The sequence below is a fragment of the Triturus cristatus genome, chromosome 5_2 (genome assembly GCF_964204655.1).
Source record: "Triturus cristatus chromosome 5_2, aTriCri1.1, whole genome shotgun sequence".
Taxonomy (NCBI): Eukaryota; Metazoa; Chordata; class Amphibia; order Caudata; family Salamandridae; genus Triturus; species Triturus cristatus.
In genome coordinates, this window is record NC_140588.1 from 101161631 (window position 1) to 101449988 (window position 288358).

Consider the following 288358-nt stretch of genomic DNA (forward strand, 5'->3'; position numbering starts at 1 on the left):
TGATAATGATTTTAGCAGCTTACATTGCAACCCTACACTCTTTCCTACTCCTTGCTGACGAGAGGCAACTACCTCGAAACACGTGTCCAGGGATGGCTAACGCTATTCACACTTGCACTCACGACACGAGCATAGGTGTATCCGCCGACGCTAACTACAGGGACCACAGTTCTTTGGGGTAACACGCAGGTAGGTCAGCAGTGTGCGACCATTTTGTTGTAATGTCCCCAAAGTATATATCAACATATTTGACTTACAGACATGCACCCAAGGAAAATATGTGCAGACGTTATCACACCAGGTATGTACCAGGAGTGGTAAACTTAGCACATCTCATAATTCCGATCTCTGCCCAAACAGAGGTCTGTTCAGGGGTCAGAATAATCCAACCCACTAGTAATCAGGCTCTAAGACTTCATACCTCTTCCTTCTCACAGTCCAAGCATCCGAGGAAAGACCTTGAGTGGGAAACTGGCAACTATGTTCATCTTTTAAATTTAAGAATAGTTTAGGCATACCCTCTGCCGTACTGATGCAAATATATGACATTTGTGATATCTGCTTAGACTGTTCTCCCTGAATCAGGGACCACACAGAATAATGTTGCTCTGTATCTCGCTAAATCCCCCTACTTTGTTTTTCTACTTTAGTTTTTGCTTTCTTGATATCATTGACGTGGATTCACCAAATTGCCTGGGGTAGCAGAAATTACATCACATGCCCTTTAATAATGGATGACATCAAAGGAAGTGATGTCCAATGACTTTCTACCTGGTGACATCACTGAATGTGACATCATGTGACCATTGACTTGCCAATGCTCAGCCTTGAACTTCAGAAGCGTTTGTATTCCAACTTACGATGCGGGCCAGCTGCAATCTTTCTGATGCACAGCAGGCCCATGGACAGGGCACCCTTTTCAGGTTGTAAGGTAGCAAGTGTGCAAGGGCTGGTGGGGTTGAAGATGATCTCTGCTGGATTTGGCACCAAGCTCTCCATTGTGGAACCAGCTACTTGTTTGTAGGACTGGGCAGTAAATTCCATTCCGCTCGCGGAATGTGCGGAATTTGGGTATTTTCACGTTCCGTGAAGAACACGGAATTGCCAAATATTCCGCGATCCGCGGCTTCGCAGAATTTTTGCTTGTTCGCGCTTTCAAAATGCCTGTTCACAAGATATTTCTCCCCGAGCACGCAAACAGCGTTCTCGAACAGGACAAAAGCATCGCGAACGGGCGGATTAAGCAATTCCGCGTGTTCGCGGAACATTTGCGTGTTCGCAGAGATTTTTTACCGTTTCGCAGAGCTTTGTGTTGAATGACTATGCAAATTCCACCCACCCCTACTTGTTTGTAGGTATGTCCACCATGCACCAATCCCACCTTCATCATTGTTGTGAGGGCTATCACCTACCCCTCACTGTGATCATTAGAGAAGAGAGAAAGCAAAACTGTTGTCACATGTACCCATCCATCTCCTCGCTTCTTCTTTTATTTCTCACCCTGTGCCTATCTCACTGCTCTACTCTTCTACTCTCTGTCACTAGGCTCCAGATCTTCCACTCATGCACGGTCTTGGCACTTCACGAGTGAGCTCATACTAGTGAGGGCTGCTCACTCCATGTGGTGAAGCGGCCAAGGATTGGAGGGCTTTCTGAATGACCACTGTGCCCTAGGAAGGTGCCCCTTTTCCCATGATGTAACTGGCATCCTTTGATGCTTTTTTACCATTTTTTTAATTTTGGCACGCACCAAACCAATCCATGCTCATAAGGTGTGATCATGTTCCATGGGAATCACTGTCTCCCACTCAGTACTGCTCTATTTCACTGTGTAGTGACTGAGGGGCATATTATCAAGAACGGCGTTAAAATTATCGCAGCTTTAGTGGCAGGAAACCGCCGCTAAAGTGGCGATAATGGGCTTGATAATATGGCCTTGAGAATTCCAATAGAAGCCCAGGTTCACACCAGAACATGGGCTTCTATTGGAATTGTCAAGGGCATATTATCAAGCCCATTATCGCCGCTTTAGAGGCAGTTTCCTGCCGCTAAAGCGGCGATAATTTTAACGCCGTTCTTGATAATATGCCCCTGGGTCTTTAATCAGCAGACAGTTCTATGGATTTTTTCCACATATATCTAACACTTCTTGGCAGGTGGTATATGTATGCAGGAGGTCAGTGCATATGGTAGGGACGAGGGAGTGAGTGGGGTGATGGGGGGGGTGGTAGTTATTTCCTAACAGGGGGGAAGCATTGTATGTTTTCCTGTGTTGGATTAAAAAACGGAAGGAGATGGCTGTTTTGCTGCGGCAACCAACGTCTCATGGAATCTTTGCAGTTAATTTTACCATCCGAAAAAATCTGGTCCGGACCTTCACACCCAGAAACATAGGGGTGCGGAGAAAGCTAATAATTAGTAATCAGGTAGAACGAAATTAACACACGAAAACATTGCATAAGTTAATTTCATTCTGCATGTCACATGATAGGGACCAAAATCTCAAATTATATTAAGAATAATTTTATTTTTTACCGTCATTAACTTCTTTCTTTCTGGGAGGTTATAAATGACATCTGTGACAAAAATGTAACTTAGGGCACGCGATCTGCACTTTTATTTGCACACTTTGGTAGTTTTTAGCCATGTTAAAAATCGGCAGAATAAAGTGTCACCTTATTTTTTACCAGCCCAACCGGAGTCTTGCAGGTCATGGCTGCATAGCTGGGGAAGGGAGTCGGTTGAATTTAACTTGCTAAAAGGAAAGGAGAGGCTGCAGCCATTGTGATATCTTAGAGAAAGTTAAGGATTTAAAAAAAAATGAAAATGTGTTTGATTTGTTGTCATTCAGAGTTGATGCAATCCAGTGGATGGTGCCCCTGACATTTGAGAGAGGGAGTATGAGTGTGTGTGTGTCGACAATACATTTTCACATTTAAAACATTATTTATATTTGGGGTCACTGTTCAGAAGCACTGAAACCAGGATATAACTTCCAGGTACCCTCATGTCACGTGTGACATCTCCAGACAACTCTGCCTTTTTTTTACCACATTGCATTCTGGGGGTTGTAGTTTAGCATCTGACACTAAGGGGCCAATTCCGATGTCAGGCGGACTCAGGTCCATCCGACATCGGTCAGGAGCCGTAACCGACCGACCTGTTGTCGTCGGTTATGGCCCTGCTCGTATGATGCGACCGAATAGGGTTCGTCGCACTCTTATACTTCACAATGCAAGCATGCATTCCGAACAGAATGCATGCTTGCATTGTGGAAAGCAGGGGTGCAGTTCATTCCTGCACCCTGTGGCCGGCACCCTAAGGTGCCTGCCACCGGGTGCAGGGATCCACAGAGGGGCACCATAGGTGCCCCGAGGCTGCCATACGCCAGCCTCGCACCCATGGTGGCCCAACTGGGGGCCCCCAAAGACAGTTTCCGACTGCCATTTCGTGCCGGAAAAACCGGCACGAAAAGGCAGTGAAAAACTGCCATCGTACTCCTTCGGTCGCAAAGAGGCGGCCGGGGGAGTACTGAGGGATTTCCGGACGGCGGACGGGTTCTCCGAGCCTGTCGTCCGCAATCTGGAAATCCAAATTGGATTCCTTTCCGACTGAGCCCATCAGAATGGCTCGGTCGGAAAGGAATCCAGCCGACACGATCTGATTCGGTCGGAAGGGCTCCGATCGGAATCGGCCCCTATGCATGGATTCAAAAATAGCTGCATGCAACACAGTTAAAAGCCAGGCCTGGGTAAAGATCTCACACAGGACATGGGACGACTTGGCAGCTTGGTGGATATGTTTAGCTACTTAAGAACAAGGTGCATTCATGTGGTAACAGAACAATGGTGCAAATGCACAGCTGCCTAACTCCCCTACCAATAAATAGCGGGAAATATCATGTCTACCTTCTGTTTCCGTCCACTTCCTGCTTTCAGATCACGCACCGATGGCAAATAAATCTTCTCACCTCATTTCTGTCCAGGGTTCTTGCTTTTACGTATGCTGTTCTCCCTGATCCTCAAGAAATTCAACTGTGTCTCTTGCTGAGAAAAAAATCGGGCCCAGTGCATGAGCCTGTTTCTTTATGTTTAAAACACTTACATAGGAGGAGCACAACTTTGCCATTGTTTCAGTGGACAAATAACACACATACCCCTGAGCTAACCTTAGAGTTTCTGGTGCTTTGTGACACTGAACAAACGCTACTGGACAGTGGTATTGTTTTTTAGGAAAAGGGCGCCTCTCAGGAGAATAGCACTAGTATTGGTATTGAAATGTCTATCTTGATCTTGGTGCTGTAAGGTGAGGAGAACCACTGATCTCCCCAGAGCCAGTGGTCAATACCACTTAAACATGAAAAGAAAATCCTCAGCACACGAAAACTATGTCACAATAATTATCAAAGTGCGAAGTGTGAGCTCAAATTCAACACAGGAAAATAAGTTCTTGTTCTTTTCTTTTATTCCTTGGATCTTCCAACAGCCAACACGTGTTTCGTCGTTTACAAGGGGTACTCGGAAAGATACGAGGAGTGACACCCCCAGACCGGTCTCCCCGCAACACGATTCAGAGACTGTTTGATACACTTGGACCTTTTGGATATATACACTACTATAGCGGACGTCCCAAGAAACAGAACCCCACTGTGGGTTGGAATTATCACCACAATAAAAGAAGAAACATACAGAGAACATAGCCTTGATAAAGTTTCGGGACGATTTCCCTTGCAAGCAACGAAACATGTGTCGGCTGTTGGAAGATCCAAGGAATAAAAAAAAAGAACAATAACTTATTTTACTGTGTTGAATTTGTGCTCACACTTCACACTTTGATAATTATTGTGACATTATTTCCGTGTGCTGAGGATTTTCTTTTCTTTGTGACACTAAAATTAAGAGCCTGCAAAACTCAGATAGGGGACCATAAAGTATTTTCAGTTCATTGCCAAGTAACAGCTTCGCAGAGCTGAACAAATGGCAACAGATTCAAGTAGAAACTGTGCACACCAAGCTCTGCCTTAGGGAGTTGTTTGGTTTGAACCACAATTGTGGTCAAATAAAACGAAAATGTTTGCACAATAGCACTGCCCTTATGGCCCTCTGAGAGCAGGGGTTGTAAGGATCATGCTAGTGGTCACGGCTGTGACTCCTCGTTACACATAAATGTCGTCCGTGACATAGATTAGCATTGGGCCCCTATGCGCCTGGGGCCACGGGGCAACAGGCCAGTGTGCCCATGTGTAAAGATGGCAATGCGTCCATCTATTGATATCCTTGTATGTACTGTGGTGAAATAAGAGTTCTGCAGGTGTTTTGTAGGCACCACTACAATCCACAATGATTACCTGCAGGAACATTCTGTTACTACTTGGATGTGTTCGCCATTCGGGTTCAGGGGTCCATGAAGCTGTCCTGAATTCAGCTAGAGTTTCTTTATAAGCCTCAGTCGCGTAACAGGCCCAAACTGGGGAACCAAATCAACATTGACAAAAATGATCAAACCAGCCCTGCTCCCTTCATCTCCTCACACAGTCTTTTTCTCTCTCCATCCAGTCTCTCTCTCTCCTCTCCCTCTTTCTTCTCCCTCTCTGATCACTTTCTCTCTATCAGACCACCACCCTCCCTCTCTCTTTGTTTGTAGCTTTCCCACCACGCCTGCTGCAATTAACCTTATTGAGCTGAGAAAAGTGACAGAGGCCCCAGGAGCAGTGCTGGTCATTCAAAACTGGCTTTCAAGGGTTCCATCCCACCAGGGAAATGCCCAGGTGAATAAATGGCGTCAGGCCCTGTTGGGTGCTCCTCAGTCTCCCATCGCACACCACTTTCTTTCAATATGTGAGGATTCTCTACTCCTCTGGACTTGTGTGAGGGGCAGAGCAGCTCCAGCTCATAGAGATTTATGTGCTATGCTATGATATGCTATGCAGATTTATAAAACGTGTAGATACCCGAAGGCTTCCCAGTACTAAGTGAGTTGTAGCGAGCATTAGCAAACTGATATTAATACTAAACGCTAGTGGGGGTATAGCCATGTTTTAAGCATTTTTCTGAAACCTCTTGTTTGTTTCATTTCTCATATCAACCGGCATTGAGTTCCAAAGTTTCGGAGTCAGATATGAGAAAGATCTGCCTCCTCATCTGGTTCTCTGGATTCCTGGAACCTTTAGAAGTTGTGTATTGGAAAATCTTAAAATCCTTGATGGAGAGTAAGGAACAAAAGGTCCATGATCAAGGAGGACCCTTTCTGATTTATTCCTCTATGAGCCAAATATAGTGCCTTGAACTTAATTCTCTCCTTTACTGAAAGCCAGTGCAAGGAAGCCAGTACACATTTTGCAGAGCAGTGCTTGGGCAGTTTAAAGAATAACCTGGCAGCTGAGTTTTGAATCAGCTGAAGTCTCGTAGTAATGTATGTGGGTGAACCCATATACAAGGAGTTACCGTGATCTAGACGAGAAAGAATCAGTGCTTGGAGCACTTTTCTCCTATAGTGAATGGATAGGAGATCAAGAATTTTCTGAAGGGTTCTATTTATACCAAAACAGGATGCTGTAGGTTTTTTTGCCCAGCTTTCATAGGTAAGGAGCTATCCAACCACACTCCTAGGCTCTTTATGGGAGAAGAGGAAGTCGGTGGTATTCCTAAACACTCTGGCTAGCTGATGGGAGGTTGGGGATTTGGCTTGTTTCCTAAAATCCTCTCCTCTGTTTTATCTCCATTCAACTTAAGCGAATCGTTCACCATCCACCATGAAACTTTCTCTAGACAAGTGGCCAGTTGTTGCTGCTGTAAGCCTGTCTCTGGGCAAAGGGAGTCGACAAGTTGGGTGTTGTCCGCATAAGAGACAATTGACAACCCAAATTCCTTGACAATATCTGCCAAAGGGCTTAGGTAAATGTTGAAGTGTAGGGCTCAAAGAGAGCCCTGCAGGACCCCACATTTTATGGGAAAGACATCCCAGTAACAGGGAGGTTCACAGATTTGACAATCTAAGGATTCATTTTTTATTCCGACTTCATTCATCCTGTCAACCAGAGACTTATGATCAACAATATTGAACGCTGCACTCAGGTCAAGAAGAATAATGGTCGCAGAGCCGCCTTTATCCAGCAGAATTTTCAGCTCCTCCATTATTGCTCATAACGCAGTTCCTGTACTATGTTGAGGACGGACACTGGTCTGAGTTTGATTGAGGAGGGAGAGTTTTTGGTTGATGTAGTTTTCCAATATCTTCCCCATACCTGGAAGTAGGGAGATTGGTCTGTAGTTCCCAGGGCAAGAAGAGTCAAGGTTGAACTTTTCATTGAAGGTTTGGCAACTGCATCTTTCCATACTGCGGGAACTACTCCAGTAGAAAGAGTCCCTGAGTCCTGAAATTGCAGAAGCAACATTTGCCTTCATGTTGTGGCCAGCTGAACAGATTGCTTGATCCCACAGGACCGGTTATTGGTGTCGCTAGACCAAAGGAGAGGACATAAAAAAGAGCCCTCTCAGCCAATTTGAATGGTCTATTTTTTACATTTGCAGTACTGGAGGAGTTCTATAGAACTCCTGCAGGACCAACCATCAAGCTATCGCTGAATTATAAACACATTTCTTGAAAACCGCTGTATGGATTTACATCAAATCACAAAAAGAATTCTATATGACTAAATATCTAACATTCTGCCAAATTTAGTGTAACACTGTTCAGCTGTTTTTTATGTGTTGCTTTCCCTAATTCCTCTGGGAATTAACAGAGGAAAAAGACGTTTTGAGACCCCTACTTTTTCTCAGCTGCTCACTCTTACATTTTCCAGGAAAGAGCAGAGGTGGATGAACATTTTTTTTTTATTTGGCAACCTTTGTGATGATTTGTCAAATGGTGCCAAAGTTATTAGCAAAACTATAAAAACTCTTCCTTTGGAAACTGTGACCAAACATATACCTGCACAGTGGTGACTATCAGTGCGTAACATATAAAATGTATTCATTTATACAGAACATAGATGCATCTAGGAAAAACATCTATAAGTTCCAAAATGGTAGATGTTACTATGTCTTCATGAATGTCTGACAGAATATCGATGTCAAAAATATCGAAATCCTATCTACATAATTGTAAGTACAAAAATATTGAGAAAAAAGATATAGCTGTCAAAAATATTGAAGTTAAATGTTTTAATAATAATGTCAAATTAAGTAAATAATACATATAATTAAAAGAAATATTGTTAAAATATTAAAAGATATTTAAAAATAATAACTAATACATTAAATGTTAAAATAAATTAAACATATACATATAAATTAATAAATATACTTACTCCAGATAGTGCAACAGTAGGAAAAGCGCTGGATAGCGTGGGGGTAAAAATTACTATTCACTCTCCAGAGAGTGCAACAGTAGGGAAAGCGCTGGATAGCATAGGGGTAAAAATGACTATTCACACTCCAGAGAGTGCAACAGTAGGGAAAGCGCTAGATAGCGTATGGGTAAAAATTACTATTCCCACTCCAGAGAATGCAACAGTAGGGAAAGCGCTGGATAGCGTGGGGGTAAAAAACACTATTCCCACTCTAGTGAGTGCAACAGTAGGGAAAGGGCTGGATAGCGTATGGGTAAAAATTACTATTCCCACCCCAGAGAGTGCAACAGTAGGGAAAGCGCTGGATAGCATAGGGGTAAAAATTACTATTCCCACTCCAGAGAGTGCAACAGTAGGGAAAGCGCTGGATAGCGTAGGGGTAAAAATTACTATTCCCACTCCAGTGAGTGCAACAGTAGGGAAAGCGCTGGATAGCGTAGGGGTAAAAACTACTATTCCCACTCAAGAGAGTGCAACAGTAGGAAAAGCGCTAGATAGCGAAGGGGTAAAAATTACTATTCCCACTCCAGCGAGTGCAGCAGTTGGGAAAAAGCATTGATTAGCGTATATAGAACACATACATATTAAATACATACTAAAATACATAACACTCATATAAATATCGATATTATTAACATCAATAATTTAATTATCGATATTACTAACATCTATATTTGCAACATCGATATTTCTTGCCTTAACTTCGATATTCTGGTTGTAGATAATCTTGACTTCAATATTAGGTCCCTACGATATTTAAAACTCGATATAACTGTGCTTCGATATTTAAAAAAAAAAAAAATCGATATTTTGACTGTTCACAGTCTTCATATTGGAGCAATGCTGTGGTCCGCAAGTATTTTTGCAGGCATACGTCTGGCACAGCCTCGAAAGCCTGTACAAAGCACTGGGTGTGCATTTGTGATGTAATATGTTTCTCCTGTCACTCTGAGATGTATCTATTATTTTGATGTATTTTATATTCATAACTGAAGGCTGTTGTCCTATCATCTGAAGAGAATTTAATTTCGGGATTCCAGTGACATAGCGGAGGCCTGTTGTGCTGGCCTCATGAGTATTTTGGAGCTTCTCTGAGTATCAGAAAATTGATCAGTTCCAGGCCTTCTTGATAATGCCGCTCTCTCTGTGACTCACTTAATTCACTTTCTCTTTTATTTTTAAAAAACAAAGGTACTAGTTTGACTCCCTTTCAGGATTTCACAGCTAGAGTTTTACATTGCAGGAATGTATGTAAGTATTTACTCCTGTTTTGGTTGCAATGTCTTTTTCATCAAAGAAGCGTGCCAAGATATAGCTTTGTCAGGGCCGGACTGGCCGTAGTGGGCACCGGGCTTTTCTCCGGTGGGCCGCCAGGGTGGGTGCCGGTTTTGGGCCCCTGGGCATCAGTTTTTGTTACCGGGGGCAGGCAATATCTGCCCCCGTAACAAAATCAAACAGCTCAGATGCACCCCCCCCCCCACCCTCCAGGGGGGCCTACCGAGCAGTTTTGCCAGGGCCGGTTTTGATTCCAAGTCTGGCCGTGAGCTTGGTACAGTAGCCAGACCCTTGCCCCTCGTTCTGGGTTCGAATCCAGACTCCAAGCTTGAACACAAATCATAACATTCTAGCCAAATCATTTAGGGCCTCATTTACTATATTTTAACACACAGCAGTGCAGCAAGCCTTCCTGCTGCGCGGCTGTGCTCCAAAATATATTAAACGAGGCCCTAGGTGATTTCTACAAGATACGATGCATTCCTGTCCTTCTTTCCTGCGCCGGTGCACAAACAACAGCCATGCAACAATGCAGACACCTATGCACCATGGTGCAAGGGTGCCTGCGTTGATGGGATGATTGTTTATGTGCATGAAGGGGCACCTTCCTGTACATAAACAATTATTAAAGGTGATTTGCCCCTTCTGTGTGTGCTGCACAATGCAGCACACATAGAAAGAGCAAAAAACGAGGAGAAATAAAAGTATTTCTCCTCCTTGCGCTAATCCTACGCCGTAGGATTCTGACGCATTCCCAGGTTTACGACACTTTGTAAATCTAGGAATGTCAGGTTCCATGGATGTTGCGTGGGAACACCCACATCAACACCCATGGATCGCCCGTTTCACGCAGAGGAATATGTGAAAGGGGCCCATATATACAAGGTCATGAAAAGTCATGCAGGGTGACTTTATGTGGCTTTGTAAATATGGGCAGGCACACTGCGCCGCCGGTGCACCTAAAAAAGTGACGCACAAGCGGTGCAATGGGCTCGTAAATGAGGCCCCTAGTCAGGGCCGGACTGGCCATAGCGGGCGCCGGCCAATCCCCCAGTGCGCCGCGCAGGTGGGGGCCGGTTTTGGGCCTTTGGGGGCCGGTTTTGTTACAGGGCCATTTTTGCAGCATAGCTGCAAAATCGGCCGTGTAACAAAATCGTCCCAATACCGGCCCTGGCAAAGAGCTCGGCGGCACCCCCGCCCCCGGGGGGGGGGGGGGGAGGGGGCAGGGGGCCAGCCGAGCACTTTGCCAGGGCCGGTTGTGGTTCCCAGTCCGGCCCTGCCCCTAGTCTCCCTGCACCTGAAAAAGAAGAACTATGGGAAATGCAATAATAGATATATTCAATTTTTTGTAATTCAAAGATGTAAATCTGCACTTGACGAACAGCGTTTACTCTCTAACAACACTGCCTGTGATGAACAGCGCTCCCTTTCACTCGAGGTAGATGTTGTAGATTTGTGGGAATGAATGCCAAGAAATACATACTTTGCATACTCACTAGGTTAGTACTGCACTTGTAGTGTCCCGTGTGTTGTCTGTGCCTTCTTAAAATCAATATAAAATACTTTAGATTGGGCCTCATTTCTCGAATGTTTTTTTTTTCTCTGCAAGACAAAGACAGGTTCTATGGCTTGGTCCTTGTCTCACAGGATGCTGATGCTGGCTGCCATGTGAGGTTAAATAATTAGGTTTTTTTCATGAAAATGATTATAGTACTGTTTTCGGCCTCTCTCTACTTGACAGGCGGTCAGGTTTTCAGAGACCATTGTCTTGCAGAACAAATTATTTGACAGTGTTCTAATATTCTTATTTCGTGTTTTTCGTTTTTTAGAAGTTACTGCCTCGTTTGATCTTTTTTTGTACTGTGCTAAATGGTTCTTCCAGAGGTGTTCTGGTGTTTATTATCTGGGGCATTGTGAGTGGATCTTTCAGAACTGTAAAGGGTAAGCCAAGGTATGGTTAGGGCTGTCCCCTTCTGCATTCGCTCTTCCACTTCAAAAGAATGCCATATCTAACCTCTGTTTTACCCTGATCGTGACTGGGGCTTCTGACACCCTGCAGTGTCACTTTCTTTTGTGGGATAATTTTAGTGTTATATATATTTTCACTTCCCATGCTGTCTGTCATCCCAGCAATCCCAGCAATGGTTTTAAATATTGCTTGCTTGGCATTCATCGGTACTAACCTATGTGGGTTTTCAGTTTGCGCGTTGGTTGTGCTTGCAGCTTTAGCCTGACACACTTTTCAAGCTTGGGTACATTGGCTTGTACCAGTAGGGAACATCATTGTATTGCAGTAGCCATGACAGTGGAGTAATGAAACTTGAGGGGGGCCCCACTGCAAGATACATGGAGGCCCCCCTCATTGTACTGCGCTGAGGGGGCCCCTGGAGCTTGGGCCCCCCACACCGCAGGTGTTTCAGGGGCCTATGTTATGCCACTGAGCCATCGGCCACCCTGTTTCTCCTTTCAACACCCTAACTGGCCCAATATGTTCTCTGCGAGGAAGATCCATGTCAAGTGTCCCTTGCAGGTGCTCCTGTTCATATCCGCAGTTTCTCCCCAGCAGAGTTCTGGCTTTACTAGACTGTAGGCATACACCTAAAGTGAAACTCCTTTTAACGCAGGCAACTACAGTCAACATGCCCAGGCCAAGACACAATTTATGGTTCTCAGCAGATTTTCGTGGGATTAAGTCTTGCTGGATGGTTGCTTACTGGCTTTGCCTGATAAAATAGTGTGTGGTTTGTCCTGACTGACCTCCTCATTACCCTGGAGTGTAAGAGGTGTAGATGAGGACTGCTTGTGTACATGAGTGGTGTGGTACACCAGCATGGGGGTTCACCTAAATGTATGTAATCCAGTTATTGTAGCAAGCACCTTAAGGTTAGATGTAGCTCAGAAGGTAAGACATCTCCCCTTCTTTGCACATCCTGCTGAACTGCTCCTTTCTATCCTCTGCATCAGCAATTGATAACCAGGTCTTCTGGGCCTAGTTCTGAAATCACACCCACCTGATCAAAAGGACAATTTCTTTGTGGTCACTTTTCCTGGATCAATCCAGTTGCAGCTGATCAGCTTGACGGTGAATGGAGGAGAAGAAGCTTGTTTGCATCTTGTGTGCAGCTCTCGGACGGAGTTTAACACAGCCACTGATTGGCCGAAGGAGTGTCTGATACAGCAATACAAATCCAGTGGACATTCAGAGGTCCTTGCAATCACCATGGAAACAGTGAGACTGGGATACTGGTTCTGACAATGCTGAGTTGGACCTACCCGAAGATCCCTCTGGCATTGGTTGCATCAATCCAAAGCCGGACTGGCCTTACCCGGTTTGTGAGAGGGGCTAAGGAGAGATGAGAGACATTGTTGGAGGGTGACAGTGAGGGAATCATTGAAGAGCCCCAACAAAGTTTGTCGTATCCTGGTGCACTGTAAGCCCATCATTGACTATGCTTTAAAAGCTAATACATTTGAATATATAATGGAAAATGTGTTGTAGAATGCACAATTTCCCCCCCCCACATTTTCTTAGGGAAACCCAACCTCCTTGTAGTGGTTGGGATCATGTGCTGCACTCTCTCCCCACGCAACATACAGGGGTTGGTCTGACAAAATTTGCCTAGGCAGCTTTGGGTTCCCAGTCCGGCCCTGCATCCATTTTAAATTTCAAGCACGGCTGAGGGGGCAGTTGGCCTGAAATCAACAGCTACTGTCTATAAAAACAAGCCGCTCCTGTGATCTAAGCATCAAGTTGTCCTTTTAACTTTAAGGAACCGTGTAGGCCAATATGGATGAGAAAGACATTCTTCAAAAGGGGTAGAGAGTATAGAGTCCAGGCACCAGGGCAGGGGATCAGAGGCTGCTGTACTTGCATCTGTAGATTAGAAATGTGACTGTCATGTGAGCAGGCCCAATTGTTGTAATTTCTGCCATGAGCTCTGTCACACATAGAAAGGAACCTGTCCAAAACCAGAGTGGTTTAGCCTGACCGTAAGAAGAAGTGCATTGTGATTACAACTATCACTACAATCTCACTCTCTCTCTCACTCACACCATGTTTTCTGGGGAATGAGACTCCCTTGTGGAGCTACATTTGCATGGTGTGAGGGAAGAGCTTAAGACCCTCGTGGCTAAACTGGTACTTTTGCGTGGGTTGCCCAAGGGGCTCTTCCTTCTCTGTTGACTAGCTAGTTTTGAAGACTTTACTGCCCCAGGCCTTTGTGTGTTGAATAGCTACCATTATGGCTGCATCCCAGTATGAGCAGCCCACCATCCTGCCCATGTAAAGGATCATGCTCTAAGTTTTCAAGGACTGGACCCCTTCCCTTTGGCTTCTGGCTTCAATAATTGCTCACTGTCACCTACTTCTCCAGGCCACGAGAATCTTGCCATGCTAACCGTGAGTGGCCAGGATCCTGCTCATATTTATAGAGGTGACAGAAACAGGCTAGATAAAATTGCAACCAAAGGATGTATAAGAAACAGATTGTGCAACCTCACATACACACACAGACACCCACACAGCTAACCGTAAATGTCCTCGAGTACATGCAGGTGTCCATTGTGCTTGATTTCTCACACACTATTGTAAAAGGTCTGCTATATAAAAGAAAGGCCAGCGAACCCTAGTATAGAGTAAAAAAGTTTATAGAGCTATGCTTTTTTAGGTCTCGCTTGAGCCAGCACATGCGCTGCTCTGGCAAAACTTTTAGTAAGTGGGCTTCAGAAAATGCTACCACACGCTTTTGCTTGTGGCCTAGAGCTTGCGGTTACGCACGTGGTTACGAGCATAGCCGCCATCTGGCTTTTCTCTTGTCATGGTGCGCCCACATCGAGCACCACTCGCCAGATGTGACGCTGCAGCTGCTTTCACTCAAGTGCTTTTTAAAAATGTTCTTTTAGCATGCGCGCACACAACTCCCGGGCTTACTACTGAGCTCCCTAAACGTTGAGGGCCGCCACAGAACTCTAACTGCCCCGAAAAAAAGCCTCCTCTGCGCACTGCCACACTGCTAACACCGCCGTACCCACTTAGCATTACCCATCGAGAATGAAATAGCACAGCCCACTTATGCTAGCTATTCACCTCCGGCTCAAATATTACGGCTTTGTCAGTGAGTGCTTCACCTTACGTCATCCACCAGTAAAGTGCAAACGATTCCGAATCCGAACCTCGTTGCACCCAGTCACTATCGTAGGACACTTAGGTGGGAAGTGTTTATGCTGAGTGGCACATGCAAGCTCCATTGCCAACACGCACTAAGATTGGTTGAGGTGCTGACAGTACTCCAATCCTAGGCCGCTTTACACATTACCGGTATTCCCTCCCACTCGACTACCAAAATTGTATTCAGCCAATGCCACGTGACCCAGAAGTACTCACATTATAAACACATGTTTGTCAAAAGAGAGATAACAGACAACGGAATTAAATTTAGATTTACTGATAGTCTTTTTAATTAGCGGCCAGTGACTTTAGCTGTAAGCAGAATGGACAATTGGAGCTGGTTGGTGCTGGCAGTGCTCACGGGTCTGAGCGTCCATTGGACGGTCTCTCTAAACTCCTACTCTGGTGAGGCATTTATGCGATATGTGAGCTATGCCACCTCAGATAGAATTTGCTGCAGGACTGATAAGGGCAAAATTCACTGTTTTCGCTCTTTTATAGGTGCCACGTTTTTTGTGTGCATGTGTTTCGGGTGTGCCAATGGGGTGATGCTTTCATGAGTCAAGCACTACACTTAATTGGAATCAGTAATTCGGTTTGCTTGCATTCGGGAACATGCAATTTTGTATCTAATTAAATTTTTATTTATGGCTCACATTTGCCTTGCTGTTGTTACGCGAGAAGCGGATCATGAAAACATAACTAACAGTACTAGAATGCAAATGATAAAGTAATGACTCAATGAACTACTTGCACTGAACATGGGACCAGCGCTCGCACCACTCCACTCCTCTTCCGTTTCTCCTTCTCTCTTTTCGATTCTGTTTCCCTTGCACCACCGTAACCCCCACTCTTTCAAAAACCCCTCTCCCCCTTAACCCTGATCTCCCCGCCCGTCTTCTCTCTTCCTGATCTTGCTTCTCTCATTTTCGCTGTGATTTTTTTCTTCTTCATATATACCTCTCCCTCTCCATTCTGTTCCTAGAGTTCTCGCGCTCACTTTCAGCCCCACAGCCTTCACCTCCCCAACCTCGCTCCACCCTCTCTCTCTTAGGCCTCAGCCTGTCTCCCTTTTCTTTCTCTCAATTACTACCAGTGCCACCCCCCCACCCCGTACTGTATGTTCTCTGCTTCAATCACTCTCCCGTTTCTGTGCCCAGATCTCACTCTGCCCTCCCTCTCCCTGTCTGACTCTGAACAATTTCACCCCTTCCCATTCCAGCCGGCTCTCTTCCATTTTCGCGTCCTCCTTTCTCTTGTCGGGTTTTCACCTCCTGGGTGCTTTAAATGGAAATGCCGGAGTGCCGGTACTTTGTACCGGCCCATTTGAAGTACTGGGCCCTACCCAGCAGGTATTGGCAGCTTTCCAGCGAGACGCTGTTTGACACTCCAAGTGACTTAGTGCAACAGGCATTGGCATAGCCAATAGGTCTCGCCTTTGGGACCTTTTAAGTGTTTAGTCATGCAACAGTTGTTGTTGCACCAAGAATATTGTGCTGCATAACTAAATACTTAGAAGGTCCCAAAAGCGAGACCTATTGGCTATGCCAATGCTTGTTTGTTTCTACTATGCTGCTCCTATACTTTGATAAAAGAACGTGACTGCCCGGAGTATACATTCATTGGCTTATTGATACTGTACATGCATTTTGCACACGCACAATACTCTCGCTACCCCTGACGGTTAAAGCTTCAAAACTTAATTTGACAATTCAGTGACCTTGCAGCAGTATCTGGTCCCTGTGTTTCCATGGACAACGGCCAGGGCTTGTCACTAGCTAGTTGCACACAAACCCAACAGGCCCAAGAAAACTGGCCTGACATGCTGCCTCTCTATTGTTATCTAAGTAGGTTGGTACGAGGGCGTTCAATCGCTGTTAATTCTTTGTTTTTCAATCTTTTAGGTCGGTTATGGCGCCAAAATGTGAGTGGATTGCGCAGTATGGCTGTGGTTAGTTTCAGTTGTTTAGCACATGGTTGTTTTGGTTTGAAGGGCCGTTTACAAACCTTACACTGTGTGTTGCTATGGAGAGGTATTCTTTTCCCATTCTTTAGGGTCAGTGTCTGCTATAACACCAATATGGAAGTGGTTTGGGCAGTGTGGCTGTGGTTAGTGTCGGTTGCTCTGCATATTGTGTTTTTTTTTTGCTTGAAGGTACGTTTTCAAACCTTATACTGTGTGTTGGTATGGAGAGGCATTGTGGTCAGGACGAGCGTGGCATGACTTCCAATTTTCATATACTCTTTGTCCAATTTCTGGCCTTCCGCACGACTGTGGAGGATATTTACCTCATAGGTACTTCTGTGGAAGTGATGCTTCTCTTTTGTAGAAATGTGTAGTTCTTTTATCTCTGCTTCCTCCAGCTTGATGTTCTCAGTGAGGTCTGTGCTCTTCAGGTCAAGAGTTCCGTATTTGTTATCATTCTAGATTTGGGTACTTTGTCCTGAGAAGAATGCTTTGCACGTGTTTCCTTAGTTCTGCATCATTGCTGTCTTTGACACTCCTGGAGGGTGCACAGATTTCTATCTACAGCTGCTGCTGCACAGTGCATTGTTGCAATTGTTGATTTGGTCTTGCTGGTGGATTCAGTTGTCACCTTTTGACAACACCGTTCTCTCATGTGAGGGGAGGCGTTGTTGACCTCAGATATGGTGTTTCTGTGATCATTATGTTGCTGATTGTTCCCTTAGCCATAAACTTTCCTTGGTTATTTTGTGTTGGAGCCAGTGCCATGGTTGTGACATTACTCCTGGACATCTGCTAAGAGCTACCACTAGAAGACTTGGCTCAGCTTTCTTTATTTTTTGTAGTATTAAAACTGTAAGGAGAACAAAGTAGTAATGTTCCTATTACTTACCAAATTTCTTAATCACACCAAGTCACGTCACAGTCAAAGTGTTTACCTCTTGCCTGTGCAGTCATTCTCCTTGAATTAACAAAGAGAAAAAAAAGAGAAAAAACACCGACTGGCTACTCAGGATAGATATGTATAAGCCCAAGTAGGGTCTAGATTAAACAAACAAGATAGGATAAAAGCTGACCCAATTAGGCAAAAGAAGAAGAGTAATCAATACTGGATTTATTTAAATAAACGAAAATCAGGATAATGATATTCGTACGCAAAATTTCACCAAGATAAATGAATTACACAATACAAATAAAGGACGGTCCCACACAACATGTCTGTTGTTGTGTGGGACCGTCCTTTATTTGTATTGTGTAATTCATTTATCTTGGTGAAATTTTGCGTACGAATATCATTATCCTGATTTTCGTTTATTTAAATAAATCCAGTATTGATTACTCTTCTTCTTTTGTTCTTTTGCCTAATTGGGTCAGCTTTTATCCTATCTTGTTTGTTTAATCTAGACCCTACTTGGGCTTATACATATCTATCCTGAGTAGGCAGTCGGTGTTTTTTCTCTTTGTTGATTCTAGTTGTCCCCTATTCCTTCTGCCTACCTATCCTACCATTAGGGGCCCCCCTTCTATTGGACAGTCATTCTCCTTGAACATTAGGCCATTGATGGGTTGATACAAATGGGATGGCAGGGTTAGAAGTCAAGAATTTGTTTGCACACGACAAAGTGATGTTCATATTTTGTTAAAGGTCAGCAGCAGTGGTCTGTTTCTTAGATATGACTCATCTTCGTACCGCGAGGAGTGTGACATAGTGTAAGAGTCAATACGATTCAATCAGTATTTGCAAAGCGCACCACAAGGGCATCCAGGCGCTGCGGGGGAGGGGGAGCTACTCGAACATCCAGGTCTTGAGGTCGCTCCTGAATTCAGCAAGGGAGGTGGAGGTTGTGAGGTGAATGGGAAGGTTGCTCCAGGCTTTGGCTGCGAGGTGGGGAAATGTGCGTCCTCCAGCTCGAGTGGATTGGATTCGGGGGACGGTGGACAATTAAGATCAACTATATGTAAGTGGAGGATACAAGGTGTGCTCATCAAAATTCTGTACTCTACCTCACAAAAGTGTGTTTTCCACCAAAGTACTGCACCATTTTCTGTTGTGGGGGGGGTCAATATATGGGAGCTGGGCCCACGTAAGGCACGTAATTCCAATGTGCTGGTAATAGCCTCCATGACATTAGCAGTTCCACATGGTTACCTAGGTCTGATGCACAGGAAAAAGGTCTGGAATAATTGATTCCCTTGGTGATTTGTTACTTCTCGTGGACCCTCAACTGATAATTAGCCTATAGTTCTTCCCCAGGAGTTACCTTACCACCAGTAAAGATTCCTCTGTGGGGTGGGGCTAATATGTCCCCATTACCGAAGCAATCAGAAGGAGGTCTTTACTAGGCTTATGAGTGGGACTTTGTTTTATAGCTTCTCAACTTCTTCATTTTCTGGTCTTCTGCCTAGCGGACCCTGTTACAAACATAATCAAATCATCAATGAATAGGCCTTTCCACAAATTTTGGCTACACATTGACATTTCCATGTACACATGACTAACAAGTGCATTCTAGAATAATTATTTTGTGTTGGAAGTCACCTCCAGATATAGAAGCCTGTGATTAAAATTCAGCAGTTTTTTAGTTATCAGTTCAAGCTGTCAAAGGTTCCCAGTTAAACCAGTAGACGCGACAGCCCTACACAGCGTTGCATTTTAATTCAATGAAAAGACAAACCAGTATTTTCTGCAATAATTTTGAGGTTTTTAATCATAACAAATGTGGTTAGCGGTCCCGTAAAATCAACATTTTCACATATACAAACGCAAGACAACCATGTTGAATACAAAAATACCCACAATTGAAAATTGGGATCAATGGGGAAACATCCTCATGAAGTTTTTCTAGACACCCTCTATGACAGTAAGATCAAGCAACATATGCTTTTAGACATTCAGAAATACAAGCAGTGGCCCGGCAGCGACTTACACAATCAATACTTCGCAATATTCCAGCTTTTTCACCAGAGTATCTATTTTCGTGTAGGGCTTCGTTAGCGATTTCAAAGAAGCCTTTAAATATAAATTAAACTCATTATTGTAAATTTAACAATTAAAGCATTCATCTAAGAGTCAATAATTAGTATCAGTCAAGCTTTTCCATCGGACTGATTAAGTAGAGTAATTCAGGGTTTAACAAAGAGCTAAAATCATCCCTAAACAATGGTTCTATTTCCAACCCCAGAGTGGTGTGCATCAAGCATGCGCATTGCCTGAGCATGACCCTTGGTCAGGGGCACGAAAAGGAAGGTGAGCGGAGCAAATTTTTCTTTTTCTATAAATGGTGCCATTTCAATGTACAACAAATTTTACACATACACGTTAGCTAAAACTTCATGAAGCATTCCACAATCTAGGACCGTGAAGCAGGACAATAGACAAGTGGTTCTCTGCAACAACTAAACATAACAGAGTATTTAGGGCCTCATGTAGGTAGCATACAAGTTACCACTTCTTAAATACCGAACGTTACCGAATCGGTATTTAAGAAGTGGTAACTTGTATGTAGGTAATCCTTCGGAAAATATTACCGAATCGGTAAAATTCGGTAATTACCGAATCGGTATTTACCGATTCGGTAATGAGGCATACCTTCCCATTGATGGGAAGGTATGCCTCATTACCGAATCGGTAAATACCGATTCGGTAATGGGGGGAACACTTGCAAGGGTGGCAGGGTGTCACATTGACACCCTGTTGCACCCCTGATTCGGCCATGTGTGCACATGTGGCACACATACATGCCCTAAGGGCATGTATGTCTGCCACATTGCACACTTCTAAGCGCTATCACATGCGTTTACACAACCATACATTATTTACCACCAACTATTAGTTGGTGGTAAATACCGACTCAAAACATCACCCACACACTCCCCCTACATCTCATTTTTGTATTCGGAATTTACCGAATCGGTAAAATTACCGATTCGGTAATTTTACCGATTCGGTAAATTACCGAATTCAAAAATGATCCCCCTACATACCAAAAGCCAAAATACCGGTCGGTAACGGTATAATTACCGAAAATCGGCCGTTACCGACCGGTATTTGGCAACCTACATGAGGCCCTAAAAGACAATTGTGTGCTGTCTCCCAGAGCAGCATTTGGGACTGGTTGATTTTAGGATTATGCAGCCACCCAAGTCTAAAAGCCTCCCACTCCAGACTACTGGGGAACTTTCTTAAACGCCATATAGCCTTATGCGCCATATACCTTATGCACTATTTACCTTATGCACCATATAGCTTTGTAATGAAATACAAAGAAATATACTGAAAGGAGTGTTAAACCAAAACAGTAACAGGAAAATGAGGCCTTGGAAAAGTAGGAAAGAAAACACTATAGCAATGTTTGCACCTATAGGTCTAGAACAAAGTTTATCTTCCCCCCCCAAAAAAATACTACATCTGCAGAAACCTGTAGCAACAAACCTCAGAATTAAAAATCAATTTCATGTAAAATGGAGTCCATTGCATACAGAAACAGGTTAAAGCAATTGGTCCAGCAGGTTCAGGCTGCTATTGCTCGCTGAATGCTATGGCTCAACACACTCACTATTTTAGCATTTTCTGGATTTGTAGAGCATGAGTGACTTCATTTAATGGACGAGAGAAAATGCCAATTAATTTCAAACATCCAGACGACAGTTCTTTGTAATCTATAAACTGCAGCCTATTTTTTTTTTAATTCCCCCAGAGCAAGACAGCGCTTTCTTCAGGGCTAACAAAAATGAAACATTCTTCCTCTGCTCTGCCAAGTTTAGTTGTAGCTCTCGGAAGCCCCACGGGAATTTCCTTAAACACAGCTGAAGCCCGGGCGCCCAAGTGCTTTCTTCGCACAACATTTTTAGATATGGAGCAGATGGTACAGACATGACCTGAATTAAGAGCAGCCCCTCATCCTTCTGTCTCTGCCGCTCTTCAGCATTGCAAAAATATATCGCATTACACAAGAAATCAAAGGGAACTTGAGGAATCTGCTACAAAGAGGTGCAATAACCTAGCAATTCACTCAATATCCAGAGGTAATACATACAAAAAAAATGTATAGTCTCTTTTCATTGCACAAAAAATAGCCTAAGGGTGACAATCCCGACAAATGTCTGTAGCCGTAAGACCTTGGATACCGTCTCTTGGATACAGCCTTGCGCGGCTTGTCCCCTACTAAAAAGCCGCTAAGAATTGAAAGAAAATAATATAATGAAAGGGACTTACTGACTCTCTAAGAATGTAGTCAATGTAGATCGCAAAAATAGGAAATCAGTTTCCAACCGTGGTAAAGTTGTCAAGAAAGGTGTAATACCATACAATCATTTCTGTGCAACCAATGACATCAAACTTGCTGGGTTACTATGAAGTGCTGGAGTTAAGGTGTGGCCTCTTACCAGTTTATCTCAATTGGACTGGGTTAAGCGTTAACCGGAAGAACAGGATGGCAGTAGTTAGTTTATCTGGTCAATAGGTGGCGTACACAGCCGGAGGGCAGAACAGAATGGTTTGTTTTAATGTATTCTTGGTACAGACCTTACACACCTTCATCCTTGACCAGTTTCTTTCATTTCCTCTGTTGTCAGCCAATGTAAAAACAATTGGCGTTTCCAAAATGGTGGCAATCGAAGGCATATGTGATATATCATAGTCACCTGTCAATGTCTAGTTCGATGTTGTTTGAAATATGGTACGTGATAGGGCAGCCAGTGGCTATCCACTCTTAGAACAATACCCATTGGGTGTCCAAAGATACCCTGCTAGAATAATTAACATCCTACTCATGAGACAGTGATACTCTCATACTATAGGTTTTCCTGGACATGGAAGGTTAACACTAGGTCACCAGAACATTATAGAATTGGGCCATTTGCTACACATCACAATGATAGGAATTTCAAAATTGACAGGAAAAAACTTACAAGGTATGAAACAAACCAGATAAAACAAAAAAATCAATACAACAGGCATTGAAGCTTTAAAAACTGAAGAAAACCGAAAAGCAATGCTATCTCTTGCAGGTCAAGAGTGCACATAATTTCAGAGGTAATACACAATTTGAAATGGGAATGAATATTGTGTCTCACTCAGGCACCACTGCCTGTCTCAAAAAACTACAGTGATCCCCTAGCAGATGAGCAGTTGCAAAGCAGCTGAACTTTCAAACACTATTATAATGCAGATTTTCAAAATTCGAACCCTCTGCCGTTTTTGCTCTACACAGTGCTTAATTTGTGCCAGTGGCTGCAGGTGGTGGGCACCGCACTCATTTTGGGGGGCTGGGAATTATTTTCAACATCAACATTCCACCCAGAGCAAAAGAGACAAAGGTAGGAACGGGAGAAGGAAATTGGGGGGGGGGGGCTGAGGTGGGGGGGGTAGAAATGTAGGCAAACAGCCACAAAAGGAGAAAGCAGCCCCACAATGTAAATAAAAAGACAGGAAGTGTAGTGTGGTGTGGTGTCAATAAGGAAGCATGAGGTGGAATCAAGCGTAGTTAGACTTTGTTTTCGGCAATTCCAGCAGAGCAAAACTTTGGGCCCCTGCACTATTTTTTTTAAGCAAGTTAAGCCCTGAGTTTATTTATGTTGATGACGGCTGAATGACAATTCAGACCTGTACCCCTTCTTTACCGTCAACTCTCGCCCTCAAACCGTAGATCACGTGGGATCACTACTCCAATTACAAAGAGTTCTACTTTCAAGTCAAAGCCTCATGCTGGAGTCGTGCGGGTAAACCATGGTGTTCGAAGTGACGCAGCACAGATGAGGTTGGACTTCTCGTGGGAGGGCTCTTTGTGATGACACTGCAATGGTTGCTTTGCACAGAGATCCGGTGATGTGACTTTACATTCCAAGGCTGTCAGTTAGGACATTTTAAGTTGAGAATAAAACGAAAGAAACTCGACCCGTTAAATTGTCAATGAGTTCGGTCACAAAGGCATACTTCCAAGGCTTATATAAAACATTTTATAACTGACATAAAAATCAGAATCACACTTTGACATGTTTCAATGCTTTTTTTCTCGAGTTTGACAGCCGCGCCTGCAGGAGTGGCAGTCTTCAGAGCCAAATTTGCATTAATTTGCATTACAATAGTACCAGGTGATCCCACTTCTGAGAACGAAACCAAAGTGATATTTTTCTCAATTTTCACTTAGAGCGCTGGATCATGAACATATGGCAAGTGCATTATATCAGGCATTCTTCAGCTTAAAGGCATTCTTGAGCTACACATTTTTGTACGAATCAACATAAAAAAAATCAAAATGGCGTCCCTTTGGATTGGTTTTCGAAAGTAAAACATTAGACACTTTTTCATTTTTCCCGAATTCTAATAATAAGTGCATTTGAGCGTAGGAATTTTAAGCACCCCAGAACACAGAGGCATCCCACCTACAATACCTCTTTGTTGCCCCAGATGGCTGGTAGCACAAATGATTGCAACTAAGTTAACTTAGATGACATTTTGCAGAAGCAGACGCTGGTAATCAGCAAGACTTCACTTAAGGGCACATTACCTCCTCGTCCGTCTTCCGCGCCACAGTAATTACACAATGAGCTTCATCTCCCTACAGAAAGTTGGTAAACATCGTTTACCACTCATGCGAGACAACGCATGCCATTAAAAGGCAAGTCGGAACAACGACATGCGTTAGGGGGCAGAATGTGTTGGATTTAAAATACAACACCTTCCCTACTGTTGCACAGATTGGAGTTGGAATAGTAAATTATACTAATCCAACATCCAGCGCCCCCTACAGCAAGTTTTTGTTCCAACTTGCAGTGTAAAGGTATGCAATGTAACAACGTGGTGGTTGTAACAACCGCGTTATAATGGCATGCATTGTAAACACATGCGGACTAACGTGCCATATTCCAGAAACTTTCAATAAAAGGTTAGCACACTAGTTCCCCATCCCTCCGATATGGACGACTTCCTCTACCTCCATACACTATAAAAAGGAATTGCACCCAGAGCTCCACCTGTAAACAAAGCAAACCACCGCATGAAGCCATTCATAACAGAGAAGGGAGTGATGGGAAACTATACTGTGGCGAGGAAGACTACGACTCGGAGGAGTGAAGATTACCAGTAAGTGAACGGGGCATTCTCCCTAAACATCAATGGCACATACTATAGGCCTATTTTCTGGTCTGGTCTGGTCTGTTTACTCAATACTACTACACCTGATCCAAAGGGGTTAAAACAGTGCAAAGGGTTTAAATCTCACTACTTGAACCTGCTTGGAGGTGCGTTGAAATTGACCCAGGCGTACAAGACGCCATTGTTGAACTCTCATGCGTTGACTTCTAGAACTCCAGCAAGGCTCTACTGTATGTTCTGGACTGCTCTGGGGCGCACCGGATTTCTCCGCCCAGCTTTTAGGCCAACTACAATGGATACAGCAACCCACTGTTTACAGCATCAATACTGCAATGACTTTTGGCATGTAGCAGTCATTCTCCTGAACCTGAATACAGAACTAAGCCAATTTTTTCCAGACTGGAAAAAATGACACCCTTAATGTCACAACAAAGTCACCTAGCTCAAGCTGCCTCCCTTTAGTCTAGCTGTAAACACACATTAACCTTCACCACTACTGTTTATTCCAACCACGCCAGCAAGCAAAGCTCTCAACAGGCAATACCACAGGAAGCTAATGAACATGCAAACTCTGCAACAATAAAATGTTAAATGATTTGGGAAAATTAAGCTGTTTAAAGTCTGTATCATAGCAAGGATGCAATGGGCCCTGGTGCAAGCCTGGAAAATGGCCCCTCAGACTGCTGTTGGGGGAAGTAAAATGTTGCAATTATCAGGGTTCAAGGAGCCCCTCAGGGCTCTGAGCTCTGGTGCACAGCACCCGCTGCACCCTGTTTATATCATTTAAGAAACTACAATGCATACATAAATTTATGTCCATAAGTAGTACATTAGTTGCATGCCTAATATAACCAAACACAATTGGAATCAATATGTTCTGAGTACCTGAGTAAATTGCCAAAATTGCAGGCCATTTTTGTATGGCAACTTCTTCCATTTTGGCTTGGGCTCTCAGCTGTAAAACAAAGATTTGAGGTGTGGCAGGAAAAGATTTGAGGTGTGGCAGGAAAAAAAAATCAGGTTTACAACACATCCAAATACATTGAAAGTGATGCTTATTTTTTGGGCCGTGTTTCTACAGAATTAAAATAAAGACACAGCATCGGGTGAAAAAATGCACAGGTTTCTAAAACAAAAGGATTGTTGCTTCTGATGGCCATCTGCAGGCACTTCTTACAGAGTTTCACACTGAATGGAAGTTTCTGCCTCACTCCATTTTTTAGCAAGCGATGTGAAAAATGGAAGGCGCATCTGCTTATCAGGGGAACACCATACTAAGATGTCTCTCCTAGGGACTTCAGTTGGACGTAAGGGTGGCACTAGCACTTTTAAAAAGCGCACACCCTGCTAAACAAGCACGTAATATTGATCAACCAAGAACCCCGCTTAAAATGACAGGCAGATCACTCCAGAGAAGGTCTATGCATGAACCATTTTTAGCCTCAAGCCTTATCATGAAGACGTCAGTTCTTCACAAACGGAACCATCATGTCAACCCACTGGCGCAAAATTTAGCCAATCATCTGGCTGCAAAAAGAACGCATATTTGAGGTTTTTTGGGAGGCAAATATTCCGGTGATGGTTCAAACTTTTGGCCTCTAAATTCTTGTTAAATTCATATAGATCCCTCAATCTCCAAAAACCTTTTTTTTATATGTAAAGGCTGCAAATGGCTGTTTTCCTGTGAATTCAAGAATACACATTTCACAGTAATGTTAAGTTTCTCATAATTTCTCGTTTGGCCTCAAAGACCTGGACCCGGCGTGAGCCTCGGCCATCGCTCGCCCCTAGATGCATTGCCGAATTTGGATCTCAGAGAAGAAAGCAAACCCCAGGGCAATGACCAAATGAATTGTGCAAGTACAATACCAGAGCTATTAACACGCTCTATAAACACAGTTGTGTCTTGCCAAAAGACATTATGTATGACTAGCCACTATTGACTTCATGGTTTTACTCCACTCTTAATGGAATAACGCTACAAATTATCAGAAACATTTTCCAAGGAGTAATTGAGGACTAAAAGACTGTGGTGGAAAACATTAAATAAAGTAGTTTTAAGTCCTCTGCATCAAGCGATCAAAGTCAAATGCCTGTTCTTACACAGCTTTCACGCACAGTTGGAAATAACAGAAGGGTAAAAAAAATACAGCTAACAATGTACACTTCAGTTGGCAATACATATGGATTGCCTCAACCCACCATTACGTCACCTGACGCCACGCGAGTTTGGCAGAAAGACAAACAGCAGCCAGTTGTGTACATTTTTTTCACAATTATGCATGGATGGTTTTGCACGAATCCCGTGTCCATACAAACATGATAAAAAAAAAAAAAAATTTTAACTTTTACATTTTATTTCGAAAATGCCATGTTATTTTTGCTGCCGGCCTATATCATAATGGTAAATCAGGTCTTAACTGAATTTAGCAGAATAGGTTTTCGAATCATTACTAAATATTTTAGGAAGTGTCTTGCTGGTTCTCAATTGCCCATTGTAGTATGGCAGTGACGGTACTTTTCATCCCAGCTTTTACTGGCTTGTCATCTACTCCGGGTTTGTGAGGGTTTTTAAAACGTGACATCCGGCTTACTATAGCAACAGTTTGTGGACTGCGTGGAGTTAATTGCAGCCAAGCACTAGCCTTGCTGATATGCTGTAAGCCAACTGTCTTCCTCGTATCACGAAAAGACTACACAATGCTAACATTTAAGACGCCATATACACCCAACACAAGTTACAGTCAGAACCCCGACCAAGATGGCTGCCTCTCTCTGGTGCAACCTCAACTATGCCACATCTCCTACAAAAGGAGTACATTTTTACAACCTTTCCTACAAGTTTTAGAAAAAGCGAGGCACAAGATTTTGCCCATGGCCTTGCGGCAAAGGTAGGAATCAGAGACCCACACCCTTTAGGCCTTGTTGGCCATATCCTTCCCAGGTTTCCACTTCTTTTTTAATTAATTCAATGCACAGACAGAATGCACCAAATTGTGGGTAAAATAATGAAAACATAAGAGACATGGTACACAGAACAAATGTGAAACATGGCAGCTTGGTAAGTGCCTACTGTTAAAAACTACTTCACAATGCTCTAGTTTATCATTGTCCTCAATGTGCAATTTAATACGTAAAAAAGCGTTAATAACTCGATAACGTTGCTGCCCCTACAAGGCTACTGATTATAAAAAACAAGGAGCACACCATTTCTGGAAATCTCAGGAGTAATGCTACCTATACATTGAATATGCTGATGTCCATCAACTACTGCATTAATGAAGATCACACTTTACGTACTGGTAAAATATCCTCTTGTTAGGAGATGACTTCATCTTGATACTGCCATTAAAAGCATTACAAAAGTACAAGGTATGTCATATAAATGCGATTCTTCATGCAGTCTTCTTCCATAATACGACCATGAGTGGGAAACTTGCATTCAAAGGCGCATCCTGCAGAAGCTGTACGCCATGTTCCACCTTTGAATCGTGTTGGGGCTAAGCAGGTCCAAGCGTTTTTTTAGTGCCTTGCATTCAGAAGTCAATGCTGCACCCTATAGACTCTCGCCACCAACTTTCTGTAACTACCTCCTATTTTCCGCACCCCTCTGACTAGTACCAACATTGTATGCTTCAATATAATGAGCCCCATCAACCGCAGGAAATCACAGTGAAGCGTTTTGAAATACATGACATGTTGTGGAGGACAATGCCGAGAAGAAAGACCAAGACGCATGCCACCAGGATCACAGTGCAAACTCCAGACCATGTTGAGCTTTTAACCACACCCCGCCTCTCTGGCTCCTCCTCCACTATCTCATGTGGCGCTCCACCCTGCAAGGGCTGCTGCTCCATTGGTACTGTCACCACGGTGACAGATTTCTGCTGGCCGCTAGGTAAGAGGCGGCATCCAATGTCACCAGGTAAGAGGGCCCGATCCTTGGAGACCGGCATTGGCAGCATGTAGCACCCATTACTGGGTAGTTTGATGAAGACTGGGGTGTTCTGCGAGGTGTGAGGGATTGCGATGACCGCAATCACATCAGGGTCATCAGGCAGCTGAGAAACAGAATATCCGGGAGGCAACTTTGTAACACCCCGGCACCAAGGACACCGTAGGTCTTTTTGACTGGCTCTCATCTGCTGGAGGCAGACGGAGCAGCATGTGTGCTGACAGTCCAGCAACTTGGGCCGCCGCCGAGGGCTGTAATAATTGAAGCAAATTTGGCATTCTAGCAGCAAATCTTGCGAAAGAGTTTCCATTGTTGATAAAACTACTCAAAACTTAAACTGAATCCTGCCGTCTAGCTTCGGTGCACTGATCTTCGATTCTGTCATTAAGCTCACAGTGATGTTTTCCCAGTCTGCCGCTCCCCTGTGCTTTTAGCTGAGAAAACGGTTATGATTCACCTAGGCAGTTTTTCTGCTTAAATCGCTCCATAACCTAAAAGAAAATGTGAAAAATTAAATGTATTAGTCAGAGAAGTAAAACAAAATAGAAATACAAAGGAGAGAATTTTAAATGCAAACTGAGAATCTTAACATATTATTAATGACTAATACATTAAAAAAATAGTTTGAGTTACTTAATTCATGTGTACACAGTTGAGCTACATTTACATTTGTTGACTTTCTCACAGTTTTTGGATGCCTTTTACATTTGATGTTACCCAAGGACCTTTGATCGTTGCTTGTGCTTTGTGTGAACTGGTTGATTGGTGCAAGATATGTAAGAGTTAAGTTTAAAAGGGGTTGAGGCAATAAACGACCGCACTTGCCATCACAGTAGGGGCAATTTGTTGAATATTAAGTGTGGTGCTCAGAACCAGATGTTTAACCCATTTCAACTTATAGAGGAGAAAGCTCCCACTTTTGAATCAATCTTTAACTTTTCAGCCCTCTAATTTAACCAAGTCCTGTCAATTGTACTGAATAAGAGTTCAGCAAGATTCTCACAAATGATCATGAAACATAATGCATATTCTTTACACTATACAATATCTGTCAGACGTGTTTTGTTAACAAATCTTTATTCATTTTCTTCCTTTGATAATCAACTTAATACCATAGCCAATGCAGTTCATGCTCACGGACTTCTTCAGGACTCTATTTAGATTCCTTCTTAAATGGACATTGTATACTGCTGCATCTGTAATTTGCCCGTGTTTTATTTCTAGGACCAGCTGATAGAGTTCTCTAGTTTGAGAAGTGATCGCACCTACTTCAAGAATATTATCAATCTGTCCAAATGTGCAATGTACAAAAATGGAGTTCAGATATTGTTGATGAATTCCTATGGTTGAAGGACAAAGTTTGTGTGTTCCTGATCTGGTAGCGTTCTGCGGTGTGGTTTAGGTTAACAAGATATGTTGCTGGTTTAGATTATATTAGGGATATAGTGCAACATGCACCCTAAACAGGATATCTTGGCGCTAATAACTCAAAACTCACACCCTCCCAATGGTACACTAGAGAAAGCATTAGCGTTCCCGAATAAGGTGCCCAGGGGCGTAGCTCCAGGGGGAGTGTTTGGGGTGTTACACCCCCACTAAAAAATATATTCTGTAGTAAATAGTTGGGTACAGGTGTTTATGTAAAGGGTCTGTTGGATTTCACCTGGGATTCTCACATGCCACACTGGCAAAAACACACACACACACTCTCTCTCTTCTATGTTTTGAAAGCTTTAAAAAAATGTTGATTAGTTTGAAGTACCCCTAACAATCTGTACTCCTGTTTCTTTACATTGCCCCTTAAGCCCCCTCATGTCCTGCTTCTCATATAATGTTTTTTAACAAGATGTCGCAGCGTGTTTGTTGGGAAATCTAAAGCTCACCCCCCAATCATACTGGCCAAGACACGCCCCTAAAGGTGCACCATCTCAACAAGGAGATAGAAAAGCCCAGTCATCAGCATTCGCTCAATTTAGACAAGGGGGTTCTTTTCAAAGGTGTAGCAGCAGAGAATTACATTTAGTGGCTGATGTTGTAGAGAAATCCTTCTACCCATGGTCTAAAGAGGAAACTTGGGGATGTCGAAAAGAAAGTGTTTTTATGGACCTCAATATGCGGCTAGGAAATTACCACAAGAACCGAAGCTGTAAGGGAGATTGGTTATGAGTGAATACTACATTATGCACCAAGCACATCCTTTATAAAGATATTTGCTGTTTGACTGGCAGCCAGTGCAATAACGTAAGGGCCGGGAAAATATTGGTTCTGAGGTGGAGGCCTAGTGCCAATCTTGTAGCAGATATTTGGACCAAAAGCAACTTATGAATTTTGTATGGTAGGAGGTCAAGATAGATGGTTATTGCAATATTCCAACCGGGTTGACACAGAAGCATTTAGAATTTGGACCTTATTTGGGAAGGAGAAAAGATAAAGAACATGGTTTAGGGAATGGAGTTGTAAAAATACATGATTTTGTCAACAGAAGAGATCTATTCTGCCATAGTAAGTGAAGAATCAATATTTTTATGTCATCTGCTAACACCGGTGGTTCACCCCGAAGATTCTTGAGCTCTTCCAGTGTGCCTCATGATCATCGATGTAGGCAGCACTGGGTCATTCAGTATCAGAAATGTTGAGAGGCATAGGGAATGATCAAACCCATCATTTAGTATGTTTTACCTCAGCCAACAGGCTCTCATGGTAGCAGTTGCAGTAACTGTGCCTTAATAGTTCTTTCAATCAAGGGTAGGTAAGCTTCTTGCACAGAAGGCAGTCTGACTCTTCTGCAAATGCTGCTTTCTTCCTCAGTCACACCGTCTGGCTCTGACTCATTAAAGAGGTCTACCAATAAGCTTTGTCTCATCACCTTCTGGGAACTCATTTCTAGTCCCACTAAATTGGGCCTGATGCCCACACCTGTATTTTGTGTATAAGGTAAACGTAATCAATCAATTACACTATTGCAGAGTTTTACACTCCCACACCGAAATTCTTTTGTAGACTATGTACATCTTGAAGTGTAGAATGTCTTACAATGGCGAGGACAGCAGCCCAAGTATCAACCGTACAAATGTCTTCTAAAGAAACTTCTTACACCTCTGGCCAATCTAATAGTACCCTTTAGCCACTGGCTCAAAGTTCCTTTAGATGCTTTTTCACCCTGACAAGCAATGCCAAAAGGACCAAATACAGAGACTTTCATCACAAATGCACTGGATCTGTCAAGGTAAAGCATATAGCAAACTTCAACATCCAATAAACTTAAAAATGTTCTTCTTCAGAAGGAAATGGAAAGAAAGTAGGAAGACTAATTCAGAGAGGAATAATATTTAATCCAAATTTTAGGATGAAAAGAAACTCCAGTTTTCAGAACCACTGCATCCTTTAGAAATCTTTAAGACTTCAAAAAGTAAAGATTCTAAGTATTTTATCACCAATAGCAGATTCTAAGGAGGTGCACTATCAATACCTATAGATTTTGAAACTGAAACTGTTGAACAATCTCGTAACCAAAGATTTTGCTTCAAGAATTACCAGATCAGAATCATAAAAAGATTTAATCACAAACCACTGGAGTTTAAAAGTTTTCAATGCCAAATTGTTGTTATAGCCATCTGCTAACAACTGAATGATAGTATGGACAGAACAAGAAACAGGAGAATGATCATGCTGAGAACACCAAGAGTCAAAAGTAGCTCAGTGCCTTCAATAGTATTTTAGAGTAGATGCCTTTCTAGAAGGTTGTGTTACCTCTATCAAACAAGGACTTAACCCTGCCTTGAAAGAGGTAGCCTCTCAACTTCCAAACTGACAGCATGAGGTTGAGCCAAAGCAGGTGGCTGATGGCTCTCAAAGTGGATGGAAAATGAGGGTCTATCCAAGGAAGTTGCAATACCATCTGCTTGAATATTGTAAGCTGCGTTCTACTTGGTCAGAATGGTGACACCATTTCGTCATCGAATTTGAGCTTCATTAATAGTCTTTGAATCAGTGGAAATGGTAGGAAATCAGACAACAACCTCTTTGGCAACTTCAGGGATAATGCTTTCACCCCTCATGCTACATTCTCCTCAAACCTGGACAAAACTTTACTACCGGGGAATTTGTTCTGGATGCAAAGAGGTCCATGAAGGGTTTGCCTATCTGATGGAAGGTTAACTGTGTATATCTCAGATTCTGAGAAGTTGGAATTACTCTTCTCAGATGGCCCCCTTCCATAGTGTCCAATCACCTGATGTCCTCTGCGGGAAAGAACCTTTACTACGCGGTTTTTACACCGTGAAACTATCACAACTATCACAACGCGGTCATTACATCGACCGGGTTGTTACCACGTAGTGCCTTTACAACGCAAGTCGTTACAACGACTTGCGCTAGATGGCACTCTAGACTAAGGAATAGTATGATTTACTAATCCAACACCTTCCCTAGTGTTGCACACACTGGAGTTGAAATAGTAAATCATACTATTCCTAAGTCCAGCGCGCCATCTAGCGCAAGTCATAACGACTTACATTGTAAAGGCACAGCGTGGTAGCAACGCGGTCGATATAACGACCGCGTTGTGATGGTATTGTGGTGTAAAAACCACGTACTAAAATTATATATTCATGGACTGCTGATACTGAGAGAAGATATTCTTCTGCCCATTAATCGAAGAACATGCCCACTCATTAACGGAGTGTGAGTGTGTGCCTCCTTGGCGGTTGATATAGGCCACTGAATTGTTAGTCCTTACAAATGCATTGGTTTGACAGAAATGGTCTTTAATTTGGATCACAGCACTGAACACAGCAATTAGCTTTCTCCAATTTGATGATTTCAAGGCTTTGGTTAAGGATGATTTTGACTGAGATGCTTGCTTCCCTCAGACTGTTACCCAACCTATCGAGTTAGCATTCACGGTCATAATCACTGGTAGCTCAGACTGCATGGAATCTCCTGTAATCCACTGTTCCATATTTTGGGCATAGGTTTCCTTTACTTGCGGAGATGGCATAGCTGTGGCCTGTGGTGCAACTTTGCCCAGTGGACCATAAAGACACATGTTGTAATATGCCCTTGTACTTCCATCCATTTCAATGCTGCTGCCTCCTCCTTCTGCAATAATAATGTCAGTAGAACCTGAAAGCGATCCGCTCTTCCTTTGGGAAGAAAGGCTCTTCCAATCCTGATGCTGAACTTTGCCGTATTGAGTACCAGATCTATCAAAGGCTCCATCTGACACTTGTCCCTGTTGAGAAGAAAACCATGCTGCTCTAGCAAAGCTAGGGTCTGCTTGATGTTTTGCTTTAATTGATGCATAGAAGGTGCCTTAAAAGGTGCCTGCAGCATTTAGTCATTGAAGTGATGGAAAATTGATTACCCTTTCTTATGAAATGGGGTACCACATTCATAATACTCTCAGTGAGATTTCAAACCAAAGGGTAGAAACCTGAACTGCTAATGACCATTCTTTACACAAAACCTTAGATATTTCTGATGGGATTTCACCATTGGTACATGCACATAAGCATCGATCAAATCTTTGGTTTGGAATTCATTGCCTTCTACAATTCGCCTATCTATGGCTCTGAAGTTCAGGCAAGCACTTAAGAGTTGGCTGTTTAGGCAAGCCAACCAGTTAATTTAACTTGCATATCAACTTCTATTTGGCCTTACAATTTCTACTGTACTTCAGCGCCAAGAAACCTTATGGTGTACCTGCGCTCTATAAATCTCCATTAATATAACATAACATCATATCAAAGGAAGTAAGATATAGAGCTTTCTGCCCCTGCAATATTGTCCCTTTTAATGTCTCCATTTTTAATGGAATTTTCTTCCCTTCCTTTTTTAAAGATTTCAGGCCTCTGACAAGTCTATAACCTCCATACACCTTTGGAAGAAGAAACACAATAGAGTACGCTCCGTTCCCTTACTTTTTCACAGAAACTGGAATGATCGCCTTATTAAGCCAAAGAGATCAAATTCCTTCATTTAAGGCTACTTATTTTATCTTGGATTTCAGAAAGTGAGACGGTACGATCCTCAAGGCAATCGGTGGAGTCATAGACTTCATGCAATATCCTTGTTTCACAATCTCCAATACCCATTGGTCTGAAGTAGATTTTTCCTAATTCTGCAGGAAATGGTGGATCCTCCCACCAACCTCAAATTCCTGATCACCTTTCCTCAGTTTCTTGACATAGTCAGGACCACTGTTCTTTGTTGGTGGGATCTTGTCTTTGCTTCTTTTGAAACTTTTGCAGTAGTGATCTTTGATTCTTGAAACATTTTCAGAATTTTGTGGTTTCCTCGATTGCTGTCTAAAGGATGATTTATGTTTAAAGAAGCTTGAAATGTTTGGTTGCTGTTTCCTAAAGGAAAATGCTTACTCTCCTTGAAAATCTTATGTTGCTTAACCTCTAGTTCGGTCCCAAACAATTTGATCTCTTCAAAAGGAATTCTCAATGCTGCTAATCTTTGTGCTGAAACTGCAATCCAGTCCGTGAGGAAAAACGTTTGTTTTGCAGCTATATATATCCCACATGCTAGTGCTGAAGCTCTCACTGCATGACAAGAAATATCTGAAAAAACTCCACCTGTTTTTCCATTGTTTCTAAAAGGTTTGAACACTCTTGCCCTTCTTGAATTGACTTAAGGAGATCTTTGGGAGTCAATAGGATTTGTGAAGTGTAGGGTCCTTATACTCCAGTTCCCAACACCAAATGAGACCCAGAATACATCTTTCTCAATGCTTTATCAAACTCTATGTCTGCCATGTCCTTGAGGCTATTTTCTTCTACTATATATACACTCGCCACCACGGAATTTCCATGGTTAGTATCAGGCAGTTTCTCATATGTAGTCTTTAAAGGTTAAAATGTCCATATAAACCTGGAGAAATAATTTTATCTGAATCCTTCCATTACTTGTATACAACACCATGATGTACTGATGAATTGGCAGCCCAATACGTTGTAGTTTCTGAAACTGCTGAGGGGTGTCTTTAGAAGATCTTGTAACTCTTGCACTACAAATCCCATGTTGTCTCTAAAATGATCCAATAAATCGGGCAAAATCTCCTTAGAAATGCATTTTGCCTTCTGCTCTGTGGTAGTAGTAAAGGACTCATCAAAGTACTCCAATGCAGATAAATCCGAGTACATAGACTCATGCTCGGATAGGACTCTGCCATATCTGCTCTTTTTTTTTTTTTTTTTTTTTTTTTAAACTCAGTCTAAAATACAATGTATTAATCATTTCACTCTCCTCATCTGCTCCTCTGTTCTTTTTACAAGGAGAAGAAGATTATGTAGAGAAGCTAATAAAGGCAGGAGACAGTGACCAGTGCTTCATTTTCAACAAATGTTTCCTCATTATCATCAAAGATCAGTATATCACCAAAAAGAAATGCCATCAAATTCATACAACACTGAATTCTCTCCATCTTATCCTTCTAAATAGCCTTAGAGAAGTAAGTTCACTTTTGAGTACGGGCTACCCATCAAGAATTCAAAGGATGCGCATGTACAGACTAAGAGACATTTGCACATGCGTATAGGAATACAATTGAACAGTGATCCAGCGCGCATGCTCTAAAGACGATCCCAGCTGCAGAGGCTTCCAATATAGTTGCACTGAAACATTGTTCTAAATGCCATCAATAAATGGTAGAAATAACGTAAGGATTCTACTCTAGTCCTTCAATCCACCAACTGGACCCACCCCAACCTCGTGGAGAAGGACCATATTGTAAAGAAAGCGCGTCTAACCACAACTATCCTAAACTTGTAAGACACAAATGGAGCATAAGTGATGGCGCACACTGCTTATGGTCTTATGGATCCCTTCCACACTCTCTACTATCATGGTGCTCCCGCAATGGTGCAAAATAACTCCACAAGCCCAGCAAAGAGGGAAGATTTTTGGACAAAATTGGAAGCAGTTGCACGGCTGCCGCCTCTAAATCCTCAATCCCCATTTTGACAAGAAACACAACAGGAAGTGCTGGGGGATACTCACCCTTTTATAAAACCCGTATCCAGCTGATGATGGGTGGGTTTTGGGTGAGCATTTTCTGTTTTATTTCCTGTACGTTCAAAGAGTTATAATTCCTCACAGAGGGCTGGGGCAAGGACGAGGGACACAGAGGTAATGCCTGCTGTTTCCAAGTTTTTTTTCAGTACCTATTAGGTAGGAGCAAAAAGGCGGATTCCCCTCGGAATATGCTTCAGCCTACTGAAGACTAAAGAAAAACAAGCATTGACAAGGCAATAGGTCTCGCAGTTACGCGAGTTTGAGCTATTGGCACTGTAAATGGCTATGCCTTTAATTTTGGTTTTAAAAATATAAAAAGGCATAGCCATTTACAATGCCAATAGCTTAAACTTGCGTAGCTGCGAGACAATAGCAAACGTATGCGCACACACAAATAAAGCAGACAACGCACATAAATAGAAGCTCACATCTAGTGAATACGCACACAACATGCATACCGCGCAGACATACGCTAAAAACACACACATATGCAAATTATACAAGCACCCAGCCCACCCACAAAACATATATAAAGCACACACAAACTAAAGCGATATAAAACTTTACAATCTACATATTAACTCTTACATTTAGGCACTAGTGCACACGTACTACCACTCAGAAATGCATACTAACACACCAAGAACTTCTGTTCAGAAAATATCCTTCGTATAACTGTTGCTACGATTACGGTTTAAAAGTACAAAAAATAACAGTAAGAGATGTTCACAAATTCTGCTTTTAACCCACGGTGTGGATTACAGACGACAACTTGCAAAGGAACGTGCCAAAATCCCCATAGCGGAGAATAAAATGGAAAATCATATTTACAGATGAGACGGGGTCGGGGGAGGTGGGTATTGGTACAACATTAGTTAAATGAGATTTATAATAAAAAAAATAGCATTTCCTAAGAACTGGAGGCGTGTTCCCCGTCGCAGGTCCTGTAAAAAAAAGAATACACTGTCGGGCGCGCATGTCTGGATAAGGTGAGGCATAAAATCGGCTCTATTGGGAATGCTCCTTGTTGGGACCTTCCCAGTCCTGTGTGAATTCTTATTTTAGAACAATTATTTTAATTATATTCCGTTGTGCATGGATTGTGAAGAAATTGCAATAAGAAAATATAAATATTAAACTGGTATTTAAGCGACAACTAAACCAGCTCCCTACATAAATATCAAAGAGTAGGATATGTATATATATATCTATATCATGTGTGCAGGCATGTATCGTAGTCGCACAAAATTGTCCTTATTTCGGAAATTGTAATTGTAGGTAATGATGACTCGTTTCATGCCATTTAATTAACAAAGAACACGCAAATGTCACCAGTGCGCTTTTCATGGCCCGCAAACATGCGTAGAGGTAATGTGACCCTTAATCCGTTTCCATACCTACGGGCCACAATTAAATGGCCATAGCGCCTGTAAACAGGGGGAGGCGCTGCAATGTAATTGTAAACACACCGTGTTCAGGTTGTGTGTCACTGGCCAACGATAATCTCTTCTACTTTGAAAACCACGTGTGTCCTCTGTACTTCGCACGCAGTCTACAAACACCCATCGAGATCACCAATAAACAGCGTTCTCGTCGGTAAACACATACCCGGGGGTACATGTCTACAATCACCTCATCCACAAGGTGCCTTCCATTTCAGCGCCTTGAAGTGGCCGTGGAAATTCAGACACTATAGAAATAACCCGCTCATAAGAGGTCTGTCAGCGTATGCGTGGATAGCTGATACAGAACACGAGTCACATAAAACTCACTATGGGGAGAGAGTAAAATGGCAGATAAGCACGGCGTGTAAAGCACATCTGTCTTGCAAGTATAAAATAATTTGAAGATGTACAGGTGGAGGACGCTAAGCGCCTACAGGACCACATTATGCACTGGCACTAGTGCATCTTCAAGCAGTTCACGAACTCTGGTGCCTGTACACTCATACAACACATGCACGCCCGCTTTAAGCATCTGTATAGCGCTGAGCTTACGACCCCCTACATCTGTGTAAGAAGTGTTGAGCAGAGATCTGCATAACACAGTGAACCCCACCCGGCGCCCTAGTAACCACATCACCTGCAATGAGCAGTGAAAAGTCACCATCTGCCTGTGCCCCCTAGAGCCCAGGCCAGTCGTGCCTGCTGCAGCCCCAAGGCGCATAGAGGGCGCCAGAGGCACGGGCAGTTCGGGGCACTAAAGGCGCACGAGGCACCAGCAGAGCAACTGCTAGTGTTTCGGGGAGGGCAGCAAGTGGGGCTCATAGAGCAGCGCATGGATCAGGCAGAAATGGGGCACAGAGCAGGCACAGTGCATTGCATGGGGACGGCGCAGGGCACACGGCGTATCGGGCCGCATGTAATTGTCGTGTGGGAGCCCGTGCACCAGGGCACAGTGATAGAGATGCCACGGGCGCCGAACAGACAAAATGCAGGGCATGAAGCAGTGCACGACTGTACAGGTAACGACCAGTATTGCGCAGGGTTTTTTGATAGTGGGCATTTGTGCAAGTTCGAAAGGAGGGAAATCTGCTCCCGGAATCCATCACAGCGCCTGTAGCTTGCTAGCAAAGGAGCGCGCTTAGCCGAGTCCGCCACTTCACTTCAAGGGAGCTGAAATCATATTCTGCCCAATCTGAGAAAAGCTCACTGAGAGGTTCACGGTGAACTGCCTTAACGTGCCCGAGGTGACCCCCGGCTCCCCCAGCAAAGTCCAAGGACAGATCCAGGTACTGGGAGAGCCGGAGCTGGCATATGTCCCAGAAAAGGGATGAGTTCACATGAGGGAAGGGTTCTGATAAGACAAGCGCTTTATATTTTTCGTGAAGCCTACCCCTCATTATGCCCGGAGTGAAGGTATCACCGCCGCCGACCCGATTCGGCGCGAAAACCGGAAGTCAGGCAGCGTCATGCCTGTTGTGGGGCGGGACTTCCGCCTTCCGCGAGAAGCCCACGTAGTGGCTGGCCGAGAGGAGAAGTGGTGACGCGGGCTCCCATGCCTGAGGGAGAGCCCCGTGGTGGCGGCAAAAGTAAGGAGAAGCCCTAGGTCAGAAGTGGCGCCTGGGGCCGCCGATGCCACCGATGCAAGTGCAGGACTCCCATGAGTGAGGGAAGCCCCTCGTGTGCCAGGTCATGCGAGGCGGAGGAGATGAGACCAGGGGAGTCCTGAGACGGAGCCTGTAGCAGCCACAAAAGAGCCCGGTGAGTGGTGCTCAGTTGTACCGTGGGGGCTGGTGCATGTGTTTGTTGTTGAGTGATCGAGTACGCGTGCACTGGCTGGGGGCGGCTGGTGCGTGTGTGTTTGTTGGCGCAGTTACTGCATGCAGCTGGCTTGCGTGGACGGAAGGGTGACAGGAGATGTGCACACCATGTGGCTGTACGTGCGCGTACACAGGCTCCAATCGCCAATCGCCCTTCGTGTGCCCATCTCCTGTCGCACTTCCGAGGCAAGTCAGCAACAATAGATCTCGCTGGCGACAGCGCTTTCGCCCTGCGTTCACCAGGCGAGACCTAAAAATTGCGGCCCAATTTTTCAGTCCTTAAGATTACAGAGGCAACAGACAGTACATGTTCTAAAGATATCTCAGTTTCTTTTGTGTTCCCTAGTCCACAGAGAACTGGTCGGACTTTTAGATACTGTTTTCGTCTCCAGGTATGTTGGTGATAAATTGCACTTTAAGTTGCTTTTGTTCTCTAATGATGATGAGGTTTTTTTCTTTAATTACATTTTTGCACAGTTAATGGCTTGAATTTCGGACAGCGTTACCTTCATTAAAAAAAAGACAACAACAGCTCTCAAACTGCTGTAGACCCTAAAGAACTTCCCACAAAGAGCAATTACATCAAAAAAATTACAATAAAAAGCAACACCTAATTGAGAGCAAAACTGCACACAAGGTGAATGAGATCAGATCTCCGTATTTGCACGGAGCAGCACAGTTTATATAAAACAACCACTAGACAATATATGCTGCAGTAAATTTCAGACAGTATGTGCAGATTATACGGGAAACAGCCACTACAACGCAGACATTACATCCCGATGCCCTTACAACGCGGTTGTTACAATGACCGAGTTGTTACCATGCACTGCCATTACTACAAAAGTCATTACATCAACTTGCAGTAGATGGCGTGCTAACATTAGAAATAGTATAGTTTACTATTTCAACACCTTCCCTACTGTAACGTAGGCTGGAGTTGGAATAGTAAATTGGAAATTTCTAATGTCAGAACGCCATCTACTGCAAGTCAATGTAATGACTTGCTTAGTAATGGCTTTGCGTAGTAACAACGCGGTCGTTGTAACGACCGCGTTGTTATGGCACACGTAGTGATGACTCGCGTTATACCGAGTCATATTCACATTAAACACATTATGAAATTTACACTACAATTCAATTAGCCACAACTTTGAAATGTCATTAAAATTTCAAACGAGTACAGACATTCGGGACAAAATCATATCTTCCCCAGTGATGCCTTGCACCTGTATAAAGATCCCTGCCGAATGGTGCATTCGAACAAAGTATTTGATGTCTACATTCGTTATTTTTGCTCAATGAAATTACAAAAATGAATTAACAAATATGCTTTATGTGGGAGTGGGGTCAGAGTGCAACAAAGTTGTTAATAGTAAGACAAATCATAACTAATTATTGGTTGCCTTAAGTATATTACGATGGGAGCCCAGACTGATGTTAGCAGACATCAGTCTGGGCTCATCAGTGGGAAGAAATGATGAATATTCACGCTGATCTACATAACAATTGTAAGTATAAAGGGCCCTTTCATACATGGGGCATCTTAGAGCTGAAAAGCAGATGTTTGTTAACCTACTCAATCGTACACATTTTAGCAGCATTATATGGATGAAAGCTTGAGAGGACCTGGCTGGGATTTGAACGTGTGACCATGAGATGTGGCATAGATTCCAGGAGTGACCTCACCAGTCTAATGAGCCACCACTCACAAGGTGTTTCATGTCCTCTTGAGGCACCCAATGACAGAGGGCTGAAAGAAGACAAGGGGTGCAGATTTAGTACAGTAGGGTGATCAATAGTAAATAAAATAAGCTACCAGAGGTAGTTACTAGTCAGCTAGAGTCAACACTGGGTTTTTGAAGAGACAGAGGAAGCAAGAACCAGCACGATTAAGCAGGTGGAGAAAGTCTATGTGGGCTCTCTTAATTAATACATACAGAAACACGGTTTTGGTTGCCGGTTGGTCATTACTGCTTGCTCTCGCCCATGGAAAGGGTCTGGCAGGAAACGTTCTTTGTGGAAATGAGACTCCAAGTGCTCAAACTCATATTTAATGCACAGGTGGTGGGCACCGGCACTCATGTTTGGGGTTCAGCGCTTCATTTTTCAGCATCAGACTTTGACTCATTGCAAGAGAGAGAATGACGGCCCTCGGGGAAAAGAAAGTCGCAGACTAGTCTTTCCCTGGGGTAATTTGTGCACCAAACAGGACATGGAAGGGGATAGGTGGTTAGCGGGGAAAGGGGCGGGTCACTTAATTAGCATATAAGGGTCCGGAGAGGTGTGATCTGTTTCTTCTGGAATCTGTGCATCACCGGTTAGGGTTTCTTCTGAGGAGTTAAAAAAGTTTGTCCGCCAACGCACCCTACATTTTGAAATGTTCAGGGAGCAGAGGACTTGTTTCGCTACTACAGCGTTTCTTTTGCCAAAGTTAGGACAGGTTGCAGGGCTAGCAGGCGGAAGTTTTGGGGGAGGGGTGAAGGGTCACATGCGGGTTCTTCCACACCCTTGGGGAGGGGGGGAGAGGGGACCGCAGGAGGAAAAGCCAGGGGCAGTACCTTGTCTGGGAAGGCTGGAACGAGATATGACTTTTGTGGATTGAAAGTTGGTGCGAGAGGTGAGTGGATGCATGACGTCAGGTGATTGTGCCGGTTAATGTTAATTGTTGAAGATATGCAACCATGTCCTAATAAATTGGCCTTTCATGCTACTCATGGGTCATTGAGTGTTTGTTTTAGCACGAAGGCTGAAAGTTCTTACGATGAACGAAGAGAAAGTGAGCAAAAATGTGACACAGAGAAAGCAAGAATGAAAAAACCTACAAGAGTGAATTAAAGAAAGGAAGTGCATGGTAAGTGAACAAAGCGGCATGAGGTGGGATCAAGATGAAGGTGCCTCCATTTCCAGCAACCCTGGAATGTGCAGCGTTGGGACCTAAAGGAGAACTTTAGGCCACTACACGTTGTTTTTTTAATTTAATTTTATTCGTTGCGTTTTAAAAAAAATTAGGACACAATGACGTTGATAAAGTCATATTGCAGGAACCTCCATACTGCATGCAAAAGTGCTAAGTGCTGTGTGAAAGAAAATTGCAATTATCAGCAATATTCCATTAAGTCTGCCCTTTCTCGGTATTGCCCTCTCTCTGCTCCCTAATTATTTTAATTTCATTTGCGCCATGCGCCAATATGTTTTGATTAACTGTTTGTAAACTGCAAGTGCTGTACAAATTACCGCCGCTATAAGAAAATGCTCCCAAGCACTCTGCATCTCTTAAATGACTCGACGTATTTCTGAGTCATTCTAGAAGCATTTTGTTTACAGCAATGAATATTTCATTAAAACTAATTGGAGGAGATTAAATCGTATGCTCAATCAAAACACAGCTAAAATTAGCATTAAAGCAGAACTACATTAACCTCTCAGTCATACTTCATAGTGTAGTTCCTCCATAGTAACAGAACACCTGCATGTGGAACGTGTTGTTTTGACTTCAGGCACTTCTGTTGTCCTACTTTGTGTCACCTGTACTCTGTGGTAATGATTAATTAATATTATACATGTTAGACAGGGAGGGCAGACATGTTTTACATTTCCTGATATTGTTCATTTTGAGGAAAATTACAATTACGTATCCGGCTTCGAACGAATGCGTGAGAAATAATGTATATGGGGTGCTTGAATACGGAGCATTTTGAAGCTAAACGTACATTTCACGTTTTTATTGTAATATTGTACACTGGAGATTAATTAACTGTGTCAACTCTTCTATCTAGTGCAAAAAGGAGATAAAATAATCTGCTCAAGATCATTCCATTTGGTCAAGTGGGGAACCTGGGACCAGAATGTTGTAAGCTGATTCCAAATGAGAACAACTGAAGCGTTAGACTACACCTCTTACTCTGCTTAGTTAGAAGACAAAATTCAGCAGACAAGTAACGTGATTTAACATTGGTGGCAACCACTCCTCGTGAAATGACGCGCTGCCGCTCAGCACAAAAGCAACACAAAGGGTTTTTTCAAGGATAGAGGCTACAGACTACTGCTAACACTACACATTTTAACTTATACTCTAAATAGGACTTCTGCTGTTAACCTTCATAACTCTCTCTTATTCCGTGATGAGTTTCTCACCTTCTTTGACTCTCTCCTCCTAGGAATGACTCACGCCTACTACAATACATTTGGTTTCATGTCCTCTTCCCTTTTTCTCCTTCCCTTTATCCCTCTTCAACTCCTTCCCTTTCTCTCTCTCCCTTCCGTCGCCAGTCCCAACAGTCCACCACCCTTTACTTCTTTGTTTATGTGACTTTCTGACTCTGCTTTTCTGTGGATCAATTCCACTCGTTCTCCGAGTGCCTAACCACTTTTAAAGGACATGGATCTTTTTCCCTCCATACATGTTTTCCCCATTGTGCTTCTCTTACTGGCTGTATAGCAATGCTTCTTTGTTTTCTTTGTGTGACTCTCTGCATTCCCCTTCTCAGTCTATGAGACTATCTCAAATTAAAATATAGGTGGGTGGGGATTTATGGACAGAACATTTATGGAATAGTTATGAAAAGCACAATAAACATGAATATACAGGTCCTTTATGATGCCTGTAAACATCTATTTAGACCTCTAGTGGGCTCACCAGAGGTATAAATAGAGATCGCTCACTCCTCAACAAATTATTCTGGATCAGTCCATCCCGCTCAACTCCACCCATACCCACAACTAGAACAGATTTTCCTGCCAATATCATTTGCCCTAGCATATGTCCAAGTAATCTAACAGAATGATAAATTCACAATCTCGCCGTCTGCTGTTGCTTCCCATTTTATTCAGTTCCTTCTATGTCTACCCATGTCCACACCCGCTCAACCACAGTAGAGCTAATGTAAGAGAACTCTTGACTGTGCAGGGAAAGAATTGTACCAATGCTATATGAAGTTAGAGTACGGCTGCAGTGGAGAATTAGGATTGGATGCCAATACACAAGATTAGGTCTATCTGATCTGCCCTCATGTCAAAGAACTGGTAAAGAAACAACTTTTAAAGCAATAAAGTATGCAAATAAAATGTAAATACATCTTGTTAATATAATGAATTATAAATTAATGTAGCGTGATAAGGTAATAGGAGCATTGCATTTACCTAATAAACTTTGTTCTCCAGCAGTTTAGAAACCTGCATAAGGCTCTCATCGCCAACAGAACACATTGGACAGAGCCCACCAGCCCATCATATGTACAACACAGCCTTGTCTGCACCGTTGGCTAAGTGATGGCTCCTTTGCAGCACAAAACACTCCACATATAACTAAACACTCTGAGACAAGAGATGCTAGATAGTCCATTCTGCACCATCATTGCCACAACAGCACAAATGTCATATATATACATATAATGTTGCTAAACAGACTAGAAATCATACCATCTACCATCCACTGGTGAGACTAAGGCCTTTGTTGGAAACAACATGGAATGTATAACCTCCCAATTCATTTTGCCTAACAATCACATCTGTACTGAACATTTCAATTTACACTACGACAACCCTCTGAAAGCTCACCCACCCTCTTTTCTTCCTACCTACTTAAGAATTAACTGCTCTAACATAGTTGTAAACCTACACACTTCAAAAGGGCTATCTTGGATTTTATTAAATCTAAAAAAGGATGGTGTTCTTGTTGATAACACTATCTAGTCGACTTATCTGTCCACCATCAAATCTCATTGTCATTGCCCCTCCGTAAATTTACTACTCGTGGACAACTTAAGAGACAGAAAACCTAGGCCTGAAATTTAAATGAAATGAGCATGGCTGATCTTCCAGTTTGCTCCTCATCCACCATCCCTAGCTTTGAGTAAAAACACGAAGTGAATGATGCCACCAACATTTTTACCTTTGCCATGACTGGAATTATCAATGAGGCTGCTCAAGTTAGGCAGAAAAAGTTAGCTTACTCATTATGACTGAAAAATCTTAGCATCAAAGTCCTATGTGGCTAATCTAGAAAAGATGTGTGCTATCAGAGGACTGAGCAAAAAACACATTCGAAGCTAAAGCCTTATCCATTAGGTTACCGATAGAATCAGCTATTGAAACACCCAGAAGCTCTTTCAGGCTGTCATCTCTGTAATAACCCCATTCTCAGCCTTCAGTGTAACTGATCAAGATAGGAAATGCAGTGTAACTAACCAAACAATCTTATTAACTTCTGACGAGTTACCAGGATAAACTTTCTGGCCAAATTCTGAGAAGTTAGGCGAACACCAAATTAAAACAGTTTGTACAGGACAACTAGATGATTTCCAGCCTGTTTTTTAGAGCAGTCTGTTGTATTGAAACTGCCAGTTTGCACATAATTGGTGATGATCGTCATTTTTTGGATAATGGCGTCTCTTGCAAGTTGATGCTTTTGGATCTGTCCGCGGCATTTGACACCTTCAACCCAAATATCCTTAGTCATACATTGAAGAAATTTGGGGGGTTTTGAAGGCAAGTTTACTGGTTTAATTCCTACTTAACTAATCAGTCACAAATGACAAAGTCACCAAAAGTCATCACTCCTTCTCCAGTTGAATGTCGTTCCTCCTGGATCTGTTTTAGCCTTTGCTCTCTAAACTTACTCATTCTGTCTCTGCCTGGCTACTCTGCTTCCCAAAATTACCGAATTACACCAACATCCTAGATTGTAATCCACGGGTAATTGAGAGTCCTAAATCATTGGGTTTATTCTTGGCTGTTGTCTCAATATCCAGAAACACATTAACTCCATGACCAGCTCAGGATTATTGGAGGCCTTAAACTCATCCCCAAGAGTATTTCCCTTGAGCACTGATACTATATTGACTGGACTGAGGAAATGAGAACTGAAATGCTATCTTTTGGATCAATACTTGGCCCCACATCCCTCTAGTCACCTGGTTTCATTCAAGGCTCACTTTAATTTCTTCATTATTTTTACCAGTAGTGGAATCAAAACTTAGTTGGATCTTTCATCTCAACCTGTTTATTCATTTACATTATATAACTTTAAAACAAAAATAAAGGTCCATATAGTTGACAAGGCTATTCACCCCACACCACTTTTCACATATCTCAGGGCTCACAGTTACAACAGAAAGCATCAAACAGGCCACTTTCACTCACATTGTAAAGCTCAGTAGCCATATTTGGTTTTGGATTGCCACAGAAAAAAGACAACTACTACACTCAAGATATTGGACATCCGTTCATACTCCTAGAACAAGAGAAACATTAAAATACTATGATCAGTACTGGCACACACACTTAGAAGCGCACATGTCCCATCAAAGTCATACATAATAGGGTCACACAGTCGCCCCCCACTATACCAACATGAACCATTACAAATTGTTACCCAGAACAGGACTTTTGTTACTCTGACCAGCTACAATGATGCCCATATATCAAAACTCTTGGCAGAGAAGAAACTCCAGCGTACTAAGAACAAATACTGATAACTTAACAATGAGTAAGTACTCTGGCTAAAGTTAGCTTAAGTAATGTGCACGGAAAAGGCCATTTTGTTGTGGTTTCGTGCTTGTAATAGAGGGGGATTTAAAAAATGTGTTTTGTAGTAAGCGAAACAAAAATACTTTCTCACTGCTTTCTAGACTGTACAATAATAGTACAGTACCACATTTCTGGGAGGATTCTGTGCAATTTAACCTTATGTATGGTGCGATTTGTATGCACACCCTACCTATAGGACTCCGCATTCTAGTGCAGTAGGCTTAACAATCAGCACTGATTGAAAGTTGGCTTTATGTGATGGTTCAATTGAGAGCTATGGAATGAAATGTTATTTTATAAGGCGTTAAATTAGCCTTGAGGCAGAGTCCAGCACCTGAATGCCATGCCTTTAAAATACTAGCAAGAAATGAACATGAAAAAGGCATTACTCGCAGGCCTGGCAGGCTTTACAACAAATACCTTGGCCGATCAGAGGTTCTACTTAGAAGAATTTGATTTTGAGCATCTGTGTGTGGTGATGCAAGTCATACCATCCATCCATTTCAGACTACTTAAGTGGCCGGAAATATTTGAGCATCCCTGACTTGCCCATAAAATATCACATCTCCTGAATTTAATTAGTCAACAAAGCTGTTTACTTTTTAAGTTGCCCACAGAATCGCTCAAATTTAAATTAAAAGTTGCAAAAGCTCCCAATTACACTTAACCTAAATGTCCCTTTCAATGGATGATGAAAGTACTGAGAATAAAACAAGTATTTTTTGTGTGTGTGCGCATGTCTGTGTTTCATACATGCCAACATTTTAGAAGAAGAAAGTGGGAGATTTTTAAAAATAATCGGGAGAATGTATTTCTCGAACTGACTTCTATTGAAGACCAGGCCTTAATCGGGTCTATAGTCATGTGTAGGACTTGCAAGTGTGCTGCTGCAGGACCAAATATCAGAAAAGCCGAAATATGTTTGTTTTCTTACCTGTCAGGAGCACAAAAAAAGCACTATGGCAGGCAGAGAGAGAGTGCACTGACCTGCGGGAGGAGATTACTGGCAGTGCATACTCCGAGTCACACAAGACCAGTACCTGTAGGCAGAAGCCCATCGAAGAATTTAGTTTTGAATGCAGGAATTGGGAGTTGGGAAACTAGCCTTGAAATCAGTAGTCTCCCACATGAATCGGGAGGGTTGGCATATACTGTGTCCGTTTGTGCGTATATCTATAGAGACAGAGATACATATTAAACTGTAGGCGTAGTGTTAAGACTCACTTTCCTATCAAAGGGCATTTTTGTTTTGATTATTTTTTTGGAGCCATTAATTGTATCTGAGCGGAATTGGGCAATTAATGCATGTGGCAAACTTTCAATAGAGCATGTCTTGTTCCGGCCTATAAGAAAGGGGAAAAGTGGGTGCACATCAAAAAAGTTATGTAGGAAGGTGGAATCTGACTATATGGTTGCCCCCAACATTTTGCCTGGTATTTGGATGGCTTTTGACTAGTCTGGCTGGGATCCTGCTATCCAGGCCCCCAGCCTGTCTGCTTCCTCCCTAAAACTGATGTGAGTACCCTAGGTACATTCCAATTGGATACTGAGGACACCCTACCAGCCCCTTGTAGATGGTACCCTAGGTACCCAGAGCATGGGTCCCTCAGAGGCCTACCAGGGGCTGCAGCACTTATTGTGCCACCCCTGGGACAGCCATACCAAATGACACCATCAGACCACTAATGTAGTCTGGGTAAGGTGGTGCTTGCACCCCTTACAGGGATATAGGTATCCTGTATCCCACTTAATACAACACATATATCCTCATAGGTCACCCCTAGAGCAGGCCTTGCTAATCCTACAAGGCAGAGTGCTGAGATATGTGTGAGGGGGGACCCCTACCTGAGTAGGGCCCCTCTGCAACCTTCGTAAAATCATTACTGGGTTGTTTGTAGTGTAGCCATACCATGTACTCTTAACCACATTATGAGTCTATCGCAATAGCTTGATAACTTGAGAATGGCTACACAGAACCATATCGTGTTTGGTGTCAAACATGTAGGATTCATACCCCCAATCCAGCCATGGGACTGAGGGCATGATTACCCCCTGCTAGAGGGGCGATATGGGAAAAGCGGCAGAATTTAGACACCAATTTAAAAGTGCACGCGAAGTACAAAATGGATGCTACCCGCCACCCACACGACTCTGGCTGCCTGTTGCTGGGCAGAACTCCAGCCACGGCAGCTGGACAATAGGGATCCTGTTGCAGGGAGGTGTTCCCACCTCCCCAGACAGACTATGTGGATTGGAACTGGGTGGGTGCACCATAGGATACCTTTCAGAGTTGCACGTAGGATTCTCCAGTGCCTACATTCTGCATACACCGACTAGAACTGGTTTAGGGGCATCCTGTCCCCTGCCCAGGTGGGAAACACACAAAGGGGAGAGGGTGTAGCCACCCTTTCCCGCCTGACCTCTCATTGGTGGACCCTGATCTGGACACTCCCCTAATCTTTGGATAAAGGTGAATACTGGGTCCCCAGAGCCTCAGATTATTCTTGAACTTCACAGTCTTGACCTTCGACTTGCTGCTGCACAGCTACCTGAAGAAATCTCCCTTGGGGTAAAGGAGTTACCCCCCTGCTTGGCAGGCACCTGAAACACTGCAAGTGACCCGGTTGGAACCTCGCTGCTCCTTCGGACATCAACGACTCTTTCCTACCTTGAGGTGGGTTTCCAAGCATCCCAGAGGCCAGTGAGTGTGCACAGCAAAGCTCTGCACCGTGGACCCCATGGGTGCCGAGATCCCCAATACCCCAGGACACCAGCCACATCTTGCATAGCACCCGACCCCGATGAGTGAGGAAGTTGTGCTTTGGCCCATTATTGAGCCAACCTCTCTGCAGTATCTGTGTCGAAGATTGACGCCCTAGCCTGCTCCGTCGACCCGTGGGTGCACCTTTACGCATGCCAAATTGCCGCCTTCCGCAGTCCCTTGTCTCTTGACTTGTGGGCCCTAGCGGAGAACAATCTTCAATTCTAAGAGTTCCCCTGGCTGCTCCAGGCCTGCTCTTCAGTCTCCTTGCTGGAGACCTCGCACAAACCTCGTTGGTCTGCACCAGTAACTGCTTTGTGTTTCTTGCATGGGTTGGGGTTGCCATGGCTTAGTAGATCCAATCCGGACACTAATACGGCAGTGACCCTTATCCTTTGTGGGACAGTTGCCATCCAGAAGCTGGCCTTCCTTGAAGCCTCCTGGACCCCGTGGCTGATGATCCAAGCTACACCTCTTCAACCTGGAAGCACCCGACATTGAAGGGCTCCTTCTCTTGAGCCCACTGGTCACTGTGCCGTGACCCAGACTCTGTCCTCTCTGCTTTCAGATTCCTCTCTACAAGATCTACATTTTCATTCTTCACGACAACGGCGACGCTTGTGGCTAGCAGCAGTTCTTCACGTTTTGCCATTGAAAATCAGCCCGCGATCCGACATCGAAAATGACCTATGCACCCGGCTTCCCTGGGGCAGGTAACAGTGGTACCTCGGTACTCTCGTGGGTGTGGGCCCTTCAAAAGCTTAACTCTAAAGTGTTGAACTTGAACTCCTGCTAGAAGCGTTTTTAAACTTGTAAAATCAAACCGCGACATTCTCCATAGGCTATAATAGAGATCCTGACAGTAAATTCAGTCACTGAACGCGTCTCCTGTGGGTCCCCTTCCTCACTACCTTGGGTGGTTTCACAAGGGGCCAGCGACCCTAAATGCCCTAGGAATTGTCTGTAGAATTGTCGTAGTTCTTATACCACTTTTTTTATATATGGTTTGGTCCCCCCCTGGGGCCTTGTGATACCAGTGCTATTTATTGTAACTATCAATGCTTGTTTGAATTGTATCTTCACCTCTAGCCTCATAAAGAGACTAGTGGGGTTATTCCTAGAATAAATACATATATTTTATATATATACCTGTGTGGACTACTCTTTCATTTGATTATTCAAGAGGTTATTATGGTAAAACAATAAGCTTAACACTCCTTCAAGACTTAGCCTGAAGGCTGCTCTCCACAGCTACCACTAGGATAGCTTTCTTTAAAGGTTGTCTTTAACCTATCACTTTAAGAGTCGAATTGGACTGGTGCAAGGTGGCCACTATAACTAGTGACCAGCATATGCCAGGCCAACTTCTCACAAGTTACTTTTCTCATTCAGCCTTCCATAGGCTTGTTTGCTCTCCGCTACAGAAAAATTACTAAACAGAATTATCTCAAATGTGGCATGAAATGAGACCATTACTCAGGGTAGGGCCTCTCTGTGGTTTGATGTAAACCTTTGCAGTAGTTTTTAAGATACTTGTATTACAAAAATGTGTCAGGGAGATTTCAAAAGGTTTATTTTGTGTATATCCTGATTGTTGGATCACAGACTTTTGGAGGGTCAGTACTGGAATCCCGAAATCTGATTGGCTGGTAGCAACTGGAAATTGTTGTTGCAGAGGCTGTTACAGGATGCAAGGCACCAAAGCTTGTATCCTAGAAAATGCTGTAAACCGGGGTGTAAGGCACAATGAAGGGCTTCTCCTTACCCAAATGAGTATGTGTGGAGCTTGAGAGTCCCGCAAGGGCAGAAACTTTCCGCAAAAAAATTATGAGAATCTTGGAGTCAGATTCACCATTGGTTCTTCCCATGGACTTCCAGAGCCATATTATAGATTGTGCTCCAGGGGCACAACAGCCATGTGTGGTCGCTTTGTGTGTAATGGTATTAGAGAAGGGACCACAGACACTTATGTGGTCTCTTCTGCAATACTGATAGCTTTGGCAGACATTAGCATCAGCGCTATCATAAAAGGGTGTTCTCTCATTTGTACGGCCCTAGGCAAATGAGCAAATCTCAGCCTCTGCACTCGTACTGTAATATAGACGGGAACGTAGATAAAAGGCCCTCCAGAGACGCAAGTGCTCCAGACCCCCCCCCCAGACATCACTCTCCAGGTGGGTGCAGTCACTCACTGCGCCTCCTGCAAGGGAATCTTTCTCTTCTGTTGAAAGTGCAAGTGGCAAGCCACCTGCACTGTGAAACATGGAGTAGCTTGTAAGCAGCCACTCTGTAATTGTGGAGTCTTCTTTTTCAAAAGCTGGGATGATACCCAGGTGATTATCAATGCATCGCACACCTCAAATAATTACATTCACCGTAAGGGAGTAGACCTTATAGAATTCAAATCATTCTAGCTACAAGTTGGTATAATGCCATCTGGAAGTTACATTTGTATTTATTTTTTTGTTATGTTGTCATGTTTGGTTTGCTGTAGATTGTATGACATACTATGACACGTCACAACAGGTCAGTTGATTCTTCAAAAGACAATGACATTCTGTAGTGCCCAGTAACACCATCTCCTAGCAGGTCTTTTAAAAATCAATTGATATCAATCTCAAAATTCCTAAGCTTTAAGAAGATGCGGTGCTAGACACCGGATTAGGTGCCATGCCATCCTTAACACTCCATAGGTCATTCCTACTGCCACAGCACTAGCAGACAGAAAGCTAAGAGGCAGAATCTCTAGACGCCATAGCAAATTAAAATCAATAGTAACAGTGGGCATCAAAGAAGGGACGGGCAGTCATACAGACATTTTTATTTACTCTGCAGGAGCAAACTAGGAGACATTTCTGATCTCAGCAGAAGTGAAATGTGAGTATTTACACTACAGGTGAGCCCCACAGGATGTAGTTAATTCTCTCTACCAAAGAAAGTGAATTTGTTATTCTCAAAAAAGGACTTCAGAATTGCTGTTCAAGCCCTCATTCTCTCAGACCTGGGTGGTGTCAAGACCCTGCTCCATTACATCTCAGGCTCCATACTGGCCCCCCTTAATGGCATTTTTCACACCGCAGCACGTCTGCATTGTTTACAAAGCCATCACCACCAGTACACCTGTAGATCTGACTGACAAGCTCACCATCTCTCGTATGTCTGAGACACACACAGACTGGACACAACTGGACTAGAAGCACAGAAGTAAAAAAAAGGAAAAAATAAGGCAACAGACCTTCTCCATCTATGCACACAGATCTAGAAAGACATCACAGTCATCAGGACCGCTAAATGCTCCTCCAACTTAGGAAAGAAGTGAAGAAGTATTTATTTACAGAGCACTACATCCTAATGTAAGAGTAGTATACTTTGCTCCCAGAAACCAGCTACCTCTCCAATCAGTTGCTGACTGCATCTTTACCTTTGACTGTTGTAAGAAATTGGGCAATTAGTTGAGAGGGGTAGAAGCCCCACTTAAATGATAAACACAATCCTTATCAATGTGGACCACAAAAGTCATAAAATAAACCTGTGCCTAATCCTGTGGTAGCTTGGTACGAAATAGTCATGCGTGACTTAGAGGCAATGTGTAAAGTATTTGTGCAGCACTCAGACAGCGATAAAATGAAGTCACTACACAAAAAACATCATGCACTAATTTAGAAAAATTGAGTATATTTAATAAATAAAATGACAGCAAAACAACAAATCTCCAATCAGTAGAACCAGAGTTATGAATTGTTTAAGTTTTAGGTGAATGTAGAGCCAAAAAGCACTAACCACTCGTGGGTGTCAGGTCGTGCTGGACTGGGTAAAATTACAAGTTCAGGCCAACCGCGATGGAGTGTAGGTCAAATACAGGGACCAGGTTCATCCATGGAAGAGTTTACCTTCTTTGAGTCAGTATCCACACAAGTAAGCCACAGCTGAAGCTTCATCTTTGGGGGGGGGACGGGAGGTGTTTGTTTTCAGCTCGAGGAGCAGTCGTTTCCTGGAGCATCGCGTAGGTAGGTGACTCATGCAGTTGTTTTTAGTGAGAAGACCACAACACTGTCAGAACTTCACATTGGTAAAAGACGCAGCGACCATTGCTGAGGCAAGGGGCCCACTCACGGTTGGGAAGAGACCCAAACTTCTGCATTTTTACCTGCAGTGCAGAGTTTGTGAATTTGAGGCAGGAGAGTACACACTGATGCAAGCCAAGGATCCAGGACCGGAGGGGGGGGGGCACCTCTTGGAGATCAGGACTTACTCCAGCAGAGGCCAGAAGCATGGCTCAGGCAGATCAAGTTTGCGCTGGTCAGCTGGTAAGTTGCAGGAAGGGCCTGTGGAAGCTTGTTGTGTCCCTGTAGCTCAAACAGCAAGTCAGCCAACTGGCCCCTGGAGTCACTTCAGAGGATACTGGGTTCAATGCAAGCAAGTCCAGTCTTCCTTCATCAGAAAAGAGGGCAGTCCTTTTTCTGAATCTTCCACAGGTCCAGAAATGTGTTATGAGAGGTTCTGAAGGTGCCAGCCTTTGTGTGGGGGGGGGGAACCCTGGCCCCAAGTATCTCATTCCATTGTCAGCTGTGGTCATTGCCTAGGAGGACACCTACGGGTGAACCCTGCTTCCCCTCTACCTGCACAATCTGTGGAAAACAATGTTCCAGGCGGCTACTGAGCCCAGCACACTGTATACCTCCACCTTTTTCAGTGTCCATTGTAGCCGTACACGCCATACTTTTATACATTAATCATACTCGTTATGCAATAACCATAGTAATTTGTGTGCATCTTGTTAGCCCAATGATAGTAGGTGGTTGCATTTGCATGAATCGAGAGTCACATTGATAACCGATTATAACCAATGTATCTACTCATGCTAAACTGTACCCGATTGAACGCCATATTTTTCTCTTGCGGTTGACATGACTCGTGCCTGGGCCTAAGGCACTTCAAATATTCCTTTAATAAACGCATTGAAAGTCATGTTTTTCTCTCCTCTGCAAGTGCATTACCAAGGAGTGCTTGTTTGTTAGAATAAGGTCTTTATTGTAAACAAATGTTAGATTAGGTTTGCCTAATTGTAATTTGGCTGTGCACATGCAGTATGTACAGATGGTAAAAATCCTCCTGTGCCAGGCAGACTAAACTGTTGCTACCTTAAAGGCCACACAGCTGAACATTCTTTGTTTGATGCCGAGAACCTAGGGAGTGTACTTGCTCCCAGAGAACCTCGTCTTTACATTGCACTATCCCGAGGTAGTCGGTGGGACGGAGCTTCCAGAACCTTCTACTGTGTATTAATTGTATGTGTCTTAGAATAATTTAGCAGACTCTGTCCTGACTTCACAGAGAGAATACCTCTTCTTGAGCTCTGCGGATTCTCTTTACCCAGGGTCTTGAGCTTCCTGCGCGAGTACCCGAGCCTATCTCCGAACCTTAATTTTGTTATTCTGATGCTGACACCTTCCTCTTTGATTTTCCGCTTGCCACTTCTGAATCTCTATTTAGATTAGGGATGTTCCTTTATGGAACCTATCTACTTTGTATTATGTGCTTTGTACCTTACCATATTTTGCATCTTTTTCTTTACAAGCATACAAAGCGGGACTGCACAATTTGGTCATATGTTTGTCTTTTGGCTACATTCATTTTACTATTTGATGGTTTTGTAACCTTTATTAAATTTTGCTTATAAACCTTCATGGTTTGAATACCATCCCATCTGTCTTATTGTGGAGCCAAAATTGGTTTTGCTCTCATTGAAATGTATTGTTCATGCTAGCTCCTTTCTTACGCTTTCGGTCGAACATCAAATCTCCATACGACCAGTGGCAGGTTGTGTACAATGACTGCTCTAAAATATCTAGGTACAGGAAAGTATGCTCCATCACCAGCATTCAATGTTTCAAGACCATAAAAGGTCCTTTTGTGTTTATATAAAGTACAGCTACCTGGTACTGTTAATGTTTCCTCTTACTGGAGTCCAAGTTTATCTTAAAAAAATGAGCACCACCTTTCTTTGGTATACATGTAAGAAAGAGAAGCGCTCGAGTACAGTGCTGCATCTAGAAGGCAGTACCTGCCTCAATTGTACATTGCAGCTTGATTTTACAGTTCCCGTTGTCAGACATTGCCAGCAAATGCTGCAGATACAAAAAAAAATCAATGGAAGGGTGAAAGCTAATGATTTGCTTCATCACAGGCTGCAAAGAACTTTCGGCCAAACAGTTGTCAGTTACTTGAATGTGAAATGACAAATGACATTAAGGTTTTACATGCCACCTTCTTAGTCTCAAAAATGTCCCTTTGATTCATTGCACTGGTCTTTTTGGAAGTTATTTTATTTATATGGGTAACCTGATCAGGTGCGGCCCGTGCAGGTAAGATCGGTGGGGCCGGGTTGGGAGGGGGGGATTCGGCAGACGATCACGGGGGGGGGTGAGTTTCATAAATAAATCATTTTCGCTCGTGGTCTGTCGAAATCCCCCCACCGACTCCACCGCTCTTACCTGCACGGGCTGCTGCTAAACCTGATGCTATACATTATTTGGAGCTGAATAAAACCAGCATGCACAAAGAGTCTTTGAATTGCAGGAGGTGTCCCTCAGGCAGGACCTTACGTGGTCAAAGGCCTCATCGCCTGCCGTACAGTAAATTGATTGGATACTCCAACCCCACACGACTGATTCCGCAAAACTCCAAACACCATATGCAGCGTGAGTAACCAGAACTCAGAGTTCACTTTCCGGTGGACATTTTGTGAATACATCTGTGAAAAAAACCTCAAAGGTGAAGGAATTTGTGAAATTGCATTGGTTTACTTTGATAATGTGAACACAGATGTGTGTCGCCAAACAGGCTGATCTATGTATGAAGGAAAACAATTCAGACATTATTACAGTCATTTACAAATCAACCTAGAAGTGCACTTCAAAAACAAATCGCTGCTCACGCCCCCAGTGAGAGTCTCATTCCAAGCTTTACACTCGTAGAGCTATCAGAGGCGCAGAGGTTCGAGGTCTTTGGAGGAGGCGAACTCCTGCATCCGCAGGCTCTTGTCAAGCCTTTTTCTCACTTACCAGGTATGTAAATCTTGGCAAACATCCAGAAGATGGGGAGACATATCCTTTCTCCCTCTGCCCACGTGGGCCTGTCCTCTTGACCCACAGACATGCACCACCAAGTGAAAGAGAAGCCCTGAGTACTGGGGAAGAGGTGCTTGGAAAATGACTATCAGAGGAGTTTGCGGCTCCCTACTCTCAGTGTCTGAAGAGATAAGGGAATTATTAGATGCTTCATTACTCGATTAACAGATTTGGTGCATGTAATAGAGCACAGGTGTGTGCCATAAAGCTCAGACCGTTTTGATCTCCAGAGCCCAGGACGACTGCAAGCGGAGCCTGAGAAGGGCATCTGGCTTGAGCCAGGCTCAAGCCTTCAGGGGCCCGTCAATCTCTACTGTAAACATATTTTTTAGGCCAAAACCGGTGACTAAAGATACTGAAAGTAGGCTCCTAATTCTTTGACTTGGCACTGGTGGCAGCAAATTTAGCCAGAACTGTGCACTGGAGATCACCGGAGGATCCACCAAATAGCTTGTCGAAGGCAAAAGTGGAAAACTGGGCAGTTGCAAAGGGGGGGCAGCCTTGAAAGATGGGCAACAAAGGGGTGTGAGTACGCAACCTGTGACAGAGAAGTGGACCGAAATATTGCAGCCTTTTGTGAAAGGGAATAACGGGGCCATCATATAATTCTATTAGCCAACCATGTCCTCCACTTTTTGCATGCTTCATAGACTATTCAGAAACCTCCAACAGTATACACTACAACACACTGTGGTCTAAATTGGCAAAATGGGATATCCCAAAACCCCTGCTGAGAGCCATTGTGTCACTATATATAGACACTTTGGATTGGGATCGGACTGGGAAATCATGTTACAGAGTCCACGAAAACAGACAGTGGGCTCAAACAGGTGTGTGTCCTGGATCCTTTCCTATGTAGCCTCTACGCTGCAGATTTAGCCTCAGCTCTAGCCCTATGTTTTTCCCCCAATAGATTGGACCGCAAGAGATCCAGCTACTCCAATATGAAGATGATCTGGTAATACTTGATCAGACAAAGGTGGGCGACCAGAGAGCATTGAATGAGCTCAATAATTACAACCAAAGAAAATGCTTCTTGTCGACGAAGCCAAAACAAGAATAATGATCTTTGGGAAAAGCAAAAATAAAGTAAAACTGTGCCGGACTCTTGGTAAAAGTACTTTGCTTGACACCCCACTATACACCTGTTTTGGGGGGCCTTTGTTTCCGACATGGGCTCCACATGATATCAATTAGCAAACATCAAGAAGAAAGTATCTACCTAAACATTCGCTATTTGCAGAATAAATGCTAAGCTACAAATCCCGATGGCAGAAGCAATTCCAAAAGTGACAAAAAGCTAAATTTCCTCAGTCACTCTCACATGCCCAGCACATCTACCCAGAAAGAATTCCCCTACTCTTGATCTTATTACCGTGCAAAGTCTATAGAAGCATTTTCCCCCTTCCAAACTACACCAAGAAAACCAGATTTGCTGGAATTTGTATGAATAAACAAGGAACGTGCATTCATTAGACTCAGTTAGAGTATACCGTATAATGTGTGGTCATTGGTGATGTTGGCGGAGCTGTGCAATGGAGAAGAACATACTGTGATCTAAATCGGCACAATGGAATATCCCAAAACCCCGGATGAGAGCCAAAATATCACTGTATATAGACACTCGGGTTTGAATCAGGATTGGACTGGGCAATCCTGTTACAGAGCCGAAAGAGCATTATCATGTAATGCTGCCCAAAAGAGTCCGGAGTTGTTGACTAACGTATTTAGGCAATCAGGAGCTGTTCGTACCTAGCTTTATTTAAATTCTGCGCTACCTTCTAAATCATGGTCTTCAAACGTCTTAATGCCGCGCCCCCCCTGTAAAAAAAAAAAAAGAATCATCGGTCCCCCACAATTGTTTCACAATGAATGTGCTAAATTGACAATGTTTAAATATGTCTAGACATAGTTAAACATTGCAGTTAAGTTATGTTGCCCATTTTACACATAATCCCAGTCCGAATATAAATGACAAAAGATGTTAGTGATGGCCCATTGAAAAGTGGCTTACTGCCGCTCATGTTTTTATCACTTAAAACAAAGCATGATGCTTATCTTGGCCGGAGCTTGGCGCCCCCCCGCCCCCGAGATTACTTAAGGCCCCCCAGGGGGGCCCACCCACCAGTTTGAAGACCTCTGTTCTAAATGTCTGAGCCCCAACACTTAATCCAGTGTCTGTATCATGTACAATAAAAAAAACGCTGGGGTAGATTTACAAGCCCCTTGCGCCACTTTTAACATGGGAAAAGTGACGTAAAAATGGCGCACGGGGCTTGTAAATCTGCCCCTCTGTGTCAGGTCTTACATTTATATATGGTGTTTCACACGTATTTAACGGACAAGTGAATACACCCGAACAATACAGATGCAGAGGCTTGCCATGACAAAGCATTATTCAGTAGCATAATGTAACCCTGTGTCTAAGACTACAAGATAAAAAGACGACTTGGAGGAAACCATAATACCACAGCAGAAGAGAGCTATAAACCAACATCTGAAAAGTACAAGATGTTTCTCAATATGGATGCCCTGTTGTACTTTCTGCCACTATATTGGACCTGCAAAGGGCGAATCCATTTGTGAGGATAATACCATTTCAGATGAAAACTTTACATTGGATCACTCTCATGATCAATCCAGGAGATGGTGTATTTATATTGTTTTAATTCCAGGTTTTAATTTACAAGGTTTAAGTTGTTTAATTTCCATGTTGGTTTAGTTCCCACGTTGCAACTCATTCTTGACCCTACAGATTACTTAGGGTCTCAATCCAGAAAACCTACTGTCCTACCCTTTCCACTCAAATCTGCCCCTCATGCATTAACACATGTTCTAATTGCCCTTGGGCTATCCTCCAAGGTCATATGCCCTCAGAGTTCTGCATCAGTCCTTCCTACCAAGGGGGGGAAATGTGAACCAGGCGCGCAACACCCATTGGACTCACAGGGCTTCAGCCCCCCCCCCCCTCGTGTGTGGCAGCCCGGGATGAGACAGCTTCCCGGCGGACACACAGCCGCACCGAGCACTTCACAGGTCTTTAAAAGAACATTTGCATATTAATGAGGCCTCGCTGTTGTTTCACCCCTTCTAAGAGCCCCTGCAGCTCTACTCTGCCTATGGCTTAAAAGATTCAGCCCCCCCCCCCCCCGAAATTTTTCTTAGCCCCCCCCCCCCCGAAATTTGGCTCTAGTTGCGCCTCTGATGTGAACTATGTTGCTTTTGAAAGTAACCTGACAAAATACCAAAGAATAGTGTGTGAGACCTGACATGGGGAAAGGGTGCGGCGTAAGGGTCAGAGCTGCTGACCTTGACACTACGTTCGAGCCTCGGGGGCACCTCAACATCCTGTGAATCTTGACAACTCTCGTGATCTCCCCCGTGCCTACCAAAAAATGAAGGTATCCTTGTGTAATTGATGCCCATGTAAAGCGCTCCAATACCTTCGAGTCGAGTTAACGCTATATAAAACTGCCCACAAAAAAAAAAGAAAACGCAAACTGCCTGTTTTCATAGACGGACCATCCCTTCAAGGAGAATGCTGCAGAAAAGGAGGAGTCGAGGGTGTGGAATTCATATTGCCTCACGCCCATGACAGATATTGCAGTAAAGGACACGTTTTTATGTTTAGTTTGCTAGTCACCGAGACAAGGTTTACAAACTTTAAATATAAACTGCTCAAACTTGTAAGTACAATGCGAACGTTTACTTTGTGCGAGAGCTTCAAAAGACAAAATGAGTTAGCTGAGAGCCCATCTCGCATTAAGGACATTTGTTCCAGTATAAAAACAGATACACGTTTGCCAACTTTGCCAATTGGAAGCTATTTACAATGCTCTCAGAATGACCCTTATATGCAAACACATGCATAAGTATAAAAGCAATTTGAGGAATTGCTTTCAGAAGAAAATGTGCACAAACTACCGGAACATAAAAAAGATGTCTTTCTGAACCATTGTGAAACTTTAAATACCATTTCTCAGCCGGGCCTGGCTGTCTATCACTGAAACTCTCCTGCCAAACGCGAGAGAGATTGGCAGCGAAAGAGACCACTTCACTAGGGCAACATATTTTGTATAGATCCTAGGTGGTTTTTGGCAAGTGGTTTTCTTTTTGGAGGAATTCCAAGAATGCGGATTTATTGGACCTTAAAAAAACATAGGCAATCATAATGCAAAACAGATCTCATAAGAGGGGGTTCTTTGTCAAAACGGGCTTGAAGTCGACTTTAATGTGTGCATTTTGAAATGGAAGCCAAAACAGTTTTGCCTTTCATAAGAATGTCAGCGTGTCAATGATTCATCTGACAGGCAGCTGGGTAGCCGAACTCGTCGAGAGACCCATTTTGTACACGTTTTGCTCTCAAGCATTTGTTAAAGGAAACCGCCTTCACTGGAGTAATTTTTGTGCTAAACTGCTTAGAAGTGAATAAATGCTCAATCAAAGGGAGAACTGCGTCTTCGTTTTACCCTATTTTATGGACTCCATTTAAGAGCCATCAAAGGATTGCACATTTCAAACAGAACAGTCGCACCTGCAAGCAGAATACATCTATTTCATTGGACAATTACTGTATGCATATTAAGGCATTTGAAACCGGTCCTAGGAAGCTTGTTTCCGGTCCAGGGAAGACATGGCTTGGCAGTTCGGGCTGGACTGTTCCCATGAGGCACAGGGTCAGACTGATTTGCATATGGCCATGTCTGAACTGGGGTGGCAGAGTGGGCTAAAGAACGGTGATGGATTAAACCCAGATCAGTTGACTGGGGGTGAGTGCTTGCAATGTTCAACACTCCGTCCATCATTTCCTTTGGTTTTGGCATTTGATCGTACACAATGAAAATCTAAAATTGCTGTAGGAAATGATTTTTTTTTAAAAGTAGGATTAAATTGCATTTAGCACATCTAAATCAAACATAGGATTAGTCCCAAATTAAACCCTGTGAAGGCCCCTGGCAGTGGGAATTTTGTGGGCCCACCTCCCCAATGTTTTTTTTATTTAATAAACCAACACAACTTTAAATATTCTCTTTCCTCAATTTGTTTGTGGTGAAATCTTTCAGGTTATCTTGGAATATCAGTCAATAAATATCAGCTTTATTTCGACAGCTCATGTCATAAAAGCTAAAAAAAAAAAAAAAATACACAGATAAAATGCAATTAAAAAAGATTAAAAAAATGAACAGTTCATACAGCACATGACAGTTAGTTTATTATTTTGATCCGTTGTCGCGGGGCCCCTAAAAGGAGTGGGGCCAATAGGCCGGTGCCTACATTGCCTATTTGGTGATCCGGAACTGCAAAGGATGCATCTAGAACGATGGTTAATGGCTGGAAGACTTCAAGTCAGAGAAAATGAAGACGAATATTTCAAATGAGAGGAAACATGCAGAATCTGCATGTACGTTGTGATTTTGATCGCTGCACACCTTCGAGTCAGGCCTAACATTGGGGTACACAATGCTGGGGATGAAATACATTCCTCGACCATCTGAGCCCCAACCACCACGAACTGCGGTTCTCTGCTACTTTCCTTTCCACCACCATGGAGGCACACTCATGCCTAGACCTTGAACCCAGATGAGGATATATATGGGAGATGCCACTTATGCACAAGATAACCCACTCTGCGGCACAGAGCATTGCATTGTATTGTAGCTGCATTTTTATTGCGCTTTGACGGTTGAAGAGTGCTCTGCTTCCTAGTTATGCTTGACTGACAGGATGCAGGTTTGTAGGGTGGCCTAGGTGGGAAGTGTGTTGATGAAATGTTTGATGACTTGGGTGACGCCCTAACGGCTAGGGCGCTCGATCTCGGACCTGGGGAACTGGGTTCGAGTCTCGGTAATGACGCTGAACATCCTGTGATTCTGGGCAAATTACTTAATCTCCCCGTGCCTAACAAAAAATGAATGTGTGTCCTCATGTAACGTAACTGGTGCTATGTAAAGCGCTCTGATACCCGATTCGGATTAAGTTTGCGCTATATAAAACTCTGCAAAAATAAAAAAAATATGTTGCTGAGCCAGAGCATGTACGAATTGCTTTCAGGTCTTTAGCTACCAAATCTGATTTTGGCGATCCAATGTAAAGCCAATTGCATACCCAACTAACTACCCAAAAATACCTATAAAGCAGAGTACGGGAATTGTAAAAACAAGCATTGTTAAAGGCAGTGGGTCCACCCATGGCAAGTTGGTATGATTAAAAAAAATTAATGGGAACATATGCTGCAAAAAAAGGAAAGGGGAAAAAAAAGATAATATGCGGTCACCTAAACATAGTGTCCATATGCTTGCAATAGACATGTTAAATGTAAAAAAAAAATAAGGTAGATCCTTCCCATCAGTCAGCGGAAATCAAGAGGCAGAGCAACTTCTTTCATTTTTAATGCATATGATAGAAAAATATTTTTCTTTTTGGTGCAACAAAAGTACTGTTGGCTTTGAATTAATGTAACCTGAAACCCAAAGATAAAACCACAAGCATAACTTAAAAAAAAAAAATGTATTAGATTATATATATATATATATATATATATATATATATATATATATATATATGTATATATATATATATTTCACTTAAAAAAACCATAGGTTTCACACATGTTATAGTTAGCTGGACATTTCACTCGTAAAAAACCAATGAAATTCCCCCGTTATAGTTAGTGCAGGCAACTATAACTCACGCGACCGCAAACCTCTGCTGATGACGTCAGATATTACATCACTGTATTTAGACACTTATTTACCCATGTCTTCTTCCATTAATCTTTAGCTATACATATATTACAAATATTTATTTTTCATAAAGACACATATGTCATCAGTGATGTAATATCTGACGTCATCAGCAGAGGATTGCGGTCGCGTGAGTTATAGTTGCCTGCACTAACTATAACGGGGGAATTTCATTGGTTTTTTACGAGTGAAATGTCCAGCTAACTATAACATGTGTGAAACCTATGGTTTTTTAAGTGAATTTGCAAGGTTTTTTAAATGTTAATTCGTAACTATAACGTGTGTGAAACCTATGGTTTTTTCAGTGAATTTGTACGGTTTTTTAAATGCTAAGTTATGTATTTATTAATTTATTTTTTTTCAGGTTTTTCACCGTGCGTGCACCGTGCGCGCACGGTTCGCTTCGCACACCGTGCGCGCGCTGTGGGCGCACGGTGCGCTTCGCGCACCGAGCACCCACGGTTCGCCGTGCGTGCACCGTGCGTGCACCTTGCGATTTTTACAAAAAACTAAAAAAACAATTTTCGCCCTTGGGGGTCCTTCTTTGTCCCCCTGACCAAGGCTAGGGGGTCAGGAACGGTCCAGTCTGCCCCCTTTTCACGTTCTCCACCTTTTTTTTTTTCACCTCCTCAGACTGCGAGAGACAAAATGGCGGCCGACACTTCCTGGTTTCGACCGATTCGAATGTTTACCGACATCTAACAACCAATCAGAATAACGCTCGCGCAGGCAGGGTGCGCACACAGTGCACGCACGGTGCGCGCGTATAGATATCGATATGCTTTTAAATGCTATTTTCTCAGGAAATACTGAACAGATTTACACCAGACCTGCAAAAGGCACTTCCTTGACCTTATGGCTACCCCTCTGCCAAATTTAACGTAATTCCGTTCAGCCGTTCGGGCTGTAGCTGCGACTAAAGGTCCTATGGAAAAATGCATGGAGAAAACGCGTTTTGGGACCCCCCCTTTTTCTCGGCCCCCGCTTGACGAATCACCCCGAGACTTTCCGGGTAGGAGCTGAACGGAGCGCCCCATTCGTTTTGAAAATTTCGCAAGGATTCGTCAACCGGCGCCAAAGTTATTCAAAATAGAATTTTGAGATTTCCTATGGAAACTAGGTTGTAACTATAACTATCTACTGGCGACCGCCAGTAGATAATATATATTATTTTTTTTTTGACAAAGACTAATTGAGCCAAAATGTGTCTGATGCTTTTCCTTCTGCCAAAACATTGAAGATTGCAATAAAATACAAATACTGCTTGGACTGCCATTTTCGTTGTTCGAACCCAATGACAATTGTTGTAAATATATGTAATGTAATGTAATGTATTAAGTTCTTATTAAGCGCTACTGCCACCCCAAGGGTATCCTGGCGCTTGACCTTGAATAAGTCATCAGATCTAATACACACCATTACTTTGGAAAGAGATAGGTTTTCAACTCTTTTTTAAAGGAGAATATTTCCTGCTTACTCCTTAGCAACAAAGGGAGGGTATTCCACAGCTTAGCTGCTGTAAAACCAAAAGCAAGACCACCTATCCTCACTCTAACAAATTTAGGGACTGTGATCAAACAAGCCGAGGAGTATCTTAAGGGCCTAACAGCCTGGTACCACGAGAAAAGATGTTGGAGTGGCAGCGGTCCCAGCCCATGCAGCGCTCTAAACACAATACAGGCAGCTTTAAAGAAAATGCGCTGCTGGACAGGCAGCCAATGGAGGTCAGATAATGCTTCTGAAGATGACGCGGAGCGAGGTCGGGCTAGAGCCAGTTTGGCCGCCATATTTTGAACCCTCTGCAGCCTACCTACTAAGGACTTAGGTGCCCCCAGAAGTAGTGCGTTGCAGTAGTCTAACCTACTGAGTATAGTACTGCTCGAGCCTCTGGGGGGAGCAACGGCAGGATTTTACGTAGTGCTCGAAGCAGGCCCATGCATGTGGCTACAGTCTTATTCACCGAGGCATCTAGTTGCAGACCAGGCTCAAACAGTATCCCCAAATTACGGGCCGACTCCGCCGCTGTCACCGTTCCCAAAATGGATGCCGGCCAAAAACCTTCTGGCAACGTGCGAGAGGGCTGATCCAATGAGCAGTGGTGCACTTCGGTCTTTACAAACACTACATGAAGGTCCTAAGTCGAAAAATAAACAAAATGCCGCATGATGCTGTGTGTGCTGTCCCTTACATCAAAACATTAGAACATTACTGCATCACCAGGCAGGAAGATTAAAGGGTCTATCGGGCCGCCCTTACTGGCGGAGCTTCGTCATGTACGACCCTCGGGGATCAGAGTCAGGGCCCCTACTCTCTTGAGCCACCCGGCTCTACTGGGTACCCGTCCCAATGATCCCTCACAAAGGAAATCTCCTGCCAAAGGTGTGCAACCAATAATTCAAAGAATACAAAAAAGTGCAGTGCGATAATGTGATAGTGTACTAAAAATGACTACGTGGTCAAAAAATCTGTTTAATGTGAATTGACCAGGTGTCATGTCTAAAAAACCAAATTAGTCAAAAAACTTATATATGACTATTTCCTGACTTGGTCTGTCTGGGTCGACATGTTTCAGCCGATCTGGTTGTTTTACCCGGCTTTCTTCAGGACCTATTAATTGATGTTAAAAAAGGGGGGGCTACTGCAGGATCAATTTGGTAAACCAATGGTGTAAATCAAATTCAAAGAATACTCGTAAAAAATGTTATGTGGCCGAAGCCACCCTACCAGACTAGCATAATTTATGCTTTGATTAGGTGTAGTCACCTCTTCTTCTTTCCTAAAAGAGAAGATAGTAGGGGTCACAAACGATTTGTGATGGGGTTTACACAGAACAAAACAGCATCAGCGACTAATGTTTAATAGTGCCTATCTTGGGCACTACTTAGTTTATAGTATGGCCACCAGATGGTCCATATAGAAAGAGAACATTCTCTCAAAACATGCAGGATTGTAACTCACCCAGCGTTCTGTGGGAGAAAAGCCTCACCTCACCCGGCAGATTGCTCGGTATAGGAGGCACCGCTCTGTTAAAAATAATAAGGACAGGGAGGAGCCTAGCGCTTGACCAAGATGGCCGCGTGAGCTTAGAGCTCCCGAGACCCTCGCGCCCTCCGTCGACTATCCTGACTCAAATCCTGATGGTATGCATGGCACCGTGTTGCTGAGTTGTCAGGGAGGCGATTGATGCTACCCGCGACCGGATCGCCCACCGGGAACCGGACTTATGACTGGCGAAAGATTGCGGCCTAACTCCCGGAGATGCCAGGGGCTAGAGTTGGCAGGATGCCCGACTCCTAGTTGATCAACAACGGCCTGGTGAGGTGTGAACTACCGGACGGAGGCCCTCGCTCTTTCACTTTCCCTTTGTCTGCCCGGACACTGTAGTGCTCTGGGTGGTTCTATAACCCCAGGGACGCTCGGTGGGCGATTTTGGAAGAACAAGGCGGACCTGCTCACTCCTTAGACCTCTCTGTGAGAGGGGACGGTCCTCACTGCATTGGACTGCTTGGAGTCCATTATGTCGGGCAAGGCAGAAGGAGATAGGCTGAAGACTAAGTCCACCAGACGGGGAACGTACTCCCAAGTTAATAGTATGGACCGCTACGCCCTCCCGAAGACATCGCCGAGTGGATCGAGCCAGGCGCCGGATGCCCAGAAGGAGGACTCGCCTGGGACCCCGGAGCTCTCCCTGCAGGATGTCATGGGCGCGCTTGATGGGATGCAGACCTCGATGGGAAGGCAATTCGAGGCCCTGGCGCATAAGGTGGATGCCATCCTGGTGGATGTCAACTTGATCCGCTCGGACCTGGGCAAGACAAACGAGCGCGTTAAGGACCTGGACCGCAAGACCACGGGCCTCACTGGTGAGGTCGCGGACCTGCAGAACGAGGTCAGGAAGCTGAGGGCCGAGAGTGACCTCGCCGCCCGCCGGCTGGAGGACTTCGAGAGCCGGTCCAGGCGCAACAACATGCGCGTAATCGGGGTACCGGAGTCCTCGGATGAGGCTTCGGCGGACCTGCTTGTGGAAGATCTGGTCCTCAACCATCTGAAGCCTAAGGGCCTTGGGAAGTTTTTCGCGGTGGAAAGGGCCCATAGGGTGCCGAGCGGACGGCCCAAGGCGGGTGCCCCGCCGCGGCCGATTGTCGCCCGGCTCTTTCATTTCCGAGATCGGGACGCTATCCTGCAAGCTTCGAGAGTGACGGGCCCAGTCCCCTTCCAGAATGCGTCGGTGAATTTTTACCCGGACTTTACCCAGCAGGTGCAAAGACAGAGACAGAGTTTCCTGGGGGTGAAGCGAAGGCTTCGGGAGCGGGACCTAAAGTATGCCATGCTTTTCCCCGCCAGACTACGGGTGGTGCATGAAGATCGGACATTCTTTTTTGACTCTCCTGTTATGGCTGATGAATGGCTGGACGCTTTGCCCCGGCGACGGACCGGGGACGACACAGCTGAGCATGGAGACAGTGGCCGGGATGGACAGGGCTGATAACTCAAAGCCGGCCTGACTTGCTTTGACCATATTTGTAGATTTGGATAGAGTGCAGTAACTGTGGAGGGTTGCGGGAGGACGAGGGGTGCTCTTTTCCTCCCTTGGGGTACTTTTTGTAGATTTTTGTTTTTGTGGGGAGACAGGCACACTGCAAGTTGGGGGGGCTTTTTAAGCTGCAGCAGGGGTGCAGGGTGGGGGGAGTTATGGGGAGTTTGAGTTTGTTGTTGGGGGGGTTTATTTCTGCAAGGCATGATGATTATCCTCAGGGTTGTTCCATGGTGGCGCCTCGGGTGTGGGGTGGGCCTCTTTCCGTTTGAGGATGGGGGGTAGAGGCCTAAGTGTTATAAGCTGGAATGTTAATGGTTTGGGGGATCGCATTAAGAGGGGGATTGTTTTGCAATTTCTGAAACGCTCAATGCCAGACGTTGTACTGCTGCAGGAGACGCACCTCATAGGCAATGCGTGCTATGCCCTGAATAGGAAGGGGTATAAATTCATTGCACACTCGGGATTCTCTTCTGGGTCCAGGGGGGTGGGCATCCTCGTTAGAGCATCGCTGCCTTTTGAGGTGGACTCCACCATTGTTGACGATAGGGGGAGGTTTGTGGCGGTGGCGGGGCGGTGGGAAGGAAGGACTTTGGTTTTGGTTTCGGTTTATGTCCCGCCGGCCCTGCAGGCCGCCACATTTGCTGAATTGGGCAGGGCTTTGCTGACTCTCCCGGGGGGCATGCTGGTAGTGGGAGGGGATTTCAACGCTGTGGGTTCCGGACTGCTGGATAGATACCCGCCCAGGGACACAGGGGGGGCTCAGAAATGGCTTCCAGACCTCCTAGACACGTTTGGCCTGATAGACTGCTGGAGGCTCCGGCACCCCACACAGAGTCAATACACGTTTCACTCCGGGGCGCATGGTAGCCTCTCCAGGATTGACTACCTGCTCACTTTGGCCGCACATGCCTCGTTGATATCCGAGGTGAGGCACATGGCACGTGGTATCTCTGATCACTCGCCAGTGTGGATCCGGCTGGATCTCGGTCGAGAGGGAGGAGGGAGGGTGGCCCCCATTAACCCTTGGTATTTCCGAGACCCCAAGATGCGCAGCGCCCTGGTAAAGAAGGTAGATAATTACTTTAAGGACAATCTGGGATCCGTGGACTCGGCGATCTCGCTGTGGGAAGCTTTTAAGACCGTGCTTCGGGGGGAGGCCCTCTCCCTGGTGGTGACTGCCAAGAATCGGAGGGATTGCGAAGTGCGTCGAGTAGAGGAGGAGATTGCGGCCCTTGAAGGGGATATGGAGGAGGAGGTCACAGAGTCCTCGTTGCATGAGCTTTGCTTGAAGCAGGCGGAGTATAGGGACCTGGTGACGGACGCCGCCAAGACCCTCAGCAGGGAACAACAGGGCCGTCTGTATGATGTTGGAGATAAGGCGGGGAAGCTCCTGGCGTGGCTGGACAGGAAGGAACGGGTCAATAGAGTGGTGCCAGCGTTGATTGGAGAGGGGGGAGAGGTGATTGTGGAACCTGAAGGGATTGTGGAGTGTTTCGCGGAGTATTTTCATAGGGTTTATTCCTCTGTGTCGGACAGGCCGCCCGAGGACTCGTCTGATCTCCTTCGCGATATCGAGTTGCCCTGCCTCTCTGACATAGATAGGGACGATCTGGATGGCGACATCACGGTTGACGAGGTGGCGGGGGCGATTCGCGCGTTGAATTCGGGTAAGGCCTCTGGACCGAACGGACTGCCGATCGATCTGTACAAACTGTTCCCGGATAGGGTCGCCCCTCACCTGCGCGCCATGTTCTTGGAGGCGCGGGGAGATGGGATCCTTCCGTTGGATCAGCGGCTGGCGTCGATCGTGGTCATACACAAAGAGGGTAAGCCCCGAGATAGATGCGCCTCCTATCGGCCCATTTCACTCCTCAACGCTGAGCCGAAAATTCTGGCCAAACTCCTGGCAACCCGTCTGATTAGAGTACTTGGCGATCTGGTCCACCCGGATCAATCTGGCTTTATCCCGCACCGAAACACAGCATTGAACCTTAGGCGTCTTCATGGCGTCATCGCCAGGGCGGGCACGCTGCGCGAACCGGCTGTTGTGGCATCTCTCGACGCCTCGATGGCCTTTGACACGGTGGAGTGGGCATATTTATGGGCCGTGCTGGCCAAGTTTGGTTTTGGTCGCGGGTTTGTGAGTTGGGTCCGGTTGCTGTACGAGGGGCCACTAGCGAATGTTGTGGTGAATGGTCGGGCATCTGCTCCGTTTCAGCTTGGAAGGGGTACGCGGCAGGGCTGCCCCCTGTCGCCTCTGTTGTTCGCCCTCGCCCTTGAACCGTTGGCTGCGTGGATACGTTGGCACCCGGATATACGGGGCCTTCGGTGGTCGCCTGATCACGAGGACCGTATTTCACTTTATGCCGATGATATCCTGCTGTATCTCGCCTCACCTAAGAAGTCTCTTATAGTGGTCTGTGACGTCCTCGCATCGTTCGGTAGGAATTCAGGGCTTGTGATTAATTGGGGCAAATCGTACTTGTACGTTCTTAGTGGCGAGGTCCCACCGATCCCTAGAACATGTTCGATACAGGTTGCCCAGCAAGGTTTTGTGTATTTGGGGATTTTTATATCCATGGATCCTGCTGTGCGCTATGAGAGGAACCTGCTCCCCCCCTTGGCACGCTTGAGACGAGATGTTGAGGGTTGGAGGAGGCTGCCGCTCTCCCTTGTTGGGCGTGCGGCCCTGTTCAAAATGATGTCTCTTCCCCGCTTCCTCTACGCCCTCCAGAACACCTTGGACTGGGTACCGGCTAAATACTTTCGGGAGGTCGAAGGCCTCCAAAGGACGTTGCTATGGGATGGGCGGCCGCGAATAGCTATTTCAAAGTTGACGCTCCCATGGTACGATGGGGGCATTGCGCTCCCAGACATCCGACGGTACTACTGGGCCACGCAGTTGAGCGCGATCAACCATGGGTTTTACGGCCCTGCCCTCAGCCCTGGGTATGCCATGGATAGGTGGCTGCTGCGCGGCGGCAACTACTACAGGGCGTTGTATTCGCGGTCCCTAGACTCGTCCCTCACGGGGCCCACGGGTGTGGCGGTGCGCGTATGGAAGATGGCGACCGACTCGCTGGGCTGGAAGGACAGGCTAACCCTCGCTACCCCATTGTTTGAATCGGAACGGTTGGGAAGACTCTGGCATACGAAGGGCTTTGATAAGTGGGATCTGATCGGGATATCCAAGGTGGGGGATGTGCTGCATAAGGGGAGGGTGAAGTCTTTCGAGGAATTGCAGACTGAGTTTGAGCTAGGGCCTTCAGAATATTTTAGGTATATCCAGCTGCGTCACGCCCTCCGATCAGTCCTAGTGGAGGGTGAGAAGGTGCCGGAGTCCTCTCCCCTTGAGGACCGAGTCCTTGATGGTCATATGCCCGAGAGCACGATTTCGCTCATATATAAGAAGTTGATAAACGTCCGGGCGGACTTGCTATTGGGCCTGAGAGAACAGTGGACCAGGGATGGCCTCGAGTTGGATAATGAGGACTGGCAGTCAGCGGTTTCTTCGCCTAAGGAGGTTGCGATTCCGTCGCGTCTGAGGCTGGTGCAGCTCAAAATACTGCACCGGGTGTATGTTACGGGGCCACGGCTGGTCCACATGGGATTCTCGGAGGATGGCCTGTGCAGAAGGGGATGTGGTATGGTGGGTACTTTCCTGCACATCATTTGGGAATGTGGGGTCGTTGTGGAGTTCTGGAGGAGAGTCCATGCAGTTATGGGGGAGGTGATGGGCATTGTGGTACAGCCGGAGGCGCGGTGTTGCCTCCTGAACGTTTGGGGGCCCACTGATCTCGATGAGGCACAGACCCAATGGGTGACTCTGGGTAACATGGTGGCTAAGAGGGATATCGCGCGATTATGGGGCTCCTCGGGTCCCCCTACACTGACCGCGTGGAAGGAGAACATGGATTGGAGCATGTTTAGGGAGAAGACGGTCTACTGCTCTAGAGGTCGCCCCCGGAAGTGGCACGCCATCTGGGGGCGGTGGAACCAATATAGGGGGGGGAATATGTCTTGCCCCGGATCTGGAACCTCCCAAGGAACAGCTTTCCCCCTGACCTACCTTCCAGCACAGTTTTGGTTTAGGTACCTGTTCTGAGCCTCTGCTGTTCCCCTTCTTCCTCCGCACACAGTCTTATAATTAGTAGATGAGTGGGGTCCTGCCTCCCCTGGGGGCTTTCGCCATGGGATTTCAATGTTCTGCCTTGCTGGGGGTTGTTGTGTGTTTTTTCTGTGTTTATTTAAAATTGGACCTTTGCATTACTCTTCGTACTGTATCCGGGACGCATTACTGTATCTAACTTGCAATGCTGCCGAACCTTCGGGCTGTCGGCTGAATAGCTGTGTCCTGAATTTCGAAATAAAGGTTTTTAAAAAAAAAAAACAAAAAAAAAAAAAAAATAATAAGGACACAAGAGAACGGGTTGTATAAACATATATAAACATATGCCAGTACTCAATGGTCCCTACATACAAGTTAAGATTGGTTTTTTGTTAACTTGTATGTAGGGACCATTGAGTACTGGCATATGTTTATACAACCCGTTCTCTTGTGTCCTTATTATTTTTAACAGAGCGGTGCCTCCTATACCGAGCAATCTGCCGGGTGAGGTGAGGCTTTTCTCCCACAGAACGCTGGGTGAGTTACAATCCTGCATGTTTTGAGAGAATGTTCTCTTTCTATATGGACCATCTGGTGGCCATACTATAAACTAAGTAGTGCCCAAGATAGGCACTATTAAACATTAGTCGCTGATGCTGTTTTGTTCTGTGTAAACCCCATCACAAATCGTTTGTGACCCCTACTATCTTCTCTTTTAGGAAAGAAGAAGAGGTGACTACACCTAATCAAAGCATAAATTATGCTAGTCTGGTAGGGTGGCTTCGGCCACATAACATTTTTTACGAGTATTCTTTGAATTTGATTTACACCATTGGTTTACCAAATTGATCCTGCAGTAGCCCCCCCTTTTTTAACATCAATTAATAGGTCCTGAAGAAAGCCGGGTAAAACAACCAGATCGGCTGAAACATGTCGACCCAGACAGACCAAGTCAGGAAATAGTCATATATAAGTTTTTTGACTAATTTGGTTTTTTAGACATGACACCTGGTCAATTCACATTAAACAGATTTTTTGACCACGTAGTCATTTTTAGTACACTATCACATTATCGCACTGCACTTTTTTGTATTCTTTGAATTATTGGTTGCACACCTTTGGCAGGAGATTTCCTTTGTGAGGGATCATTGGGACGGGTACCCAGTAGAGCCGGGTGGCTCAAGAGAGTAGGGGCCCTGACTCTGATCCCCGAGGGTCGTACATGACGAAGCTCCGCCAGTAAGGGCGGCCCGATAGACCCTTTAATCTTCCTGCCTGGTGATGCAGTAATGTTCTAATGTTTTGATGTAAGGGACAGCACACACAGCATCATGCGGCATTTTGTTTATTTTTCGACTTAGGACCTTCATGTAGTGTTTGTAGATATGCTTTGGGGACTGAAGGTAGTATAGTCGGTAAACTGGTCCCCTCTAGACCCTCTTGTAGAGATTTTTTGGCACTTCGGTCTTTGCCCCATTAAATTGGAGTGAGTTAAGGCGAAGCCACTCTGCTGTTTCCGACATGCACTGATGGAAAGTTTCCCTCGAAACCGCCTCCTTACCCTCAAAGGAAAAAATCAGTTGTGTATCGTCGGCATAATTGATGACCGAGATGCCGAAAGATTTTATCAAACTGATTAAGGGTCGGAGGTATAGGTTGAAGAGGATCGGACTAATCGCCGACCCCTGTGGCACGCCCTGCTTCACCTGACGCGTGTCTGACCGGAAAGGTGGTAATGCAACTGCTTGTTGCCTATTTTCCAGGTAAGATTCAAGCCAACCCAGCGCCAGACCACCCACGCCCGCCCTCTGGAGACGATCCAGCAGGACGGCGTGATCCACCGTGTCGAACACGGCCGACATGTCCAGCGGCACTAAAAATGCTGCCTTACCCGTATCGACACGCATTCGCAGATCGTCCAGCACGGTGATCAGGGCGGTCTCAGTCCCATGCGCCGGCCTGAATCCAAACTGGACAGTGTCCAGACAAGCGTTAGATTCCAGAAAGTTAGATAAAGTTCTTGTAACCAACTTCTCTAGAATTTTTATAGGGAATGGAAGCAGCGAGATGGGCCTATAGCTGGCAGGACAAAGCGGGTCCAGAGAGGCCTTTTTTAGCAACGGTGTCACGATTGCAAGATTCCAGCTATCAGGAACCGAGGCTGAAGTCAAAGACTGGCAGCAGATGGTATGCAGCGGAGGTAGCAGTTCTGTCTGGAAGACCTTCCAAATCCTATGTGGCAAGGGATCCAGTGGGGAACCCGACGACACACCATTAGCCACCGTACAGAATTCCTCCAGGGAAGGGATGGGAAAGCAAGATAATAGCTGTTGTTCCCCCTTGACCTCCTCCACACCCAGAGGGTGAGGAGGTTTCGGTGGAGAGGACTCTATCGGGACCAAATGGCTCGAAGTCGAGAGGCCACTCAAGATAAGCCTGATTTTTTCCTCAAAAGCAGAGGCCAAGGAATTACACAGCTCCTGAGATGCTGTAGTGACTGGAACTACATATATATTCACTGAAAAAACCATAGGTTTCAGGTATGTTATAAATAGGAATTAGCATTTAAAAAACCTTAGAAATTCACAGAAAAAAACCATAGGTTTTAGAGGTGTTATAGTTAGCTGGACATTTCACTTGTACAAAACCAGTGAAATTCCCCTGTTATAGTTAGTTCAGCTAACTATAACTCGCGCGCCCACAATGCACTGCTGGTGACGTCACATATTACATCACTCATGACAAGGTCAGTGACATCACTCATGACATCACTGATGACATCACTGATGACATCATCCTTGTGATAGAGTGGCAGACCTCCTCTCACCCTAATATAACCTTTGATACACACACTCAAAAATAGAAATTAACATTTTCAAAACAATGACATACCAATACCACTTACAACACACCTATTCAGTAATTCCAAGATCTGCACACACATCCTCTCATTCACAACCAGTCCTATACAGTCACTCATACATGTACTCACTCATCATATGTACTCATACACCTATACATCCTGTTACACACCGACACTCATCCATAGAGTTACTCACACACATAGTCACACATGCAAAGTATCAAACATCCATTTACTTGCATATACAGTTAGACACACACCACCACACTTACTTCTACAGAAACTTACACTTACTTACTCTCTTAAGCAATCATTTATAGAAACACATACTAATTTATACAGGAACTCTTCCAATCTCTCATTCTCACATATACTCACTTATATACACCAATACTCACATATACTAGTTTAAAACATATGTAGTTACTCATAAAGACACTATTGAGACAGTCATTCCCTCACTAACACACCCATACACACACTCATCCACCCACACAGTCCTGCACACATGCTGTCTTCAACCCAGATACAAACCGTGAGTCACTCATTCATGCATCTATGCACTACATAATACCCCCACCAAGCCATAAAGACACTCATACTGCTACTCAAAAAAACAACTAATAACCTGTATAGACACTTATGTAGCTACTCACCAACCCATATAGCCACTTATACACAAAGGGAGAGACTGATACAGATATTTACATATTTAAACATTACTCACTAATCCATGTATTCACTAAGATACACTTAATCAGTCAGTTATACACTCAATTTTTCAAAAAGAAAATCATCTATTTAGACACTTATATACCCATTTATACTTCCATCGACCTGGAGATATACATATAAAAAACATATATAAATTTCAGAAAAACACACATTCAATGGATGATATCATCATCATGAGTGATGTAATCTGTGATGTCATCAGCAGTGCATTGCGGGCGCGCGAGATATAGTTAGCTGAACTAACTATAACGGGAGAATTTCACTGGTTTTGTACAAGTGAAATGTCCAGCTAACTATAACACCCCTAAAACCTATGTTTTTTTCTGTGAATTTCTAAGGTTTTTTAAATACTAATTCCTAACTATAACATACCTGAAACCTATGGTCTTTACAGTAAATTTCAAAGGTTTTTTAAATGCTAATTCCTAACTATAAAGCCCCTAAAACCTGTGGTTTTTTCAGTGAATTTCAAAGTTTTTTTAAATGCTAATTCCTAACTATAACATATCTGAAACCTATGGTTTTTTCAGTGAATTTCAAAGGTTTTTTAAATGATAATTTTTAAATATATTAATTGTTATATTTAGTTTTTTTATACAGTTTTTCTACATTTTTTCAACAATTTATCTTTACATATTGTATTTTTTAAATTACATTACATATTTCTAATATGAATTGAATTTTTTTTTTAAAAAATATTGAAACACAAATATTGTTTTTTTTTTTTACATTTTGTAAAATATATTTATAATTTTTTTTATTGTTTTTTTTTCAATTTTTTTTCGGAGTCGCACACCCAAAGCATACCTTTCTCGATCACTGCGTAGAACTGAGCTGCCATTTTATGATTGTTGTGTAGGAATCCGCATACAGTGTGCGATGGGTGCGTATTTTCCTGCGCGATTGACATGCGACCGGTACGCAACTCCAGGCGCATACGCGACACATACGTATTACTTTACGCGACGCTCGTGAACTTGCGCGAGACGTCATATACGTGTTCGACGCGTTAGGAGTCGCGCACCCAGCGTGTGCACACCAGGGGGCCACGCTAAGCGCCGCGCTGGGTGCGCGACTCCTAATTTTACTGTAAAAAAAAAAAACAGCACCTATCACTAATTTCTATTCTCCCCGGGGACCCCATCCCCCGGAGCTCATATATAACGTTGGGGACCCTGGGGGAGAGCCCCAATGACCTCACGGTCCCAGCCGGCTCCCCGCGTACTTCAGGAGCCGGCATGGTTTTTCCACACGGGGAGCTGCTAACATGCAGCTCCCCATGTGGAAAAGCAAAATTGTTTGCATTTTGAAAGAGAGAGCAGGTTTCCCTGCTCTCTCTTTCAAAATCCAAACCAAGTTTGCTATGACAGGACGAGAGCCTCGGCTCTCGCGCTGCCATAGCAAACAGCAGTGTCTCGGGGGTGGGCACCCCGGGACACTGCAGGAGCTGGCCGTGGGGGGTGGCGGTCCCCAGGGCCCTCAAGGGCTCCAGGAGGGGGGCAACGCGTCCCCCTCCACAACATACAAAGCCCCAGGGGTGGTGGTCCCCGGGGCTTGGGGCGGCCTTTGAGCCCCTCCCAACCATTTTTGAGAAAGCCCCAGGGGGTAGCGGTCCCTGGGGCTGAGGGGGGCCTTTGAGCCCCCCACCTATCTTTTTTGCTGGGGGCGTGGCGGTTAAGCCCCCCAACCATTTATGTTATATCCCCGGGGGGTGGCAGTCCACGGGGCTGGGGAGCCCCTCTGAGCCCCCCATACAATTTTAAACTTTTGCCCCCGGGATTTGGCCCCCCGGTGCTAATTATTAAAGCCCTCGCTTCGTTTTATTTTAATTTTTTATGGCATGATCCGCGCACCCTGAGTGTATTTCGCCGTTTAAAAAAAAAAAAAAAATGTATGGCCCTGGGGGTCCTTGTGGGACCCCCTAAGCAGGTCTAGAGGGTCAGGGTGTTTCTACCCTGCCCTCTTTATGAGTTGTACACACTAGTTCCACTGATTTCTTCTGCCTCGTTTCTACCGAGGCACAAAATGGCTGCCAACACTTCCTGGTTTGGAGTGTTGACAGACAGTTGACAGCCAATTAGCATGCAGCTCGTGATCGGGAGGGTGCGCTCAAGGTGCGCTCAGGGTGCGTGGATCCAGCACAGCCAAAGATATACATGCGATTTTGATTTTCTCAGGAACTACTGAATGGATTCACACCATTTAAACAAAAGGCACAACTCTGAACCAAGGTCTACCTTTCTGCCAAATTTGGTGTAATTCCGTTCAGCATTTCGAGCTGTAGCTGCGACTAAAGGTCCCTATGGAAAATTGCATGGGGAAATCACGTTTTGGAACCCCCCTTTTTCCTCGGCCCCCGCTTGACGAATCACCCCAAAACTTTCAGGATAGGATAAGACCGGAGCGGGCCACGAGTTTTGAAAAGTTCGCGAAGATTCGTCAAACTGTGCCAAAGTTATTCCAAATAGAATATTGCGGATATCCTATGGATAATAGGTCCCAACTATAACTAGCTACTGGAGACCGCCAGTAGCTAATATATATATATATATATATATATATATATATATATATATATATATATATATATATATATACATATACACATACATACATACATACATATACACATACATACACACACTTTTTTTACTGAAAAAAACAAAGGTTAAAGTGTTGTTACGGTTGGGTGAAAATTTCAGTGCCAACGTACAGTTTTATACTTTAAAAAAACTACTGAAATTCACCAGTTATAATTATCTCTAGTAACTATAACTCCTGTTCTAAGATAACAATAACTCCTGCCATAAAGCAGAGGTAAAAGTACTGACCCATTAGCACGGAAGGGTACTTCTTTTCATGCAGATGTGCGCATATGATCAGGTAAAAAAGCCATCACTTGCAATTCAAGAGGGCCACAACTTGGAAGTGGCTGACCCATTCCCCCTTTCTGTATAATGGTGGAGTCAAAATGAGAAAATACAGGTAAATAAAACAATAGATGTAAAGGGAGACTTAAAGCCCTTTATGCATGTATAAATGTAGGGTATTTTTATTTTATGTTTTGTTTTTTATTACACGAGGTGGTATCATGGTAAAAGCTGTCTGTAACTATTTTACACAATATGACAATTTTTTGCAGGGAAAAATACACTTTAATGTTCATCTGACCATATCCCAGCAAAGTGCCCAAGATCATTTTTCAGTAATTACGCTTTCTAAATCCCCAACGCCATTCATCTAAGATGGAGAAAGGGATGGTGTGGTCAGGCACCCGCAGGCAGAAGACCGCACTCTGAGGCTCTTCTAATGGCCAGCTGTGCCCCAGACTAATGCCATCAAAGTAACACTCCAACAAAAAGGGTTAATATGGTCTGAATTTTTCAATGAAATATTTCTTCAGCTTATTTTTGCACAGTTTATATGACTCATTCTTTCCACGGTCCATCCTGTGACCATATAGGCTCCATGAAATGGTTTGAAGATTAAACTAGATCAGATGCCATCTTTCTTATCTAACTGTCACAAGTCTCCATCCGTCACATTACTGAGACAAACACGAAGTGATCATCACAATGCCTTATTTATTCTCAGTCACTATAAACTATTATGGACGGTGTTCAAGTTCTTCATGGTTTTGCTCATTTTGTGACCACAGACGGGGGCCAACCATATGCAAATCAGACTTGGGGCCAACCATATGTAAATCCGACTAGGACCTGCCCCCTAAAGAGCTGTTTGGCCACATGTCGTCTCAGTGATGTAACAAAACTTGAGGGGGCCCCTGCAAAGTACATGCAGGGGGCCTCCCATGCTCCGAACCCAGTCTAGAGCTTTCAGGACAATGACCTACCAGTGCCGGAGAGGGCCCACAGAGCTCAGAGCCCCCCTCTGGCACTTTTGTTACGTCACTGTCTAGTGTGCAAAGTAACACAAGCAACATCGCGTTTCAGACATGTTGAGCCTCATCAGTGAAGTGCGGCTTTAATCCTATAGAAGCATGTGCTGTGGGAACAAGGTCTGTGCATACCAGTGCAGCTTAGATCAACTTGCTGACAAAAACTAGAAATGACAGATGGAATGACTGAGTTAATATGAGCCACAAGTTATTACCTCGGCCGCATTCCAGTCCCTTCCTATATCACAAAATGTAAAAAATAACTAGCTTGAAATTAAAGGTGTTCTAAATTGTGAACACTGAGTGCAGTAAACTCAAATAAATACATTTTACAACAAATCGCAGCATAAGAGCCCCAATCAGCTCTAAAACCTATATGCTGTTATCAGGAAAAACTAGGGGTCATCTTACAAGGCATTTCTTCGAATCTGCCCAGGGGGTGTAACACAGGCACCTGTAATGCAGGGAGCCCACCCTTCTGCCCCCTTAACAGCCGTAAGCCTATGCATATCTCTGAGATACGGGAGCCTCAGGGGCCACTTATCACATTCACACAGGTGGGCTCCATCATTTTTTGTTATGTAATTGATTCTATCCTCAAGTCTCAAGTCACTGATAAGGGTTCACTGTACATAAAGAAGCATGATGCATTAACATATCCCGCTGCTAACGTGTACACATCCTATCAAGGCACAGAATAGTGACAAATCTCCATCTCACACAAGTTATGCCCAGGATCAAAGAAGCAATGCCTAAACCTTGAAACAATGCTTAGATTCTGGAAGACTCACAGCTGATGATATATAAGGCATAGATTCCCATGGTTCTGATAAAGCTAAAAATAAAATCAGTGATGTAAAATGGATGGGCCTAAGAAGCGTATGTAAGATGCTTCCACAAGAGGCATGGCCTCTTAATGGAAAAGGTGGCATAATCCATGTGAAATAGAATCCTGTGCTTTACAAATTCATAAATAGTACCTTACTGGTCAGAGAATAAAAAAATAAAAAAAATATACAAGTATTAAGATATTTGTATAACAGTTTATATAGCACCATTATCCTGGGCCAATAGCAGTAAACCACTTGAAAAGGTCAATTTAAATCTAAGCTGTGATCATTTGGATATTCAAATAAAAAGAAACATCATTGGCCCGAGGTAACCAATGGTAAATATCAACCACTGTGTCATTTCGCCCCACACCAGAAGAGTTGCATTGCAGCTCCAGCAGGTGACAGGTTTTTGTATTCATCCGTTGAGCCCTGGTTCAATGTCTGTTGTTTTGCTACGTCATTGCTCAGACCAGTAGGCCACAGCCCGCCAAAAGCATTGAAGTGGTGTGTCTGAAAGACAGCTCAACCAGGAAACGTGCCACTATACTTAGTACAGCTTTACCGCTGCTGTTTGCCTCTGCCTCGATCCTAGAAATGTCCTCCCAATGGCTAAACCAGAAATCACAATACATTGAAGTTTATTACAGCAATCCAGCTTTTCTGTTATGGTTTTCATTACACCACTGAACATCTCGCATTCTTTTAGATATCCCATACACTTTGTCACAGTTCTCTATCTCTTGAGCGGGTTCTTGTCCCACTCCCTTGTTCTCCACAAACATAATTTGACCTTATAATTACTGCGCAGTTTGCCTTTCTCCAATGTTTACAGAATGGAGCGAACTTTCTTTCAAATTAATTTACTAAGAAGTAGCAACTTCATGTGTCAAACCTACAAACTGTATAAAATTGCTCGTTGTAGGGAGACCACAATTATCCCAGTGCATATGCAACTAGCTCTATGAAAACCTTACATCTCTGTGCCCCTTTTCACCTTACATCACATTTTCATCCGACACTAGAATAAACTCGGTTTCAAAATTCGCACTCCGGCATTCATTCTCCCTAGAATTCCTTTTCTCCACCTGTACATTATAATTAAGGATTCCGGTTTTCCATTTTTACTGATTTTTACAGGTAAATACAGAGAGAAAACAATCTGTTTCCTGTCAGTATTTATTTTTAAAAGTGGAAAAATACTGAAAATGGTGCTTCTTGTGAGAGACTCTACATGCTCTCTTTCATGAATTCCTGGCAACGGCTGAGCAAATAGACAGCATGGAGAGTTAAAAAGCAGGTTGAGATGTCCTTAGATACATGCATATGTTAACATATATTTGTAGTAACACGCTAATGGGTACCTATGAGTGTAGTGGTGTGTTATACATGGCTGCTTAATTTGCTAAATCATGACATGCATCCATGTATGAGTGCACGTTCAACGGGTAAATAAATGTGGAAATATACCATTTTACGGTCCCATTTATCTAAAAACACAAAACATATCAATAACTACCAATAAAATGGCCAAAAAATAAATATGGATAAGTACAGATGGAAATGTAAAAAAAAAAAAAAAAAAAAGACCATAAAACCGGGAGCCCTAATTATAATTCCAACATGTTGGCACCGATTACCATAGTGTGCCAGGGCCAGCATTCCATCAGGAATTACCACCACTGTACCACAGTGAGCATGCTGCCAGAGATTACCACCACTGTGCCACAGTTAGGGATTTCCAGCTCTGTGCCAGGACCAGCATATTCCTAGGGATTATCACCACTGATCCAGTTCAAGCATTTTTTCCCAAGAAATACCACCATTATGCCAGGGCCATACATGTACCAATAAATGCTATAATTGTGCCATAGTGGGCATTTTCCCTGGGATTACCACCACTTTATCTAGGCCAGAATGTTGCCAAGGATTGTCATAGTGCCAGGACTCCATTTTATGAGGAATTACTATCACTGTGCTATGAACAGCATCTGGCCAAGAATGAACACTAGTGTGCCCGGCACTACTGGCGTAGGGGTTAAAGTTTCACCTGTCCTGGTACTCTGGTCAGTCTGCTCCGGATTGGCTCCCGCAGTGGTCCTGGTCAGCTGCTCGGCCATTCTTGTAGCAGGGTGATGCACTGCCGCCTGCTTTCACTCTGCATGCAGCATGTGGGCAAATACGCATTTGAAAGACGTCCCCTTAATATCAGAACCAGGAGATCATGGAGAGTAGCCCTTCTCCTCGCAGTTACAATGAATCATTGGGGAGATGGGACATAGTAAACACGCATGTGCACACTTAATACTGCCACCTATGACCTGAAGAAAGGCCTTTGGCAGCCACAGAACATGCTGAACTCTTTGGTATGTGAGCGGAAAGATACATTTTTCACATGGTATAGCAACAGGAAGTTTAGGTTGCCCATTTTTTTACTCAACCAAGATAGCTTTATCTTCAATTCGCCGCTACGTGGCAACATAGAGGTGAACCCCAAAAAGCTCTCGGTCCCAGTAGGCCCCGTGTAAAATTAAACGCCTGACCAGTCAGATCTGGTGGCATCTCCCAGTAGGCGTAAATAAAGAATAAACACAAGACTTGACAAAGTCGTACTCTGTGGTTCTCTACATATTATAGAGGTAGAGTCGAATAAATCTAACTGAAATACTATGTAAACAGGAAAATGTTATTTGTATAATAATCCTCCATCGAAATTCTTGGACTCAGCCTCAGAATTGATTGACCAAGCTACAGACCTACCAAAAATCAAGATGATCTTCACATGTACACACTATGCAATGTATCCAATATAATTAGCAAACTATTGTGACTCCTGTTTCAGAACTATTTAGCTAATGAGATAAAGCTACAGACATGCATTCGAGTTTCTCGAGCACTCTAACATTATATGGCATTGCCTCCTAGAGAAACCATGAACAAGGAGCCTTAAATATAAAGTAAGTGAAATATTGCTTCCATCTGGGTTAGGCTTTTCTCTGAACGGTCTGCAATCTGCCTTGGTTTTGCCTGCTTGTAGCAGCACCTGGTAGACTTTGATGACCGTTTGTTAGTTGTGCGGGTCAAAAAAGCTAGATTCGGGGACTGTAATATACAGTGTATTTGGTATCTGTGCCCCTGTCTGAGCAAGGTGTCTTTGCTAGAGAGGAACTGAACGAAACAAACCTCACAAGACTACTTGTAAATTAATAAGGTATAAGAGTTATGCAGTTCCTAATAAAGTATGTGAGTCTGTGTAGGTCAATGACTGTTCCTCAGGGTACGCTGGGAGCGTGACTCTATAGGAACAAATGCCCTCGCACACCTACATATATGTGTTATGCTTCATTATTGGGCGTTTGCTCCCCCTCAGGGCCGGCGCTGCAATGCCTGATGAGCACCCGCAACGCGGTTCTATACCGGAGATCATTTGCGGCAATTTGGTGAAGTGCAGTTGTGGGCAGCAAAAAGGTAGATTGGTGTTTGAGTGTAAAAAGTGTGGAGTTAAAAATAGGATAAGAGGTACTTCTCAGGAAAAACTTTAATGAACAAGGTCTCCTACCTATATTAAAATAAGCGGTACTATACATTAGAAATTAGTTATCATAGATAGCTGTAGGTCAACATGTTTCAAGCATTAGTTTAATCATAACAATGATCTAGTAGCTATTTTCAGGACCAATATTTACCTAATCTACTTTGTGATTGGAGATATATATATATATATATATATAGATAGGTTTCATGAATCCACTCCCAATCACACATACCTTGGTTTTGGCATTAGAGTTAAAGGAAATTATTTTGACAAAGACCCTAATCCAGCAATATTCGTGACTCTTCGAGCCGTGCACATCGGCTGTTAGGAGCAACACTCTGGCCGACCTACTCTCGTGTGCCGACTCGGAATGGAGCATGTATTCTGGACCTTGATGCGCTCCAAGTCCCTCCTCTTTGTTATATATCCTCATAAATTAAGTTGTGTCGTTTATGTCAGCTCTCTTCGTCCATGTATCTGTTATTTTGTCCTTTGCAGTTGCCTTCTGCCCACTACAACATAGGGCAGTGGGTCAACCCAAATACCGAATATTAAATGTTTGCAAAAACGAAGCCAAAACATAACGAACATTGACAAAGTCAAAATCTGGCTGCCAGCACCAGACCTATTGACTTTCCCAGGGCTTGTTTTCAGAAGTGTTATTTTGCACTTTGCTTAAAGTATGCACATTTGTACACTTTCACTTTTTCAGTGGAATTTTCTTTTTCCCTAGAAAAAATATTTCCCTTATATGCCTCCTCTTCCAGAACCAACATTGTGGGTGGTAGATAACATGGTCTACTTGGTCGCACTTAGGACAACACTTTCCCCTCTACCTTTTAAATGCACATTAAAAGTGAGCAATACAAAAGAGAATGCACTGCAAAATTTTCAAGAATGCCTCCAAGGACAAAACAGTGTGGATGTCTACCTCAGTTGGTTTGGATTTTCCAGCTATGCCCCAGCCTTACCGAGGGAAATCGCACTTCTATAAAAAAAAATGCGCATGCATGCGTAATCTACGCACAAGTGTGTATGACACACTATGTATTTGCATTAGTGTCATACTGCATGATTCAAACAAACTACAAATGCATAACTTATAGTTCTACTCAAGCATAAACCAGATGTAGGTCTTTATTGTGAATGGCCACCGCATGCAAGGACATCTTAAGGATTTGGGGGGGCCCTGGGCCAAATATATTTTGGGGGCCCCTGTTCAGAACAGCTTTGGTTATATGATCCAATTTCAGCTCTTTCATGTCCTCGTTAACCATGTCACTGACAGTGAACATGCACATTTGTCCAAATTCTTAATGTGTTTAAATCTAATATTCATGGATAGTGATGTGTGTTTTCAACATTGTAACACAGCAGCAGCTCACTAATGTTACTACAGATCATCTCTGTGACATTCTCTCATTTCTCATATGTGAGTTACTGTTTTAATCTAAAAGAATTTTTTGTACAGGTTTTTCTTGAAACAAACAACATTTCTCTGCAAAATGTCTGTAATAGACTCTCACACATCAATCACATTAAAAATAAATAAAAGGAAAACGTTTTTAAAACAATCTGTTTTAGAATTATTCAAGTTCATCAGGGCAAGACTCTCTGATCACAGAACTGGCTATCGGGGGGTGCCCCTGAAAGGTTAGGGCACTGGGCCAGAGCCCACTTCTTTGCCCATGCCTTTAAACGTTTCTGACCGCATGCTCAACCCTTATCCAGAAAGATGTTCCAAGTAGTTTTTGTGGGCGGGGTCAGGGCAGATTTGATTTTGTTGGTCGACCTCCTCAACACAGAGTGAAAAGAGAGATGAATGTGATTCACAGTATTGATAATTGGTTGAGATGAATTCAAGCATTTGGTTCATTTTTCGTCAGTGAGTTCCCATACAATAGAATGCATGGTATGGATAGGCCAAGACATGGGTCCCGGACAAGCTGCCCTATGTAATCCTCAGTCTGCACCTCCCCGATGAGGCCAAGCAGAGCCAAAAAAGATCTTGGGTTATTCGTGTTTCAATTCCAAGCATGGCAGGACTGGGAACAGCAACCAGGCCTGGTAGATTGCTGCTCGACCCGCCCGGCAAGAGGGGGATGCAAGAAGGAAGCACCACTCCCATTTTTCTTACGGAAGGGGGGCGATATTGCAGCACTGATGCAAAACCGGCCCCCACTGACAAAACCGGCCTCCATGGGCACAAAACAACCCTGCCCCTGGTGCACAAGAGAAATGCCCAGTGCCCACTACGGCTAGTCCGGCCCTGATTCCAAGGGAGGCGTATAGTTTCTTTTCCGTTAGATACAATGCTGATATGGTTGGTCCCTGTTTGTAATGACAAACAAATGATGTAATGGAGCACAACTCAGAGAAATTACCTGTGATCACGATTAATTGGAGCGCCCCGCCCCATCCATCGCTTGCTGTTTCACCAACCCGTTTTCCAGCATTAAACCAAAAAGTGTACTGAGCAGCAATGCCTGGAGAAACTTTGCTTTCTAACAGTCGGGAATATTGTAGCCACCTCATTCGAGACTGTTTATTTCCAAAAACGTTTCCCTCTATTGAAAGCAAGTGCATTTCTAAGAAAATAATGTCAAATTTCCCCAAGATACGATTCGCGCCTCATTTTTATGTACCTCGCTTTTCGATCAGCGAATAAAACGGATAGTCAGTTTGCTTTTCCCAGTTAGCGTACAAACTTTTCCTGTGCGCTTTCAGTCGCGCTTGCACGAAGATCTTTCGGAGGGCTCTTTCTTTTCCCTTCTCACCTTGAAAGAATTTGAAATGAGTGTCTTTGCCCCCTGAGAAACGAAACGAAGGACACTTTGTGATATTTCATTTAAAACACCAGCAAAACGTTTAAGCAAATTAACAAATCTAATGTATTCCATTTTTTTGCGCGCGCATTCTTGGCCGATTTAGTCCACTGGGTGACTGAATTGGAATTCATTTAAGTGAGCGAATTAAAACTGCCAGTCTATGCACAGGAAAAGGTCATAGTTATATAAGGTTAATTTACAAAAAACGGGTCACATTCTTCCTGCAAAGAAAATGACATGCATAATCCCGCGAAGAGAACGAACCACGCTTGGGAACATGTTCGCACTTTGAAAACCTGCAAATTAATGTGCTAAGTTGAACATTTTGCATGGACTTATCCACAGCATTTGACTGTGTCAACAGGACCAAGTTAAAGCTGATGCTGTTGGATCTGTTGGTTGAGGTCGCATATAGTGAACTTTTTTCACACTCTCCATGAGAATTTAGCTGCTAAAGTGCGGTGTGGTCCAGGAAGAGAAATTGACACCTTCCCCTTTGTCAGAGGGGTGTGTCAAGGTTGCATCTTGGCACCTTTATTGTTCATTATTTCTATACAATCTGAACTCCCACTTGGTCAATGCAACCAATGATGTTTAGAGAATTGCTAATGTGTTTGTCCCTCCGTTACTTTACGCAGATGATGCAGTTCTCATGGCCTGGACGACGAGAGCTTTACGTATACTGGTGGAATCGTTCGTGATTTTCATGAGCAAACTAGATATGATCACCAATTTTGGGAAGTCCCATATTATGGGGTGTGTTCCAGGAAAGAAAAATGTTTCCTTTCTGTTGATTAGCAGCCAATCCCTGAGTAGTGTGAGCAACTTCTGCTACCTTGGTGTTGTCTTTGATTTTGTCAGGTTCATGGTCACTTCCTGGTGCTTGAAATTAAGCAGGTCGGCCGGTGTTTTATTTAACCTCCCTCAAACCGCAGGAAGGGGGATTATTTACCCTACCTAAAAATATATAAAGTGCAGAGCGTCCCCACAGCTCTGTATGGTGCAGGGTTTGGGATTACCATAACTCTTCTTCCATATAGTTCGATGAAAATCATAAATGGAGGTGCCTATTTTATTATCTCCCTCCTTCCAACTCCCACTTTAGCATGCACTCTGAGCTAAATTTACCATTTATATGTGATAAAATTAAGTTGGTCCCACTTTTGCTCTGGGTTAGTGTTTGGACTAATGAAGTGACCAGCTTAAATAGGGATATCATTCTAGACAGTCTCAAATTACACAGGGGCCTCTCTATTCCTTGGCTGAGGTATATTTCTAAGACCTTTCACAAACTCAGCCTGGCTTATATGTTTTCTGCACCCGTCACTTTACTTTAAGTCTGATAAATTGGTGGTTATGTCTAGATTTCTGGAACTCTGTTATTCTTAAAGACTGCTCTGAATCTAGTAAAAGCTCCATCATGGATTATATTACGCTCTTTGCACCTGTGGAGCCGGTGAACTATTTATCTCTAGCACTGTTCTAGCACTGTTCGCTTTAGCTCTGGTACAGTGTGGCAACGTCTGTTTTTATGGAGGTCCCAAGCCATCCTGGTGTCAGCGCAACGGCCTATCCTTGCCCACCATTGCGACGGGCTTTCTGTTCCAACCCTGTTGCACTTTGTTGTTTTGCAAGTTTGACAGATCCTTTTTTCTATTTATCCCATGCCAATTTTTAAGTACCTTGCGTTCTCAAAGTGTATAGCCATGTTATTTTATCTCCAGCTTTTAGGTAGCCCCGACGTTTGTTATAGAGTCTGTTCTTTCCTCAAAGCGGCACTTAGGTGTGGGAAATTGATGAAGGGATGAGCTCTGGGCCTACCTGCATGCTTCTATTTTGTGTAATGTGTACTTTGGATTCTACATATCCTAAATGGCCCACATGAGTCATTTCATTATTTTATCACTGCTATGTTGCAGACCTTATCCAGCGTACTCAATTAAAATGCACCCTTGTGGACTTTGGGCTCCATATTATTGGCCTTCTTGCATTTTATTCTGTTAGACTGTTAATAATTTAACCAGTAACCTTTTCAATTTATTATATGAACTGTTTTTAACTGTGATTTTTGCATATATTTTAACTGATAACTTAGGCATGTAGATTGCATTTTAGTTGAATTTACGGAGGTGTTAATATTCATGAAAAGAGAGTTTGTTATTATGATGTGTTGTACAGAATGTACTGTATTTTCTTTTATGGTGCTTTTTCAAAAACCGAATAAAGCTGACTGAGTTTGAAGTTGAACATTTTGCATTACTCTATCCCCGGCTCAATCTCTTAAACACATTTCCATGAGCTCTGTTCCAACTACTTTTCCTTGAGCTCTGTGCCAACTAAAATTCCATGAGCTCTGTTCCAGCCATACTTTCTTGTCTCAGATGTGGTAAGAGTTAAGAAATCACCCATGTACTAATCTAACATTGGGGGTAAGTAGAGATCAATTGGTGGTTCATGATGAACAGGACATCTTCTAAATATTGTGGTTGAAACCAACTACTCTGGGTGGTCTGAAAGAAATTAAAATACTGAAGTAGTGAAAAGAGTAGGTAGATAAGAATTATCCTGAAATATCACCATTGTTGACCTGTGATCCCGGCTTCATGTTGGGGTGACATGAAAGTATTATGTTCTAATTAATTCATTTAGTTAAATGTTTTCTTGTTCCATGATTATTTCTGGCTCACTTTCATGTACAATATCTGAATACAAGTTCACTTTATTATTGATTTACCCGGACTCATGTTCACAAATACTGTGTGAGCTACCACTACTCTGCTTAATCATGTGCATAGTTCATGCACAAATTGTTTCAGTACCTTTAAGTTCACAAGCTGTGGTCTGGTATCTGGCGACGGAGGCAGAATGAAAAGTGCCATGTTTTTCTCAAAACAGTGCATAGAAAAGGGCTATAGTTACTCAGTAAGGACTTTTGGAATTGAAGGGGAGGGTGCACCAGTCATCTGAGCACCCAGCTAATGAACCAATCAATGAAGGGTACGCTGACGTTTCTAACAAACTGGCAGAAGTTCGAATGCTTGTTAGTCCTTAATTACTTTTTTTATATTTACTTGTACAAAGTGTATATTAGTCATTATAATTGCCTTACATTCCTTATCTTCTAGGTTACTGTTAGAGACCATCAAAAAGGGATATATAATTCTCACTTATTTATTTGAGTTCTCAGAGCAAAGGAGGTTTCTACACATCTAAATGTTCCCTGATGAGGCTCTGGCTTCACCCATAGTGGATGGCTAATGGCTAATACCTTTGACTGAGAGTACAAATACTACAGTAGACTGCATAATGGACTTGGGAGTACCTGTGCTAACATACCAGCAAGGTGCATCCACCCACTGAAATAATTTAACGGCCATCCGAATGTAACAGGATCAGGGATTCCATAGGATCCATTCTATGCCCCATTTGAAAGAGAACTTCTCATCAGGCAGACAAGAGATCCAGAATTGCTCTTTGTGCCTGTGTTAGACCTGGCATCCTTGGCCTTGGTTTTCCCTGACTTTTTTGCCTCTGCGTCCTGTGCTTTTGATGCTGTGCTGGATTTTGTTTTTGCTGGCTTAAATGCTTTGGGCACTTTGCCACTGCTGATCAGTGTCAAAGTGCAAGTGCTCCCTGTGTAAATTGATATTGTGATTGGTTCTCCCTAATTAGCATATTTGTTTTACCAGTAGGTCCCTAGTAAAGTGCACTGAGCGTACCAGGGCTGGTGACTCAAATGCTACTAGTGGGCTTGCAGCACTGTTCGACCCACATGAGTAGATCTGAAAAGAGGTCTCAGGCCTGTCACCACAGTGCCTGTGCTCAGTTTGTTAACTGCCATGTCTACTGGGCAAGTGCACCCACTTGCCAGGCCTTACCCTTCCCTTTTCTTACACATAGGACACCCCTATGGTAGGCCCAAGGTACACCCCTGGGCAGGGTGCAGTGTATGTGAAAGGTAGGACATATACTGGTGTGTGTAACAGACCTGATATCGGAATTTTGCCAATTTCGTTTTTCACTATTGAAAGGTTATCTTGTCCATAGGACGGAATGGGGGATGCATTGTAACAATTTACAAGCATGTCTTCCCATAGGAATAAGACAGACAGTTGGAGTCTGGTATCCCGACACTTAGAATTTAATAGCACATCTTTTAGTAAGGATGTCTTTTAAATTATGGGTTTGAAAATAGCACTTTTAGAAAGTGGCTATTTTCTTGTTCAACCTTTCTGTGTGTAGGATGTGCATTCCCTGCAGACAGCCTCTGGGGGTGTTGAGGTGTGTCAGGCCCTTCCTGATTGACCCAGCCCTGAGCTGAATAGGCCTGATCTACATTTGGAGTGGTGGGAGGAGTAGCACCTGTACCCGAACAGGGCTGTACCTGCCTTCCACAATGCTGGCTCCACCCCTCTGTGGTGAGTCTGGAGCCAAGGCTAACACTGACAAAGAATGTTGTTGTGCAGTTGCAGAGTTCCCCCCATAACTGGTTTAGACTGTGCTCAGAGCCCCTTGCACAAATGGATAAAAGACATTTTGGGGTATAAGTATCAGACCTAAAACCCCTGAACTTTAGACTACTTCTGGAATCATGAGGAACCTTTGCTGAGGAGAAGAGCTGAAGAAACTGAGGAGAAGTACTGCCCTTGCTGTGTGTCTGGGGTTGGCCTGCAGTTGCTGTTTTTGCCAAAGAAAGGAGAAGGACTTTGCTGTGTGCTGTATCCCCTGCTTGAGGAAAGTCTCCAAGGGCTCAAAGAAGAACTTGCCTCCTGTTTTGAAGTCTCAGGGACAAAAAGACTTCCCCCCCCCCCCCTGCTCCCCTGAACTTCCTTGCTGGGAGTTCTGACCTGCCAGGAGTTGCTTGTAATTGTGTTGGACCTCTGGAGGTTGTTTCTGCTGTTGGAACCTGGAAGAAACTCAAGAGAAGTAAGAAACCCTGTTTCCATCGTCGTTGACGCTGCCGCTACCTGCGCCGGGGCTCGGGGAGCCACTCGAGAAGTGAACAACGCATCACCCAGCCTGATCCGCAGCTCCGATGCCCACCGATGCCGGCAGTGATCAGCCATGCCCGACGCCAGCACTCGCATCAACTCCGTCCTCGCCAGCGCCTGCATCTTCTTATCGCGACACCGATAACGGGCGAGGGTGTCTCGAGAAACTTGCAGTTGTCGCATCATGACCGGAGCCGACATCGGCCATCTTCAACGCCGTGCATCATCAACGACTTCATTTCCAAGGTACTGTTGTTTGGGGGTCTGTGTGACTCCGCGCCTGACGCCGCGATCCTCGCGGGCAGCGCCCTACTTTGGATTTCATGCTGTCTTGACGTCACACTAGCCCCAGTTGGTGCTATTTGATTTCGATAAGCTTATTTTTGCAATATCCTTTTGAAAGTCATTTTTCTGAATATCTGTATGTTGGATTTTTGTCATTTTGGTCTTGTTTAGTTTAGATAAAAGATATTTTATTTTTCTAAACTGGTGTGGTTTCCATTTGTGGTGTTTTCACTGTGTTACTGTGAGTATTGGTACAAATACTTTACACATTGCCTTTGGGATAAGCCTGTCTGCTCGTGCCAAGCCACCAAGGGGGTGAGCAGGAGTTATCTAAAGTCTATACCCTGACTAGAAGCAAGGGTCCCTATTTGGACAATGGTACCTACCTCTGCCAACTAGAGGCCCCCATTTCTAACAGTGCCGCTCTAGTATTGGTCAATATTCGTTATACAAAATAGATGTAGTTCATGTGCTTTGCCATATTTCATGGGTTGCTTAACTTACCTTTCAGTTGGAAAAGTATTTGTATATTCTCGGATTAAATTGGGGACCACTGACAGTACTCATATATTATGTAGACTAGTGGCGAGAAGCAAACAAATATGATTGTAACAAGAGCTCAGACTAGTAGCCCCTACCCTGTGCCACAAAGTCCCCACCGCCAAGGAAAGCCATACAAGGTATCAACTTCTAACTGCTTCTCAATAGTCACTTGTGGTCTTGTATCTCAAGTGCAGCAATCAGTTTTTTCAGATGCCTAATTCTTATTCAGTGGCCTTCAAACATTTAATGCCACACCACACTTGTGTAAAAAAAAAAAAACTGCTTGAGTCACACAGGCGAGCTGCAGCCATATAAGAAGCTGGGGAGCACTGTTATAATACCTTGCTCAAGAACAGCAATTTCAGAACATGGGAGCATGGTTGTGAGATGTAACTGAACCGCAGTCATGTCAGAAACTGGAGAGCACCGTTGTGGCACACTGTTTAACCGAAGAAATGACAGAACATGGGAGTATGGTTATAATAATGTACTCTTGACCAGAGGAGGTGGTAAGTAAAGAGCTAAGTAGATTTATTGCTGCCCCACAATTGGCATATTTAATTTCCTTATACGTCCCTAGTAGAGTGCACTATATGGCTTGTAAATTAAATGCTTTAAGTATGCCATTAGTACTGACTGTGCCACCCACTCAGAAGCCGTTTAAACAGGACTTAGGCCTGCCACTGCAGAGCCTGTGTGTGCAGTTTTAAACAGCCTTATCGACCTGCCATTTACCATACTTGCCAGGCCCACACTTTACCTTTTATTACATTTGTTACCCCCAAGGTAGGCCCTAGGCAGCCCTATGGGCAGAGCGCAGTGCATTTAAAAGGTAGGACATGTACTTTTGAGTTTTACATGTCCTGGTAGTGAAAAACTGCAAAATTCGCTTTTCACTACTGCAAGGCCTTTCTCTCCCACTGGTTAACATTGGGATTGATTTATAATACCTTTCAAGTGTAATATCCAATAGAGAAAAGAGAGAGAGAGTTTGGTGTCTCTAGACTCACAATTTAAAACCACAACTTATGGTGAAGTTGGATTTTAAATTGTTAAGTTAGAAAGTTGGCATTTTCTTACTTAAACCATTCTGTGCCTGTACCTGTCTCTGAATACATGCCTGGGTTGGGTGACAGCTGGGCTTTGTGCATTCTCTCTAGATAGTCACACAAAGGGAGAAGGGGTGTGGCATTTGCATCCTGATGGCCCATCACCAGGATGATGTGAGAGTGACTGGACCTGCTCTCTACATCCTTGAACCCAAGTTTTTCCAGGGGCTTGCCTCTTGTTTTCTGAAGTCTAAGGGTCACAAAAGACTTCTTGCAATTCTACTGGTGCTGCTGGACTCTGTCATCTGTGAGTCCTACCCTTGCTTAAATCACATTTTTAGACACATTTAAGCATGGGTTCAATTCTCTAGGCTGTGGCTAACATCTCCTAATGGTGGAATGTCCTTCAGCCACAATTCTTCTCTAATTCTGTCATTCTTACAGTGTAGAAGAAATTGATCCCTAACATGTGCTTCTACCAGTGTTCGAAATTTAAATGTACATGCTAGTTTCCTCAAATTAGTTAAAACATTTTCTACAGTCTCCCCATCCTTCCGCATGCATTTGCCAAAATGTTATCTTCCTAAAATAGTGCTCATGCACGCCAAATAATTCTTATCCAATTTTTAATAACCACTTTAAATTCATTCAGACTATTTTTCTTGACTGAGTTTAGGTAAATTTTCCATAACACACTGTCCTTCTGCTCCTAAATTATGCATCAATAGTCCTAGTTTACGTTCTGTGCTAGTTATACAACACCTTTTTCCATTTGGCCCACTTCATTAGGGGTTCACCAGGACTATTTAAAAACAAGGATGGTGGGTTCACATTCCGCATGGTGTCAAATTGGAGTCAAACAATTAATAGCTTTAGAGAAAGTTATTCCTTAACGTTCTAATTAAACAACTGTAATATACTCCACGTCAATTGTATTCTCCTTTTTAGTGAATATATACCACAGTTAATGTGTTATCTAGCTCGTCCACCGACATCTAATTCACGGCATAAAGCCCAACTGCTGGTTGCCACAGGGAAACAGCCTTGTCACTAAGATATCCCAAACTTGTTAAAAAAAAATGTCCGGCAATAAATAGAGCTTGTTAAACAGCTCTTCCAAAACATTCAAAATGGCTCCCTCACACGGGCAATGTACAGTAAAATGACCTCTGCATGTGTCAATTCATACTTGTCAAAATAACAGTTTAAATGGCTACCAATGTCATCCTCTTGGATGCAAACAACATCTCTTTCAGTGGGTATTGAGAGTCCTAATTACACAAAATGGTGCCTGCACACAGCACAGCACAGAAATACGTGCCCTACTCGTGTCACACTGAAGAATAGTAATATTTGCCACCAGTTTCTCAGTGTCTTACATGCACTCCACAACTCTGCCCCTTTGTCATACTTCTTTTGAAAACAATATTCACTGTTGGAAGAGTGCCGCCACAGCACCTCCGCTCATCAATAACTACATATCTTTGACACCAACCCCATTGCCTGCTCATATACTGTGTAGGCAAAAGACACACAATTGATGGACGGAATGCAGAACAAATCAATACATGCACCCCCAGTCAAGAGATCTGGGTTAAATCCATCATTCTTTTGCTCACCATGCCACTCCAGTTTAGACCTGGCCATATGCAAATCAGTCTTGACCCTGTGCCTCATGGGAACAGTCCAGCCCGAACTGCCAAGCAAGGTCCTCCCTGGACTGGAAACAAGCAGCCTAGAACCGGTTTTGGGGTTTCACCCTTCTTCAGCCAGGATAGCTTGATTCCAGTGGCACAGTGAGCCCATGACCCACGTCTGGGCATACCTGACGCACTTAGGGCGAGAAAGCAAAAGACACACAATTGATGGACGGAATGCAGAACAAATCAAAACATTCACCCCCAGTCAAGAGATCTGAGTTAAATCCATCATTCTTTTGCTCACCATGCCACTCCAGTTTAGACCTGGCAATATGTAAATCAGTCTTGACCCTGTGCCTCATGGGAACAGTCCAGCCCGAAATGCCAAGCCAGGTCTTCCCTGGACCGGAAACAAGCATCCTAGGACCGGTTTCGGGGTTTCACCCCTCTTCAGCCAGGATAGCTTGATTCCAGTGGCACAGTGAGCCCAGGACCATCGTCTGGGCATACCTGGCGCACTTGGGGCAAGAAAGCAAAAGACACACAATTGATGGAATTGGATCCTAGGATGCTTGTTTCCGGTCCAGGGAGGACCTGGCTTGGCAGTTCCAAATGATGGATTCCTCTGACTTAACATACACAATGTTAAGTGTCCTTCTAGGTTATGTCAAAGATGTTCCTAAGCCCCATCACCGATTTATAGGTATGGCCTTGTTAGGGAGGAAACACAGAGGGCATATTAACCGGAGGGCAAACACTCTCCCTTGATACGTCCAATGGTTGCGGGATTTGACTACCAGTTCTAATCACTCTGAGATATTTGGCCCCTTACTGCCATGGGCTTCCAGCCCTGTGGAGGTTTGGGGGTCCGCATCCTCCCTAGTTATAGAATTTTCAACACTGCCTGACAGGTCATGATGTATTACATTGTATCGAGTCTGGAATGACTATTATACCCTGATGCATCAGCAGGAGGATGTTATGTCATCACTTCTTAATAAGTGTTTGATGTTGCCTGTTAGCACTAAACATAATTACTTAAAACAGTGGCGTGGCTAGTCCTTTGGCCGCCCGTGGTGGCCCCGGCGTTTGCTGCCCGAGCGGGGGTGGGGGTGTTGCTGGTGGATTACCACATCTGTTGCCCCGCAACAGCCGCAGGTACGAGCACGAGGTGAGTGTGGGGAAGGCAGCCACCCCCAAAACTCATGCCGCCTGGGGCGGTCCGCCCCTCCTTGCTACGCCACGGACTCAAAAGGTTGTGTTATGTATAATTGTGTAAAACAATATTAAGGTTGACTGCTGCTCCATGAGCCAAATTTCCTTGGCTTGAAAAGCAAAATAAAAGTGTAAAAAAGACAACTGACATTTATAAAGCAACTTATAATGCACCTCTCCCATTTCTGGGCGCTGTCAAGAACGTCTGTTGGTGCTCTGAGATTTAAAGGCATTCACTTAACTGACCTCAGAAGGCTGTAACTTTTGCTTGGATTCGAACTCATAACCTTGAGATTACTGGCATATCTGGTAATCTTATACATATTATGGTAATTATGTCATGGTATTATGGATTAATGGAATTTCACATTGTTTTGCGCAACTATCAACCATATTTTGGTGTAATTTTCCCTACATTCCCGTGTCAAAATGATTTAAGTTGTGCAAGTTGCATTTTGATTAATTGCTAAACGCATCTAACAACTCTCATTGGATGCTAGGATAAAAGTAACAAAATTGCAATGAGAAAGCAACAGGTGTTTACTCCACCTTTTAACTTCCAGAGAAACGCAGGGCCATATTATCAAGAACGGTGACACGATTGTCGTTGCTTTAGCGGCAGGGAACTGCCATTAAAGCGGCGGTAAGGAGATTGATAATATGCTCTAGAGAATTCCAATAGAAGCCCAGATTCTGGTGTGAAGGACCACAAACCTGGGCTTCTATTGGAATCCTATAGGGCATATTATCATGCCCCTTATCGCCGCTTTAGCAGCAGTTTCCGGCCGCTAAAGTGGCGATAATGTAATCGCCGTTCTTGATAATATGGCCCATAGTTTTACAGAAGGGCTGGAGAGATTTATGTGGCCCCATTCTCTAGTGTCTATCTTCATTTCAAGGTAGAATCTGTGAAATAAAAAGCAGTTATTCTAATATTTGAAAGCAGTTGTGACCCGATGCAATGCATGGAGTCAATGCCTGTCTGCACCAAACTTTAGGGCAAAAGGCTCTGAGGCGACACTAGATACCCGACACAATGTGCCCCGGACACCAAAGGGGCAGGGAAGGTTATGGCCTCATTCAAAGTACACACCCGGGCCCAACTCATAAGGTGCACAAGAGGTGCCTCTGCAAAGATATAGAGGATGAAGGGGCTGTGCTGTTATCTGTGCAGAGTCAGACTCCACTCCAGACCAAGGAAGCATGTAGGACTCCATGAGGATAGATGCAGCCACTCCCTTCGAACCTAGAATGTTGTGAAGCCACCTACACAGAAATACAGGGCTGGCTTGACTGGTGAAGCCGTACTGGGTGCTGACCTGGAGAGGGGGGCACTGACCTCATGGGGAGAGGGTGGGGGCGCTGTGTTTAGCAATAACTTATGATTTAGAAGTACCTGCTGCAGAGTTCCTTGTGCATCCAGCTTTAAGGCAGCAATAAAAATGTCAAGATAACTCTTGTGATTAATGTTCCTGCAAGGGAGTCAGATTATGTGTCCATTGGCAGTTTTGACTCACCATAAAGTAGCGCAGAGGGTTAATATGCCTGCTGAAAAGAACAGATCTGTATTTTATTTGGATAGCGGAGTGGATTTGTAAAGCAAAACTTTACCAGCGCTTTAACACAAATGAAATGTATGTGAGAGAGGGGTTTTGGAGAGAGAAATGGGCATTTGAGCAGTGCTTAATTTATAAAAAAAAGATAAGTGCCAGGGCTCTCGTCAGGTGGCCACTGCAGCTTGCACCACACATTGCCGCTGCAATGATAGTAACAACACAACTTATAACATCACACTCCAACAAGTGTAACAATTCGGACTATTTCAGGCCCACAAAGCTATAAGAATGGCTTGGGAAGCAGGTAATAGTCATTTTTAAAGTATATTGCATTAGTAAATAGCTGCTGTTATGGTCGTTTCAAAATTAGACAGGCATCGCCACCTTGTGGCAGGCTGTCACAAGCGCAGGTACTGACAATTAAGTGCCAGTGAAGAGCACCAGAAACCACTGGCTCAAATTAAGCACTGCAATTGAGGGAATCCAAGGAGAAGGTCTGGGGAGGGGAGTGCCAAAAAAGATTGTGGCACCGGACGCCACCAGCACTAAATCCGGCCCTGCAGAAATATATAGCAATTCGTGAATCCTACAAGCCAAGTTTCTTGTCTACAATGTTGTTAGGACTTGCTGGACCTTGCAGTTGTCTGTAAGCCTACTGTTGCTAATAATTTATACACAGAGTGGCTTTTGGCTCCAACCAAGGGGCTATAGCTCTCTTATCTCGCGCTGTAGGTTTCTTGGTGTGTCCGTCTCTTTTCTGTGTAGTTAGGGACTATTTTACATCACAAAATTACTATTAATCCTAACAAGTTACATTCTTTATCTCAGATGCACTGTATACAGAAAGCAAACGTTTTTTTTGTTGTTGATTTTTTTCATTGAAGTAAGCTTTTGTTTAATGTTTTTGTCAGGACACTGAATGGAAGTCAGGCCTCTCGGCTTTGCCAATGATGGTTTTGAAATATACTTTTTTGTTGCAGGGTATCTCAAAGCGAGGCTCTCAAACTACCACAATTTAGAGCCTCTAAAACAGATATATTTTTCCCATATGCCCTGGGTAAATTTTGCGACCACAAAGTAGCATTAAAGATTATTTCTGGGCTAAGAAATCCACCAAACAGAATTTTTAGCAGTTACGTCATATTGTTGTTATGTCAACATGTCCCTGTGTGTAGAAGTTACATAACGGCAGATGAAAAAAATTAAAAACAAAATAGAGAAGTAATTGGATGTAACAACTGGAACAGCAGACTTTATTTTGAGTGTGCATTGTAAATACATGAATGCCGTGCAAGGTCACATCAGGATAAAGGCATTCTTTTGCAAGACGTTTCAGTCCGGACATGCGCCAGAAAGCAATAACTATCCGTAGCTCACGAGGACTTGGCACCATCACGGTGTAAGCTGTGAAACTGGAGCGAGGCGCGCCCAGAATTAAATGCCCTTAACTTAGAAACGTGTTTTGCAAAACAAAGGATGAGAACATTAAAGCATTAGCGGAGGGCGGACACCTCGCTTTACTCAAGCTGCCGCCACATGTGTGCACCAAAGAAAGGATTTTTTGAAGGTCAGAAGTAGTGAACACCCACCCCTTTTTGCTCTTGGTAAAACCTTGTGCTTGGGCCTTTGGCACCAAGCCTGCAGGAAGAAAGGTTTTATGAAACCAACAGGAAATTACACCCATTGCTGTACTTTACCATGAAGCATATCCTGTGCACAAAACACAAGCTGGTAGCCATTTTAATTAAACATTCTGCCATGGCAGCCATGGCAGCCACTAAGGGGCGGGGCTGAGATTAGTGTGGGAGATGTAGTGGCCCCAGGACCCTATGGTGTGAAGGGTCGAATGCATTGCAATTATGGCTGACCTTTACTACTCAACGGGGTGGAGGTGGTTAAAGCAAGATGGGCCTAATGCCCTCGCTTGCAATAGGGCTGATGGCACCCGTGCTGCACCCACTGCAATTACCTGCTGCATCAGGCCTTGTTTCTTCTACTGGACTCACTCGCCTTCATCACGCCAACCTACTGGACATATTAGCCTGCCCTGCAGCGAAGCACCCACAGCACCATCTTGGTAATGGCTACTCTTTAACTCCAATAAAGACAGGAGCCTTCCTCCTCTGGCAAGAGACCAGTGGCGGGTGCTCCCGGCTAGTAGTAGCGGGCAGGGAGGGGGGGTTAAAAAAAAAAAAGGAAAGATCATTTACCTACCTGTAGGCTGGTAGGCTGGGCCGCCGCCACCTCTCCTCGGTCCTCTCTGTCCTCTACTTCTGTATGGACCAGAAGCACACAGGTTCCCAGACTCCCCTAAGCCAATCACTGCGCTGGACTGGGAGGCTGTGCAAGTTCTCCTTCCAGGCTGTGTATTACAGCCTGGTGGAGAACATGCTAAGTGCGCATGACTCTTTGGCCTGCCCAAGACGTCTGGACAAACCGTCATGCACACTTTGAAAGGGCTACCACGCCTCCCCTGCTCTATGAGCAGCTTACCCCAGCACTACCGAACTGCCTCAGCACGGAAAAATAAAATGATAATAAACAGCGTGTTGTTATTTTGTTTTTCCTTTTTTCAGTGCTGAAAACCAGTGAGGCAACGCTCCTCCGCCTTATTGGAGGAGCCGCCTCTGCAAGACACATTTCCACCACGCATCAGATCCCAAGGTTCAGCGACTCAAAATGCATTGCACTACTTTTCTTCATGTACTGTGCTGAAAATGCAACATTGTAAACGTTGCTAGAACTTTATGCTCTATAGAACTCTCCCAACTGCATGAAGTATGTACAAAATCCCCCAGACTTCACTGACATTGCTACAGTTTGATAACCATTCAGGACGCCGGGGACATTTCTGAAGATTACAAGTTATTCTTGCATATTTTCACATATGTGTCACTGTGCACAAGCGTGCAGGGCATTAACCAAATCTGTAAAAATAAAGCATGATCAGGAATGTGGTTGCATCATATTTTCCTTCTTTTTTAAAAGGTCAATGTAAAATGTGCTCATCCAGGCTTCAGTCCCACTGTAAGCCAAAATGTATATATGAAAAAAGTCTGATTGTATAATGAGAGCTCACCCAGTGGCCAGGCTTGCATCTATTAGGATGCACAACTACTACAGCATGCAGGTTCTTTTTGCTCATTTAGGTCCTGCGGGTTGAGAAGGTGAGAGTCTCAAAGCAAAGCAAGGACAATATATATATATATATATATATATATATATATATATATATATATATATAGAGAGAGAGAGAGAGAGAGAGAGAGAGAGAGAGGTTACTGAGACGTTCTAGTCAAGCTCAGATTTCACTCGTACAAAACCAGTGAAATTCAGCAGCTATAGTTACCTGAGCTAACTATAACCTACACCCTGCAATGGACTGCTTATGACCTCACATAATATATCACTCCTGACATGGTCAGTGACATCACTGATGACATCATCCAGTGATTGTGAGTGTTTTCTAAAAGTTTTTGTGTTAAGCGTATATACTAAAGTACCAAAAAAGTTACATTATTATACTTTGTTTACTACTAATGAATGATTCCTTTTTAAAACATAGTTTATGTGAGTCGCTGTGTGAGTCACTCTGCAAACACCTCTGCTGGTGCCCTACTGGTTGGGGGAATGAAGTCCCCTTCGCTGCTGAGGCTCATTGGGGGCCTCTTTCTGCTTGTTTAGGATCTCTATTTTGCGTCTTTCTGCTCGTTTCTGGTCTCTACTTTGCATCTTTCTGCTTATTTCGGACATTTATTTTTCCTCTTTCTGCTCGTTTCTGATCTCTATTTTGCCTCTTTTTGCTCATTTCTGATATCTATTCTGCTCGTTTCTCACCTTTATTTTGCTTCTTTCTGCTTACTTCTCACCTTTATCTTCCCTCTTTCTGCTCATTTCTCTCCTTTATTTTGCCTGTATCTCCTCCAGGAACACGGGGGGAACCTCAAGGCTCCCGCTGTCCCAGCCGGCTCTTTGTCTCCTGCGGGAACCAGCATTGCTCTCACTGACAGAGAGCTGCTAAACATACAGCTCCCTGTGTGTCAGAGCAATCAAGGAAAACAGACGAAAACTCCGCTCTCAGCAAGCGGAAGCGGTTTCACAGCTCTCGCTTGCAGACAGTGCTGTTCGTGTTTGCTCTGACTTGGCGGAAGCTATCAGGCACCCTGGGACATAGCAGAGACCGGCCCGGGGGGGGAAGGGAGATCCCCAGGCCCAATAATGGCTCTAGGAGGGGGCCGCGCAGCCCCCTCCTTTGATCTGCATGGGCTGGCCCAGGGGAGATGTTGGTCCCTGGGGCCGATATGGCCCAGGAGGGGGCGGTGCAGCCCCTCTCCCAATTTTTCTCAATATTTGGCCTTGAGGAGCTAGTGGTCTCAGGGGCACGGGGGGTTCAAAGAGTCCCCAATTAGGTGCCATTTAGCACCTGGGAGGTGGTGGTCCCATGGGCTCTGGGGTTGTCTGCACGTCCCCATCAATCTTTCTTTAGCCCCAGGGAGGTGGTGATCCCCGGGCTCAATGAACCTTAGGAGTGGGGCCTTGTGCGCTCATCTCCTTTTTTTAAAACAATTCGCCCGGAACCTCGCCCACCCAGGGTCTGTATTCAAGTGTCTGAGCCCACGCTTGATTTTTTTTGTTTTTATTGCCTCTGATTTGCAGTTTGTGCTTTTGCTGCAATTAAGTTTTTTTAAGTGAGTTTGGCCCTGTCAGGGTCATAGGGGGACCCTCCACCACACTAGGGGGTCAGGGTATTCCTACTCTTCCCCCTTTTCTTTTGTTTGAATGATTTTTGTGGGACTCACTGATGCAGAGTCCCAAGATGGCTGCCAACACATCCCTGGGGCCTACTACCCCTCCTGTTACATCCAGTAAGTCCAAAACAGCGGGATTGCTAAATATTCTTCGGAGGCCATGCCCCCTTTCTCCACCACTCTGCAAACATGGCTTCTGGCGTAAGACTGGTTGGGGGATGAAGTCCACGGTACTCCTGAGGGACCTTGGGGGCAACGAAGCCCTGCTGGTATCTCCTGTAAGTCCTACACAGTGGGAATCCTGAGAGTTAGAGGCCCCACCCCCTTTCTCCACCACTCTGTAAATGCAAGTCCTACATAACATAGAAATTCACTCAAAAAAACAAAGTTTAAAGGGATGTTATATTTAGGAATTAGTATTTTTTTTAAACTGAAAATTCTATGGAAAAAAAACAAGATTACAGGAACGTTATCATTAGGAAATGGAATGAAAAACTCTTAGAAATTCACTGAAAGAAAACCAAAGGTTACATAACATTATAATTACGCCGACGTTTCACTCATAATTACCAGGGCTCTGACCCTACCAAATCAGTACACTGCTGAACCTGGAAACAACTCTGCTTAAGTAAAGACAGCTGTGCTGTAAGGATTAACACTTTGCCTTCTCTGCTTTGCTGAGCTGCCCTGCTGCCTGCTTATCACTGCCCTGCTGAGGACAAGGACTGGACCCCATTATGTGTCCTCATGTAACCCAACTGGTGCTATGTAAAGTGCTCCCATACCAAATTCGGGCCAATATCGCGCTATATAAAACACTGCAACAAAAAAAAAAATCCCTTTCGAACCCAGGGTGACTCCAAGGGCTTGCTGGCTTGCCTACTGTTTTTTGAAGTCTCAGGAACACAAAAGACTTCCTGCAATCCTGCTGGTGCTGCTGGACTCTGCCATCTGTGAGTCCTACCGTTGCCTGAGGTGCCCCCTTCAGTCCTGGACCTCCAAAGTTGGCTCTGCAGCTGGTTAATGCAAAAACCGATTAATTGCCATGACTGCGTGAGAATTTGTGCTACATCACTCGTAGATACAGAGGCTGCTCAACGACATTGGATCCCCAGCCTGTGCAGCTTGACAACAACACTCTGCGCAGCTCGATAATGACGTATTGCTTTCACGTCAATGAAGCTAGACGATGTGGGACACCCTTTGCACAGCTCGACGATAATGCAGTAGACTCACATCAACAAACGCCCTATCCAAGGTATTTCTTCAGTGAGACCTGTCTGGGTCCTGTAGCCAGCCTCCCTCCATCGTGGTTGGCCTGAATTTTTAATTTGCTCCGGTCACTTGCAACCTCAAGTAACCATTTGACCGCTAGTGACTTCTGAGCACTGTTTTCACATTTAAACTTTAAAAATGTATATCTCAGCTTCTACTTATTGGAATTTTGGCATTTTGGTCCTGTTTTTCTTCGATAAATATTCTCTGTTGTTCTACGCTCAGTGGAGCCTTTTGATCGTGTTTTCATTGAGTTATTTTTATTTAAGTTTTGCACAAAGACTTTACACATTGCCGCTTAAGTTAAGCCTGACTGCTCTGTGATAAACTACCAGAGAGTGAGCACAGATTAATTTAGGGTTTGCATCTGCCTTACCCTGACTAGAGTGGCAGTCCCTACTTGGACAGGGTGAAAGCCTCTACCAACTCGAGACCCCATTTCTAACAATATATCCACATATATATATACATAAATACCCTAAAGGGCCTTGGTTTGATTCCATGTTAGAGTCAATCAGCTGGCAGCCATGAGACCCCCACCATAGAGACATTTGATGAGCCTAAATCAGGTGATTCCTCTTGACTTGATCGAGGTGGATCTTAGATCCATCCATACTGGTTTAAGTCGCCATTTCTTTTATGTTGCTTTTTTCCCTTAACCTAGTCTTCTCCCAAAAATTGTCTCAGTTTTACTTTGCATTAAATTAATATTAGTAAGCTACACAATGAAATATCTGATATTTATAAGGCTTTCTGTTTAAACTGGATAGCAAAGTCAGTCCTCACCTATTTAATCGATGATACAGCAATTAAGTGTGTTTTTCAAAACTATTTAATGACAATCTATATAAATAAACCTTTTCCTCAAACTGCTGATTTATTGGCATTAAGAAAGAATTTTAATATATTGCCCGTTTTGCTTATTCTGGTAGTTGGTCAGTTGTAATTTCTAATATTCTTCGATATCCAGCCATCAAGGGTGTTAAATTAAGAAACAGAGTGAGGAAAAATGGGAATAAATTGGTATTGACGTAAACAGTTCAAAGAATGTGAAAACATATTAAACAGTGCATACATTGTGCCCAAAAAAGATTCTAATAAGTCATCACAATGCCCCCGATTTGATACTTTGGAAATGGCATTCTTTCACTACACATGGACCTGCCGTGAGAAACAACAATACTAGAAGAACTGAACAAGGCTCTGTGGGAGGAACTAGAGAAGGATGACAAGCCTCCTTACAATCAATACCTAAAAAAAGCTTTAGTAGCAACCTGCACAGGTGAGCTTTGGAAAACTAGCCTGTCCTGCTCATCATTCAAACAAGCTATAAACATATCAGCAAAATGTCATTCTTTGCTAGTAGATAAAAAAATCTTCAGTAAAAGGAAACACGCCTGGATGGTAATCGCCAACTATAAAACACTGACCCCAGTGCCATATCTAGACATTACATTCTCGGCCTATCGAAAGGCACAACTAATGGCACTGCGTTTGGGCAAGCTGCCATCTATTGCAGACCAACCATCATGGGTCCACAAAGGGCCGAAAGAATGTAGACTATGTGGTGGCATTAAAGAGGATTTTATTCATCTAGTCTGCACATCCTAAACTGTTAAATGCACGAGCCACTTTATTAAAAAAGCATTTGCAATGCAATAGGTCTCGCATTTGGGAAATTTTAAGCTATTGGCATTGTAAATGACAATGCCTTTTATTTATCTGGTTTTAAAATCAACACATAGATAAAAGCTTTGTCATTTACAATGCTAGTAGCTGAAAGTCTCGCAAATGCGAAACCTATTGCATTGCAAATGCTCACGAAGCCCCTGGTGTCATGTATGAAAAGCTCGAGTCGGGGTGGGAATGCTGATGAAAAGAACGGGCGCGTGTGCCGAGAATGCTGTAATGCCTCATGAAAAGCCCGAGTCGGGGTGGACAGTTTGCCTTTTAAGAAATTAAACACGGAAACGTGTACTGTTCTGTATGTTCTCTGCGGCAGCTCGCGAAGCCCCTGGTGTGATGTATGAAAAGCCCGAGTCGGGGTGGGAACGCTGATGAAAAGAACGGGCGCGTGAGCCGAGAATGCTGTAATGCCTCCTGAAAAGCCCGAGTCGGGTGGGAATGCTGAAGAAAAGAACGGGCGCGTGCGCCGAGAATGTTGTAATGCCTCATGAAAAGCCCGAGTCGGGGTGGGAATGCTGATGAAAAGAACGGGCGCGGGCGCCAAGAATGCTGTAAAGCCTCATGAAAAGGACACGCGTACTGTTCTGTATGTTCTCTGTGGCAGCTAGCGAAGTCCCTGGTGTGATGTATGAAAAGCCCAAGTCGGGTGAGAATGCTGATGAAAAGAACGGCGTGTGCGCCGAGAATGCTGTAATGCCACATGAAAAACCAACAATTCAGTGCCAGAGGTGGCAGTAACAGTCCGCAACTTCACCATTATGAGCAAAACACCATCCTACTGCATATCATCAGCACACACGTTGTACAACCTGGGGCAATTGCCAGGTAGTGGAACAAGCGCCTTTCACAGACTGCACGCCTCTGTTCTGTTGCTCTCTAAGCACTCACTCTTCAGTCTGTTCAGTCACTAAAAATATGTTTTGGCATTCTTCCCCCTGCGAAAAGCGCATCTGGGTTGCAAAGGATTTACTGACACGTTCAGGAGAAGTATATATAAATTGCAGCAGGCGTCAGAGCTGCCATTTTGTTTGAAGAAGGCTGCGCGTTCTGTTATTGCTTGCGAACACACTTCCCTTGCAGGTGATGCGAGTCCAGCATTGCATTACATCACCAGAGGGGTGGCCAGGGGTGTCCTGTTGCCAGGATGACTAAGACCCCAGGAATGTATTATCACAGAGCACTGAGAACGAGCCAGTGCATTTTTTGCTGTGAGGGATCCTGGGGAGTGGGGGTAGGAGTCAGGAGACCGATAATTCTGTGTACACCTTGTAAGAAATGTTTATAGAGAAATGGTTCCAGGTCAGAATCCTACTGTCTCCCAGAACCGCATGTCTGCCGCTTATTTATATATGCATTGCGCTTTCACCTTAAGTGAAAGCGCGATGCATATATAAACATGTGTGTCTGGAAGAGACACCGTGCACGAGCGTGCGTGAGCGAAATCTCCAGTCCAGGTGGGCGGGGCCTAATGACGACAGGTTGGACACCAACCCCGCTTCCAGAGAAGCCGGACACGAAAGCGATGACAATACATCTCGCCAAGGCGAAGCAGCGCTTGCGGGCTGCAACGCAGGCGAGACCTAAAAACGCTATGAACACCAGAAGAATAAGGACATGCAGATCTGCAATCATAGTGGGCTTGGACCCAACTGACACCTTACTGAACTGTCAACTAATAACGTTTCTTACTGTACACCCGCAAGCATTAAAAAATAAATAGAGAATAATACTGTACATTGAAAACATTGGAAGGCACGTCAAGGACACCTGAAAAGTATTCCCATTAGGATAGTGGTCTATGAGCCAACTAACCCTCCCCCTATTAACTGCTAATTATGTATTTTACAAACAACGTGACATTAATAAGTGATGAATTAACTGTTTACTAGACATTTTGGAGTGTTAACTGTTGAGGAATGATTTTAAATCATAAGGAATTCACAAAAAACTTTTTTATTATTGCTTTTTATTGTCCTTTGCTGTTCTTTTAGGATGACAATGGTTATGGTTTTAATTGACTGAAAAAATAAAACATTGAACTTGAACTACTAGAAGATTCTAGCAAAAAGTTATGATCAGGTTTGTATAGGGCATTGCACATAAACCCAAAAGCATGCCTACGAGGGATATCACCATTTTACATGACAAATAAAAATAACAATAAGAAGGCATCACAGTTTGTTTTTTGGGGCTAAAATTATTATAGCAAATCAATGGTTATTGGGGAGGCCTCCTAACATGCAAGAATGTAGTATAGATGTATTGCAATGATCAGCTGCTAAAAAGTGACCTGAGTTGAAACTAAACTGGCTAATGGCTTACAGTAGAGTGCATCTTTCATGGAAGATTTATTTAATCCTCCACATAAATGTCCACAGTCAGCATATAATGAATATTCATGCAATATATTCAATATGAATGCTGATCAACTATGATGTGCTATGATGAAAACTGGCATCAGCATTGAATCCTTCCCACATTTGGTGTAGTGTGTACGACTTCAGTAGACACTAATTTGATGATTAGACTGTAGGCTCTCTTTAACTGCACATTGGGAAATTACATATTATTAGTACTTGAGTGGCATGCTGGCAGCAAGCCAGCCAATCAAATTGCTCCCATTCTATGGCTATATGGTAAAGGCTGGCAAAATTAGTATTCTGTCTGTGAACACGGTTGGTTCACAGACAGCTGTTCAGGCTCCTCCCACTGCCTTTGCTGAAGAAAACAAAGTCATGCAAAGGAAAGTATAAGCATGGAAGTAAACATTTTCTAGTTTTTTCCAGCTGATTGGGCTTCCCTCAGGAAAACCAAGGATGGACCTGCAGAGCCATCTGAGAGCTTGCATTGCGTGAGAATAGACAGAGGGAATACCGCAGGAGGATGGTACTGTGGTTTTCACCCAAAAATACAGATGAGGCTCCTGTCCCGCAGCACCTCTTGTTTTGGGTTGAGGAGTGCCAATAGATTTATTACCCTTAAATTCAGACCAATACCAGCTATTAATTACCACCCCTCCTGTTATGTGCCCTCACCTGTGACTCAGACCCATCAAAATGGGGAGGGTGATAAACAGCTGTTAACCCCTCTAGGTGTTAACCATAATCATTCAGGTCCAACACATTACCTTTGTTCTCCACAATACTGGAGGAAAAAATCTTCTGGTCCAAGCATCAGAAGGATTTTATTTTTAGAAAACAAAGGCAGACCATAAGAGAAAAGCTCCCATCATATCCAGAGTTAGTTTTTGTTTTGTTTACTGTAATGTGCAGTGCACACACCTCACCAACATCACAGTAAACAAAAATTAAAGTAGACCGTACCTTTAGGTGCAGTGTGTTTTGCATTTTGATTGGTGCTTGGGTGCATAACTTTTCCCCCGAGCATCAATCTGTTTGGGAGAAGTGCAGCTGGAAAGGGGGAAATGTCCCCAGTCGAGCCGTACTGCTCCCAAGAATATTTCAGCTTGGTGATCACCCCAGCATCCCCAAGCACGGATCTACCCATTAGGCACTAGGGAAGCATTTTGGTGGGTAGAGAGCATCTCCTCTGAGAAAAGACTTGTGCCCCCTCCAAGCAAAAGAAAAGAACATACTTTCTGCCCTCCTGGGGGGTGACTGTACCCCGACTTGTCACACTTGGTGGGGGGGGGGGGGGGCTGAAAGTCCACCTGAAAAAAAGGATCAATTTCTTTTCTTTTTTAACAAAGGCATGGGGGGTGGCCCACCAAGGCTTTGAGCCTTGGAGCAGCCCCATAATGGCCCCAGCAATCTTTCTGCTTCCCAGAATACTGAAACCGCACTAGCAAACGGGCAAACATGGTAAAATAAAGTAGAGACGGCCTGACCAGGCATCGGGTTGTGCCCCCACCTAATTCAAGACCCAGTAGTCTTTCTGAGGCCCACACCCCCTGGGAGAGGAGGTAGATTTATAGCTGTACATCTAACCTACCCCACAGGGTGCAGAAATAACTCTAGACACTAGGAATTATATTTGTTTGTAGAAAATAAATATTGCGGTGGGGAGGCCAATCTAGTCATTGGGCTCAGTCCCAATGTCTAAAGGGCCCCATAGTCATTCTGTCGCCACTGGGGGTAGAAACCCACTAGACACCAGGGATGGGGTGAAGTTGGCCCACTGAGGCACTGTCCCTCACCCCTAACTCCTCAAAAGCCTTTCTTCATTTTGGAGACCTACAGCATCCCCACTCTCATGGCAAGCCAGAGGAAATTTTGATATTTTTGGGTGGAGTTTTGACGTTTAGGATGGTAGAGAGGGGGTAAGTCAGTAACATGGGAATCATGTGAACCCTAGATATTTCTGAAACCTGGAGATACAGAAAAATCCAGGGTGGTCTGGCTTGCATGGACTCCGCTATATTTTCTCTCTCAGAACAGATGAAACCATGACAATGTGAAGTCAATGTGGTCTTTGTATGATGCCTGGTTTGGTCAGTTCCTGTCTCTGGCGATGACCCTCCCAGACAAGTGGGGGTACCATTTTTATTGGTATAAGTGTGGGAATGCTAGATGGTAGAAATGTTGTAGCTCCTCAGAGATCCCAGAAGTTTCCCTCACAGAAACATGAAGAAAATGCATGAAGTTTGAGATTTGCACAGCATTCTCGGTAAAATAACTAACAGCATTCAGGCAAGACATACTCCTTTGGACTTCCCTGTGAGCTTAGTTTTCAGAAATGTCTGGGCTTAGTAGACTTTCTTGGGTGTTGGCAGAGCCCCAACTAAAGTCTGCAGCAACTCACGTCGCTATAATGACTCATTTTTCATGGTGAAAATGTGATGTCTCTATGTTGCATTTTAGGGCCTTTCCTGACACAGGAAAAAGGCCCACGCACAAAAATAGGGGTACCCTTTTAATCAGGAGAAATGTGGGGGAAAAAGAATAGTACAACATTTGTTATTGCCAATTGCATTTCTATTTTTGGCTCCTAAATGTAATCCTGTATCATGAAAGTATGTATTTTGCAAAATGCCTTCTGAATCATAGCATAGTATCGTTCACATCAAATTCACAGTGGTACAAGTAATCAATATTCTTAAACTTAGTATCCTGGGCACATTAAAAAAATTCATAGGTTTCTTTCATACCCATTTTTCATTCATTAGATCTTACCAAATAAATTGCTGCTGATTGGTACACAGCAAAATATCGTTAAAAACTGCAGCTCAGTTGTTGGCTCTAGGTATCAAATGTTTTGGGACAGATAAGAAACACTATATATCCTTGGGACCAGAAGGTACTGACGGTACTAACAGTATATTACTTTTATATCAGCCATTGGGACAAAAAAAAATGACAGATGAAAATATTATCACATATTTCTGTTTTTTATTTTCATTTTTTTATTTTTTTTATTTCAACAATTGGTTATTTGGGAAAATCAGGAGCAATCTACACAAAGGACACCTTCCTAAGTTTGAAATGTTATCTATGGTTCTGAAATGTTTACCTGTTCAGGATAATCAAAGGGTTTCACATCTGGTTCCACCACAAACTGCAAGTAGGCAGAACTCACAAAAATTAAGAAAAATCAACAAGAAAAAAGCAAAAAATGTGGTAAAAAAATCTTTAAGAGCTTATTTCTGAAAGTTCAGAAGATGGTGATCTTGGGATAGCAAGCCTGTTTGTTTATGGAATTTTTATAAAAAAATAAAGCTTTTGCTTGTGCTTTTTCCATCTTTTCCCCCCAAAAAACACACATTTTAGCTATTTTCTTGGTTCCCTCAAGGGGAATTCACAAATGCTGGATACTTTCAGAATCCCAATGTGGCGGAAAAAGATGCAGAGGTGGCCTGGATAGTGTTTGTGCACAAATGTTCTGATGGCTTAAGCACAAAATACCTGAAACATAAAAAAGGGATCTAAACTCGAGGTGGAAAAGCATCAGAACCTAAAGGGTTAATAACGATATGATGAATTTACAATTAAATAAGAGCTTTTTTTAAAATGATATCATAGTAATCTTTTCTGCCATAAAAAGCAAAAATAGCCAAAATAGTTTTATCAAATAAGGGCCATTGCCACATGCCAACATCCTACACAGAATGCATACTTGTAAAACTGCTCCATGAGCTCAGATCAACTCGAAACAGCTCGCAAATGGTAAGAAATATTACAACAATTGCAACAATCGGTACACCATTACACTTGCTTACCTTTTCACAAAAATATGGTTGTACCCTGTTTGAAATCGCAGATCCAGCACAGTAACCACAAATAATTGCCTGGAGAGACAGAAAGGAGAAAATTGACGTCACTTAAATAGTCAAGTCAAACTTTATTTTGCATTCATTAAAATGCATGAAAGTACATAAAAACAATAAAAATAAACAGTAGAGTTAAGAAAATACATGATCTTCAGTTATTTATCCCATCTTTAGTGTAAAATCTATAACTAGTTTCATATTGCCCCCCTAAAATCCATAATAAAATTAATCTAACATGAGCTGTCTTTTTAAAATGTTACCATAGTTAGACTCCAATTGATTATTTAAAATCACTACACTCTTAATGCTAAAAAAAAAATATTCATGCACGATACCAGATATACAAATAAATAGCTACATCTACAAATTGCAAAGGGACATAGGGCCCCATTAGGATGGCGGGCAGACGGGCCGACCGCCAGCAGTGCGGTGGTCCCGCACCACTGATTAGGATGCGACTGCCACCCTGTATACCTAACATTGCGGAGGGTGCTGCTGTAAGCAGCACCTGCCGCAATCCCAAAATGGCATGTTGCACTTTGCCATGCACGTGTCAGACACCGCGCGGTGCCTGTCACCTTGTGCGTGGCAATGTTGGGGGGTACCATAGGTACCCCCCAAGTGCAGCCCCCCACCCCTTGGGGTGGCCTTGTAAACAGGACATAGCAATATGGATGGCGGTGCCTTCTAGGCACCGCCACCATATTGTGCCTCAGTTCTGCCCGGTCGGCAATTGTGACTTTTGCCGACCGTCGGAAAAGAGGCGGATGGACTTTCCGTCCGCTGAGGTACCCCCCCCCATGCTTATGTGGCGGGGGAAAATGTGTTTGTGATGGCAGGCAGATCGCCACTGCCGGCCAGGCGGTGGCGATCCGCCCACCATCATAATGACCCCCATTGTTCGGAACATACTTAGATAGTCATAAAAAATGCTCCTTCCAAAGTCGATCATAAAACCACTTCAGACTAGGTGGGAACATGCCGGATACAACAAATCATTTATAATAAGGGCTGTTTTGGCTTTTTTCGGCAGCATCTACTCTTTGCACTGCTGGCATTCATCTGTATATCTAATTATTGTAAAAGTTTACCATACCAGTATAAACAAGATTCATTTCTTAGGTCTTTCATTATCCCTACTTTTCTGTATATTTTTATGAACTGTGTGGCTCATTCAAATGATACGGACTCTCTGTATGTTTATTTACTATAGCCTTATAGCCCGCCGTAGCGGGCTATACCAGCTATTAAAGGCCCGCTGCAGCGTTAAAGGCCCGAGCCGAAGGCGAGGGACTTTAACAAAAGCAGCAGGACTTTAATAGCGGTATAGCCCTGCTACGAAGGGCTATAAGGCTATTAGAACATTCTGCCACTAGAGGGCAGAATGTTCTAACAAATTAAACAAAGGCTTCTCGAAGCTCGAGGAGTTTTAAATCCCCTCGAGCTTCGATAGGCTTTGTGAAAACATTGGAATGTTGCTCTGCGGGCCTTTACCGGCCCGTAGAAGCACGGGGCACTCCATTGTCTACAATGGAGTGCTCCACATTCCAATGTTCTAATATTTATTAATGTTACTCTTCAACTCATTAAAGTTAATACATTTTTTACTGTTGTAACAATGCATTGTAGAATGCTGTGAAACCCAGACAGGTGGAGTTAGCGCTATAGAAAATAATAAATAAAAAAAATACTGCTGTACCAAATGCACTGGGCATAGCCTATTTAGAGGTAGTCAATTCGACTGATAAGGTTGATCATTTTGGATAAGAAAATAGATCTGAAAAATAGTTTTCTATTTTTTGTTTTATTTTCTAGTACTCATTAAAGATGCCAGGTGCAAACAGTGGATTCCAAGGTCCTTTGCTCCATTTTAGCAGTCTAAAATGCGCATGCCCCAGTCATGAACTGTATGTATCATAAGCATGTGTTAACTTATAGGCAAGGGACATCACAGGCAGTGGCCATGCATGCTTCCCACACTGCTTTGGCAATGGGCATTAAGGACCTCATCTAAAGGAACCACTGAATACAAATGGTTGTTGGCCCTGCTGCCAACACAGTAAACCATTATAGACTCTGACTTCGATACAGGGGATAGCGCGGGATTAGCAATGTTTTTCAGCATGGAAAATTTGCTAACTGCATGTATGAGAAGATTGACAGGAGGGGCCCACCTGGAGGTAGAGGCTTCTCCAGGTATTTTTCACACAAATAGCCAGGCACCCATACCCTCCACAGTAATATGAGATAATGTAACCCATCATTTCATGGCAGCTGTGGAAATATGCATATCAAGATCATTACATTGTGACGACACTGGAAAGATACCATGTTTTCTGTTAATCTATATGTGCTTGTGGTAATGAGAGGTGGGTCCCACCCGGAAGCTACATAGAGCTTCATATATGGATCCACATGGGTCTGATCCACAAGCATTTTGTAGTATGTAAAGTAGTACTACAGAATGAAAACTTACTAAGGGGACATCTACTAAAAATGAGAGGGGTTTAGGGAAATGTAAGGAAAGAGACTGGATACTTCAATCACCCTCCCATAAAAGAGTAAACCTGACTGCTATGCACAAACACTTCTAAACTTACTACAGCACTAAAGGTGACAAAACAGTAGTAAATGTACTCCAGCACAGCCTCAGAGTACGTCAAGCACCACACAAAGCCACTCACAGGTACTGCAACACACTCTCATAGAAAATATTATACATAAGCATTTAAAATAACAACCCTTAGGAAATAAAGTTATACAAGTAAAACTAATTCGACTTTTTATATAATTATTTGTTGCATGGTAAATCACATGAATGATTATTAAATAATTATGGTATTATTTTAAATTGCAATAAACGATTTTTTTTATTTATTTTTTTTATCTTTTGTGAAAAGCAAGACAATTTGAATTAATTCAACATACCTTAAAGTGTAGTAGATATTAAGTAAAAATAAAAATGTTACTATCGGTGGGAATTTTGTACATTTTTCTTTAAGAAATATGACCTAAAACGTAAATTTCTATTACTTTTTTTCTACATTTTTAATGTAACAAGTTAATGTGCTGTATCCATTTTTTTTGCTGTGTTAAATATTTTAAATGAGTTTACATTCATATTTTCTATTAGATTTGTTTTAATATGTTTTCAATAATAATAGACATTAATAATTTTCCCATAGAATGATTCCCGCCACAGTGGAGGAAATCACGAACCATGTGAGAAAAGTTACTAGTGGCAACTTTATATTAATATATTCCATCTTAGAGTTCTCCGTCACCTGAACTGATGGGGTAGAGGCATGTAGCTCCACACTCCAAATGGTGAATAGCAGAAACACAGAGATTTACACTCAGGTGCAAGAGTATATTTACACTTGACTAAATTTACACATGTAAATTTACCTTTGTGAATATGTCCCAAGAAGGGAGGTGCACGTCTGGAACTGGTGGTAGCTACCATACCTTTGTTGCATGTCTCTTTGCCTCACAAGTCTAAGGCTTACAGCCAGACACGGACTATAACATTCACAGTAACTGGTGGCAGACACCCCTACTGCCCAGGTAATCGTCGACCCAGTGGTACAGTAGAGAATGAATACTACACTATTGCAAACATGCGCAGAGAGCTCGCCTAAAGAAAAACTGTGTCGCTCCTGCCTCTAAAGCATCACAAGAATGAAAGAATTTGTCAAATATTGTTTATGGCTAAAAATCAATTTTATGGATGAAAACATAGCTACTATTCCGCACCTAAGGGTCTGCGTGATCACAAAGGGCCTCTCAAGGCTCTGAGAACTCCAATTGGAACTGCATCTTGTTTAAAACATATCTGTCTAAAGAATGTAGCAAAACACTCTAGTCTCTGAAAGTTCTCGGGGTACCGGTTCACAAAAGTAAGTGGAAATCAAGGAAAGTGGAAGTAAATCTGTTTGTTCACGATTTACTCTTACTTTTGAATTCACAATATTCCTTAGTGTTACGCATGGAAATCTACAACTCTTAGGTATGAGTCATAAGCCTCCTACACAACTACAGAAGGTGGACTGTCCACAGGCCGAATCAACACCTTTAATAAGGTTTCAAAGTGCATTTCCAACTTTTTGTAAACACCGTTTTTTCTTCTCCACAGAGAAAATAGTTTTCTTTGTGAATAAACCCCTTCTCTTTACCTGTCTGGACACACCTATACCTATATTACTTGTGAGAGTCCTTTTCTCTGATTTTCCAATGCAGGAAACGCCAGGCAAACATCTTGCAAATAACCTCGACGTTCTAACTTTGGGGGTTCGGACATGATTTTAATAGCAGCACCTTTTCCATAACAACCATATCCTCCTCTTTTTCTCATCCCCATACCTCTCGCTGACAGATGCTGAAAGTTCGACAAATTAGGAGGACATCTCCGCACAAGAAATGTATTTCTGCCCGAAATTTTGATTCTCTGAATCACATTTCCCTAAGGGTGTGGGGGAATCCAAATGTCAGACAGTAAATCAAGTAAAAAAACATTTGTAGTTGGTTAGTAGGAATTCCCATTATGGACACAGCTCACAATTGTGGGCCCTTCAGCGGCGGCTCCTCTGCAATGGCGGAGGAGCGTCGCCCCACTGCCTGGCTCTGAGCCAGCAAATGTCAAATGAAACAAGGTTCTTGCATTGTTTTATATTGCATTTGCCAGCTTTTAGCCAGCACTGTACGGAGGGGCGGGGACGAGTCATGGGAGGGGGCAGGAAGAGTGCTACACGCACTCCACTCCCTAAGTGCTCATGTGTGTTTGGCCGACCGTCTCAGGCCGACCTAAACACATATGCACAGTTAGGTTTCTCCAGCCCGGCTGCATTGATCAACGGGGATGGAGAAACCCCTGCAGACTCCCTGGCCTGAGCCGAGCGGCTTTTTAGCCTGCTCAGGCAAATCCCTGCACTGCTCTGTAGCACGGGATTGGATGGGAGTCTATCCCAGGGGATGCTGGGACCCAGGAAGAGGACAGGTAGTGCAACGCGATGCTGGAGGTGGCCAGCGGCTAAAGGTACGGTTTTTTTAAACGCATTATTTCAAAATTTCTAACAACCCCACACACACTACCCTCTTCGCTCCCTCCACCCGCCCCACCACCGGGGCCCTCACTGTATGGATCTTATTTATTTCTTGCTATAGACGTTCCAATGGATCGGCAATACCACATGACTTTTTAATGCAGCAGCCACATATAGCTTGACACCATTCTCTTGAGCCTAGCCCAATAATTCATAAACCCCAAATAGGTCACTGACTAAAGAAGAATACTGCATGTGTCTTCTCCGTCAACTGCCTTGTAAGAATTAAACACAACTGTCTCCCATATTTCCTGCACCAAAACAGCTAAATAAACGATACTGTCTCTGTGCTGTCAAGATGCGCCACCTGAACAAAGCATGACGTCTATTTCTCTTCGCGCAGATGCCTCCCTTCGGCATGACTTTATTGATGGAAGTAACAAATAATCCATAAGAGGGCTACCAATAACAGCTTGCCTTTTACCAGTATTGGATTATTGGCCCTTTACAAGGACTCATCAATCATGTGACCTAACCGCGGTGTCTCCTGCGAGAACAAGAGACTAATAGAGGGAGGACATGGGGTCTCTTCTGTCTGCCCTCCTCTAAAAATGAAAAACGAATTTGCTTGGCCTAACCTTCTGTGTTCTGGGCTCTACCCGCAGGCGGGCAGTACATGCTATAATAATGCTCAATTACATGCACCTGTCATCTCTGACAGGTACGTCACGCGGTCCCCTCCCAAGCTAATGCCGGGTTGCGCGCGGCCTGCAATCCGCTACCCATGGTTCCTGCGTGCTGGTCTCTCCGCCACGCAGTCGATGACGTGCTCAACAATTGTCAATAGCTTCCGGTACGGCAACAATGTAGACAGTAGCAAGCACCAGCCCCTGCACAAGAGGCCCTTTGTAGAAAAAAGGCTTGTTCCCCTTGTTTCATCATGGCGGCTTCTTTTCCTAATAATGTCCTTGGCTGTGAGGATTCACATTTCACTATAGACAGCTTGTCTAAACACTGTAAGTGATTGCCTCCCACGGCTGAACTCTTTCCCCCTCGCTCTGTACATTTTCCAATAGAAGGTTCAGTCAATCTGACAACACACCCAATTAGAGCCTCCATTTCGTGTGGCGTGGTCTGCTTGGATGTTGCGCTTGACAGCAGAAACACCCAGAATCCTCTCGCTAGCAGACATCGAGCTGAATACAACCATTTCAGCAATGTTTCTTCTTTTGATGGTACAGCAATCCGTCACACGTGCTGCACGTGGTGAAGATTTGTCTTTCGTATTCTGCTGTCTAGCAATTACATTTCAAAGTTCTTTGACAAAACGTGAAATTATCGGTCTCTCCCGCATTGCTTCGTTGGCTGATAAAACTGATGTCTTTGCTTTCACCAAATGATCTTCTGATGGGAAACGGACAGAAATGATAGGGTTCCGCTAGGGAAACTGCTCCTCCATACAGAGCATTAATGAGGAAAGGGTTAAGAGACTTAAATCCCAAACTAAAGAGAACATTGATGACCTGGATAAAAATATTTAATTGTGAATTTTTTTATATTTTTAAAAACAGGCCCAAACGTGCAAATGAAACGCGTATATTTCCACAAGGATTTTAAACACAGCTTTTCTCATATACTAAATGGTATAATGTTTCCAAGATGGTCGAAAACATGGGTTAAAACAGGTGAACATGTCACATAGGAGTGACCTGTGATTTGTGGACGGTGTACAACCCTCTATGGGGACAGCAAGGAATTAGGTGTTACTTAGAAAGGAGGAATTACTGGTGGAAAGGGTTAATTCCGCACTCGACACCCAGTAATTTGCAATTTTCGCCCAGATTTCACCCAGAATGCTGCCAAAATGTCTAGGTGAAAGACAACATAAGTGTGGCGTTCCTGTGGATGTCAATTATATGCGGGGCTTTAAGTGGCCCGGGTCCTGCCGGTGCTCAGCAGTTCTAAAAGGCAGGTGCAACTCTGCAGCAGTGCCACCCTTCACTGCCTGTGATGTAACTTCGAAGAAACTCGTTAGAGTTCTTTCAGTCTCATCATGTCAGAGCTGAAGCATTTTAAATGTTACACACAACGAAGGTGTAGCTGTGGCTTAGTCATCTTTTGCAACTAACAACCTTTTACAAAGCCGATAGTCCTGGCTTGTAGGTGTAATGGTACTTATTGTAAATATTTGGATTCAATCACAGAAGTACAACATACCAGTCGAGTGGCACACTATGCAAAGCATCAGGCGCGCAACACCCATTGGACTCAAAGGGCTTCAGCCCCCCCCGTCGTGTGTGGCAGCCCGGGATGAGACACCTTCCCGGGCAAAAAAGCGGCCGCACCCGAGCACTTCACAGGTCTTTAAAAGACCATTTGCATGTTAATGAGGCCTCGCTGTTGTTTGACCCCTTCTAAGAGCCCCTGCAGCTCCACTCTGCCTATTGCTTAAAGTTCAGCCCCCCCCGAAATTTTTTCTCAGCCCCCCCCGAAATTTGGCTCTAGTTGCGCCTCTGCAAAGCATACATTTTTAGTTTACCTGATTTTAAGCCACGCCCTTTTGGTCGACCCCCTAGTTTTTTCATCCCATTAAAGACCCGATTATAAATTCGTTGGAGCTGTTCACTCCTGTCCTCGGCCACATGGTTATTACCGGATTTATCGTAATAAAATCCAAAATGTGCGTTTCCAGCTCAGAGCCTTGCTCCACAAGGTACACCGAACCTTGCAGGCTGATGTGACAGCGACACGCGCACCCAGCTGTGGAGTGCAGAAGGTTTCTGCCAGATTATATCTTTCTTTTCTTCCACAGGTGTTCACCTTGGCGAATAGCAATGTGCTTACATAACTTGCAATCGGATCACAGCTCATGTTTACTGTAAGCTTCAGACAGACAAGATCACTGCTTTCATGAAGCTGCAACTTGCTGCTTTGGCAATAAACACGCAAGGGGATTCCGAGGATTGCACACATGCCAGGGGAGGTGTGGTTGCCTGTTTACAGCTTTGCATATCCAACAAGAAGCGCAAAAGCAGAACTGTCATGAGGGTGCTCGCTTTGTACTTGTTATGGACTCTATGGAAATTCACAGCTGAGCTGAATACAAATATTACGAAACGGAAATTGGAAAAGAAACAAGAGCAGGGACTAAATAGGAAAGTTTTAATTTGCATCTTAAGGATGCGATCGGATCAGGAGCTATACACATAGGTGACCCCTAAACACAAAGGGCAGATTCGCAGAATGTTATAAAAAAGTCCTGTAAAGGCGAATTTCATTGTACTGTAAGGGCTGCTTTGCCTTTATCACCTTTTGTTCACCTTCCTGGCCAACCCCTTTTTAGGTCTCGCCTGACCCAGCGCATGCGCTGGTCTGGCAAGACTTATTGAGAGGGCTCCAAAAAGTGCTACCAGGCCAGCCTAGAGCTTCAGTGCATGTGCGCGGGCGCGCGCGCGCCGCGTTTTACCGCGATTACTTTCACTTTCGGCCGCACGGCCGCTTTGATGTTTGATCGCGATCGCTTTCACTTTCGCGGCCGCAACTGTTGCATGGCTAAACACTTATAAGGTCCCAAAGGCGAGACCTATTGGCTATGCCAATGCTTGTTCATCTTGTGGCATGCCGGCAGTCCCCGCAGGAGTGGATGCCTTATGTTGCTTTTGTGTTACTCACAAGCAAAACGCAAGGCTCTGGTAGACAGGGTAGCTTCGCCAATATTGACTAATGCCCTTTCCCCAAGCTATGGTTCTCATTTACAAGGGCCATGTATTTGCAGATTTGGCTGGAAACTGTGTTTAAGGCCACAACAGACATGACAAGGAATGCCAGAAAACCACATTTCTTGTAATTTACCACCAGACTTTACACCAACTAAAAGCTGGTGAGAATTCCAGGCTGAGATGGGCCTGAAAATGGGGAATTGCCTGCTAAATTCAAGATTCTCCTGGAAATTCCCATTTCTTAGCGACCCTCTGGAAAGAGCTTCTAATCCCACAACATCCTGGCATCCTAAATTACCAATACCCAGGGTTATAATAATTTTAGTCAGAACGGAAGTTTTTACTTGTATTCCCATCAACAGATTGTACTGAGTCTCTCTATGTATAATGAGTGTGCTGTTTTTGCAACATATGGAGTAGGCTCTGAGTGTGTCACGGTCGAAGTGGGGGGAAAAAAGTAGGGGAACTGTGGGCGGCGAATGAGAGGGTGGGAATAACCCATGGATTGGGTCAGTGGGCGGAGTCAGAGGTGTGAAAGAGCAAAATATCCCAATTTTTAGTATTTGTTTCCCATTTCACTAACCGGTTACAGCTTATTATGTTATTTAATTTAACCAATGCATACACATGTTTATTTAAGGTTTAATATGAGTTATTGACATTAAAATACATTCACAAAGTGGGATACATTTCCAATCACAGAATGTCCTAAATATCCTTAAAAGTGGAATCGCAAGCCATTTGTCTCCCAGCTATGGAGTTTGTCATTAGCACTTCTCCTCCCTTTTTTCACAAGAGCAGTTCAAGCATTAATGGCAAAATATCCTAGTTAGCAAATGTTTTCCACATAATTATGGCTCTGCCATGTTTGCCACATAATACATCATCTACTGCATAATCTGACGATTTTAACGAATAAATTGTTTATAGCTCAAACAGATCAAAGTTACTAAAAAATGTGACTTGTGCTGCTGTGAAGTGGAGGGCCCTTTGCAAAGGTTGACTGGTCACCTTTCTCACTGCTGCAGTTGTATGTTCCACTGGTACTAATAAGGAAAATTCTTTGCAGAGACTGATGGCCTGTATAAAAATGTTAAAATAATAAAGTATCACAAAATGTACAACACCACTAATACCAGAGTAGGGTGCCAGAGCACTTTACATCACACATATCAAACAGAGACAATCAATCATACGTGTGTAAATCACTGTATAGGAAATGTTACTTAAGACAAAGGACTTCCACGTGTACGAGTCACATGGCAACCATACTAGTAGGCAGCATAGTTTAATAGCTATTGTAATGGAGAAACACAAACTCAGAATTTAAAACGTAATACCAAGGTTGGGGGTTCTCTTTAATAATTAGAATTGATTTCTACCCAAATTAACCCTTTTTTGAAACATTGTGATAATCAAAGACTGGGGAAAAAACCATAACGCTCTAATTTATACCATGCAGTTTGTAGCTCTAACATGACAGTTAATAGCTCACTGTTCTATGTTAGGATTTTAATTTATTAACTGCAAGTAACAATAGTGTCTCTCTGACAAAAGCAGTAACCCACTGACCTATTTACATTATGTGCAGTTTGTGATCTGCATGGTACATGTTCTTAGCAGAAGGAACATTAACCCTCTGTGCTTCCTTTCCATGAGTCAAAACATCCACCAGCCAAAACACCATCTCTCTCTACTAAGAACATTAATCACTGGAGTTATCATGACATTTTTATTGTTGCTGAAAATTGCTGGAGGCCAGGAGGGAGGTAGCAAGTGCTTTTAAACCCATATTATACTTGCAAACACGACACCCCCACCTGGGGCCTTCTAAGGTCTAGCATGGGAAGGTGCTCCCTCAGGGGGAGTGGTCTGGTGGACTGGTCATAAGGCTGAACCTGGTTCCCCAGTTCCAAGTTCAGCAGCTCTGACCATGTTGCCACATCCTCTCCCCAATGGGCACCATACTGCCCCACTGAGAGAAACTAGCACTGTACTGACCCGCTATAAACACCTGGATGTGACTCAATTCAAATTACGCACTAGACAAGAGCAATATGCTGCCTAATATTTTTTTACCAACATCCTAGAAATAGCAAACACTCAGGGAATTTAAGATTAAGTAAAGCATGTGAAATGTAAGCAGGAACAACAAGGTTACCTTTTTCTTTTTACACTCATTATTCAGAAATTAGTGAGTGCTTTTGCCTGAAAAGTTAATGTTGTTCAAAGAGGGATGAGAACACAAAAGTAGCACTTCACTGGCAAACACTGTAATGTGGCGCTAATGTGTTTAGGTGTGAATAAAGCAATCTGCCAACCTTGCAACCAGTCTGTCTTACTTTAGATAGTTAGTTAGTTATTTTTCATATTTTGAATGTTTTATTTCTCTCCATCCTGAGGCTGCACTTAGAAACTGGAAAACGTCAGAAAAAAATGACGTTTCCAACAAAAGTTTTTTTTTTGGATCCATTTTACAGGTGAGCAAATAAACGAAAGGAGGCAAGAGAAGGTAATACTGGTTTCTTGAAGTCAAGGTTTTCACTATATGGAGGACTGAGACAGAAAGCGAGGGAAGAGGGGGAACAAAGAGAGGGGGGGGCAGCTGCCAGCAGCAGGAGAACTGGACACTGTCCTGGTCTTCTCTGGGTATGAAGGAAAAGACAGAGTCCATTTCCTTCTCTGCCGGTTCCGCCCGTGCCCTAAAGCCCAGCCTTACCTATCAGCCTTGGCAATTTATGCCATCTGGGAGGCATGTTTAAAATAAGAAAGTAGGGGAACGGACTCTAAGAAATAAAAGAAGTAGGGACCCATCGTGCCCTGCTGATCCCGCCCACTCGTCTTCTCTGAAACGACACGTTGCAAGCCGTAGAAGATGTGGAATTTCTGCAGAGGATAAAGCCATAACCTCCATTTGTGTGGTGTGTAGGTACCAAACTGTGACAAAATCAAAGGAAACATGCAAGTAGAGGGGGTAATTGAAATCCATAAGTTCATACAAGTTGTCATATTTTTCCTATATACATGCACTAGATAAACTCCCTGTGCTTCACACATAGGTAGGACGCAGATGTGTCCTAGAGGGATTATCAAAGATTCATTGCAAACACAACTGAACAGATCATAGGCAAAATAAGGGGAGCAATTAGAGAGAAGCTTGGTGAACGTGTGAACTTCCATCTTTGTTATCAAAGACACATTTCACAGAAAAGTACCTTACCTAAAGAGAAACTAGAGCACAGTGTGGAACAGGAGCATAGGTATCAATAGTGCAGCCGGTGTAGTAGCACCAAGATCCAGGTGGTGAGGGGGCCTACTTCATCTCAATTAGTGGCCGTTTTTCACTACCAGACTAGGTGATGGGGAGGCCCAATTTTCTTGTCTGCACAAGGGCCTATCGTACCCTTGCTACGCCACAGTGTGGAAAGATGTAAGTGGGGCACTGAACATAACTTTAGTTTGATTTCTTTGAGGTTGTCACTAATAACAGTGAAGTTTGCCTTTTTAAAAAATGATATAGCCACTCTTTCAGCGAGACAGCGGAGAGAAATTTGTCCAGCATACTATCTTCTTTTCTAGTCGGCCTGATAGATGTGTGGAGGTAATTGTGTTCCACTGAAACATATGGACAGAGGGGTTAGGGTCCTATCCCGTGGAGTCTTCCTGCCTGTCACGACTTCTCTCTTGAAGTAGGATAGTGCAGAAGTCCTGGAGAAAAAGGAATCTATAGCCACCTGGAAGACAATCCGTGCACCAATGATAGTAGGATTTCTTTAGCAAGGCCATGAGAAGCTTCACGTGTCTAGGGACTGGAGAGGACCCTACATATGGAGGAAGTTTGAGCTGTTGAGAAGGGAACCCAAGCAACTAGCTGTAATGCAACATTTTGCTATAGTGACAATGTTATTTTGGTGTCCCTTCAACTATCAAGATTGGGCCAGTGTCTGAGGACTGGTCTGAAGAGCCAAACCTGGTTACACCAGTTACCTTTTAAAGAAGAATATTTACAGCTACAAGTGAATAGAACTATTATAAAATAACAGAACAACTCGTAATAAACACTGGAAATGGCAGTAGGTCTGACTATAATGTGATGTACCTTGCATTCATATAGGCACACCTCTCCCTTGCCCTCACATATGCACAGTCCTTTACCTCTGGTATACTGAAAGTAAGAACAAGAATCTAGGACAAAGGTTCGCCTACTTGGGTGTGATGAGAGAAGGGCACAACCAAGATTTCATGAGAAGAGGTACGAAGCATGTGAGAGGTTACAAGGAGCTGAAGCTAAGAGCTGACATACCTCGGGGAAGTGGCTAGTGCACCATGCAAAGCACGCTAAACAAGATCCATTGATTTACTTATAACCTGTCGAGTGACTCCAAATGGGCTTAACAGAAGCATGTTGAAGTAAACATGCCCTCCAGACCCCAGACCCTCAAACTGGGGACCAGGTGCCCCTTTTATCACTTAACTCTCAGGGTAACAAGGGGGAGCAAGCTACAAAATCAAAAGTGCTTTAATACACATACAACTTTATATTATGTACAACATGATAAACATTTTCAAAATTTCCTGTGGATTTACAAATTAGAACACCGTTTAAAGGGACCTTATAAAATTATCAGAGTTCCTGTCACATACTCTAAAGAAATATCACACCACAGCTATCCCAATAAACCTAGTCTGTTCCCATTATCGTCAAGGTATCATGTGACAATTAGTATCCCAACAGGCTTTGACCCTACAAACCAGCATTGCCTACTGCAACGTAAAGCTTTTCATGATCAACAAGGTTTGGTTCGAGGTTTTCTCTAGTAGTTCACAATGTAAAATGAGGTCTACAGTGATTGTCACCACACTTAACTATCATGTAAATCAAACCTATTGGCTTTAACATAAATATGAACATACCTCTAAGGTCTCTGGCTAGAGAAACCCATCAAATATTTTAGGCATTCCCGAAGTAAACAGGGACATGAAAATTAAGTCCATCTTTACAAACACCAAGCACTTAGTGTGGTCAAACCTCAAAAGTGGTATATGTATTAACCCCTTCCTATTACACTTCTTAGGGTTCATAAAGTAAAATCCATTTGAATAGCGTTTGTCACAGAGCTCACATTGTAAAACCCATTTTTACTGTAAAACACACTACCTTATTATACTGGTCAGGCATCTCACATTGTAAAACCCCTTACTATTTCATTTGTCGCAAAGTACACAACGTAAAACCCCTTCATATTGTATTCATCACAGAGTTATCAAGTGAAACCCCTTGCGTACCTATTGGACATGTGGTTACACCATGCAATGCCCATTCCTACTGTATTTGACCTAGGGTCTAGTTAACAAATTCACATATCAGTTATGATCAATGGAATTACTTCTTAGGCATTTCAACACAACCCTTGCCCAATCAAGTGCTTATAAAGAAGATCAAAATCAAAATCTCTATCCTTATATTGTCTTTTAACATTATAAGTTTGGTGATCAGCTCTGGGTGATAGTTTCATTGTCAAGCCAAATAAATAAAACAATGAACTTGTATAATTATTTGTAATAGGGGTAACCAATAACAATTCTATAGTAATCTGTGAGCTTCCATGCAACAGGATATCTGGCCAAAGGCTTTAAACCATTGTAATAACAATCCATCTTTAAATACCTATTGACTTTAATATCTGTTTTTCATAGTAGGGAATAACAAACACCAAAATTATTGCCTACTATGATAAGCTTTGAGATTCCATTTAAAAAGTCCAGTCTACAGGCTTTAACAAAGTGGAATGCCATTATATCATTAAAGACCTATTGTAAAGCTATGCTTTTCACAATATATAAGCCAGCCTACTGCCTTTGTCACAATTTTTCATAATAAAGAGATCACAATATTAGCATCTGACATTACGTTGCCCAAGGCAGCAATAAGGCCAACAGTTTTGGTTTATCACTATAACCAACTCAGGCCTACTGTTTTCAGCATAAGCTTTCCCACAAGGCAAAAAGTGCAGTCAAAATGATTTTTTTTCAGCGGAAGACCAATTTATGTCTGATAAAAATTGTAGCGGGAAAGATAAAAAAAAAAAGATTAACAAGTGGGTGGAGACAAAGCCCCTCTCAGTAGTACTTCTTAATTTACTTTTTTTCGCTAGACATAAGGTCTGCTGAAAACTTGCTTTCAATCAAAATGTAAAAGATGTTCTCTCAGACGAATTCCCTGGGGAGATAGTCTCCACAAAACAGAATGATCTGCAACTCGCTCGTGGCCGCTGTTAAGATACACAACATTTTTTTGTTTTATTTTGTTTCGACTAAGTGACTTTTTCATCAATAAACATTCTGCTGCCAGTCCTGCTTGTATCAAAACTGCATCCTCCCAAGCTTAACAATCAATTTTCTACAGTTCCTTAACCCCTTCGCCGCGGCACGAATTTTGCCGCGGCGCTTGGGGGTTTGGGGGCAGCGCGGCGCCGCCATGCTCGTGACGGAACCACTCCGTCATGAGCCACGGGCGCGCTGTGTTCATGACGGAGTGGTTCCGTCACGACTCTGCCCACTCGCGCTAATCGCCCGCACAGGCAGGGAATCAGCGCCGCGTGGGCGGAGCGGCCGCCAACGGCCGCAGCATGACGGAGCCACTCCGTCATGAGCACACGGCCCCCGTGGCTCATGACGGCGTGGTTCCGTGATGAGCAGGGAAGGGGTTAAAAGAGTTCTCAAGCAAATTAGTAACTAAAACACAAATGCAAATATATTCCAGACTGCTACAAGGATCTGGGTGATCTACTCTTCATAGCTTTTAAAACAAAACAAACATTGGCAAAGTGGAATACACCTATTGGCCCCTATTAAATTACATGTGGTTAGTCTGAACAAGGATTACTGCACAAGGAGATTTATACAAGATTTTATGCCCCCTGTCTCACACAGGTCACAACCATGGACCTCATTTAGGGGTCACAACTGCGATCCCTGACTCGTTCCTTGTGACCCCAATACAAAAGGAGCTGAAGAGGGATTCTATATCAAGGACGCCCTCCACTCGAAAAACCATACGTATAGCACAGCCCTTGATACTTATCATACAAAGTATATATATCTCAGAAGGCAACCTCTGGCGCCTGAGATTTGTTTGTTAGGGAAAGGTCACACTCCTCTACCCATTCAGAGACTATACAACAATCGTTATGATTGCTTTATGGAAGCACCGTTAGGGGCAGAAAGCGTTATGCTAATGGGATACTAAGGAAACTGAAGATGGTGAAAATCTGTGTATTTGTTACAGGCAATGACTTGCAAGCAAAACTTAGTATAATACTTGAAATATATAGGTTACATGTCTCCTCTGAAAAGCATATTGTTTATGTTCCTCCTTCTTAGGAAGCCACAGTTTTTGAGTCTATCTACGGTCTACTGGTAGGCGTTCACCTCTGGGTCATATGGTAAATACCACAAATCCACGCTGCAGCTGAAATGATTGGTGTTTGTGGTGTTTCTAAATCTTGTGGGGTATGATTTGTACATATTCCATTTCCCGTTGTCTGTCCACTGCCTCGCTCTTTTTTTAATACAGGCCCGGTGCAAAATTGGGTGGTTTCTTCCTTTGTAAGGACCTAAGGTGGCTGACGTGTGTGTTTGACTTAAGAAAAGTACACACAAGTAGCAATATTCAGTCGTGGTGTTGGCTCCTCCGGTTTCATAGGAAAGCTGTCAATGATGATAGGGCAAGCAATTTGGTGAGTAACAGCCAACAGGCTCATGGTGGTCACTTATGTGAGGCACTTCCTATATATATTTTTTTCATGCAATCTTTATGAACTGTATTGATGTGTATGTGTTCTGTCACTGGGCATGGTAAAAGTATCACACACAGGCACAGGGTTAGTCTCTGAATGGGTAGCGGAGTGTGACCCTCCTCTTACAAAAAACGTAGACATTCGGGGTTGCCTTTAGAGATCTATATATACTTTATGTGATAAGTATCAAGGGCTGTATATTTAGTATTGCCCTTTGTAACCCGTGGAACTGCCTGAGGACCCTGGCCGTAGAGGTGGTGAAATCATTCACAAAAACACAGGGGTGTCCCACATTATTGGCGTCGGGCTCCAACCTCGTTTTCAGCTCATTTTTATTTCATTAATAGTGAATAATAGTATATTATTCACTATTAGTGTAATAGAAAGTGGAGAAGCAGGGTCTGGAATGGACCATGAGCGAGGTTGTGTGAATGTGTGAGAATGAATATTTGTGTGTGAGATCATGTGTGTGAGTAAAAGTGAGTGAGTGAGTAAGCATAATTGAGAGTAAGAATTAGCAAAAGAGTGCAAATTAGTGTGCCAAGTTAAGAGTGAGTGCAAGTGATGGAATGAAAATGAATGAGTGCACGTGAGTGCTCATGAATGAGCGAGACTGAGTATGACTGAATGAGAATGACTGTGAGTAAGTGAATGTAAGTGAGCATGAGTGAGAATGTGTTGATATGCTTGCAAGTCTGCTGTTGGACCTGGCATGACTTATTTAATGCACTCTGGCAAAAGTTTGGCACTGGCATACTGGAGGCAACACTTGCATATGAGTTACCCCCAGCAAAATGCTGGCACTGGCACACTGTAGGTTACATTTTGGCATGGAGCACCCGTGGCATATTGGAGGGAATTCTTGGCATACGTGGCACCTGTGGCAGATTGCAGGTGGTGGCACATTGGAGAAAACTCTTGGCATATGGGAGGACAACCATGGCATATGTCAGGGAGGCATCCATGACAAAATGTGGCCCTCGACATTCAAGACATAACTTTTGACATAAAGGCCCCCAAGTGCATGTACAGCAGTATCAGCAAAATTCGGGCACTGGCATATTGTATGTATTGTTTGGGCAAAAGGGACACCCATGGCAAAATGATGGCCATAGCAATGGACGTAATTTTGGCATATGGGGGCACCCACAGGACATTTCAGATACATAATTAATTGATCAACTCTTGGGGAAATGTCAGGTTACATTAACTTGGCACACCACGAAAAGACTTGAATATTTAATGAGTGTCTTTTGAGAGCAACGGATTTTAGCAAAATTATGTGAAAATTGTGTTTTAAAATTCACTATTAGTGCCCATTTTTTCAATGTTTCTCAAAAGGAGAGAAACACCCACCGGATTACTACAATTCAGGTGCCTGCTCTCTTGACATATCATGTCCACACCTTTATATAGATGACAGTCAAAACAGACATTTGTTTGTGTTGTGTTACATTAATCGTGCAAATATTTTGGAATTTCATAAATGTTAATTAATGTGATGTCATCAGGATTAAGGTCATGTGACATCACTCCCTAGGAAGATTCAGAATCAAAGGTCCTGTGTTGTCACTTCCTTTGACATCATTAGGGTCAAAGGGTATATGATATCACTTCCGTTACCCCAGACATTTTAGTGAATCAATGCTCATGCTCACCGCAGACAGCGCTCCATAACAATGTGTAATGAACAGAAATGGGCCATCTCTACTAAACAGACTTCAATTCAAGTTGCTTTGGATTGCAATATCTTGTAAAACAATTATTTCAAGAACGTTTGTGAAGGCTATGGGACCCAAACGCAGATGTACATTCCTACCACAGCATGGATGGATTTAAAACCGGATTGTAAAAGGTTTTGATGCATCTAAAAGTTCCAGTGTGGGTTTCATTTTATGTCACAGTCGGACTGGCCTATAGCGAACTCTGTCAGCGCCAGATGGGCTGGCCGGTTTTTTGGCTGTTTGTGGGTTGCCTGTTTTAATAGTCTTGTGGCTGAATTGTTATTTGGTAATACCACAAACATTGCCTGCAGCAAGCACATGTGCATGCAATTACCCATATCTTGGAAAAACACATATACAGCTACAAGTTCAAAACTGGCTTCAGTTGCAAATGTGGACTACTTTTTTTTTTAGATATCGGATTCGCTAGAAAGGACTACTTTGTTTTTGGTGCCCCGCCCAATTTTCTGTCTGAGTCCGGCTCTGTTTTATGTTACTCTTGTAGGACTCCTGGTTGAATTCGAAACGATGTCACACCTAGTTGTATCAATTTGCTTTAGGAGTCAAGGCAGCTGCCAAGTCACCTCATCCCGATAACGACAATGCCCCTAGGCTCACCCATAGAAACCGACTTGTTTTGCCAGACTTAACAAGATTACCTAGCAGAGGCTTCCAACGGAACGCGACCAAAAAACAGACACTCAAGCGAAGGAGGAGGGTTGAAAAGCAAACATGCAAACAAACGCGCTACTTGTGAAATACAATATGTTACTGCTCACAACATACTTGTGTCTAAGTTCCTGGAAACAAATGTAACATAATATGCCTCATACAAACGTTAAAATACTCCCTAAACAAAAATGTATAGAATGTTACTGTAGGTTACCAGTGAGAACCCTCAATTAGGCTGGATTCCATGCTAGCGAAACCTCGCAGCTGTATTTAATTACGTTTCGCGCGGGAAGGAAGGCCTCATAAATGTCTCTGTAATGCCGCGTGCTAGCATCGCTCACAGTCTCCTTCTCATACCCCGCGGTGATTCGTATGCTCTGTGCTGGTTCTTCCGCCCTGCTCCCCTAGGGTAGGCTTAGATTAATCTCTGATGTCATTAGCACGAGCCATGGCGTCCACATATGGGAGTCTAGAGCAAGCTGGCAGAGATTAACAAAAAAATCTGTGGAAAGACAGCACGGATCCACAATCACGGGCTTATTATTATTTATTTCTGTATTTACTTATGTATTTATTTATTTATTTATCTGCATGCGTGTTTTGGACTTTTGTAACGCACTAGTCTTTTTAAGATTACTTTAGAGCTTGACTATCACCACTGCCAAAGTAACATTATCTCAAAGTGCTCGTTTGTATGCCCTGTTAATGATCAAAATGTTAATAGCTGGCTAAAACTTCGAAAACTGGTGCACATATGAAGATTCAGCAGTTAATTCATCATTTAAGTGCACTCCCCACTCCCAGTATCACTCCGACAAGGTTATTCACTAGAACGGACAAATGGAGCGCCAATGGCTCCAAGAGGCGAAATCTCCATTTGACTAGACAAATTAATCCCTTTTAATCCCACTGCAACCTACCACAGTTTGTACCCTACTTCGATACATAATTCTCTCCATTATAACAGTGTTGACTACAAGATCGTCACAGCCAGCAATATCTTTGCTAATTATTTTCTCCGCTAGTGCAGTATAATATACAGGTTCAGTAGAGGATGACAAGAACCAAAAAATGCACAACGAGTTTTATAAGGGTAAAGAGTGAAACTGGGAAAAGCAGAAAGAGAAAGAAAATTGGTAAAATAAGGTAATACCAAATGACCAGGCAAGAGAATCAAATATTTGATTCAACTCTGAGAGGATCAGTGAATTTGCATCCTATATGCCAGATGATGAGTGTGGAAACCCTGGGAAATTCTTTTGTTCACCCAGACATTTGGAAGCTGGTTGCACTCCCAAAGCCCGATTCAAAAAGGTAAACTTAGACGTTTGGTCCAAACTTAGACCAAACATCTACGTTTATGACTTTGGGAAGTCACAAAGGGCATTTACAAGTAGTATCTTTAAGTCCGCACTCAGAGCAGATCTCCGCCCGAGTGCAGACATGAAGATACTACTTGTAAATGCCCATTGTGAATTCCTAAAGTCGTAAACTTAGACGCTTGGGCTAAGTTTAGACCAAACGTCTAAGTTTACTTTTGTGAATCGGGCTCCTAGTCTCAGAGCAATACCGTAATTGCTGCAATGGGGACTAATAGTCTTCCACCGATAGTTCTAAGTCGGGTGGACCCGGCTAAATCTGGTCTTCCTCAGAATCTACTTCCTCTGACGAGCCCGAGATCCTATGTAATCCTCACATCATAAACAAGAGCCATGATGCTGTGTGCTCAACTCAGTATTTTCTTCAAAGTGCAATACTTCCACCAATATCAAGTTTACTTCCGTCACCTACTGCAAAATTCCCTGCTTGCAAGACTACAGTAACAGTGCTTAAGTAGCAAGTTAGTGAACTTGTAAGTCTCTTACTCCAAAAGACCTCTTGGGGCTGAACTATAAAAACAGGCAACCCTACGGAGGCAGAAAAATTAACAGAAAAAATGAGTCTGGAAAAGCACAACCGTCAGAATATTCTACAAGTGGAGTACCAAGACAGAAAAAGTCCTTCCACCAAATGAGCTCTCTTGCACCAAAGGACCACCAACAGAAGTAGATCCCAAGAACGTAATGATCGGAGGACGGCATACCATTAAGAATCTAGGACCAAAGCTCTTTCTAATCGTCTTTCTTCTATAATCTCCCCGGTTGAGGAATGTTGATGTCAGATAACCAACTCTTGGATTAACTATCCTGAAGAATAAATCCAACCCCCTGTCTTCAGAAACACCTCTTCATGCCTCTCAGCCTTTCATGTTAAAGTGAGGATCCAGTAGCATTAAAATGCGTGCATGGGCACATTGTAATTTCCAGTGACGTATACTATCTTGAAGGAGTAACGATGGCGTGCGGGTGGAGAGGGAGGGTGAGGGTCATAGAAGGGTTGAATTCGGGGTTCAAAGTAGAGAAACAGTTACAGTTTTGCCGAAAATGACAGCAAATGTTGGTTGGACTTCCTAAATAAAGGGAATGAACATAAATATAGTTTACGTTACAATATTTTAGCCTCACATGATGCATGGGTTGCTTCACTTTTTGTCTCCAGCATCAAATCAAGTGTTTTAAAGAGGAAATAGCTGAAACTTCCTGTTTCTGAAAACTCTGTCCATGTTACCCTCCAAACGTGGCCCCACCCTGAACTGCGTCTTGACAGCGAGTGGGGATGGCGGTACCAGGAATAACACTCCAACTTTTTCATCAACATTAAAACACTTCCCCTCAAAGGCCAGGGTTGGGAGAGTGCCAGTTGTTTAGCTAAACAAGAAGTTTCCACACTGCAGTTACTTCCTCATTCTACTCTGCTTGCAGGCACTGGGACTTCATAACAATTGATTTCCCCAGACCTTGATCTGAACATCAAGAACTCAGAAAACTTGATGAGAAAATCCAGCTACAACAGGACAATATGGGTGCATGCTCAAACACAGACATCATAGGAAGATTATCACCATGCCGTCTGCAATAGACCCATCTGGACCCAACTACCACCAGACACCGTAGGCTGACCTGCCTACGTAAAACCCTTAAGACCCACAACCTTTAATACAAACCATTATGCAGAGACAATCCATTACACACTGAACAGCCACAAAACATAGGTCAGAAGTTCGAAAGTACTGCACCCCTCTATAGAGCATGTCCACTAGCATAACCTACATTGTCCATGCCATTACCAGCTTGAAGTAAGCCTTCACTGGAAATGGTAGGTAACACATCGTATTTACTGCTAAGGAATAAGTTCAACCACCAGTAGTAAAAATTAAGATGAATCCAAGTGGCTTTGCTTTTCATCTTCATTGCGGTCAGCTCTTAATCGGTAGTTAGTGCACATTTACAAAAACAAGTCACTTGGATGACTGGGGATACCCGGCATTGTCCTGAAGAAGACTTCCTCTTTCATTCTCAAATTAGGGGTCCAAATATCAATACTTTTCCTGCCAAGGTAGCTTTGAATCAATCTTCTAGGATTCGTTAACGGTTATTTGAGTCACGATGCTGACAAGTTATAATTTTTTTGCAATCTTGCCAGCAGATAGTGTTTTTTAGAAAGTCTTGTGTACTTCCTCACTGAGTCACTCAATCGCGTGCAATGTACCATTTTCTTCTGGGAGCACTTATCCACTTATGATCATTCAGAATGTATATTGCAAAAATCTTGAAATAATTATTTTGATAAACTCTGACAAAGGAACGTTCTTGTGCATTTTGTATACATTTATTTTTATCAGGCTCTCATTAAATGGCCTTAAGAATAAGAAATATCTACTGAATGATTTTACGAATCATTGTTATGTAAAAGAGGTTTATAGAGTGCTCGTTTATCTGGAGGTGTCGTAGCGCTATATTTTATTATCCAATTACCCAGAGTTTCAAGAATTACTGGAAAACATACTTACACTATCAGGCATGTTCGAAACCACATATCTACCAATTGTGCATAAATCCCTACATAATCCATTTGATTCAGATTTTTTTAAGGAAATCGTTTTAGCTCCAAGACTGTTAATGCCTACATCTGTGTGCACCTTATGATTGTTTAAATATGGTGTGTGATAGACCTGGCCTCTTTTGGTGTAGTTTCCCCTGTCTGTTTGCTTCTGGCCTCCTGTTTTGACTGTGTGCTGACCTGCGTTTTGCTGGTTTGAGGACTCTGGGTTCTTTACAACTGCTGACCAGTGCTAAAGTGCATGTGCTCTGTGTCTAAAATGTATTGGCATTTGGTTTCTCCATGATTGGCCTATCTCATTTTTTTTATAAGCCCCTAGTAGTGCATCGTGTGTGCCCAGGGCCTGTAAATGAAATGCTACTAGTGGGCCTGCAGCACTGATTGTGCCATCCACATGAGTAGCTCTGAAAACATGTCTCAGGCCTGCTGCTGCAGAGCCTGTGTGTGCAGTTTTGAACTGCCATATCTCCAAAGTTTCTCCAAGGGCTTGAGTACATATTGCCTTCTGTTGGAAGTCTCAGGGCCATCAAAGACTTCACCAGCAGCATCTGGGCTCCTCTGCTGAGAGCCCTACTCTGCAAAGTGGTGCCAAACCCAGTTCCTGGGCCCTTGGTTGTGAGTTTTGCTGTGCTAAACAAGAAGAAACCAGCACCTCGACTTTGAGTGTTACTTTGGATCCAGCGCTGCTATTCGATGCTGAGCCGTTAACTGAACCAGAGCCATGGTTCCTGCTCAAAGCAATGACTTGCAACGCAGGGCTGACATCACCGCAGCACCTCCAAAGATCTGCCACAGTGTAACAGAAGTTCATGATGCCCAACTTCGCCACAGCATCTGCGGTCCCGTGGTGTGACCTCGACACCGTGAAATCGACGCCACGTGGCTTAACCCTGGACACTTCATCAACTCCACACTACCAGCGGAACCAACGCCTCACTGCCAGCGCCGCATCACCTCCCTAGTTTCCTGCAACGTACCCAGACGTCCGTGGCTCAACAACTGTGCACTGCCTCCAGGAACTGACGCCTCACTTGCTTCAGTGATGCCTCACCTTCATTGTGCAATGCACCAACCTGAGTGCTGACGTGCTAACGATCTATATAGCAGTAAGGAACCAATGCTGCAATGGCCTCAACTACGCCTCACCTCCCTGGTGCTTCGCAACGTCTTTGTTTTGTCATGGTTTCCAAGGTACTGTAACTGGAGTCAGTGTGACTCCGAAGCTGGCCCGCGCTCCACTGCAGAACTTGTGGATTCGACTGTGTCGAGCATGTTGTGATAGCCCAGACCGGAGTTATTTTGTTTAAGTGCTATAACTGCATTTAATATTGCACAATAAATATATCTTGACTTGTGTATGTTGGATTTTTGTCGTCTTGGTCTTGTTTTACTCAGATAAATGCTGGCTATTTGTTTTAAATGGTGTGGAGTATTGTTGTGGTGTTGTAAGTGTATCACTGTATGAATGTGTGTACGCAAATACTTTATACATTGCCTTTTTAGTGTAGCCTGGCTTCACTGTGCCAAGCTACCTGAGGGTGCGCACAGGTTAACTTAGTGTGTATTACACCTACCCTGACTAGAGTGTGGGTCCCTATTTGAACAGGGTGCAAACCGCTGCCATCCAGAGACCCCATTTCTAAAAGTCTTGATCATCTATGCTAAATAAAATATTACAATACTATATCGCTCATTTTGAGAAAGCATCTGGCAGTAGCATTCTGGTACTAAGCAATACCCATGGGTTATTTTTCAGTCTTGTGTGAGAGTATATGCCAGAAGATGAATGCAACACGCTTTCAGAATCGCTATTTGTCATGTTGTAGACTACCTTTATTGATGAGAGGAACTGGAAGAGCAGCAACATCTTGAATTCAAAGAAATCTTAAAGCCAATCAAATGTTCTCAGTTCTTTTCATGGGCTACATTTCTACCTTGAAAGCATTCCCTTCCACATTATGGACACAGCTCTATTTATCTTCAGGAAGCAACCCAAGACTTGGTTCTTTCATCAATACCTCAAAAAAGGTCCAGCTGTGTGACCCTTCCTTTGGAATTCCATATATTATCAGGAACTTCCAATTCAACTAGAGGAACCCTCTTCTGTTTCTATGGTGCAGCTGCCCCATCTGCTCTCAACTCATTACACTCTCTTCTCCATTACATCACAGAATTTCAAGCTCTCTGCTTTCATAGCCTTTCACTTCCCCTCCTCACCTACCCATGTTCTCCTGTGAAGAAAGCGGATTGCCGACGGTTATGTCCACATTTATATGTAAAGTGTCTAGTGGCCCAATCTATTCTTTCGATGAAATATGCTTTGCTGCCCTACCCAGGCCTTAATTTGTATTAAAAAAAAAATACAAAGAGAAAATACCCAAAGTTTATCTTAGACGCTTGATGGTAGTGCTGCTAAATATTGGGGGGGTCAAATTCCAAAGCCAGCTAGTCTTGATTCCACTTCGTGCCTCTTTCTTCCACTGCCCTATCGTTTCCGTCTCTTCATCCCACTCTTGCTCGATTCCTGCATTCTCCATTTCTCATTTTCTTCCTATCTTAATTTTCTCCTTCTTTCTCCCTTTCTAACTCTTGTTCTGATTGAAAGATTCTCCCCTTCTGACCCGCCCCCCACCACCACCACCAAGAGCAATTACTGCCAGTTATCACTGTCTGCAAACACTAGCACAAATTAAACTCTACTAGGCCATAGTTTCACTACATAAAAACCCCATTGTTGCTCTACAGATGTTTCTTTGTACCACCTTACTCTTAAACATTCTCCACGATATGTGGTGTGTCTCCAGTGAGTTATCAGGCTACCAAATACTAGATACATAATACATCAGCAGTCAGTCCCAGGGGGTTGATTTAGATTTTCAGACGTGATTAGTGTGTTTTCTCCGTGTTAGCAATTGGGTTTGCATTTCATTACATTGCAAGCCATAACTGATTAGCATTTGATTAAAATTGAATACTAAATTTGTTCCGCCAATCAGGAGAAATTAGGACCTCAAACATCAGTTGGTTTCTTTTTACCAATGAAAACCGAGATGTTTAATCAATCTGCATTCGTGTATGATATTTGAATGCCCTTGTAGAAAAATGTAATTGTTTAAGTTCCACATTAAAACAAAAACTAGATTTGCTGTCTCGTAGTAAATGTGGCTACCCCATAATCAAGGCTTCAGCTGAGTATAGAAAATTCTGCAGTGTCCTGTTCACAACCTCCCTGGGAAAAAGGCTCATATTGTTTTGATGGCCCATGAAAGGACAGTGTTCTCGTAGATTAAGGAGATTAAATGACATAGTATGTCTGCATTGTATAGCTGGTGGTGCATTCGTTGCCCATCATACTCAAGCAGAACTGATTATGTGAGAATCGTATTTGGATACAGATACAGCGTTCTTGTGTTTATTTTGAATAGCATCAATTTTCACTGAAAGAGAGGGAAAGGTCCAGACATTTAAAATAAATGGCCACCATTAATAAACTTGGTTAATGTGTTATGCAATTAAGAACCAGCTGATGAAGGTGCGCGCTATAAGACATAAGATCACCCTAAAAAATATCAACCTTTACAAAATCGAATGCTAATGTTTCAAAGTGTGAAACACAATTTTTAAAACAAACATATGCAAATCAAATAGGTCTGGCGTTAGCTGGCACCTGTTTGGCTTTGTCACTGTTTGTCATGGTTTTTGTAAGACTTTATTTATTGTTAGGGAAGCTGCCAGGCCTTGCCAATATTTAAAAAAGGTTAAATGCAAAAATACTTCTTTGTTCTTTGGCACACAATGCTATAGTAGTCTCTAGCACTGACAAGAAAAACTCTATGTGCTGATGTGCTCTAAAGAAAGAGCAGAATGTTGTCACTCACAAAGATGTAGATTAAGCAGGCTAGCAAACTGCCCCATGCTATATGCTGCGGTGTGCAGAAACAAATGCCCCCTACTACTTTATTTTCTTTTAATTTTCAGGACAAGGGGACCGAGTCCCCAGGCCCTGTAATGGCAGCAGCAACATTTGTCTTTATGTTGCAGGCAGCCGATCAGAGTGCAAGTACCCGCGCGACTTGTGGGAGCGAGTAGCGAGGCGGCGGACTAGAAATAAACCCCCTAGTCCAATCAGATTGCTTTCTTATTTGAAGTTGCATGATGGGGAGACTCCAGCAAACTTCCTGCAAAACCAACTATCCAGATTTACAACGATTTTTACCCTTAAGTTCTCAAATACTACTGCATGGATTCATACCAAATCACCAAAAGAATTCTTTCTTGAGAAAGATTTAACTTTCTGCCAAATTTGCTGTAGTTCTGTTCAGCCTTTTTCATGGCATCACTGTTCAATTTTCCTCTGGAAAATTGTACAGGAAGGTTGCGTTTTGGAACCCCACTTTTTTCTTGCCACCGCTTGACGGATCACCCTGAAACATACCAGGAAGAAGCTGAGGAGTTATTCCTCAAGCAAGTGTTAACCAAGATTTGATTTACTTGTGGAGTCTTTATAGGGTTATGGCAAACTACAAACAGTCTGTAAAAGAATGACATAACTGAGTTAAGGGACTCAACTGAGGTAGTCTGTTTTGCTAGTTTAGCTCTTTTGCTTGGCTGTAGCCCTCTGTGAGCACCACAATTCAGTGGTGCATCCTTCACTCAGTGTGTGCAGGTAGGAATTATGTGCAAGTGTACAAGAAGGAAGAGGGTATCAAAGTCGTGTAGGGTGAGCTTATGGCAAGGTACAGAGTACTGGCTTGCATATATTGCAGGGTACCACATACAGTGGCCATGGAAATGTGGGATACTTAAGGTAGTGTCAGGCTTTCTTTGAAGACTAGGTGCAGGCAAGGAGACAGACCATCTTCTAAAGAGTGAATTTAAGTTTTCCAGTGGAGGTGGGGGTGTTTACCACTGAAGCAATACTTTGTGCCATTCAAGAGATAAGAATGTGTGGGAATAAACAACATTTACTGCCATATTGCTTTTCTGTCCTAATGGGATATTCCCAACATATATATATATATAAAATAATTAATTTGAATAAAGAGCAACATTCACCCTAAGGTCTCTTAGCAGTAAGGGCCTGATTACCAAGGCAGTTGGATGAGCGTCTGGCCTCCATTGCCGTGGGAATGAACGGCCCAACATGTAGTCAGCAGTTCCACACACCTAATAACAATGCGAACACCATGTAGGCAGTCGTAAAAATGTCTTTTAGCATTGCGGCTTGGGCTGCAGCTCCGAAAAGGGCTGCAGCACAAGCCGCCATGGTAAAAGGCATTTTGTAAACCTCCATGCACAGTGTGCCAGGCACCATGTGGTGCCTGGCACACAATGCATGAATGTTTGGGGAGCACCATATGTGCCCTCTGGACCCATGAGGGAGGCCCACAGAGGATGGGACTCTACTAGGGCCCCCGATGTCACTTTCCGGCTGCTTTTTCATGGCGGACGGACCACCATGAAAAGGCAGTTGGAAAGAGACATCATAATACCTATGGCAGTATCATTGTAGAGATTAAGGCCGGATTAATGTTCTAATGGGCTCCGATGGGCTCCTTGAGCCTGTCTGAGGCATCAGTCGGTTCCTCCGCACACTGCAGTCCCCCCGACCACATCATTTTGCGGCTGTCAGACCGCAGCCTGAGATGTCGGATGGACCGCCACCAACTGCCTGTGGGTGGCGATTTGCCCCACATCATAACCAGGCCAGAAGTGTGAGGTGGAACAAGACATAGCCATACAAAATGCTATTCAGAAATGCAGGGTCTTCAGTTTCTTTCTAAAAAGCTGGTGAAAAGAGATGGTTTTGAATTCAAATGGTAAGTAATTCCACAATCGGGATCCAGCCCTGGGAAGGATTTTACTCCAAAACCATTTTGCAGAAATTGGGCAAGACTTGCAGATTTAGTGAGGCTGAATGAAACACACAAGAAGGCATATCTGGGCATGTTATCAAAAAGGAAAAATAAGGGCTTTTCCATACAGTTATTTACATCCAAAGCAGAATGCTTTGAAAAAATCTTAAAGGAGCTTGGTGAGAACGGGCGTGAATTTGGTGATCTGGGGCTTTGAAATAGCAGGCATTGCGTCTTGGTTCTGGGTTGACTGAAGTGGCTGTACCAAGAATTTGTTTATGCCAAGTTGTAAGGCATTACAATACTGTGCTCTACAGCCGACAATGGTGGCTATAGCGGTTCTTCTGCTCTCAATAGAAAGAAGGGGAGAACAGGAGGCGACAACTGCAGAGATCTGGTTGTCCATCTTTAGTTTAGCGTTGACTCGGATCCCACGCTCTTGACAACTGGCCTTGATTTAGGTGGGGGATCTAGTGGAGTTTGCAACATTAGGAGTGGCCATACAGAGGGGCCACCCCACAAACTTAAGGAAAAGTGCCTGCCACAGGTGGATGCAAAGACTGTGAATTCAATTCAAGAAGAAGTTCTGAATTCTCAGGAGCATAGTCAGTGGCCAATGGATCGCAGAACTTTATGAATTCAAATAATTGCTATTCACAGACTTTTCTGATATGCACCTGTGTATCATAACCCTAAGTAACCGAGCTTCTGTAGTGAGTAGGACCTTCTTGTGTGGGACTAGAAAATTAGAGATTTGAAATATTTTTTTTTCTTTTTAATGCATAATTCATTCCCACAAAAGACCTCCAGTCTCTAACAACTTTTGTGAAAATAGACTATATTGCTGCCAATGTTAATCTTTTACTACACTTACATAAATATAATATAATTCACATATAGGTTGAAATACTCATACTGTCATATCTAAGTAGGGTTTCACCTCATTTGCTTTTAATGTTCCTGCCCACGCTTCTTGCGTTACTCCGAGACCTCCAACATTTATTTTTACAAGACCCCTTTATGAATGAGCACTATCCACAACCATAGCAGATATTTTGTATGCATAAGTGGCTAAAGAGGGTTAACAGTCGAACAAGAGAATATAACAGATCAACATAGAAATCTGTCAAAAATCCATCCAATCAAGTCACGCCAATCAGACAATTTATCTGCAAAGACAATACGAGAGGAAAGAAACTTGCCACATGGGAAGACTGTTTCCCGACAAGTCTACGGGGTGAGCCTTGGAGAAGAAAATAGAGATACAGACTCAGCAGAATTCCTAGATGTTAAAATGAACTTAGTTCTATTTTTTTCTTCTCTTTCTCTCTTCTCCGAGCATGTAAATCTATCCTATTCCACCACCCTAATCTTGGATACACGATTCCTCCTCCCCTCCCCTATCCTCCTTTCCGAACCCAACAAACAATCAGTGTATTTTACATTCTACTACATATGACCCTAAAGTCAAAAGAGCAAATACAATTTGAAACTTGTATGCAACTTGCATCCAACCAGACAGATACCTATGTACAGAAAGCTAGCTTTGTAAACTACCTGGTCATTTTGTATGGAGAGTTTCAGTCTTTTTTCGCGTGAAAGTTGCCCTTAATGATGGAAAAGGCTTTGTGAATCCAGCACCAGGGCCGGCTTTAGGGCTTGTGGTGTCCAGTGAGACAATTATGTTGGCGCCCCCACACCGCATGACCGCCTTCCCGGATTCTCTCACTACCACCGGGCACAAGTGCCCCTCATCTCTTCAATCATAAGGTTTTGCTAAACACAGCTCCCCCACCCCCCGCTGAGGTCAGCGCCCAGTGCGGCCACACCAGTTGCACTGCCCTTAAGCCGGCCCTGTCCAGCACTCAAAGTTGTGTCAAACATTATTGAGTTACATACATTCACTTTAGGGTCCTGCATACCCGGTGCACGAAGAGTCTGACATGTAGGTGCTGTTTTAGGATCTTACATACATTCTGCAACAAGACCCACGAGTATGCAAAATTTCTTTTACGGGCATTTGCATGGCCAGAAAAGGGAAAGATAGCATCTGCTAATCAGGTCACTTCACTCAAAAAGGCCCCAAAAACCATACTTTAAGCAATATTTCCCATAATAATTTTTCCTGCACTTTGATTAAGCACTCCTGTCTTTGTGGTACTAACTCCAAGTAAGAAAAAAAGCTATGGAATAAATACACCCCACCTAAATATACACATGTGCACTTGGAGAACAATTCATCAGCTCAGCATGGCTCTCTTAGCTACTGCATTGCTCACTAGCTGTGAAATCACTAAGCCAGTCCTTTCATATTCTTACATGCTCACAGTGAGACTTATTCCAGAAGCATAACAATGAGTAATGTATTCAATTATAGCAGTGACCCTTCGTCTGCAAGATGGCTTCTCGTATGCAGTGCGGTAGACCTGCACCGCTCCATTTGCCATCATCAGATATTTCTATTCCGGGCTGCTGATGGAATATTCACATTGCCAACAAGTTTGGTGCACAGTGTTCCATCACGCCCCCATGACTGGCCAACCCTACAGAAGCCATTGTAGAAGTCTCCACAAAGCAACATTTTCTGTGTCTCACAGAGTGCCTTGTACATTGAAGAAGGGCAGAAGTTAAGCTAAAGTGTTACCCTTTTCTACAGCATGGTTTACAGTGAGACTCGGGCACACTGAGTCTCTGAATACATGTAGCCTTTAATTCCATTGGGGACCGTACCAGTGGTTACCGGTTCCATTGGAATGATATGTTTGTTACATTTACATGGGCATTTCAACTGCTCAAAACAGCCAAAATCTCTGTGTGATAGTGCATGGAAAACTGAGAAATATGTCCTTCAGAGCTGGACTCAGAATTACTGATTCTCCTGGTAATTCCTCATTTATTAAGGACCTTCAAGGGACCAACTCAAAATAGGCCAAACTTGGTTGATTCAGGGTGGCCTAGTGTTTCCAAAATGGGATTATTGAATGCAGGAACACCTGCCTGGTTTGTCATGGAAACATACCTGGTACATACCACTGGGTCTCTAGGCTTGGCTGAGAGAAGAGAGGTCCTACCTGATCCCCACTGAACCATTCTCGTACGTCACATGGGAGCACCAGCAGAGCACGCCTCCCTGTCTGCCAACACCCTCTGACCCTCCACCCCATCCATCACTCCATCGTCTCGGTTCAGGCTATGACGAACTCTTCCAGTCTTTTCACTTCATGCAACACATAGTTTGGAGGAACCTTAGGAGTACATTTGGTGCTTGTGACATGTGCCAGGTTCAGAGACATAAGACCAGAAAAATATCCCAACAATGTGAACTGTTGACACTGCCCTTCAGTGACAGCACCTCACACTGCTAGGTCATTAGATTGCCTTTGACAGCTTGCTCCTCACCTTCCTCTACTGGCAGCTAATGAAAATGCCCGCTAGTGCCAGCTGTTGATTCTGTTCACCAGTCCCACCTCCTTACACAGTTGACTAGTGCCTGCTCATCACACGGCCAGTTATCACGCCTTACACTGAAAATCCACCCGTGCACCAGATAGTGCTCACCAGTCCTACCTTCCCGTATTCACCGTTGGATGTAGTCCCTCCTACTGCCCACTAGTGTCTGCTCTTCACACTACCCATTAAAGGTGATTTCCCAAATCAAAAAAAAGGTGATGATCCCCAAATCAATACTAATACAAATCCCAACCTTCACAATTGTTCTTTTGTGGCAGTGGGATGTACCTCAGGCTTCTGGAAGCCACTGTATGGCCCAAAATACCTCCTAGAGACCCCCTGCATTAATCATTCAAGATGGTGGAACCCTGTCTCTGCCAGATGGATCTCCTCTGTGTGCCTCCAAACTCCACCCATGCCATTCCCAGTTCAAACAACTAAACTAGAAGGGAAAGCCACTCCCATGCCAGCCCTTGTGCCCTTCCCTGAAAGGGGGCTAGTGTCCTATTCAGAAGCAGATGCTCTCCTGAGAGACACAAAGTACCCTCTCTCCCACCACCTATGCAGAGCAGAGTGATTAGCAAGGAGTGACGTGCTGGTGATTACTGTCAAACTTGTATACCATTTCAATGCATTGTGCAGAAGGTCACATAGGTACTACAACTTATGCCATAACTGCTATAAGCAGTACCTGGAGTCTAACTTCAATCAATCATCTTTTCAGACCAGGTTCCCCGTACAATGATAAGATCTAATTGTATTTACCATTCAAATGTTACAGATGAATGAAAATACAAAATTTCTCTAGTAGGCAATATTTATGCAGTATGTCTGTCGATTACATGCATCCTAAAACCACATTATAGTTTTAGTTGCTGCTGTATCCTTTTATGCTTCTATACCACTTTCCAGCTCTGTACTTTGGGTGGCTGCACAAGGATCTGTACAGACATCTGTCTTAGTTGAGTGCTACTTCTTCACATTGTTCACTGGTACATGATCCTCTCCTGCCAACCAATACCTGGTCTTCACATAACAAATCAATGCCAGCTCCTGACCAGTGCGAATGTGTAACACTGGCTGAAAGTTCATCTGCTAACAGTGCTCAACAGTGTCTGTTCTTCGCATTTCTCACCAGAGCCTTTCCCACACACTGCTCAGTCGTGGTATCTACTCACATTTTCACTAGTGTCAACTCTTCACACAGCCCAACAAACCCAGACCATCAATTTCTCCTTACACTACCCACCGGTGCCCACTTCTCACACTGCTAATCTCAGCACGCTCCTCAAGCAGCCGACAAAGGCCACCCTCTTATACTGCCACACAATATAAGCTCCACAGATTGTTCATCCGTGTCAACTGCCCATAATGCCCATCTGTGCTTGTTCCTCGGAGCGCTGCCCAACAGTACCCACTGCCCACAGTGCCCATCAGTGAGATCCTTTCTAAATAAACCATTGCCAGGGCATCACCCTATCTAGAAGTTCTAGCTTTCCACAACTCTTTCACTTCCAGCAGTACCCACTGCCCAGCAGTGTGATTCACTCACACTGACCACTTGCAATAGCTGTTTACACTGCTCAAATGTGCTAGATTCTTACAATGCCAGCCAGAGCCCCTCACTGCACACCATTGGTGCCACCTCCCCCTTCTCTCAGGTCTGTATCAAACCCGCTATGAAAGCTGATGAAGGGCAAAGTCTCAAGGAACAGCCTTTGGTGGAATTAGTTCTTGTTAGGTTAATGCTCACCCTTATTCCTGTTCTGTTCTTCCTATTATTTCCTTTCTATTTACATTAGTGTATTTCCTCCTAAATCTTTTCCTTTATCATCCCATTTCAATTTTTAATCGATCTCTGCCAGTTTCTTCTACATCTCCTTCCATCATAACATCTACTGTCTTCAATCTTTTCCCACACGTTTCCTTTAAATCTACTCTATTCTTTTCATCATCAAATATTAGTATTTCTATCTACTTCTGAAATACTCGTCCTTTGGCATACAACCTAAACAACAATGTGAGTAATAGAAATGGTGAATAAATCATTGACTGGCATGAACTGTAAAGAGATACTTGCCACATAAAAGTATCTATGCTGCATAATCTCTCCACATCTAGGAACAAAGTTTCATGTCAGAGAGCGAAAGGACCCTGCGGAGTGCTGGTCTGCCAGTGGATATTGGATACCACTCGGTGTAAGTGGTGATCAATATGAAGTGGGAGGGAATGAAAGTAACACTACAGTGAAAGACCGGCACATGGCAGCCTAGGGAGACGCAAGCTTCCCCAGAAGTAGGTGAACGATTACTAACCAGGATTCTCTGTACACAAAAAAAAACCTTACTACAGCTAAATGGTACCCTTCTCTGAACCATCAAAACCCTTATCTCCTCACGGCACCCTTCCCTCAAACGTAAAAACCCTATTACTTAACGCTGCCCTACCCTAAACCTTAAACATCCTACCTGTTTCTTTTCTGCCCCACCCTGAACTAAAAAAAACTCTAAACAGCCCCTTAAGGCTACCATTCCCTGAGCCCTAAAAGCCCATACTTCCCTTTTCTGCCATCCTTCCCTGAACCTTAATACTCTTTTTTTTAATTTATCTTTTATTAATTCTTTTTATCAAAGAAACATCGGTACAAATAAACAAAGCAGAAGGCACCATCAATTGACGTGCTGTAAAGGCATATAGAGGAGGAAGCTTACAGATCTGACATAGGAGGGGAACATTCAATTCAGAACAATCCGGCGACGTGCAAATTTCCCCACGGTGGCTTTTCCAATGGCTCCATATACGGGCCCATTTTTTGGGGCATCCCCTGGCGACAAAGACCGTCTTCTCGCTAAACATACACCAGTCAAGGTCCCTTTCCCAGGCCTCTAGCGATGGCGGTTTGATAGCTCCCCACAGTTGTGCGATGTTTCTTTTTGCTATCTTGAACCCTAAGGTAGCCCACTGTGTCTGATGGGTGTTCAAGTCAGTAGGTTCCCATATGTTGAGGATGCAACGTCTCGCCTCTGGCAACAGCCGGATGTGTAGTGCTGCAGACATTGTGTCATGAACCTCCCGCCAGAAGGAGCTAATATAGTGAAATTCCCATATGATGTGGAAATAGGATCGCAGGTTTCCACATCCCCTCCTACACTCTCCGCTGTCTGCCCTCCCCATGTGGATGAGGCGTTGCCCAGTGATGTATATACGATGAAGGATTTTAAGTTGTACAACCTTAAGGCGCGCCGGTATGGCAACCACTTTGGGGGATGAAATTGCCTCTTGCCAATCTTCATCGTCCATCTCAATGCCTGGAGGGGATCTACCATGTTATTGATCAGCTTTTTGTATATTAGGGGAATTGTTTTTTCTGGCAAATGGCCATCCAAGATTCTGTCTTCCAAGTGCGAGGCTTCCGGAGGGGCCGTTCCCCTGGGCAGGAGTGATTGAAGGGAGTGCAGGATTTGAGCGTATCGGAAATATTCAGTGCTGGCCAGATCATATTCAGCCTGCAGTGTGCTGAGGGACTTAACTCCCCCTCTCCCCAAATGTCCCTGACTTGAGAAATGCCACCTTAATACTCTTTTATTAACCCGCACACTACCCTTTACTGAACCCTAAAAAAAAAACCTCATTACCCCTTTAAGCTACCAATCTCTGAATCCTATCAACCCCTTATTACTCTGTTCCACTATTTCCCTGAGTCCTTAAAACCCTTGCAAGTCCCAAGTACCCTATCCCTCCTCATTATAAATGCTCCTTTTTAGGTCTCGCTGAGCCCAGCGCATGCGCTGGCTCGAAGAGACATTATGTATGTGGGCCCCCAAAAGTGCTACCAGGCCAGCCTAGAGCTACAGTGCATGTGCGCGGGCACGCGCGCCACACTTACTTTCACTTTCCCGGCCGCTTTGATCGCGATCCCTTTCACTGCGCAGACCCAGCCTCCTCTGCCGGCACACCCACTGTTTTCATTGAATCACCTTCAGCTACAGTGCATGTGCGCGGGCACGCGCGCCACACTTACTTTCACTTTCCCGGCCGCTTTGATCGCGATCGCGATCCCTTTCACTGCGCAGACCCAGCCTCCTCTGCCGGCACACCCACTGTTTTCATTGAATCACCTTCAACGCCACTTGTTGCTTCTTACTTTCCTGCCCTTTCTCCTCTACCTTCCTCTCCTTTTAATCTGCCTTCACCGTATATCCTTTGCTCTCCTCCCTTCCTTCTTTACAACCTTCCTTACTTTTTTCATCCTTCCTTCATCCGCTTTCTCGTCTATGCCTTCCATTCTTGACCTTCCTTATTTTCCCTACTTACCTACTTTACTTCATTCCTTTTTATAACTTACGTATGGACCCTGCCTGCATTTTTTTCTGTGCCATGCTCCTTTTCTTACCTCTTGTTCAATCTGCTCATCAGCTACTACAAATTCTCGCTGAAGTATGTACGGCAGCTCACACGGCGTTTCCTTGAGCTTGTCTTTATTTTGAAAGTGTGACCAGTGCTGATACTGCGGCCTCACTTGTCTCTCCCGCCCGCCCGTTTGTGTGTCTCTGTGCAGGCGGCGCTGTTTACTTGTCTGGTTGTTGGGACGGCGATCCCGGCAGATCACGTGATGATGGAAAGCTTTAGTCTTATACACAGAAACTGTAATTTTCAGGGCTGCCAGGCAAATAAAACCTTGCATAACCAATACAGCCAGAAGCAATCAGTCATACAACCGTGGTAAACAGAAGCACTGGCAGGCATCCGCCATTATATAATGACCTTATATGTTGTATGTAGTCTGGTTCTACACAGAGTACTTTGTGACAACATTTTTTGTTTATTTGCCTGTGTAATCTATTCCTTCCAGTTGGTTGGATTCTTTTGAAACCAGCCTCCTTCAATTTCTTGATTATTCCTAGTAAATTATTCCTTCGTGAGAGTGTTTTGTGTTGAAGGTGGTGAAATTTCCTGCACAGTGGTACACGGCAGGAAAAACTCATACTGTGCCGAATTAGTTACACCAGTCTCTGTAGCCAGTTCACTTTAACTTTTAAAGCGTATACACTCCTGGATGAAACATAATTGATGGGGTTTCAGAAGGCGTTCCAACTAGCAGAAGCCTGTGGCCTATTACATGATACAGTTCTCAGTGTAGATGCCAGAAACACGAAACAATTTCATACATATTGAGTGTAGAGAAGCCTGCTGGACCTTGCATAGGATGTTGTTTCTATATGTCTAGTAGCCGAGAAGAGCCTGCTGCAGGAGAATGCTGGAAGCCTCATGTGAGCTAGTTGCAGTGAATGAACCGTATTGGAAACTTTGTGCAATTGATTTGGTCTCGGGGCATACACTGTAAAACTTATTTTTACGGTGTTTTACTCTAATAAACTTTGGTCCTTTCAAAATCGCTGGTCCCGAGAACCTATAAATGATGCATGGCCATGATTAGAACCATGCTAACCATGATCCCTTGGGGTTATGGTAGCACATCGAACACAGTGCATTCTGTGTTCTCTGTGGTTGCAATCCGAATTAATCTATTAATCAGTGCCACCAAGTCCGGACATCTGGTGGACTGAGAGGTTACATTGTGCAACAGTATTAATGTTTAGTCTTGTTGTACTTCATTTGAATCCCTATCAACCGGGAAATACATCCCCCATGATTCTGCGGGGTTTTGTATTCCCTGTGGTAACGTGACGCAGTATATGCGTGCCGGTCAAGTGAGATTGAATTCACCTGCAGATGTGGGTTTTTTCTACCTAACTCTCCTCATACTTTATAAGAGACTTGAGCACGGCCCACCGGCACTCACGCCGGGAGTAGCAGACCCTAGTAGGTGTCGCCGCGTGGCCAGGATTCTTGAAGTAGTAAGTGGAGGATCCAACAGAGATGGATATATGGGTGTGCAAGTGAGCATTCAGCATTGGGTTTGTTGAATCGATGTTATAATTTTTCTCACATTGACTCCCTCCCTAGAGTTTGACTATAGGAATGCCCCTTCTTCTCTGCACTTGTGAGAAGTGTTTTGTCCATTTCACTTGGGTAAGAGCTTTAGTCTTTCCTGTACACTTTGATATTCACTATGGGTGTTAGATACAAAAGGAAGTACGCTTCACCACAAGAGCACCTGTTTGTATATAAAGGTGATACTGTCATGACATCGAATCCTGTGTCATGACATCGGATCCTGTTCATTCTACCTCTCAGCTGCGTAAATACACGTTTATAAGATTATCTAACGATAAGGGGCCCTGGCATTCCTGTTCACAGCAAGCTCCTGCTTTTATGCATGCCCTCTCCCTGCGCCCGCCACCTTCCTGAGAGCGCATTTCATGAGACAGTGTTGTGTCGTCCGTCGCAGCCCAGCTGATAGTCGTGGTCGGGTACTGTGTAGTCCTGACTTTCCTTGGGACCAGTGGAATCCTCAGTAGGAACGAGCTCTTTGCCGACCCTTTATCAGTGCAGTTTCCTGTACAGAGTCTGCCACGCCTACAAATTTTAGCGTTGCGGTATATATGTATAAAGTACTGCATGAGCAAAATTACAAAAAATCCTAAAAAACTGTACTGTTGCGTGATAGTTTTTCATTTACTCGCAAGTTTCAACAAGCATTTGCAATGCAATAGGTCTCGCATTTGCGAGAGTTTAAGCTATTGGCATTGTTAAATGCCTTCTATTTATGTTTTGAAAATCAAAACATAAATAAAGGCATTGTCATTTACAATGCCAATAGCTCAAACTCTCGTAAATGCGAGACCTATTGCATTGCAAATGCTTGTTTATTTTGGCAGGAGGATGTCCCCTAGGGCACAACATTTTTCAATTTTTTGTTGCCACAACTTTTTTCTTTCTATGTTTTAAAAAGACTATATTTTTGACTAGACTCTTTTTCAGTTTACTTTTTACGGCACTATTTTTTTTACTGGAAACCAAAAACTACATACACACTTATAATCCTTTCTTTCAGTCATAAATGGTTTATGCCCTACATATCGCAACATGATCACCAGATATGGGCCCCTACGTACCCCTTGATCGACAGATCTGAGACTTAATATCACTCCTCAAACCTCCCTGCATACCTTCAAGGTTCTGTTGAGTCTATTTACTCAAACAAGATTACTGTAAACAGCTCCTAGCTTAATTACGATCTATTCCCCCTCTCCCCACCTTAGGAAATGCCCTTATGGCTCATGTAATAAAATAAATTAAATAAATGTTCTTTCATATGATGACATTCTTACCCCTGTGTTCCCCTACAACCTCTCACATGTAAATCTCTATGTAAACTAAAGTTTTATATAATCACTGTGGTGGTTCCCTCTGCAAAAATCACAGGGCCCCGACTTGGAACACACCTTGTACATTTTCAAAACATTATTTCCTACACAAGGAATCTTGAAGTGCAAAGACAGGGAATTTTCACTAGGTGTGGCAGTATTATGGTTTTCCAGCGCATACTTCACAGTTCAACTGCTGTTTCAAGAGAGGACACAAAACCGGTCTTTCAGCTTTGGTAAATGGCATTACCACAGAGAGAGCTCTCTTATAGACCTCTTCAGTTAATAGACGCTTCTTTGGATATATAACAGTGCTGCATCACTACCTTTGTAAGTCAGGAGACTACTTTAGTCAAGTGTTTATGGTATTTTTTTTTATTTTGCATTTAGTTATATTGGATTATAATTTTACTGATTGTATTTCTCCTAATGTCACTGGTGTGAATGTTTGTCTCTCCCAATAATGTCCCAAGGGTCATCATTTAAGACAGTAATGTTTTCAATCATAACACTTGAACTAATGTTTTGCAACTGCAAATGAATTATAAAACAGGAGATATTACCAACAGTAAAGCAAATATTGATTTAATATACTACCAATTCTTTAGTAGCAGCATCATTTATGATTTATAAACAAAAAGTGCTGAATGTGTGCAAGTGAACACACAGTTCTTGTGAAGTTCATGTTGACGGTGCAAAGTAAAACACATAAGGGTACAAAAACAGTGTACAGTCAAGATAGTCCAAAATTGTGCATGAGTAGGTGAAAAGGACAAAAGTTTATGTATGCATCCCTGCACAATAAGCATAATTTTTCAGCTGAAATATTGTTGATGGCATTTCGACCTTCTTCAACTTTTCAGGTGGAAGGACAAAATGGAGCACATAAAGAACTGATTGCTGCTTAGACAAAAAAAGGATAACTGGCAAAAAATGAAAATGTATAATGAAAAGAAAAACTGATATCAATCATTAAAAACGAAAATGGGGCGCCTACCTCAATTACCTGTGTAAGTTGCAAAGGAATACTGTAAGAAGACAGAAAAAGGAAATTGTGTTCACTTTGCACATTGAGTATTTTCTGTTTATAAATCATAATTGATGCTGCCACTAAAAATTTGGAAGTAGATTAAATTAATATTTATTGGTTTACTGTTGGGGATATCGACTGTTTAATAATTAATTTGTAAATGCAATAAATTGTATGATTGAAAAAAACAGCTGTCTTTAATGATGCCCCTAGTGACATTGTTGTGAGATACAAATTTTACCCAGGTCCCTACCGGTTTGTGGGTTACTCCGGTCATATATACTATTAGTGTGAATGTTTATGTGACATCACTTCTTGTGATGCCTGAATATGCTAATTATTTCTGACTAGTAAGAATTCTCACAACTTTAGTGCTCTGGTTACCACTGGGGTGAGTACGAGGGATCCGGTATGCAGAGGATGTACAGGTAATCTTCATTACTCCTAGACTTTCTCTCCATCACAGTCCTTGAGGAGCAAGTTACTTACCTTCGCGTATGCTCTTTCCGGTGGGTACTCTAACTAACCACATATTCCACACATTTAGGTTATCTACAGATGCCAAACTAGACCTGCAAAATGTTCTTAGCAGTGATCCCACGTGCCAGTAGGTGTCATTGTGAAGCTCTGCTGTGAGTCTGCACTGTCCTGGGTCTAGGCTCTGTAGTGGCACATATAACCACCACCACATGAAGCGGACATCGGTTTTAGTCATCATTCGCATTCCATGTATTCAGATGCAGAGTGCTGAGCATATTGTTGGAACATGTGTGCCGATATTTAGTTTGGATCATTTTTAGATTAAAAAGAGGCCACCCCACACACCGTGGAGAGAACCGATGAACCTACAGTTAGAGTATCCACCAGAAAGAGTGTTACCAGAGGTGAGTAGCTTGCTCTTCAGATGAATACTTCTAACCGCATATTCCTCACCTTTAGAATGGATACCATAGTACCTCCTTTAGGTGGAGGTCTGGCATGTGAACTCAGACCAAAAAGTCCTGCAGAACTGAGCAGTAGAAGTGATCTTCCTGCCAGACCTGGGTGTTCAGGTTGTTTCATGGATATATGGACCGACACCCACGTCATGGCCTGGCAGTTGTCCAGAACAAGCACCCCTCTCACCAACCATGTTGCAGCATTGGCCCTAGTACAATTGGCTCTTACACATTCAGAAGGCTGCTTCTTGGATCTGCATAGCAGATCTTGATACAGAGAACTATCCACCTGGATAGGGTCCACTATTGTGCCGCCTTAGCATTCTTCGCACTTGAAATTCCGACAAAGAGCAGATCATCTACGCAATGGTCTTTTGTGCGCCCTATAGTAAAACACCCTCTTCAGATCAAGGTGGTGGGCCTTTCCTCTTCCTCCGAGAGGTGGGGCAGAGCAACCAACACTGGCAGAATGATCAGCTGGTCAACATGGAGGAGTTTCATAATGATGGGAAGACTGGGCACCAGTGTCCTTAATATCAACTTGTCCAGAAAGAAGAAGTGTAGTGTGGTTGTACTGACAAAAGCAGCTGTTTACACATGTGGCGTGATGACATGAGAGCAGTAAACAAAACTGTTTCAATGTTAAAAGCCTTAAGGAGCAGTTGTGCAGGGACTCGAAGAAAGTGAACATATGAATTGTCAAGACAAGACACCAATCCCATAGGGACTTCTAAAAAATATTTGGAGGGGGAAACACATGGTTGAAATTCTTAATAAAATGCATCACAAGCAGTGACTTCAATAAGGACAGTTGGTCTGGTAAACAAAGAAAGGCCGAAAGGGCCAATATATACCCTTGCACAGTACCTACGGCAAGACCTTACTGGGCTAACGAAAGAACAAAACAAAAAGAACATCAGAAAGTATGGTGTCTAAAGAGTCATTATTTCTGGCACCAGAGAATGTAACAAATGTTTACCAGTGTTCCGCATAGATGGGCATTGTGAAAGGGCCTCTCACTGAAAGGATGACATCCACCACCTGGATTTGAAAATCCACAGCATTCTGGTGCAGTCATTCAGTCTCCACAGATGGAGGTGTAGGTTATAGACACTTGGATGCAGAATCCTGCTCTGTTGCTGAGGTAGAAGGTTCTCACAAAGTGATACCAGCAGCAAATGCGTCCACCACCACTGTGAACTCGGGATGGAAGGGGAATAAGAGTGACACGCCACAGGTCAGGTCGGCACCCACCAGCCTCCACTGCATATCCTACACTGTCTCTATTTGAATCTGAAAGGAGTTGGAGAAGCAACCCTGATGTTTGGCCCACTGGGATTTGAGAGTTGACTAACCAAGAATCCTCAAAGTCATCCTAATCAAAATGTAAGACTGATCCTGAAAAATCGGAATGTTCCAGACTGTCTGCATCAGAAAAAAGCCCATGAATGTCACAGTGTCCAGAATTTCCCTAATGAATGGAAGCCTTTGTGTACGGCACACGTGATACTTTTGCTCATTAATGGTAAAACACAAAGATAGTCAGGAGTTTGACTGTCGCTCAGAGGCGGTCCACGACTGACTGCAGTGCGTCTGCCTTTAGCAGCCAGTCATCAAAGTAAATGAATACGGGTACCCCAGCACCAACTACTACCATCACCTTTCTAAACACCCGAGAGGCTGAGGTGAGGCAGAAGGATAGAAAATTGAAAATGGTCTCGCCTACCTTCTCCAAGTTTGCTACCCACTTTATGGCACCCTTGAAGTGTAAAAGGCTGACCTCCTGCATGAGGTTTGTGCAGTGTTCCTCTTAATGTTAGTGGTGTGGGAGGGAGGTGAGATGATGCAGAAACGAAAGGAAGGGTATAGCCCTATGAACAATCTTTAAGACCCACATGTCTGACTTGGTAAATCTTCAGCTGGGGAGGAAATGTTGGGTCTTGCCTCTTACCTGGTTGGCATAGGTAATTAAGAGCATACGTAAGTGGCTTGTTAGCCACTGAAGTAGGGGAGGAAGAACTGGAAGACTGCAGTTGCTGCTGGTCAGTATGATTCCTTCCAGTGACACATAAAAGGCTTCAAAGGGATTTAGTTGGCTGCTGTACAACAGGTTGAGTTGACAAGTGTTGCCTGCAACCAAGACCTCTGGAGTAACCCCTGTATTTTTTTTTACCTAGTCAGGAATTTACTTTGCAGGCATCACCAATCCCAAAGATCATGCAATGGTGCCAATGTCTGAAATCGTTTCAGTGCTGGATCAGCCTTTTCTCCAACGTGCCTGGGTCAATAAGGGGCATTTCCATAAGGCCAAGTTAACCTTATCCCGGCATGCCTTTTGAGCACGACACTGATGCCCATAATGCTCCCAATGCAGTCAGTAGTTTCCAGACCTGCCCAGAGTATGAATGTTGATGCATCCTGGGTGCAATGTATCAGATGGGCCAGTGAAGACCTGAGGTTATCTGGTACCGCCAGCTACATCTTGATGGTCCCCGTCCCAAATTCTTTTGACTTCGCTATCTGATGGATCCTTCAAAAATTGACTTTACTTGTTGAGGCCTGCACAGAGGCTCTCTGTTGTGGGGTGCTTGAAGAGAAAGTACAGATCACCAGGAGCAGGTCTATGCTGCCAAGCCACATGTCAAATGACTGGCGGACATGAACATGGTTCTTATTTGGACCATGTTGCCATAAAGGCATCAGTGCGGGCTTCATTAAAGGGCATAATGGCTCTGATGAGAGGGTCCTGGATAGAAAATCTCAGTTAGATTTGTTTTCGCCTCAGTGGTGGGCGACTGCAGTTCTAGAGCATTAGTTGTCCTCTGAGCTGCCACTGAAAACAAAACACTCTAATCTCTACAGCTCCATGGGGCCAGTTAAGATCTGTTTCAGGAGATATAGCTAGCCACCGGAATTCTGCAAGTCTCTGTGCAATCCATCATCAGTGTAACTGGGGAGCAAAGGAAGAATCCATCCCCTTCCTCATTAGTGTCCTGAGGGGCCATAAATGCTGTATGTACTGGGTCATAAAAAGAGAATGGAGTCACTGCTGGTAGTGGCATTGAGGCAGAAATCTCACATTAGTTAGGCTTATGACAACTGGTTGCTCTTTAGTAATTACGTTGAGTGACATCAGTCTTGATAAGGCTGACCCTGGCTCTGGATCAGAGATCTGTCTCAATACCAGTTTTTTTTAAATGACAGGTACAAACTAGTTAGTGTCTGTGGTGGTACAGCAGGAACCAGCATGGACCATCACAACAGCATGGAAGTCTGTCCCGCAGTCGGCATTGATCGATCTTGGTTCACAAGGGGCAGGTGGTGTGAGGGCACACCCGCCAGCAGTATTCAGACTGAAGTCCCCTGTGGCCCCATAGGGCAAGAAGGTACACCAGAGGGAGCCAGAATAGCACCAAAAATCTGCACTTCAGCATTGCTTCATTGAGGGCCTCAAGTTGCAGCGGAGTCGTGCCAGAACTAACTGCAGAATGAGGTTCAGATCCTGTGGACTTTGAAGGGGTGTTTTTTTATCTTGATACCCTCACACCTTCTCATGGGAAAGGGACAAGTCCTGCTTGTCTTCTTATGTCTGGATTTTGACTTACTGAAAGACTTCGAGTATGAAGCAGATATCTTGCGGGAAAAGCACAGTGACCGGAATAAAACGGAGCTTGTGAATTGGAACTGTAGTGGGAACTATGCTTTGTCTGAGACCTCTGTTTTCAGCAATAGAGTTTCACCTCCCAGTCTCGGATCACCTTCAGGTGCATGAGGGCACACTTGTCACACAATATGAAGTCATGCCCAGAACCTAAGCACCAGACACATATCTCTGCCTCTTGAATTCTTAGCACAGCCTGAAGTCTGTCAATGTCTGTGATGCCACTGTGCTCTACCACACTGTTCATGAATGTTGAAATTATCTGAAGACTGACAAGGTTGGGAACAGAGCTCTGGATCCATATCAGGAGGCATGAAAGAACGGAACTCATGTCCGCGCACAGGGGCAGCACTTGTATATGGCTCCACTCCATCACCTCTGGGGCAGTTTAGAGTCACTGCGGAGCTGCATGATGCCACCAACTGGTGTGCCAGAACATTGCTCATAGAAATCGCTGGATCCAGTCGGGCACTTAGGGATATTCTAAAGGTGAGGGATCTATGGTTAGAAGTTTAGAACCGAAACGTGTACACTCAAGGGGAAGTTTAGAATCCCAGCAGCTATTCTTGCAGCCACTCAATGTGGAAGCTAATGTTTCTGCACAATTAAAAACTGAATTTAGCAAGAAGCTGGCTGAGCAAGGGACATGGAAAGCATAACTAGATACTTGACAACTCATACTTAATCAAGAGCCACAGACATCTTCATAACCATCTCCACACTTCACAATCAAGTTTATTGCCACTATTCAAACCACAACACAACTGATGCACACCAATATTAAACTACTGTCTCGTGCTTAAGTAAAGTTTAAAACTGGCAAGCCAGTCTGGAGGAATTTGTGGAGCGGTAGGTGTTGATGGGCAAAGGAACACTCGGACGCGAGCTAAGCACACCTCTGGGCTGTGTACATGGGGTGGGCTTGGATATAACTTATACTTGCTAATCGACAACATTGCTGTAATGTGTGCACTGCTTATGCCCTGTACATACTGCTAGTTGTGGTTATCCATTCTCTGTGAGAGATTAGCTGATGTGGGATGGTAGTGCGGGGGAGGGGGGTGCAGGTGTGGGAGAAACATACGGGATATATTTGTAGCCGGGCGTGTAAAACGAGGGTGCAAGATGTTAAAATGTCCAAAATGCGTAACAGACTTGTTGGGATGCATAAATAAAGATTTTAAAAATAAAATGCTTCCAAACACATATCTAACGTCATGTAACATTTTCTTAAATAACATGACTTTGTGAAACGTTCCAATCTTCGGATACAATGTAAACTCAGATTATTCCTGTCGAAACACAAGGATTAATGAATAAACTGTTTGCATGACACCGCAAATTGTAGATTTTATTTTGCACTTTACATGCCCCTAACAGTACCTAGAAAATTATCTGCTCACACGTAAACGAAAGTAACGTCTGGTTGACAAACGCCAGTGCGCTCTGCCCACACTGGGGCTGATCTAAGCATGTGCAGGACAAGGCCCCCACCGACAGCATGAAAACAAATCTATGTGCGGTCGGTGTTCCCAGGTATTTCCCTCAGCTGCCCAGAAATCCTCTGCCATACGATTCTAAACATCAGAACAACAAGAGAACTGAGCGTAATCATGAACAAAGGTGAGTGAAGTCTTGCTAATAAATGAATAACCGAATATCCCTGTTAACAATCACAAACCACAGCACATGAGGGATTCTCAGCAGTGATTTGCAAAGCAGGCTGTATGTCGTATAACTGTCAGAAATGAACTTTGGATTCCGTTTCTCCCTTTCACCTTTGAAAGCTTTTACCTGCTGTTTTTTTATAAACGTGCACGTGGGCACACGGCCCACAGTCCCAGGCAAAAAAGGAGAAAAAGACTGCAGAATATAAGACGTTTATAAGTGACTATGTAATTTACGTGTGTATACTACCGCTTCCCTGTTCAAGAGCTAACCTTTTGGTTTTTTTTTTTAAGAAAAAGAAAACGTTTTTTGAAGTGTGTTTGAACCTCATGTAATAACAGTGGGATATAGATAGGGTTTGTCTCAAACTTCTTTCACATTTGAAAACTGGAAAATGTGCACTTCTTCCATTTTAATTATGCAAACACAGCAGAAAGAGTTAGACAGTAGGTTGCTCCTAACTTTGTCCAGGAGAAAACTTAAGTTCGGATAAAAATTTGTTTGTTGCATTCCATATTGTAGAGGCAGTTTTAATCGAGACAGAAATACAGGAAGGGCTACGAGAAGCCTAGGTATGTAGAGATGAATTAAAATACACAAAATACAGAACTCCTCATAATTGGCATGAGCGGGGGTTGCTCCTAATTGACTCCAGGCCTGTCTTTCCAGATGGGCCATTTTGAGATTTCAAATAGTGAGCTCTGTGTACGGTGTCTTAGCCCCCCCCCCCCCCCTCGAAGAACAACTGATGTGCTCGTAGGGAAAGTGTCCAGACGCGCCTGTGGCCTTTGCCCAGCCAACGTTCACTACAGGGTTTCCTACGGGGGGGGGGGGGGGTGCTTTAGCAACCAACCATGAACCCAGACGCGCCCTGTGCGGGTATGAGCGGTGGGGTCAGATTCGACAGACTACCACAAGGGAAAATTAAATAAATAATTAATTTTCCCTCGTCGTCTGCCAAATTCCCCTCCCACCCGGCACCACCATCCCACCACTCTTACCTGCACGGGCCGCGGTTGCATTAACCTGTGAATCCGTATGTCCTCTCCGGTTACCAGTGTCCTCTCCTCACCATCATCGCCCCGCCTGCCAGGAGCCAGGTGGTCGGCTTTAGGGGTAGGTTGCCAGATCAATGTCGGGAGGCTATCAGGTTCTTTCTTGCATTCTCGGGCTGATGCTCCTGACCTGGACTGATGCGGACTAAGAACCAGAGCTGAGAGAAGAGGAGAAAAGGTGCCATCTAGTGCATCGGCTAGGCCCTACAGCTGTTATCAGTGGTCAATCATGTGTTCTCCCTTTCTACTATGACTTCTGTCCTGATGGCTCTTCTTTCAGTGGGACTGTGGAAAAGTGCTGAAAATGCTTTATTTGGCTCAGATAATCTCCAAATGTGCATCTATTGCAAACTGGGAGCAAGAATGGTGTGGAGACCGATTTGTAATCTTCCCACAATGCTATTTTGGGAGAGGTCATTTAGAATTCTATGGCAAAAATCCCAGTATCAAATTGTGTTATGTTTCTCCAAAACTCACTATGAGGAACATCTGGGAGAGATTAGTTTTTGTTAATAACTCCCAGCGCCGACAAACTGTGGTCTTAACGTCTGTGTGAGAGGAATTGCGGAAATAAATGATAAAGTCCCTGAAGCAGAAGGTCAACAAGCAATGGGGGAAATCATCTGGACCAGCATGCAGCAAAACAGACTCTGAAGATTTCCAAAAGGTCCTTTAGAGCAATAAATGTACACGAGAGGTGGCCTTACTATCAATATTATCCCTATCAATTAGCTAAACATCTCCCCTCTTGTAGTAAGAAAGTCTCTGGTTTGTATAAAAGGTAATGATAAAATTAGTTTTAAAAAACTACAATCTTGGGGAAAAGATCTATCATAGTGACAACCACTAATTGACTAAATTTATTCACCACAGCACACAAGTAACAACTAGGATAAAACACATTAAGAACCTTCGGGCTAAAAATAGGATATATAAGCAATGTGCATTCAAGGACTTTAGCAGAGTGCCTTATGCTCCATCAAATCTTTGTAGTAATCCTCCCCACAGAAAAACGGAAAGGCAGCAAAACCTGTAGTTTGGAAACCTATCATCTAGCTGGGAAGGAGGATTGTGCTCTTTATTGCTGTCCCTGTGGGCATAGCGTTTGACGTAGCAAGAGTGCGGCAGTAGGTCGAGAGGTGGGACGAGCTCTGTGCTCCGCGCAAAAGGAGAAAAATACCGCTGCCACTGCTGGAGTCCAGAGCCTCTGTGCCAAATCCCTGCTGAACTCAGCCGCTTGGCAGGACAACGGAGGCAGCGGAGGCCAGGTGCGGCATAACCGAGTACGGGGGCATAGAGTCACCTCGAAGAGCGTGAGCCCGGGCCCCCGTGGAAGCAGTCCAGCCAGGTCTGGGCAAGGCTTGTGGGCCGGCCTGGTGAAGCTCCCACTCAGCACCCACCGTCGATCTACGCCTCCCTTGCCCCAGCAGGGCTCTAGCTTTAACTTTATAACACTCGATCCTCGACCCTCTCTGCAACAGTCACCCTGCAGCCCACTGTATCCCCAGGGAGCCTAACTCTGAAGCAATCGAGGGGGAGAGGGAGCTTGTAAAGCCGCAAGAGGTGAAGAACAATTTGACCGAGTAACCAAGTACCAACGATCAGTAATTAGAGAACATGCCGGTAAGGAGCCAAGTACCCAAGCTCTGTAAAGGGGAGGGCAGCAGTAGCAGGGGCGGCGGCAGCGTTGACCACAGTGTTGCAGAGGGTGTAACTAAAGTCCGGAGATGCTGAAAGGACCAGAGAGGCATGCTAAGAGATGTGCGCAGAAGAGGAAGAAGTCCCTAAGGGTAAAGTCGGGGGGCCCGAACAGCACAACCCGAGCAGCAGAGTCGGCTCCAGCACAGACCCTGGCTCTTGCCTTTGGTCCAGTCAAGCCTCTGGCTCGGCCTTGCCCGCTCTCTACTACCAGAGTCCTTGCCCCACAGTCCCCATGAGCCCTTGTCTTTCTTCAGATTTCTTGAATTTAACCACAGTGGCAAAGCAATCAGCGAAGACTCCTCCATCTTGTAAGGGAAACCGCCTAAGACCGTAGAAATCACAGTCTGGGCAGAACACCCATGAACTGGCAGGAACTGATTCAAACCAAACTAAAGACCTATCTTAAGAGGCATAAAAAAAATTACCAAAAATTTGATCAGGAAAAATAAGGCAGACCCCGGGGCAGAAGAACTACAACTGGAAGCGGGTACCAAAAAAATGTACATTGAACAAAACAAAAAGAACCATGTAACATACAGGGGAGCCCCCTGAGAGCACGGATTGTCTCTTTATTTGACAAAGCAGACACAAGAGGCAGAGAGAGCACAAGCTTTAAGTTCTTTTTCCTCAAAAATCCAGGAACTGCAATTTACTCAATGCCAGGAGATGTACCATGACTTTTAACCCCACTGGCCCCGAGAGAATAACCAGCCGCGGTCGGTAGTAGGAGTAACTGCAGGCCGGTGATGTGGGGAGGGGGAGGGGCAGGGTGGGGGGTAGTAAAGTATGGATTACGGAGGTTTACAGGTAAGGTAACATATAAATTAATAAAACGAATTTCGTTGCGTGCACTGCATCGCATTTGGGGATGCAGTGCACGCATCCTACCGTAGCCCGGATATAAGATCTATCTGTACATTTTTCATAAAATGTAAGTATTAGGTAAACTAAGTCTGCAGTTACTATGATTAAGCTGATTGGGGATAAATTGCCTTGTCCTCAATCTTTTCTGTTGTGTTCTCCATGTCAGTAGAACAGCTTGTTTATTAATTTATTGAAAAGGCTATTATTTATTCATTAGCTTTAGATGTAAAAGTGCTAGTTCACATAATTATCAAAAAGGCCATCTGGTTTGATTTAGAATATCAACTGGCTAATTATTTTTTTTAAAATTACACATTTGCATCTTTAAAAAAAAATGTATTGGCATGTTGTTAGAGGTAGGTCCTGAAATGAAACAATGCAGATCCTTGAGTAAAGGGAAACAGCTATCACACAAGATCAGATGCTGGAATCTACTCTTGTATGTAATCAAGGGTGGTGACAGCAGACTCTTTTGACAAACAGTCTATAAAGGATTGAGGCCTTGGGTTGAGAAGGATAGCTTTATCCTGGTGGAAAATGTGGGCTTCCAGCCCACCAGCTCTCCGGTGGATCATTGCTATAATCCATGAGAACTAGCCAAGCAATCTATTCTTTTGGGTGTTTCATGGACTTTAAAGCAGCGTTTGACTCCATAGTTCATAGACCTTTCATGGAATAAACTAGGAGCTTAAAGATGCCGTCTAGGCACTATGCGCAGTCCAAATGTTGGAAAGTGAAGCCTGTATAAGGTCAGAATTATCTTTAGAGTTCATACACGTAGTATTAGGAACGACCTTAGGCAAGGCTCTCTTTTAGCACCTTTATTGATTAATGTATTGATATCTGATCTCCTCAGTGCATGAAATTAGTGATTCTAATTCTTTCTCGAAAATGCATGCTTTTCATATACACTGGCATCTATTCATGGATAAAACCCATTTTATTAAACCTGAAACCTTTAGCGTTCCAAAACAAAAATTGTTGTGACGAAGATGCTGCTATTTGGGAACAGATAATGGAAGTTTTGCAGATAACTTGGGATAGGTTAACAGTAACAGTTGACAAATGTGGGAGCATATTATCAAGAAACGGCGTTACAATTATCGCCGCTTTAGTGGCAATAATGGGCTTGATAATATGCCATAGAGAATTCCCATAGAAGCCCATGTTCTGGTGTCAACATGGGCTTCTATTCCCAGAACCCAGCCGTACGAGGTCGAGATAGGAGATGGATTAATGCGCTCAAGTTCTGAAATTGATCGAGCATTCATTGCTACAATTATTCAACGGTCGTTTAAACTGCACAGACCGCTTGCCCTTAAACTTTTGGAATTACACTGGCGCAGGTGATTTAAGCTTCAGGCCATCGCTCTGAAACTTTATCACGAGCGGACCTAATCTACTTGGCCATAGCATTTGCGTGGCCCACCACCTCTGACTAAGAATCCACATCCCGCAAGTGATGGCGGGTATGTGACTAAGCCCCATACTTATCCAGGTTGCCCCACCCTGTCCTGAAGAAGACCCGCACGGCCGAGGCTCGAACTACCCCCATGGCCATAAGACGGGTCGAAACGCCAACACCCCTACGATTAGCCTGGACCCCGCACCCATTCCCTAACGTGCCACTCAATAATTCATTTCTATGTAATTTACAATTGTAACAAATTTAAGACTCTCTACTGTGAATGTGGCCAGGCTTGATAGGACGGTGATTTACAACCAGTCCTACTCTTTTAAATTATCAAACTTCCTTCTCTATGTCACTACTTGAAAGCCTTTTCCCTCACTTCCTTACACTTGAGCACCCTTCTCCTACGCACATTCCCTCTGGAGCAACCTCCTATTTTTAATAATTAAGTACAGTTAAATAAGTTTCTCAATTGTACACCGATTGCATAAGAATAAAATGCATGGTGAACTGGACTATGTTTTGTTGCACTTCTTTGGTTTAATCTTTGAATAATGTATTCAATACTATGAGTAGTTTACACTGTGCTTAGGAATGCTCACGAAATTTGTTACTGAATGTACCAAACAGGAAATTGATTTATGTCTCTTCAAATGAAGGTCTAGGACCATTGTTTTTTTATCATAATGTACCCAGGTCCATGACCAGTGTTTTGGGTTACCCCATTTTTGTAATGGCTACTCCTAATTGCCAGCAGCAAATTTTCCTCAGTGTTCACTGTATTCAGTGACTCCTGTCTTGTCAGCTCACTCATCTTGGTGTCACGGTCACTCGCACCTGTGACCACCTTTGGCATCCTGTCTCTAATTACTATATTGCTACAAACTGCCAACCACATCAATACAGAATTCCATTGACAGTGAGGTCCTGAGAAGAATCAGGGTACAAAATGTAGGACCTATTGGAAGTCCGGCACGCAGAGTTTTCATGAGAAGCATCAAAGGAACTTAATTTGACCCTTGAGAGATACCAAGCACACCTCAGCTCCTTGGTATCAAACGGCCGGGTAATGTGGCGAGGTCACTACCAGAGGAGAACCAATCACAAACCATGTACATTTTGTATATGTTGGTAGGCTATGTGGAGTTTGGCCAGTTGGTGTCTCACACTGAAGTATACCAGATCATACTCCGGGAACCCTAGGCAGCTCATTGACCAGCCTCATTTTCATCTCATTCTCTTCTCCCCTGTGTTTCTTTCCCACCCCTGCTTTTTGTCCCAGGGTGGGTAGACGGGCAAGAGCACTCATCACTTGCCTCCCTGAACAGTCACTATCCTGTACTAGAGGAAGACAACCAGAGCCGTATTGATTTTTACAGCTGCTTCAAAAAGTGCAGTTGGATCACTGGGATAGATTAAAAAAAACTCCTTAGATCATTACTATGAATCTACAGCGGTAGACAGGCATGATTAATCACCAGAAGTGCTGAAACTGATTACCACACACTTGTGCTACCCAGATGCTCTATTGGGAAGCCAGAGATCCTGAAATAGAAACAGGAGCATGCTTTGCTTAGCATAGAATTATTCTTCGTGACAAATGAAAGAAGCAAGGTTTTGGGACTACTACAAGAAGCTTCAGAGCATTTTATTAGTACGTGCCACCTCAAAGCAAACCACGTTCCTTCAAAATGATTCAAAGGACTAAACAGAAATATGCGGTATGAAACGATATGAAAATAATCTGAATTTATAAAAAGGGTTTACAATCACCTTGCTCAATGGTGAATGCTGGTCAGATCATTTGTATGTGTGTCTGCATTATGTGTATATTTATGAAGAACAATGCTTTTTTCATGTCGAGTTATTTATCGAGGTCCAGTCATGTGATAGGAGAGCACAAAATGGGCTAGATTACACACACTGGCAGAGTGGTGGAAATTTGTACAAAAATGCAGCTCTGCACCCTATTACGTCTAGGAAGGATATAGTATTTTGAGGAAATCAGGGCTGCTTTGCATCAATATTTGGTGAAAGTTTTATTTTGTTTGCACAGAGAATTTGCTGCTGCAAAACAGTACCACAGCCACAAAAAAGAAATGGATCAAAATAGCACATCGTTAGAAGATGTGGTGTGGAGAGCAATTGGTGCAAATTAGCAACACCCCATCAGTTTATCTAATCAAGTCTTTGACAATCTAACCGTTGTGTGGGAAAAAACAAGGGACACCTTACTCACACGGAACCAGGGTACTTTACAGTTTGACAGAAAACAACGGTTCCTGTGGACAATCAGTCAAAGATACTTAAAACATATTAGCACAATCACAATAATTAAAGGCAAAGAGATGTCGGAAAGAGAAACAACAGATAGCACGAATTTGGTATGAAAATACGTTGCTATATATAATTTAAACACATTTTTAATCCAGTGCATGGTGTCCCAAATGATTGAGAAGCCTATATTCCAAGGTTGTGACTCATTGTAACATAAGAACAAGGTTTCATCAAAAATGTACAAAAGCAACCATTAAATCAATACATAATGAGTGCTCACAGCCTACTAACACAATAATAGTAGCTGACAAATGGTTTGCTTCACTTAGTCGATGACGTTTCGACCTACTTGACAATGTGGAGACTCATCAGGACCTAGCAATTAAGGGGTACCTGGGGATGACTGTCAGAAAACGTGGTGTGCACCGTGCGGAGGTGAAAAGGGAAAGAGGGTACTCACATAGTGCCCAGCCGGGCACTTATAGTGGGGAGGGTACTGGCTGTCAGGATGTTTTAAGATAGAAAGCCTTAATAAGCTCAGAAGGGTGATAAGTTGTCATCAATTTCCATGGTAAAGGGGCTGGTTTCTAAGTAAGCCTCACAAGAACATGACGCCAATCCGTCTGTTAGTTATCCGGTGTGGAGATAATTGAATATGCTGGGCCTCCAAGTCCAGCTGCGGAGATGAATCACTCTCGCCTCAAGGAGAGAACTGCACCTGTCTGTCTCTCCTAGTAACCTCCCCACTATAGGTGCCCGTCTGGGCCCTATGCGAGTACCCTCTTTCCTTTTTCACCTCCACATGGTGCACACCACGTTATCTGACAGTCATCCCCAGGTGTCCCTTCATTGCTAGGTCCTGATGAGACACCACATTGTCAAGCGTGTCGAAACGTCGTCATAAGTGAAGCGAACCATTTGTTAGAGACTATTATTGTATTAGTAGGCTGCGAGCACTCATTATGTATTGATTTAATGTTCACTTTTGTACATTTTTGATGAAACCTTGTTTTTATGTCACAATGAGTCACAACCTTGAAATATAGGTTTCACAATCACTTGGGACACCATGCACTGGATTTAAAATAATGTGTTTACATTATAAAAAGCAACGTATTCTCATACCAAATTCGTGCTATATGACTTTTCTCTTTCTGACATCTCCTTGCCTTCAATTATTGTGATTGTGCTAATATGTTTTAATGTATCTTTGACTGATTGTCTAAGTTATAGTTTAACAGAAAACAACGGTTCCTGTGGACAAATACAAGTCATTGCTCCAGAAAACACCACTTCATAAATCTATTTTAATGTTTACACCATAAAAGAGCCACATGACGATACGTGCATAAAAACTGAAAATAGCATTATCAGCTTAACAGAATATTTGTGATTCTTGACCACTCATACAAAAGGCATTGAGCTGAATGGGAACTAAATAAAAATACTTTTCGAAACAAAAATAGGCCCCTCCCTTACCTGTTAAACAGAGGGCAGCTCATCATGGTTTGTTCAACAGCACCCAATGCGCCACTTTTACGATATCCTACCGGATACCCGAACGGTCAAGGAGCGGATAAGCAAAACCAAACCCTAACCTGCTCCCTTCCGATCTTAGGACTTGGTGGTTCCGTAAGACATGAGGACCGATCAATTTGGTTCTAAAAAAACTATTTTCCTCAGAGATGCAAGTACAACACAATCTTCAGAATCTAGACCTTTCCTTGGGATTACTGGTTTCTACAGACAACCTGGTCCAATCATCTGGTGGTGTGGAGTCAACACAAAGTTCATATTTTGATGCCTCTAGCGCAAGAGAGACGATGCATTGTCATGTATCGTTGACTCCTTGGACGTTTTCTTTGGCATCATGGCATGATATAAGTCCCATGACCACACATGTTTCAGAAAATGTACATAGAGGATGAATTCAAACTTTGCATGCCCTGAAATCCGACCAAGCATCTCTGCTTACTCTTAGGTGACAGTCAGCCTCCTTCTCCACGACAGCAGCAAGTTCCCAGTATAATTTTCAGTTTTCAAACTTAACTTTACCCATTTCTGTACAGTCAAAAATCCAGGATTTATTTTCTCAAATTATATACTTCTCAGTACAGTAGCTAGGAGAGTTTATCGATTGCTTCCGAAATCTGTGTGCATCCTGCAGATGAAAGCTTTGAATCCCAGTGGTGCTGACTCAGCTTTATATCTTACTAACCGCTATAACACGAGTATCATTAATTGAGGAAATAGGACACATGTTTAACAGTGCGATGATTAAGCTGAAATCAGCCAGTGAGCACTGTATACATGCCATGTTATGAGTAGTTGAGACAAACAAGGTAGAACAGAGGTATCCAGAGTTCATAAGTATTTCCAATGCTCTACCTGATTAACTGATGTGGCGTTTTTTACCCTTGACGGCCCAAAGTCCGAGAGTGGGATGGCAGATAAACGCACTGTCACGTATTTGCATCTCATTACCATTTGTTTCTGGTAGTAAGGTGCCAAAGAGAGGGATCACTGAACCTAAAGAACTGCTTTGACCCCGGAAGCCTATGGAAAATTGTTTAAGCAATTGTTTCCAGCTACAGCGATGTTTCCATTGTGTAAAACAATATGTTGTTTGGGATACTTTTCCAAAGCGGTGGGCTAGCTGAAAGATGAATGGGGTGTACAGCTGTAAATCCAGGAGTGGGAGGGCAAAGTACACAAAACGACTTGGTGCTGTTGGATATGTGGGTGGTCGGGGTGCCTGGCAGACAGCATCAAAAGGAGTTCATTCAAACGTAGAAACAAATGGCATATAGGGATGCCCTATACATTGGTCAAACATTGTACATGGTAATGGCTACTTTATTGTATTGTATTGTAATTGCATTTATACAGCGGTTACTACCCCTGATGAGGCATTGAATCGCACGCTACTCCGGAACCCATAAAGAATTAAGTGTTGAATTAGTATAGTGACATATGAGAGTAATTTGAGTGGTAGATAGGTTAGTCAGTTATTTGGATTCAGAAGGATAGCGGAGGGATAGAAGAGGGAAAAAGGTTTGCATTTATATAGCGCTTGTTACCGCTGATAGGGTGTCAAGGCACTTTTTGGGTGAGTATCACTCTACTCCGGATCCCATAAAGGATTAGTGGTGAATTAGTATAGTGAAATGTGAAAGTAATTTGAGTGGTGGATATTAGTCAGTTATTTGCATTGAGAAGGGCAGGGTAGGGATAGAAGAGGGGAAAAGGTTTGCATTCTATTGCGCTTGTTACCCCTGATGGAGTGTTGAAGCGCTTTTTTGGCAATTAGCACGCTACTCCGGAACCCATAAAGAATTTGTGGTGAATTAGTATAGTGAAATATGAAATTTGATAAGTGGACATGTTAGTCTGTTATTTTGATTGAAAAGAACAGTGGAAGGATAGAAGAGTAAAGGATTTAGACATGTTTTTGTTTGTTTTTTTAGTTTGTTTTGGAGGTCATAGCAGTAGGAGGAGGTTTGGGATGAGTAAAAAGGGATGTGGAGGGGAAGAGTCAGAAGGAAGAGTTTAGAAAAGCTTGTTTTGGGGTATTAGTATTGTAAACGAGGTGTCAGATGATGCAAGGAGGTGTAGAGTAGGGGAGAGTCTAGAAAAGGTTATTTTGGGGATCATTGTAGTGGTATGGGGTTTGGGATGAATGAGAGAGTGGATGTAGAGGATATAGTGATAGAGGTATACGGTGAGAAATAGGGTAGTGCCTGAGAAAGAGTAGTAGAAAGAGGTTTGAGATGAGTCAGAGAGTTGAGGTAGAAGATATATTGAGAGAGGTATAGGGTAAGAAATAGGGTAGTGCCTTGGATATGCTGAATTAGAAGAAAGTAATAAGTATATAGATCCATAAGTACATGGAAAGTATACGGATGTATAAAAGAAGTAAGGGTAAGTAGATTACAGATATTGATAGAGGTATAGGGTGAGAAATAGGGTAGGTCATTGAATATGTTTTTTAGGAGAAAAGTTATAAATATATAGATTCAAGTACAATGAAGGTATATAGATGGATAAAGGAAGTACGTATATGTAGATTAAAGATGCATTAGATACACTTTGGTTTTCAAGTGTTGTTGTACTTATAAATGTATTTTTTTTAAACATAATTATTCTACATGTTTATACAAAGCAATACACATATATAGGTACATAAATATAGTACAAATACATGCTTATATACAGAGGGATATGCTGTATATTTCTGTTTGTGTATGGTGCTTATGTGGGGAAGAGACAATTCTTGAGTAGTTGTCTGAAGGTAAGGTGCTTGTCTGTGGATCTTATGTTGAGGTTAAAGAGTTCCATAGTTTGGCTGCTTGAACAGAGAGGGATTTGCCACCCATGGTTTTGAGGATTGTACATTTCTAACAACATTATACTAATAGAATAACATACAAAACCTCATTACCCTGATAGTATAAAATACAAAATTATAGTTAACATGGGTATTTGATTTCTCCTAATTGTTTTAGGAGAATGTACTACAAGTGCAAAATTCTCTTGACGAAATGTAGGCTAAGAAAGACTTTTGGAATCCTTTATGAAATAATTAGTTTGAGCAAATGCATACATACAGAAATATATACTTTGCGGGGTTCAATTAGTTTGAGCAAATGCAAACATACAGAAATATATACTTTGCGGGGTCCAAACGCATGAAAGTCTGTCTGCAACCCTTCACCAGTGTCTCTCATTAAAGACTTGTACCCAGAGAGCAAACTCCGTAGGTTTTCTAAGACCCCCTTTGTTTTAGCAACCTATGGAATTCGTACTGAGGTGTTGAGCACCTTCTAAATTTGGTCTGTTAAGTCTGAGAAAGCCAATTACATTAATATATGTCTTGCCTTCACCATCACTTAGTTTTATGGCAAATTCTGCAATTTTCCTCATGCTCGTTCTGGCACGTCAAGCCATGCCCACATTTACCAGAGGAAAAACGCCCAGTAGACACGAGGACAGAAAGATATTGGTGCGGTAAACATCAATATCTGCCTAGGGTGACCAATTTTTGCAGGCAAAATTCAGACTAGGCAATAATTATTGCACCTAATAAATTCTAAACACCTTATTAAAGAATTTTGCCAGGTGTGATAAGTACTCCATCAGATGCCTGGCCATTGATAGTAAGGACCTCAAAAGGAGCTTTTTTCCTGGAAAGACTTCTTGTATCAGATTGACACGTGGTATATATTGTACTCATTTATGAACACATTGTACTCGTTTTGTTCCAGAGAATTAAATAAAGCAGGGCCCATTGGTGGATCATTGGGAAACCAGGAAACACGTGGGGTTCTCACTTGAACAATTTGTGTGATTCTAAGCAAATCACTTTAGCTTACCGTGCCTGCCTTTCCTTGATCTTCACACACGAGAGCACGACCAAATCATGCAGTTCAGGATAGGTGCTAAATAAAAACCTCACACGTATTTGTTGTAGTAGAAAAGAATGTTGTTTCATGTGCAGCAATATTAGCTATATGTACGCTTGACAAATTGGCTTCTCCCTATCTTCACTAACGATATCATAGCTAAGGCATGGGAGGCGTTTTTTTTTTTTTTTTTGTTTTTTAGAGATTTACATAGCCGACTAGAATGTATTATAGCCAGGGCATTGGTGACTTTTTTTTCTTTGTTTTCTAGCTATTTAAATAGCGCAAACTCGACCCGAAGGTATCAGAGTGCTTTACCTGAGCACCAGTTGCATTACACAAAAACACATTCATTTTTGGTAGGCCCAGGGAGATTAAGTGATTTACCCAGAATCACAGGATGTTGAGCATCCCTGCCCAGACTCGAACCCGGTCCCCCAGCTTTAACGTCGACCGCTCTAGCTGTTAGGGCACACCCTATGTTTGATGTTTAAAGTTAAATGATAAAACTATTAACTAGAAATAAAGTGATATAATCTATTGTATTTAACGGAAACACACTAATGCTACAGATTTTTTTTTTTTTTTTAAGTTTTCATATTTTGCAAGGAGTTATTGTGCGGCTGCCATGCCATATACTTAAATGGCCCAGCTTGGCTTTGGCTCTTGGAGTGACATCAGACCAGCAGGTTGGCCCTCCATATCAATTTCCAGACTTGCCCTCCTCTACAGAGTCAGGACCTAGTCTGCCTTAAGGCAATTGATATAGAGTTGTGATGCTCTCTTCCCACACAGGACAATGTCCCCAGTGCACCTTACAACTATGCATCACACGCTTGCACGCCAATAAGTAAGGCAACACGCCTCCGAGGGAATACCAGGGACAGTTGCACGCTATATAAAAAATAAATAAATAAAAAAAATAAAAAAAAAATAAAAAAATCGGAGAATGTGAAAAAAATGCAATTTAGAAAAACTTATAGAAAACATGGACAGAGACCACTCTTTTTGGTTACTAAGGATTCTCTGAAAGCCGCTCCTCTAATTCTGTTAATGGGCCAAAGTCCACATACCACATTTTTCTTGGCCAGTCGAGTGATACACGATCTTTAAGACTGGACTGCGCCAGACGTTAAGAAAATAAATATTTATCAGGAAAATAACAGCTCTGGCATCTGTAGTTAAAACCACATTGGCATCCTGCTAACAACATGCCCAGTAACTGATTTTGCTGCCTGACACTGCATCACAGAAGAGGGAAGTGCAAACAAAGCACCTAGGTCATACACCTAGCAGGCCATTAATCATCGAGCATGCTACAACAATAAATCAATTGACATAAATATGTATGTAAAACTAATTAGATGTTAATGCATTGATGTACAGATGTTTCTTTAGTGCTTGATAAAGGTTAAGATAGATGTGCAACTGGAGTAATAGTGAATACTTTTATGCAGGTGATCTCCTGGCACTAAACACATTGAGGTAGGGCCATATAGATGTTTACGTAGTGCTTGCATGGATGTTCAAGTAGTGCTGTATAGATGCTTATTTCGTGTTATGTAGATGCTTAGCTAGTGCTAGACGATTTGACAGTTTTATGTAGAGAACAATTTAATCCTGTTTATAGAAAGTTAAGCTGTACTCTCAAAGAAAAGAGTGTTATGAAAATGAGGCAGAAAAGGACGTTTGTGTTTTAAGTGGTGAACATAAAAAGGCATGAACAGAAAAATATTGCATATTAGACATTTTGGCAAAGAGTCGGTATTTTCCTTTGCATCTTTAAACAAGCATTGGCATAGCCAATAGGTCTCGCCTTTGGGTCCTTATATGCGTTTAGCCATGCAGCACATTATCCTGGGTGCTTCAATTTTAGATTAATTCTTGAATATGTGTAACAACAGCTCAAGCCCAAATTGGAACCAGTAGTAGATCACGGCATTAGGAGCAGTGTCAGGTAGCTTGCAGTGGTGTAGGGGCTAGCCGAAGGAAGCTTTCAGAAGTGAGGAATGTGTGGAAGGTTGCGGCATTGGGAGCAGTGTCAGGTGGCTTGCAGTGGTGTGAGGGCAGGCGAAGGAAGCTTGCAGAAGTGAGGAACGAGTGGAAGCTCATGGCATTGGGAACAGTGTCGGGTACCTTCCAGTTGTGTGGGGCACCCAAAGGAAGCTTACAGAAGTGTGTAACGTGTGGAAGCTCATGGCATTGGGAGCAGTGTCTGGTAGCTTACAGTGGTGTAGGGGCAGCCAAAGGAAGCTTGCAGAGTTGTGGAATGTGTGGAAGCTCGCAGCATTGGGAGCAGTGTCGGGTAGCTTGAAGTGGTGTAGGGTAAGCCGATGGAAGCTTGCAGAAGTGTGGAACTTGTGGAAGCTTGCGGCATTGGGAGCGGTGTTGGGTAGCTTGCAGTGGTGTAGGGGCAGCCAAAGGAAGCTTGCAAAGGTGTGAAACATGTGGAAGCTCGCGGCATTGGGCGCAGTGTCGGGTAGCTTGAAGTGGTGTAGGGTAAGCCGAAGGAAGCTTGCAGAATTGGGGAACATGTGGAAACTTGCGGAATTGGAAGCAATGTCAGTTAGATTGAAGTGGTGAAGGGGCAGCTGAGGGAAGCTTGCAGACACTGAAGCGGCAGGCTCCATCATTAATTTTAGCGTGGGTTATACCACATTGTAGTCGGCACAATAATTAGTAAAACCTTGAGGAAAAAGAGAGATTTTTGAGAGATGTGCTCCGCTGTTCCCCCGTAGCCTGCCCACTTCTCTGTTCTCTGGTGATTGACACTGCACTTTTGAAAGCCACAAATTGAGTGTGCTTAATTTATTTTATAAATGCGCACACTGCTGTCTGACCTGCCTCTAGGCACAAAAGAGAGACAGACATTGGAGCAGGTTGACAGCAACGTTAACCATACAGTCATTCTTTCACCACATGCCTAAAGATATAATAAATGTGAACAGAAAAGGAATTTCACGCCTTTGTGCTAAATGCAGTGTTGCTGTAACATTTCCGGAAGCTTAAAAGTATCCACATGTTCTGACATTAATTCATAGTGAAAGCATTTCCCCAAAAACAGGCCTGAAAGCAGAAATATCCAGCATTGTTCTGTTACAATAGCCCTAAAGGGTGTAATAGGAACTGACTGTGTCTTATACCCCAGCCCACGCAGCGGCGGGAAACTAGCAGATAATAGGCTGCTCCAATAAGTGTTAAGAGTCTTGAAGTGTACGTATATACAATTAGAGCGGACAGAGATCTATAGGTAAATGATATTTTTGTGACCCGGGACCTGTGCTTGGGTTTGAATCCTCATTATTTGGTGGCTTGGGGCGACCATCTACTGGAGTGCCTAGAAGTGGGGCTATTCATGTGCGAGCTGGGCATATAACGCCATTCCTAATATGGAGCTGTTGCGACCACAAAATAACATTGACTATAGGCCCCTACTGACTATGTGAAAATGTAGCAATCGAAAGAAGGCTTAGTCGTAGGAACTTTTGCAACATTGTTTATTTTAAGAAAGCTGCAACGGTAAAAATGCATTGACAGTCACTAGATCTATCCAGATCAAGTATGGATGGTTTTTAAAAATTAAAACATTTTGCAAACATGTGTAACGTACGAAAGTATGGACAAAAAAATTAAAATGGATTGTTCGAGCAGCCTGGTCAGGCCAGCACTGGCACTTAAGGGCACTCTTTTCAGGCGGCGGAGCACATTGTCGGGATTTAAACAGTAACAATCACAGTGCAAGACAGCCAATGGCTAAAAGGGCTGACCTACTGCCCCATGGTTTATGCTGTAGTGGGCGGACGCAAAATGGGAGTGCCAGTTAAACAAACCAATGGGTGGCTGAAACTAAACACTGTCTGCATTTTCAAGAAAACTTGCAACTGGACAGACAGTTACAGCTGTCTCTGGGCCAGACCTAAAAATAATTTGGTGAAAAATCATCCAAAACCTAGTTTTGCTTTTCAAAAAGAAAATATTTTGTCATTTTTTTAAAGGGAATTTGCCAAAGGTGACATGATGCAAAGTGGACGAACTTCCAATTTTGTTGAAGTGTAAAATCTATCACCGTTTCAAAACTTCGCTGGCAAAATTATGATTTCTCACACCTCTCTGAAATGAAGGCCCCCAAATTCTTTCGAATGTAACCATTTCTACAAATACAAACTAATCTACAAATCTCCTAACCCGAAAATGAGTGTGCATCCCCAATCCTCAGCAGGATCACTTCCAAAGTTAAAATATGCCACCGAAAAATTTGAACATCATTTGTAGCATAACAAGAATAAGAGAAAATGCTGCAATATTAACAAAACATCTAATCCAACCACACCACGTTTTTTAAGTAAAGGACTAAAAACCCCATGGGTTAATGTCTGCGTTGCAAAAGAAAAAATAAATAAACTGATTTAGTATTCAAAAAATAGAGAAAATAAACCTCAGTTCATAAAGTATGGCAAGAAAGAGGGCCTGCAGTAGCAGAACACGAGATGTTTGCGATGGTCCATGTGGGAATGCCTGATAGAGGGCATTGCTGATATATATAATAATTATAAAACACCACACACCTCTGTCTTTCTTCCCAGTGGCACAGCGGTGGTGGCGGTTTGTCCCAGGCGGCACGAGTTTCGGTGCGACGGCCTCTCCCCCACTCCCACCTGTGCAGCCGTCGCTGGGCAGCAAACTCAGGAATCGCTTGTACCACCCGCTTCTACATGCAGCTGCAGCAGGGCAGCAAGCTTAGGGTATGCCACGGGCAGCAAAAGTTCTAGCTATGCCACTGGTTCTTCCACCTCTTCCCTGTTCTGTCAGAGCTACGCTGCCACTTCCCCCAGCAAGTGAAGTACAAAACCAGGGGCCCATTTGCTCTATCCAACAAAACGGAGGCATGCTAGACAAATAATTAAAAAACAGAGCTTAACTCTGAAAAGTCTGAGGCCAGCAGTTGAACCTATCTCCCACGTGGATGGCTGCCTAATGGACATTGCTGCCGCATACTAGAATGTCGCCTGGAAAAACTACAGTCCACATTTCTGGAGTTGGGCACTCAGGAAAATATCCTTGGTGAGATTAACATCGACATACTGCTCCACCGGAGTCCTAGAAGCGGATCTGTTAATGTGTGCGCTTGGCACACAGCGCCCTTCCTGCACAGTAGGGCAAACAGCAGGAAAGATTCACCAGCCCACCTGAACCATGTCCTTTAGAGGACTTGCAGGCAGGCACTTTGCCCCGGCTTAAGACAACAAAGCATCTTTCAAATTTGCAAGGAGCCCCTGGAAAGCAATGCCCAGCGCTGCTTTATGAACAATGAGGACCCCTGACCCTCTCAGCCACAACACAGACCCGGAGCAAGCGAGGGCAATGGGAGTACAGTTGCCATCTTCCAACCGCACATTCACCATTTTTAGAACACAAGTATTTAACGTTCAAAGTTTCTATTACAACTGGAGCTTTACATCATAGAATATAAAATATAATAGATTTTCATTTTTGAATTTTATGAAAAAAATAATTTCTTCTAATACTTGTTAAGTTGATTTAATTTTTTCAGTTTTCAGCGCCAATACACATCAGAATAAAGGTAATTCTTGGGCGGTAAAGGAATGCATCCTGGTTCAAAATAGCCGTCAAAAGTACACAGATCTCTCTGAATGTCCCAGTCATGCACTTAATGTTCTAGCACTTGTTTTTCACTTGTGTTCTCAGGGTGGAATTAAAACTAGGGCTAGAGGGGTTCAGGCATTGGTGGGAGGCTCTGCATAAAGAACTCAGATACCTTGTGATGAGTTTGCAATATTGTTAAAAAAACAAATCTGTACAAAAGGTCCATAAATTAAAAATACGTTAACACGGATGAGAGGCGCGGTATCGCCCGTTGTGTGGATGCGTTGTGAGGCAATTTAAAAAAGAAAATGCAGTCAGCTAAGCATGGAATCGTGTCAGCTTAAGCATTGTTTTTTCACCACCCCTATAACCCAACAATCCACAATCCCAAGGCAAGGTAAACTTAAAAAATAAATCTATACACAGAAGATAATGGGGGGGGGTCTAAGGGAAGGTTTTTAAAACCAGTGCAGATATATTCCCCGAATACAACTATAACAAACACAACAGAATATCCGCGGGTCTAACGAACCTGGTAAAGCTCTCAAGACATGTAGCACAAGGAGAGACCTTTAATTATACTTAGGGAGAATCCTTTAAAAAGGACGGAATCCCATCACCCACCAAAGTGGTATGCTTCATCATCTGGGATCGCCTCTTGGTTGCAAAACCAAGTGCACTGTGAGGGAGGCACTCAGGGATGTTTTTATGATGTTATTCAATAGTAGGATGTCCTAAAATCCGTCAGATGGGAAGAGTTTTAATTTTTAACAGTGATGGGTGCAGTGGACTAATGTGGAAAGTGGTCTGTGATCTAAAATTGGCTAACAGGGAAGGAAAAACTTGTATTCATTATCTCCTGATGTCAAAATTAAAAACAGTGCAGATGCAGTAATGAAATATTGACTGCATTTGTCCAGAAAAAAGGTCTACATGTTTCGGCCATTGTGATCACTGTTGGATCATGGCCTTCCTTAGGACCTAGATGTATTATGCTACTGCGTTTTTGTGAATCAGTGAAGTGTATCAAAACTTGGGTTGGAACATATACAACCTACAAAACTTGCTGTCTCAGTTCTCAGTTGATTACAGTGTGTTGATAACACCTAAAAAGAAAAAAGTGACATCAGAGTTATTGTGACAACAACAAAGAGATCAATTAATTGTGCTAAGTAGTCTATCAGGCACGTGGGTTCTAATTGCCCATCATGACTTGTACCTATACAGTACACTCAAGAGTAATTGATCTCTTTTTTGTCACAATAACTCTGATGTCACTTTTTTCTTTTTCAGGACCTTGTTTCTGGACAAATGCAATCAATATTTCATAACTGCATCTGCACTGTTTTTAATTTTGACATCAGGATATAATGAATAAAAGCTTTTCCTCTCCCGTTAGCCAATTTTAGATCACATATCACTTTCCACATTAGTGCACTGCGCCCATCACTCTTACAAATTAAAACTCTTCACATCTAACGGATTTTAGGAAATCCTACTATTGAATAACATCATGAAAACATGCCTGAGCTCCTCCCTCGCAGTGAGGGGGTTGTAGAACTTGGCTGCACTAGGTTTTGCAACCAAGAGGAGATCCCTGATGATGAAGCATGCCACTTCGGTGGGTGATGGGATTCCATCCTCTTTAAATGATTCTCCCCAAGTATAATTAAAGGTCTCTGCTTGTGCCTCATGTCTTGAGAGCTTTACTAGGCTCGTTAGACCCGCAAATATTCTGTTGTGTTTGTAAAACTTAAAAAAATAGTCTGTTTAAAACAACGTAAAATGCACACAGGAGAAAAAAGATATGTGAACGGGCCAGTCGCCAAGGGCAGAATGAAAACACTAGAGGCAGGACAAATGGGACGGATTCACCACCCAAAAGAATTGGATTTTAAAAGATGCACAAAGGCACCAATGACAAGCAAGGGGTGTACCGAAAGCCCATACAGTAGATACACTATGTCTTGCAGAGACAATGCATGCAGCGCATGTGCGCCTAGGTGAGACCTTTTTACTTTGTGAACATAAAGAAGCAGTAATTCCAACAACATGTGATCATGACAGCAAAGTAAGATAAATAAACCTCAAAGGGCAAATATTGAATGCCACTGTGCCTTTGTAACAGGTTCAGGTATCCAAACAGCAAGCATTTCCTATAAATAAAAATCACAAAACAGGGAAAAAGAATCCTTGTGTCAGTAAGTAAATACATCAAAGTGCACACATTGTCTGTAAACTAATAATAGGCCTACTTGAACACCATTACTAAAACCTAATGGGAACGCAAATGGGGTACTGTAACCATCCACGAAATATCATGGCCTTGAGGGACAGATCATCCAAATAACGGCTTGAAAAAATAAAAAGCAATCTCTGAAGGAAGCTGACCAAAAGCCCATTTTTCCTCCATACTTATCGTAATTTTTGAAAAATGTATGGTATCAGGTTGTCATAAAGCTATAGTGGTCAGTACCCGGATCTAATAAGAAGAAGGGAAGGTGTTTTATGAAAGAAAGAAAGAAAGAAAGAAAGAAAGAAAGAAAGAAAGAAAGAAAGAAAGAAAGAAAGAAAGAAAGAATTAGAGGGTTTATGTCTAGTCTGCAAGCTAAGCAATGGAATGTGAGGGATGGGGATAGCTATGCGGCTCTCAGGGGGATGGGAAATCCCATGTCAAGTGCAAAATCTAGCATTTAGGAATCTTTGCAAGTTTCCAGTGCAAAAAAGATGCACAAGATTGGTCACATTTGGGGACTGTATATCACAATATCACCCACAAATACTCAGTGCTGCAAACATGTTGACAACAAAAATATTGTTGGGGTAAGTAAGGATACGCCACATATTTCTACCTTGAAGATAATTATCATCAAATACATGTAAGTCGATTTAGGTGTAGTAAATCTATTTTTATCCTCATAGTATTTTTGTTGTCGGCATTCTTGCTACAGTGTTTTTGTATTACAACATTTAAGATTCAGTATTCTGTTGGTATACCCTTAAGGCTGTGTCATATAATCATGAAAAATATATTTTACATTCACGCACATATTTACATGTGTATAGTATATGTGCAGATGCAAAGAGTGTAATATGCTATGTATTATCACTGTTGAGTATGGAAAGGGGGACTCATAGGTGAAGCCTCCAGTGGACCAGCATGTCTCTGCCCTCCCAAAAGAATGGAAATGAGTAGCATATTAGTAGACAGAGATATGCTAATAGGATTTATATTATGCAGGTTTCAAGCGTATTAGTTATAAAAGCATAATTTAAACGAAACCAAGATACAGATTGGCGCAAGGAAATAATATCCTATTCAAAAGCCTCAGAACTAGTAGCAGCTTTCCTATGTGAAGTATTGTAACATGCAATCTGTGAAGGAGTAAACGTGTTTCCTCATGTCGATTTCCTGCACTGTGATAATAACATGGAAGTTGACTTTTATAATAAATGTGTGAATGTGCATTTATTAGTTCATTTGTTCCAGATGACTTGGTTATCGGCCACACATTTATCTTCACTGACATGGTATACAAATATATATCTTTTCCGAATTACCAATCCTGTTGCAGACTTTGCCGAAAGGTTGAACCTCACAAATCATTTGTGCTAAAAATTGTACGGATCCGTGATCCAATCATATGCAGACCATAACTCAGTTTAATACTGTTGATCCAACCATGCTGGTCTCTAAATAGTTTTACATCTGGCATTAGGCTATTTATATTGAATTATGGTGCTCTAAGCCTGCCCTCATCATTTACTGGTCTGCTGTGTCACTCATACTTTTCTTCCGCTCACAACATGGGGCAATGTGTCAGTCCAGCCCACTTCAGCCATTGGATAGTTTCACTGTGAGTGACAGCATTCTGCACTATCAAAAGGGCACACCCAAACAAAGTAGTTCTCTTCAGTACCATCAACCGCTATGGCAAAGTGTGCTATGTGAGTCCCCCAAAATATCTTTGCTTTGAGACAATTTTTAACAAAACAAGCATTGGCAAAGTGAAGAAGGCTTGTAGCCAATACCAGACCTATTGGCTTTGCCAGTGCTGGTTTAATTTTGTATGATTTGGTAGCAGTTAATCAGTATAAAATAATCCTCTTCTAACTGCACATGACAATATCTAGCGACCGCTTGATCACTTTAGGTCAAGCCTTGGAAAGGGTAGCCTGCCCGTCGGCGGACGCGCCAGGCTGTTTCCTGATTGCATATGTTCCATCTAGATTCAAATGCATCTCGCCAGGCGTGTTCGAGCCCGCGCGAGTGACAGGGGTGCTCAGCAGCGCCTAGCAGCTTTGCTTGCTCGAGCTTCGGCTTCAACACGTCTTATTGTAGCAGGGGACGTTATCCGCACATATAAAATCTCACTAGTCTATTGGGAAAGAAAATAATCAATTTTTGTACATTTTCCAATTAAAAGTTTTCTCTAAGATTACCCCACGGGAAAGCAAATCATGTGGAACATTCCGGTACAACAGAACACTGACAGGAAGCAAGCAGCTGGGAATGATGGGGGCGCACAAAATAGGTTTTGCTGTGGACCTGCGTGGGGAAGGGAGCAATAGCTTGAATCCCATGGCTTAGTGCAGGAAAAGTTAACCACAGTCAATTAGTTCTGATAAGCAACCTTTTTATGAGTCCAACATTGAGGCTCCTTTTTACACACACATACAAGTGTTAGCCTGTCTGCAGGGTATGACAAACAAGAATATAACACATATAGGTTAATTACTTTTCTGTCTTCATTGTGGAAAATTCTGGGCTGTTCCTATTGAAGCAGTACTAACTCTGATTTGCATATGGCTGGTCCCTGCCTGGAGTCACATAGTCAGCAAAAAAAACAATAGACTGGAAGGTGTCCCCATGCAGGAGAAAGTTTCGCAAGCATTCTGCCCACCTTTGGGTTTCAGAGAAGGGATTTAAGAAATTTTGACTAAAGATGCAAAATACAGACATAGTGCTCTTCAAGCATACACCTAGCAAGACTTTTACAGGGAAGGCCCAACAGGAGTGGCGACGGGTCGCCACAATAAACTACCTGTGAGCATTTGCTGCATAAACCTACCTCTGGGCCTTCTCTACAAAACAAGGCACCACTCTGGAGTACCACATATTTTCCGAGCAGCCTATATTGTTATTAGCCTCACATCTCTGCTAAAGTACACAATAAAAAGCAATGAAAATATTCAGACTATGACAGGGGATTGATAGGGTAAAAACCCAAGTCAAACAAATACATGGACAACTACCCTAGATGAGTAGTGTGCAGAACGGTAACTCATCTATAGGTTGTGTCAGGAACGCAGTTACCGAGGAACCTTAAATGACCAGGAGCCTAATGATATCACCTCCTGTGTACCAGGCAGGCCTTCACTTTTTTTACTCAATGGCTGACAAAAATGGTTAAACAATACTACCATTAGCACAACCCACAGCAGGATATGTCTTCTATCAGACTGAAGAACTATTAGATGAACCCTGGTGGAAAGATAGGATGGCAAATTTTCCCTGATCACCAAAGGCTAGTCTTTCCACTATACTACGGGATGAAGGAGGCTTTCCTCTGTCATTAAACTTGGCCATGATGCAACCAGCTTTGCTATTTCCCTTACACAAAATTATAGGTCATATCAGCCCAAGGCGTGCACTCGGATGTCCTTTGCTTGCAGCTTCAAAAATTAGTCTGACAATCCACAAAAATCAATTTGCAAAACTGTACCGAAATCCTCCTTTGTCCTGTACATCAATAATAGGAGACAACAAACTAACCTGCCCAACAAAGTGATATAAACTTAAGGCTGAGGACTAAGAAGGTTGATGCATTCAGTAAAAGTCTGTGCCCTGTATGAATATCAGCGACGACCTTCTCTGATAGATAGTCTACACAAACCCGTGCCAAGGCACACTGATGCCACTGTGAACAGACCTGAAAAGAGAGGATTTAAACATACAAGTTAATTGTGTCACACCCTCAAATATTTCTTCTTTTTTGACCACCGGAAAAAGAAACTGGTTGACAGTTTGTGGTTGTAAAGCCATCCTAAAAATTATGAATCCCAGTTTATGAATGACGTGGTCTTCAAGCCACCACAGGAGCGAAAAGAAATCTCCCCAGAGAGAGACGACAAAATATTTATTTCAAAAGCACTTCCCACAAACTGGTGAGCGAAACGTCTGTTCTGCCTTTCAGCAAACAACTGCAACCCTTTTGACCCACTTTTAATTCTCAAATGAGCACAATGGGTATTTCACCTATATATGTATTTATGTATTTATTGAGGTCAACCAGCTGGCTCAAAGTGTTACCATAAACAGGTAAGGGACTACTTCTTTGGAAGGAGTCTGATACTCTTTCGAGTGGTTTGGAGGTTCATGCCTTCGTGGAACTTTTCCAAGATGGGCAAGCATAGAAGAATAAGCCGGCTGTTTGAAAAGTCACAAAATTCCTGTATTCTGTACTGAGTGTGTAAGATTGTATTTTATGATCAGATCAACACGGCATACGAGTTGGAGCTAGGACCCTGAGGAAGAGCCACAAAACGTGACATCACTGCCCCCGGAAAATGACACCTCCGTGGGAGCTGAAAGTGGAGAGATGAAGGAAGTGTGTGAGGGTGGTGGATACATCTTCACGTGGAGGCAGAATATGGGAGGGGTGCACTGTCCATAAAGAACAAGTATCAAACAGGGGTTTTGAAAACAGTCAATAGTAATAGAGAAATACATGTGCCCTTTGGTCATTTGAGCATTACAGTCCCGTCAGCGACACCACCAGGATCAACTCAACATCTGGTGATGAAGATGGGATAATAATTTGTAAAGTTTGTACCACACATAAGCTGATAGCCAAACCCCTCCAAGGGGCGAGTCCACCTCCCATCCCCTCACCTTTAAGTGCGTCCCTTTTAACTTAAATTACACCGCTTGACAAGGTGCTGTGGTGCCTTAAAAGGTAGCAGTTTATTAAAACATTACATGGTTATACATTTGCAATTCATTGGTTTTTCACAATATCCATGATAACACATACTTCATTGTCTTTGTAATTTTAAGAAAGTCCATTCATTGTCGCCGTGCGCTTCGAGACAGTCTATTGGTGGGAGGGCCTAAGCGTCACTGGCCCCTTTGATTGCGGTTTCAACTTGCTCCCGAATGGGTGGATGTCCGTCAGGACCTGCCCGGGCTGCAAGTGCCATTCCTGCACTGAACCCTTTGCTGGCCCCTCCCTGCTCCTCTGGGGGGCCCTGTCGTGTGGCATCCCAAAGATCCGTGTGAGCCTTTTATCGATTCTGCCAGAGCTGCACCCTGACATTCCGCTCCCGCAGTCCCCTGCCTTGAGGCATCCCAAGGGCCCTGTGGGAGCATCACATCTACTCTGCCATCGGCTTTGCTCCGTCCTTAGCTCCCTCAGTGCCCCTGCTGTGAGGCATCCCAAGGACACTGTGTGAGCCTTCCACCTACCTCTAATATTTTGAATTCTATTTTTTCTAATTTTGCTAAGATTCTTTCGCTCCACCTCCTCCCCTGCGGCTGCGACGCCCGCTTCCTTTTTGGCGTGGGTGGGCTTCACTTCTCTGCCGGGGGGAGGGGGGGGGGGGGGGACGAGTGATTCATTAGGGCCCTGAGCACCTTATTTTAACGATCCCCGGCCTCTAGTCACCTCGCCCCCGGAATGAGTGGGTGTCCTAGCTTGCTCAGGGGGCGACCAGGAACCCTTTTCGCGGGCTTCGCTAAGGAGGAGGGGGGCGTGGTTCCCGCCCCGAGCAGTGTTTGTCCCGGGCCCCCATCGGGTCGGGCCCGGGTTCCGAGGGCACCCTTTATCGAAATTCAGTTTAACTTTGCTCTTGTATACAAGTTTAAGGGCAGATGCTCCAATAATTTCATATCATTCTTGGTTAGAGAAAAGTGTTATGATTTTACAAAGCAAGAGGACGCGTTTTGCTGCAGGTCCAGATCCTGGTGCAAATAAAAAAGAAATGGAGTGCCGCATAAAAGTGAAAGCTCTGGGGGATGCACGAACAAATTGCCCTGTGATTCCTAGTCACAGGAACTATATTTTTCTAAAGAGTTCCACGAAATAGTAACTGAAGATAGAAACCTTATGGCTCCTAAATGGAATGTCAGGCACGCACTAAAGACTGAAGCATTCTACAGGGAAAACACGAATGAAAGCACACGTTGTTTACTTTACACTTCTGGAAAAAAAATGCACAAAATTGAAATATTCAAATGGATCTGTGTAATACGCTTCTCGTTTTTGTGTCTCATTCTGGGACTGTTCCCTTAACAAAAGGGGGTCTAAACAAGGGTTATTCATATAATTTATAATGGGGTGACAGCGAAGCCCGTTTATTGTTTCCATTTGATCAGCTTCCTCTCTTAGAACTTGTAGGTGCCTGGTCTTATCTCAAGGTGTCAACGTGCAGTTTATGCAGCTTGAACCAGAGGCAATTACTTATGCTACTTCCATGTGAACACTTGAATAGGTTAGTATACATTTAACATGTTATAGTGGTTTAATATGAAACCATAAAAAAAATCAATGTTTCCACAATTAAATTATTTAAAACAAATGTCTTTAGCGATCGTGTTTTTTTTTATTACAAAAACACGAATTTGTTTCCGGTTCAGGTAAGACCTGGCTTGGCAGTTCGGGCTGGACTGTTCCCATGAGGCACAGGGTCAAGACTGATTTGCATGTAGCTGGGTCTGAATTGAGGTGGCGGAGTGAGCTAAAGAACGATGATGGATTTAACCCAGATCTGTGACTGGGGGTGAGTTTCAGCGCTCCGTCCATCATCTCCTTGTGTTTGCTTTGTTCGCCCTAAGTTGACAGGGTATGCCCAGACGTGAGTCCCTTGCTCACTTTGCCACTGGATTCAAGCTAGCCTGGCTGAAGAAGGATGTTACCCTGAAACCGGTCCCAGGATGCTTGTTTCCGGATCAGGGAAGACCTGGCTTGGCAGTTCGGGCTGGACTGTTCCCATGAGGCACAGGGTCAAGACTGTTTTGCATATAGCTGGGTCTGAACTGAGGTGGCGAAGTGAGCTAAAGAACGATGATGGATTTAACCCAGATCTGTGACTGGGGGTGAGTGTCTGAAAAGTTTCAGCGCTCCATCCATCATCTCCTTGTGTTTGCTTTGATCTTTCTTGGCAGAAACATGTTGACCACTTAAGATAGGGCAATTACAGTAACCCCTATCCACTCAGTTTTTAATTCTATCAATGGGGGCACCAGACTAAAGGACAAATCTCACCCACTATGAGATAGCTTTATTCACATTTTTCACTAGTCGTGCACTCTACCCTTCACTCTTATACGTCAACATTGCACATCCTTACAACAAAATAGCTCCAGCCCTCCCTATTTGTTTTCTTTGGGGAGTTGTAGCCCACACTGGGTTCCAGTGTGAGAAGGGAATCCAATGATGAAGCATGTCACCTTCAGGTGAGTGAGGTTTCTCATCCTAACAGCGCAGTGCTCTTTCTCTTTGCTCGGTCTGATCCCTTTTTTCCACATCCACCCATGTGAATAGTGTGTGTCAGAATCGATATTGGAGCAGTATGTCCTTTTTGGGTGGGGTAATGCTCCTACTAGATCCTTTTGTGTGTTTATAATTAGGAAACGTTTACCTGAGGAGGCCAAAGTTGCAGATGTTGTGGAAAGCTTTGATGCTATTTGTAAACAGCTTGTCTTTCACCTGAAGCTAACGGAACCCCACGCTTTTAAATGGTTCAATTCTAGTTGCACTGCAGCTTTAACACAGGTAAAAGAGGCCCTAAAAGCATCCCCTTACAATATGACAAAAGCTAGATTTCTCAGGTCGTAATATAAAGCTATCGTAGAAACTAGAAAACAGGAGGTAGGAAACAGGCCTGTGATGTCCTGCAAGCAGCCTTAGGGATTCTAGGGCCTTCTGGGAAGTCAGTAATAGGTCTTACTTCTTAGGCGATAACCAGCATAAAACAGAATGGCCCATCCCCACTGATGAGTGGGTTGGTCACTTGTCGAATCTCTTTAGTGAAGATTCGTCTCCCCAATCTTCAGTGAAGGCTCCATCCCCTTGTACAGCTAAAACCCTTGCCTTAAGCAATGCCATTGAAGTTAGTGCTGTAACCAGAGCAATCCTAAAATCATCTGTCGGAAAGGCACCTGGGCCAGATGGGGTTCCCATTGATGTCTATAGACAGAATCCCCCCTTTTGGGTGCCTCCAATCACAAATGTTTTACGTACTGCGGTCAGAGGTGAGATTCCCAACTCTTGGAACGATTCTACTATAGTCCCTATTTTCAAAAATGGTAACAGAAATCAGCCCTCCTATTACAGACCCACTTCCCTACTGAACTCCTCTGTGAAGATACTAGGGTGGGTAATTCTTTAACTACTGAAAGATTGGGCTGACAATAACAAGTTTTTCTGTGAGGCACAATATAGCTTCCGTCCAGGAGTTGGTACAGTTGAGCAATCACACTCATCTTATGATCTCAAGTAAATAAGTTCATGCTGGAGATGGGGCTTTCCACATGGCCTTCATGCACCTCTCAATTGCTTTTGATCTGGTGGATGGGGCAACTTATGGCTAATGATGGGGTTGACCATACTATGTTTGACCTACCAAATCGTCTGCACTGGGGAAATAAGGCTCAGGACGGCTTTGACAAAAATGGATACCGTACCCCCTCCTTTTTTTCAAATAAGGGCGTATTTCAGCTCCAGTCTTATTTCTTTTTTACATAAATGCTCTGGAGATGGAACTGGTGAATTAAGGAAAAGATCTTCCTATAACCGGGAACCGCTTTGTCCCAGTCCTACTTTATGCAGACGTGACCCTAATTGCCCGCATACCTAACTGCCTTTAGTTGCTTTTTGATATTTTTAAAAATTTTATGGGGAAGCTGAATTTGAAAATGTTTCACCAGAAATTCCACATGATGATATGCGGGCTCAAAAGGACCCACTAACACCCTCCTAATATAGCGGGGATCCCAATCTCAAAAGTATATCGTTTCAACTACCTTGGGGTTCTGCTGTCGGATGATTTGGTATGAAATAAACTTCTGACCCATATAGGCTTTAAACTAGAAGGAGCAATAGATGCAATCTTCAGGTTCTCTAAGAAAGTTGGACATAAGCCCAATACACAACTTACTATATTGTACAAGAGCAAATGCCTCTCTCAGGTGACATATGGGGCAGGCATTTGGGCCTACATGACTCCCCCTTCATAACCTCCAAACAAACAAAAATAAATAAATACATTTCTATGTAGGTTGCTAGCAACACCCAAATGTATGGCTAGCCTTATTACCCACCTGAAATATGGCCTCCCGTTCCTGGGGGACATAGTTCAGGTTGCCCCACTGATGTTGCCCCACTGATACTGTGGCTTAAAATTTGGCTCTCACCTTATACTTCATTTACCCGACATTGAAGACTGCTTAAGACAAGATCAAGCGGCATCTAAACCATGGTTAGCTTACGTTAAAATGGCCCTCTAGGACCTTGTATGCCAAACCTTTTTCATTCCTTAAATGAAATTACCTGTAGTGTTAAAAGTATGGTGAAATACCTTTTTGTGCACCAGAGAAACCAAGCTAGATTTTCCAAATGTAAATTTATGTCCAAAGTTTCCTGCTATTTAGATCTGAAGCCCACAGAGAAACTGGAACCTTATCTTCGGTGGGTTGCAAATTCTGAAAGTAGATTCTATTTGACCCACTTTAGATTAAGCACTTTGCACTTTTTGGTAGCTCATCCTCTGCAGGGCCCTTGGTTCCATACTTTACCACCATGCCCTTGCAAACTGCACTTCTAAACAAATATTTGCGCACTTTAGGTATTTTGTGGTTTTTACACCGAGATGAGGGCAAATTTTTTACGCCCCCTGTTGCGCTCCTTTGGTTCTAGTTCTTTCATTGTTTGTTTACATCGCCTTCAACTTTTAGAATCAGAACTTTACTGCCTATCTGTTTTATACTTTGTCCGTCAAGCTCTTAACATCAGAAAATCTTTGAATTAAAGTAGTGTATGATATTCACAATACTTATTTTAATCTTATATTTTATTCTAGGCTCACCAAAGGATTAATAAATAATTGTTTTTCTCATAACTGTGCAAAGGTTAAGTGATATGGAATGTGAAACTATGGCCGGAAGATTGTATTATGATTTTATTTACAAACTGCTGCTTTATTATGTTTTTATCATTTTATCCTTATGCCTGTAATAAATGCACTTAAATGCCATTTATCTTTTTATGTTTTTTTTGTCAAATAAAAGCTTTTGACTGACTGACTGAATGGTTAATGAAAAATTCATAATTTTCTCATCTAGGCTGCAGAATGTTTTATTGGACCTACTGTGAAGACCTAGCCATTTTATGGCCTGGTATTCCTCATTAATAGGACAAAGTACCTCTCCATAAGACCGTGATGGGATACCACCAAGTTAAATTCTGCTAGGACATCAGACACAGTTAGGCAGCCGGAATGTAAAAGACAAAACCTGTTTTGAGCACAATCCATTTATTGTAGGAATATCAATCAATCAAACAAAGCACTCACCATAGTTGCACTGATCTTCAACCACCACTAAGGCATTTTTTAATTAAATGAAGGTGGCCTCTCACATGTCTCGCAGGTAAGAAGATAGCCTGGAGATGGAAGAATACCTTAGAGTGACAACGCACAGCCGGCTGTACCATCTAATCATATAGCCGCTGAAAGACCGTCCAGAAGTGGAATCTCTTCTCAACTCATATCACCCTTCCAAGTTGTCTGGTACAGAAGTGGAGCTGCAGAAGAACAGTCTGCTATGTTCTATGGTGGCACGGGTCTCTACGTAAATAGGGAGCAGCAAGGTGGAGGCAGGAAGAATAATATACTGCTTAAGCTTCTTTAAACTTGAATAACAACACAAGTGCCAGTACTGATATCACTTCACAGTTATCATTCACAACCATGAACACACACCACAATTGTCATGACCATCAAAAATGTATTCATTTTTTCTTTCTTATTGTTGTTTTCCCTGTGCATTGACAAGTCTTTAAATGTTTTCTTTGTGAAATATATGAAGAATATATCTAAAAAGGTTTAGTTGTAAAAATAAAAAAAAAGAATAAATATTTGATGGTCATGACAATTGTGGTGTGTGATCATGGTGGTGAATGATCTTGTGGAGTGATATCAGTACTGGCACTTGTCTCGTTCAAGTTTATATAGGGCCTAGCCTTACGGATTAGCAGTTAACCCTGTGAAGTTCTTCTAAGCTTCTTTTAAGGCATTTCTCAGGTTTGCATGCAAGACCTATGTGGTAGGATGTGCAGAAAACAGCCTTAAGATAATTTCATGTTCTATCAGGTAACATGGGGAAAGCCAGAGCGAATCACTTGAGTAAATCAAAACAAGGCCCTCATTTCCTGCAAAATGTGACGAGATGCCTCTGACATTGCATCACCTTACAGATAATAGGTCTTGGGGCTTATAGGGGAACCCGAGGTGGGGGGGGGGGAACAGCAATGCCCCTACAAAGATCAAAGGGTCTGATATAATCCATGCAACTTTTTGTGTGGGGATGTATACGGTCTCAGCGCTGGTTTCAGAATCACCTTAAAGGTATATATTTTCTCATCATCTGTACGACTTCAAGATAGGCAGAGTCAGACAATGTGCCTCTGATATCCACCTCAAAGAAGGGAAGATTGTCCTATGCACAGGGTTGGAATTTGACATAAGGGTTTACAATTTCTGAGTCTGATCATGCCTCCTCAGCCCAACAGGCAGCAGAAGAAAGGGAGAAATCCATGCATTAGTCCTGGCATTAAGTTTCTTCAGCAAGAAATGAATGACACCATAACACCTACAGTCCAAGATAAAATGCGTGATCTAGCAAGGGTGGTTTTAGAGAAGATTTAAGGACGCTTTATTGCAGCAGGGGCCGCAGGCGCTGAGGTGTTCTATAAAACTGCTCTGCTCGTGTGAATTGCTGCAATGGGCGATCACTCGACCATTTGCGCCCTACCACAAAGAAAACAGAGGGATTGAAGTATCTCAGTTTTCACAGAATATATACCACCCCCACCTCCCCCCCCCCCCCCAAACACAGACGACTCAATCATGTCCATTTTATGAAAATGGAATATGTCTCACTGACAAAAAAATAACAAACCTAATTTTGAAATAAACGACTGTAATAAACCTATCAAATACATCTTAACCTATTTTAGTATTTGAAATAAAGAGGCGCAAAAACCATCAGTTAACGATGCAGCGTTAAACCTCAGGGGTAAACGAGGACAGGGCTTCGTGATTCATTAACTGCTGCGTGGCTTGGGAGCTGCATCTCCCCCCCAAAGTAAAACCAATGTAACATTAGCCAACTTATTAGAATATGAATATATAAATGTGATACAGAGTCATATTATTTGAAACCATTAAATCAATGACCGGTCAAACAAGGTATAATTATCGCACGGAAATTAAAACTCTCTTCTTTAATGCGCTGCGTTTCAAAATCGAAACCCCTAATTTATTTCTACGGGGAACAGGGACCACAGTTACTTCCCCAAGGAGGCAGAGGAGATACAAGCATCAGACATACAAAAAAAAAACTACCAACATTGGGAACTGTTGGCCCCCATGTTTTCGGTTAAGAGACGTATGTGCTTCACAAATCTTCAAAGTTTCAGGTTTTTCCAGAAATAAGTAAGGAATGGGATCATAAAGGCAAAATAATTATAAAAGGATCACATTATTAACTAGATATCAAACTAAGTATCTATTGAACAGCACCAAATTTTGCAATACGCCAAAAATATAGCCTAATTTCTTGGGTGATGTCTGGAATATGATGGTCAAGGCAAATGTTCTGCGTTTCAGAGGTACATGAAACAATACAATTGTAGGTGTGTCATGACAGTAGGAAAGGGACTGGCTTGGATGAAAGAATGTGAGTAGAAGTCTTCGAAGAAGAAGAATTAATGAGCCAATGTTTCCTTTTATGTTAATAGAAGAAGCCAATGAGTAATGTCAACTTGCACTTTGACACATTGTCCTGAGCTGCATTTTACCACTACGATGAGCCTATGTATGCCTACAAGGGCCATCGCCATCTGGCACCTGAAAAAGTTATGTAATTGAGAGCTCTTGTAATAGTGCTGAAGAAAAGCCATGCGTTTCATGCCTTGTTGAACTGCGGCTAGTCACAACCAGAGGTAAGAGCCACAGAAATGGAGGGCCTCAATTAATAGCCTGAAAGGAGTAGGCCTTTACCCCAACTGGGACCTGCAAACACTGGGCACATCTAAGGAACAGGATGTTGCTGCCAATTAGGAGGAGGCTTGGATAGTAGTTGGTAAAATTGTTAATCAAGAAAAGATGTGCAGCCTCAAAGAGCCTTAAATATAACTTGAGTAGACTGAAGGTAAAATATGATTGTTTATCTTTTATCTGGAAAGCTGCTGAGTTTTGTTCCTTCAAATGTCGGCTCAATTTTTTAGGATGGGCCTCCCTCTTTCAGTAGTAGAGGGAACTGGAACTGAAGGCAATCATAGGGAAGGGAAAGGGTAGAGGAAGGACTTTAAAACCTGAAAAATCATGACTTTGTAGTGACCTTCACAACTTGCCTTTACTAGAGGCCCCAGAGGTAACGGGAAACAACCTTTACAACGCAGACATTACATCGCAACATCCTTTACATCGCATGTAATTACAACGCAGCCATTACATTGCAGGTCACTACAATGCATGTCATTACAACGCATGCCACTACAACGCAGGCATTACATCACAAGTCATTACAATGCATACCATTACAACGCATAGTATCCTTACACTATCCAACACTTACCCTACTGGTGCACTCACTGGAGTTAGAGTAGTAATTATTACCCCTATACTATCCAATACTTACCTTAAATGCGATGTTTTGGTATGCATTGTAATGGTATGCGTTGTAAAGGTATAATGCAATGTAATAGAATGCGTTGTAAAGGTAGTTTCTGAAAATGCGATGTAATGGCATGCGATGTAAAAGAATGCGTTGTAAAGGATGTTGCGATGTAAAAACTGCATTGTAAAGGCATCCATTGTAAATGTATGTGTTGTAACATCATACATTCGAGGTAACCAGTGGCTCCAAGGTCATCAATTTGTTAGTAGAACCACAGATATATCATTTTAAAGATTTAAGGTTAGTATAGCGCCTAAAAGCAAAAATAGCCTCTTGTGGTTATGTGCTTGTGCAAGAGTGCATGAAAATCACAAGTTCAGGCCTCCCATGATGGGGTAGGAGCTAGATACAGGGACCAGGCTGCTCCACTGAAAAAGTTACATTCTAAAGTGCAGCGCAAAGAGTTGCGTTCATGGTGGAGGAGGCCACAAGGAGATGGCAGAGTATTGCAGTTGGTTGTCTCTGTAGCGTAAAGAGCAGGCCTTGTGTTATGGGTGATCATCGCTGTAGTGTGAAGATCTGATCGCGAAGAGACCAAAACGTCAGGATTTCTCCATTTCTTCAAGGAGGAGCTCAAATGTTACCACACCAAGGGTTCAGGACCTGGGAGACACCTCTTGGGGATCAGGAACTCACTCCTGCAGAGGCCAGCAGGGCTCTAGCAGATCCAGATGCAGGTACAGTTAGGTCCAGTGCAGCAGGTCAACTGAGCAGTCATTCTTCTATAGTATCCACAAGTCCAGAAGCGTACTGAAGGGTGAGCCTGATGGTCCCCTTTTTATATTTGGTGCCCACTTTGAAGTGGAAGGAACGTCTGGAGTTTTGCCCCTACTGAGGTATCTGGAATTTCCTGCCTCCCTGCTATAGTCCCAGTCTGTTTGTAGGCATAATAGGCTAGTGTGTGTCCTTTGTGTTAGCTGAGGCAAAGGCTTTGAAGTGCAAGTGTGACAGGTGACAGCTCTGCCCCTTCATCAAGCCAGGATGTCCCATCTTGCCAACACCAAGACCATCTATTGTGTGGCTGTCTGGGTGGAATATGAAAAGACCAACTGCCAACTACACCTAGTCATGTGACCTAGGAGCAGGCTGCAGGCACCTAATGGTTAGGGCAAGAAAATGCCAACTTGCCATTTTCAGAACTGTGACTTTAAATCCGACATTCCTATTAAAGAGGGTTTTAGATTACAATTCCCCAGGCCCCCAAACATGAAATTTCTACCTGCTCCCTGACAAAATGTATCACTTATTTTATTTCTTTTCATCTTTTTATTCAAAGAAAAACATAAAGCAAACAACAAAACCAAAAAAAAATACTTTACATTAATCAACACTTTAAAAAAAACAACACATTACACAATACCATTACATATATAGGCATTAGGCAGGGTTACAAAAAAGACTCATTGATCTATATTTAACCCCTTCAGCGCTGCGCGGATTCCCGCGCGGTGCTGAAGGTTCTGAGCGCGGGCGGGGCCATGACGGAACGGTTCCGTCATAAGCACAGCCCAACCGACGTGCATGACGGAACCGTTCCGTCAAAAGCGTCGAAGGGGTTAAAGCAGTTAAATATCTTCATCGTCCACCACTAGGAAGGGAGGGAGGACAACAACAGGAGCGCATAACAAACCTCTGCTTTCGTTCCAAGGGCCCCATATTTTGGTCCATTTTGTGGGCAGCCTCTACTTTCATAAACCACCCTCTCAGCTTGCATGCACCAGTCCATGTCTGACTCCCAATCCTTATAGCTCAACTGTACAGCACCCCGCCATGTTCTAGCTATATTGTGTTTCGCCACCGTACAGCCAAGGGTAACCCAGATCTTCTCGGTCCGTAACAAGTCAGTGGCATCCCAGATATTAAGGAGACACAGCCGGGGGCAGCCGGCTACAGTTGAAGTACAGGCACGAGACATACCAGCGACAACTTTTTCCCAAGTTATCACTTATTAAACACAATACCCAGAAACACAAAACTTAAAAGTATAGGTCCAGCTTTTTAAATCCAATGCACCCTGCCGTATGGCCTGTTTAGGGCCTATCCTAGGGGCGACTTAGATGTACTAAAAAGAAAGGTTTAAGTCTGGCAAAAGGTTTACTTTGCTAGGTCAAAATGGTAGTTTAAAACTGCACACAGAAGCTGCAATGGCATGGCTGATATATGTTTTAAATGACTACTTAATTGGGCGACAATCAGTGCTTCGGGCCCACTAGAAGCATTCAATTTACAAGCCATTGCTACCTGTAATACCCCTTTACTAGAGAGTAAAATAAATGTGGCAATTGGGTGTAAGCCAATTTTAACATGTTTAAAGGAGAGACCCCAAGCACTTTAGCGCTGGTTAGCAGTGGTAATCCGAACAGAGCCCTCAAAACCAACCAAAATGAGCTCAGTAAACAAGAGGGGTGAAGGCAAAAAGTTTGGGGGTGACCCTGCAGAGGGGGCCAGGTTCAACAATGACCAACCACACTCCTGCTTTCTCTAATAATGCATGCAGGCTTCTGAGTGCTAGGCAGAACCTCACCTTTGTCAGCAAGTTACACAGACTTCAGGTGACAACCCCTCACCTCTAGGAGACTGGCTTTCATGAACACACCAGTCCTTGTATCACAGCAGTGCTTTGAGTTCTCTGTGGGGCACTCCCTTTATTCATCGGCGAAGCAGCCCAGGACAGGAATAAAGTGGGATGGTTGGGGTCTGAATTTTATTCTATTTTTCAGACAGGAGATGGTGGTTCTCAGTCTAAGGTTCTGGAACCATTTTAAGATTTGCTTCCTTTCAAATATCATTCTCTTGCTGCATTGCAGACACATCCTTTGTGCAAGGTTATGGCTGCCACAACAGGTAGTGATGATAGTGACTCCAAGTAGAAGTATGCAAAACATGGGAACAATGAAGTGTGAAGCCTCTGCATGTGTCATCAGAACTTCCTGCAGTCAGGAACAGACAAAAGAGCAGGCCCTGCCTAGAAACAATAGAATCTGCTGACTCTCCAGCTCTCCCCTGTCATCCATCAAATAGCAGTGCTCAGCAAAATCTATTTAGCAAACCTTTGCCAAAAACTCCTCAAAATGTTTCTAAAGGGAACCCTGTCTCCATTCTCCTCCACTCCAGTTTTTGGCCTCCATCCTCTAGCTTCAGGAATGCAGGCAACACACTTGCCTTGGAAAGCTGTACCCTCATGCTCTATTTTGAGCCATACTAAGCAGGGACCATCCAGAATGGAACCCACCGGTCCCAAAACAGACTCTCACCACACAGAGTCTTGCTACCATACACGTACCACAATTCCGCCATGTAAGCATGTATTCAACATACACACAGAATGTCAGCGCAAGGGTCTGGGGGTTACATCTCACTGGAATTGCTCCTGAAACAGAAAAAACTCAGCTCGGGACAATAAATTTACACAAATTAGTACATTGCCTTCACATCTTTCTGTGACCAATACAGGACATAGACAGTAGTCCCAGGTCATTAAAGAGGGCACACTTGGTGTGCTCTCCCGAGCACAGAACAAGTTCTGGACCTTTGCTCTACCATAAACATGCCTATGTCTCTGCACTCACACTATATTGACATGTTAAGTAGGCTAAAATAAAGTCAGAATACCAGTTTCACATGCAGTCGGGTTACTTGGGGCAGGGCTACATTCCCACCATGCAGGAAAAATTACCATCTGTAAGTATCAACAGAGCATTGGGAATCAGTCACGGAGCAGGGTGAAGGGAGCCAGAATTAAAAACCTGCCTGGAAAATGGGGTTGCAGTGGGATTAAAGCCCTATAGGTTCGAGTCTCCGCCTCACTTCTTGAATTCTACAAGAGGAAGAACACATGGCTTTGCGAATATTTCCACCAGGCCCTAAGTTTGGCTAGAATCACACCAGCTCTATACCAGGATACCCTCTTGGGTGATAGTGCGCTCTACACATCTGCGTAACAGCAGGTCTCAATCTCGGGCAATAGCTGAGAAAGGGTGCAGCAAAGAGTACACTGCATATAGTAGGGCCACCTTAAATCTGCCCAGGCCAATGGGCGTAGGTGTATCGAAGGGACAATGCATCCATTAAGACATGACCATTTCTGTTGCAGAAAAGCTGCATTTGGCTGGCCATGAAGATGCTGGAGAGGATCAAACATTTGAGATGCAGAGCACAGAGCCGCAAAGTCAGTGGGTGCTCCCAAAAACAATTGGAAAGTAGGCAGAGGGAAAAGTCAAGAAAATCTTCACCCAATGGGATGACATTTTTAGAAGTATTTATGTCAAACAACCGTAAGAATGTGTTATTGTTCAGTTAATAAAAACTAACAATGTATCAGATCTATCTCATTTCGTATAAAAATCACAAAATATCAGCCTTATTAAAAAAAACACAAGTTTAAAACATTTTCAAATTATTCCCGAGTTTAAAACAATACATTCATAATTTAAAACCACCTGAGAAAGTGCCGCCTAAATGCAATTGCGAGGGGCTTATTCCACCTACTGTCTCCACTGTATTCCACAGTATGTCCTATTCCCTCTATTTGTTATTAATCATACTACACTGTATAAGCTGTCTAATTTTAAAGGAGAAACAAAACCAGCTTCTATGGTATGGCCTGATGAAAAACTTGCAGTCCCCCCCCCCCTTTCCTTTTTTTAAATGTGTTTTTATTTACCCGCATTAGATGAAGGGAGATTACATCATATGAGGAATTTAAAGTGCAATGGGATACTGGCAAAGTCATCTCGTAACTTTACACTTAATAAACCCTAATTTTTCACTTTGTTCTAGATGCTCGAATGTAAATAAGCCAGCCCTTTCCTTGCTTTGATTGTCTCTCCTTCCTAACCAATCATTCCTAAATTGTTAAAATTATAAAATGGTATGGCGCAACCATAACAACCATTTGTATCAGATATTCCAACATACAACCATCTTGAAACATGTTTGTCAAATGTCTCTTGGATTTGACACGTTTTGTATTTTAATCAAACTGTGCTAAAAATACTTTTAAAGAACAATTTTTTGGGGTATGCCTGAATGGTTTGGATAATGCGGTGAGCTTGTTATGGCAGAGGACGTAGAACCACAGTCCGCGAGGACTTACTATTCCTAAAGTGGCTGTTGTGGTATGCTGTTGGGCTTTGTGTACTCTATTAAGCACATTCTCCAGTTGTCTCTTATTAGTCCTTGTTATCATGATATAGGAGAGGACATCCAGTGTGCAGGGCTTGCCCTTCCAGGTCACCATATAGGTATGGTTCCACCACGTCACTATGGTCTAGAGCCCCATCGCCCCTCACACCCACCTAGAGCAGCGGGAAGTGTTGCTGCTTGGTTTAGTTCCTTTCACTTTCATATTGATACAATCCCCACTCCTCTCAATGCTGATGTGCTCATTAAGGGAGAATCAGGCCATAACATTAGTAATAAAGAGATCCTATATTGTCTTACAATAGCCCATTTTAGTAGATGGTTAGTTGATAGTAAACACTGATGTGTGTCCTGTACTGGGGTGAAAGTAGGATCAAGGTACAGCAGGGGTCTTTGTATTTAATAATACATGTCTGTGTGGGTCAGATTCAGGCCACCCTCTGTAGTCTTCTGAAGAATGTGGCAGTAGATTGTAGCCATAAAGCAGACGATTGCTCTGTTTTGTGTGGTCAGCCGTTGAGATTGTTCTAGTTCTCTCACGTTCTGGACCCTGGAGATGGCCGCTCTAGTTTCCCCATCCCATTCCCAAAACCAATATGTGAGGAAAGGTGGCCGAGAGGCCTTGTAAAGCTTTGGAGGACCCTAGACCCAGACATCATGGCAGTCCAAATGCCTCTGCTGGCTCCACAATAATGCTGAAGGGAACCCGCCATGTGCGTCGTGAGTTGGCAGGGCAATGTGGAAACTGTAACAACCTGGCAAACTACAGACACCATGCCGCATATTCATGAAGAACTGGAGCTAGATTCTAGAGATGGCCGCGTTATAATAAACTGACAAGACAAGATATTGTTTTAGGCATTTTTCAGAAAATGTTGCATCGACAGCAAAATGACTTCCACGGACAACTAATAACAAGATATTAGTTGATGGGAGTGGCATCATAAAATTTATAGTTTTTTTAACAACCTCCAGGCATTTTAAAGACAGTATTAGTTCAATAAATATTAACATCTGTACGGTCTGGGGAAACAGAAAATACCACCAATGTACTGATGTATTTTCCTTAAAGTCCCAGGCGTCATTTGAATGTCAGCCTTCAAAAGTTTGTGGTAGAATTTGCATGCAAAAATACCACCTGAACATGCCAATCAACATGCAAACTCAGTATGATCAACAAAGATCCTTTCATTAACAGGGGAATATACTCGTTTAGATCTTTCTTGAAGTCAGAAAACGTGTAGGATGCAGGGTCACCTATAATTGGTGACGAGCCCAAAACCGGTGTGGAAGAAACAGGTACGGCTTCAACTCTACTTTTGTGCCTCAGAACTCAGCTATGCTAGTCCTAAAACAACAAAGGCCTGTATCCCCAATGGTTCAGAGAGATCCACAACATCATGAGTCTCATGTATTAATGCCTGAGGCAGTTTAGAGACCCAAAGTCATCAAATCACATGGGAATACTTCACAGCAAAGGAAAACGGCCAATTCCACCTGCATACCATCCAACACTGTCGCCTGATGAATGGGTCACCCAATGCTTCTGTGTTCATTTCAGACATTGATTTCGCTTTCCTGCCTTTTTCCCTTATTTACACTTTTAGATTAACGGCTTTGCGTTTAAAGAATCTACGTTTAATACCAGCAAGTGTTTGCTTATCATCCAGACTAGAAAATATAAGGTAGCACGGGTCGCTACTTCACACTATCAGTATGTTGCATTTCATACGGAGTCACTAGACTCAGCCATGGCTCGCCCAGAGAGAGGGTTGGGCTAGTTTGATCATTACAGGTTGGCTCACAAGGTAGGCTGTGGAGAATATTTGCCTAACTGCAGCTGGAAAGATGCCTACACATGTACCTATATTTTGCTGTACAAAATATGCATTCATGAGTGTATAGATTAACACTCCCTTATATTTTCCTAATATACAAGAAGGCAGCTAAACCCATTGAAAAGTTGAGTTCCTATCTGTAGTATTGATTGATGGTGCATTGGCATGCATGTGACTTGTTATCGTCTTGAAATCAATAAAATCGGTTTTGAAAAAAGTGTTTGCCTTCTACCCTTATGATTGTGCCAAATCTGTCTATATTGTTATATCCATATGTTGTACATCAATGTGCAAGGTACCCAATCACCTGCATCACAGAAGCACACCGTGGCAACAAAACCTTCTGCTGGCTACTACTCCACACAGCAAGATTCTCCCTCACCATGTTCTGCCAGTTGGAATTATTTGGTCATTTTAAGGGAATGCTTTGCTAACACCGTTTAGCTGCCATAGCGGATAGGCGAATTTACAAAATTATAAGGCCCGTCATGTTCTGGCCACTAGTTCCAAGAAGCCAACTCCCAACCGGCTCTTCGGGGCGTTTGAAATCGCTACAGTCTCAGTCCACATCACCGTGGCAATTAACCAAAGGGCAAACTGTTGCAGAATGGCAAGCAGGCCAGGCATTTTCCTGCCTAACCCCGGCTGTGACTTCTATATATGTAGCAAATATTAACTACAGAACCAAACCTATGGCACAAAACATATTACCATTTTCACCAGAGTGTACACTACTTGCCACATGTTTCGGTTCACTAGAACACACATCACCTACCAGCACCATAACCACAAGGGTCCACTAGCTCAAAGAGTTGACGCCCCTACATCTGCCACTACATGCATGCTGGTAGCACCCATCACCATCCAAACCTGCAGGAGGAAGCTAGGGTCCTACACCAACAAACAAATATGTTTAAAGCTTATCCTACGTTGAATGCTCCAAACTATGTTCTGCCTTAACAAGGCAAAAGCAGAACTCGTACTCATGGGACAAGTCGGCTCATACAAGTCTATACGTACGTGCGAATTACAAGGGCAGAGCACGCAAGTCCAGGCTGCACGCGAAAGCTAAACAATTTAAGGCAAAGCGGAATCAATATATTAGAAAGGTGTGCATTCTATCGCCTCCTCTTCAGATACAAGTCGGCTCAACACCATTTCCTTTCGACTGGTTGGCGACAAAGGGCTCTCCTGTTCCTGCAACATTCTCACAAAATCACGCTGGTCATTAGAGCAGTACCATCTTTCCTCCAATACTGCAATGCCATTATAGCAGGGACCCCAGCTAAGACACTCAGCAAAATCGAGATGCTCCACAGCCAAGAGGCAAGGCGCGTAATCAACTTTTACCTCCATGACCACATTGCACTTGCACTGAATACCGTCCGCTGGCTGTCAATCATAAAAAGGATCTAAGTCATGCACATCAAACATTTCACTGTTTGGATACCTATCCAAGGCTCTGCAGCCAGCCACGCATTACTTTAATCTGGATTCCTCAATCTGTTCTCCATGTGCAAAACCCAATCCAAATGCATCAGGGGAAAGAAATTCACCAGGTCTTCAAGGTCCAGGTCTGCAGGACTAAGAATGAAAACAAATCTCCAAAAATTCATCAGAGGTGGAAACGCCAACCACCTCTGCACTGCCTCTAGCTAGTCGCAGCCCATTAAGACTTTCGGCCCTGCTCTTTTATCCTCCATAACAAGCAACCACCAAGATGGGATTCAACTGAGATATACCGTCTTGATGCTTAGATCCATTTCAGGGAAGGGCTTCCATAATAGTGATCTTTATTTTTTCTCTTTTCTCGAATTAAAGACTTAATTCTCCCAGAAGAACTTCAGAAAGATTGATCCATCACAGCAGATTCCTGGGACATGACTCCCCTTACTTTGTCGAACTGCTTTCTTCCTGTACCCCTCTCTCTAAACTCTAAAGCGCATTGAAGCGACACAAAAAACTAAGTAAATCACTTGAGAAAGAGAGAGAGAGCCCGTGTACAGTAAAGGCTTTCGCAACCCTGAGCATGCAGACTTTCTTTCAATCATTCAATTCCATAAAATAAACAAAACGCTGTTTCATTAAAAATAAGAGGTGTCTGAGCCATTCCAAGGAAATTGAAAAGACAAGTGAAAAAAGATTGCACCAGTCAGCAAATTTCCAATTTGCACTGGATCATCTTGATATGTGAAGTGATAGGCGTTCTGTTTTTAAATCTGAGAACTGTTCACTCTACATTACAACATCTTTAACTAGTAATGAGGATTAAAACAATCTTGCTAGGCGAAGATGACAGCCAAAACAGCTACGAGACCATATGTGCTGCATTATTTAATCGTTTTGAGATACTCATTTTAAAATATGCCACTTCACGGCTCTCCTCTTTCTAGATACCGAGCAGTAATGTGGCGAATCCCTCTACACTTTTTCTGAGGAAGAGCGGTGATAGCGGAGTGGACATTTCTAATATTAATCAAAGGAGGCAGCTATGCTCCATGTCAGTCAGTCAGTCAATGATCTTTATTCAGTCATTAAAAAGACCACAAATGTATAAAATAAAATATATACAATCAACAGGCTTAAGAGAAATTCCAATTTCATAAAGCTCAACTCCTTCTTAATTTGATAGCAGCAGAAATATAAGTAAGAACAGCAAAACAGATTTCTGGAGAAGATAAACATTTTTTTTAAAACTTTACCTTTTTGGTGAGATGTAAAGTGCTACTATTAATGAAAGGAGCTGCTATGCTCCAAGTCGTTCAAATGAATAGAAATGTCACTTCAGAGAGCTGCTGGTAGAGGTCAGCATGACCTAGTGGCTCAATTGTCAACAGAGAAACCAAGGGCCTGATGTCTAACTCTTGCTGTCTCACCAGACCAGACTGTCATATAATGAGCACACTGCCTCTCTACTCTGCCTGTGTCTCACTTGCCAAAATTGTGAGTGCCCAGAAACATGCTTATGCAGATATTTAGTGATGCAGTGACTGAGCACGTGAAAGCAGCGCAGAAGCCATGAAGAGCTCTAGGCCATGGTGAAAGGAAGGGCCGCTTTAGGGCAGTGCGACTGGTGCGGCCGCACAGGGCGCTGACCTGCGGAGAGGGCGCTGACCTCGGGGGGGGGGAACATGTAAAAAATATATGTAGTGCCTTGGGATGGATATGGACTTAGTTACATGTAGAAATAGTTTAGTTATTTCTATCAAAATACTTCATTTTAATCGAAAGAATCTGTATATATTTTTTTTTAAAATCAATCCAGAATCCAATGAGCCACCACCCCCAAAAAAAACAATTTATAAACAAATGTATAGCGAAATAAAATGTATTTGTATGGTTTTTGTAGTGAGTTTCTCTTCACATTCTTTCAAAACATATATACATCTTAGTCTCTTGATCTCTCTTGTTAACAATATGCAATGATCTCCTTGCCCTACTAATCACACAGGATGTGTTGCAATAGTTTAAATCACATTCCTTAAATGAAAATCACTCTATTAAAGCAACATAATGGAATATTTTTTCACAAATACATTATTAAATGTTCTTTTTATCTGTTTCATCACAGTTAAATTTCATTTGAGTGTCTCCAAAATAAATGTCGACGCGTTTCAGCCCATACAGTTTTAGGCCTCTTCAGGACTAGGGCAGTCAATTGCGTAAATTCTCAATTCCACCTATAAACCAAATATACTATTTAGTGTGTATATACACGTACAACTAATAATATTTACAACTATATACATATAAACACATACTTAGGCCAAACGAAGTGAATTAACACCAGTACATTGTTGTAGTACTTTTTCTTCACTGGAGTAACGTATTGTGAGAGATTAGTAGAAGCATGCCACCGACTGTGAATCTTTAAAACCAAAATAACAACAGTGCCACAGTTAATGTGTAATGTGTCCAAAAACGGAGAAAAAGTATACCAATACTTCCTTTAAGTAACCTACTTCATTAAACCAATTCTTTCAAAATATTTATAGTCAATGTACAAACATTTACCTCAAACTCGGTCTGTCTATTATCTATCCCAAAGTTTTGATCTTAAAGGGGGACGGCTCGCACGTGTTAGTGCTTAGTCAGAGCGGTTATGTCTCTATTTCTTCCAGACATGTTCTTCTGAAAATAACGGAACACTTTGCCTTAATATATAAGCATACCAATCTATGAGTGATTACGAAAGATTATGTAGTGAACTAATCTAAAATGTACCTACTCAATCTTAATTAGAAATGAGCGTCTCTAGGACCCGGCCGTTATTGACTCACGCCGTCAGGACAGACTGAAACGACAAATAAATCAAATATACTAATTTAACTGGGAAAAGATATCCAAGTACTGGGTGTCACATAGTTATAAATCCACAAAGGGTCCTCAAAATAAATAATAGTACCTGGTATAACAGCAAAATACGGTCTTCGTGTTTCTCTACATAGGACCCAAATGCTCCGTTCTCAACTAAACCGCTCGCGTTGCTGAACTCGCGCGTGAAATTAATTATCCAATCTGCAGAACGCGTATCCGTGTGAGTACGTAACCAGTGACATCGCTTAAAAGAAGGACTATAGTGATACAATCGATGTTGAGGAAAGACTCGCATCGAAAAAAAGACTTATATCAAAAAATCATAATGAGGCAAACTACATAAAAGTAGAAGGTAAATAAACAATTCTTTAAAATTGTTCTACTCAAATGGACCTAATCACAATATTCTTATTTAAATGTATCGATTCCCTAGTCAATTCCCTAGTCAACCAATGATGTCTGGGCTGACTAAATGTGGCTGTAACGAAAATAAAGGCGGGGATATAAAGACGAGTGTCAAATAGTCATACCTTATAACCCCAAATAAAACAAAACGTGAGAATACATCACTCCTTACAATCTTATTAACCATAACAATATATGACAATGAAGAATTATGTACTGAAACATTTCAGATAAGGGCCATGTATCTTCCAGAGAAAGATATACATTTGATTGGAAAACAGATCATAGTAATAATGCCCAAATTTCATCTTTATCGTTGAGACCCATTGTGGCCGTATGATACTTTTCGATTAGTCTAGCTTCTAATCTATTTAATTTAATTTGTAGCTCATCTTTTCCTACATTGCCTATTACACATAGCACAGACCACTTTAAATCATTTTCCGTGTGTTTAAAGGTTTGGTAATGATGCACTAATGGCGCTCCTTGAACATTACATTTGATCCTCGATTTATGTTGTAGGATTCGCTTTTTAAGAATTTGTGTCGTTTGGCCTATGTAGTATTTATCACATGGGCAATTGATGCAATATATCGCATTCTTGGTGTTACAATTTGAAAAAACTCTTTGGTGATGTATTTGTCCATTAATGTTTACTTGTTTTGAATTCTCTGTTAGATTACATGCTAAACAGTTTTGGCAACGGAAATGGCCTATTATTGGTGGTAAGCTGAGTAAGTTTCTTAAATCTTTTTTGGCAGTCTCCGTATGTCTAGCTGCTCTCACCAGCTGCTGTCTGATATTTTTTCCTTTTTTGAATGCGAATAGTGGTTTGTCAATTCCTAAATGTTCAATCAGCTTCCAATTGTTTTGAATGATTTTTTTGACTTTATTCGCTTTAGGGTCAAATGTGAGAACACATGTCAAAGGAATCTTCTCATCTTTTTGTCTAGGGGTCAACAAGGTGTCCCTTGGTGTAAACCAAGCTCTTTTAAGAGCACCTTTTACCAATTTCTTAGGGTACCCTCGTGTGATTAATTTGTCTTTAAGTTTCTCAGCATTGGTAAAGTAGTCTTCTTTGTTAGTACAATTCCTGCGTACGCGAAGAAATTGCCCATAAGGTAAATTTTCTTTCAACGTGCGGGGATGACTACTGGTGAAATGAAGAAGAGTGTTGCGATCTGTAACTTTGGTATATAGACTCACACTCAACTGATCGTTATCTTGTTGTACCCACACATCTAGGAAATTGATCTTTTCCCGATCTTTAGCCATAGTGAATTTGAACTCGACAGTTCTGGAATTAAGCCAGTTATAAAAGTCTGTCAGATGTATTTCTTCACCATTCCAGATCATGAATATGTCGTCTATATAGCGACACCAAAACCCTATGGAATTCCTGAAGGGGTTGGTGTCGCTATATATCCACCTTTTCTCGAATTCAGCCATAACTAAATTTGCAATTTCTGGGGAGAAACTACATCCCATGGCTACTCCGGAAACTTGTAAATACATGTTTTCTTTAAAGCTAAAAAAATTATTTTTTAAACAAAGGTAAGCTAGAGATATTATGAAATCAGTTGGGACCTTGTGGGGGCGATCTCGTTGGTCTAGAGTGTATCTCATTACTGCTAAAGCCTCATCTTGGGGTATGTTAGTGTATAACGACTCTATGTCGAATGAAACCAAGAATTGTGTTTCTTTGTTGTACAAAAGACCTTCTACTTTTGATATTAGGTCCATAGTGTCTCTAACAAAAGATGGTGTCTTTTTTACAAAAGGAATTAAAAAGGTGTCTATGTATTTGGCTAAGGGTTCCAAAATTGAACCGCAGGCCGACACAATGGGTCTCCCGGGAGGATTTGTAAGGGATTTATGTATCTTTGGTAGAACATATATATTTGGTACTTTGATTTTGTTGCTATTTAAAAAATCAAACTCATTTGGACATAACCATCCTTCTTCCAACCCTTCTTTTGTAATTTCCAAAATTTCAGATTTCAATTCTATTGTTGGGTTGGATTCCAATAATCTATAGTGTGTAGGATTAGACAATTGTCGGATAACTTCTTCATCATATTTGTTTGTGTCCCAAAGTACAATTCCTCCCCCCTTATCTGCCGGCTTAATAGTTATTGATCGATTTTCTGACAAATCTTTCAAAGCTTGTGCTTCTTGTTTGCTACAATTAGTGTTAAAGAATATCTTTTTCTTTTGAAACATATCTAGTTCTCTTAGAATCTGTTCCTCAAATACCAATACTTCTGCTGGTAGAAGAACACTTTCTGGGATGAAGGTTGATTTAGTTCTTAGGCCACTTACATTGATCTGTTCTTCCATTTCTTTTCCCGAAAAAAAGACTTTCAATCTAATTTTTCTTAGGAATTGCAATACTTCTGTTTTCCTGTCAACTGGATTTTGTAACATCGTGGGTACGAAGGAAAGACCTTTGTTTAACACTAATAGTTCTGTTTCAGTGGGCACATAGTTGGACAAATTGTAAATAGGTATGGTTTCTGGTGTTGTAGACGAATGAACGGAATTAATGTTTATCGTCTGTACGTTCTCCTCCTGGTACGGAATGGTTCTGACTCCTGATTTTGGTATTGGTCTGGTGTTTGATACTGTCCTTGTTGTGGGTACTGACCTACTTGCGGGTTGTAACCTCGCCATCCTGCTCCTCCCCCTCTGTTTCGGTGCCGGCCTCTGCCAAAAAAAGGTTGGGATCTCGGATATTGGGGGTAAGGACGATAGCCACTATATGACCCTTGATCTGAGTCAGATGAAGTGTCTGAAAAAGTTATAAAACGGTTTCTTGATCTCCCTCTATATTGGAGATTCAAAGAGGTAGGATTATTGTTTTGAAAAAAATCTTCTTTCAAATATGGGTAAGTTTCTTCTAATTTGAAATTTTTGATGTCTCTGGTGACTTTGCTCGTTTTTTGATTTGTTGTGTGAATTTTGAAGTCCGCAATTGTTTTTTCCACAGACTCTAATAGAGATTTGGCATCTTTAATAGTGTTGTCTCCTAGTATCTCATGTTCAAGTGCCTCAATTTCTTTAAGCTCTGCGTCGTTCAGTCTCAAGGCAGTTTCAATAGATAATGCCATCCAGTCTCTCGAGCATTTTGTACCTACACCACCGAATTTACCTAAATAAATTTTATCTGTGATAAAGATAACTGGAATATTCTTTACTTGAAGTCCGACTGGAATAGTATTATTTTTGAGATGCTCTAATAATACTTGCGCATGTAACTGAGTTCTGATGTTTTTCTTTTTTAATTGTTTTAGTCTTTCAATTTTGTCCACATTTGTATTCGGAATCACAGTTTGATCCCCACTTAGTAATGAGGGAATTTTACATAATTCATTTATTTCTTCTTCAGTGTAACTCACTATGGAAGATTCTGACATGACCCTAGATATCGATGGAAAAATATATATTGAACCTAAGTATGTGTCACTGGCGGCTGGGTAAACATTGGTCTGGAGATAAATCTACTTACAATTTCTTATCTTGTTCTAACCCGGATGGGGAAAATCTTTTTTCTCAAAATACCCTCACACTTCAAGAAGTGTAATATAAACCTTTAAACAAGAAAAGGGGTTTACCCGTTTTAACCCTCTGGCACCTGGGTAAATGTACAACATGTAAAAAATATATGTAGTGCCTTGGGATGGATATGGACTTAGTTACATGTAGAAATAGTTTAGTTATTTCTATCAAAATACTTCATTTTAATCGAAAGAATCTGTATATATTTTTTTTAAAATCAATCCAGAATCCAATGAGCCACCACCCCCAAAAAAAACAATTTATAAACAAATGTATAGCGAAATAAAATGTATTTGTATGGTTTTTGTAGTGAGTTTCTCTTCACATTCTTTCAAAACATATATACATCTTAGTCTCTTGATCTCTCTTGTTAACAATATGCAATGATCTCCTTGCCCTACTAATCACACAGGATGTGTTGCAATAGTTTAAATCACATTCCTTAAATGAAAATCACTCTATTAAAGCAACATAATGGAATATTTTTTCACAAATACATTATTAAATGTTCTTTTTATCTGTTTCATCACAGTTAAATTTCATTTGAGTGTCTCCAAAATAAATGTCGACGCGTTTCAGCCCATACAGTTTTAGGCCTCTTCAGGACTAGGGCAGTCAATTGCGTAAATTCTCAATTCCACCTATAAACCAAATATACTATTTAGTGTGTATATACACGTACAACTAATAATATTTACAACTATATACATATAAACACATACTTAGGCCAAACGAAGTGAATTAACACCAGTACATTGTTGTAGTACTTTTTCTTCACTGGAGTAACGTATTGTGAGAGATTAGTAGAAGCATGCCACCGACTGTGAATCTTTAAAACCAAAATAACAACAGTGCCACAGTTAATGTGTAATGTGTCCAAAAACGGAGAAAAAGTATACCAATACTTCCTTTAAGTAACCTACTTCATTAAACCAATTCTTTCAAAATATTTATAGTCAATGTACAAACATTTACCTCAAACTCGGTCTGTCTATTATCTATCCCAAAGTTTTGATCTTAAAGGGGGACGGCTCGCACGTGTTAGTGCTTAGTCAGAGCGGTTATGTCTCTATTTCTTCCAGACATGTTCTTCTGAAAATAACGGAACACTTTGCCTTAATATATAAGCATACCAATCTATGAGTGATTACGAAAGATTATGTAGTGAACTAATCTAAAATGTACCTACTCAATCTTAATTAGAAATGAGCGTCTCTAGGACCCGGCCGTTATTGACTCACGCCGTCAGGACAGACTGAAACGACAAATAAATCAAATATACTAATTTAACTGGGAAAAGATATCCAAGTACTGGGTGTCACAGTGCCCCCCCCCCCTCGGGGGGGGGGGGCACTGTGTTTAGCAATAACACATGATTGGAGAAATGAGGGGCACTTATGCCAGGTGGTAGTGAGAGGATCCGAAGAAACGGTCATAGGGGTGGGGCCGCCAAAAATGATTGTTGCATCGGGCGCCACCAGCGCTAAAGCCGGCCCAGGTTAAAGGCTAGGTCTGCATCGATAAATGACAACAGTTAGCAAACTAGTTTGAGCTAGGAGGAAAGTTGCGAGCAAAAAGAGTCAGTTTGCCCTGGTCAGACAGCGAGAAATGTGGTTCTCTAACTTCCCGGCCTCCTCACCACAGACCAGAAACTTGAAAAAACCAAGCAAGTGTGGTTCATAACAGGAAGCTTATAAGGCAAGGCCTGCATGAACAGTTCAGTCTGCAGTAAAGCTGAGATCAAGATAAGCAGATGTAATATTGGGTGAGCCAGTACTTGTTTGGACAAAAAAAAAAAAATTAAATCATTGTCAAGGCCTGGATGGTTGTATGATTTTACAACGCATTCCGTTGTAACGCATGCCTTTACCACGCATGCGTTACAACGCGAATGCCATCACCACGCATATCCTTTTCCACGAAAATTCCTTTTACAAGCATACTTGTACAACGATTTTCGTTGTTAAACTATGCATGTAAATGGCATTTTCATGTTAAAGGATTTTCACCCTAAATATGTATCTCTTAAATTTACCCCTCCGCGACACCACCACCTCATTTCTCCTTACCTTTCCTCTCCTTGATCTTCCGTGGTGACGTTGTGCATCGTTAAGAGGAAGCGGAAGTGTTTTTCCCGTTTCCTCTTACGACGCCAATTGCCTCCACGTCTTTTCATTTATACTTCGGAAACAGGTGCGTTTTTATTTTGGGGGGGTGCCCCCCCAAGCCCCCTTTTTTTTATCCCATGCTTTTTATTGTGGGGGGGGGGGAGACTCCCTAAGCCCCCCTCTTTTTAAAAGAAAAACTTTAGCACACATGCCTTTACTACGTATTTCGTAGTAAAGGTATGCGTGGTAAAGGCTTTTCGTTGTAACCATGCATGTGTTGTAATGCATGCGTGGTTATGGTAATACGTGGAAACGGCCACGTTGTAGTGGCCGTTTCTCGGCCTGGAGTCCACTGCCAGTAGCCAGGGTTGGCAAACACCAAGATCACCTAGTTTTGAGTCTACCTCTGGCCTCTTTCTTCCACAACCCTACAATTGTTGTCTATTTATTTCACTCTTGCGCATTCTTTTTCATCCATGATTTCTCTCTTTGTCACTATTTTTCTGTATTTCTCCTCCTTTCACCCTCTTCCACCTTTCTCTATTTCTCTGGGTCGAAGTCAGATGAAAATATACCGGTGCTTCTCAAAATTTGGTTCCTGTGCTGATCACCTGCAACCTGGCACAAATTAAGCACTACTACCAGCGTGATCCGGGCATTAATGAACCGCAAACAGCAAAGGAGCTGGTGCAGCCAAGCCTCTCGCTTAGTGCTTGAAATGGAAACATAGAGGTGCTAGTACTGACTATCAAAAGTATCCGCTTGATACTAAGAAGTGTCAATACGCTCATTAAACGTATTGGACATTCTCTGAGAAGTGCAGGTACGCCCCCTTTAAAAATACAGAAGTGCAGGTACTCTGTTCCTGCCAGCACCTGCCCACTTAGTGCATTGCTCTTGATTGACTCACCCACTTTTTGAAGCATAGTTTTTCTGGAGTAACATAATCCATGTCTGTGACCTAATTGAGACATCCCAGTTTCGCGCGCCTAGTGTTTATTCATTTAAAAAAAAAAATCTTAATCGGGGAGGCGGGGCACGCGGGGTTTAGAATAACCTGCTGTTTTACTCTGCTGCACCACACCGGCTAGAAACGAGCCGATTGAAAAGTAGACGCCTTTGCCCGGAGCACATTACCGGCTCAATGTTCGTGGACACGTTTCCCAGCGAAAGTAACAAAAACCACACTGCGTCCAAGTCACGCACAGAAAGCCTCTGTCTTTGTGGGGAGTTTCCAGTTCGATGCCAATAGCAAAATTCATTTTATGGCAAGGCCTTCCGCAGGCAAACAACTCTATTCCAGGGGACTTCAGTTAGGCTCTTGCACACAAGCATACATGCCAACAGTTTAGAAAAGGAAAGTGGGAGAGTTACAAAAAAAAAATCGGGGGAATGTATTTTATCCTTTACTTCTTTTGAAAAGAGGCAATTTCATGCGGGAGACAGCCAAAATAGAGCTATTTTTGCTTTAAAAAATGGAGTCTCCTGCCCGAATATGGGCTGTTGTTGGCTTGTTTGCACAAGTTACTTTTAAAAAAGAAAGGGTGCAATCTTACAGCGACAAACAGAAAGCAACGGATGTCTCAAACTCCACTGTAACTCGTCGGATCACTCTCTTGAGACACAGGAGAGGAAAACTGTTCAGCTGAATGACTGCCAATTGCACAGATCGTAGGATCACAGGAGTGCCAAGAAACCAAGGGGCATATTATCAAGCACGGTGTTAAAATTATCGCTGCTTTAGCGGCAGAAAACTGCTGCTAAAGTGGCGATAATAGGCTTGATAATATGCCGCAGAGAATTCCAATAGAAGTCCATGTTGACACCAGAACCTGGGCTTCTATGGGAATTCTCAAGGGCATATTATCAAGCCTATTATCGCCGCTTTAGCGGCAGTTTTCTGCCGCTAAAGCTGCGATAATTTTAACGCCGTTTCTTGATAATATGCCCCCAAGTAAGAATTCTACTTGGGGGGTGATTTGCTAACATTTACTCTAGAGCAATTTAGGAGTAGGGGTGGGCGGAATTTGCGAAAGTGACTTTTGCAAATTATCGCGAAAATGTTAAAAATCTCCGCAAACACGTGGAAATATCGCGAAGATGCGGAAGTTTTCTTCCTGCCCGTTCGCGGTATTTTCTGCGTGGTCCCGGCTCGCCAACTTACCCATGCTGTTGCTCGCGAGTGCGGCCATCTTGTTTTCACTCTTTTCGCGGTGCACGATTGCGAGAAGAAAGACGTGATCGCGCGACCAATGACATAACTGCGGGCGCGAACTGTCGCGAGACAGCGCAAATGGCTACCAACAATCCAACATCTCGTGGAGAACGCGACCGGATCGTGAAAACTTGTCGGCGAACGCGGGGATTCAGGTAAGGCAATCGCGCGCGAGAATGTATTATTTTACAGCGCGAGCAAGAAACAAATTATCGCTAAGCTGCGGAAATTTTGACATATTCGCGCTCTCCGCGGAACGCGAAAATGTCAAATTATCGTAATTTCCGCGAGCGGAACGGAAATTTAGCCCAAGCCTACTTAGGAGAGGCCTAAAGCATCTCTAATTTTATACCAGCCATCTAATGGTATCACCACAATTTTCCACTGGGACAAATCTACAGATTCTTGGCACATATTTGTGCACAAATCGAATTTTAATTTTTTTTCAAGAGAACATTTCAAGTTCTAGGCAATGCAGTTCGGGCTGGACTGTTCCCATGAGGCACAGGGTCAAGACTGATTTGCATATGGCCATGTCTGAACTGGGGTGGCGTAGTGGGCAAAGAACGATGGATTTAACCCAGATCTCTTGACTGGGGGAGAATGTCTGCATTGTCAGCATTCCGTCCATCATTTGTTTGTTGTAACGCATTTCAAGTTCTAGGCAATGCAGATTTGCTCTCAAGGAAAACCTTCTTGGTAGAGCACCAGATAGAGGATATGCGTCTAAGAGTCTCCATCAGTTGAGAGTAGCTATAGTTAGTGTTGCAATGTATCGGCATAGTTATTCCAGTTCTACACTTGACTCCAGCGAGGCCCAATCTGTGTCATTGTGTTGCCTCAGGAATGAGAGATCTAGATTATATCGGAGGTTCTAGAAGGGAGACTAAGTGGAAAATACGTGTGAACAAGCAAAGGACCTTGATGGGCACAGCTGGTCTTCAATAATTCACCCGTTGCATGAATCCAATCGGATCATTTTCCTTCTTTCAAGTTGTGGCTTTTGGAAAAGCAAGAGCAGTAGCATTACCCTTGACAGAACTTTGTCTACTTTGCAGTCGGATGCTATTAGGGTAATATTCCCTTTCTATATGTTGCTGTTTGCCAATCCTGTTTTGACTGTTGAGGACAAGCTTTTTGGGTTAGGTTTGCACGCCCACTCTCTTCCCAGCGCACATACTGGGGAATGCACTGTCACTGCACGCAGCATGGAGGCTCAATATGAATTGCGAGTGCAGGGGCTGCATGCTGCAGAGACTTCCACAAAGGGCTCTACCAACATAACTTGGTTGCAAACCAAAGAAGATGCAGGGTGACGATCTGTTGGATAGCACCTCACTCTGATACTGCCAACATACTTATAACAATTGTGCACAATACTCCAGCATCTGTCAGCCTTTTGTGCCACTGGTTATAGATTAGAATGCAAATTGAACACAAGAAGGTGCACTGAAGAAAGCAAATTTAAGCCGCTATGGTTTCTTCAAATTCTTTCTTTATTTCAAAATCCATAAGCGGTCATAAAAACAGCCAACGCGTTTCGTTCCCAAATCAAAAATTGTGGAACTTCATCAGGGCTGTAACAAATAACATAAAAACACTTATAAGCGATTATGGATTTTGAAATAAAGAAAGAATTTGAAGAAACCATAACAGACTAAATTTGCTTTCTTCAGTACACCTCCTTGTGTTCAATTACTTGGTCGAACTCTGCGTTGGGGTGCTAATTGTGTGCCAGCTGAGCAAGTTGTCGAATCTACCTATTCCTATGCTCTGTGGAAGGAATTACTCTAAACATAGAGAAAGAATTACAATTGTGCATGACATACTCATGAACATAGAGAGGGGAGAATAGTTTTATTCAGATAAAATAACTAACGCTTACTTAAGTACTTTCTTCAAATTTTTCAGCTTTACATATAATGCAGTAGTTTTCTGTTGCTTGGTAAAGGCCAAGTGAAGTATTGCATCTCACTATGGAGAATGTTTTATCCAGTCTCTATCTGATCCCTCTATTCTCTTGGTACAAGCAGGTTTCCCTTCAATTGAATGGGAGGAATGGATTGAAAACTTCGAGAACTACTTGGAAGTTATGGATGGGCTCAATTTTAGATCTTCAAGGAAAAGAGATTCATGACTCAATGTGCTGGGGAAGAAAGGTCAACTTATTTTCAATTTTTTAGCTACAGCTATGGATACGAACAGGGCAGATAGGATATGTTTATGAAGAAACTAAGTAAAGATTTGAGATTCACTTTGGCAAAAAAGTTTACATAGTTATTAAGAGACACACACATTTTATACTCAACCACAAAGTAGTCACAAAACAGTGGAACAATTCATTACCAGGTTACGTGAGTTAGCCATTCAATATGATTTTGGTAACATGATGGATCATATGACCAGGGATCAACTGATTCTACAGCATAAGAATAAAAGAAGGCAGGAACGGTTGTGGGCTGCATGGAACCCAACTTTGAAAGAAGGTATTAATATAGCAAAGATAGTGGAAGAGTCACAATCCTGCATGAAAGATGCTGCAAATTGATGGACAAAAACCAGATGATGTACATGTTGATTATGGAAGTATGGTTGATCCTGGATCAATGTTTACTATTGTACCACAGTCTTTGTTTGGTAGAGTGTGGCCCTGCATCACCTTACAACCAAGTGATTTTCAACCGAAAGGTTATGGGGGGGCGGGGGGGGGGATGGGTGAGTTACGAATTTTGGGTTCTGTAGATTCCACATTTGCATTTAAGGGATGAGATACCCATGGGAAAATGTATGTGTCACAAATAGGTCTTGCCATTTTGGGTTTGGTACATAGGGGCGGATTCCGATCCGGGTCGGAAAGCACTCTGACCGAGTGGGATCCGGAGTGTTTTCCGACCGAGCTGGACCCCTACAGTCCGACTGAGCAAGTACGATGTGCACGTATGCTGTCCGACTCGGTTCGGTCGGACTCCAATAGAAGTCAATGGGAGCCAGTTGTACGACGCGTACATGCGCTCCCATTGACTGAATGAGTATGTCTCCAACAAGTGCGCCCCCTACAGTGGGTACGCATCGGTGCCATCTGTGCCGTACATGCCTGTGTGGGGGAGACCCATGGGTCTCCCCCTGTGTGCGAGTCGTATGACTGCGGGTGACGGGGGGTCCGACGCGGGCCCCCGAAGTCCAACTCCAGGAGCTTTTGTGAGCCGGACACTCCGGCTCGCACAGGCTGTCCGACGCATGCATCGTCCTGGCTCAGTCATGAATCGCATTCATTGCACGCCACGGTTAGCTTACGACCGAGACGTATGGAGCGGTTCCAACCCAGAAACGACACGGTCCGTGAATTTCATATAGCTCGCATCGTACTGGCTTGCTCGTACAGCTGTATGAGTCAGGCGGAAAACACGTGTACAGCTCGTAGTTTTTCCAGCCGGATCGCTTTCGGTGCCCTTCTGACCAGGATCGGAATCAGCCCTATAGTAATTGACCCAAGAGTGAAGGAACCCATTTTAGCTATACAAGAAGACAGGATTCTTGAAGAGGTGTTGAACAAGTTTACTGATTTTTTGTCAGAAAATTGGAGTATTGAGGGGTTATGTTCACAAAATACTAAAAGTAGATGCAGTTCCTGTAAGACACTGTATGAGGAACATTCCCATAATGTTCCATGAGGAGGTTAAGAAGATGCCGTATGAAAATGTAAAGTGAAGGCATCATAAAGGCGGTCGAAGTTTCTTAGTGACTTTTTCTGGTGTTAATTACTAAGAAAAGGGGTTGGTCACTTGAGGTTTTGTGTGGATTTAAGGAGTTTGAACCAATGCATAGTGTTGGACAGTTTCCCTCTTCCGAGTATTTTGGAGAGAGTATCGTTAATGAACAATGCAAAATATTTTCCTTGGATAGATCTTAAATCTGTGTATCATCAGACCAAATGGCACCCCAAGTCTTAGAGTCTCCCTGCATTCATCACAATAGTAGGGTGTTAGATTTGGGTGTCTCTAGTTGGCAATGGTTGGCACCTTTGTCCAAATAGGGACCCTTGCATCTAGTCAGGGTAAGGGGCTACACTCCTAAATAACCCCTGCTCACCCCCTTGGAGGCTTGGCATGAGCAGGCAGGCTTATCTCAGAGGCTGTGTGTAAAGAATTTGTGAACACATACAGTAATACAGTGAAAATACTACAGATGGACACCACACCAGTTTAGAAAAATAAGTAAGCTTTACTAGACTTAACAGAATACCAAAATGACAAAAATCCACAATACTGTAATCAAAATAAGTCCTTAAAATGGTACAAATAGCTTAGTTCACTCTAGATTGTAAATGCAACACTTTACTCTCAAAGTACCTGGGATGTGTAATGCAAAACAAACAAAAGGGTCGCAGGGAATGGGATGTGCCGTTCCTTACAATCAGGGTAGTGGGTGCGTTGGTTCCTTACTGCTGCGCAGGGGAGTTGAGGCTCGCTTCCTTACTATGTGGGGAGTTGATGCGCCGGTTTCTTACTGTGATGCGATGCGAAGACGCTCTGGTGCGATGCGACAAAAATGGCATCTTGTTTATGGTGCGACAACGTAGATGCGATGCGTGAACGCCCGACAGCCGTGCGGCGACGCAGTGAACTTCCGAGCCGCAACAGGCCCTGCGACACGCTTCTCCAGTGATGCGACGACGACCTCTGCAGCGGCAGCACGCTTCTCTGGTGATGTGACGCGCATCTGTGATGCGATGGCAACAGCGGCAGCTGCAGCACGCTTACTCAGCGATGCGACAACAACTGCTGCGACGGCGACATGCTTCTTTTTCGTTGAGTCGCGCTTCCAGCTCCCAGCGACACACAGTCTCTTAGAAGGCCCAGCACAACAGCAGGCACTTCAATTCCCAGCAAGGGAATTCAGGGGGGAGCTGGGGTGAAGTCTTGTATCCCTGAGACTTCAGGCAGGAGGCAAGCACAGTTCAAGCCCTTGGAGATCTTCTTCAAGATGATGAAAGCACACTCAGTCCTTTTCTCCTTTCTTTGGCAATGAAGCAACCACTGCAGGCCAACCCCCAAATAGCACACAGCACAGGGGTAGTCTCCTCCCTTAGTTTCCTGGTTCTTCTCCTCAGCAAAGGTTTGGCTTGATTCCCAAAAGTGATCTAAAGTTCTGGGGTCTGGGTCCCCCTTTTTATACACACAAATCATTTGCCTCTGAAGGCAGAGAGTGTTTGTACCTAGTCCAAACCAGTTCTGGGTGCATTCTGCCAGTGCACAACTTCTTCTTTTGTCAGTGTGGGCCAGGGTCATCAGATGCACCACAGGAGGTGGAGCCAGCATTGTGGAAGGCAGGCACAGCGCTATTGAGGCCCAGGTGCTACTCCTCCCACCACTCCCAATGCAGATAGGTCTATTCAGCCTAGTTCTGACTCACCCCGTCTCCTGGAGCCACACCAGCCACTGTCACTCACAAACCAGACATGCAATACACAACCTAGCAAAGGCAGGCTGGATGGTTAGGTAAGAAAATACGTACTTTCTAAAAGTGGTATTTTCAAAAACAAAATGTTAAAACCAACTTTACTAAAAGATGTATTTTATAATTCTGAGTTCAGGCATACTAAATTTGTTTTTCTACCATGTTCCCTGGGTCAGTTAGGATTATAAGATGTTATAATCAAACTGCCCATTCTGGCCTATGGGGACAGGTAGCCTTGCAATAGTAAAAAACGGAAATGTCTGTAATTCACTGTCAGGACATGCCACACACATCAGGGCATGTCCTACCTTTTACCTTTTACATACACTGCACCCTGCAAAACGTGAAATGGTCACAAATGTAAATCACAACAAAACTTAAGGCATGTAAAGTGCTGCAACCTGGGGTGTTTTGGGGTGGAGGGCAAGGAACACTATGCTGATGACCCAAAAACCTAAAACAAAACTGACTACAATTATTTCTCTACCATGCTTGGTCACAAACTTGCAGCGCCACAAGGCCCAAGTTCTGTATAAGATTTTCAAATCGTGCCACTCTAGACTTTTTTCCCCACATGCTTTGCTGTGTCCCAAGCAGGTTCACCATTTCTAGAGCGTTGTTCATACCCTACCGATAGAATCAAAATTTTTAGAGCTGATCTTTAAACCAATCCATTTACTATGCTCTGGGAAACTCTTGCTCCACCCTGTGCATCCGTGAACGTTTTGCACCTCGCCCCCTGTTACCAGGACATTGCACGAGTATGTTTTTTTGAGTGGTTTGTGAATACACTCTATGTCCTCAATAGGGTATGTGTCACCACTTCCTCTTCCAAGGTCATTTGTTCGAGTAACAGTGTTGGTTCAAACTGCAACATCTTGTAATGTTTTGGGGAGCACCTTCTTGGTTCAAGGGACCAACCGGTGACTGATGTCACAGTAGATCTCAAAACCACAGCTATCATCAAATCAAACATTGTAGAAGGCCTTTTTTGTTGATTATTTGAGATGCAGGACTGGGCAAAGAGAACTGTTTTGTGTCCTCTACACTGGATGGCCTCTTTAAGGGCTAGTGTACTATATCAATTCCCTGGATAAGGGTACGCAGTAGGAACCACTCTAGTAGAAACACAAGAAGGCTTGAGAGGTGCACCAGTTACCAGGCCCATCTTGCTAGATTATGGCCCACATACAGTTCTTAAAGGTGCTGTGGTAGGTAGCCCAAAGTATTGCATTAAATACCCTTGGAACAGAATTTACTTCATTACCTATTGACTGGCTCCAGTGCATCAAGGTTATGGGCAGGGTCTGACTGGCTTTTAGGTCAGTCAGGCAGTGCCCGAGGCACTGATCTGATAACATAGTGGGTGGACCGGTCTTTTGAAGGTTTGTAGGCGTGTTTTATGGTTTGGTGGGGCAGTTTTTACTGTTGATTTCCCTGATATTCCCAATAAACACTGCTTGTAGCATACACAAATGCACGTATACCTTGCAAAACACCTATACGATGTGTGATTACAAGTTCACAGCTGCCCGATTTGCAAATGTGGGCAATTTTTTTAGGTATCCGATGCGACAATGGAAGCCATTTTTACTTTGGCACCCAGGCAATTTTCTGTCCCAGTTCGACCCTGGTTGTGGGATAACATAGGCTAAGTAGATGCAAACCTTGTCCTGGTGCGGAGGGAAGTTATCTAAAAGATAGCTCACAAGTCAGCCTCCATCAGGAGGTCCTATAACTCAGCTTTCTACATAAGGAATGTATCAATGTCAAAGAGAAAATTACTTCCTCAGCCTTTCAGAAGGTTGAAAGCATTGCAGCAAGCTTACCAATGACCAATGAGGTGTTGGCTCGAGGCGGATGCCAGCATGAGTCCCATTAAACATTTTATATGCTTGAAAATTGGTACCTCACCACTAATTTCTTTTTCTAACATTTAAATCTGATCTGCATCCCAGCACCCCTTTTCAAATACCTTGACCTGCCCTGTTAGCTTTAGGGATATCTGTTTTTCCTCTAAGTCCATGTTAGCCGCTTTTCTTACCCTGGTCTTTTAGTTTACCAATTTCTTATTAGTCTTTAATGTAGCTTCGTATTGCCTTATTTTCTGTTTAAACTGCGTGGCCTATTTAACTTGAACCCTCTCCCAAAACTTTGTCAACGGAAAATGTACATCAAGTTGCTTACCAATGTATTGAGCTATGTGACTTTTCCATTAAGGAAGCCTGGTTTCAGTTCTGGGTCAAGGATCATTTACGCCCTTACCCTTCATACCCATAGCAGTCCTCCCCATACCCATCTTCACCATACCCACCGCCCCATTCCCATTGTTCCTGTGACCGAAAGTCAAGAAAGAATGTCGCATGAATCGCTTGTCTGCCCTCTTATATCCCAATGTTAGACCACATCCATTTCCTTAAAAGGCTCTACACAGGCATCAAAGTCACACAAAAGGCAATAATCTAAGTTGAACATATTTCAGTGGAAGCAGAACATTCTAAAACAAAGTCCTCCAAGGACAGGCACGTAGTTACAAGAGTGGATTATCCACCCCTTCCCAATAATTAAAAACTCTTATACCATGCTAAGGTGAGCATGAAATTAATACATTCAAGTTTGAATGCAGTTTGTGGGTGTATAAACCTAATTCCGACCTTTGTGATCGGAGTGAAGTGTCAGCTGAGAAACCAACAATATGCTGCTTCCTTGGCATCACAGATTGTGAAGCCCAATTAAATACACTGTGAACTATGGTTTTAAAGTATTTTAATGACACAAAAGGACATATGGCACGAAATATGCTGCAGACAGTAAAGGCCTGATTAAGAGTTTGGCATGCCAGAGGCCTGCTGCCGCACTGCCAAACCCGTGTTCGGGCCGCCCGCCAGATTACGAGTTTCCTCTTGTATGGCAGGCTGTTTTTGCCCTTCCCACAGCGGTGCCTCTGAAAATGGGCACCACAATGGGAATGCCGAAAACAGTTCCTGCATGGCATGGACTTTAAAGTCCATGCCGTGCAGGAATTAGAGTGAATGCACACAGAGGGGCTCATGTTGTGCCCCCCTGCATGCATCCCCAAGCAAATGGACACCCTTTGTTTTAGGACCACCAGCATTTTCATGGAGTAAAGACCTCCATGACACCGCTGGCGGTCCTGAAACTCGAAATATGCTTGGTCGTGCAGCAGCGGCACTACCAGCATATTACTCAGGCCCTGACCACCATGCCACCACCAGGGAACTGTGGTTCAGTGGCGGCTGAGGAGTTGCAATGGTGGTCCGAGCGCCCAACTTACAATGGGTCGGTCAGACCACTGGCGCGGTGGTGGCTGGACCACCACCCCGTGCCACCATGAGTCAGACTCATAATCAGGCCCTAAGTGACTAGCTTGTGTAGTGGTCTTCATAAAGGCTTTTTTTTAAATGACTACTAAGGGATGAGCTGCATTTCTAGGGTGGGCGAATTCACTGTTATATCTCAATGGCCTGGGCGTAAGACACCAGCACCCGGGGTCATCGCGCGCTTACAAATGTGATGAGGGCACAATGGAGGAGCAAGGTCTTTGCTCACCAGCAATAGATGGTAACAGAAAATCAGCAGCGACAAGTTGTGGTGTGTGGGCGGTGGATGGGGGAATACAGCATATTGCAAATGGGCACCCTAGATACAGGAGGTGGTGCTTGCTGTTCAAACACTGACCAAACACAGCACGGCATGCTTTTAAACCTCATTTACTGATAGCGACAATTGCTTACAGAGTACACTGGGAGACGAAGGTGGTCAATAGAGGTAGTATCTACCAAGCTCGGCTTGCCCCGCAGTACAGCTGGCGGTGCCCTTGCTTTCCTTGGTCTCGGATCGCGAAGGCAGTAACAGGAACACAAACAGAGCCCTGGGAATACAGTTTGCCTTCTGTATTTCCCACTCTTGATCCTTCACCTACTGCCTCAACAGCCAGTGGAAGGCTGCTGCTGGGATGCAGTATAGGATGTGTGGGGTCAAACCTGTGAAGTTTTAGGGATGCTTATACCACAATAACCAAACAACGTTTCTAGCCATTAACATTCATTTTCAGAATTTTGTTAGGCCTTTGGCTGCCTCTGAATAAATGGAATACACTTTAAAATGTTGTAGTTTCACACAGCGATCTATGCATTACACAGGGCCACTTGGTAACAAGTTCTCCCAGTTGAGTATCTGCAAAATGAGTGGAGGGTCAGGACATTTCCGTGGATCGTCAAATTCATTTTCCAGTTACAAAGTAACATGGTTAGAGCAAGCACTAAGCATAGTAAGTTAAGTGCATCTTGTGATGTAGGCCCTTATTGATAGGAAAAGGACTGAGAAGTCAATCAAGTTGTAAATTCATTGCTTATTGTTGCACTCCAATCAACAGCTGTAAGGCATGCCACCTGTCCACTCCTGTACCAAGGAGTTGGCGGTAGACGATGATACCTAGTCCTACCCAGATGTAGGTGCTTTCGTTGGTCGCCAGGTGTTTAAGATGCGTGGCATGCAAGTCGAACCCTGAGGGGTCCAGTGCTCTGGGAGATTCACTCCATCCCCTTACCACATGAGATGTTAAAGGCAACTGTGTTTTGTATTATTACTGCCCAGAGGATATGTGATTTTCCAGAGTGCGAACAAGGTCTCCCGCTTGATCCTTGGGGGAACATGTTCCTATGCATCTGCATAGTGAGCCGATGATATTCACTCTGTCTTGCTACACCAGAGAATCTGTGCTGCACAATCCAGGAACAAACCGAAATTAGGCCTCGAGTCCTCACCACAGAACATCACTGCAGTAGATTGATGATAAGAGCTCCTTAGCAGGACACCGATACAAAGACCTGACACTCGCACTACACTATGGTGGCACAGAGGTCCGCGTGTGATTGTACGCCAGCACCTCAGGCTGGTTATACACTGTCATTCACAGCCGATTCTAGTATGTGCCCTGTTCTTCATTCACACAGGAAAATTCTGGAGTGACTCTCAATTAATAACACGTATTAATAACATGCGGGATATCATAACAGGTCACCGTGCCAAGTTACCTTTACCAGCCACCTGTAGGTTTTGAAGTGAAAACCTTGGTTGTAACCATTTGCTAGCAAATCGGCATACATTTATGAACCTACTTTGACACCCAGGCTCATTCCTAAGACCTGCAGGTGACTGTCACCAGACACAGGACATGCATTACCTTGTACACAATTCAATAAACAGGTAGTTGACTTCAGTGCAAGTGAAGAAAGACTGTAAATCCCAGAAATCGTGAAGTTGTCAAGTAACACCAAATGGAGAAGGCAAACCTGAGTTGGGGCAGTCCCTTTGGGCTGCTCAACCTGCAGAATGCAAACTGGATGCCCTTGGAGCATGGCTCAAACATAATAGGTGCGAAGGGGGTGCAGGGACGGGTGCAAGGATACTACAAAGGCGGAAATGAGGACAGTAGCTCAATGGGCTCCATATTGAAGAGCTGAGAGAGGTAACACCTTGTGATACTTTTGGAAAGGATGAAGATGGGAAGAAATATGTGATGAGCGCCTTGGTTGTCAAGCCAATGGCCCCCTTGCATCGGTTAACTGTTAACTGAAAGTCAAATACTCGAATTGTGGTGTCCCCAGTGATAGTATAGAAAACCTCTGGATTGCAGCAGGAATGTCCACACTACTGAAGTCCTTTATTACCACTTGACGAAGAGCTGGGCATTGTGTGCAAGGATGAATCGCTTGGTTGAGGCCAGAGTCATCCATCTTGGCAAACACATCTAAGGGTACTAGAGGAGCTAATGCTAACCTCATGTTGATATAGGGGCGGTCTCGGGACATAGGGGGCCAGACATAAAGCCAGCGGTGGCCTGGTCTGTTCAACCCTGCCACATCATCAACCCCAGACCCAAAACCACAACCCAGAACCAAGGAACGAACTGGATTACCCTCGGGAATATATAGGAGTGTGGCGGAAGCAATCAGAGCCCAACATTTCTGCAAAGCAGACCTCATCAGGAGGCAGGGAGTTGATGGATTACAGGGGCTCGCGCCGGAATTAATAGGACATTAAAAAGAACCAGCTCCTTTGTTCTCGTCCCCAGCCCAACACATCCATCCACTCCACCCCCTCGCAAATTCTATCATCTGGTTCACGGCACCGGCAGGTAAGCTAACAAAAGGCATTCGTGCATGAAAGAGGCAAGCAATTCTCAAAAAGGCAGCAAGCAGGTTGAACACAGAGAAAGCATACCCCCTACCACCACCACATACACACACAGCCAATGTGTATGTCTGCAGTCTGCTCAGCTTATTTCCTAGTCAGTAGCGTTTTTATTACGGGTGCCTCTCCGGGACAACTCCCACCAGTCAATTCTCCCAGCTGACAAAGCATTATTAATCACCATTACTAAAATAATGAAGGAAGAGGCAGGAACCTTCCCACAACCATTTCCTTTGTTGTGACTGGAGCGTTTTCTCAGCTCCCCGAGAGCCCCATTCGAGATAAGTCATTATGGGAAGATGTAAGGCGCGCACCCATCCACCGGCTCGGACTATTTACACTGCAGTGGGGCTATTATTAATATTGTGCTAATCTGCAAGGCCACGGTCGGCTGAGGATGTCTGCTGGCGGGGGTAGGGGCTGTCCATCAAGGGGAGGGGCGGTAAGGTACAGACAGGCTGCCCATCAAAGGTTGCCTCAAGGGAATGCCTCATCTTACCTGGTGGGTTGCTTGGGGGTCCGGGCGCTGCGGGTTGGAGGGATCTGTAGGTGCCAGGGTTGCCCTGTGGCGAATCGTCCTGTGGGCTATTATAGCGAATCAGAGTCTGTCCCGCGGTTCCCTTCGGCAGCAGCCGCCCCCTGAAAGTAAATACATAAGCGTTCACCCTCGTCTGCTTCTCGCCAGAGCTCTGCGCGCTGCTGGTGCGGTCCCTCCCCCTGCCCGCTCACGCCCGCCCTCCCTCGCTCACAGAGAGGCTGGTGGAGTTTACCCCCTTCAGAGACACCCGAGTGCGGGGTGACATTCCATGGACAAGCCCTGTCACCCCCTAACCAGCGCCTGATAGCCACCAAAGAGGGCTCACCTCTTGGGAAGGTGGGGGCGAGCGCGGTGAGACACAGTCTCCGACCCCCTGCACCCTCGGCAGCTCGCCCCTGTGCCAGCCACTGGCTGGCAGGCGTTTATTCTTCGATAGGATTAAAACACTCGCGGTGCTGCTCCGTTTAAAAAGATACATACATGTGTCGGACTCGGCGCCCCCTGTTCCCGAGTGATGGGCTAACTCTTGTAAGATGCAGAGCCCTGGAGGGCAGGTCGTAACCAAACAGGAAACAGGGTGCAGCTAAAAGGGTCAGGGAGGATTCTGCTAAGAGAGAGCTGGGGGCCGCTAAAGGGGGCAGGGTGCACCAACAAATGGACAGAAAACAGCTGAAGTGGGGCATGGGGTAACTATGGAAGGGGGGCAAGATGAAAGGAGGAGGGGTTTGAAGGGGCAGTGTGGAGCAATTGGGAGGGACAGAGTTCAAGTTTGAGAGACCAGTTTAGAGGGTGGGGGTTCGTTTTCAGAGGGTAGTATGCAGCTACAGAAAGGCAGAGTGCAGATTTGGAGGGACTGGGTGCGGTTTCGTGAAGTCAGGGTACAGGCAAAGAAAGGCAGGTTGAACCCAAATAGGACAGAGAGCACCTACAAGGGGGCAGGGTGTCGGTATTGAAGCGCAGGAGTACGTAGGAGCAGGCTATAGGTGCAACAGAGGGGCAGGGTGCACATTTGGAAGAACAGGGACCCGGTGTGTGTGTGTGGGGGGGGGGGGGTAGGGGTGGTAACTGCAAAGGGCAGGGGGGGCGTAACTACCAATAGGAAATGCAACAAGATGTCAAATACATCCCCACCCTCCAAGCGACAACAATGTAAAATGGGACTCCATCCCACGAGGCTGGCTCCCCATAAATTGAGGGGAAACGCTGAGTAAACACTCACCTGTGCAGACGCGGTGGGGGGTGGGGGGTCTTTCGGGACGAATATTTCGGCATCAACCCAGCAGCTAGGTCAAGTTTGTCCCTGTGTTGTTATCACTAGTGAAATGCGAGCCCTAAGTCAGCGCCCGCGCCGCGCCTGGCTCTCTCTCTCACTCACACCCCCAGACACGCCCGCTGCCCGCCTCACGAGCCGGTGCTCTCCCTAACAGACGGGGCGGGCCTCGCACACATATACACATTCAGGCATGACCCTAAAACCAGCCGAGGGAGGCTGACAGGGATCCACCCAGCGCCTGCCTCCGCTCGCGCTTCCTCCTCACGCCACCACAGCTTCAGAAAATAACATTCTTTACTTCCTTTTTTCGAACAAATTCTAAGCGCAACCCGTTTTGTGGGGCGTGCATCAGCCTCGGAGTCAGTGACGTAACAAAGGCCCCTTAAGCCCCAGCGGTTGAGGCGAGGACTAACCCTTCAGCCGCCCCCAAAACCTTGAGACCATTCATTCCGCTTGAGACCAATGTATAGTTGTCATATATGGTAAACTTGGTTGGCCATTCTTCACATTCTGCATTCTTTTGCGGTACACCGATGCTTCGAATCTCCCAGAGCTGCGGCTCCTAGGGCATATGTTTTTAATCTTTGCAATTTTTCCGTACAGACTATCCCAGTAGTGCCAAGCTGCATAACTGTCACTTGAGCAATGCCAATCCAACACGCCGAGACTTTTGAGCCTCTGTTAAATAGAAAACTACAAGTACCAGAATGCAACTTGTTGCTGTCTACACTGTCAGGACTGACAGAAGACGTCTACCGGGGATAGCGTGTACATCTGTGGAGAAGATCGCTGAGAAGGGCTGTGCCATCCCGTGTTTTTCAGAAGCATGCACGTGCTATGCCAGGTGTGGCGTTGCAGGCTTGGTAAAAGGGGCTGCCATGAGATTGCCTTTAGTTTTGTACTGCTGCTCTCGGCGGTGCCTGTGCTACTTTCCACCTGATTTCCCTGTCAGCCTTCAGTGAGGAAAGGTTCTCAAGTTTCCTAGTTCCCTCCCATGCGTGAGTAGCTAATTGTTAGACCTGTCTAGGTGACCAACTGGCATGGGTGCAAATTCAGGATGGTGAGTGTAAAAATTCAGGCCAAAGGGTCAAAATTCAGGACAAAAATTCAGGACCTTTTTGTTTCCTCCTCCATTTTTTTCTGATCTCGTTTTTGCTGGTCATAGGACTCTGCACGATAGGAACTGCTAGCCTGTGCTAAAGTGCGTTTGCTCACTCCTTAAACCATGGTAACATTGGGGCATTCCCAATTGACATATTTCATTTACTTACAAGCAGGGCACAAGTCAGTGGTACTCAGGAGTAGATGCCGTCTACCCACTCTTTCTTTTCACAGGGTGGAATCCGTCCACCTTGCCAAGATGTTGGCGCCACAGAAATATGCTGAACTCACCCTGTGTAATTTTCAGACACCTGGGCACATTCAGCAGTGCCTGCACATTGTCTGCTTTCCTTCCGAGCAGCAACATACAGTTGAGGGGGGCTTTGTAATTTAATTTCCAGCTGGGCCTAAAACAAAAGCCAAATTTAAGGGGCAATCAGGTCTCCTTTTTGTGCAAGTATCCTGGCTGGGGAACCTCTGGAGCATCACACCTAGATGCAAATGCAATGGAGGGGAAACAAAGGCTGACATCTTATTTTGACTTTTGACTTTTTTCAGCCTCTGTATATAAGTGATAGGCATGCACTGCGACAACTTGTCAGATCTGTTGGTCTGTCCCACTATTTACACAAATAACAATTTAAATACCACTATTTTGTTTTATACTTTTATAGCGCTATATCACAACTCATCCCAGAGTGCTTTACATTACACATACACATTATACATTGCCAAGAAATCATATGTGTGTAAATCAATGTATAGGATGTGTTACATAAGACTGACGGTTACAAGGCGTACAAGTCACGTGTCCTTCTTAGCCCACTGAGCTAGTTAGAAGGATTACCATTTTTGAACTTCAAGGAACACAAGGATCTCTGTGTTAAATGCAGTAGCCCATTTACATAAATAAGTCTGCCATCTGCATGTAACATCATGTGCTTTGCAAGAGACATATTAACCCTCTATTCTACTTTGATTCAAAACTGGGTCGAAGCAAAACACAGATCTCTCCAGCAAATACATTAACCTCAAGAGTTACCTTCCTATTGTTATTATACCCTGAAATTTACTGGACACACAAAGATCTCTGCAGCAGGCACCTTAACCCCATAAGATATTTTAAAACGCAGATTTTTAAACCAATCAAGATGAACAGATTTACTGTCACATGTCTCCTTGTTGCTAATTTCTTTGTGGCACAGTTCCGTCACTTTTTGGGCACATCCCCAGAACAAAATTTAATTATTTCAATATTGTAATGAGCTCGAATTTTCTCATGATAGACCTGCTAAAGATATGTGTCAGGGCATAATATCTGATGTCACTTCTTGTAGTGTCACTTCCTTTGAGGTCATGAGTTTTGATGACAATTCCTGTGATGCCATGTGCAATGTCACGCACCGTGAATTCACATGCCATGATGTCACTTGCATACTGACTAACGTGGTTAGTCCTCCCACTTCTTTTTTTAGGACTTGTACCCAGGGCCTGTAAATTAAATGCTACAAGGCCCAGATTTCTGAACTGGGGTGAATGTTTGACATTGTGCAGCATTCTGTACATCAATTGTTCTTTTTGCATTTGTCACCTAGAGAGGAGTGGGTATGCCCAGACGTGGAGCCCGTGCTCTTCATGCCACTGGAGTCAAGTTGGCCTGGCTGATGAGGGGTGATGCCCTGAAACCAGTCCCATGATGCTTGTTTCCAATCCAGGGAGGACCTGGCCTGCTGCTCGGGCTGGACATTTCCCAATGGGGGAACAGGGTCAAGACTGATTTGCTATGGCTGGGTCTGAGCTGGAATGGCATGGGGAGCAAAACAACAATGGATTTAGGCCCAGATCTCTGTACTGGGGTGAATGTTTGACATTGTGCAGCATTCTGTCCATCAATTGTACTTTTTGCATTTGTCACCCCGAGTGGGATGGGTATGCCCAGACATGGGTCCCATACTCTTCATGCCACTGGAGTCAAGCTAGCCTGGCTGAATAGGGGTGATGCCCTGAAACCGTTCCCATGATGCTTGTTTCCAATCCAGGGAGGACCTGTCCTGGCCATTCGGGCTGGACTGTTCCCATGGGGGAACAGGGTCAAGACTGATTTGCTATGGCTGGGTCTGAACTGAAATGGCATGGAGAGCAAAGAAATGATGGATTTAGGCCAAAATCATCTCTGTACTGGGGTGAATGTTTGACATTGTGCAGCATTCTGTCCATCAATTGTGATTTTTGCAAGTGTGTCTGCAGCACCTATTCTGCCACCCACTCAAGAAGCACTTTAAACATGTCTCAGTCCTGCCATTGTAGCCTGTGTGTGCAGTTAAAAACTGCAATTTTGACATGGCAAGATAAACCTTTTACCCTGTCCAAACCTTACTTTTCAATACATATGCCAACTCTAGAATGGGCCCTAAACAGGGTGCAATATATTTAAAATGTAGGACATTATATTTTAAGTTTTACATGTCCCTTTGAAAGTGGGCCTGAAAGTGCTCTGCCAGTCCATCTGTGGACCCAGCAGAATGAACACATCTCCTCTGCTGCGCGTTGCACTCCAGAGCAGAACCAACGCATCGCCTGTGCTGCAAGGGTTCTGCCGATGCAAAGGACTCTACATTTCTCTCGCAGCCTGCATCAGATCCTCTGCCTGTGTGGATCTTTCCCAACGGAGGCCCTCGCATCGCAAATCCCTCGTCCACAGCAACCTCGAAGATGACGCAGGTTCTCACATCGCAGCCTTGTAGCACCTCTGAACAGGACTTCACATCACAAGCCTTTGTCGTCAGGATCCTCAACTATGACACAGGACCTTGCATTGCAACACTGCAGCACCTTGGAACTGACACATCGTCTGGCTGCACGATGCATCCTTGTCATGGGACCTTGCAGTTCTCCCCAACCAGGGCTAAAGGAACTTTGTTTAATGGCATTAACTAGTCTTGTAGGTGGCCACAGCGCCATCGCAGTCTGCCTGAACTGGTGACTTTGTCTGGGTCCAGCGCGACCAGATATCCACAGTTGCAGTGGGGCTATTTTCACTGAAACCTTTAAACCTGCATATCACCATTTCTACTGCTTGGATTTTTGGGTGCTTCAGTCTTGTTTAATTTATAAAAAAAATACTCTGTTTTTCTAAATTGGTAGGGATTTTTATTTTGTGGTGTTTTCATTTTATTGCTGTTTGAAGTGTTGCAAAAAATGTTTTACACATTGACTCTGAGGTAAGCCTTACTGCTCTGGCCAAGCTACAAGAGGGTTGAGCACAGATTAATTTAGGGTTGGCTTCTGCCTCACCCTCAAAAGGATTGTGGTTGCTGCTTGACTAGTGCTCACACCCCTGTCAACCAACAACCACATTTCTTACACTGGTATTCAGCGGTGAGAATTTTGACTTGCGTTTGTGCAGTGCCATGCAGTAATTTTGTGTTAAACTGCCATCCTGCATAATAATTTGAGAACATAATGATTTTTTTTAAAATTCTCCTTGATTGGCTCCTTTTTGGTTTTCCAAATATACCCTAATTTCCTCTGAACTGTCTGAAAGCATACCTGCAGTAATGGAGTTTGAGCTAGCCAACTTGGAAGGTTATACTATGACTGAGCTTAAACAGTTCTGCAAAGAAATTAATCTACAAATAAAGAAGGGCACCAAAAAGTTGGAGCTGCAGAAAGCTCTGAATGCCTGGACAAAGGTCCACCAGTTGACAGCTGCAGAGGAGCAGTATGATGTGGATGAGCAGGATCAGGACATGGAGATCAGCCCTGAAACATAGCTTTCAGTGGAGGCGGATGACTCAACTCCTCACCAAGCCTGGGAAGAAAAATTGATTCTGCTCGTGGAGTTGGAGGAGTTCGGGAGCTCCACGCTACATGTGTAACACAGAGTTCCCACTAAATTCCGCCATCCTGCATTTGGCCTAGGATTTGTTTTTCTATTGGCATGCGTGAGACTTGTTTTGACATGTGCTAGCACGCGCCATGAGATTTGCAAACCACTTGCGAGCACGTGCGAGATTTGCCAGTGCTAGTGTGGCTACAGCTGCAGCGGCACCTTTTCCATGATGCTGGTGAGCATGAATACACTTCAAGGAGATTCTCTACTCGAGAAGCAGCTAAATCTACTCAAAAATATGTTTTTGAGTTAATAGTCCACTTCAATCGACGGTTCAAGTTGTTTTTTTTAGTTTGAGAAGCATTCCTGTTCTTGTCCAGCAGGCTCCTCCTGTGCTTTGCCATCTCCTGGTCACTTTTCATTTGGATGTGGAGCTGGAAGGATTACTTTCTTTGTCTGCTGCATATATACTATCAGATTTAAGGATTTTGTTTTTGTGATATCACAGGCAATTTCAAAAACTGTTGTATAAGGGGGTTTGTTTGATAGAGGGCATGCAACAATATTTGTTTACACTTTCATTCGATTTTTAAAATATATTGTGTTGGGTGGCCTGCAGTTTCAGTAGGGGCCTAGTTATTTATTTGTATTTAATTCTTAATCTTTTGTAAAGGAAAATATTGCAAAGTACAGGGCATTTTCTCCATGTTTGTTAATGCATTTGCAATATATTAATGTATTTTACTATATGGCCTAGTCTGCCAACAGGCCACCCATCCAGTAGGCCCAGTACTAGTCATGGGTGCATAAAACAACTGTTTCTGTTGTTTTAAAATATAATTTAGAACAGGGATGGCATTGAAATAAATAAAAAATGTTTGTTTTGGATAATTCAATTTTCCAGCACAAAGTGTATAGGTGGGGTAAGATTTGATGCCTTTGGAGGATGTGTGTTGCTGTAAATTTGTTATAGCTCAGTTAAGATTTGATGTTTAGCATTGCTGAATTAAAAGTCGCGAACAGAAGTCTGGATTCAACAAAGGTCAGAATCAGACTTCTGTTCGCGTCTTTGGGGCACACTTTACCCATTCCCAATTCCTTGGAAACACTTCTATGCACTTCACAGTGCCTTTTACATATAGCACTTGTGTGTCTTGTTTTGAATATACTAAGATTCTCTCTGTATAAGTACTATTCTTGCCACAAATAAACTTGATGTGAAGCGTCTGTGTGGGACACTTAGATATACAAAAGCCTTGAAGGAGTCCCGTTTGGACGAAACGCGCCGCGTCAGCTATCAATTCTGTGGTGTGGTTTTAAAATCAAGAATCATGAACTAAAGAATAAAGGAAGAATATGTTTCCAATAACCTGATGGCTATTTTGATTCATTTGGGAGGCGCCATGTTAATGTTCAACTGTTGACCTTTTTGTGATGTTGTAACTCTTGGTTATAAAATTTCCTTAAACAATTACGTATGATAATATTTGAGTGCAGAGCCAGTTCGGTTTTTAAAATTTGTAGTGGTCATCTCCCCAAAATGGAAGGTTCCCAGCCTGACCTATTTTGCCAGAGTTGCTGTTCCAGCACTTCAGTACAGTGTGCTCCAGTTGGCTGGACAAGCCTTCACACTATTTACGTGACGACAGACATGTGGACTAGTTGTCAAGCCACTGATTACATGTGTATCATTGTACACTGGATCTCTTTTGTGGGGGTTAGACAACAGCTATCTATACATCTTGGTGCTGAAGAAAGTTTTTTAGGGTATTCAGCGACATGCAGCAGTAGCCATGTTCCCCATGGAGAAATTCTATACTGCTGCAAAGATCTTGGAAGACTTTAACAGAAAGATGTTTGAATAGCTGCAAGCTAGAGGTCTCAGAATTGGATTTGTTGCCATGGACAATGGCAGTAATGAAGTTAAGGCCATGGTACATGGTGACTATTTCAGGGTCCTGTGTTTGGTGGTGTACTGCATCAACCTCATTGTGCAGGACTTTCTCAATAAAGAAGACATAGTCAGCAACTTATTGACCACCTGCAGATTAATCTGCACTAATTTCAGCTATTCTTGTAAAGCTCGGAAGCAGTTGAGGATCATTATGCGTGCCAATAGAGTACCAGTTAAAGCCTTCATATAGGAGGTATCCAACACATTGGAACTCAACCTATTTCATGTTGTAACATCTGTTTTAGCAGTACAAAATGATTAATAAGTATGTCATTTGAAGAGGACTGTCAAAAACATGTCCATTGTGATAGGAAAATGGGGTTTAGTCAAGTGCCTGATAGAGATGATACTTCAATTTGAGGTTTTCACTCAGGAAGTCCGAAAGTAGGACAGTACGATGGGCCAAGCTGTTCCGTTGCTGCATCTGCTAATAGATCAATTAAAAATGGTGGCTGAAAGCTTTGCAGGTGTAAAGGAAGACACACATGGTTTAAACGTTAATCCTTCGCTTTGCTGATATTACAAGTCTGCAAAGAGACATTGTATGATCCAAAGAGTACATCAGCGCCACAATGTTGATCCACGGTACAAAAAAATACTGCCCACTTTAATTCCCTTTTCAGAAGGGGATGTTTCAGAATACAAGACGTATGTCAGAGACCTGAAGGAAGAACGTCTGAAATTAGAGTGCCACAAGTTCTGTGTTGCCGCCTTCATCTTCCAGAGAAGGCAGTCTTGTTTCTCACAGCAGCCAACACCAGTAACTATAAAACCAGCAGCCGAACAACAGGAATACAACAATCCGTCAGAACCTGTGCATTGGGTTGGTTTCAAATTGCAGTTCTTAAGTACAGTGCAGAGGTGAAGGCAAAAGAGTAGGAGCAAGTGGCAGCACCAATGGCCATTCAGAGGATGTTCCTGGACTATCTGGATGACCCAAGAGAGTCTATGTGGAATGAAACCATTGGTGTATTGGTATGGGAAGATGCACCAATGGACAGAGCTAAGCAGGCTGGCAATAAAGTATCTGGCTTGTCGAGTAGCCAAAGTGTCTTCTGAGTGTGTGTTCAGTGCAGCTGGTGCAGTTGTCACAATGAGAAGGACCAGTCTCTAGCCTCAAAACATGGAGAGATTGACGATGATCAAAATCAACCAACACTTCATACCACACAATCACACCATTTCTAAAATACCACAGGAGGAGTATGACAGTGATTGGTCAGACTCAATTGTGTTAGATCATGATGACCTACTTCTGGGCAAACCACCTGAGGTTGAGGACAAACTCTACTTCTTTGACTGAGAGTAGGCCACCGCACAACATTTTAATTATTTATCGCCAAACTGCTTGCCCTCCAAAAAATAAAGGCTATAGCTATTGGAAGATTATGTTTGTGTCTGACTTATGCTACCCCACCATTTTTAGGCACATGTATGGCCGGATTGGAGTTGGATCAGTGTGCAGTGAAGAGTCTTCCCCATTCCCTTCAAGAACATTGGAGACAATACCGGTCTCTCTTCCATGCCTAGCTCTCTTTTGTCATACCCTAAAGGGCTGCCCCAGTAAATATCATTAGATTTACAAGACTGCCAAATTCCAATGTGTTGCTTCCATCAAAGAGGAGATACAATTGTGTACCAACCACCGTGCTTGGATTGGAACAGGTAACTATTTATTGCACCAATGAGTTATTTATTATTGATTATTGAGTGATTATGAGTGAGGATTTATGATTTATACAGTGGCAGTGAGGGAGCTTGTTCTACATATAATTTGTAAACTTGATTTTGAGGATTTGCAATGCTTGAGGCCTGATAGGTGATCATTTTTACTGTAAGTGATTGGCCCTTTCATACTAGATTTACTTGCACGATCCATTCCTTTTTTCTGGTTCTTCAGAGACCAGAACAGTCACTTTAGTAAGCAAACACACATCTCCACAAAATACTCAAATTCTGTTTCTCTTCTTGTTCTTCATCAGCAGTGCACTACAGGTCTCGGGACGGAGTTGGACTGATTAGTTACTCAGAGTCAGGAGGAGGATGGAAGGACTCAGAGCAGGACTACCTCATCAGCCAGAAGAATGAAGGAATTAATTCTATCAGCTTTAATGGGAATCATACGCGATGATGACTAGGAGGCCTACTCAGCTCTGTAGACTAAGAGAGGTGCGTTGATTTGGGAAATGCTGCTGAGTGTATGTGCTGTTTCAAATGTGAAACTCCTCTTATGTGGTTGTTGTCGGGGGTCTAATCCTTGTAACTAGAGACAGACTTATGATGCCACATCATTATCACATGATGCATGCACTCAGCTAAATGTTAATAAGATAGTTGTACGATTAATCAGCCCAGTACATGCAGCTACTTGTCTGTGATTGGTTGTAAATTGCTCTCACTTCTCAGACAATGGATCTGCCATGAGTGATAAAATGAACGATTTCAAGAGCCTATGCTCTTGCTCTACCTCTGAGTCTTGGTAGCTAATATGCTCCTCATGAAGTTTACCTTTTGTTCTTCTCCTTGATTCTACAATATTGTTTATGTTTTACAATCCGCAGCCTCTTCTTCTACATAAAAGGCGAAAGCTCCATAACACTCCTACATACCTTACCTGACCAGTTTAGCTGGGCACCAAAGACGGACATTTCAAGAAGAATGCAGATGCACCAAACAATTTGGCAATATAGTATCATTTTTCTTTTAACAATCATAACTTTTTAGAACTGTTTGGGTTCACCAACTATAGAGGAAGCCAGGCTGAACAAAATTTGGTCAATGTTGTACATTAAACGTTAGAAGGGACTTTTTGAACTCCCTAACTGTGGGACCAGTATTCCTATACTTATGTGCCTTTGGTTCCTTTTTTGGTCTCTCAGTACCCCATCTCATCACCCCTCAAATTTTATCTCCTGGCACCCCAACTTTGGTAGTGCACCAACTTGTTTTCAAGCCCTTCCTATTTACCCTCCATTTGCAATCTCTTAGTAACCCAGGTGCTTCTGTCACTGTTCAGTCTCAAGTGGCCAGTTGAATGCATATTGCTTCGGTATCCAGGCTCTTACCGCTCTGTAAGCCCCTCTCAGCGCACCCAGTCTACACTTCTTTTCACTCCTCCATAATTAGCGTTTTCAAACCTAGAAGACTGAATATTTAGATATATAAAAATGTGGGTCTCTGCGACTGAAGTACTGTTTGCAATGCATTTAACTGAACTGTGACATACTCATTCCTTCATTTCCTTCCACAACAGATTTATGCTGATGTGCTGTGTTCGGCACCCTGATGAATATTGTTGCAGTGTGGCATTTCTCTTTGTTACACCTTTCCCCAAATTACCTTTCCCATCAAACCCCTAACCCTCTTCCCCCAGGCTGTGTGATTTATTGAGGACTTAATTTATACCATAATTGGATCACACACTTGGTGGGGCAGATGTGGTGAAAGCAACACCAACTCACCTGTGGATCTTTCATTTCCTGAGCAGTAGCTCACTCCAGCCCAACTTAACCATCCACATGTAAAAGGGATTTAGATACCAAACATTATTCATCAACATCATCAGTCAGGCCTTGTGTTGCGTAAACGCTTAACCTTATCAACTCCACTCTTGACTGTGAGTCCACTTCTCCTGACTCGAGGATTTAGTAACTTTAGTTTTAATTAAATAGCTCCCCATTGCTCAGAGGTAGTTACTATTGCTAGTTTTTGTTATAGTATCAGGTATTCCTTTCTTTGTTGTGTCATGGTAGTAGTCTGGTCTCAGTCTTTGTAAAGCTATGATATAAATAAATGACCCACTAATTCTGTTTTTCTTTCAATTTAGTTACCTGTGATGGATAATCCTTTTGATTAATCCTCACCTTGGTGAGAGTGGGACCTCACTTGTTGTGATGCCTTCCCTGTTACCGTGCTAGCCTGCTGCTATTACCACCACCAGTAAGAAGGCATCTTGGGAAACCCTGCAGTAAGTTTTGAAAGATAATGAAAGGTAGCAGGCATCGCTTCATCTATTCAGGTAAGAGAACTATGGAGTGATGTGAACTAATTTAGTTAGTAAGTAGTTAACTTCTACTGCAGATTTGACTTTCCTTCCTTGTTTACCTAGGTTGTTGTCGGCAATACAGGCAATGGCAAAATACCCTACCCCCTTATGGTCAACAATATAGTTAAAGAGGGTAGTATGTCATCGGTATAACTAACTATAACTAACTGGTATGCATACTCCTTGATAAGCAAGCAGATTAAAAACATGCTGCGCAAAAAACTCAGCAGTGCAAAGTAAAAGTAAAACTCAAGGAAGCTACAATAAAGTAGAACATTTTTCACCTCAACTTGGACTTCCCAATAATAAAATCCACCCTCTGCACCCACAACAGGCCCACCCATCTCCTACAACAAATCACCCCGTCCCCATCCCATGCCCAAAAAAACTCAGAAATATCCAAAGTAGCTCCCAACTCCCTTCTAAAATCCCACTCTCCACCCACAACAAAAATCCCTTCCACCAAAACAAAAAATAAAAAAGGGCTAGAAGAGGGCATTCTCCACACGGGCTGGAGCCCTACCTGGTTTTGCTCCAGGCATGCCATTTTAAGGTCCAGCCATGCCAGATGCTGCAGGACGTGGCTCTGAAACAGGAGGTCAGAGTGGGAGGGGGGCTGCAGTGGTGGTTGGACGGGTGGCTGTCGGCAGTGCTGGCAATGTTGTTGCCAGGAAGCGCAGGCGATTGTCTGGAGGAACTGGGACCCAGGGTAGCGGCAGATGCCTCAGCCACCTCCTCCAGAGCCATTAGCCATTGATATTCTACCTGGATGACCTCCAACCTCTGCCGACATAGCTGGGCCGCTATCTCCTGGAGTGTAGGTGGACCACCAGGAGTAGCTGGTTCAAGAAAATTGTAAATATTGCTCTGTGCAAACACTTGTTTAAAATTATATAGTGGCACAGTAGCAGTAGAATGCTAGTCCCCTAGGCCCATTGGAATTTGATGTGATTACAAGTCAGAGGACCATGAAGTACCCACACATGTCTCACATAAGAACACTGACTGCCTGAAAGGAATAAAGGCAGAATAACAGCACACCAGATGAAAAAACTGTTTTTTTCTTTACAAAAAGGATGTTCTAGTACAAAAATGAACAGATACTTTGTGTAGAAAAATAAAAATAAGTTACTTATTAATGAGTAAGGCATTATTTACTATGGAGTACAAGTATTCTTGTTGTGCTAAATTAATGGAGGCATACTAGCTAGCACTTCAAGTACTTTGCTGCTCTGTGCAGTCTGCATTTGGGGCAGCTGTAATGGACAATAATCTTACTTTAATACCACTGGCCCTGCTCTTCTCCAAATGCCTTTCATTTCGACCCTCTCTCCAAAGAGGCAGATGAATAATAATGATTGTATGTCACACACATCATGTATAAAACGTGGATATCCTGTCTGCCATAAGTAGATGGTGGGAAAAGACAATGCACAGCAGAACAGGGAAAGGAACGGGATATATAGATTGTATTTGGCACATTCTTCACAGAGTATCCCATTCGCAAAACTCAAAATGAGGTATACTTAGTCCCACTCCCTGGCCATTCCCACCAAACAAATTGATTCCCAAAAATAATTTTTTTTGGCAGTAAGAAAAATAACTTTAACCTACTCTACTACAGGGTAAATTAGAGGGATTAGGCAGGGTAGGTAAAGGTTTTGCTATAGAATAGTGGAGTGTCACTGATCATCATCATGTGCCTAAACGTTAGTTTAGTCAGTCACTGTAGTTGACGAATGTTGAGAGGGAAAAATCTGAACAGACAAAAATCTGTTATGGAAGCCATGAAATATATGAATAACTTGGCCAGAAAAATGTGGCAAATGTCAAGAATGGGTTTTTCATTATTTTGGTAGGCTGGGACAGAATTTAGGAAAGAATAAAGGAATACTAGGAGCTGACTGAGTGGGCACTGGGGAGGGGTAGGTTTGCAATGCATTGAAAACTGCAATGCATTAACTGAAGGAGACGCACATTGCACAACCAACACTGTAGTGCCGAAGTGAACCATGCTGCAGTTAGGTCATGGGTGGTGAAATTCCATGGTGTCAGGACACCAATGATCTCCACAGAAGCATAACAGGCGAAAGTTCCCAATGCCTTCCTATCGGTACCACCCATCGATACTGAACAGGTTAGAACAACAAGGGAGAAAGGGGGAAGGATCTGTGACTTGGAGAAGAGAAGAGAAACTCCTGATTTGTCTTTTGGCAGATCTTGAAGCTCTCAGGATTAGGCATATTCCTTCTAATTTCTCTCTTGGCTCTCAAAATGAAATCTGGTGCATCACAAGGGAATACCTAATCACACATACAAGATATAATGTAATAACAGTACTCTTATTAAACAATACTCTTAATAGAACTTTTATATTACACTATACACCCTGAAATCAGGAGAATTGTGCTTCTCTTTGCTCTAAACAGTTAAATATAGTTTGTATAATGCAATTCATGTATTGAAGGCTTGAAATACAACTTTTACACAGTTTTGTTCATAGAGGTCTCTTGAGAGAATATACAGTTTTTTCCTAAATCAGCAGCAAATGCTTACATAAATATTCTTCAGGCGTTCTTTCGAACTCCTTACCATTACCGATCATTTCAGAGTTCAGAAAGTGCCCAGAAAAGCAATGGAGGTAGCTGACGAGGGATAGACGCCTTACCAAACTGGTGGTTAAACCGAGAGAAGACACCACCTTGCCGACTCCTATAAATGAGGTGAGGAGATGAGAAGAACTGAAGCCGATTCTGAATGGATTCTTTGCTTCCGGAAGGATGATGAGGAAATCCTGAATCCAATTCAACTGCGTCAAACCGGAACACTTATCTCCAATGAGGTGCTGAAAACAAGGCTTCACTGACTGGGTCTGCATTTTGCCAAAACACTAGTCTCTTACGAGAGACCTGCAAGTGAGGCTCATCCCAACTGATCTTGTGTCGTGCGGAAACACAAATTCCTCATGACCAACTGGAAGAGGACTCACACTGACAGAGCCTGGATCCGACACAACCTTGCTCACCACAAGAACAGTCTCGGTAGAAACTCTGATAAGAGAGTCTACAAATGGGAACAAGATGAGCGTTTGAAATACAAATACTAATCAGGATGTTTGGGAATAACTATGACAGAGAGCACAGAGAACGTTCTTCTTCTGAATAATTCTCTTGTTGATGTGCGCGAAGAGGAGCTTGCGTGCCTCCAATATCATCATCTAATCTCACAAGAGTTTGTTTAAATCAAGAGTAGTATTTGTTTAAGCAAGGTGGCTATCGATCTGCAAAAGGAAAGCGTTCCTTTTAAATCAAACTGTGTTAACCCCTTCCCTGCTCATGACGGAACCGTTCCGTCATGAGCCACGGTTGTCGTGTGCTCATGACGGAACGGTTCCGTCATGACAATCCTGCCGGCGGCCGCTCCGCCTGCGCGGCGCTGTTTCCCCGCCTGTGCGGGGCGACAACGCAAATGGGCGGAGTCATGACGGAACCGTTCCGTCATGAGCACAGCTCAACTGTGGCTCATGACGGAGCGGCTCCGTCATGAGCACAGGCCCGCCGCGCTGCCCCCCTGCCCCCCCCAGCGCTGCAGCGGAATGTCCGCAGCAGCGAAGGGGTTAAAGGATATTTTATCCTTGGACCGAGCCTTATCAATTAATTCGCTGGCCTATGTAAAACAATCTTTTTATGAGCTGGATCTAGAGATCCTGTTTGACTCACCTTCTCAATGTATATCTTTCCCTAAAATCAGGCAAAAAGGACTTTTATTGCTAAATGCACCCAAGATAGATGGCATAAAAATCAAACCAAAACCTCAGTTATCCTCTACCAAGCTTCACCGTCTGTGGTAACTGGGCATTTATCATATCTCTCATTTGTTACAAACATCAGACACCGATTTGTTCTGAGGAGATTCAGATTGAATTATATCCCATTGATGGCTGGGTATCCTACACAAGCCTACTCGGTAAACCAGCTGTCCTTATGTCCTTGTGATGGTATTTCAAACCAATCTATCGCGCATCTCTTATTTTTCTGCTCATTGTATAAGACTGAGAGGAAAAATGTATTATACCTCTATTGAGAAAATTTAACAAGCGTTCACATAATCAGACTGTGGTAGCCTGACAATCTCTGGAAACTCCATATTTATGTTTTACGATTGCGTCTTATCTATTAGCTGTTTTAAAGATTAGATAGCTGAATATTGCTCCTTAAGGGCTATGTTTTAAGAGTTTGTATCTTCAATGAATGCAAATGCTTAAGTATGCTAGCAGCTCGATTGAATTTTATACTGGTATTCCCATTCCTGTGATCTGCCTATTATTTATTGACATCAGACTAGCATAACTGTATTTGTCAAGGCTGTTTTTATACTCATAGAAAGCTTTTACTTTTTAACTATGTATTTTCCTTTTGTTATAAATGAATTTTAAACCAATTAAGCCATTGTAGACAAACTGTTTTGTTTGTGGTGATGTTTTTTTAGCGGATGTACATTACTGTATGTTTTTTATATACTTTTATGCATTTATCTAAATGCGAAATAAAGTTAATTTGATGACGAACTATGACGGGGAACACAAACGCTGCTCTCCTTTAGAATTCTCTTGTTGATGTGCGCAGAGAGGAGCTTGCGCATCTCCAATATCCTTATCTAATCTCAGGAGAGTTTTTTAAATCAAGAGTAGTATTTGTTTAACCCCTTCGCTGCTAGGCCTTTTCCCCTCCTGTGCTAAGCCTTTTTTGGGCTATTTGGGGTAGTGCGCGCTTAGGCCTCTGTATCTTTTTGACCACATTAGGTATCCACGCCAAATTTGCGTCCTTTTCTTCCAACATCTTGGGGATTCTAAAGGTACCCAAGGTTTGTGGATTCTCCTAGAGGGTTCCCAGAAATTAGTCAAAATACAGCAACATTTTGTTTTTTTTGTGAAAAATTGGAAAAACGGGCTGCAAATGAAAGCTTCTGGGTTTTTCTCTGCAAATGGTATCAAAAAAGGGTTTGTGGGGCTGAAATCACCATTTCTCAAGCTTTTAGGCAATGACAGAATTTTGTTAGAAAACCAACATTTTTTACACAGTTTTGGCATTTTTCTGGGACATACCCTATTTTTGCTATTTTTTGTGCTTTCAACCTCCTTCCAGTTAATGGTAGTAATGGGTACAAAAACAATAATGGATCCTGGAAAGCTATACATTTTTGAAAAGTAGACAAAATTCTGAATTCAGCAAGGGGTTATTTGTGTAGATCCATCAAGGTTTCTTTATAGAAACGTACAGGTAAATATAGGAAAAATTAAACAATTGTTGAAAAAAGCAGCCTTTTGAGTCAACGTTTTCACCTGTAACTTCTTCGAATTATGACATCTCTTTGAAAGCAATGTACCGTTACATCCGGTGGACCTTCCTGGTTGTGGGGACATATAGGACTTGTAGGTTCACCAAGAGCCCAACGAACCCAGAGTAGAAAACTGAGCAGCATTTTGTAATGTTTTTTTTTTTGTTCCGGGTATATAGCAATTATTGTAGGAAAATGTATACATGGAAACATCGGTATGAAAGACACCTATGTATTTCTGAAATGGGAACAAATTACAGAGTTTAGAAACAGTGCATATTTGCACATTTTCGACATTGGGAATACACATATTTGCATGAAAATTATTGGTCATTTTTCAAAATGACTTTTTTTTTACACAATGTCTTTCATTTGGAAGGGAGAAATGCATCAAAAATCAATAGGTAATAACAGTTGCTTTACAAATCTGAACTACCCTAAGTCTCTCGATAAAAATGGTACCTCACTTGTGTGGGTAGGCATAGTGCCCACGGCAGGAAGTGGCTCAAAACCTAAGGTGAACGCACCACATTTTCACACTGAAAATTTACACTTTTTTTGCGAAGAGTCTAGCTGTAGTTTTTGAACCCTAGCCCTGCCGGAACCTAGGGAAACCTAGCAAACCTATACATTTTTGAAAACTAGACACCCAGGGGAATCCAGGATGGGATGACTTGACTGCCTCCCACCATGGTCTGTTACCCAGAATCCCTTGCAAACGTAAAAAATTGACAAAAAAACCACATTTTCCCCACATTTCTGTGATGGAAAGTTCTGGAATCTGCGTGGATCCACAAATTTCCACCCACCCCGCGTTCCCCATAGTCCTACAAGAAAAATGGTACCTCACTTGTGCGGGTCGGCCTAGTGCCCGCGACAGGAAACGGCGCAAAACACACCGTGGTTTTGCAGTGAAAAATGACCCTTTTTTTGGCAAAGTGACTAGCTGTAGATTTTGAACCCTAGCCCTGCCGGCACCTAGAGAAACCTAGCAAACCTATACATTTTTGAAAACTAGACACCCAGGGGAATCCAGGATGGGGTGACTTGACTGCCTCCCACCATGGTCTGTTACCCAGAATCCCTTGCAAACGTAAAAAATTGACAAAAAAAACAAATTTTCCCCTTATTTCTGTGATGGAAAGTTCTGGAATCTGCGTGGATCCACAAATTTCCACCCACCCCGCGTTCCCCAAAGTCCTACGAGAAAAATGGTACCTCACTTGTGCGAGTCGGCCTAGTGCCCGCGACAGGAAACGGCGCAAAACGCAACGTGGTCACACCTCAATTTTGCAGTGAAAAATGATCCTTTTTTTGGCAAAGTGACTAGCTGTAGATTTTTAACCCTAGCCCTGCCGGCACCTAGGGAAACCTAGCAAACCTATACATTTTTGAAAACTAGACACCCAGGGGAATCCAGGATGGGGTGACTTGACTGCCTCCCACCATGGTCTGTTACCCAGAATCCCTTGCAAACGTAACAAAATGACAAAAAAAACACATTTTCCCTACATTTCTGCGATGGAAAGTTCTGGAATCTGCGTTGATCCACAAATTTCCACCCACCCCGCGTTCCCCAAAGTCCTACGAGAAAAATGGTACCTCACTTGTGCGGGTCGGCCTAGTGCCCGCGACAGGAAACGGCGCAAAACGCAACGTGGTCACACCTCAATTTTGCAGTGAAAAATGATCCTTTTTTTGGCAAAGTGACTAGCTGTAGATTTTGAACCCTAGCCCTGCCGGCACCTAGGGAAACCTAGCAAACCTATACATTTTTGAAAACTAGACACCCAGGGGAATCCAGGATGGGGTGACTTGACTGCATCCCACCATAGTCTGTTACCCAGAATCCCTTGCAAACGTAAAAAATTGACAAAAAAACACATTTTCCCCACATTTCTGTGATGGAAAGTTCTGGAATCTGCGTGGATCCACAAATTTCCACCCACCCCGCGTTCCTCATAGTCATACGAGAAAAATGGTACCTCACTTGTGCGGGTCGGCCTAGTGCCCGCGACAGGAAACGGCGCAAAACGCAACGTGGTTTTGCAGTGAAAAATGACCCTTTTTTTGGCAATGTGACTAGCTGTAGAATTTGAACCCTAGCCCTGCCGGCACCTAGGGAAACCTAGCAAACCTATACATTTTTGAAAACTAGACACCCAGGGGAATCCAGGATGGGGTGACTTGACTGCCTCCCACCATGGTCTGTTACCCAGAATCCCTTGCAAACGTAAAAAAATGACAAAAAAAACACATTTTCCCCACATTTCTGTGATGGAAAGTTCTGGAATCTGCGTGGATCCACAAATTTCCACCCACCCCGCGTTCCCCAAAGTCCTACGAGAAAAATGGTACCTCACTTGTGCGGGTCGGCCTAGTGCCCGCGACAGGAAACGGCGCAAATCGCAACGTGGTTTTGCAGTGAAAAATGACCCTTTTTTTGGCAAACTGACTAGCTGTAGATTTTGAACCCTAGCCCTGCCGGCACGTAGGGAAACCTAGCAAACCTATACATTTTTTAAAACTAGACACCCAGGGGAATCCAGGATGGGGTGACTTGACTGCCTCCCACCATGGTCTGTTACCCAGAATCCCTTGCAAACGTAAAAAATTGACAAAAAAAACACATTTTCCCCATATTTCTGTGATGGAAAGTTCTGGAATCTGCGTGGATCCACACATTTCCACCCACCCCGCGTTCCCCAAAGTCCTACGAGAAAAATGGTACCTCACTTGTGCGGGTCGGCCTAGTGCCCGCGACAGGAAACAGCGCAAAATGCAACGTGGTTTTGCAGTGAAAAATGACCCTTTTTTTAGCAAAGTGACTAGCTGTAGATTTTGAACCCTAGCCCTGCCGGCACCTAGGGAAACCTAGCAAACCTATACATTTTTGAAACTAGACACCCAGGGGAATCCAGGATGGGGTGACTTGACTGCCTCCCACCATGGTCTGTTACCCAGAATCCCTTGCAAACGTAAAAAATTGTAAAAAAAAAACACATTTTCCCCACATTTCTGTGATGGAAAGTTCTGGAATCTGCGTGGATCCACAAACTTCCACCCACCCCGCGTTCCCCAAAGTCCTACGAGAAAAATGGTACCTCACTTGTGCCGGTCGGCCTAGTGCCCGCGACAGGAAACGGCGCAAAACACAACGTGGTTTTGCAGTGAAAAATGACCCTTTTTTTGGCAAAGTGACTAGCTGTAGATTTTGAACCCTAGCCCTGCCGGCACCTAGGGAAACCTAGCAAACCTATACATTTTTGAAAACTAGACACCCAGGGGAATCCAGGATGGGGTAACTTGACTGCCTCCCACCATGGTCTGTTACCCAGAATCCCTTGCAAACGTAAAAAATTGACAAAAAAAACACATTTTCCCCACATTTCTGTGATGGAAAGTTCTGGAATCTGCGTGGAGCCACAAATTTCCATCCACCCCGCGTTCCCCAAAGTCCTACGAGAAAAATGGTACCCCACTTGTGCGGGTCGGCCTAGTGCCCGCGACAGGAAACGGCGCAAAACGCAACGTGGTGACACCTCAATTTTGCAGTGAAAAATGACCCTTTTTTTGGCAAAGTGACTAGCTGTAGTTTTTGAACCCTAGCCCTGCCGGACCCTAGGGAAACCTACCAAACCCACACATTTCTGAAAACTAGAAACCCGGCGGCTTCCAGGGAGGTATGGCTTGCGTGGATCCCCCAACGTTTCCTTACCCAGAATCCCCTGCAAACCTCATTTTTTGCTGAAAAAACCACTTTTTTCACACATTTTGGGGTGGGAAAGTTGTGGCATCACCGGGCTCACACACATTTACCACCACCCAGCGTTCCCCCAGGTCTCCCGGTAAAAATGGTGCCTCACTTGTGTGGGAGGCCCAAGTACCCGCGGCAGGCAAGGGCCCAAACCGTAGTGAGGCGACATCAAAATGGCCTATCGCAAAACCACCTGGTTTTGCAAGGGTGGTCACTTTGGTTTTTGACCCGGTGCTCGGCGGCCATCTAGGGAAACCTACCAAACCCACACATTTCTGAAAACTAGACACCCGGAGGCTTCCAGGGAGGTATGGCTTGCGTGGATCCCCCAATGTTTCCTTACCCAGAATCCCCTGCAAACCTCATTGTTTGCGGAAAAAATCACTTTTTTCACACATTTTGGGGTGGGAAAGTTGTGGCATCACCGGGCTCACACAAATTTACCACCACCCAGCGTTCCCCCAGGTCTCCCGGTAAAAATGGTGCCTCACTTGTGTGGGAGGCCCAAGTACCCGCGGCAGGCAAGGGCCCAAAACGTAGTGAGGCGACATCAAAATGGCCTATCGCAAAACCACCTGGTTTTGCAAGGGTGGTCACTTTGGTTTTTGACCCGGTGCTCGGCGGCCATCTAGGGAAACCTACCAAACCCACACATTTCTGAAAACTAGAGACCCGGAGGCTTCCAGGGAGGTATGGCTTGCGTGGATCCCCCAACGTTTCCTTACCCAGAATCCCCTGCAAACCTCAATTTTTGCTGAAAAAAATCACTTTTTTCACACATTTTGGGGTGGGAAAGTAGTGGCATCACCGGGCTCACACAAATTTACCACCACCCAGCGTTCCCCCAGGTCTCCCGGTAAAAATGGTGCCTCACTTGTGTGGGAGGCCTAAGTACCCGCGGCAGGCAAGGGCCCAAAACGTAGTGAGGCGACATCAAAGTGGCCTATGGCAAAACCACCTGGTTTTGCAAGGGGGGTCACTTTGGTTTTTGGCCCGGTGCTCGGCGGCCATCTAGGGAAACCTACCTAACCCACGCATTTCTGAAAACTAGACACCCGGCCGCTTCCAGGGAGGTATGGCTTGCGTGGATCCCCCAACGTTTCCTTACCCAGAATCCCCTGCAAACCTCAATTTTTGCTGAAATAAATCACTTCTTTTTTGACACATTTTGGGGTGGGAAAGTAGTGGCATCACCGGGCTCACACAAATTTACCACCACCCAGCGTTCCCCCAGGTCTCCCGGTAAAAATGGTGCCTCACTTGTGTGGGAGGCCCAAGTACCCGCGGCAGGCAAGGGCCCAAAACGTAGTGAGGCGACATCAAAGTGGCCTATGGCAAAACCACCTGGTTTTGCAAGGGGGGTCACTTTGGTTTTTGGCCCGGTGCTCGGCGGCCATCTAGGGAAATCTACCTAACCCACGCATTTCTGAAAACTAGACACCCGGCCGCTTCCAGGGAGGTATGGCTTGCGTGGATCCCCCAACGTTTCCTTACCCAGAATCCACTGCAAACCTCAATTTTTGCTGACAAAATCACTTTTTTCACACATTTTGGGGTGGGAAAGTAGTGGCACCACCGGGCTCACACAAATTTACCACCACCCAGCATTCCCCCAGGTCTCCCGGTAAAAATGGTGCCTCGCTTGTGTGGGAGGCCCAAGTACCCGCGGCAGGCAAGGGCCCAAAACGTAGTGAGGCAACATCAAAGTGGCATATGGCAAAACCACCTGGTCTTGCAAGGGGGGTCACTTTGGTTTTTGGCCCGGTGCTCGGCGGCCATCTAGGGAAACCTACCTAACCCATGCATTTCTAAAAACTAGACACCCGGCCGCTTCCAGGAAGGTATGGCTTGCGTAGATCCCCCAACGTTTCCTTACCCAGAATCCCCAGCAAACCTCAATTTTTGCTGAAAAAATCACTTTTTTCACACATTTTGGGGTGGGAAAGTAGTGGCATCACCGGGCTCACACAAATTTACCACCACCCAGCATTCCCCCAGGTCTCCCGGTAAAAATGGTGCCTCACTTGTGTGGGAGGCCAAAGTACCCGCGGCAGGCAAGGGCCCAAAACGTAGTGAGGCGACATCAAAGTGGCCTATGGCAAAACCACCTGGTTTTGCAAGAGGGGTCACTTTGGTTTTTGGCCTGGTGCTCGGCGGCCATCTAGGGAAACCTACCAAACCCATGCATTTCTGAAAACTAGACACCCGGCCGCTTCCAGGGAGGTATGGCTTGCATGGATCCCCCAACATTTCCTTACCCAGAATCCCCTGCAAACCTCAATTCTTGCTGAAAAAATCACTTTTTTCACACATTTTGGGGTGGGAAAGTAGTGGCATCACCGGGCTCACACAAATGTACCACCACCCAGCGTTCCCCCAGGTCTCCCGGTAAAAATGGTGCCTCACTTGTGTGGGAGGCCCAAGTACCCGCGGCAGGCAAGTGCCCAAAACGTAGTGAGGCGGCATCAAAGTGGCCTATGGCAAAACCACCTGGTTTTGCAAGGGGGGTCATTTTGTTTTTGGCCCGGTGCTCGGCGGCCATCTAGGGAAACCTACCTAACCCATGCATTTCTGAAAACTAGACACCCGGCCGCTTCCAGGGAGGTATGGCTTGCATGGATCCCCCAACGTTTCCTTACCCAGAATCCCCTGCAAACCTCAATTTTTGCTGAAAAAATCACTTTTTTCACACATTTTGGGGTGGGAAAGTAGTGGCATCACCGGGATCACACAAATTTACCACCACCCAGCGTTCCCCCAGGTCTCCCGGTAAAAATGGTGCCTCACTTGTGTGGGAGGCCCAAGTACCCGCGGCAGGCAAGGGCCCAAAACGTAGTGATGGGACATTTGGGATAGGCATTGTTGATGTCGCCTCAGTACGTTTTGGGCCCTTGCCTGCCGCGGGTACTTGGGCCTCCCACACAAGTGAGGCACCATTTTTACCGGGAGACCTGGGGGAACGCTGGGTGGTGGTAAATTTGTGTGAGCCCGGTGATGCCACTACTTTCCCACCCCAAAATGTGTGAAAAAAGTGATTTTTTCAGAAAAAATTGAGGTTTGCAGGGGATTCTGGGTAAGGAAACGTTGGGGGATCCACGCAAGCCATACCTCCCTGGAAGCGGCTGGGTGTCTAGTTTTCAGAAATGCATGGGTGTGGTAGGTTTCCCTAGATGGCCGCCGAGCACCGGGCCAAAAACCAAAGTGACCCCCCTTGCAAAACCAGGTGGTTTTGCCATAGGCCACTTTGATGCCGCCTCACTACGTTTTGGGCCCTTGCCTGCCGCGGGTACTTGGGCCTCCCACACAAGTGAGGCACCATTTTTACCGGGAGACCTGGGGGAACGCTGGGTGGTGGTAAATTTGTGTGAGCCCAGTGATGCCACTACTTTCCCACCCCAAAATGTGTGAAAAAAGTGATTTTTCAGCAAAAATTGAGGTTTGCAGGGGATTCTGGGTAAGGAAACGTTGGGGGATCCACGCAAGCCATACCTCCCTGGAAGCGGCCGGGTGTCTAGTTTTCAGAAATGCATGGGTTTGGTAGGTTTCCTTAGATGGCCGCCGAGCACCGGGCCAAAAACCAAAGTGACCCCCCTTGCAAAACCAGGTGGTTTTGCCATAGGCCACTTTGATGCCGCCTCACTACGTTTTGGGCCCTTGCCTGCCGCGGGTACTTGGGCCTCCCACACAAGTGAGGCACCATTTTTACCGGGAGACCTGGGGGAACGCTGGGTGGTGGTAAATTTGTGTGAGCCCGGTGATGCCACTACTTTCCCACCCCAAAATGTGTGAAAAAAGTGATTTTTTCAGCAAAAATTGAGGTAGGCAGGGGATTCTGGGTAAGGAAACGTTGGGGGATCCACGCAAGCCATACCTCCCTGGAAGCGGCCGGGTGTCTAGTTTTCAGAAATGCATGGGTTTGGTAGGTTTCCCTAGATGGCCGCCGAGCACCGGGCCAAAAACCAAAGTGACCCCCCTTGCAAAACCAGATTATCTAGTGTTCCTACAGCGTGAGAATTTTGGAATAATATTGCAAAGAAAATGTGGCAGACATTTTGAGGTTTGCAGGACATTGGGGATAAAAAATCTTTTGTAATTCACAATAGAGACATCACCATGAACTCCCATGGGTTTCCGACAATATCTAAAGTTGGTGGGTTATTCTTGCATGGAAAGTGTAACTTGGCAGAGAAACTAAAGACAAAGATTCCTGCACAACCATCTATTCCTCAAACACACACACATACTGGTTGGATTTGGCACGAGGGCGAGTCATGGTTCAGTGTATTAAATTTTATTAACAAGAGATTTCACAAAAATGAAATGCACTGTCAATAATTAAATTCACAAAAAACCAAACCAATGACTCGCAGCTCGTGAGCTGTAAAGCCACGTCAAGGCACCAACCACTTTACAGGCCATTCACACACCTTTCATACGTGATACAAACAAGACCATTCGCACCACCAGGCACAAAAGCAACACATTACAAAATTCACCAAAAAGGGACAAGGTACACCCTGCTTCAGAAAGACAAATATTACTGCACAGCCATCTAATCCGCAAGCACACACACATACTGGTTGGATTTGGCACGAGGGTGAGTGATGGTTCAGTAGATACAATTGTATTAGCAACTAATTTCACAGAAATGAAATGCACTGGTAATAATTGAAAGGGCGAGAAACTGAACCATTGACTCACAGCTCGTGAGCTGTAAAGCCACGACAAGGCACCAACCTCTTTACAGGCCATTCATACACCTTTCATACATGTGAGACATACAAAACCATTCACACCGCCAGCCGCGGGCCCATCACATAACAAAACTCACACCAGCACACAGCGCCATTCAAGGGCCCATCACTTTCACACGCCCACAATCCAGACACAGCAACTACACAGGCTGATGGATTGTGTGGAGTGGCACTCAGCTAGCAGTGTGTGTAGTGACCAGCAGAAAGTCAATACTCACACACAGCCAGCAGAGCACCAGTCCACACACACCGCTAGCCAAACACCAGTCCACGCACACCGCTAGCCAAGCGCCAGTCCACGGACACCACCAGCCAAGCACCAGTCCGCACACACCACCAGTCCACGCACACCGCCAGCCAAGTACCAGTCCACGCACACCGCCTGCCAAGCACCATTCCACGCACACTGCCATCCAAGCTCCAGTCCACGCACACCACCAGCCAAGCACCAGTCCGCACACACCACCAGTCCACGCACACCACCAGCCAAGTACCAGTCCACGCACACCGCCTGCAAAGCACCATTCCACGCACACCACCAGCCATGCACCAGTCCACGCACACCGCCAGTCCATGCACACTGCCAGCCAAGCACCATTCCACGCACACCACCAACCAAGTGCCAGTCCACACACACCAACAGCCAAGCGCAAGCCTACACACACCGCCATCACATTTAGGATTTAAAAAAAAAAAACACAAACAAATTGCAAATAGATACAAATCTTCTAACAGAAAATCAGCGACTAAATACATTGCACTAACACCAACCTTGAAACAGAATCAAATTATCCAAAGAATACAGACCAGGCAGTTCACTTTACCACTCAAGAATCCTCCCAAATTTTTTTTCGTGTGTGGTACGCTCTAAAACAAGCAGAGAGACACAGTGCAGGATGAGAAGGACAGTCGGGGCAGTACATACGACTCTCCTTCCGCAAACCTTTTCGCCAACAGACTCTACATCTCCTACTGGGAAAATCTTTTGCGGGTGTGGGAGGAATGTGATCTGGAAAGTGGCGTTCTTTCAATCTAGCAACATCCTCCACCAGTCCAACTCTAGGAACACTTGCCTGTTCCACTACACCAAGGCTGCCTATTACAGACTCCTGAAACTTAGCAAAAGTCATCTTTGACTCAGGGCAAGAATCCTGGAACACAACAAAAGCATTAAACATTGCCATGTGGAAAAGATGGATAGCCAACTTCTTGTACCAAATGTAAGCCTTACGAAGAGCAGTGTAAGGTTCCAACCTCTGATCTACTCTGTCAACACCACCCATGTGCCTATTATAGTCTAAAATGCACACAGGTTTGTGCACTTCAGCGACCTGACCCCAAACAGTCACAGGTGCAGTGCTTTCATCATGGATGGTAGTCAGCATGTAGACATCTCTCCTGTCTGTAAACTTCACAGCAAGAAGCTCCTGGCAACGCAACGCACTGCACTGTCCCCGCACAAGCTTTTGACACACAAGTTCTTTCGGGAAACCTTTACGGTTAGAGCAATTGTGCCACAAGCAAGAGTGTCCACTTTGGCCAATTCCCTGAACAACCGCACACCAGTGTAGAAGTTGTCTACATATAAATGGTGGCCTTTGTTAAAAAATCCTCTTCCAAGTTCCCAAACAATTTTCTCAGTCACTCCAAAAGTGGACGGACAACCAGGGAGGTTAAACCTAGATTCCTTACCGGTGTACACCCTGAAATTAGAGACATATCCAGTCCTACTGTCACACAGCATATACAGCTTTATTCCATAGCGTGCCCTCTTACTAGGAATGTATTGCCTAAAAACCAAGCGGCCCTTGAACAACACCAAAGACTCATCCACTGCAATTTGTTTCCCAGGAGCATAGATCTCAGGAAATCGATCAACAAAGTGATCAAGGACAGGCCTAATCTTAAAAAGACGGTCACAGTCAGGGTGATCTCGTGGCAACGCTAAACCATTATCAACAAAATGCATCATCCGAAGCAGTAGCAAATACCTGTCACGACTCATGACTGCCGGAAAAATAGACGTTGCCATCAAGGGACTGCTAGACCAATATGAAGACATTGATGGCTTCCTTAGCAAGCCCGTCAAAAAAGTTAAACCCAAGAACTTCTTCATCTCTTCAACATTTGTGGGAGTCCACCGGGTAGCTCTAGAGTGTGGCTTAAGACTGGCACAGTTGTCCCTCAAAAACTGTTCGGCATACAAATTAGTCTGCTCAACAATCTCTGCAAAAAACACATCATCCATAAACAACTGAAAAAAATTGACCGGCAAAAAGTTTTCAGTATTCACTCTAGACCCTGGAACACCAGTAAACTCTGGCAATGCCGGCTGCACCATGCCAGGGGCAACCCAGAGGTCATCACTTTCAACGGGAAGCCTTGCAGCCCCAGCCTGCAGCCCAGATGCCTCTTGCCGCACTACACCAACGGGAAGCCTTGCAGCCGCACGCTGCAGCCCAGAAGCCTCTTGCCGCACTACACCAACGGGAAGCCTTGCAGCCGCAGGCTGCAGCCCAGAAGCCTCTTGCCGCACTACACCAACGGGAAGCCTTGCAGCCGCAGGCTGCAGCCCAGAAGCCTCTTGCCGCACTACACCAACGGGAAGCCTTGCAGCCGCAGGCTGCAGCCCATATGCCTCTTGCCGCACTATCGGCACATCAGTCTCTTCCTCTAACACAGGCACTTCATCCGCACTAAGAGTATCTTCATCATCCGATGACCCCATACGGAGAGAAAACTCACTGCCAGAATCGTCCCCTGCCTCCTCTCCCTCAGATGCAGAGTCAGTCTCTGAACCATGGTCAGAGGAAGACTCAAACAGCAAACCAACAACCTGCTGAGCAGTAATCCTGCGGCTAGCCATTATACTTACTAAGATAGAAGACTGCACAAACAAGTCAACAACAACCAACAATGTGCAAACCAAGTAAGTAAAGAAATGTGTACCTTTATCACAAAGATCAATGTACTCAAAAACTATACAATCCAATTACAAGAGACAGCTGCACTCACCAGAAACCAACTCTGCAGTGACACAGCAAAAACCAACGATATCAAACTAGAAAGAAGAAAAAAAAACAAATTACTCACAAGACAACAAAATACACATCGAGCACCAATGCAAAAAGTTTTTGACACTCAAAAACCAAACATACTGCTATTATTACACCATTTGCAAAAAAAAAACAGGCAGAGAAATCAAACACATTTACATTGTACAAAAAATAGTCTCTTACCAAACTACACAAACAGCAGAACCACCAGTCACAAAACGGCATCGTGAAAAGAGGAAAAGCCTTCACCTAGAACAAAAAAGTAAAAAAAAAAACATTACAATTGCAATTCACAAAAAATATAACAATAAACATTATAACATGCTATGTCACTACCCAAATGGTCAATCGGGTTGTGTGCCAGGTGGGGTGAAAACAAATTGCACCCTGGAAGCGAGGGGTCACTTCTATTTTTAGTTGAACTAATTCCCTGGTGTCTAGTGGGCTTTTCTGCCCCCCCGGGAGCAGAAACGGCGAAAAAATAAAACCGATCTGCCCCCAGAGGGGGCAGAAAAGTCTACAAATAAATTAGGGGCCCAAGGAAGCGACCCTTGCCCAAGGGGTCGCTTCCTACAATAATAATTAGATCCCTGGTGTCTAGTGGGCTTTTCTGCCCCCCCTGGGAGCAGAAACGGCAAAAAAATAACACCGATCTGCCCCCAGAGGGGGCAGAAAAGTCTTCAAAAAATTTAGGGGCCCAAGGAAGCGACCCTTGCCCAAGGGGTCGCTTCCTACAATAATATTTATATCCCTGGTGTCTAGTGGGCTTTTCTGCCCCCCCAGGAGCAGAAATGGCGAAAAAATAACACCGATCTGCCCCCAGAGGGGGCAGAAAAGTCTTCAAATAATTTGTGGGCCAAAGGAAGTGACCCTTGCCCAAGGGGTCGCTTCCTACAATAATAATTCAATCCCTGGTGTCTAGTGGGCTTTTCTGCCCCCCCTGGGAGCAGAAACGGCAAAAAAATGACACCGATCTGCCCCCAGAGGGGGCAGAAAAATCTTCCAAAAATTTAGGGGCCCAAGGAAGCGACCCTTGCCCAAGGGTTCGCTTCCTACAATAATAATTCGATCCCTGGTGTCTAGTGGGCTTTTCTGCCCCCCCTGGGAGCAGAAACGGCAAAAAAATGACACCGATCTGCCCCCAGAGAGGGCAGAAAAGTCTTCCAAAAATTTAGGGGCCCAAGGAAGCGACCCTTGCCCAAGGGGTCGCTTCCTACAATAATACTTATATCCCTGGTGTCTAGTGGGCTTTTCTGCCCCCCCTGGGAGCAGAAACGGCGAAAAAAAAACACCGATCTGCCCCCAGAGGGGGCAGAAAAGTCTTCAAATACTATTTGGCCCCAGGAAGCGACCCTTACCCAAGGGGTCGCTTCCAAAATAAAAAAAACACACATCCCTGGTGTCTAGTGGGGCATCCCTGTTCCACGATCGCGACGCTGTGCGCGATCGTGGAGCAGGAATGCCCTGTATTGAGACATCAGGGGAGAGGAAATACTCTTTCCTCTCCCCCGATGCCTCAATACACTCTAACAGGCCCCCGCCGCCCCACCGGAGCAAACAACACTCACCCTGCCTCTGTGGACGCCTGGAAGCAAATGGCTTCCAGGCGTCCGAGCACTTCCTGATGACGCCGGCGTGCGCTGTGCGCGCTGACGTCACCAGGAAGCGTGGGGGGGCTCGGGGTGGCAGCGGAAACTCTTCCGCTGCCATCCCCGTCTGTGGGGGCACGATCGATGCCCCAGGGGGGGAGCGCCAGCGCTTCCCCCAGGGGCTGTCCTCATGATGGAGCGGTTCCGTCATGAGCACAGCCCAACTGATGCTCATGACGGAACCGCTCCGTCATGAGCATCCAAGGGGTTAAGCAAGGTGGCGGCCATCTTGGAATTACCTTTTAGCATCCAATTTTGAAATCTCCTCCAGTGATTAGAGATTTGACAGTTACCCACCCTCTTATGCCTTAACCTATGACACATTCTCTAGGGCGTGTTAGAGCAATTGTAGTGTCATTCCTGTCACATGGGCAGGGAGGTAATAAATGATGATGGGTGGGATAAATATCTGCCTCACTTAACAAGTACAGTGAGTTAAGGGAGTAAACAGAACATTAAAAATTCCCCCACTTCGAACCAAAGCTTTGATAAAACCAAGCAAGTGCAGTCGGTGAACAAGCTCTTCTCCAGAACAGCTCTCTTGTTTCTTCATCCAAGAAATGATCTATTCATCCTCTCATTGTTCTATTCACCCTTTGATTCCCACCATTTAAGCTTTGCATTCTCTCATCCAGTATTTCACCTTTCCAGTCCATCCATCCATCCATCCATTCATCCATCCATCCATCCATCCATCCATCCATCCTTTCAGGGGGAAACAGCCTTCACCACACAGGTTACACTACCACGCAAGTCTTTACCATGCATGATTTTACAATGAAAATGTTGTAAAGGCATGAATGGTAAAGGCATAATCGTTGTAAAAGTTTTAAAAGTAAGTATATGTAAGTATTAGGGGTTTTAAGTGTTTTTCGCACATATATACATATATTAGAGAAAGGATTTTTTAGGGTTTAGGGTGGGTAAGAGTATATGGGTTTTTGGGCTGGAGGAATTTTTAGGGTTTTGGGTGGGATGGGGGTTTTGGATGGTAAGTGAATTTCTAGGGTTTACGGTGGGTATTGGATTTTGTGTGGCAAGGGAATTTTTTGTGTTTAGGATGGGTATGGGCTTTTGGGTAATAAGGGCATTTTTAGTGTTTAGAGTGGGTTTTGGGTGGCAAGGGAATTTTTAGGGTTTAGGGTGGGTTTGGGATTTTGGGTGGCAAAGGTAAATTTAGGATTTAGGGTGGGTACGGTTTTTGGAATGCAAGGGTAATTATAGCTTTTAGGGCAAGTGTGGGTTTTTGGGTGCTAATGGGGTTTTAGGGCTTACGATGCGTTAGGGTTTTAAGCAGCAAGGTTATTTTTAGGGTTTAGGGTGGGGATGGGTTTTTGAATGGCAAGGCTGTTTTTAGGGTTTAAGCTGGCTATGTGTTTTTGGGAAGTAAAGAGTGTATAGAATTTAGGGCGGGTGGGTGGTTTTGGATGGTAAGTGAATTATTAGGGTTTAAGGTTGGAATGGGTTTTTGTATGGCAAGGTAATTTTTAGTGTATAGGGTGGGTATGTGTTTTGGGGTAGTAAGGGCATTTTGAGGGTTTAGGGTGGGTTTGGGTTTTTGGGTGCCAAGGGTACTCTCAAGGTTTAAGGTGGGTGTGGCTTTTTGAGTGACAAGGGTATTTTTAGGACTTAGGATGGGTTTGGGTTTTTGGGTGGCAAGGGTATTATTAGAGTTTGGGTCGGGTATGGGTTTTTGGGTGCTAATAGGTTTTTAGGGTTTGGGGCGGGTATGGGTTTTTGGATGGCAAGGTTATGTTTAGTGTTTAGGGTGGGCATAGGTTTTTGGGTGGTAGGGTGTTTTTAGGGTTTACGGTATTCATGGGTTTTTGGTTGGCAAGGTTATTTTAGAGTTTAGGGTACGTATGGGTTTTTAGATGGTAAGTGGTTTTTAGGATTTAGGGTGGGCTTGGGTTTTTGTGTGGCAAGAATATTTTTAGGGTTTAAGATGGGTATGGGTTTTTGTGTGAAAAGGGTATTTTTATGGTTTAGGTTTTTGTGTGACAAGGCATTTTTTTGGTTTTCGGGTGGGTTTCGGTTTTGGGGTGGTAAGGGAATCGTTACGGATTAGGGTGGGTTTATGGGTAGTAAGGGGATTATAAGGGTTTAGGGTGGGTTTGGGTTTTTGGGTGGTAAGGGAATTTTTAGGGTTCAGGATATTTGGGGTTTTTAGGTGGTAAGTGAATTTTCAGAGTTTAGGGTGTGTTTGGGTTTTTGGGTGATGAGGTAATTTTTAGGGTTTAGTGTGGGTTTGGGTTTTTGGGTGGTGAGGGAATTTTTAGGGTTTTGGGTGAGTTTGGGTTTTGGGGCAGTAAGAGAATTTTTAGGGTTTGTGCGGATATTGGTTTTTGGGTGGCCAAGGATTTTGTAGGGTTTAGGGTAGGTAAAGGTTTTAGGGCAGTAACGTTTTTTTTAGGGTTTAGGGTGCGTATAGGATTAAAGGTTGAGGGTTGTTAAGTGCAAAAAATATATATTTCAAAAATGTAATTACAAATAAATGTATATCTAATTATAACAATAAGTATGTGTATTACACACACACACACATATATATGTATATGTAAAGATACATACACACATACATACTTAAATGTATGTGTGTACAGAAATACACACACATATATATATATATATATATATATTTTATTTTTTATTTTTTATTCAACAAATGCCCTGGAGCTTCGGGAGGGCACACAGCAGCAATCCAGCCATCCGGCTTTCACCTTTAACTCTCCTCTGCATTCCAGATTGTTTATTCTTAGCCTGACGCAGTTCAATGCCATAGCATCTTCCTCAGAGGCTCACAAGAATTTGCACAGGAAAGGCTCTCTTTTATGTTTACATTTTTGCATGCATGTTTATTTCCTGTTCCTTTAGTAGGTTTGCATAGTGCAGTCAATGGCATGCTGGGATATGTATTTTCCCTTGAGCAGTCAATCTTCCCTCAGTGGGTTCCTGTAAAAAATTCAAATTGAAAGTAATTATCACATCCTTGGTAGGATTCCGGGTGCAGAGAAAGGTTACTCACTTTTCGGATCGTTGCGCTGTACGGTGACAAAATCGTTTCCCACCACAGCCTCTCTGTTCCTAAGCGAGATGGTGCACCTCCCGACGACTGGACCGCCGTGCGGTTATTTAATTCAAGAAATGCCCTGGAGCTATATATGTATATATTTTTAAAGCGCATACGCTTTTACCACGTTTGCCTGTTCAAAAAAAATGTAAGTATTTTGCAGGTAACTATAAAGCCTATATATATATATATATATATATATATATATATATATATATATATATATATATATATATATATATATATATATATATATATATATATTCACTGAAGAAACCATAGGTTTCAGGGGCGTTATAGTTAGCTGGACTTTTAACTCGCACAAAACCATTGAAATTCCCCAGTTATAGTCAGTTCAGCTAACTATAACTCGCGCGCCCGCAATGCACTGCTGATGATGTCACATATTACATCACTCATGACATGGTCAGTGACATCACTGATGACATCACTGATGACATCTCAAATGACATCACTGATGACATCACTGATGACATCATCCAGTGAAGGTGTGTTTTTCTGAAAATTACATATGTTTTATATATGTATATCTCAAGGTCGATGGAAGAATAAATGGGTATATAAGTGTCTAAATGGATGATTTGTTTTTGAAAAACTGATTGTATAACTGACTGATTAAGTGTATCTTAGTGAATACATGGCTTAGTGAGTAATGTTTAAATATGTAAATATCTGTATCAGTCTCTCACTTTGTGTATAAGTGGCTGCATGGGTTGGTGAGTAGCTACATGAGTGTCTATATAGGTTATTAGTTGGTTTTTGGAGTATCAGTATGAGTGTCTGAGTGTCTGTATGGTTCAGTGGGGGGTATTACGTAGTGCATAGGTGCATGAATGAGTGACTCACTGTTTGTATGTGTTGAAGACAGCATGTGTGCAGGATTGTATGGGTGGATGAGTGTATACATGGGTGTGTTAGTGAGTGAATGACTGTCTCAATAGTGTCTTTATGAGTAACTACATATGTTTTAAACTAGTATATGTGACTATTGGTGTATATAAGTGAGTATATGTGAGAGTGAGAGATTGGAAGAGTTCCTGTATGAATAAGTATATGTTTCTATAAGTGATTGTTTAAAAGACTAAGTATGTGTAAGTTTCTGTAGAAGTAAGTGTGGTGGTGTGTGTATAACTGTATATGCAAGTAAATGGATGTTTGATTCTTTATTAGCATGAGTGACTATGTGTGTGAGTAACTCTATGGATGAGTGGCGTTGTGTAACAGGATGTATAGGTGTATGAGTACATATGATGAGTGACTACATGTATGAGTGACTGTATAGGACTGTTGGCGAATGAGTGGAGATGTATGTGGATCTTAGAATTACTGAATAGGTTGTTGTAACTGGTATTGGTATGTCCATTGTTTTGAAAATGTTAGTTTCTATTTTTGAATGTGTGTATCTTAGGTTATATTAGGGGGAGAGGAGGTCTGCCACTCTATCACAAGGATGATGTCATCAGTGATGTCATTTGAGATGTCATCAGTGATGTCATGAGTGATGTCACTGACCATGTCATGAGTGATGTAATATGTGACGTCATCAGCAGTGCATTGCGGGCGCGCGAGTTAGAGTTAGCTGAACTAACTATAACGGGGGAATTTCAATGATTTTGTACGAGTGAAAAGTCCAACTAACTATAACGCCCCTGAAACCTATGGTTTCTTAAGTGAATTTCAAAGGTTTTTTAAATGCTAATTTCTAACTATGCCTACAGAGATAGGACATGTGAAGAAAGAAGAAAAAACGCACAGAAAGAAAAAAAAGAAATGCAGAAAGAAGCAACAGAAGTCCTCAAAGACGAAGAAAAGTGCAGGAAGAAGGATAACGTGCAGAAAGAACAAACAGAAGAGCAGAAAGAAGCCTTGTTGCAAAATCATCCTGTACCCTCAACTTTTTCAGACGGATACTGGTGGTAACTGAGTCTGACTAACCAGTCCTAGAGCCAGTGCTATGTTAAAAGACACTCAGAATACAGTGAAAACACCTACATACACTAGGGAACACTTTGCGTGGGGTCCCCCTGTGATTATCATGACCTCCTCTGTAAGCCCCTAGTATATAATAGGGCTGGGGATTAAAACTACCTCTTAAAACGGGCCACAGGGCGTGTTTGCACACATCACCTCAGGCCCCGTCCCCTCCCTTCCCCACTGTGTAAACACGCCCTGTGGCCGTTTTAAGTTGGGAGATTAAGTCCCCTTGAATCCTGAGGGTCCCTAGGGTCCAATTAGCCCACTAGGTACCTCCAGTAAGTGCCACAGAGCTGCGTTGCAGAGAGGTGTAAAAAGTTGCACGGCCTGGACCAACTCTCTGCAACGCAGCTCAGTGGCGCTTACTGGAAGCCCCAGGGGCCCTCAGGATTGAAGGGGAATTATTTCCCCAACTTAAAACGCGCCATAGGGCGTGTTTGCACACGTCACCTCAGGCCCCGTCCCCTCCCTTCCCCACTGTGTAAACTCGCCCTGTGGCCGTTTTAAGTTGGGAGATTAAGTCCCCTTGAATCCTAAGGGTCCCTAGGGTCAAACTAGCCCACTAGGTACCTCCAGTAAGCACCACAGAACTGCGTTGCATAGAGGTGTAAAAAGGGCGTGGCCTCAGAACACCTGTCTGCAACGCAGCTCCCTGGCGCATACTGGAGATACCTGTTGGGCTAGTTGGCCCTCAGCGAACCTCAGTATTGAAGGGGAATTAATTCCCCAACTTACAACTGGCCAGGGGGCGCGTCTGCAGAGTGCTGCAAGGTGGGGGCGTGGCCTCCGGCATGATGCCGGTCTTTTATTTATTTTATTTTTTTAAGAAGGAGGGCTGTGTGGCCCCCCTTCTTTTTCTAGTTTATTGGCCCTGGGAACCCCATCCCCCAGGGCCCGCACCCTAATTTTTTTTTGTTGAAAAAAATTAATTTGGAAGGGGGCTGCTTGGCCCCCCTCCCAAGGCCTTAATTGGCCCCGGGGACCCCAACCCCCGGGTCATGACCTTTTTAAAAAAAAATATTTTAGGAGGGGGGCTGCGTTGCCCACCTCCTCAGGCCACTTTTGGCCCCGGGGACCCCATCACCCGGGGCCAGCCTTTGTTTTTTATTATTTTATAAAAAAATATATTTATAGAAACACCTAGGACATGCTGGACAAACCGTATGTACCTATCACCATGACGATTTACGTGATATTAATTAAAAGGCGACTATGCATACAATGAATTCACGTTGAATGTATTTACACCGCTAGTGAAGCTCAGACGTATCTGACGCCCTACCGTGCCTAATCCCGGTGCCCCCGCCCGTGGGTACTCTCCAAGTAGACACCCTTGTCGTTTATTTATGCAAACATGGGTAGCTATTGACAGGCACATTTAATAACCACGCACACCAAGCCATTCAAAGGGTATTCGACAAAAATTCGACCAAACTATGCAAGAAACCCCCCTCACGGTTAATAAAACACACATCCACCGCAGGATGTGTAATACTTTTTATTTTACTCTCTGGAAAGGAGACAAACCTCACTTGAGAGTCACAGCATGCTCCTGGCTGAGCCCAATGCTGTGTTACACCCACCAGTGCCCGCCGAGTGCCACACACCTCTGTGTTGTATTCCACCAGCTAGTGCGTATGCTATGACACTCTCTAGCCCATGTGCACTGTACACCACCCCGTGAATAAGTCATGCCACACTTGCCTTCGCACGGGTTATATTGCCCCATCTAACGTGCCTTCCTCGATGCCTATGTTATAACGCACAGCGCTATGCCATACATATTACAATCTGGGATCCATATCTTTGTCACAGTGCATATTCAACGTTAGACTCCCCAGCACATATTTTATATTACAACTTTAGAGACTAGTTAGGTTACACAACACTGCCCTGTGCATATTACACTCCAAGGCGCATATCTCATAGCACGCGCTAGTGCCTGTGCTATCTCGCGCTCTCCAATGAATCTGTCATTGCACACAATGTATTGCATATTATATTTCATGCCCCGGTTCATCTTATATCACAGTTTTTGGGGCATAGTTTATACCATATACTATATCTAGTTTTCATTTTCAATCGTGCTCTCAGGACTATGTTCTATATAACACTGCGTCCACCTACCCTTTTCACGGGCATTACATTTTGCGATGGGGGGTGGAGGGTCAGGGGGTGTTTCTGCCAAGTGAGCCCGGAGTCACAGTCACAAACGTCCTCTTCTTCCTGAATAAAAGTGAGATTATGCTGCATACTTGTTCATATTTTAAGTAGTTTTCACAGACACACATTTTGAAAGCAATAAAGTTCCTAATACCCACCTTCGATGAACAGTTAGCTTGCTGCCCCATCCACCTCCTCCCTATCCTCTGTTGTCTGAATCCATGGACTAGCCTCCTCCCTCCTGCCATGCATGGTATGATGTGCTGCCACTGCCCTCCATTTAGCATGATGTACCAGTCCACTCCTCCTGCCCTCCATTGCCCAATTCTGTGGCCCATCATTGACCTCCTGCTTAGCCTCTGTGCTTAGCTTGCTGCCCCTATTCTCCTTCCCCCTGCCCTCCGATGTCTTTGTGCATGCCCCAGCTCCATCCTTTTGACCCACCAAGTTCCATGGACCTGCCACTCCTATCTACTCTGAGTGTTCTGTTAAGCTGCCACTCCCCTCCCAACTGCCTAGCATTGTCAGATGACTGTAACCTGTCCCTGCCACCTCCACCCTGCCTTTCCACATGCCATGCCCCTATCCCCTTCCTCCTGTCCTCCATGGTCCATTTTACTGCCACACCCTTCTGCCCTCCCTGGTCTGTTGTGCTGCAACTGCTCCTCCTGCCTGCCCCGCACGGTCTGTTGTGAGGCCCCTTCTCCTGAACTCTCTTGTCTGTGCCCAGGTCCTTACCCTCCCTTCTACCCTCCATGGTCCTTTGTGCATGCCCCTGCACCATCCTTCTTGCCCATCATAGCCATTGTGCTGCCACTAACCCTCCCGCTTGCCATGCATGGTCTTCTGTGGTGGCATGGCCCCTACCACCTTCCCTGTGTGGTCAGCTAGCTGCCCCTGACCCCCTCCCACCTTCCCTCCGTGGTCTGTGTGTATGCCATCATAGTCTCACTGTTGCTCTCCATGGTGTGTCTTGTTTCTAGTGCCCATCCTGCCTGACCTCCATGGTCACCTTGCTGCTCCTGCCCTGCCCCCTTGCCCCCAGCCCTCTGTTTCCATGTGCAGACCCCTATTCCCTCCCTCCTGGTTTGTCTGTTCCATTGTAATGCCCCTGATCCGTCCCTCTGCCCTTTATGGTCTGTTATGCTGCAGCTTTCTCTCCTGTCTGTCCATTATGGTCAGCTAGCTACCATTGCCTCTTTCCCCTCTGTTCTCTGTTGTCCATGTGCATGGTCCTGTCCCCTCCCTATTGCTTTCTATGGATTGTTGTGCTGCACTCCCGTCCCGCATGCCCTGTGGGGTGTATTGTGCTGCTGCAAACCCTGATACCTGCCCTGTAGTGTCAGTTTGGTGCACCTCTCCATGTCCCTCCTGTCCTCTGTTATCCGAGTCCATGTCCCTACCCCAATTCCTCCTGCCTACCATGATCCAATGTACCATACTTGCGAACATTTTGAACTTGGTAAGAGGGAGATTTTGAAAAAAAAACTGGGGTATTGATTTTCCCCTTTGAGTTACATTGAAAAAGAGGAGATTGTAGACAGGAGACAGATCAAATAAAGCCCATTTGAGCTTAAAAACATTGGACGTTTCCTGGCTGAAACGGGTCTGTTGGCATGTATGGTTGTACTACCACTGCCTCTTCCTTCTGCCCACAATGGTCGATTAAATTGCCACAGCCTCTCTTGCCAGTCCTGTATTGTTGGTTTGTTGCCCCTGCCCCCCTTTCCACTGCCCTCCATAGTCTGTTGTGCTGCCACTGCCCTTCCTGCCTGCCCAGTGTGGTCAAATTGTTGCCTCGGCACTCTCCTACCTGCCTTCAATTTTCAGAGTCCGTGCCCCTGGCCTCTGCCTCTCAACAGTATCCCAATGAACAACTAGATTGCTAACATTCTATATTTATTAGAAAAGTGTGGAACGCCTGACGTCATCTTGATGTAATCAAAACAGTAATACCTAGAGCATTTCCTTTAGAAATTACATATATAAGAGGGTCTTATTTGCATCAAAATTATGGTTAGTGCTCTAAAAAACTAAAATGAGGACATATTTTCTGAGTTTTCAAATAGCGACAAAGAACTTTTAAATTATTTGTAATCTTTATGGTTTTTTATCCAGTTGACCACTTGATTAAATGTTGCACTTAGGGGAAAGGATGTGGTGTTACTTCCAGAGCTGCAGACTTTGCAACTGGGGAACCAGGTTGGAGTTTCTGCTTCTGCTCAACATTCTGTGATTCTGGTCAAATCACTTAATCTCCCCATGTCTACAACCAAAATGAATTTGATCTTGTGTGATGTAACCAATGCTCATGTAAAGCACTCCAATACCTGACAAGTCTGCACTATATAAAACTGGAAATACACAAAAAATAAGTGTTTTGCACACTTCTGTCATTGGGCTACATGTGGGCTACATCTGGGTGATATTTGTGCTGCATTTAGACTCTTTTGTGTCTGGTGGCCATCTTGGGAGATTTATTTGTTATGAAGTTTCCTAATTTCCTCATTTACTGCAGTCTCCTCAGTAGGAAATGCTTTCAGTTTTTTACTTTGATTCCATCAAGAAGGTATTCAGATATGTCACACATTTGCCATAAATTCTGAATGTTAGCACTCTAGTTGCTCATTAGATCACTGTAGTAAAGTTACTGCTCACCACGGAAGTCTGCTGCTGGTATTAAAAGTGCATGTTTCAGTCTGCATATCAGAATTATTTTAATGAAATAGAAGAGGATTTGAGAAGTCACTCAAAATGTGCCCTAATTTTTCTTTCTTCAGCACTAATCATAATTTCTATGGCAAAAGGAACCCCCTCATTGTGTCCCTTTTTGAAATTAAATGTTTTAAGTGTTACCAGTTTATTCCAATCAAGATGGCTTCAGGTGTGCCATACTTTTGTCATAAGTAAGACAGTAAGCGCTCTAGTTGTTCTTAAGAACACTCTGGGACATTCTGTCATTGGGCTATACTTGGGCTACATCTGGGTGATATTTGGGCTACATTTGGGCTCTTTTGTCTCTGGTGGCCATCTTGGGAGATTTATTTGTTATGAAGTTTCCTAATTTCCTCATTTACTGCAGTCTCCTCAGTAGGGAATACTTTCAGTTTTTTACTTTGATTCCATCAAGAAGGCATTCAGATGTGTCACACATTTGCCATAAATTCAGAATGTTAGCACTCTAGTTGCTTATTAGATCACTGTAGTAAAGCTACTGCTCACCAGGGAAGTCTGCTGCTGGTATTCAAAGTGCATGTTTCAGTCTGCATGTCAGTATTTTGTTATGAAATAGAAGAGGATTTGAGAAGTCAAAATGTGCCCTAATTTTTCTTTCTGCAGCACTAATCATAATTTCTATGGCAAAATGAACCCCCTCATTTTGTTCCTTTTTAAATTAAATGTTTTAAGTGTTACAACTTTATTCCAATCGAGATGGCTTCAGGTGTGCCATACTTTTGTCATTAGTAAGACTGTTAGCGCTCTAGTTGTTCGTTAGAACACTCTGGGACATTCTGTCATTGGGCTATACTTGGGCTACATCTGGGTGATATTTGGGCTACATTTGGGCTCTTTTCTCTCTTGTGGCCATCTTGGGAGATTTATTTGTTATGAAGTGTCCTGTATTCCTCATTTACTGCAGTCTCCTCAGTAGGAAATGCTTTCAGTTTTTTACTTTGATTCCATCAAGAAGGTATTCAGATATGTCACACATTTGCAATAAATTCTGAATGTTAGCACTCTAGTTGCTCATTAGATCACTGTAGTAAAGCTACTGCTCACCACGGAAGTCTGCTGCTGGTATTAAAAGTGCATGTTTCAGTCTGCATGTCAGAATTTTTTTATGAAATAGAAAGGATTTGAGAAGTCACTCAAAATGTGCCCTAATTTTTCTTTCTTCTGCACTAATCATAATTTCTATGGCAAAATGAACCCCCTCATTGTGTTCATTTTTAAATTAAATGTTTTAAGTGTTACCAGTTTATTCCAATCAATCAAGATGGCTTCAGGTTTGCCATACTTTTGTCATAGGTAAAACAGTAAGCGCTCTATTTGTTCTTGAGAACACTCTGGGACATTTTGTCATTGGGCTATACTTGGGCTACATCTGGGTGATATTTGTGCTACATTTGGGCTCTTTTGTCTCTGGTGGACATCTAGGGAGACTTATTTGTTATGACGTTTCCTAATTTCCTCATTTACTGCAGTCTCCTCAGTAGGAAATACTTTCAGTTTTTACTTCGGTTCCATCAAGAAGGCATTCAGATGTGTCACACATTTGCCATAAATTCTGAATGTTAGCACTCTAGTTGCTCATTAGATCACTGTAGTAAAGCTACTGCTCACCAGGGAAGTCTGCTGCTGGTATTCAAAGTGTATGTTTCAGTCTACATGTCAGAATTTTTTATTTAAATAGAAGAGGATTTGAGAAGTCAAAATGTGCCCTAATTTTCCTTTCTGCAGCACTAATCATAATTTCTATGGCAAAATGAACACCCTCATTTTGTTCCTTTATAAATTAAATGTTTTAAGAGTTACCACTTTATTCCAATCAAGATGGCTTCAGGTGTGCCATACTTTTGTCATAAATAGAACAAAGGAAGGTGCCAATGCTGCACTACACTTTCAGACAAATTTAAACAAATGAACTGACTTAAACAGATCCATTTTGTCCATTTTATGGTTAATTTTAATCAAAAATATTTTATGCAATTTTTCTTATTATTTTGCACGGTTGTATTTAGAATGATTCAGTGATATACACAAAAAATCAGAGGAAACACATACAAAAATACATTTCAAATATTTACATTACATAAACACGTAAAATGTCCACACAACTAGCATACCTCAAGCAATCAGACAATAGACAACATTCAATTGGCAATTTATATTTATATACAAAAAGCAAAACATCAATGAATAACACTTGTACTGTTAGAAAAGCCTATTTTAAAGAGTTTTTTTTATGTTGAAGGCGAAGACAAGTCAGAGATAGGTCTACGCGTTTCGTATCCCTTCACCGGGGATTCTCATCAGGACCAAAACTTTCAGGGGAACAAAAACATATACAGAACTGAATTAGACCATTGACCCTTCCAGTGGGAGTTTATTTGAAAGAAGGTTGCTAATTTTCAATTCGGAGTCTTACCTACACTTTGCGGTGGCACACCCACGAGTTAAAATGGATGGTGGTTAGCCTTCGAAAGAACGCATCTATAAACGGTAGAATAGAGAAAACAGTGTTTTAGAGTAGGAAAAAAGGCAGAAAGAACAGCCTACGTCTACCCTAATGGCTGATGGCTAATGTGACGGCTGATTCGTGGGACAAACTTACAGGTAGTTGTCTGAGGTCTCTCATATAAACGTCCGTGGTTCCTCACTCAGCCTGGGCGACAATGGCTTGTACTGTCTTGGGGCAGTCGAGAGCAGCGAGTCGGTGTTTATTCGGCCGAAAACTGCATCAAAAGCAGAAACATATTCAGTGGGCAATTGTATTCCGAAATGTTGAGTCGGAAACTCGAACGCATGCTCACAGCCTCCTGCGAGGACGAAATACCTTTTTATTCTTCTTCTTTGGAAGCGCCCTTGGATCCCAGCTACACCGTGCACGAGGACCGGTGTTTGAGCGCTGCAACAATCGCCATTTTGTAATTCTTGGACGATAACGAATCACGAGTCAGTGCTTCAGGGGGTTATGGGACTTGTAGTTCGGCCACAATTTTTTCTTATGCCAATGAGGAAAAACATATTGCCCCACTTTTTGGAGGGCAGATGGTGGAAGTCAATTCAAGCGAAGACAAGTGGATGTTCCGGTCTTTTCATTGTGCGGTAGCGTTTTACCTAATTATTCGTAATTACAGCACAGTGAATGGCGTTCTGATCCAGCAGACAAGGGTTATATCAATTAATACAGATGCGGCCGTGTATGGAACGTAGCTGTACTGCTAATGGATAGTGTCGGTCCATCGGGCGTGTTCGAGACAAGAACCTAGTTGGTGACGGCCATACCTGGCTGACTGGAGAGACAGGTCGCCGATGGTATTGTCACAGATTAAAAATCTCGGATAGCTCATTCAGACCAGCCACTGATGTATTAAACTTAATGATGAGCATCGCTTCTCTCTTCACTAATTTGGCGTCAAGGTCGCCACCTCGGTCATCCTGTGTGACTTTTGAGATTACTGTCCATCTCACGTCTCTTTCAGTGTGATTTTTGTTAAGCCAATGGTTCACCAACGGGGCATTAGGCACGTTCTTGCGTATCCTTGATTTGTGTTGTTGTATCCTTGTCCTTATCTCCTGGTTTGTTTTCCCAATATACAGTTTGTCGCATGGGCACAATATTCCGTAAACTACAAACTTTGTTTTGCAGTTTGAGAAGGAGTCATGTTTCCAATGGACCCCCTTGTGGGTAAAGAAATTCCCTTCGATTGTGGAATCGCAACAGACACATGTCCCACATTTATGATGTCCTTGTATTGGAGGCAAATTCAGAAGACTTCTTAGATCCTGACTTTTGGTTTTTGGCAGTGCAGCTCGGACTAGCTGGTTGGCTATGCTCTTATCTTTTTTAAAAGCAAATAGCGGGGTCTCTTTGAGTGACACATCAAGATCTTTAATCAAATGCCAACTTTGAGAGATGGTCTTTTTGAGCCAGTTAGACGTTGGGCCATAGGTTGATACACATACAATCCTGTTGGTTTTGGATTTGACCTTTCTCTCCAGAAGTGCTTCGCGTGGGGTCCACCAAGCACGTTTGAGTGCTTTCTTTAGAAGTTTTTTGGGGTATCCTCTCTGGAGTAAGTTGTTCTTTAAATTTTCGGCATGGTGTAGGTATTCATCTTTGAAGCTACAATTTTGGCGAATTCGCAAGAATTGGCCGTACGGCAGGTTATCTTTTAGGCTGCGTGGGTAGTGTAATGCTTTGTTCCTGTCCGTTTTCTTCTTGTAGAGTGTAGTTACTAGACTGCCGTTGCTAGGGTAAATTTCCACGTCTAGAAAAGGGATCTTATATTTGGAAAAGTTCAAGCTGAATTTTATGTCAGATGTTCTATTGTTTAACCAATTGACAAACTCATGGAGTTGCATTTCATCACCAGTCCATGTTAGAAACACATCGTCGATGTATCGGACCCAATTCGTAATGTAGATTGTAAAAGGGTTGTTGTTATAGACGAATTGATCCTCATACTTAGACATAAACAAGACTGCCAGCTCTGGGGCAAAAGGACACCCCATCGCAACACCTTTGGTTTGTAGAAAAAAATCATCTTTGAAACAAAAGTAGTTGTTCTTAAGGGCAAATGTGGCTAGTTCCATAATGAAATTCGTCGGGACCTTTTCAGGTTTAGGTCTACTGTTGAGGAATGACTCCAGGACTGCCAGACCCTCATCTTGTGGGATCTCCGTATAGAGTGAAGTGACATCCAATGTTGCAAGGAGATGAACATTTTCTTCAAAAACCATAGCGTTAAGTTTGGCCAAAAAATCTGTGGTGTCTTGCATATATGATTTAACGTCCTTCATAAAAGGTTTGAGAAAAAAGTCAACGAATTTGGATATTGACTCATTTAACGATTCGCACCCCGAGACTATCGGGCGTCCTGGGGGACTCTTCTGATCCTTATGAACTTTTGGAAGTACATAAAAGATTGGTATCCTTGGATTTTTATTCCTTAAAAAATCGTATTCCTTTTTTCCAAGGAATCCTTGATCAAAACCTTTTTGTAGAATGTTAAAAAGTTTGCCTTGCATTTCAACGGTGGGGTCCTTTGTGAGTTTCCGATAACAATGTACATTGGAGAGTTGTCTCATTACTTCCATGGTATACCGTTCGGTGGCCCAGATGACAATTGAACCACCTTTATCGGCTTGTTTGATTACTATGGACTGGTCGTTCTTAAGTGCGGCCAGCGCTTCTTTTTGCGCTTTCGTTATGTTGGATTTAACGAATCTCTTCCTTTTATTTTCTGCTTCGTTGATAGCTGATAACACAACTTTCTCAAAAAGGATAACCTCCTTAGGTGTTTTAGCTGACGGGGGGCAGAAAGTAGATTTTTTCCTCAGGCCTGTTGTTTCACTGTTCTGTTCGGCAGGGTTATCCGATTGGTAAATCTTGCTCTGCCTCGTTGTTTTTGGCGGCCCCGTCCTAAAAAAGACGGTTGTTGGAAATTTGATTGGTAATTCTGTTGAAAGTTGCCACGCCTATTAGAATCGCCACTTATATTGATATTATCCGTATCACTTCCACTTGAAGATGACGTGGTATCAGAAAAGGTGATAAATTTTTGCCTCGATCTCCCTTGAAAGTCCAATAAGAATCTACGTGATTCTGGTCTGGTGTAAAAATCCAATTGGAGGTATGGATAAACTTTTTCCAATGAAAAAGACTTCCTATCTTTCTCAAACTGGGTGCTCTTTTGGTTGATTGTGAAATCCTTGAACTCCAGAATATCCTTATCAACCTTCTCAAGCAGTGCCTTTGCGTCCGTGATTAGTTGATTGGATTTTATTTCGTTCTCAAGGATACCAATTTCCTCCAACTGCTGTTTTGAGAGTCTTTGTGCTGTTTCCACAGTTAGCACCATTAGATCTCTGCTACATTTTGTTTCGATCTGACTGTAGCCTTTTTTATAGATAGGGTCCTCTGTAAAAATAACCGGAACGTTCCGTATTTGAAGGCCACCTGGGATAGTTCCAGCTCGCAGGTGTTCAATTAGAAAATGCCCGTGTAGGTCTGTCCTAATTTGTTTTTTCTTTAATCTGATAAGTTTGTCAGATTCGTTATTGATTTTGGCTGTTACAGCAGCCAAAATCAATTTACCACGTCATCTTCAAGTGGAAGTGATACGGATAATATCAATATAAGTGGCGATTCTAATAGGCGCGGCAACTTTCAACAGAATTACCAATCAAATTTCCAACAACCGTCTTTTTTAGGACGGGGCCGCCAAAAACAACGAGGCAGAGCAAGATTTACCAATCAGCCATGGGAAATGTCCACGAGACGCCAAAATTACAAGAATTAAGCACACAAGTGGCTCTGTCCTGGCGGGAACCACAGATACAGAACAGCTCACCGATTTTCAATCTTTCAGACAAAACACTGACACAGGATGAACTGGGAGTATTGGAAAAAGGTTTATCATTTGTGCCATCCAAAGCAACAAATTTCGTCCAATTAAAGACGGAATTCATCGAATTTTGTCGCAAGATACGTCTAATCACGTTCTTTTCGGATAACCCTGCCGAACAGAACAGTGAAACAACAGGCCTGAGGAAAAAATCTACTTTCTGCCCCCCGTCAGCTAAAACACCTAAGGAGGTTATCCTTTTTGAGAAAGTTGTGTTATCAGCTATCAACGAAGCAGAAAATAAAAGGAAGAGATTCGTTAAATCCAACATAACGAAAGCGCAAAAAGAAGCGCTGGCCGCACTTAAGAATGACCAGTCCATAGTAATCAAACAAGCCGATAAAGGTGGTTCAATTGTCATCTGGGCCACCGAACGGTATACCATGGAAGTAATGAGACAACTCTCCAATGTACATTGTTATCGGAAACTCACAAAGGACCCCACCGTTGAAATGCAAGGCAAACTTTTTAACATTCTACAAAAAGGTTTTGATCAAGGATTCCTTGGAAAAAAGGAATACGATTTTTTAAGGAATAAAAATCCAAGGATACCAATCTTTTATGTACTTCCAAAAGTTCATAAGGATCAGAAGAGTCCCCCAGGACGCCCGATAGTCTCGGGGTGCGAATCGTTAAATGAGTCAATATCCAAATTCGTTGACTTTTTTCTCAAACCTTTTATGAAGGACGTTAAATCATATATACAAGACACCACAGATTTTTTGGCCAAACTTAACGCTATGGTTTTTGAAGAAAATGTTCATCTCCTTGCAACATTGGATGTCACTTCACTCTATACGGAGATCTCACAAGATGAGGGTCTGGCAGTCCTGGAGTCATTCCTCAACAGTAGACCTAAACCTGAAAAGGTCCCGACGAATTTCATTATGGAACTAGCCACATTTGCCCTTAAGAACAACTACTTTTGTTTCAAAGATGATTTTTTTCTACAAACCAAAGGTGTTGCGATGGGGTGTCCTTTTGCCCCAGAGCTGGCAGTCTTGTTCATGTCTAAGTATGAGGATCAATTCGTCTATAACAACAACCCTTTTACAATCTACATTACGAATTGGGTCCGATACATCGACGATGTGTTTCTAACATGGACTGGTGATGAAATGCAACTCCATGAGTTTGTCAATTGGTTAAACAATAGAACATCTGACATAAAATTCAGCTTGAACTTTTCCAAATATAAGATCCCTTTTCTAGACGTGGAAATTTACCCTAGCAGCGGCAGTCTAGTAACTACACTCTACAAGAAGAAAACGGACAGGAACAAAGCATTACACTACTCAAGCAATCACCCACGCAGCCTAAAAGATAACCTGCCATATGGCCAATTCTTGCGAATTCGCCGAAATTGTAGCTTCAAAGATGAATACCTACACCATGCCGAAAATTTAAAGAACAACTTACTCCAGAGAGGATACCCCAAAAAACTTCTAAAGAAAGCACTCAAACGTGCTTGGTGGACCCCACGCGAAGCACTTCTGGAGAGAAAGGTCAAATCCAAAACCAACAGGATTGTATGTGTATCAACCTATGGCCCAACGTCTAACTGGCTCAAAAAGACCATCTCTCAAAGTTGGCATTTGATTAAAGATCTTGATGTGTCACTCAAAGAGACCCCGCTATTTGCTTTTAAAAAAGATAAGAGCATAGCCAACCAGCTAGTTCGAGCTGCACTGCCAAAAACCAAAAGTCAGGATCTAAGAAGTCTTCTGAATTTGCCTCCAATACAAGGACATCATAAATGTGGGACATGTGTCTGTTGCGATTCCACAATCGAAGGGAATTTCTTTACCCACAAGGGGGTCCATTGGAAACATGACTCCTTCTCAAACTGCAAAACAAAGTTTGTAGTTTACGGAATATTGTGCCCATGCGACAAACTGTATATTGGGAAAACAAACCAGGAGATAAGGACAAGGATACAACAACACAAATGAAGGATACGCAAGAACGTGCCTAATGCCCCGTTGGTGAACCATTGGCTTAACAAAAACCACACTGAAAGAGACTTGAGATGGACTGTAATCTCAAAAGTCACACAGGATGACCGAGGTGGCGACCTTGACGCCAAATTAGTGAAGAGAGAAGCGATGCTCATCATTAAGTTTAATACATAAGTGGCTGGTCTGAATGAGCTATCCGAGATTTTTAATCTGTAACAATACCATCGGCGACCTGTCTCTCCAGTCAGCCAGGTATGGCCGTCACCAACTAGGTTCTTGTCTCGAACACGCCCGATGGACCGACACTATCCATTAGCAGTACAGCTACGTTCCATACACGGCCGCATCTGTATTAATTGATATAACCCTTGTCTGCTGGATCAGAACGCCATTCACTGTGCTGTAATTATGAATAATTAGGTAAAACGCTACCGCACAATGAAAAGACCGAAACATCCACTTGTCTTCGCTTGAATTGACTTCCACCATCTGCCCTCCAAAAAGTGTGGCAATATGTTTTTCCTCATTGGCATAAGAAAAAATTGCGGCCGAACTACAAGTCCCATAACCCCCTGAAGCACTGACTCGTGATTCGTTATCGTCCAAGAATTACAAAATGGCGATTGTTGCATCGCTCAAACACCGGTCCTCGTGCACGGTGTAGCTGGGATCCAAGGGCGCTTCCAAAGAAGAAGAATAAAAAGGTATTTCGTCCTCGCAGGAGGCTGTGAGCATGCGTTCCAGTTTCCGACTCAACATTTCGGAATACAATTGCCCACTGAATATGTTTCTGTTTTTGATGCAGTTTTCGGCCGAATAAACACCGACTCGCTGCTCTCGACTGCCCCAAGACAGTACAAGCCATTGTCGCCCAGGCTGAGTGAGGAACCACGGACGTTTATATGAGAGACCTCAGACAACTACCTGTAAGTTTGTCCCACGAATCAGCCGTCACATTAGCCATCAGCCATTAGGGTAGACGTAGGCTGTTCTTTCTGCCTTTTTTCCTACTCTAAAACACTGTTTTCTCTATTCTACCGTTTATAGATGCGTTCTTTCGAAGGCTAACCACCATCCATTTTAACTCGTGGGTGTGCCACCGCAAAGTGTAGGTAAGACTCCGAATTGAAAATTAGCAACCTTCTTTCAAATAAACTCCCACTGGAAGGGTCAATGGTCTAATTCAGTTCTGTATATGTTTTTGTTCCCCAGAAAGTTTTGGTCCTGATGAGAATCCCCGGTGAAGGGATTCGAAACGCGTAGACCTATCTCTGACTTGTCTTCGCCTTCAACATAAAAAAAACTCTTTAAAATAGGCTTTTCTAACAGTACAAGTGTTATTCATTGATGTTTTGCTTTTTGTATATAAATGTAAATTGCCAATTGAATGTTGTCTATTGTCTGATTGCTTGAGGTATGCTACTTGTGTGGACATTTTACGTGTTTATGTAATGTAAATATTTGAAATGTATTTTTGTATGTGTTTCCTCTGATTTTTTGTGTATATCACTGAATCATTCTAAATACAACCGTGCAAAATAATAAGAAAAATTGCATAAAATATTTTTGATTAAAATCAACCATAAAATGGACAAAATGGATCTGTTTAAGTCAGTTCATTTGTTTAAATTTGTCTGAAAGTGTAGTGCAGCATTGGCACCTTCCTTTGTTCTATTTTTGATTACTTTGACTTGGCCTTGCTGCCTTTTGAGTCAAAACCCAAGCTTGTCTTGCTAATACTTTTGTCATAAGTAAGACTGTTAGCGCTCTAGTTGTTCGTTAGAACACTCTGGGACATTCTGTCATTGGGCTATACGTGGGCTACATCTGGGTGATATTTGTGCTACATTTGGGCTCTTTTGTCTCTGGTGGCCATTTTGGGAGACTTATTTGTTATGAAGTTTCCTGATTTGCTCATTTACTACAGTCTCCTCAGTAGGAAATACTTTCAGTTTCTTACTTTGATTCCATCAAGAAGGCATTCAGATGTGTCACACATTTGCCATCAATTCAGAATGTTAGCACTCTAGTTGCACAGTCCATGAGGAAGGTGCGGAACATCCTTGAAACGCGTCGGACTTGGAATCAATTGAGTGAGACCGAGGTTTGCGTGCATCAGCAAGGAGAACAGAACCGGATGGTGGGGGAGAGCGTAGTGTGCCCTATTGGAGCTCAAGGGCTCATTTGTTTGACATGTACTTTGCACGGCTACCCTTGGCCGTGAATAGGAGCACCATTCCCGCCCGTTACCAGAAGCGGAGTTCAGGATGGGAAGGCTTCGGAGGGGAAACGGTTTCCTTTCTGTGAAGTACGCTCTCCCAGGTGAAAACAGCGCGCAAACTGAATTGTCTGATGCCTACTATGGGTTTTAATATATGTGCAATTAAGACAGTGGGACTGAGCCTACTCAAGGTAATCATTGTACTCACCCTGTATGGACCGCAATTACCAGCATGCAGTTGGTTGGTTAAAACTGTGCCACGCCCACGAAGGGCGATGTTTCTATCAATAAAAGGATGGAAATTAACAGCGGTGATGTGTCGTGTCCCTCTGTACACAGTCCATGAGGAAGGGGCGGAACAGCCTTGAAACGCGTCGGACTTGGAATCAATTGAGTGAGATCGAGGTGTGCATGCATCAGCAAGGCGAACAGAACCGGATGGTGGGGGAGAGCGTAGTGTGCCCTATTGGAGCTCAAGGGCTCATTTGTTTAACATATAAATATATATATATATATAAATATAATATGACAAAGCATCTAATCAAGATGAAGTGAGCAAAGGTCTGTTGGACATCAAAAATCGTGTCCTAAAGTATGAACAAACCATCAAAGAAAGAAAAGCCATTAAATTCCAGCGAGACAGGAATGATTATCTTTTTGGTCGCATCTACACCTTTTCGAGAAAATTTGACAATATTCGCCGCCAACAACTGTCAACAACAAGTAGTGGCATTAGCGGACACCCTGTACCTAGTGAATCTGAATTAAGTTCAGAAATTGAGTCTGATCCAGAAGGTACTGGGAGTGGACCCCAAGCAAGTAAAGCACCAACACCCGCACAAGAGTTGGGTTTTTTACGTGTAGAACGTCTAATGAGCCTACGTCCAAGGCCACAACAACGAGAGTTTACAACAAACCGAACTCTAAATCAAAGAGCAGACGGAGAAAAGACAGGAGATGGCGAAAGCGCTCAACAACAGTATACAAAACCGACATACAGACGGAACAGACGAAGATAATCGATATTACAGAGTCTGATAACACAGTTATAAATCTTTCAACTATGGCGTTATCGACAACGGAGGAAAAAGTTCTAGGCCTTGGCCTATCCTTCTGTAAACCCACGAACTTTGATTATACACAGACCAGGATAGACCTTTATCATTTCACGAGAAATTTGAAATTACGGAAACATTTCTTCAATATGAAGAACAAAAAGAATGTACATGCAGAAGATAATCCTTCACCTATGGCATTAGATGTGGCTGATATGACGATTCTGAGAGATATGGTAGAGTTGGAGTACAATGGAGAAATTGATCAAGTGAGCATGAGCCAAGCTGCAGACAGAGCAGATTTGAACATTTCTACAACTCTCCGAACGCCATTTAAACCTAAATCGGTTTTCAATCCAATAATGCCAAGAGATAACATTGACATTTTCTCTGATAAAGTGATTACTGATCTAAAGAAATTGGCAATCAGCAGCAGCAATAACTTTCAACATAACTTAAACAAACAGGCAATACAATACTCAACGGTTATGCAAAAAATTAAGGAACGGACTGACATTGTTATACGTGGGTCAGACAAAGGAGGGAATGTGGTGTTGTGGCCAATTGAAATGTACAATCGAGAAACTTTGTCACAACTCTTGGATAAAAATTGCTACACCCGCATAACAGCCACGAATATAATCAGTATCAAGGAGAGATACCACGGCTGTTTATACGACTGGAGAGGAAAAGGTCTAATTTCAAAATTAGAACTTGATTACTTGATTTACTTGATAACTTGAAAAATGATTATCCTATCACTCCGCAACTTTACCTACTTCCTAAAGTCCACAAGAATGTAGAATGCCCACCGGGAAGGCCTATCATTTCTGCCATTGGAAGCCTTTTTGAGAACACCAGCAAATACATAGACTTTTTTCTTCAACCGTTTGTGCAAACATTACCTGCATACCTAAAGGACACTGGAGATTTTTTGAAGAAGATTTTCGATTGTAATTGGCAAAAAGATTTTGTTTTCATGACATTAGATGTTCAAAGCCTTTACACAAGTATTAGACACAGAGATGGCTTAAATGCAGTGAAATACTACCTTAGCACAAGAAATATTGGCCTCCATCAACACACTTTCATGCTGCTAAATATGATTGAATGGTGTCTAGAAAACAATATTTTTATTTTTGACAGACTTCTGTACAAACAACTACAAGGTACAGCGATGGGTACTTTCTTCGCCCCCAGCTATGCTAATTTGCATATGGGCTGGTGGGAGGAGCAAGTACTCATGCAAGAATTCTCCACACAAATGTCAGAAAATGTAGTGCTATACCAGCCCTACATAGATGACATCTTTATTTTATGGAGAGGTGCTGAACAGGAAGCCATTGATTTTGCCACCAAACTTAATGTAAACGATCTAAACTTGAAATTTACCTGTACTACCAGTACTACATCTATAGTATTTCTTGATTTAGAGCTTTACATCAGTGAAAACAAAGTACAGTCTCGTACATTCAGGAAGACTACATCGGGGAATGCGATTTTACACGCTCAGAGTTTCCATCCAACTAAACTAATAGAAAGCATTCCATATGCTGAATGTCTACGTATGAAACGTAATTGCAGTACCATAGAGAGCCTACAAGCCTCTACACAGAACTTATGTACAAGACTCAGCAAGAGAGGTTACAGAGCACAAACCTTGAATAAAGCCAAACAAAAGTGTACAAGCACTACTAGAGAAAATTTGATCTTCAAAAAATCAGAAGCAAAGTTGGTTCAGGAAGTTCAAACCCCTAGATTAGTTACAGGGTACAACTTGTATCATAATAATCTAAGAAGAATTTTGTACAGACACTGGCGGTTAGTCCAATGTGACCCCGTCATAGGCCCCTCATGTACTAAGCTCCCTCAACTAACATTCAGACGGGCTAAGTCTATGAAGAGTGAATTGGTTGTCAATGCCCCTGCAAGTGAAAAAGGTAGCAGTTGGCTAAAAGCACAAAAGGGATTCTTCAAGTGTACAAGATGCAAAGCTTGTAGACATGGAGTAAATACTACATCAGTCTCCACCCCCCTAAGGAAAACTCCGTTTGAAATCCGTGACCACTACACATGTAAGACAGATTTTGCGGTGTATGTGCTACGATGTACATGTAACAAAATGTACGTGGGTAGCACAATTCACCCCGTAAGTGTAAGGATACAGCAACACCTAAGGGCAATTAACAATGATGACTCGTCATATCCTGTGGCTCGACATATAAACACAGTACACGGAGGGAGATCAGAAGATCTAAAATATTTTGTCATTGACAGTGTGAAAAAGAATGTCAGGGGAGGCAATAGGCAATTGTTGCTACGGAAATTGGAATCCAAGTATATAATTTCATTGGATTGCAAAATTCCTAATGGTATGAACGCAGACGAAGCATTGAGTACACATTTGTAATCCCCTAGTGCAGCACAACTATATACTCGTCCTAATAATCGCTTTATGTTGTAAAGTCGCTGTTCGTTTTGAGATCCCTGTGATAATTCTCAGAATGTGTAACATTTTTCTTTTGTTCCAAACCCCCCCCTCCTTTTCTTTTATTCTTCTGATTATAGCCTTTTTAGCCTAGTTTCAGTTTTCCCATATTTATGTGCATATTAGAATATTAGACTCACGTAATTAGGCCAACTGTTCCTATTACATTATTAGTAGTAATTTTTGTTTCATTTAATTTAATTGATCACTGCCCACTTGGGCTTAATGGTCTGAACGCACTGCCTCATCTAGATGTTGCATTAAGGCAATATACTAAATTCAATTATTTTTCTAGAAATAATTTAACAACTAACTACAGTTGACCTATTTTGAAACATGACAATAATGTGTAATTTAAGTTTTCATTGTTATTCTTTGTTCTTTACGAGAGTCAACCATCAGTTTTTCACTTACCTTAAGAACTCTTCTATGTCCTTTACTAACCTTGTGTCGCCAACGCAACCACTTGTGCTTGATATGAGTGTTGAAAACTGAGATAGGACCGCAATTGTGTAAAATTAGGCAAGTGAGCAAGGCGGACTCGTCCGCCGAAACGCGTCTTGGTGTTGGAGCGTTGTTGATGGAATAAACATCTTTGAAAGTATCCCACGGTGTCAGTGCCTGTTCTTAATGAAGACAAGCAGGATTGGACTCAATATATATATATATATATATATATATATATATATATATTATCTACTGGCAGACGCCAGTAGATAGTTATAGTTAGGACCGAGTTCCCATAGGAAATCTGAAAATTCTATTTTGAATAACTTTGGCGCCGGTTGGCTTATCTTCGTGAAATTTTCAAAACCAATGGGGCGCTCCGCTCAGCTCCTACCCTGAAAGTCTCGGGGTGATTCGTCAAGCGGGGGCTGAGAAAAAAGGGGGTCCCAAAATGCGTTTTCCCCATGCATTTTCCCATAGGACCTTTAGTCGAAGGTACAGCCCGAACGGCTGAACAGAATTACTTGAAATTTGGCAAAGAGGTAGTCCTCAGGTCAGGCATGTGCCTTTTGCATATATGGTGTCAATCTGTTCAGTAGTTCCTGAGAAAATCAAAAGTAAAATCACATATATATCTGGGCGGAGCCTAACTACACATCTCGTCGTGAGATCTGATTGGCTGTTAGCACTTCATCCAAGAAGTGTTGGCAGCCATCTTGGGACCAATATACATGATAGCACCTCATTAAAAAGCATTGCAGTTAGTAGAAGGTTTTAAGACCTTAGTTACATTATAAATCATTTGTTGATGGTACCATACTCATTTTAGGTATTGTGGTGTGTTCTAAGGTGATTTTACCATGTCAAAAATCCTTCTGCTGTGATACCATGAATCATGTTTGAGAGAAAACTATTTTCTCCTGCTTTCCCCACAGAGGTTTGGAAGGTGATCTATAAGCTAAACTGAGAGCATATTTTCTGTAAATTCACATTATCTTTTTCAGTCACGTGAGAATGAAGTCTGACATTCTCAGTAAAACATGTACATCCAACAAGGGCAGAGACTGTCAGTTGATTCCTTTGTGTTCTACTGCAGCTTCCCAGAGTGTTCTAAAGAACAACTAGAGCGCTAACAGACCTGCTTATGACAAACGTATGGCACAACTGAAGCTATCTTGGTTGGAATAAAGTGGTAACTCTTAAAACATTTAATTTAAAAAGGAACAAAATGAGGGGGTTCATTTTGCCATAGAAAGTATGATTAGTGCTGCAGAAAGAAAAATTAGGGCATATTTTGAGTGACTTCTCAAATCCTCTTCTATTTCATTAAAAAATTCTTACATGCAGACTGAAACATGCACTTTCAATACCAGCAGCAGACTTCCCTGGTGAGCAGTAGCTTTACTACAGTGATCTAATAAGCAACTAGTGTTCTAACATTCTGAATTAATGGCAAATGTGTGACACATCTGAATGCCTTCTTAATGGAATCAAAGTAAAAAACTAAAAGTTTTTCCTACTGAGGAGACTGTAGTAAATGAGGAAATTAGTAAACATCATAACAAATAAGTCTCACAAAATGGCCACCAGAGAGAAAAGAGCCCAAATGTAGCCCAAATATCACCAAGATATAGCCCAAGCATAGCCCAATGACAGAATATCCCAGAGTGTTCTAACGAACAACTAGAGCGCTAACAGTCTTACTTATGACAAAAGAATGGCACACCTGAAGCCATCTTGATTGGAATAAAGTGGTAACACTTAAAACATTTAATTTACAAAGGAACAAAATGAGGGGGTTCATTTTGCCATAGAAATTATGATTAGTGCTGCAGAAAGAAAAATTAGGGCACATTTTGACTTCTCAAATCCTCTTCTATTTCATAAAAAAAATCTGACATGCAGACTGAAACATGCACTTTGAATACCAGCAGCAGACGTCCCTGGTGAGCAGTAGCTTTACTACAGTGATCTAATGAGCAACTAGAGTGCTAACATTCAGAATGTATGGCAAATGTGTGACACATCTGAATGCCTTCTTGATGGAACCAAAGTAAAAAACTGAAAGTATTTCCTACTGAGGAGACTGCAGTAAATGAGGAAATTAGGAAACTTCATAACAAATAAATCTCCCAAGATGGCCACCAGAGACAAAAGATCCCACATGTAGCCCAAATATCACCCAGATGTAGCCCAAGTATAGCCCAATGACAGAATGTCCCAGAGTGTTCTAACAAACAACTAGAGCGCTAACAGTCTTACTTATGACAAAAGTATGGCGCACCTGAAGCCATCTTGATTGTAATAAAGTGGTAACACTTAAAACATTTCATTTACAATGGAACAAAATGAGGGGGTTCATTTTGCCATAGAAATTATGATTAGTTCTGCAGAAAAAAAAATTAGGGCACATTTTGACTTCTCAAATCCTCTTCTATTTCATAAACAAATTCTGACATGCAGACTGACACATGCACTTTGAATACCAGCAGCAGACTTCCCTGGTGAGCAGTAGTTTTACTACAGTGATCTAATGAGCAACTAGAGTGCTAACATTCAGAATTTATGGCAAATGTGTGACACATCTGAATGCCTTCTTGATGGAAACAAAATAAAAAAACTGAAAGTATTCCCACTGAGGAGACTGCAGTAAATGAGGAAATTAGGAAACTTCATAACAAATAAATCTCCCAAGATGGCCACCAGAGACAAAAGAGCCCAAATGTAGCCCAAATATCACCCAGATGTAGCCCAAGTATAGCCCGATGACAGAATGTCCCAGAATGTTCTTAAGAACAACTAGAGCGCTAACAGACCTGCTTATGACAAACGTATGGCACAACTGAAGCCATCTTGGTTGGAATAAAGTGGTAACTCTTAAAACATTTAATTTAAAAAGGAACAAAATGAGGGGGTTCATTTTGCCATAGAAAGTATGATTAGTGCTGCAGAAAGAATAATTAGGGCATATTTTGAGTGACTTCTAAAATCCTCTTCTATTTCATTAAAAAATTCTTACATGCAGACTGAAACATGCACTTTCAATACCAGCAGCAGACTTCCCTGGTAAGCAGTAGCTTTACTACAGTGATCTAATAAGCAACTAGTGTTCTAACATTCTGAATTAATGGCAAATGTGTGACACATCTGAATGCCTTCTTAATGGAATCAAAGTAAAAAACTAAAAGTTTTTCCTACTGAGGAGACTGTAGTAAATGAGGAAATTAGTAAACATCATAACAAATAAGTCTCACAAAATGGCCACCAGAGAGAAAAGAGCCCAAATATAGCCCAAATATCACCAAGATATAGCCCAAGTATAGCCCAATGACAGAATATCCCAGAGTGTTCTAACGAACAACTAGAGCGCTAACAGTCTTACTTATGACAAAAGAATGGCACACCTGAAGCCATCTTGATTGGAATAAAGTGGTAACACTTAAAACATTTAATTTACAAAGGAACAAAATGAGGGGGTTCATTTTGCCATAGAAATTATGATTAGTGCTGCAGAAAGAAAAATTAGGGCACATTTTGACTTCTCAAATCCTCTTCTATTTCATAAAAAAATTCTGACATGCAGACTGAAACATGCACTTTGAATACCAGCAGCAGACGTCCCTGGTGAGTAGTAGCTTTACTACAGTGATCTAATGAGCAACTAGAGTGCTAACATTCAGAATGTATGGCAAATGTGTGACACATCTGAATGCCTTCTTGATGGAACCAAAGTAAAAAACTGAAAGTATTTCCTACTGAGGAGACTGCAGTAAATGAGGAAATTAGGAAACTTCATAACAAATAAATCTCCCAAGATGGCCACCAGAGACAAAAGATCCCACATGTAGCCCAAATATCACCCAGATGTAGCCCAAGTATAGCCCAATGACAGAATGTCCCAGAGTGTTCTAACAAACAACTAGAGCGCTAACAGTCTTACTTATGACAAAAGTATGGCGCACCTGAAGCCATCTTGATTGTAATAAAGTGGTAACACTTAAAACATTTCATTTACAAAGGAACAAAGTGAGGGGGTTCATTTTGCCATAGAAATTATGATTAGTTCTGCAGAAAAAAAAATGAGGGCACATTTTGACTTCTCAAATCCTCTTCTATTTCATAAACAAATTCTGACATGCAGACTGACACATGCACTTTGAATACCAACAGCAGACTTCCCTGGTGAGCAGTGGTTTTACTACAGTGATCTAATGAGCAACTAGAGTGCTAACATTCAGAATTTATGGCAAATGTGTGACACATCTGAATGCCTTCTTGATGGAAACAAAATAAAAAAACTGAAAGTATTCCCACTGAGGAGACTGCAGTAAATGAGGAAATTAGGAAACTTCATAACAAATAAATCTCCCAAGATGGCCACCAGAGACAAAAGAGCCCAAATGTAGCCCAAATATCACCCAGATGTAGCCCAAGTATAGCCCGATGACAGAATGTCCCAGAATGTTCTTAAGAACAACTAGAGCGCTTACTGTCTTACTTATGACAAAAGTATGGCGCACCTGAAGCCATCTTGATTGGAATAAACTGGTAACACTTAAAACTTCATAACAAATAAATCTCCCAAGATGGCCACCAGAGACAAAAGAGCCCAAATTCAGCACAAATATCACCCAGATGTAGCCCACATGTAGCCCAATGACAGAAGTGTGCAAAACACTTATTTTTTGTGTATTTGCAGTTTTATATAGTGCAGACGTGTCAGGTATTGGAGTGCTTTACATGCGCATTGGTTACATCACACAAGATCAAATTCATTTTGGTTGTAGACATGGGTTGATCAAGTGATTTGACCAGAATCACAGAATGTTGAGCTGAAGCAGAAACTCCAACCTGGTTCCCCAGTTGCAAAGTCTGCAGCTCTGGAAGTAACACCACATCCTATCCCCTAGGTGCAACATTTCATCAAGTGGTCAACTGGATAAAAAAACATAAAGATTACAAATAATTTAAAAGTTCTTTGTCGCTATTTGAAAACTCAGAAAATATGTCCTCATTTTAGTTTTTTAGAGCACTAACCATAATTTTGATGCAAATAAGACCATCTCATATATGTAATTTCTAAAGGAAATACTCTAGGTATTACAGTTTTGATTACATCAAGATGACGTCAGGCGTTCCACACTTTTGTAATAAATATAGAATGTTAGCAATCAAGTTGTTCATTGGGATACTGTTGAGAGGCAGAGGCCAGGGGCACGGACTCTGAAAATTGAAGGCAGGTAGGAGAGTGCAGAAGCAACAATTTTACCACACTGGGCAGGCAGGAAGGGCAGTGGCAGCACAACAGACTATGAAGGGCAGTGGAAAGGGGGGCAGGGGCAACAAACCAACAATACAGGACTGGCAAGAGAGGCTGTGGCAATATAATAGACCATTGTGGGCAGAAGGAAGAAGCAGTGGTAGTACAACCATACATGCCAACAGACCCGTTTCAGCCAGGAAACGTCCAATGTTTTTAAGCTCAAATGGGCTTTATTTGATCTGTCTCCTGTGTACAATCTCCTCTTTTTCAATGTAACTCAAAGGGGAAAATCAATACCCCAGTTTTTTTTCAAAATCTCCCTCTTACCAAGTTCAAAATGTTCGCAAGTATGGTACATTGGATCATGGTAGGCAGGAGGAGTTAGGGTAGGGACATGGACTCGGATAACAGAGGACAGGAGGGACATGGAGAGGTGCACCAAACTGACCCTACAGGGCAGGCATCAGGGTTTGCAGCAGCACAATACACCACACAGTGCATGCGGGACGGGAGTGCAGCACAACAATCCATAGAAAGCAATAGGGAGGGGACAGGACCATGCACATAGACAACAGAGAACAGAGGGAAAAGAGGCAATGGTAGCTAGCTGACCATAATGGACAGACAGGAGAGAAAGCTGCAGCATAACAGACCATAAATGACGGAGGGACGGATCAGGGGCATTACAATGGAACAGACAAGCCAGGAGGGAGGGAATAGGGGTCTGCACATGGAAACAGAGGGCTGGGGGCAAGGGGGCAGGGCAGGAGCAGCAAGATGACCATGGAGGTCAGGCAGGATGGGCACTAGAAACAAGACACACCATGGAGAGCAACAATGAGACTATGATGGCATACACACAGACCATGGAGGAAAGGTGGAAGGGGGTCAGGGGCAGCTAGCTGACCACACAGGGAAGGTGGGAGGGGCCATGGCAGCACAGAAGACCATGCATGGCAAGCAGGAGGGTTAGTGGCAGCACAATGGCTATGATGGGCAGGAAGGAGGGTGCAGGGGCATGCACAAAGGACCATGGAGGATAGAAGGGAGGGTCAGGACCTAGCACAGACAAGAGAGTTCAGGGGAAGGGGCTTCTCAACAGACCACGCGGGGCAGGCAGGAGGAGCAGTTGCAGCACAACAGACCAGGGAGGGCAGAAGGGTGTGGCAGTAAAATGGACCTTGGAGGACAGGAGGAAGGGGATAGGGGCATGGCATGTGGACAGGCAGGGTGGAGGTGGCAGGGAAAAGTTACAGTCATCTGACAATGTTAGGCAGGTGGGAGGGGAGTGGCAGCTCAACAGAACACTCAGAGTAGAAAGGAGTGGCAGGTCCATGGTACATGGTGGGCAAAAAAGGATGGAGCAGGGGCATGCACAAAGACATCAGAGGGCAGGGGGAAGGAGAATAGGGGGGGCAAGCTAAGCACAGAGGCTAAGCAGGAGGTCAATGATGGGCCATAGAATTGGGCAATGGAGGGCAGGTGGAGTGGACTGGTACATCATGCTAAATGGAGGGCAGTGGCAGCACATCAGACCATGCATGGCAGGAGGGAGGAGGCTAGTCCATGGATTCAGACAACAGAGGATAGGGAGGAGGTGGATGGGGCAGCAAGCTAACTGTTCAGAGAAGGTGGGTATTAGGAACTTTATTGTTTTTAAAATGTGTGTCTGTGCGAACTACTTAAAATATGAACAAGTATGCAGCATAATCTCACTTTTATTCAGGAAGAAGAGGACGTTTGTGACTGTGACTCTGGGCTAACTTGGCAGAAACACCACCTGACCCTTCACCCCCCATTGCAAAATGTAATGCCCGTGAAAAGGGTAGGTGGACGCAGTGTTATATAGAACATAGTCCTGAGAGCACGATTGAAAATGAAAACTAGATATAGTATAAGGTATAAACTATGCACCAAAAAGTGTGATATAAGATGAACCGGGGCGTGAAATATAATATGCAATACATTGTGCGCAATGACAGATTCATTGGAGAGCGCGAGATAGCACAGGCACTAGCGCGTGCTATGCGATATGCGCCTTGGAGTGTAATATGCACAAGGCAGTGTTGTGTAACCTAACTAGTCTCTAAAGTTGGAATATAAAATATGTGCTGGAGAGTGTAACGTTGCATATGCACTGTGACAAAGATATGGATCCCAGATTG

General features: G+C 43.4%; 1 protein-coding gene across 4 annotated transcripts; it reads right to left on the minus strand.

Annotated features, from left to right (window-relative positions):
- Positions 1–23692: 23692 nt before the first annotated feature.
- RNF152 (ring finger protein 152) lies at positions 23693–227232 on the minus strand. 4 transcript variants are annotated; one of them, XM_085606879.1, is made up of 4 exons: positions 226861–227232; positions 225603–225742; positions 112754–112822; positions 23693–29299 (listed from the first exon to the last, which is right to left on the minus strand). In XM_085606879.1, exon 4 carries the CDS (start codon positions 29116–29118, stop codon positions 28507–28509), a length of 612 nt encoding a protein of 203 aa, XP_085463005.1. In that variant the 5' UTR covers positions 29119–29299; positions 112754–112822; positions 225603–225742; positions 226861–227232; the 3' UTR covers positions 23693–28506. The 4 variants fall into 4 exon arrangements, with proteins under 4 accessions (XP_085463005.1, XP_085463006.1, XP_085463007.1 ...); XM_085606880.1 differs by lacking the exon at positions 226861–227232 and adding an exon at positions 226122–226476; XM_085606881.1 differs by lacking the exon at positions 225603–225742.
- Between the last annotated feature and the right edge of the window lie 61126 nt (positions 227233–288358).

Coding starts and splice junctions, on each gene's coding strand:
- RNF152 (XM_085606881.1), bottom strand. CDS start 29,118: ATGGAAACTCTTTCGCAAGATTTGCTGCTAGAATGCCAAATTTGCTTC.